The sequence below is a fragment of the Pelecanus crispus genome, chromosome 14 (assembly GCF_030463565.1).
Source record: "Pelecanus crispus isolate bPelCri1 chromosome 14, bPelCri1.pri, whole genome shotgun sequence".
Taxonomy (NCBI): Eukaryota; Metazoa; Chordata; class Aves; order Pelecaniformes; family Pelecanidae; genus Pelecanus; species Pelecanus crispus.
The window spans coordinates 9,803,602-10,085,761 of record NC_134656.1 but is presented as its reverse complement, the minus strand read 5'-3'; the positions used below and the strand labels follow the sequence as shown (position 1 = coordinate 10,085,761).

Here is a 282,160-nt window from a genome sequence, read left to right as displayed (position 1 = left end):
TGGTAATACTAAATTTTTTTGGTTAATTTATTCTTGTATGCCACTACAGGGGCTGCTTTTTTATAGGATTTGTAATGCTTGTGATATAGTACGGGCAGTATTGTAAAGCTATGGAGTAACTGTACAATGGTTATCAATTACATATAAATAACTACTATTTAGTAATGTGGAGAATGTGAAAACCTGGCAAGGTCAAGGAAATTCAAAAGTAACGTGGGTACATTTTGTTATTTGTGCCACAGTGTGTTAGTGCAACTGTATTAATGGGAGCTTAAACTAAAGTTATGATTATGACAAGAAACCTGGCACAACAGGTTGGTATGATTTCAAAGTTTAAGTCTCTACTTTTAAGTTTCCTTGTTTGCTTGTAATTTGAGTCATAACCTTGCCTTGCACTTAGTAATTTTTGGGGGGTAGTACTTTCAAAACAAAACAAAACTTTCCCTCTAGCAACAAAAACTGACACCATAGACTGACGCGTGACAGTGTATCATTTGGATGTGAACTACGTTCCGTGTGTACTTAACTGGTAATCTGTAGCAGCACTTTCTAAACACCCGTTTGCAGTGTGTGTAGTAACGCTTGTCACAGAAAGCAGTTACTGCATGTGCTGTGTCTCAAAGCTAAATGTCTCGGCCATTTTCTTTGCATTATCAAAAGCAATTGGGCCACATTAACTGCATACCAAATTTTATTGAATCAAGTTGGTTTTGATCATTATAAGCGCAAAAAACATTGCAAAGTTTTTTGGTTTTCTGGTTTTTGGTTTTTTTTTTTTTTACATTTGTAGAACTAAAATGCTGTACATTTAAAAATTAAACGAAACTTGCTGGGCTGAGGCTTTGTATTGCAAATTCTTACAATTTAGAAACTACCTACCAAACAATATGTATTGGAAAACAGATACCATGTTGATAGTGGTGTAAATGATCTCCCTATGTTTATCCACTGCTACTTAGGAGTTTTCTCTTCAGATGGGACTAGAGCGCATTCTTCTGATTGTTCTGCAGCATTCATTTGTTGATAATCCTATGTTTCATATGAACCCTAATTAAGGTACTTTCCCATAGATACGTCTGTTTCAATACTCTTAAATGCATCTATCATCTTAGAGGTGCTATGTAAGAGAAGGTTCTTCTGTCAAAGACCTTGTAATCCCAGCCTCATGATGGAAGACTTCAGGTCGCTGTGTGGACTCTAGGTAAGCCAAAGTGAGTTCTAGATAAAAGTGTGGTTTTTCTAGAGCACTACAATCGCTTGCTTTTTCAGTTGTCTTCTCTGTGCTTGATGCAGCAAAGGCTAGGAAGAACCTGAAGGCTTTATATGACGCTTTTGTTCAACAGATACTAAAATGTTCTGCAAAGAATACAAATATAAGAAAACAGGTGAAGGTGAAATTCTCTGACTGCAGTAGACCAGCAGGCTGGTACTGGTATAAAGCGTACATTTCTGGGTACTAGCAAAGTGCTGTCTGCAAGACACCTCACCTTTTTGGATTCTTTCTTTGAACTTTTTACTTTCGTTTTTGATCTTAAGAAACCTTTTGACTGCAAGTGAATGAGCTGGAGCTTCTGAATATAAGCATCAGCGCACATTAGCTTGGGCTTCGTGCCACACATTTCAGTAGTGATCCCATTATAGAAAATTTAAGGATAGGGTCTGTTCCAAAATTACTTTCTCATATTCAGTTCTTAATTGGTTAGGGTTGTTCTCCCACAAGTGGATTTTACCAAACGTTTTTCTCCCCATTATCTTATTTGACTGCTTAAATTACCACAAACATTTTAGTAAATTAATACATTTTTTTTCTGTGTTTCTCCAAAAGTATTTGGCAATATGGCAGTACTAATCTGAGTGTTCCAGAATCTGCTGTGCATTTAGTAAATTGTGAAATTTTGCACTCAAAATGTTCAGGTCAGTTCAGCTACAGAGAACTTCCCTTTAATCACTTCAAAATGGGAGTAAGGAAAACAAAGTTCTTAGTCTGATCTATCGGGCTTGTAACTATTGTGCTAACAACAACTGAGATAGTGATCTTGTTTCTTTTCAGAATTTACCAGTTACTATCCCAGCCTCTTACATCATGCCCTTAGGCCACTGCTTCAAATGCAGAGGAAGGAGGTTTGATCCTAAGGGGCTTCCGCTCCTGATTTAGTAACTTGTAGCTGAGGGCGATTCCTGAGGAGGCAGGTCGCTGGGGGACGGGAGATAGGATGTGGCAGAACGAGTCACTGAATTTAGTGCATTTCAGCCTTGCTCATTTGGACCTTCTTTAATGCCTGCCCATCCTAATTCCAAATGTGGAGCATACAGGCTCAAAGGAAGTAGCTGAGGAGTTTGGAAACCAGATTCTGGAAATATTTATATTCATTTTCCAGTAGTTCAGCTTGTAAATAAGATCAGCAGAGACCAGATGGCGTAGGCAACACAGTTTCCTTCACCAAAGAAACTGTCCTGTCTGCCTGTACTCCCTCACTTGCCTAGACTTTGGCAGACTCCAGTCTCCATGTTGTTATTTTCTCCTACCGGAAAGAAAGCACTCATTGCCGCTTTCTCAAATTTCAAAGGCTTAAGCCAATGTCTAATTTCTAGCAGCTTTTGCATTGCTTTTCTTCAGGCCTTTTCTTATTCTTAGAAGTATACAGCTGCACTTAGTAGTGGCTCTTGTCAAAGGAATAATGCTGTGCCACTGTTCTTTGAAGAGGTGCAGTCGAATGTCTCTGTTTCAGTGCCCTGCGTAAGAACCTCATAAGTGGCTCTGTAGGTGTGATGCCTATGAAACCTGACAAATGAAGCCTTTTCCAGCTCTCTGTTATCAAGCTTAAAGACTGCTGCTCAAGTCTCCTATTTTAAGTAACAAGTTGCACTCTGAAGTTGGTGTACAAGAAGGAAGGTTGTCCATATTCATCCAGGGATTTTGGAGTATTGTCTGCTTTCCTGAATGGGACAGTTTGGTATCCCTGAGACAAAAAACTGCATCACATGAAAGTGAAAGGGGAGTGATGACAATTGGTCAGGGTACTTCTTTAAAGCAGAATATTTTATTTGTTAGCAGGAAGTTCTGACTCCCCAAAGGAAGAAACATGAATTTTCATGATACATCATTCTTGGCTTCGGTATGGAGATCTTAAAGAAAAGAAGGATTTGTGCAAAAATTATTTTTGGGAATGCTAACCTGTAGGATAGCTAAAATGTGCCTACAGAATGAGCAGCAGCCTGGATTCACTGCAATACCTGTTCGTTCCGTAGTACTAAAATACATTCACATAACTTGCTGTTGTTTTGTTTTAGGCTATAGACAGCTGATACTTCCTTAGGTTAAATCCTGTCTGAAAGGACTCAGCTGGGGAATCTAGAGTCAGCAGGGTAGTTATTCTTGTTGTCAATTCTCTGGCCAAATTTTAGTACCATACATCAGAGTTAAATGTGGCTGTACTCGGAGTTCCACTGCAATTCTTATGTTACCTAAGGATCAAACCAAAATTCTGTTGTAAGCCACTGATCAAACTTAATAGTTTTATTCTGTCCTAATGTACAAAGACAAATGGTGGAGGTTTCAAAAGTGCCTAACTGCAGGGAGGGATATGATGCGTGTATACCACTTCACTAATTGTGTTCTGTGAAGCAACCACATAATTGTTTGCTGGTTTTATTTTGTAAGTCTGCAGATAGAAACCGACAGAATAAGCGTGAATCGGTGTGGTATCTTCCTTAAGGGTTCCTATAGTTAAGTGATTTTATTTAGATGACTCCTCTGTTTAAGGTCAGACAAAGAAATGCTGCTCCAGAGGTGGTTACAAACCTGAAAATACTCAACTTCATCTCTGTGGCTGTGACATGCTGTATTGCTTCCCTTTATCTGCTGATTGGATGCGTACACTTATTTAATACCCAGGAACTTCTGAGCAAGAACCTGAATGGAAGGAGGCTGGGAAAAAAAATTAAGTTGTTAAAGCAAATTAAAATTTTGAGGGTATTCATTTAATCTCTGGATTAGAACTGAATAAAAGCATACAGATGAATAATACTTATCCAAGAGTTGCATTTTATTCTCCGACAAAGCAAATTTTTTTTGTATAGCACTATCGGTATCCTAAAGTAACAAAATTGTACTTGATTAGAAATGAAAAAAAATTGTAATGCTTTTAAACTTTACTCATTCTCACACTTCCAACTTCACAGTATTTTTTAGCAACCTGCTAATACAGGATGGTTTAGATTTTAAATGTCCCGCGTTAATGATGCAGAAAATACCCTTCACAGAGTATGCTTTCAATATGTTCATTCTCTGCTACCATTCTTTTATTTATCTTTACTGTTTCCAACTGAAAGATAGTCTTTTATGTTTAAATGCTGCTTTTTTTTTTTTAATTGTTATTTTTTCCAGAAGGGAGATTAGCACTCCCAAAGAAGGCAATCCCAACCCTGTGTTCAGGGACAAAACCTCTGATACATTTCATGTCAAAGTCCAAATGCAAAATCTGTTTGGAGGCAACTGGGCACCTCTGCAGACACTAATCCCTGTTCCCCCTTTTATCATGGGTGCAATCTCCCAGATTGCTGTTCTGCCATTTTAAAGCCACAACCAAGTACAACACAGTAGGGATATCTATTGTGGTCTGATTGCTAAGTGTTGCTTTTATTGTTTTCACACAGTAGCTTCGTTTTAACTGAGACGACTATTTAGCTCTTGCCTAGAAAAAACAATTGGGAAAGGAAGGCACCACTGGAAAAATAAATCCATCAGTAGCTTGTTATAAATATGATTCAGTATAACTGTGCTACAAACTGCCATGGCATTTGCATAAAAAGTTTGTAAATTCCCTTTAAAGCTTGTTAAGTAGATAACAGAGGAGCTTATGTATTAAAATGTTGAGCCACCAAGTTATTTAATTACTAAAGTGGATAAAAACTTGAAGAAAATGTGCTACTTCAAACTCACAAAGGCTAAATACATTTAAATAATTGTCTCCCCTAAGTATTCTTAGCAATAACTTGTGCTTTCTCTCGTGCTGTACTAACTTCAAAGGTAACTGGTGCTTTCAGTGGGTGTTTGAACTTCTTGTATCTCCATGCGCTAAAGGGCTGATGTAGAAATCTAATGCTGGTTTTTATTTAAAAGAAAAAAGGTTATTTAAGAGCTTTTACTGTCTAACCCCTCCCCATTCTGCTGGTCCGTAATGGTATGCAGATAGGGAAGAGGTACGTAGATTGAGGTGATAAACTTGGGTCAAATGCAGGCCTCTTGTCCTTCGTCAGTCAGCTGGATAGACCTTCATTGATTTTAATGGCCTTTTGCCGCATGCTGAACATGGTGCACTTCTGTTCAGGCTGGACATTAAACAAAGCTGGTCCCACTTCAAGCATGTGACAAGTGTTCAAACCATCAACGTGCATAAGCTTGCACATACTGCATCTCCAAGTACTTGAGCCCATGGTCCTCTGGGCTACCCAGGAAGGGAATGAACCTTGTGGTTCACAGAGGGATGTTTCCAACTTCCTTGTGAATGCTGCCATTACTTCCCATTTTCTTGTCTGTCAGTATTTTTTGTTGGCACTTTCTTTTGGGAAGCTGTTTTAGCCTGTGGTACACTCATCCCTCCCCTCCTACTAGTGGTTTTACTTCATAAAGACGCTTACTCTCTTCCCCTCCCCTTCTCCCCATGAACCTGTACTCCTTGAAGAGTCCCATCTCTTAAAGCAGGCTTTAAGATTATCTGACTTGCGATGGACAGATTCCTGCATCCATGAGGTCTGTGGAGTATCTTTCCTTTCCTGAGAGACACACATTTCAACAAAATGTTCCATGAGGTGTTCTTCCAAACTCAGGAAGAAGTCAGAGACAGAGCTGTACTCCCAGTCAGGGCTGCGTGGGGTCCCGTGCTCTTCACCTGACTACCCCGGAGTGTTGTCATCCTCAGTGCAAAAAGTGATGTCGTTGAAAGACCACTCCAGGCACTGCTCTGAAGACAGGCCAGCTTCTAGAAGATGCATTTTCTCTTCATCCTGTGCTGCCTACCTCGACACCTCCTGATCCCAAGAAGCCATTAGCAAGGCTTGTGGTGCCTTCCTGGCTGTAGCTAATAATACACTGTTCAGATGAACTAAACTACTGTTTATCTGTTGAACCAAACCATTTCCATTGGAGTTAAACTGAAATGTCTTGTAATGTGTTTGAGTTCCTGCACATGTTCTTTCAACATTGCAGTTGAAAAGCTTGTCCCATGTAAATGGCCTAAAACACCTGGTTATTTTTGCGAGATAAAGAAGGATGTAAACACTTCTGAAGTCACTTTTAAGTTAACACTATATTGGTCTACAATTTCCTTTGTCTTTTTGCTCCATCTCTTTCTGACAGAGCAGTGTCTTTCATCAATGCCTATGTAAAATTAATTTGCTAATAATCAAAGAAGAGTAATCTGTAAGCTGTCAAAGCTCCCTTCTCCCTCCAAAAATGTTTTCTGTATAACCAATAATTTTGCACAATTTTACTGGTGTCATGCAGCATTAGAAGTTGCTGTATCCTCAGTGCAAAGCTGTTAACAAGGCAGTTGCTCATCTAACAGGCATTTATTGTTTCCACATTTTAAATGGTTTATCTGAGCTTGGAAAAACTGTTAAAACATTTTGATCAATTTTAAGGCTAAACCTGAACGGATGCATAAAATCAGCAATGGACCCAGTCCTGCAAGGTGGAGTGCTCTGGCTCACCCTAAGACTCGCTGCAATGGTCATACCCTAAAAAACTGCCTCATCTCTACAGAAGGTTTGTGTTCATCAGAAAAATGAATGTTGGGATCTCTTCCTAAGAGTGCTTTGTGTCCCTGGTGATCCACAGCTCCTGACCTCTAAACCTGCTGCTGCAAACAGTCCCAAAGTTCCTGCTACAGTCACAATGTAGCCATGATGCATTTCTATCATTTTTGGAAGGAAACCCTTGACAGTCTGTAGGAAGAAAAAAAATAGAACTTCATTTATGTGCAAAGAGGCCTATTAAACTGGTAAATCTGAATATATCTCCCTGTTGGGAGTCCCTGACTCAGCTTGGTCATTCACAGTCTTCATTTGTTTCTAGTTTTAGCTGCAGGCTAGAAAAAATCTGGCTCCACAACTAAACTATGGCAGTTTCTCTTACTGCCCTTTAACCCATTCTGTGAATTTTGTGTTTGGAATTTTTCAGAAGACCAGTGTGTGTGATTTGGCAGATGCTCACAAAGATTTTTTTTCAATACCCTGTCAGTGTGCTGACTTATTTTGATTATCATAGTGCTTCACAGTGAAGTTGCTGACCCAACAGTTCAAAGAGATCTTTTCATGGCTTTCTTGATGCATACCTTTTTTTTTTTTAAATTCTATTACAAAATTTTATGCTGAAAAATTACAATTTGTGTTAGAAATTTCCCGAAGGGAGGCATGTGGTTCTGGGTTTTCAGTTTAGGTTATGATGTCAGGAAGTCAGAGGTTGCATCCCAATTAAAGTTTGGATTTCTTCGTATTCAGTTCTGATTTAAAAAAAAAAAAACAACTGAACATAACAATGTAGCAGTTGGCTGCTGGTATGTGAAATGTTTAATCATCCCATGGGATTAACAAGGTCTTGTTTAGCAATTCAGAAGCATTCTTTCATCAAGTTTCCCCTTTCTTGGGCACTAAAGAAAGAATGATTCTGGCTAGCACTCAGTGTTGGCATTTGGAAGAGCCAACAAAAGCATTCTTCAGAAGTTGTGGTGCTGTTAAAAGAAATGCACGTGACTAACTGCCTTTTAACCTCTTACCTTCGCTTTGGCCGCTCTTGTAGCAGAGTAGCTGCTCCTGCAAGAGCAAACACTGGGACACACGACTGGAGCAGCCCAGCCCAGCGTGCTGTGCCTGCGGCTGCAGTCAATAACCACCCTGGGCAAGAAAAGTGCATAGCTGCCCTGTGTGAAGTGCGTGTCCTGCTGGCAAGAGTCCTGCTAACTGGCTGTGAAGCAAAGCTCTAGAGGTCCCTCTGCAAGCGCAAAACAAGGAGAACTGGGACTTGAGTACATTCTGACTTTTGCTGCCTCTTGAGGAACTTCCTCAGTTCAATGAGTCTTGCTACAATGAGCCCTGAGTTGAAGAACTCATCTAGCTAAAGAGATTTTCAACATTGTTCTGCCAAGGAAAATAAAACCCACTGAAATCAAATAAATTCGATGCTAAGCTCTGCTGCAGCTGTTTAGCATCCCAGACCTTCCCATTTTTCCTTCCTTGCCAAGCTAGGCAACACAAATCACATTCACAGTTCCTTTTGCTTGTACATGTGACATGGGTTTGCAGTGTAACAAGATTAGTTTTCCCTGTAACCCTCTTAAAATGTCCTTCCTTTGATTGTCTTTTCATCTTTTGGTGTTCTGGAACTTGGATTAATGGGATTGAGATTTATTCCACAAGCCCTGTTTGATAAGCTGCTTTCAAGAATTACTTGTCTACAAACATGTTTAATTTGGAAAAAACATTTTAATGGTAGCTGAATTATGCAGTGTTATGCCAGACATACTATAAGGCCTATAGATGTACTTGCAGTATGTATGTCTGTAGATACTACTAGACAAGGAGGTGAATAAAACAAGATAGGCTTACTCATTTCAGAGTGCCTAAAATATCTCATGTGGCTTCTCTAGGCAGATTTGCAGAGCCTTGGCTGTATGTTTACAAACTAGCCAACAAATTGACTGCGTGCCTTTTCTTGTTCTCATCACGTTTCAAGCACCATCCTTGAACTACCCCTTCCATTGGTCACACAGGACGTACTCACCTTGCAATCAGCTTGATCTGGTCCCCTTGTCACCGAGCCCCTGTTTAGTTAGCAGAAGCTTGATACCAACGTAACAGCTGGTTTGCTGAATCACTGATGCGACAAGTCACACGATGCTAACACTTCATGCAACTCAGAGTCAGTGACTGCAGCGTGTATTTTACAAACAGAAAAAGCCAAAGCATGGAGCAATTACATGATTTTGAGCTAGCCTAGACCAGAGCTGCTTATTGCAGAACTCAGGATCGTTCAGCTCCAGTGTTTAGCCCAAAAGACAACCCTGCTGATGTAAAACTAGGATATGGCTTTGTGCCTTCCCCTGCCTCTGAAACTTTGACTCCATTTCAACCCCATTTCTTTAGTTGGTCTTATTCCAGTGACAAAAGTTCCTACCTTCCCCAGGAGGTGCTGGGGGGGGTATGTCACGACTGCAGAACATTTCTGAATCACACAGTGGCATCTCCCGCTATACAGTGACCACTGGTGAGGGATGAATCGCTGTGCTTGGCTGGTGTTTCTGAACATGAATAGATGCACGCACTCTGTGTGAGTACAGGACACTGAAAATACCTTCAATGTGTATTCAAGGATGTCTTACATCAGGTCTGGATTCACACCCCATTTCCAAGGTGAATTTATCACTACAAAATCACCGCACACAGCAGTGCTTGGGTTACATGCCAGGCTGTTCTCATTCAAGAGATGTTCATCCTTTCCTCCCATTAGTCAGTGCCAAACTATTTAATGCGACATATTTTGCCTGTCTATGGCCACCTAAAAGCAAAAAAACTGCTACTGAGATGTGTTTCCCAAACTGCTGCAGGCATCCCCCCAGTGACACCAACCCAAGCTGAGACCCGGCCGCACATCAGCAGGGAGCCCGAGGAGCTGGGAGAAGCCCAGTGGCATAAGCGGGCGGCCCCTGCACTAACTGCTCGGGAGCTCCTGCTCTGGATCACGGCTGGATGCTGCCACTGCACTTGCACGTGCCTTTGGGCGAGGTACGAAACATCTCGGAGCCCGCTTTCTTCTTCCCAAGAAGAAAATAGAGACAATTACATTTCCAAAGCCCTACTGGCCCGTCCCGGCAAAGCACTCAGACCTATCGAAGCGCCGAGCCCGGGGAGCCCGCAGCACCCGCCCGGCTCGAACCGGGCCCGGCACACCGCGGGTGTGCCCCAGGCCGCCCCGCGGAGCCGGTGGAGCCGGGCGGGAGGCCTGCAGCCGCCGGCCCCCGGGCAGGCCGCGGGGCCGGGCGAACCGGCGACACCCACCCGCCGCGCCCGCCTTCACCCGTCTCCTCGCACGAAGCCCGGGCACAACATGGGCCCCGGGGCGGGCTGCAGGCTCTGAGGGCGCGCACCGCCATGCGGTGAACGCGGCCAGGCAGCAGCGCCCCGGCCTGCCCTCCACCGCGAAATGGCGGCCGCGCTGCCGGGCGCACCTCACGCCACCTCCGCCGGCTCCGAGCGCGCCTGAGCCCCCGGGGCGTGGACGGCTCCACCCAGCGCCGCCCGCGGCAGCGGGGCCCCCGGCAGCGGAGGAGGGCGGGCAGGAGAGGGGGGCGGCTCCCGCGGGCAGCCCGAGCGGCAACCGCCCGACATGGCGCCGGCGCCCGCCCTCCCGCCTCAGCGCGGGCGGGGCCGGGGCGGGCCCCGCGGCCCCCATAAAGCGCCTGGCGCGGTAGCGATCGCCCTCTTGTTGCGGCGTGGCCGAGGTGGGTGCGGGTGCTGGGGCGGGGGGTGTGGTGGGCAGGCGGCCGGTGGGTCCGGGTTTCTCCCGCTGCCGTTCCCGGCGGCTCTCCCTGCCTGAGCGCCTGCTGGCGGCGTCGCCTCCCTGCCCGCCCGCTGAGGGAGCGGCCGCGCGGGCCGGCGGCATGGCCGCCTCTTCGCCGCTCAGCCGCGGGGGCCCCGTCGGCCCCGTCCCCGGGTGCCCTTCTCCGGGCGCCTGCCGTGTTTCCCGGTGGGCGGCCGCCCCGCCCGGGAGGGTCTGCCCGGAGCTCACCGCGGGGAGGCGGGAGCGTGGCGCAGGGCACCGGGGGCCTCGCTGGTGGAGGCCATGACGGTTTCCCCGTCAGAGCGACACGTTGACTTCGACTGCTGAAGCCAGGTCGCGCCTGAGGCGCCGCGGCCTGCCGTGCGCTGGCGGCCCCGGCGCTGCCTGCCCCGGGCGTTCCGCGCAGGGCGCGGTGCTGCCGTGGGGGCGCTGCCCTGGGGGCGCCGCCATGGCCGGGCCTCTGGCGGGGGGGGCGGTAAGTCCGTGAAGTAACTGTTCCTCGCTTGTTTGAAAATACATACACATAGATATTTTCTTCAGAAGAGTTACTGAGTTGCTTCTGCAGTGCTTTGGCAGGTTAGCGTCCCTGGAGGCTTGACAGCTGCGCAGGCTTGACCGCCAGCCTGGATAGCGCGGGGCCGACAGCAGAGAGGGCTTCCTCCTGCAGCAGCCTGGCAGCCAGGCCCTCTGTGCCTCGCCTCGCTTGCTTGTGTGCAAGGTGGCAGGTCCAGCAGGGCGAGAAATCTGCAGCCTGGGAAGGGCGGTGGGTTTACAGCTCCGAGCCCCGGGCAGGTGCCCCGTGGCCGGAGGGCAGGGGACCAGGCCATGCTGGTGACACACGGGGGCTGTGCTGCAGCCCTGCCCTGGGGCAGAGCTGGCCCGGCTGCGGTGGCTCCTGGGAGGAGGGGCTGGTTCTGGAGCTTTCCTGCCCTGCCCCTTGCTGGGAGGTGTGCAGCCATGTTCGCAGCATGGGCCACGTGGTGCTCGTGGCTGAGCTGTTTCCTCTGCCTGGGGTCTGGCGAATGCAGAGCATTTACTGCTGCGTGCGTGAGCTCCTGCCTTCGCGTTGGGAAGGCGAAAGCCTCATATGGCTGTAAAGGCTGGGCCTGCAAAAGTGCATAACCTGTCCTCTCAGCGTGCCTCCTCCTTTTCTGTTATATCTCTCTTGGCTGCCTTGTGCTCTGCTGTGGAAGCCCTGTACGTCAGTGTTTTTTCTCTAAACTTTTGCAGTATTTCCCTGTCCCATGTGCCTGTTGAGCCTGCCAACCAGCTAGCTCTTTTTGGGGAAGGATTTGCATGAATTCACTCATTGCCTTTTGGTCTGCCACGGGAGGGGGGGGAGCGTGGCACAGCTGCTGTGGGTGTGTAGCCACCTAACTCCTGGGGACTTGCTGGTGTAAGTGATGAGTGACTTTTTTTTCTTTTTTCCCCATCAGAGCGACAGTGTTGATTTCTCACTGTTTAAGCCAGATCATGTCTGATGCACCAGCGGGGAGGTGCTGCTGTGTCCCACAGCCTGGCAAGGCCTGGCACTAACTGTTCCCTTTGGCTTTATTTGTAAGGGCACTGCAAAGGTGTTGAGCCTCTTGGAGACCTGATGTGATGGCTGTAGCTGGCAGTGATCAGCTGTGTGATGAGGGCAGTTGCCTGGTTTGCTCTGCATGGCTGAGCCTCTAGCAAGTATGAAAGGTAAGTCCTTAAAGTATCTGTTGATCACTGGTTTAAATGAAATATAAGGGGGGGGGGGGGAAGACACCTTTCTTTGAGGGAGTTGCTTCCAAAAGTCTTTGTCCCTGGAGACTTGATTGACATGTAAATTTGAGCATTAGCCTAGATATTGTGGAGGTGAAAGCACAGAGGTTTTCCTCACGCAGAAGCATTGCAAAGAGGTCCTTTGTGCCTTGTGTTGCTCCTGTTCAGCATGCCCAAAGTGGCAGGTGTGGCTAGCAAACGGAAACAGCAGGTCAAGGAATCTGCAAGCTGCAGCAGTGCAGGCTGAGCTGGAGCAGGATGGTGATTTACAGCTCTGTCCTCTTTGTTTCCCTGATGCATTGTGTTCAGAGACCTCATTTTAAGGACACCCTGCATGGAGATGCGTGGGTGATCTGCTCAGAGGAGCTGCCCTAGTAAGGGACAGGAACCATCCTGGCTGAAGTTTGTTTGGGAGAGGTGCTTTTGAGCCTCTTCTGCCCTGCCCCTTGCTGGCCAACTTGATGGGAGTGTGGAGGGATTGCAGATGTTCAGTGGTGGCCACGTGTGCATGGCTTTGCCACTTCCTCTGCCATTAGTTCAGTTGGTCCCTGTGGATCTGCTGGGGAGGTGGGAGTGTGGCACAGCTGCTGTGGGTGTGCAGCCACCTAACTCCTGGGGACTCGCTGGTGTAAGTGATGAGTGACTTTTTTTCTTTTTTCCCCATCAGAGCGACAGTGTTGATTTCTCACTGTTTAAGCCAGATCATGTCTGATGCACCAGCGGGGAGGTGCTGCTGTGTCCCGCACCCTGGCAGGGCCTGGCACTAACTGTTCCCTTTGGTTTTACTCACAGGGCTCTGCAAAGGCAGAGGGGGTGTTGAGCCTCTTGGAGACCTGATGTGATGGCTGTAGCTGGCAGTGATCAGCTGTGTGATGAGGGCAGTTGCCTGGTTTGCTCTGCATGGCTGAGCCTCTAGCAAGTATGAAAGGTAAGTCCTTAAAGTATCTGTTGATCACTGGTTTAAATGAAATATAAGGGGGGGGGGGGGGGGGGAAGACACCTTTCTTTGAGGGAGTTGCTTCCAAAAGTCTTTGTCCCTGGAGACTTGATTGACATGTAAATTTGAGCATTAGCCTAGATATTGTAGAGGTGAAAGCACAGAGGTTTTCCTCACGCAGAAGCATTGCAAAGAGGTCCTTTGTGCCTTGTGTTGCTCCTGTTCAGCATGCCCAAAGTGGCAGGTGTGGCTAGCAAACGGAAACAGCAGGTCAAAGAATCTGCAAGCTGCAGCAGTGCAGGCTGAGCTGGAGCAGGATGGTGATTTACAGCTCTGTCCTCTTTGTTTCCCTGATGCATTGTGTTCAGAGACCTCATTTTAAGGACACCCTGCATGGAGATGCGTGGGTGATCTGCTCAGAGGAGCTGCCCTAGTAAGGGACAGGAACCATCCTGGCTGAAGTTTGTCTGTTTGGGAGAGGTGCTTTTGAGCCTCTTCTGCCCTGCCCCTTGCTGGCCAACTTGATGGGAGTGTGGGGGGATTGCAGATGTTCAGTGGTGGCCACGTGTGCATGGCTTTGCCACTTCCTCTGCCATTAGTTCAGTTGGTCCCTGTGGATCTGCTGGGGAGGTGGGAGTGTGGCACAGCTGCTGTGGGTGTGCAGCCACCTAACTCCTGGGGACTCGCTGGTGTAAGTGATGAGTGACTTTTTTCTTTTTTCCCCATCAGAGCGACAGTGTTGATTTCTCACTGTTTAAGCCAGATCATGTCTGATGCACCAGCAGGGAGGTGCTGCTGTGTCCCGCACCCTGGCAGGGCCTGGCACTAACTGTTCCCTTTGGTTTTACTCACAGGGCTCTGCAAAGGCAGAGGGGGTGTTGAGCCTCTTGGAGACCTGATGTGATGGCTGTAGCTGGCAGTGATCAGCTGTGTGTTGAGGACAGTTGCCTGGTTTGCTCTACCACGTGCCCCTCTGGCAGGGGAGAATGGTAAGTCTTTGATCCACCTATGTTCACTGGTTTAAACAAAAAAGAGGGGGGAAAGAACGACTGTTCTGCAAGGGAGTTGCTTCTGCAATGCTTTGACAGGTTAGTGACCATGGAGATTGGACATGTGTAGGTTTGAGCATAGCAGCCGGGGCCCTTTTAGGTGTTGGACCTGAGTATCAACACCTGTTGACATATCCAAGTTTACTTTTACCATCTTTCCTGCAAAGATTAATACCTTGTCACTTACGCACATGAAAATTTTTTCACATGTAATTGATTGCCTTTTAATATTCAGCTGAAGAGCATCTGTCATGATGACTTAAGACTTTTTTCCCCACCAGATTGGCAGTGCTGATGCAAACTTCTGTTTTAGCCCGGTTGACTGATCTGGTTCCACAGATGCAAGATGCTTCAGTTCCTCATGTGGCTGTATATTAAGGCTACATGCCCTTGCAGTTCTGTTGCAGGGAAACTACATGTGTGCTGCATGCTTTGAGGCTGGGCAGCACTGGAGGGTGCTGTCTGCCCATATCATTGTAACACTGATTGTATAACACTATCTGACATGCGTGAAAGACTTGAGGATCAAAAGTGAAAGAATTCTTGCTTTCAAACTCAAGTAAATGTTTTGTTTTGCTCCATTTAAGCAGTGTTAGAATGAGGTGCTTCTTACAGAGTTGGGGAGCTGTTGTATATGCTGATTTTTCTCCCCCACCTCGCCTCCCCCCTGCCCTGAATGGGAGGTTCTCAATGCCTTGGAGAACTGTGGGTGAAAGAGCTTCCAGCCACGTGTCTATTTGCAAGAGATTGCTTTTGGTGTTCTTTTCCTTTGTTTTTCTATGGAAGATCAACAATGTGACATCTGAAAACTTGGCTGTTTGATTAAGATTTCACTAATGCTCTAGAAAATGTGCTTAACAGAACTTTATTTCATTGGATAAACAACTGTTGTCACTGGCTTCATTCAGTTACAGTCTTGTGGTGCTGTTCAGGTGCCTGTTGTGCAGCTATTGTATCTCCAAGGAGCCTGAAGTCTCCTTGGTAGCCTGTATCTATTAAGAGCATAAATGTGACCTTTCTGTGTGGCACTCTTGAATTCAAAAGGGGTATGAGTCATCTGTGTCTGATGGTGAAGCTGGTAGAGCTGACCAAATATATTACTCTGGCACTCTCTGCTCAGTCAGCTCCCCCAGACTTCTGTCAAGTACTACTCTAAAAGCTCCCACAATGCAGTTTTAGGAGTGCATCCTGTTTGGAGTGCTTGGCAGCGAAGTTTTTGCTGTTTGCAGAGCAACCCTCGCTGTCTTAATAGCTTTTGGGGGGGATTTGAATGCTATATATTTGCTGTTTGTGGTAGAGTGGACTGACAAAATGTTGGCTGTTTTCTTGACAGGTTGAGATTTGTCAGAAGTTGTCCTGGGACCTGCTGTGATTTCAGTGTACTAGCAGAAAGCTGTCTTCTGCTAATGATGACCCTCTCCATGCTGCTGCCTGTGATCCCTTGTTCAAGCTACAGCATTCACATCACCCTGCAACAACTCTGGTCTTTTCTCAGAGGTAGCAGGAGTGATAAATTGGTGTCCTGCCAACTTACAGACAGCGGGTGTTACATCTTTCTTTCCCTTGGTATGAGGCATTTAACTGTAATGGGAACTTGCTGCATGTTTAATGTAATTGGATGCTTTTGTCTGCAAGGGCTGCATTCACCACCTGACAGCTAATGTTATCCTACCACAATCATTAAAAGTAAGGAATGCTGTCCTTAGAGAGCAATTGTTAAGTATGGGAGGATGGCCTTCTGTGTAAGGAGAGGGGGGATTCAAGTGTCAACTCTCCCCTGTCATCCAGAAAGCTTTAGTAATGTGTCATTGCCAGCCTGTAAAGTGGAGAAGGGGCATCTTGGATGCTGCAGCACGTGTAGTGTGTGTTTCTGTATTGTTTAGAGCCTATTTTTAATAAAATCTGAGTACTGAGTGAATTCAGCTGGTTGACTGAAATGCTCTTTACATGCCTTTAACAGCCAATTTCTGGATCTCCTAATTGTTTTTTGGGAACTGGATGGCAGCAGGGCTTCTGTATAGCGATTGCTTACATTGAGCTGCCTGCTGCCTCAAGCTGGAAGGGGGCATGATCTCATGGCAGTATAGCCTCACATACCCTGGAGTAAAAGTGCTTAGCTGAGACTTGTGGCTGCTGCTGCAGGAAATGGCACTAGGGCACAGTTCTCTGTATGTAACAGCTGGGTGCTAAAGGCTGACAACAGGCCTGTGTTCTCGCTCAAAGGGAGCAGTGTAGTCTGCACTCTGCCTCTGCTGGAGCACGGGCTCTCCCTCAGCTTCTCCCTTAGGTCCTGTGTGGGGAGCAGCTGGTGTAGAACAGAATTCAGTGAAGATTTTAGCTGGCCTGGTAAAAAGGGTAGGCTAGCATGTTCCCAGGTAAGTCACTGTGGCTTTGCAAATTCTTCCATACATGAGTCTTACAGAAAAGGAACAGCAGTCTGGGAAGGAAGGGAAGTTGATGTCAGCTTCTCTGAGGATTTGGACATTTCCCTTGTGCAGTGTGTTCAGCTAGCAGGAATGACTGTGCTTCTGGCTTAGTGAGACTTAGGGACAGATGTCCATTCAGATCCTGCAGCCCTCCCCTGGATGCTGTTTGGCAAAATTATAGGTTTGCAGAGCAGGGTAATTAAATATGGATTGTACATATGTGCTGGAGTAGGGAACCACTGAACTACAGGAAGCTAAAAGCTTTCCTAATACCAGAGAAAGGTAGTCAAGAGCCCTAGGATGTATTGCTCCCTGTACGTCTGACTTTCATATCCCAGATCAATTGACTGTACACATCTGGCCTCAGTAGGGGTGAAAAAATCTGTCAATGCAGCTATGCTGTGCGATGTCTGCTCTCTTGTAGAGGGGTTGAATGGTGGTGTGAGCTGCGTGGAGGGAGAAGGCGTTCTCCATCTGCTGTGCCTGTTAGCCTGGCAGTCAGGAGCGGTGTCTGCATGATGCACAGTCAAGCGGGCCTTGGCAGATGTCTCGTGCAGGTCCTGGTCTGGTAGCATTTGTACCCCCCACTGGCAATGCAAATGAAGTAAACAGGCCCTTCAAATCAAGCTAATGTGAAGAATTGGGATATACGTTAACCTTCAGTGTCTCAGACAGCAGGTTCAGATTCAAACCTGAAGCCTAATGTTGGAAGTAGCTATTTCCAGTGTGCTGCTGTTGGGGTAGTGCAGCAGTGGCTATGTGCATTAGGGATGGGGTTAAAACCCAATCCCCTGCAGCCTCATTAGGTTCCTGAGGAGCAGGGTCACCTGGCAGCTGTTGAAGGTTCCTGTGTTGCTAATTCCAGGCCTGTGGAAGCCTGCAACTGATGGGTTATCCATGCTAAATACTGACAGAGGGGCTGCTGCCTGAAAGCAGCTGGGTGCACGTGTGCAGCGGCTGCAGCGAGCTGGCTACCCCAACAGTGACAGTTCAGCTCGAAGTAGCTGAAGGGCAAAAGTGAGGCATGGATAACAGGCTGAAGAAATGTTTAAGGAATTTCCTGCAGCATTTGAAGTATTGCTGTGTTATTTTTATTGCCTGGTAGTAACAGCATGATTAATACTCCAATGGATTGGAAGTTATTTACAGCAAATACAAGTTTAGAGGGTATTTCTTCTACTTAAGCATAAATAACAGTTTCAGTGGTTTTGGGAGAGGATTTGGTATCTGAGCTGATAGTGGCTGTTAGCATGTATATTTAGTAGGAAATGGTAATGATAGAAAATTAGCTATTAATCAGCATTTAAAGCTGTCTTCCATTAAACTGGGTAGAGATTTTTCTTGTTTAATTAATGTAAGCAGCATAATCTCTTGAAACAACATTGGTGAGGGATCAGAACTGCTGCTGATATCATTACTTCCATAATCTAATGAGCATACCTACCAGCAAACATACTTCAGAGAGCTGGTTGTCCAGTGGGAACTGTGAGGACAGATGTAGCTGGGACACGTTTTATTATCTCTCCAAGAAAAGTTGCTCAGGTCAGGATTCAAGCACTGCTGCTACTGCATGTAGGCATAGGGATGGAAGACAAAACTGTCTGAAGATAACTGATCTGCTGTAGGCAACCCGTGAGTGCTCTCTGGCCTGGATGCAGGGGCGGTGGGATGGAGGAGCTGAACTGCGTGTGCTGATGAGCCTGGAAATCTCTGACCTGGCAGCTGTAGGGGGTGCTGTGGGCACGCGTTGCCCAAAGCTCAGTGAGGGCTGGATGGGGCTTCTGCATCAAACCCTCTGAGTTGTTCTGTGTGCGTGTAGTTGGGATGCTTTCACCTTGTCACTAGAGCAGTGTGCTGTAATAAACCTCTGGACCAGTGGTCATTAGCTTATCTGTAAGAACAACTGTGACAAAGTGGAGACAAATCCTAAAAGTAACATCTGAACTTGTCAGAGGCTTTTATTTAGAGGAGGAGGAGGTCTTCTGTACTATAGGCTTTTGCTTCAAAGCTTTCATCTGCTGGTGTTTCCGATATGCCTACAAACAGCTGGGTACCTTAGGTGTGGCTTCATTTTACATCTCTGTCTGATGTTTTTTCTGGAACTAGTTTGGGTCTAGAGAGCATGCCCTGACACTCCTTCCACACCTTTGCTCCACATTCCCATGCGCCAGCTCAAAAATGTGAGCGTGGCTGCCTTTAACAAAAGTCTGTCTGGACAGAGCTTCAGGAAAATGAGGATATATGGTAGGCACAGCTGGTAAACACGGGCTGCAGGTCATTTTCCTTAGTACCTTAGCATCTTTTTTTCCTGTTATACAGGATATTCTACCTTCTGCTGCTTCTCCAAACACCCTTGGTGTAATAGAGAGCTGGCTGAACTTGACTGTGGCCAGCTATGGGCTCTCAGCAATGTGGTATGCTATGAGCTCAGGTAATTTTCCTATGTGTAACCATAAGCTATTCAAAAACTTGAGCCACAATGGACTTCGTAATACAACTGCATTACAGCCAAGTAATGAAGTGGGCCTCCTGGTTAATAGAGAAGCCATCAAACAAACTTGATTGTCTATACCAAGCATGGAAGTAAGATCACCCCATTTGAAAATCTCTTAATATAGCCCTTTGATAAGTGTGTGTGGGGGGGTGTTAACACTGAATTTAAAGTAATTTGCAGCTCTCCTCCTCAGAGCTGTCCTTGGCATTTGTTGTCCCATTGCTTGCCCGACTTCTGCAGGTACTGGTCAACTCCTGAGTGTGTCTGCTGGGTGTTTTGAATGAGGAGATGAAGGCCAGGAGGTATGATTTGGACAAAGGCTGACTTACAGATATTTCTCTGCACAGAGCACTCCCTACTAGCTCTCAGAGGCCAGCAAAGGATAATCACGGCATGTCCAGAGCTCGCATTCTGCTGCTGTGAAGTGGCTGAACAGGGCAGTGGGGATGAATACAGAATTGTCAGTTCCATCAGTTATAGCAGGAGCAGACAATGCTGTATGTACTTCTGTAACTTTCTAAAACTGAAATCTGGAGTCACTCACTAGGCTGGTATGTTTAAGCAAATGTTTACTTTTCTCAAACAGCTCTGTTTCTTGGTGCCATGAGCATTTGGGAGGAAAATAGCACAGATTATTTCTCTGTCTGATGTTGCTTTTAATAGACATGTTTTCATACACAGTGAGAGGTTTAACATTTATATTCCCAAAGACCCAGCCATCTTTTTGACTGCACGGTGATTATTATATCCTTTATAGACCCATCTGTTAAGCGGCTGCGTTAGCTTATGGGATAGCACAGTCCATTTACTCATTGCTGCTTCTACTCTTTGCATTATTTCCTCTGCCTTCATCTCTGATCGGTGATAGATGAGTTATCTGACACATCAGCTGTGTTGACAGGCTAGATGTTATCATGGACAGCAATGAAGCAAAACTTGGTTTTGTGATTGCTCTAGGAAGATCCAGATTTCAGGACACTCAGACTGCCCCACAGGAGTAAGGGGAAGACTTTTTTTGAAGCAGAGGGTTTCTTTCTCCTACAGCATCCAGTGTTTTTTAAAGAGATGTTCTGCAGCTATAGACTTCTGTTCCTCTTCCCTTTTTTGCCAGATCCTTTGCAGTGGTGGGGTGAAGCCAAGTGCCTTGGTTCAGCCTGAGTCTCTGGTTTGGTGCTGTGGGAACCGCTGGTTTGTGTTACAGCACCTTGGGTTCCCAGGCACTTTCCCATCCAAGCATTGGGCACAGGGTGCAGATAAGGCTGAGGCCCTTTGGCACTGTACTGGCTCTCTTCTGGCAGCCTTCGTCTTGCAGAAGACTGCAGTTTATGTCCCTCTGCTCCCTGCCATGACTTTTTCTTGCTTGGACCACCTGGCTGGTGCTCAGGTTCATCTCACTGTAGCAGGAGGACTGCTGTTCTCTTGCAGGGTGAATGGAGAGGGCATGGTGAGAGCTCTGGCTTTCTGCTGAGGTTCCCAGCCCACACCACCAAAATCTCCCCTTTGTCCTGTGATACCTAGCAGAGACAGGTGCTAAAGCCTTCTAGACTGTTCCACAGTAAATTAAACTCTGGAGAAAAGTGCTGGAGATGGTTCTCTTCATGTTTACAGAAACAGATACTCTGGGTCTGAAGAAATTCTCTTCACCTGTTTCTCTGCTCAGTGCCAACCTGAGGCTAGCAAGGACTGGATGTAGCCCCTGCCACAGGCCTTCCAGTGACTGAAGTGGGCTCAAGTCTTTTATTATGTGGATGGGAAACACCTGGCAGCTTGCAGGTAGTAACAGAATTGTCTTGGTGAGGGGTAAAAATATTCTTTGTGCTAGACCATATTCATAGTGTAAATTGAAGTAATTCCATTACATTCCCTAAGACTGATTTGGGTCCATGGAAACAGTTTCAGGACCATTTCTGTGTTACCTGAGAATCTGCCTCATTTCTTTAGTGTTACGTTTAGAAGAATGTCCACTGGATAGTCTGCGCTTCACGGTGCCTGTCCCTTCCTCTGTTCAGTTCTGAATGCTGTGGCTGGATCACCTTGAAGTCTTCCCTCTAGTGCTGAGAATAAACTTGACTTCCTTAGTCTCAAAGCAAATATTAAAAGCCAGGGGCTGTCCTCATTTCTCTTCTTTGCACAGGCTCCCTCAGGTTCATGTAACTGTCCTCAGCAAGGATGTCCAGAGCCAGAGAGACTTTGGGAGATTTGATCTGAGCATTGACTGCATGAAGAAGCAAGGCACGTTTTCCATCTCCAACAAGGGTGGCAGGTGCCCCTCCAGTGTGCTGAGGAGGCTCGGCTGGTGCATGGGGGTGGTAGGTAAGCAGATGGCAGCCCCACATGGTGCTGCTGCTTGCCCAGATGGATTCCCTGAAGCCTGTTCCTGAAAGCTGCTCTCTGAAGGTGGGGTGGTATGTCAGCACCCAGGGGCGGGCCCCGAGTAGCACACACAGGCTTTCTGCTCCACACATGCTCGTGTTTCCCGCTGTGGGTGGCCCCAATGTCTTCAGCAGTCTACTGCTTCTGATTCAGGGCTGCTCTTTAATTGAAAGGGTGAGGCTTGTGCTTTTGATCCTCCCACAGAAACTGGAATGCTTGCACATGGGTCCAGGACAGAGCCTGGCCTGTAGGCAGCAGCTAACTTCTGGATACCATTTCTCAGTGAGAAGAAATACTAAGCTCTACCTCTGCCCTTGTTCAGCAGCTTGGAGTATGTGCACTTTTTGTGCTGCACAACTGCAGCAATTGTAGATGTTGCTTTACCCCCATCAATTTTCCCAAATCCAGCTGGAGAATTTAATGGCCTGCTGATGAAGAAAAATGGTTGCTGTCTCGTGCAAATGGTTGCAAACCATGTGCAGGCTCATGAGTGTTGCTGTAATTGTTACATGTTACACTGGCTTAGTGTCCATTCATGTTTGCAAGAATTTTGTCTACCAAGAAGAGACAAAAACTTATTTTTTCCATGAGATAAAGCACTCATGGGGGGAAGGTCTGTCTTGAGAGTGAATCCATTTTTCAGTGGATGTGGATCAGGCCCTTGACACCAGCAGTTCAAACCAGACCTTTCCTTTGAGTATTCACTGTCACTTTTTTTACAGCAGGATATTTATAGGTGCAATTTTCTTGGAAATCTACAGAGGAGGACTGGAGGTATCTGAGAAGTTTTGTTAGTCAGCAATTTATGTGGCTGTGGAAACACCTTAGTAGGGCTTGGGAAAACTGCCTGGAGAAAAAGGTGGTTTCCAAAGGTGCTAACAGCAATGTGCATCTCTTGTTGGTTCCTAGCTTACCTACACCTGTACATTGGGCACATGTTTCACAATGCTGTTGTATCATGAGGGTGATGTATTTTGTGCTGCTGGTCATGATTTCCCTCTGTAAACCCTCTCTGTCACTGAGACACATATGCATACTCCCTGCCAGTCTTTCTTCTGATCCCGGATGATATGCTGCGTACCAAAGTGGTGTTGAAGTCTTCATGAGTGAAGCTGTAAAGCTAAGTAGCAACATCAGTGGGGGTAAGAGGGATGCTGATGAGGTCTCATGTCTTAAAATGAGTTAGTGACCTGGTGAATGAATTTGCATGCAAACCTGGCTTTTTTCCCTAGCAGAGCTGACCAGGTAGACCTGCTGTTACATAGCCCTTTGGCAAGTGGAAGGCTTGGTGAGGAGGGGTCAACTTCTCAGTCATCTTGTTAGTTTATATAGCAGATACAAATCTGCTTCTTGCTGTTCTTTTCCTGACTTGTTTTTTTCCCTGCTCTGGAGAAGAGTACTTGGAGGAATAGAGCAGAGCAGGGGGGAAGCACAGTTGATTTCCTTAGTGACAAAAATCAGAATCAGGGCTGTGTGTGACTGCCAGACTTGTAGCACAAATGCTGCACAAGTGCAGAGTTCACTGCGCCACATGGACTGCGCATGACGGGCACAAAGGATGTCACAGCCTGTTACCTGAGAAATGTGATGCAGCCCCTCCCTTCAAAGTGGCAAGGGGGTATCTCTTATCTGTGTTGCAGGCCTCTGGAAGTTGCATTGGTGCACTCCCTGTTCCCCCCTCCCCCCCCCTTTTTTTAAAAAAAAACAAAACAAAACAAACCCAAAAAACAAAAGTGGAGAGGTCACAGTCTCCCATGAACTGTCTTCTCCCCGTCTGAATTGGGACAGGGAATCTGTGATAAAGGCACCCATCCATGAAAGAGCCTAATGATTTTTCCCTCACACTGAAAAGGAAAGCTCGCCCAAATCCAGGTGTTGTCAGAAATTCCCGCTGTCTGATGATGGGAGTCTGTCTATCCATCACAGCATTGTTGTTCCCCTGACTGTGGCTCAGGAGCTGGGAGGAGGGAGATACAAAGCTGCATGGGAGGCTTGCAAGGCTAACAGAAGACTAACAGAAGACAGGAGCTCTTGGGCCTTCAGGAATGCATCACTGGGTTCCGCCACAGATGACAGGCTTGTTGGTGAATTGTGGTTTCCTGTAGGTTTGCCTGAACATTAAGCCTACATAGGATCCCTGAGAGATGGTGGAGAGAGAATTGTAGTGATGGAAATGTTAGGAGGATCTCACAGGGTTTCTTCATCTTAATTTCCCTCATACTGAGAGCAAGACCTCAGGAGCTGGAACAGCATGAAATGCCCCCATGTCCTGCGAGATCTGTATGTGTGTGCATGGTGCTCTGGCTCTTGGCTTGTGGAGCTGTAACTCACCTGAGTTGCTCTCAAGACAGTTGTGAGGTGGGGCCTGTTGCCTAAAGCAGATCAGCTGGCTGTGTAACTTGTAGAAGCAAAAATTGGTTTTGGCCCATGTTGAAAAGGACTCTGTACAACTGGACTGTGTAGTCCTGGTAAGAGATGTCACTTGGGTCAGCTCCTGTGTTTTTATGTTAACATGGTCCTGATTTATGCTGGTATAATGGTGAGTAGGAGCCTAAATGGAAATGGTGTAAGAGGGGATTTCTCTAGGAACTCAGTAGCTATGTAAACTTCTGGATTAGAGGTGGGATAAGGAAAATTTTCTTTATCACAATAGTGAATCTGGCCCCTTAACAATAGCCTTATAATCTTCATGTCATCTTATTGAGACACCTGTTAGAGCACTGAGCATGTGGAGGTGGAAAGATCTCATGGGGTGAACTTCTTTTGCTTTTTTTTTTTGCCTTCAAGGTGGTGGTTAGATAAACAGCAGTTACACAATTTTCCCATAGCTGACCTTTTTGTACCTAAGTCAAGGTGGTGGTTGTAGGTAGGGGGTTGGTTTTGTGCTGAATGTTGATAACATGTTTTACTGGGCAAATATAACTTCTGGGGGGTTTCCTGTGGTGGCCTTTTCTGTCTGAGCCTAGGTCACTGAGGGTACAAATAAGCTGTAGGTCTCAGTCTGATCTGTAACACCTCATGCTTTCAGTTCTTTTCAATTTTTGGTGTTGAAGGCAGTGAGTCCACTGGAAAAGGGAATGTGTAGTCTGGATGTGAGTCCTATAACTGATACACAAGGCAAGAAGTATAACTGAGCTTCAGATAACTCCCATCTGACCACATCCTGATAACATCCCTGACTGACCACATAGGCCAAATATTCCCAGCATAAAGATGTCATCTGTTGTACCTCTAACATGCATCATTAGTCTATTTGCTGTTGCATGGACAACCAAGTTATTTAACACCAACATACACATGGAAACTATAATAGCTCAAGTGAATTAAGTATTTGATTGTCCATGGATTTCTGCATGAACAGTGAGCACATAGCACACAAGTGAAAGACCTACCAGGAGACAGCATGCCTAAGGGTCATTTTGAGGTTGACCAGGAAGTAGTTGAAGGCAATTGTGTGTCTGTGATTGACCTGCTTGTTGAAAGTGTTCCTTCTATATTGATGGAGATCTGAGATACAGATAGGGAAACAAAAGAACACAATTAATTTCCAAAAGTATATTCCAGATTGACTGGAGTGTCAGCGAATGAACCCAAATGCCAGGAGAAGACGTTGTACTGACATCCAAGGAGACTAAGGCTTCATCAGGCTCTCTGTCACAAGGGTATATGGAGGTGGAAGGACCCATGCAGTTGTAATGAACTGAGTTGAAGTCACCAATTCAGTTCATCAGGGCTGGCAAAACTTCAGTTTTGGCTGTTGTTTTTTTTTTTTTCCATAAATATGGATTCTTCAGTGTCTTGGCTGCAGCCATTAAAATCACCATGCCCAGCCCCTTCAGCGAGGGGATGGCAGGTGAGCAATGTCCAGTGGCTACAGGCTGGCTGCATGGATGGGGCCAGGCATTGGAAAAGCCTTTGTGGATCGCTTTTCATCCATCTCCTTTTCCAAAGCACTGAATATCACTATGGGTTCAAGACATGATTATCAACATGATGATGACTTTTGAAATCTGAATTTCACACGTGGAAGTTTCCTTATGACTTAGATTCATGGTGCTTGTGAGCTGAGGTGTCATGGGCCCACCGAGCTATAAATAATTCACCCTTATGTTGCCAGTCCAAATCCACCTGAGCCACTTCAATCTTAGCAGCCTGATCTACTTGCTGGTTGTTTTGATGTTCTTCAGTGGCCCGACTCTTGGGTACATGAGCATCTATGTGACAAACTTTTACAACCAGGTTCTCTACCCGGGCAGCAATATCTTGCCACAATGCGGCAGCCCAGATTGTTTTGCCTCTGCGCTGCCAGTTGCTCTGCTTCCATTGCTGCAGCCACCCCCACAGGGCATTTGCCACCATCCATGAGTCAGTATAGAGATAAAGGACTGGCCACTTTTCTCGTTCAGCAATATCTAAAGCCAGCTGGATGGCTTTCACCTCTGCAAACTGACTCGACTCCCCTTCTCCTTCAGCAGTTTCTGCGACTTGTCGTATAGGACTCCATACAGCAGCTTTCCACCTCCGATGCTTTCCCACAAGATGACAGGACCCATCAGTGAACAGGGCATATTGGTATATCATTATTATCATTATTATACTGTTACTATTAGCATTACTATTTTACTTTATTTCAATTATTAAACTGTTCTTATCTCAACCCAGGAGTGTTTCTCACTCTTACTCCTCCGATTCTCTCCCCCATCCCATCGGGGTAGGGGGTGTGAGTGAGCGGCTGCGTGGTGCTTAGTTGCTGGCTGGGGCTAAACCACGACAGTGGCTCCCTTCCCTTTGGCAATGATCATAGAATCATAGAATTGTTTAGGTTGGAAAAGACCTTTAAGATCATCCGGTCCAACCATTAACCTATACTACCAAGTCCACACTAAACCAATCAAGGGTAGACTAGACTAAACCATGTCCCCAAGTGCCACATCTACCCATTTATTGAACGCTTCCAGGGATGGTGACTCCACCACCTCTCTGGGCAGCCTGTTCCAATGCTTGACCACCCTTTCTGTAAAGAAATTTTTCCTAATATCCAACCTAAACCTCCCCTGGCACAGCTTGAGCCCATTTCCTCTCATCCTATCGCTAACTACATGGGAGAAGAGCCCAACACCCACCTCACTACACCTTCCTTTCAGGTAGTTGTAGAGAGCGATAAGGTCTCCCCTCAACCTCCTCTTCTCCAGACTAAACAACCCCAGCTCCCTCAGCTGCTCCTCATAAGGCCTGTGCCCCAGACCCTTCACCAGCTTTGTTGCCCTTATAGAATCATAGAATTCTATAATTATAATTAATTAATAATAGAAAGTTTATGGCATAATTTTTCATGGATCTGAGTAGGAGCCTGGATATTGAAGAGAGGAATGTCCTTTGAGGAGGTAAATCGAGTTTCTCCGAGAGTTCTATAATTCAAACCTGGGTATAGCTGAGATGGTATTGAAATAGTAAAAAAGTTAATTTCTAGAGGAGAGGAAAAAAATCAGTGCACCTTATTCCAAGTAAAATAAAGCAGAATCTTTTTCTCTTTGCATTTACTAAATTGCAGAGTGCCTTGTGCCTCGGTGACTTGGTTTTGGCCAAGGAACATGAACACTTGACTGGTCGATGCCTTCCCGTGCCTGTGACAGCTTCTGCTCTCATTTAAGAAAATAAATGTGACCATTTCTGTCACATGAATTGTATCAATTGAATAAAACTGTTAAATAGATGAGGTAGTGTTACAGGTTCTGTTTATTTTCATCCCTGCTATTACTGCATGCTGCTTTCCAGTTGCACTCAGAAAGGCCGGTCACAAAAAGGACCCTCTGTGCTGAGAGCTGACTCCTGTGAGTTTGGGTCAATGCTTTGGTTTTTAGCTCTATTTTGCATCTTATTTCTGTGCTGCTTCTTAATGTTCTGTAAAGTGTTTAGATATCATCTGCAGAGACTGAGTTTGTGCAGATGGGTGGCCTTGAATCTCTTGCGGAAATACATTCATTGTAGATAAAGCCTCTGCTTTCATCACCGAAGTGGTACCCTATTGCAAATAAGCATCTGCTTCTTTGTAGATTAGCTGTAACTTTACTAATTTACAAAGGTCAATTTACTACCTTTTTCCTGTTAAAACAAGGGGAAATAGGTACATTTCAAGAGGCAGTGTAGCTCCAGAGCTGAGGAGGGGCCCAGAAACTAGGACTTACTTGTTCTCGGTCTAGCCCTACAAATGTTTGGTCAAGTGAAAAGACCCAGTGATGATGGGGAACTGCTGGCACAAATGAGGCCTGTTTGGTAGATAGGACCCAGCGGGATCAGGCTTTGCTCAAAACATTGAAACAGCAATTTCCATGCCACTCAGTAGGCAGATTGCACCAGATGTGTCTGACTCATTGCATCCATGAGATGCAACACGCTCAGATTATCTCTGGCAGGCAGAGGCGTGGATCAGACCAGGAGTCTTTCCCTTTGTGGACAGTAGGAACTCTGCACAGCAGAGATTAAACTGGGGTCTGTTCTCTGACCTCTTTGGCTTCTTGACAATTTGACACGTATCAAAGTCAGTGTGACTGTGTGATACAGGCAGCATCTGGACTGCAGAGATCCAGACAGTGTAAGCACAAATCAGTTGCTTTTTCTGTTAATGTAGTTACCAGTGTCAGCTAAAAGCTTGGCTAATCTTGGCAATACTTAACCAGTTTTCCAACTGGGCAATTTAAATTCCTGAAAGGTACTTTGGTACTAGACCAATTGTCTTTCAAATTTCACCTATCTCGCCCAAATGCTAATGCATGTTCAGTTTATTGGAGAGATTTATTCAAAGCCAACGTTTCTTAGGATGTGCAATCAACTGTCAACTGTAAAACAGGACCAGTTACAGTAAGCATATCTAGTTTCTTCTGCAGCTTGTATAGCTCAGAGCCTGGTTAATCAGAACAGTTATGTCTGTGTGCAGTGTAATATTTCAAGTACCGTATTTAAGCATGCTCTTGAATTTAGAGACGCACCTTGGTGTTCTGTTTAAGTAGTGTCTATATCACTTCAGGATTTGCTTTCCATTTGGTTTGCTTTTCTTCCTAACGTCTGGGGAGAGATTTAGTAGAGTGAAAAATGTGTGGCCTGGATGATAACTGCATTGAGGAAACTGTACTGAAGATTATTCCAAACTGTTCCTGTGTTCTACAGGGTCCCAAGGGACAACTGGTGCTGTGTCACCCTGGAGCCCAATGCTGCAACTTGCATACGACCCATTTGCACTTGCTGACTTGTCAAGTCAGTTGAGCTTGACTTGACAATTCAGTAAGTAAATAAATGGGGTTTCCTTTAGCTGTGGGTGGATTCATTTATCCTGAGTCTTACACTGCATGGAAGGACAATATCAATTTTTTTTATTGTCTCTTTTAGGAAAACCATTGTAAAAAAACCTTTGATGTTTCTCTTAAATTTATTGGTTACAGAAAATGAAGATGTTTTAGCTATTTCATCTTCATCTTATAAATAGCCACTTGTGAAAAAATAAAGGAGCCTGGATTCTGGCCTATGCCAAGTTGCAAGTGTTGCCTTGTGACTAAAGAGAAGGACAAATGGTGGTCTGGAGTCCCAGGCTTTTATGTTGAGAACACATTAGCCCAAGTGATTAACTTATCAGATGGTGACTGGGAAGACTGATCTTGTGGGGTGTGAACTGGGCTGCAGTTTCTGGGGTATGTGTGCACTTCTTGTTTCTTCTGTAGTGTCTCATGCACACTTGGAGATTCCTCATAGGAAGGGAATAAAATAGTCTGTGCTAAAGACAACAAAAAGTTTCGTCTTCTAGTTGAGCCACAGGTTCTTTGGAGTGAGGAAAGACCTGCTGGGAGAAGTGCCTGGCTGTTTTATACATGTCCCTGTTGGTCTTTTCCATTCTTAAACACCAGCAGCAAAATCCCATGAGCTATGTAAGCAGGAGGCACTGAGCTGCAGCCCAAGCCAGTGAAGGGAGGGAAGCCTGCAGGTGCCTGCTGCTCCTGGAGCCATATCACAGCATGGCGTGGGCTGCAGGAGAAGTGTTGCTAGAGGAGGATGCAAAGGTGCAAGGGCCGAAGGAGGAAGCAGTTGTCTGGAGGCAGCTGGTGAAAGCGTGAGAATGGAGCTAGTTTGGGAGGAATCTGAAATGTGAGGCACTGCTTTTGATTTAATGTGGGAGATGGTCATGTAGCTTGCAGAATTGATAGAGGATTTTAGGCATTGTATTCCTTCTGCTAGAGAGTGTGCCTTGTCATGGGGTTATTCTGGATTTAAAAGATTCCCAGTAATGCTTTGTGGAGTCAGGTGTCACCCTGGGCCTTCACAAGCTAGGGGAAAATTTCAGGTTCGACTCGAATGCAAACCTGTTCAAGGTTTTTCTTCTTAGGGGAAGGAATATGCTTACCTTGTTCATAGGGTTGCCTCTCATGGCACAGACTCTCACAAATTATTCCTTTATTTTCCCTTAGGAAAAGAAAAAGAAAACTGGTCCAAACACTGGCAGTACCAGGTTCAGAAAAGTTGGCTGGTTTCCTTTCCTTTTCTTTGGGAAAGCAAAAGACACAGAGAGAAAACCACCAAAAGCTTTTCATTAAAGTATCTATCTTTCCTATTTTCTAAATAAGACTTCTGGCCACTTTGAACCTTCTCCAGCTTTCATTAAAGATAATAGCTTTTTAATGACAACGAGTTTGTTTCCTTTATGCCCTGGGGTGAGTCATAGCCCTGCTCTCTATGCGGAGGCAGCATGTGATGGGGTTTGGCAGTAGCTTTTGGCCGAAGAGAGGAGGAGAAGGCTAGCACCTGTGTTCTCTGTGCCTGTGGCCACATCTGAATGAGATGAGTGGGACTTCCCTACTTCTCTTCTAGCCTGACTTCCCCCCATGGTCTTACAATGCAGTGGTGTATATATGAGAGAGGAAAAGGCAGAATAAGCAGATCATACTTCCCATGTGTTGGAGTCTGCTGAAGACACTAGCTCTGGGGTGTTGAGGTGAAGCCTTTATCAAGGGTGAATGCTTTTGGGATGTAAATCTGTATGCTCAGCCATAATTGCTCTGCTATGGTGTGGATTCTCTCAGCAGTTCCTCTCGGAGTTTTGGGGACAAAATGGTGAGCTGAAAACCAGCAGATGCTTTGGACCTAGCTGGTCATACAGTAGGGCTCTGGAGAAGACTGCTGCCCTCTGCACTCTGTCTGGGATGCTGATGTGGTTCTCCTCTTTGCAGCCAGCTGAGGGTGAGTTTTACAAGGGTGGCAAAGGCACATCTGAAGATGTGTGTAGCAGTTGCTGGCCTCCTAAGCACATGCAGAAAAGCCCAGATCTAACAAGAAGGAAGGTTTTTTTTCTGGATGAGATGCTTTTTGGTCCCTGGGTCAATAGGCCAGTTCAGGTGTGCTGGCCAAAACTCCCTCCAGTCCTAATGAGATCCCATCCCTTTGTCAGAGCATAGGACTGTTCCTGGGTGGGCTTTGTTGTGGAGTTTAGGACTATTTGGTTCAATGTTCTTCTCTACTTTGGCAAAAGACAGAAGAATCTCAAATACGTGGGCTAGTAATCTGATTTTTCTTCAGGAAAATCTCTGAATCTTGCTTGGTATCAACTCTTCTCCCATGCCTCTGTGTGCTAAAAACTGGCAGGTGTGTACAGAAGGGGAGTGCTGTTTAAAGGTCTTTTCACTTCTATTCTAAGATCTCAAAGGACACTGCAAAGGAGAGAATCGCAGTGCAGAGTTTAAAACTCCTCCAAGTAAAGCGGCGTTAGGATCCCTGCAGATGTATTCTTTGCTTACTGGTCTTGATAAAAGAAAATGCCACCTGAATCTTTTCTCAAATAAGCCTTTTTTTAAGACTCAATGCTTAGTCCTCCTCCCTCTCCTGACCCCACAATACTTTTTTAATTATGGCTTTCTGCACAGGGTGCCTTGGGTAAGCAGGCAGACAGGCATTTTAAAAAAGCAGGAGCAGGTGTGAAAGTAAATCAGCCAGCTCCTCTAGTTCTTACTATTATTATTTTGAGTTTGTCAAAATAAAGAAAAAAACTTTATTCTTGCATTAGGATATTTTCACACATGAGACTCTACTCTTTTTCTCAGCACTAAAAGCTTGTTTATCTGCCTGTGTGAATTTGTTTTCACCTTGGCCTTAAGTGCATGAATTCATACTGTGAGTGGGGTGCGTGGGAAAGCAAGACCACATCCACAGCAGTGATTTCTTTTGTTGTCAAGGGTTAGCTAACCTAAAGAAACACTCGAGAGAGGCAGGACCTGTGAGGTGAGTGAGTGAGGAATTGGATGTTAGAAATGCAACTATGGCAGAGAGATCAGCGGAGGAACTGCTGAGGCAGAGTCTGGGACGGTGGCAGTCTCCCGGACTCAAAGCGCCGGCCAGGCAGCCCTTCCTGCCAGCGTGGTCCTTCAGCCTGCAGGAGAGATGATTAAGGGACAATTCAATGGAGATCTATAAAATCCCGAGTGGCCTTGAGAACGTAAATGAGAATTCATTGTTCCCTGTCTCTTCTAATACAAGAACTAGGGATTCAAATTAAATTAGCTGATGGTAGGTTCAAAATGACTTCGTGCCCTATGTAGCATGACATACTGCTATGACAGACTGTGGGTGCTGAAAGTTTACAGGGGTTCAAAATGAGGTGGGAGAGAATTTGTATAAGACACAGACTGACACATAGGCGTTACCTATTAGGAAATCCCGGAGGTGATATTACCAGAAGTGTGAGAGCATTCTGGGACAATACTGCTGTACATTCAACCTATCTTATATTCCCTCCTGGGCATCTGCTATTAGCCACTATTGAAGACAGATACTCGGGGAGGTAGGTCTTTGTTTTGACCCAATACAGCTTTTCTAGTGGATGAATAAACACTCAGCTTTTTCTCAGAAGCAGTCTGAGCTTAAATCCCAGTTTCTGCTCTCTGGTATGGTTAGATCAGCTCTGAGGAGGAGTAAGAGGACACTGGCTTGTGCAAAGGATGTCTTTGAGCTGTCTTATGAAAGAGCGGTGTGCACTGAGCTCATTTGTTGAGAGCTGGGGCTGGCAGGACTAGGACAGCAGCATCCTCGGGGTCTGGGATGGGGTGAAGGGCTGACATGCTTCAAAGCTTTCCTACTGCCAGGGCATGGGGAAGGGAGTTAAACACTTGAATGAAACAAACCGTAAAACCTCAGGTGAATGGCTTCAATGGAATAGCCAGGCAGGGTAAATTCTCAGAGATGGCCAGTGTTTCTTGCATTTGTCCCCTGCTTTTCCTGAGCTGGAGGCTTTTTTCCCTATCTGCCACACAGAGGGAAGGATCTGGGATGGGAAAACATTCAGCAAACTACAGAATCGGGTAGCTGCTGTGAACACAAAACCACAGCAGTTGCTTTGGCCTTGGCGCGAGGCCAGCTTGCCCCTGTTCTGCCTGATCAGTCAGGCGGAAGCATAATGGACAGTTCGAAAGCGAGAGTTAGTTGAGAATAGCATGGGGCAGTTCAGTCTCTCTTTGGATTCATGTTGGCGATCCTCTCCTCTGCTGCACTTTGTCTCCAGTTCAGGCAGGCAGGGTGTAAGAGCAAATGCTGCTGCTCAGCCAGAGCAGCAGCCCGAGAGGAGTAAGAGGAAACGTAGGGCTTATGTCTGAATAGAAATACCGTTGAAAATGAAACAGCCTGTTTCAGAGGATGCTGAAGCATCATTTCATGAAGGGGGATATCCCCAGAAATGGGATGATGGGATAGGAAGAAATGGGTTGGAAGGTTTTTAATGCAATTACAAGTTAGGAGCTGATTTGCGTCATGTTCTGGAAAGCTCGTGTGAACTGGTGGTGCTTCTTGCTGAAATGTAATGAATGAGCAGAACATCCCTTGTGATAGCCTTGGAGAAGGGTTTGAATGAGCTGGCAGCCAGCTCTCCTGTGGCCTTCACATATCTGTAGAAATCAGCTCCAAGAAATCAGATCACTTGGTTGGCTACTTTCCTTCTATGCTTTTACAGACTTGACTGTGACAATGGAAAGTAAAATCAGACACTCTAAACCAGAACCTCTTTTTTTTTTTTTTTTGTCCTGCGTACTGATAGCTCTGCTAGTTTCCTTATTGCTGAAGAATCCAAGTCCTGCACAAGGGACTGTACAAACACAGAACAAAGAAAATACTGCTATCCTAATGCATTTGCAACATATATATAAACTATCAGGTGATAGGGGCATAGAGGCAAAGGGGTGAACACTTGGGAATAGGGTAAATCCTATTTAAAAACCTGGTAAATCCTATGCAGGCTACATAATTTTTTTTTTTTTTTTTTGGCAGGGGTGGGAGGAAGGGAAGTTATGGCAAAATAAAGTTGAAGAAGGGGCTGGTATTGGACAGCATTGCCCACTCCACAGATGGGTGGGGTGGCCTGGGATGCAGGCAGGGACACTGATTAACTATCCAGACTGAGAGTAAGCTTCCCTTTGTCCCTTGGAAGGGACGTTCCATCTGTAACATCCTCCTGCCCCTCAGAGCTAACAAAGGGAGCGGGAGGGCCTCTGGGAATTGGGTCAGTGGCAGCTCCAGCACAGTGCAGCTTAATTAAGCGAAGCAAAATGAGTGTGAGGGCAGGAAGGGCAGGAGCCCTGCATGGTCAGCAGGGAAAGCAGCAGGGTTTGAGCAAGCAGATCACGTCGCGTTTCCACCTGCCCTAGCGAGCTGCCTCTTGATGTTCCCTGTAGGTTGGAAGACACAATCGCCACTGCCAAGGACGGCCCTGCAAGCTGTTCTGCTCCTGAACCTCTCCTTGTAAGATGGACTAGCCACATTTCCCTTCCGTAAAGCACACTTGCTAGGCTCCAATATTCCTCACAGGGCCAACAGTCCCACTTTTGGACTTGGCGATTGTCTTGCAAGAAATCTGTTGCTCAGCTGACGTGGTCCAGCATGGCTTGGGCCATGTTTTTCTTGGCTTCTTTAACATTACCATCTTTGGAACCTGTCAGGGGAAAAAAAAACCCAAACCCTAAAAAAAATCCCCTAGGGCTATGTCAAACCAGAACAAGGGAGAACCACTTTCAGACTGGGAATGGGAGACGAGCAACAGAGTTTGCTCCCAGGAGCCTTAGGTGGGGGTGGATTCAATATAAACCCTACTGAAATGTCTGGACCCAGATCCAATATTCCTAATAGCGCAGGGTTGGTCAAAATTGCAGTCTTTATGTGGACGCATTGCTTTCTAAAGCTAATTTTCATTCCGTCAGTTTTCTGTGTCTCAGAATAATGTGAATGTGTTCCTCCTACCCCAACAACTGTTGGCAGGGGGACTTGGAGCACGGCAGCGTCAGTGCTGGGAACAGAACCACCTGAGAAGCGTTCTCTGTTCCTGCCCCTCAGTGCATTGCGCAAGAGCCGCGCAGGCCTCTGGTTTGTGTTGACTGATCAGCTGAGTAATGCAATCTCCTTTTGAATGTTCTTCCTGTTCTAGATCAAGGATGAGACATACATTGATTAAATGACTTACCCATGCGGTCACACAGTGAGTGACTCAGTGGCAGAGGCAGGAATTAACACCTGGTATCATTAAATTCCTGCTTCCTAGACCCTATGGCCTTTTATTTCTAGTGCTCTTTCCTCTCCTGGCCTTTTTGCCTCTTGCCCACTGTGGGATTTGTTACATGTGCGATTTCCAAGGTGATAATACCTGACCACTGCCAAGAAAATGAGACGTCTGTCCTTTGCTACAGACTTCCACAGACATACAAAGAAGCTAAAGTTCCTTTTCTTTCTTATCTTTTTGGAATATTTTGCCATGTTATGCCTGAGGTGGTACGGTGCCAGGTCTACTCTGCTCCCATGCCTCCAGCATTGCACATGCCAAAGGTGTTAGCCCGTCCTCTAATATTATTTTCGTTTTTTTTCTAGAAGCATCTTTGCTGCAGTCTCCCTGAAGCGGGAACATTCTGCCCATACCCACTGTTAGTACAGGAGCACGATCGGTCACAAAAAATCAGTGGGTGGGGTTTATAAATCCCAGTTCAGTGTTCAGCAAGGTGTAACATCTGTTGCGATCAATATTTTAGAGCAAGTCTGTTTGATAAAAAGTTACAGTAAAGCCTTTAGCTTCCTACTGAATAGTTAAATGATTCACAGGAGCGGCTCTAATCGCTTTAAGCTTCTTGCGTTTGAAAGTAAGCAGAAAATTCAGAGTAATTCTGTAGAGAGGCAGCTGGATCGCGTATCTTACAGGCTGCGGTACTGGGAATGAAGTACTTTCAGGTTTGTAATGGCTCCTGAGGTATGCTGGAGTCAAATCTGGGGAAAAAAAGGAAAAAAAAAAGAAAGAAAAAGGTCTCTTTTAACATTTGGTTTTGATGATAATCTTTATGACGATTTGGCTGGTAAGTGCTAGCGGTCAGTGCGGTAATTGCACCTCTGGTTTGAGAAGTCCGCAGAGACGGAGCTATGGATGCGCGGGCGCCGCGAGCTGCCGCGGTCACGGCACGGCGGCGCCCCGGCAGCCCCAGCACGAGGCCGGCCGGCGCCTGAAGGGCCCCGCCGCTGCCGGGCCGCCGTCAGGGCCCTGGGCGCCGCCGCCCGGCTCCCGCCCCGCCCGGCTCCCGCCCGGCTGCCCGCGTCAGGCGGCGGGCAGGGGCCCGGCCCGGGGACCCGGCGACACCGAGCGGCCCGCGACCGGGCGGCCGCCGCGGGGCTCCCCCGCCCGGGCAGGCGGCACCGGGGCCCCGCCCGCCCCCGCTCAGCGGCGGGGCCAGGCGGCGGGGGAGGCGCGCCGGCTCCCCGCCCCGCAGCGCCCGCTCCCGGCGCCTCGCAGCCGGCAACCGCGCCGGGCTGCGGGGAGCGAAGGTCGGCGAAGGCGCCGGTGCCGGTGCCGGTGCCGCCATGGCGGGCCGCCCCCGCTGGGCCGCGCTGCTGGCGCTGCTGGCGCTGCCGCCGCTGCCGCCGCTGCCGGCCCTGCCCCGGGGCGCCGCCGCCGGCTGTGCCGCCCGCGGGCTGTGCTGCCCGGGCCGCGACCAGGCCTGCCGCGGCTCCGGCTGGCGGCCCGACGGCTCCCGCGGGCCCTGCTACTGCGACCAGGCGTGCGCCCGCGCCCTCGACTGCTGCCACGACTACGCCGAGGCCTGCCCAGGTGAGGGGCCGGCCGTGCCCGCCGCCTCCCGGGCCCGCCGGCCCCTGCCGGCCCCCGCGCCGCCGGCTGCCCGCCCGCTTTCCGAGCGCTGCCGGGCTCCGCTCCGCTCCGGGGCCGAGCGGGGATGCGGTGGCCGAGGGAGGGGGCCGCAGCCGCTTCGCTCCCCGCGCGGGTGGCGGGTCTGAGGGGTGCCGGGGCGCCCCGGGGCGGGCAGCTGGCAGGGCGCGGCGCGGTGCCGCCTGTTGGCACCGGGCAGCAACGCGACGGGACGTTTCCCGACCGAGTGGGAATCCCCCGGTCCCTTCGCCTCTTGTGCACCGCGCTGCCGCGGACGGGACCGAATCTGCTGCTCGTGTCCACCCGCACGTCCCTGCAAAAGGCATCGGCAGCTGCAGCCGGCGGCTGCCGCTCCGCCGTTCGGTCTGGCGGCAGCCGGGGCCGCGGAGCCCGGGCAGCGCTGGGGACAGCGGCGCTGCCTCCAGAGCGCCTTCTGCTGAGTGCAGGTGTGGCTTAAGGAGATAAGCTATGTTAGCGGCAATGCCATGTTCCCTTCCCACAAACAGCATCCTCGGAGGAGTCTTCTCTGCGCACAATGCCTTTTTTTTTTTAACCTGAATAGTTGTGCCTTAGCACAGTCTTGCTCTAGGCAGATGGGCAGACGCTCCCGTGATTTAATTGCCTTTTTCCTTTGAAGAGAGACCTGGAAAACGGGTGGGAAATGAGTTCATTCCAAAGTGATTTAAGCAAGCTGTGTCTGTGAATGCGGCCAGGCTGGTGGGTCTGCAGACCGACGCCTCCCAAGTGCAGCAGGGAGGGTACAAGAGCTGCCCACGGGATCCCGTAAACCTGCCTCGCCTCTGCCCTGAGGCTGGGCACCCCAGGTCCGCAGGGAGGGTGCCCCTTGGCTGTCCGGCTGTCAGGGAGGGGTGCGCTGGTTGGCGCCGGGTGTCCCAGTGCCTTTGGTGCCTGAACGCGGCTGGGCTGCTGGGTCCTTCAGTACCACAGCGTCCGAATCCTCCGGCTCTCGGCAGTCATCTGGGTTGGCTGGCATAGACAGGAACCCCTCGCGTCTATTCTTCATAGTACAGAAGAGTAATAAGAAAAACGTGTTTGCAGGCCCGTGAGGGGGTAGCGGAGGGCAGCGGCTGCTCCCGTTCTGCGCTGGGCACCCGCACCAGCCGTGGCCCGTGCTGCCCACCCAGCGCAGCGCTGCGCGATCCCAGCCCCCTGCCATTCTGCGGCGAGCCGCAGGAATAGCAGCACCCTGCTCGCGGAGGTCTGGCGAGAAAGCTGCCTTTGCGCAGGATGAGGTATTTCTACGTTATTTCTTGTGATTCATTTGTGCTGGATGTAAGGGTCCCAGTTCTACTTTGACTTGTATTGCCTTCGTAGCCTGGTCTTTTTTCAGTAGTTTTCTTTCTCCCACCACTAAAGAGCTACTTTATCAAACTGACTTGTAAAGCAAAATATTAAGGCAAAAGCATTAATATCTGATGCCAAACAAAACTGAAGAGAGCAGAATATTCCAAATAAATCAGATGCACAACATGATTATAATGTTGGGCAGCCTACAGTCCAATGTACAGGTTTGGTTTTTTTTTTTGTGGTGCATTGCTGGATATATGAAATGTCTCAATTATTTAGATAATAGATAGATACTTAGATAAGGCCAACACGGCAGATGTCCTGTTGGGAGTCTGCTATAGACCACCCAACCAGGATGTAGAGATAGATGAAGTGTTCTCCAAGCGGCTGGCAGAAGTCTCACAATCGCTAGCCCTTGTTCTCGTGGGGGACTTCAACTTGCCAGACATCTGCTGGAAATACAACACAGCAGAGAGGCAACAGTCTAGGAAGTTCCTGGAGTGTGTGGATGATAACTTCCTGACACAGCTGGTAAGCGAGCCTACCAGGGGAGGTGCCTCGCTTGACCTGCTGTTTACAGAGAAGGGCTAGTGGGAGATGTTCTGGTCAGAAGCTGTCTTGGGCTTAGTGATCACGATATGATAGAGTTCTCGATTCTTGGTGATGTAAAGAGGAGGGGCAGCAGAACTGTTAACATGGACTTCCGGAGGGCAGACTTTGGCCTGTTCAGGACGCTGGTTGGGAAAGTCCCTTGGGAGGCAGTCCTGAAGGGCAAGGGGGTCCAGGAAGGCTGGGCCTCCTTCAAGAAGGAAGTCTTAAGGGCGCAGGAGCGGGCTGTCCCCGTGTGCTGTAAGACCAACCGGCGGGGAAGATGACTGGCCTGGCTGAACAGGGAGCTTTTGCTGGGACTCAGGGAAAAAAGAAGAGTCTACCACCTTTGGAAGAAGGGGCGGGCAACTCAGGAAGACTACAGGGATCTTGTTAGGTCATGCAGGGAGGAAATTAGAAAAGCAAAAGCCCAGCTAGAACTCAATCTGGCCACTGTTGTAAAAGATAATAAAAAATGTTTTTATAAGTACATCAACAATAAAAGGAGAGCCAAGGAGAATCTCCATTCTTTGCTGGAGGTGGGGGGGGGGAACATTGTCACCAAGGACGAGGAAAAGGCTGAGGTACTTAACGCTGCCTTTGCCTCTGTGTTTAATAGCCAGACCAGTTATCCCCAGGGTATTCAGCCCCCTGAGCTGGAAGACAGGGACGGGGAGCAGAATGGAGCCCTCATAGTCCAGGAGGAAGTAGTTAACGACCTGCTATGCCACCTGGACATTCACAAGTCTATGGGGCTGAATGGGATCCACCTGAGAGTATTGAGGGAGCTGGCAGAGGAGCTTGCCAAGCCACTCTCCATCATCTATCAGCAGTCCTGGTTAACAGGAGAGGTCCCTGATGACTGGAGGCTTGCCAATGTGATGCCCATCTACAAGAAGGGCTGGAAGGAGGACCCGGGGAACTACAGGCCTGTCAGCCTGACCTTGGTACCGGGAAAGATTATGGAGAGGTTCATATTGAGTGAGCTCAACAGGCATGTGCAGATCAACCGGGGGACCAGGCCCAGCCAGCATGGGTTCATGAAAGGCAGGTCCTGCTTGACCAACCTGATCTCCTTCTATGACCTGGTGACCCGCCTGGTGGATGAAGGAAAGGCTGTGGATGTCATTTACCTGGACTTTAGGAAAGCCTTTGACACAGTCTCCCATAGCATTCTCTTTGGGAAGCTGGCAGCTCATGGCTTGCATGGGCGTACTCTTCACTGGGTAAAAAACTGGTTGGGTGGCCGAGCCCAGAGAGTAGTGCTGAATGGAGTTAAGTCCAGTCAGTGGCTGGTCATGAGCGTTGTTCCCCAAGGCTCTGTTTTGGGGCCAGCCTTGTTCAATATCTTTATCAATGATCTAGATGAGGGGAGTGAGTGCACCCTCAGTAAGTTTGCGGATGACACCAAGTTGGGTGGGAGTGTCAATCTGCTTGAGGGTAGGATGGCCCTGCAGAGGGATCTGGACAGGCTGGACTGATGGGCCAAGGCCAACTGTATGAGATTCAACAAGGCCAAGTGCTGGGTGTTGCACTTCAGTCACAACAACCCCATGCAACGCTACAGGCTTGGGGAAGAGTGGCTGGAAAGCTCCCTGGTGGAAAAGGACCTGGGGGTGTTGGTAGACAGCTGGCTGAACATGAGCCAGCAGTGTGCGCGGGTGGCCAAGAAGGCCAACAGGATCCTGGCTTGTATCAGGAATAGTGTGGCCAGCAGGAGCAGGGAGGTGATTGTCCCCCTGTACTCGGCGCTGGTGAGGCCGCACCTGGAATATTGTGTCCAGTTTTGGGCCCCTCAATACAAGAAAGACATTGAGGTGCTGGAGCATGTCCAGAGAAGGGCAACGAAGCTGGTGAAGGGTCTGGAGCACAGGCCTTATGAGGAGCGGCTGAGGGAGCTGGGGTTGTTTAGTCTGGAGAAGAGGAGGCTGAGGGGAGACCTTATCGCTCTCTACAACTACCTGAAAGGAGGGTGTAGGGACATGGGTATTGGTATCTTCTCTCAAGTAGTTAGCGATAGGACAAGAGGAAATGGGCTCAAGCTGCACCAGGGGAGGTTTAGATTGGATATTAGGAAAAATTTCTTCACAGAAAGGGTAGTCAAGCATTGGAACAGGCTGCCCAGAGAGGTGGTGGAGTCACCATCCCTGGAAGCGTTCAATAAATGGGTAGACGTGGCACCTGGGGACATGGTTTAGTCTACCCTTAACTGGTTTAGTGTGGACTTGGTAGTATTAGGTTAATGGTTGGACCGGATGATCTTAAAGGTCTTTTCCAACCTAAATGATTCTATGATTCTATGATTCTATAATTGATTTAATTCCTAATCTTTGAATAGGTTCAAAAACCTGTTTGTGGTGACTTTAGACAAAGAAGAAAAGCAGTAGCATTTGAAAGATCTTCCTAAAGTTTCTGAAGACAAGGGCAGTTTCAAATGAGGTTGATGCAGTAATTAGGGGTTATCTGTCCATGGGAGAATAAATTGAAGCATCAGGCTTGAGCTGCTCAGAAAGGCTGGGATTCCCAACAGCATTTAGCAGCTTACCTCCCAATGAAATCAGTGGGACACAGGCCCACTGGAATGCCTTTGTAAATCAGAGTGTGAATGTCTGTTACAGTAAGGTGCTGAGCGTAGTGGCTCTTAATGGATTCGAATGGGCTCATCTGCATCTTTAAATTGAGTGATAGATTAGTGGTGGAGCTGGACTCGGAACCAAGGAGTTCCTCGTGCCTGAGCTCAGTGTCATGGGTCAAATGTTTCTGTTCTTGCGTAGTTTGCCTCTTGAGTACTCGCAGGGACTTTGGTGGAAGGTAGCTTGCAAGTGCAGCCCTTCTCTTAGTGTATGTAAGGTGATGTGTGCTGGCCTTTAGCTGGTCACTGTGTGCGTGAGGCACCCAGTGGCTGAACCAACCTGATAAGACACCTATTCACTGGTACGACTGAAGTTTGATGTTCTTTGAAGCGCTGGTGTGGTGAATGGTCATACACTGGCCCGGCTCAGTCACAAGATACAGAAATGCAAGGAGAGGGGCTGTAGCCAACTGAGAATATGTGAGGAAAAAATAATATATCAGTCTAGGCTGACCTGCAAGTGTTTTTCTCCAAAGGTATTGTTCTTGATGGTTAGGTTGTGTTGGTTAAGTACAACTGATCAGGTATATCATGGGTTATGGTTCCAGGTTGCCTTTGAGAGAGACCAGCAGGTGAATGCTCTTGTGCTGGAGTAATTCCTGTGTTATTCTTCATAGTCTCTTCAAAGATTCAATCCTGTGAAACTCAACTATGGGCATGCTCATGGGGAAGAGATCACAAAGGGGGATATGTGACACAGGGAACGGTACCAGGGTGTTTCAGACTGAATGGATGGGATGTCGAATGCTGAAGGAAGATACTTCTTTAGCTGCATGGAGGCCAAAGCTTAGGAGTTTAGCACCGTGGATACTATGTGAAAACAAGTAGGGATGCTCAATGGTGTGAAGATGTTTGAAGCATTACTTAGAGCAGGTTCCCAAAATTTAAAGTCATGAGTCACATCCTTAGAATATTTTGGGATTGGTTCCAACGTGTACAGAGTGGAAGTCATTGTATTTCATTTTGGTACTTGAACTCAACTACAGCCTGCCACGTGATGGTCCAAACTCTGTGGCTGGTCATCATTTGCTGTGTGACATCTCACAGGAGAAGTCAGTAAGGTTTCAGGCCTTATCTGCACGAAGGGTCTGCAACACCCTCCCTTTCCTCCTGCTCTTTATCCTGCTCTTTCCCTAACACTCAATTTGACCTCCTCTAATTTAAAAACTTTTCTCGATTCATCCAGTGCAGGTTCCAGTTTGCAGGGGAGGCCTGCAGTGGTGTAGGAGAGGGAGGTGACTGGCCCCATGTAGACTAGCCTGGATGGCTGGAGCTTCTGGGCAGGTAATTTTCTGGGAGCAGAGCTGCTGGGAACTGCCCAACACAACTGTGGGACAGGTGTGAAATAAGGAAGGTTGTACTGAGCTATGTCAAAAAGTGTCTTTCCTGGAGGAGGCGCGTCACCGGTGTCATTTCTGTAACCTTCCACATCCCTGTTTGTTACTCTTTCTCCAGCTATCCCCTGTGTCGTATCTCAGTGGAGTGTCTGGAGTGGCTGCGCAGAGCCTTGCAAGACGACGTATCGTGTTCGGTGGAGGCACATCATCCAGGAGCCCAGGAACGGAGGAGAGGCATGCCCTCCTCTGGAGGAGAGGGCTGGCTGCGTGGAGTACTGGACTCAGCAAGGAACAGAGTGCAAACAGTCCCTGAGTAAGTCCACTGAAAATGTAAGTGTCTGGGTAATCGGGGGGAGGACTCTTGTCTGGGTCAGCAGAGCTGATCTTTCTTTACTGTATTTGAAAAGAGTTGTTTTCAGACACCAGCATGTTTGCTCTGGGCCTGTCTGGTGTGATTGAGAACTGGGCTCTTCACACAGGGGCTCAGAGATATCCTTCCCGGGACAGTATTTGAAAGTGGTGCCTGCCACTTGCTGTGATCTGCTGTGTTTCAAAAGTGAAATATTACAGGCGTGTTGTGATCTCACTTACACAAGTGTAAATCTCTAGCAATTTTGATAGAGTTGGTAGATTTATGCCTGTTTAAAACTTCTGTAAGTGGGTGTTGAGCACTTTTTTTTTTTCTTTTTTATGCATCTTTTTTTATTTTATGAGTCATCTGCAAAAAGTCATGAAGGAGCAATACCCATCAAAGGCAAGGTATGACTTCGCTGCACTGGAGCAGAATGCAGGCAGAGACGACCTCCAACTAGTTTCTGGAGAAAAAGCCTGATTTCAGTTTGTTCAAATCAACTTTTTGTGACATACCTTTACTGATTTTTAGAAGAACTGCTTGGAATTTTTGCTGGTATTTTGGTGTCAAAATCTGTCCAGTCTGGATGTTGGCTGTAACTGACTGCTTCAAACCTGTTTGAGAGTTGGTATTAAGTGAATATTGCCTCCCCACTCTGTCTTCTGGGTGTGCCTGATAAGTAGCCTTACTCTGCTCAGGCAAATGTCTGGCAACAATACAGATTCTCTTTTCAGTGAAACGGTTGATGGTCACAGATAATATGAAAATACAAAGTTAGAATTGGTTTTGTCTCCTGCTTAAGATAAAACCGTATGACAATGAAGGCCCATCTTTGCTGTTTTGCAGACATAAACAGCCTTAGTGCAGTATTGCCACTTATACTATGTACTCTTTCTCTTTGATATACACAGTCCCAGCATTAATAACAACAGGAGGGTTTGGAAAAGCGAGGAAAAAAAGAGCTGCAGCTGATGGCAGTGAAAGAGCAGGGTAAGTTGGATGCTCAGCACAAGGGGCTCCACCTTCAATGTCTCTCTGGTTGCAGTTTTGGGCCCACTTTTTGCTGATCAGAACTGGTGTTTCCCAGCAGAAGGGCAGGACTTCACTAGAGCAGGGTGTGCTGCTCTCCCCTCAGCAACAGCAGTATCTGCAGTGCATTTGAAGGTTGTGGGTCTTCCTTGATGTAAGGCCAGTACGAGACTGAAATTCAGCTCTTTGTTCATACCATCGCTGCTGTTTAAGGTTGTGTGATCAGAAAGCCAAAGACCATTCACTTCAGCTCTTCCCAATGTGGAATCTGATGTAGTTTTTTATGTAAATGGGGTAAATTCTCAGGGGGCAGAGTTTACTATCTTGTTGCATGGGAAGCACATCCCTCTCTCATTTCAGCCCCCCTTGGCTGTAACACTGCCTGTTTTCCCCTGCAGCACTGTTGCACAGCACAGGTACGGGCAGGGTTGTGCAGAAAGCTCTTGCATTTTACCTTCTGAGACACAGCCATGTCTGTGTGTGCTGCTCTGCCTCCATGCTGGTGCCTCAAACACAGGGGAGCTGGCATCAGCCTTCCCAGTCCTATTCTTTGCCAGTTGGGGTCATCGCTAGCAGCGACACAGTGCTGATGGGAAAGGTTATCTACCACCCTGTAACCCCTCGTACACAGCTTTGCAAGCTAGTTATTCCCCAGGGGTTCTTATTGCAGTCCCTGCTGGTTTGCCTGTTCCTTGTTGAGAGCTGCCATTCCTCTAAACACGCTGTGGGGTTTCCCAGAGCTGCTCTTGCAGCACGAAGCAGCCATGCACTTGTTGATTTATTTCCCCACATGCTGTTGTACATGTATTTCCATAACGCGTGGCTGCATCCCTCCCCTTCACTTAAGTGTCTGAAGGAAAGGGTAGCTGTTCACCCTGAGCCTCCCTTGGACTCCTCATTAGTTGAACCTTTTCCCTGTAAAATTAAAAAATGTGAGCACAGCTCTATTGCATGTGTATTTATCCTTGCTCTTTCCCTCAGATAAGACAAGGAAGCAAACTGCTTACGTGGTTCAGTGTGCTACTTGAAGGTGTTTGGAAATCCCCATGATGACTGATACAGAACCAGTCTAGACTAGAATCCAATTCTCTGCAGTGTTTATAGACGATTATTGAACTTCCTTGGTTTTCCCCTCCAAACAAGGCCAGTTCTTTTGGGCTTTCCTCTCAGGTTTGGTTAAAATCAGAAATACAAAGAAGTCTGCGCAGCGCAGAAGTGCTGTGTCAATCTGGTAGTCCTCCCACTGAGATATGACAACCTCATTCTGTCTCTTAGGAGGGAGATCATCACAAGGAAAGCCTTTACAGACCGAATCTTAGCTCCCGTTGCAAGTTGCTCTACAAAACCCATTAGAAGTAACTGAGAGTAGATGATAAGAAGGTGTAGTTCAACAAATGGATACCAGACTTGGAATCGGAACATCTGTCTGTTGTTTTTTTTGGCTTTAGTCAAATGCTTGACCAATCTGTGTCTCTATTTGTGAAAACAGATGCCAGTAATACCTGATATTTTTTGATATGTCAGTTGAAAACACCAGCAGAGTAGTTTATTCCCCATTTAACCTTGTCAAAATGCAGGTACCCTGCGTGTTATGGTTTTTATGACCTTGGGTGTGGGGGGTTTTGTTTGTTTGTTTTTTGTTTTTCTTAATTAACAATCTATGGTCACGCAGTTTAGTCTGGCTCTTCCAGTCCCATGGAGGGCTCTAATCTGGTTATTGAGCTAACCTACTCGGTTATTTTGGTTGCAGGTACTGTGTTGAATTCCAGCTTGTGGCCATCACGCCAGGCTGCTTGCACAGCCACCGCTCGTACACTCACTGGATGCAGTATCTCAGGGAAGGCCACACTGTCTGCGTGGAGTGTCAGCACCCGGCTTTAGACTCCAGAAGTCTACATTGTTATGGGGATGGCAGTGGAAGCAAAAAGTAAGAGTTTTAGCTTTTGTTTTCATGTTGAATTTTTCATTCTTCTCCCTTGATCTGTTTGTCCCCGTTTCACAATGAGCTGCATGCAGCCCTCTGGAGTGCTCTACTTACATTAACTGGTCTTTGTTGTGTACCATGAGTTTCCAGCAGAGATGAAATGACCTGGTGAAGCTCGCATATTAAACCAGCCAGGACTGAAGTGTGGGAGTACCTGCACTTAGCCTGCTAAATCTCACTGACTTTTAAGTGGCACAGTTGTGGAGTTTTTTTGTTTTAAAGGCACTGCAGCCATGCTTCTAAGGTTAACAGTCCTGTCAGATGTCAAATAAAACCGAATCTGTTTCTGATTTTTAAGCACTGGGGATTTTGTTCTTACAAGTGACCATTTATGAGTATTTCTGGCAAGTGGCAGCTGGCTTATGGACTTGGGGTATGTGCTGGCACCTGCGGTTGGATGGAGGTACGGTTAAATCTTTGCACTTTCAGCATCCTTTCCCTGGAAAGCTGAAGAAGCTTTGGGGTGATTGATGGGGACCACCCAGTTTGCACAAATTGGGCGGGCTCCAGCAAAGATGAAGGGAATGGCTTGAAGCTGCGAAACACATCTGTGGCAGAGCCAGCAACAGAGGAGTCCTGGCTCCCAAGCCTCTGCTGTGGTCACTGGAGGCACAGCTGCTGCATTGCTTTTATCCTGATACTCTTAACCCCATTGTTAGTTTATTAAAGGCATCTTCTGAAACTGGTTAGCAGCCCTGCCTGAGAAAATCATTGCCCATCAGTGCTGGGCAGGGGTATTTTTAAAACTTATATGAATGTTGAAATAAGCACGTTCATTTGAATTAGGAACTCTAAACTAGGATTGTCAGGCCTCAAGCACACAATGTATTGCACTACCAAGACCACCAATAATGGCCTTTTTAGGCAGGGTTTTTCTCAGGCTTTTAGTAAGACTAAGTCACGTCAGAGTCTTTTCCTTCCCTGCCTCAGCTTGTTATGTACAAAGGTTCCAAAAGCTTTTAGATAAAGAAGAAAAAAACTTAAGTGGTGTGGCCAGGAGTAGCTCTTATCTGCATTCAACGTGTAAATGATTATAAAAGCTTACAATAATGTTATTTTACTAAAACCCTGGAGCCAGACAGAAACATCAGATTAAGCAAAATAAAAAATACATTCAGGAATTCATTTCCTCATTGGGCTGCAAAAAGAGGGGGGCATTTTCCTTCTCCTGATCTTGTGCACAGCACTGTCTGTGGAATGGAAGCACAAAGAAAAGGGGACTGTGTCCTTTAGGAATGATGGTCTGATCGTCAGGTGTTGGCAGGCTGAAGGCTGGAGAGGGGTAGCAGTAATGGAGTTGGGGTGAATGGTGGCTGGTTCAGTGAAGCCAGGGCTCAGCCCACATCTCAGCAGATGGTTTAAATCCGTCCCAATTGAGCAGAGCCTAGACATTGTTCCCAGAGTCTTGCTGGAGGTCTGTAAGATGAACGGGTGGGTCCATTTCATTACAGGCGTGTGAGAGCCAGCAGGGAAGCCAACTTTTAACACAGTGAGCTTTTACCCCTCAGCGTTACTGCCTGTAATGTCATATGAAGTCATATCTGTGGCATTTTCTAGGCAGGTGTGAGGTGTGTTTGCCGAGCTGAGGTACTGTGTGTTCACTTGGGTTCATTGCCAGGGTAGTAACATAGCTTGGATGACAGGCAGGGCTGGCCCGAGCAGTGGACGAAGCTCCTATCTACAAAAGGTGATGGAGGTGCACTTTAAGCAGTGCTGGGCAGCTTTGTCAGAGATGAAGGCATGACTGGCAGATGGAACATGAATGATGTCTCTGGTCTGCAGCTTTCTCATCCTATGTGTGTGTGAAGCCTCCCTTACACTTCACATGAATCTTTTAGATAACTCCCACGTATCCCCTAGATAGGTAACCTCCAGGGCATGGTCTGGTGTTCTTTATCACTGTTTGACCTTACAGTGGTGGGTCAAGGAGGTTGTTGTCCAGGGCTGGGTATCTTGCTTGGTTTTCTTGATATCAACATCTCAAGTGCAAGTATTTACTATAGGTATTCTTTATATGAACAGAGCTATCCCCTAATTTGTTTCCAGAAATAATATGCTTTTTTTACCAGGTTGCATGGAGGAGAAAACTGACCTCCGTGATCTCTGAGAAGAAATTGGACTGTTGGTGGGGACAGCCATTGAGTGGGATGAGGGAAATGACTGTGAAAAGGCTTCTGTCTTCTGTTAGAGTACGTGGCCATACCTGAGCATGCAGTCCTGCAAGGGAGCAGTGCTCTGAGGGGGTTGCATGGTGAGGTCCTCGGGCTGGGATTCGCTGGCCAGATGTGGAGAGCATAAATGTGATGCTTGTTTAGAAAGGTGGAAGAAGATGGGAAAGTAACTGCTGCCCTGAGAAAGAGGATGGTGGGAGGCCAAAGCTTGTGCCAGAGCCTAGGATGCAGCATGTGTTGAGCTTGCCTAGATCTGCTCACAAGTCTCTGGCTGTATACTCAGTTCACCCTCATTTTGAATTTTTGCTGTTGTAGCTGTGCCAGGAGACATGGACAGTTTGTGGTAACCTCAGAGCAGTGGCTACGCCGGCTGACCCGTGCCATCGTGCGCTGGCCTGGGTCTCTAGGGCTGCTGGCTGAGGCTGTGCAGGAGGCATGCACAGCTGCTGCTGTCCCGCCCACGCTGTGCCTGCGCTTTCCTTCTCACCCTGTCAATTCGGCAGCTTGTGCCAGCGTTTAGTTCCCCGAGATATTGTTCCAAGAGTGACTCTCAGGAAGCAAAACATCTGACAGAGTTTAAAATAAACTCAGCAATGCTGGTATATTTTGATGAGTATTTCCTAATTATCTTCTTGTGTCTAAGTGGAGTCTGGCTTATAAACGCTTCAAGTTAGAGAGATGCTTGTTTTCTGTGCCTTCCACCTGTCTCCCACTCTGTAGAAGATGCTAGTTCATTTTAACCCCTGTTATGCAAGCTCAGAAGGTTTCCCAAAGTCCTTGATTTATGGCCAGGTCTGTGGCCGTCGGGTGGGGATAGCTAGGATAATCTGGCTTGCATTGGCTTCTTTCTTCTAGAAGGTTTTGAGATAAACAAGGCAGAGCATCGAGCTGGGAAATTGATCTGTTAATTTTGGATCGTCTTCTGAAAGATCTACAAATCAAGCACAGACTTGACATCTGTGAAATTGTTACTCAGCCTGTGTCTAGGAGGATCAGCTGCTCTTCATCATCTGGAGCAAGATGTGGTGGTTGTAGCACATAAATGTCCAGACTGCAGCGGTTTATGCCCATGCTCATGGGGCACAGGGAGAGAGGATGGATGGATTTGATTTATAGCAAAGTCAGTATTTGCCTTCCCTACCAGCAAGATGAGAGTAAGCAAGTTTAGCTTATATGTTTTGGCTTATGTGTTTAAGGAGTAAAGCCTTTTAAAGGTAAAGCTGCAGCCCAGAGTATTGGAGGATATGGGACTGCTCTGTGTGAAGCCTGCTTTATCTGGGATCTTAATCCTCCCTGTGCAGATTCTGGTATTTTGAAATGACCCCAAGCCAAAAGAAAAATACAGTGAGCCTTTTCCAACCATGTGTGATGCATAAAACCCTGCTCTGGAGCATGACATCTCATTAAACCAAGAGCAAGGTTATCTTTGTGGAGTTAGAGCAATAATTCCAGTTTCCACAGAACTATAAAACAAGCAGAAGTTAGGGGTCTGTTGGGCTATTCTGTGGGCAGCTTTGTGCACAGGGCAAGGGTTGATCCAGTTGTGGTATTTGTGCTTCTCCAAAGGTCAGGGCTGGGACGCACTGATGTGAGGAGCTCCCTTAAACCACTAAATGCTAAAATGTGCGAAGGGGCACAGTGCTATAGCAAAATTTCAGTTTCTGTAGCCATTAGGCCAGCATTGCTTGTGCAGCCACTGATTGTGAAATGCCTGTGGATCTGCTTGGTTGTTTTAATAGGATATTTCTCTGTTCAGTTCTGGTCAACATATTGATGGACTGGCTGGGAGAAAAGGTGTTGGTTGGTTGGTTTTTTTGTCCTCTACTTAAGGCCCGTGAATAAACTTGTTCCAACGCTTGTGGGTCTGGTGCCTCCAGCCAGCTGCCATCCAGAAGCCGTGTTAGCGTGCAGCTCTTAGCAGGGCGGAAAAGCTTAGGCAAGTGTTCCGCTGACGCGGTTACCCAGGGATGCTCATGTCCCTGCACTGCTCACACACCTGTGCTGTTTATTGCGTGCTAGGTACTTACCCAGCATCTCGATGGCTATGGGTGGCAATAGAGCTCTGCCTGCTGAGAGGGAGCGTGGTGTTATAAAGAAAAATGGAGAAAAAGGTGTTTTGCCCACTTCGCAACCTGTCAATGTTTCAATACAGGAGTTATGGGGACACCGGTGTGCTTCGTGAGTTGTTGCATGCAGTGCTGGGCACCTCAGGGGAATGTTTCTGTGAATCCTTTTGGACTTAACATCTACAGTATGTGCTGCTCTCGGTTCCTCCAGTCCAGTGTTCCTGACTGATTGTGGCTTTACTTCACACTATTATAATCCTATGGGGGTCACTATGGTTGCTTCTTCTTTAGAGTGGTAGAAAGGCAGAATTGGGTCCATGGAGTGAAAATCGATATTAGCAAACTAAATGGGGTTTACTGGGTGATTTAAGCCCTCGTTGTACAAGTGACTTCCCTGCAGCGGAGGTGCAGCACATTAACTTTCTCCCTCTTATGACTGTGTTTCAGGAATCAGCTGCTGCACTGGCAGGCAGTAGGGAACCCTCAGTGCAAGGGAACCTGGAAAAGAATCCGCCAGCTGGACACTTGCTCCTGTCCTTCTGTTCACAGCTTCTTGTTCATCTAACTTCTCCTGACAGTCCCAGCAAGTGAGCGCTGTGATGGCTTGTCTGGCACAAATGTGTGGCAGCAATAGTAACCACAACAAAACAATGACTTCTCTGTGCTAGAGGCAATGCTGCTTCATTTCAAGAGGTTGCTGTCTGCACTAGGGCATCCTGAATCCTCTCTGTCCCTGTGTACTCCTCGATTTCCAAAGAAATCAGGCTGGCTGTAAAGTGCCAATCTCCTTCTGCATATCCATTCCTGCTGCCTCTTCTGCCTGAGAGAGACCTGTCTGACCCTGATGACTTCTTGCAAATTCCCCCTTTCTTGAGAGGAACAAGAATTCACCAAACGAGAAATCAGACAAAAAAGGCCATATGAACCCAGGTTTAATTATTGTTTTTCCAAAGTCTCAATGAAGAATCAACAATGCAAAATAAATTAACTCAAGTGCCTTCTTTTCATGGCAATGGCACTTCTTTGTGGGTGCTTCCTGCTTGTGCTTATATATCTTTTCCTTTTGTTTTCGCCCTCCCTGGTCTCATCATTTCATATTGATCCTCAGTCTTACAGAGGGTTGATCTTGTGCTGCTGAGATAATGGCCAAACTTAGAAATGAGCCTGTTCAAATCTGTGAGAATAGAAGTACCAGGGATAAATGGGCCCTTGGACTTCAGGTTTCAAGGAGCATCTCCGAGTTGCCCAAAAATGCAGTGCAGTCCTGGGGCTCTAAATAGGAAGTCATCCCAGCTGTACCAGGAGGGCTAGCTATAGCCTTGTATTTTCAACTGGAAAATATTTGAAATATTTTTTTATATTCTGCTGATTTATATTCATACTTTTCTATAAATGAAAATAAAGGAGACTGGAGGTGTTCTCCCAGTGTGTGTCTATTGATTAATCTGTGTAGTGCCATCTCTTTAGTCCCTGAACCTGCCTAATTTGTTTTGGCCAGTCTTGCTGCTGACTTGTCCGCTCCACAGAGGTGAGGGTTGGCATGTATTGGGTTTGCGCAGCAAAGTTTTGGTAGCAGAGGGGCTACAGGGGTGGTTTCTGTGAGAAACTGCTGGAAGTTTCCCCCATGTCTGATAGAGCCAATGCCAGCTGGCTCCAAGATGGAGCCGCCACTGGCCAAGGCTGAGCCCATCAGCGACGGTGGTAGCACCTCTGGCATAACGTATTTAAGAAGCGGGGGAAAAAAACCCAAGCACCAGGACACAAAGTGCAGCCGAAGAGAGGAGTGAGAATACATGAGAGGAACGGCCCTGCAGCCCCCAAGGTGACTGCAGGAGGAGGGCAGGAGGTGCTCCAGGCACGGAGCAGAGGTTCCCCTGCACCCCGGGTGCAGCCCATGGCGAGGCAGCTGTGCCCTGCACCCATGGAGGCCCCCGGGGAGCAGAGATCCCCCTGCACCCGGGGAGGAGCCCACGCCGGAGCAGGGGATGTGCCCCAAGGAGGCTGGGACCTCGGGGGAAGCCCAGGCTGGAGCAGGCTCCTGGCAGGAGCTGTGGCCCCATGGGGAGAGGAGCCCAGGCTGGAGCAGGTTTGCTGGCAGGAATTGGGACCCCGCGGGGGACCCAGGCTGGAGCAGGCTGCTCCTGAGGGGCTGCGCCCATGGAAGGGACCCACGCTGGGGCAGTGCGTGAAGAGCTGCACCCGTGGGAAGGACCCACGCTGGAGAAGTTCGTGGAGGACCGTGTCCCATGGGAAGGACCCACGTTGGAGCAGGGGAAGAGGAAGGAGCGGCAGAGACGACGTGTGATGAACTGACTGCAACCCCCATTCCCTGCACCACTCGGGGGGGAGGAGGGAGAGAAAGTTGGGAGTGAAGCTGAGCCTGGGAAGAAGGGAGGGGTGGGGTGAAGGTGTTTTAAGATTTGGTTTTAGTTCTCATTACCCTACTCAGTTTTGATTGGCAATAAATTAAACTGATTCTTCCCAAGTTGAGTCTGTTTTGCCTGTGACAGTAATTGGTGAGTGATCTCCCTGTCCTTATCTCAACTCACAAGCTTTTCGTTGCATTTTGTCTCCCCTGTCCAGTTGAGAAGGGGAGTGATAGAGCGGCTTTGGTGGGCACTTGGCATCCAGCCAGGGTCAACCCACCACAGCAGGTAAGACTGGAGGAAAAGTTGCTGCTGCCCAGTTCTACTCAGGATTTACAGGTGGAAGTCCAGCACCATGACCTACCTCTATGCAGAAATCAATGTGATATTTCTTCTAATATACACATAGTTCTGAATCTGCTTAAATAAAATTACAGAAAGGACTTGCACTTTGTGGCAGAGCATTGCAGTGATGAGCGTCTAGGTAATTAAATTTGTCAAAAGCCAGGTGAGTAGCTGGGGGTAGCTCCAGAACAGAGTTTTAATGCTGAAGTCCGACTCTAGTCTAGATTTGGATCACGAAACCCATCCAGTGACCACGTAGAGGGTCTTCCATGAAAATATTAAAGGGCACTGCAGATACGTGCTTGAGATGCTTGGAGGAATATGTGTGGTATGGTGCTGAGAGGCCCGAAGGCGCGTGATGCCTCCTGGCCAGTACAGTAGGGATTTGAGAGCAAGGCTCTGCTTTTCATTGTATGTTACAAGCTGTCTCTGTGGATTAATGACTCACAGTGGGGTGATCTCATCCCAGAGTAGCAATATTTGAAAAAAAAAAGAAAGGCTTGTGCTTCTCTGTCTGACATAATCTGTAACTAACTTGTGGCCTGCTCAGGAGTACTCGCTGGTTGGTGGGCAGAGGGATGCGCCTCTCTGAAGGATGGCTTGAGAATAAATTACTAGAGTACATAATTTTGGTTTTTGCAGTGAGGAATTTCTATCAAGCTGGAAGCCAGTTTCTTCTTCCTGGTGAAGATACGTGATCGTAGCAGCATTTTGTCATTGGAAGGTTTTCTTTGTCCTGCGGAAGCCCTGTATTGGGCCACAGGACCCTAAAGAGGTGGCCAGTCATTTCAGGAGCAGAAAGGAGCCAGCTGTTGGAAACATTTTTCATTTTCAAAATCTACCCAAACTTTTGACCACATCAATCACTGCTCTTATCAGATGCTTTCAGAATTGAGTACTGAAGCTGTAAAGGATGCAATTTTTGCTTAATAATGCTTAAGAAACTTAGCCTTCCAAAAGTTGCATTCACCCCAGTACTCCTCTCCTACCAACATCAGAGCCAGGTGGGTAGGAAAGGACTGTACTGCAAAGTTATAATTGATAGTGTCAAGTGGGAAAAGCTTTTATTCTAATCAATGAAACAGTGTGGCACCTTAAAGCACCTTAATTGCAAGCCCTTTAATTTACTGAGTACTTAAACATTAGCTGTGCTGTATTTGTGTGTAAGACTTTTATAAATTGTCATAGTACTTGCTGTCAAATATTTAGTCCTGACATTAATCTATTTTGTTGTTGTGAACCTTTCAGTAAATGGTGATTGGCACCTGCCATGAGTAAATGGTGTGAAACACCTTCCCTGACCCCAGCCCTTGCTGAAAGTAGAAGACTGCCCTCCTGCTTCAGCGTCTTGAGAATGAGCCTTAAGAGCCGTTCTTTTGATAATATGTCATCCTATTCTGGCAGAAACTGTAGGAAACTCTAGCCAGTTTCGATATAAATTTGATGTGTAGGAAGTTTGCAGAATCAGTTTCTTGAGTGAGTGAAGGTGGCTGTGGAGAGTTGAGAAGTTTGAGGATGGACTGCTCAGAAATCGTATTCTGGGTCAGATTGCTACAGAATCTGGGCTTGATTGTATTTTTTGGAGGCTCACAGTAAGTTTGCTAAAATGCATTTTATGTTGACTGAAACTGCTTGTGAATTCATGCCACATTTGATGATTAGTCCTCATAGATGGAGACAGAGGAAAGAGACGGATTTAGAAGGGGTGAAATGTTTTTATACCTCCTAAGTAAAGTGTTTTGATCTTTGATTTTGGAATTTTATTTCAAGATGGAAACAATCTGAGTCAAACAAAATATTTCATTCAACCCCCCCCCATTGTTTTCAAGTTTCTGTTTTGAGGAAAATATTGGAGGAAAAAAAACCCTCATTTTGAATTAACCAGAATGATTTATTTATCCATAGTGTTTTCTTTTGGGTCCTGCTTGTGAGACAGTAAACACAAAATAGCCTGTTCCTATGGCCAGCAATTTGTTGGTCAGGGTTTTCTTTGCTGCTGCCTCATCCCTGAGAGCTGATAACATGAGGTCCTAACAAGATCTGCTGACGGTGGCATGGTAGGACTTCCAGTCTTTTGCTTCTGTCACCGTTGCCTGGGGATGCAGGAGTATGAAAGAACTAGCCCCCAAGGGACCATCGCAGCAGCTGTATTTCTACATGGGCTATGTCACTTGATGGAACAAGACATCGCAAATGTTTCAGTGCATCAGCACATCCTAAAAAAGGCTGTGCAATGTGCTGGCTTCACCTCCACACGCTGGGTGACTGTACAAACAAATCCTGTTGGTAAATTCCTGGGGGAAGGAAGAAGAGATGCAAGTGTGTGTGAGAGAGAGAGAACAAGAGTGAGCCTTTTAAGTAGAAGATAATGAAGCTGTCAGATCACTTTCCCTGCAAATGAAGATCAGCTCATAATGTAGACACATACTGGGTCCTGCCTGTTTACCTCTAGGGACTTCATCATCTTCCATCATAATAATCTCCATAATTTCTACAGCCTGGGTTTTGGGAAAGATAAGACTAATGGAAATCCACAGCAAATTACTCCTGAAAAATGGCTTTGTACAGTAAACAGGCAAGGCAGCCTCACATTGAGGAGAGGCTGTTCACTGCAGATGACAGCCGTTCCCATGACAACGCTAAAAACCTTTCACCATTTGGTATCAACAGGAGAACATCTCCCACTGCAAGTACATGAAGCCAGGAGCTTAGTCCTCATCTCCCATAAATCATCCTGTTGGGCACCGATAATGAGGAACGGCCAGTTGTGCACGCGCAGCTCCACCTTCGAGGCACCAGCCTGGCTCCAGATGAAAGGAAGAGCAAATAAAGCCAAAGCACCAGCGAGCTGGATTTCTGTAAGAGGAAAATTAAGCTCGACTGATGTTCCTACACTTCCCTCTGCTCTCCAGCTGAGGATCTCAATTTTTAATGATGAAGAGCCAAGCAAAAAATCCAGGCCATTTTACAAACTACTGAAGAAGCCATGTGATTTTTCTCTGTTGTAGAGAAACCTTTCATCATGATGGGATGGAGAGAGAGGGAGGCCCTGGGAGAATTCTGCTTTTTTTCACCCTAACCCTGTAGCATCCAGCCTGTGATTCAACAGTTTTCTTCTACATTTGAAAGAGAAGGTGGTAAAAGACCATTTTTTACCATGGGATCTTCATTAGGCCTATCAGCTCCCTGAGTGTCATGATATGTGGGATTGCAGTCACCTGAATATATGAGGATCTGCTGTCTTTCTTAAGGAGAAAGCCCTTGCGCATTTGCAAAAAAGAGATAAAATATGCCCAGAAAGCTCAGGAGCCAAACGTAAAGAAAAAGAAAAAGAAAAAAAAGATAATTTTCCTAAACAGCCTTGTTGCTGTAAGGGCAAACTATTTTTTTCTTTTGCTCAATGGCCAGAGGATTTAAGCAGATTCTGCTTGAATGGTAGGAGTTAGCAATACTTCTCCATAAATAAGACTGTTCTGTTATCTTTAGCTTTTTGCACCTTTTTTTTTTTTTTTCATCCTTCATTTTGAGTATTTTGAGTCTTTAAATATTAAGGTCACTGACCCTCTTTTTTTTTCTTTCTTTTTTTTTTTTTTTCCTGTTTTTTTTTCTTTTTGTCTGGAAGGTTTTAAGTCCTTTCCAGTTATAACATTAGTAGCTTGGTGATGGTCATGATACTGCAAGTAGAGGAGTAGAGGTGAGAAAGGAGAGGAGAGTCTGAACCAGCAGCAATTATTCTGTTCTGTAAATATGCCTCCTGCAGCTTAAAACTACAAACCCAAATATTAGCAAGATTTTTTTTTTTTTTCCTTTTTTAAACACTCTGGTTCTCCCATTCTCAAGCTGGGTGAAATACATTCACTTATAAAGACTGTTCTATGTATTCTGCAAATCACCACCTTTTTAAATCCACAGGGATATGCAGGGTCTCCAGGCTGCTGCTCTGTGGGACCCCCAGTTCCTCTTGTCCCGTGACGCGTGTGGACAACTCGCTGTGATGCTAGTGGAACCTAGACATGTATTCAGGATAGGATGTGCTTGGCTGCATCTTGTAAACACCTTAAATTGATATTGGAAAGGGTGAAACGTGGAACCACGGTGCAGTTTGTCCATGCCTGCTGATAAATATCACAATATTACCCTTCTTTCATGAGTTCAGGCACAGGGCATGACCCCACGCTCCCACAAAGCCTCCATTTCCACACCCTGGTCCATGCTGGAAAGGAGGTGCAAGGTTTCTTTTTATCACCGCTCCCTAATCCTCAGGGCCAAAGAGCTGATCCCATGCTGAGACCTGTGCAGAGGTCAGCATCGCTCTGTTCCTGTGCATGGTTTATTTGCTGTTACATGCTGTGCTCGGAGCTTGTAATATTTGAGCTCCATTGTGGCCTTTCCATACTACTAATTGTGTGCTTTTGAATTACTGGAAGGGTGTTGTAGGGTGATGCCAGCACTTACGGGCTTTCACCTTCCTCCACTTTCATAACAATCTTCAGACCAATTAACCAAATCTTGATTTATTCCTTGTGCCATATTTCAGCTGTTAACAGGTAGAGCAGAAGCTGCCTGAAAAATGGGAGTTGCTCAGCTTGTTGTGCTGGCGGTGAAAGCCAGTGCTGCTCTGGCTTGCCGAATCCTGTGCCTTTCTGCTCACCTGCAAGCTGAGGCTGACCTGTGAATGCTTGGAGCTCCTGTTTGAGAGCACAAAGTGCAACCGGACATCTTCCACCTGAGTGTGAGTGTGTGTCTGTATCCACGGTGGGCTCCCCTGAAGCAGCACCCGTGACCCAATTTCAGCGTCTGGGCTGCTGGGACAAACGGTTGAGTGTAGGAGAGCATCTCCAGGAAACCATCATCAATTGTGTTAGAAGGATACTAGGTGGAGAAACTGGGTTTCTCCGATGTGACAACAGGAGGCTGTTATTTTTCCTCTCTGTTTTAACTCTGTCTAGCAGCTGGATGCAATATGGAAGCGGATGCAATATGGAAGCAGATCCCTGAAATGCTTTAACAGTGAGGGTGGCTTAAAGCTCGATTTCAGTTCAAGGGGATAAATGAGTGAGTAGTTTCACAAATGATGCTCAGGCACAATGTGAGTTACCTCACCTGCCTCTACCCCTCGGCTCCCTGCTGGGGCACTGACTGTGCTCATTTGGACACAGCAGTGTGAAATCACAGCCTGTAATCACTGGTGCAAAGAGCCGATCACATCTAGTTATGAAATCCCACAGCCGTGGAGCTTCTGTTCTGCTTGGCTTTTCCTCCTCAGTTTGTCTGGTCAGGGTGAATCCTGACAGCTACATGGGTTCGTGTGCTGAGCTCCTCTGCGTGCTGCACTCTGAATATTAATGCCATCTGCCCAATTTAGGAACAAAGTCATAAATCACTCATTTTTCTAAGGCAGGAAGAAAGCTTAAATACTTCCAAGAAAAGCACCACTGTTTATTATGCTGGCGAGGCTGGAAAGTCTTAGTTACAGCATGTACTGAGGACTGACAGCCAACCCCAAAAGACATAAGCACACCAGCCCGCGGAGCACAGGGGCAGCACGCTTGTACGCGGCGGGGAGAAAAGCAGTGTAAGGCTGCCTCTTTTTGCCTCTAACAGCTAAACAAACAGAAAAGGAGCTGTGTTGTGAGAAAGGGAGAGTGCTCTGGGCAGTGGGGGGAATATCAGGGCTTTATGCAGGAACAGGTTCCCCTAGAAATGAAATTATCATCAGCTGGGAGGTTGCCAAAGTGAGTTGCAGTCTTCTCCGCACAAAATGACCCTTTATAGCCATATGGCTGCTACCAGCACGGGTCTATGAAATATTAACACTTCTGATATAAGACACAATTTCTTCTTCTTCTTGTCTTCAGAGATGCCTGGCTGCTGGGAGAGACACAGGAAACCACCCCTCTGCCCTGACAGGGGCGCGGAGTTATTGGCAGGCCAGAGAAAACCTCCCTGGCAGGCTACCACCCTGTGCGACACGGTTTGATAAGAAAAGGCAGGGAAAAAAAAAAGTAATGAAAAAGAATCTGCAAAATTTCCACCTTCTGCCACAGAAGAGTGGAGTGTGAACTTCAGGACCTGGTGAACATAAACATTTCAGCTTCCAAAAACTGGTTAAGCTTTTGCCGTCAAACAGCAAACATCAAAACAGAGAAGTAAGTATATACGCTAGCCCAGCCAGCCCTAGCAGTGCCCCTGTGTGCGGTACTGCGTCTTCATTACCCACTTGCACTGCTTCCTTATATGAGCATTTTCTTTGAAAATACTGTACACTTGGGGAACACAGAGGCAGATCAGTTTTGTGTCCTGTAAAGCAATGTTCATGCCTGCTTTGTTACTCCAGTCTCGTTGTTTTAATAATCCAATAGATCTTTACCTGGTTTTAGTTTTTGAAGGTCTCAATTTTAATGAGTAAGGCCTTGAACCTAACGGGAGTTTCTAGAGCAGTTCTGAAGAGCAGTTTCCTTGAATTTAACACGACTGCCTACATTGGTAAAGTTAACCATATATCAGGTATAAACAGAAGCACAGGTCCTTGACAGCATCTCCCATGCACACAGCCCTGGCTGGTGACAGCTCGGAGGACCAGGCAGACGCCCGCTCCTTTGCGTCTGCACACAGAGCACCCCTTCCCGAAGGGCCAGAGGTGTTTAACTCTGACCTAGTTCAATTTTGAATTTAAGTGGTCTCTATTTGCCAGTGACAGTTTGAAATTTATGTTACACTTAACCACAAAGCACTGGCCAGGATTTACTGTGTACTTCTCATATCACATACGGAGCAGCTGGCCTGCAAGTCAGTAGTAAACTCACCAGAAGAAGGATCCAGCAGATAGACCACGCTGTTTGAGATGCTGGATGTGGGAGCGGAAAGGCTGTGTGTAAGCCCGGGTGGTGGGCTGGCGACGCAGGGCATCTCCCCAGTCTGCCCCTGCCTGGCTGGGCAGCTGCATTTGTAGCTCTTGTGGCTCCTGTCACAATATCAGCGTTTCAGGAATAGCTGTGATTTGGGTTTGTTTTCACCGTGGATGGGCTTTTCTTTCTTTTTTCCATCAAATGCAAATGATCCCCAGGGTTGATACTGTTCCTCCTGAACGATGGTCCTACCTGTGTAAAATGGCGAACACCTAATCATCAAACCTTGGGCGCAGGCTCACAGGGTGTGTGTGGAGATTTCTCTAGCATACCAGCTGCATGGCTTAATTTCTGTGTCAAAACACAAACAGACTGACGGCAGATGGGAGCTTTGGGGTTGAGAATTCATTCAGTTCCATTAAGTCGTGGTGGGGTTTTTTGTTTGGTTTTTTTGTTCTTTTTTTAACATTTAGAATTGCAATATTAATGGTGGTTACCAGAGGTTTCCTGGAAACAGAGATGACAACTAAAAAGCAAAGTACAATAAAATTGATGTGGTTGTGGGTGTCAGAGAGAGGGGAGTGCTTGCCACAACTGCAATCAGTAATCGATGTTACCTATGTAAAGATGGTGGCACGTTGCCATGTTATGAGGCATTACAGCTGCCCTGAGTTGGAGTTTGAAGAAAGCGGTGCAGCTGCAGCAGACCTGCGTGTCACCTGCACCCTCGGGGGGAAGGGAGCACAGCTGGAGGTGGAGCAGGGCACCACGTCTGCTGACTGCCTGGGACAACCTGAAACCACAAAGAAGTTGAAGAGTTCCTCACCATGCAACTGCCATACGAGCCCTGAGCTGCTCTGAGCAACACCAAGTCGTGAGTAGTCATGGGAATGAGTTCATTCAATAAGTCTTTCGTGTCACAGGGAGCGATGGGCAGCATCCTCTGCCTGCGGGGTGAAGGGGAGGAAGGATGCCAGGCTGGAACAGGCAGTTAGGGAAGGGCAGGAGCAGGGGGAGGAACTGCTCTGCTACTGGGCAGCATAAGAAGTGCTCTATAACGTTATATATCTCCAAATGCGCTTCTGTCCGGCATTTCAAGCACCCAGAAATGGCTTCTAAAGCAACAACACAGGAGTGGTTGCTACGTTTAAGTATTGGGAAAGGTTTATTAAACAGCTGTAATTGTGCAAATGCAATGGCAAATATGTTTGCTTTATGTTAGTGCATTTCAGTAAAAACGGCTTAATGACGGTATTGAAGTCGTTTATTGGGAAATGTGGAAGCCATGCAATTAAGCAAATGCATTTTCCAGGACTATGATTATCCAGTTTTCTATATATCCTGTATGCCTGTGTATTGGGTTTGCGTGGCAAGGTTTTGGTAGTGGGGGGGCTACAGGGGTGGTTTCTGTGAGAAGCTGCTAGAAGTTTCCCCTATGTCTGATAGGACCAAAGCCAGCCAGCTCCAAGATGGAGCCGCCGCTGGCCAAGGCCGAGCCCATCAGCGACGGTGGTAGCACCTCTGGCATAACATATTTAAGAAGCGGGGGAAAAAAACCCAAGCACCAGGACACAAAGTGCAGCCGAAGAGAGGAGTGAGAATACACGAGAGGAACGGCCCTGCAGCCCCCAAGGTGACTGCAGGAGGAGGGCAGGAGGTGCTCCAGGCACGGAGCAGAGGTTCCCCTGCACCCCGGGTGCAGCCCATGGCGAGGCAGCTGTGCCCTGCACCCATGGAGGCCCCCGGGGAGCAGAGATCCCCCTGCACCCGGGGAGGAGCCCACGCCGGAGCAGGGGATGTGCCCCAAGGAGGCTGGGACCCCGGGGGAAGCCCACGCCGGAGCAGGCTCCTGGCAGGAGCTGTGGCCCCGTGGGGAGAGGAGCCCAGGCTGGAGCAGGTTTGCTGGCAGGAATTGGGACCCCGCGGGGGACCCAGGCTGGAGCAGGCTGCTCCTGAGGGGCTGCACCCATGGAAGGGACCCACACGGGAGCAGTTGGTGAAGAGCTGCACCCGTGGGAAGGCCCCACGCTGGAGAAGTTCGTGGAGGACCGTGTCCCATGGGAAGGACCCACGTTGGAGCAGGGGAAGAGGAAGGAGCGGCAGAGACGACGTGTGATGAACTGACTGCAACCCCCATTCCCTGCACCACTCGGGGGGGAGGAGGGAGAGAAAGTTGGGAGTGAAGCTGAGCCTGGGAAGAAGGGAGGGGTGGGGTGAAGGTGTTTTAAGATTTGGTTTTAGTTCTCATTACCCTACTCAGTTTTGATTGGCAATAAATTAAACTGATTCTTCCCAAGTTGAGTCTGTTTTGCCTGTGACAGTAATTGGTGAGTGATCTCCCTGTCCTTATCTTGACCCACGAGCTTTTCGTTGTATTTTGTCTCCCCTGTGCAGTTGAGAAGGGGAGTGACAGAGTGGCTTTGGTGGGTGCTTGGCATCCAGCCAGGGTCAACCCACCACAGCCTGCAATGGATTTATTCAGTCCTGTGCACCTTTGGTAAGCAGTGGATAGGTGTAGCGTGAATACTGAGCTTTCCTTCTAGCTCATGGATATGCAAAAGCAGTTTTCTCTGTCTTTAGTCTGGAAAGTAACCTCACTTTCACAGAACAGTGTGTGGCAGGCTGAGGTTTCTTTAAAACCTGCCAAATCCTTTAACCCTCTCCAGAAATGCACAGCCTTGGGCCAACCTGAAAGACAATGCACGTGTAGAGGTCTCTCCTCCATCTGTCTCTCGGGCTGTCTTCTCATTTGCTGTGGTCAGGATTTGATAAAAGCCTGTCACTTCAGTGTGTTTGGGGTCTCGGAGAAGAGCTTGAGGTGATCAGGAGAAGCAGCTCTTTACCTGAAATCACGGGAAGGAGGCTTATGTGGAATCAGTGTGACAAGTAGACGTTCAAACTCCTCATTAGTTGCAGAGGTTTCTAGAGTGGGGCAGAATTTCTTCTTTAATAGCCCATATTCTTCTTTGTGTTCCCACTTTACACCAAACCCCACCATTCTCAGAAGAATCTCAATTGCTTAGACCAGAGACTTTCCACAAAACTGGGTGGGAGTGGATTTTCCAAAGGCTCTGAGGCAAGTCAGGTAAAGCTGAACATTAACTGCCTTCCATGCTTGGAGCAGCCAGCGTTGTGCAGGCAGGAGCCCAGTGGAAGACAGTGGTCTCCAAGGGGGCCATAGATGGCTACATGGTGGGGCCAGTAGTGTCCACCCTGGACTCACAAGGGATCTGGAAGGGTGTGAAATAGCCGGATCCACAAAAGCCTTTTGGTGTCTTGGATAAGAGAGAAACATCAATTATGGAAGGTTTTTGTCAGCATTACTCCGTCACCTGTTGATCAAAGGTGAGAAGGAAGGGGGATGAGGGATGATTGAAGATCCCAAACTACAGTCACATCTGCTTGCTCTCAGATCTCTGTCCTTTGAGCACAAACAGAGGGAAATCAAAACCATTTCTCAAATCAGCTCATGTTCAATCTCCTCCTTGACCTCTGTCATGGTGGGGGAGATGGTAAAGCTTAATAAGGAAATTCATTTTACACAAGATCCTTGGCCTGTAGATAGCTACGTTATAATTGACTGTGTTAATTTGTGTGCCTATTTTGCTCCTTTTTTAATCTTTGCATCTATTAATTATTGCAGAACAGTTCTTGCTGATAACTCCCCGGCAGTTTGTGCTGCTGTTCTGAAATTATAAAATGATATAGTTGGCAGAATGGGTACAGACATGTACAGTTAATTGGGTTTTTGCAGAAGGAAATTACATAGTATAATAATATGCCCAGGGTGCCATGGGAAGTGCAATTTCTTATTGCTTTAGTAAATAGGCTTGGGAGAATATGAGCTCTGGATTATAAATTGTCTCGGAATTTATCCCAAAGTTGCGGAGGGTTTCAAACCCCTGTCACAGAGCCCTGGCATCTCAAACTCGTTGCTGTGAGGGCTCCTGGGGTTTTTTTCCCCCCAGCTCACTCACTTAGGTAACAGGTTTAGCTTTAGAGTCCCAGGGTCGCTGATCTGGTTGGGTGCTCTCTGCCTGAAGTCTCAGGAATCACGCAACTGTAAAACAAGTGGTGGGTGATGGCGGCTAACGAGAGGTGAGCTGTGAAAATCCAGAGCTTTGCTGGGGGGACAGAGCACTTCTGTTTCTCACCTCTTTTTTTAGGAGGTAGGATCGGATCAAAGTTGTTGAGGAGGTTTTTCTAAGTGAGAAATGTTGGTGAGAATGAATGTTTTTCATTTCCTGCTAAATGCAAGTCTCAAACCCAAGGCTTTCCCCCCTTGCCTCCCACAACCTGAATGCACAATACTGGGTCAACTTGAAAGGTGTTACACAAACCGGGTAGTTTTGGTGTCTGTGAAGACTTTCTTAAATGAAAACATGAACAACTTGAAGGAAATATGAAGGATAAATGGAGATTGAGAATTTATTTCTAGTAAGAAGCCATTTCCTTTGAAAAGAACAACTTCTCAAAAGAGTTTGAGTAGCAAATCTTAATTACTGCTACCTGCTGCCTTAGCTGGAAATGTCAATAATTTGATACCAGCCTCAGCACTTTGATGTCTCACAAGCGCTGCCAGCTGCAGCACAGCGGAGAAACCTGGACCCTGATTCCTGGTTCAGCTCCTGGCCTCCTGCACGCCCCTGAGACTGCAGCTCTTCTCTGTTTCATCTTCCCAGCTGTCAGAGGGGGGCTGTAAACTTTACCATTTTTGTGAAGGGCTCAGAGTCCCTCAGTGAGATGTTCTGGATGCAGGTGGCATGCTCATTTCTTCCTGTGTATATATACAGCGTGCAATCTCCTCCAGTTGTCTCCACTAATCTCATTAAAACTCTGTTTTTATGAGTTGGAGATTTGTAATTTTTTTTGTTGTTGTTACTGCTACTGCTGGTTTTCTGCATCACCACTCATAATTAAAGTGACAGCTCTTGAACTAGTGTGTCAAAACAGCACGGTTGAAGCAGAAAAGTACTGGGAAGATCATCTTTAATCAGACAAAAATGATTCATGTTTAACTGGGTAGATGGTAAGTCCTCGATCTAGCTGGCTCACAGTAAATTTTCCCCAAGGACAGGGTGTTGTTAAGAGTTTTGCACAACTGTCTAGGCCCCACCGCTTGGGATTTTTGATGGAAACTATTTAATATGCAGTTTCTGTCATTGTGTCAGAGCTGTAGTGCGGGAGTTCTGAACCCTAGCAAATCTTTTCAGACTTATTTTCTAGAAGCTGTACAAAAAAAGAAACATAAAGGAGATGATTTTGGTTTGAAGTTCAGGTGAGTCCTCCAGCTTGGTTGGAAATTCATTGTTTCCAGGAGTCCCAGCAATTTGTTCCCCAGTCTCTTGGCATCACAAAGCCAGGTACGCTAATCCCAAGGGTATCTCAGTGGAGAAATCCCAAGTGCGGGTAATGTTTGCGGCTACACGAGCTGTGCATCTCCCCTGCGGTGTGCGGGGCAAGAGGGGCTCCAAGGGCAGAGCGGCACAGGACTGTGCAAGCATCCCAGGAGCTTCTGACTCGCTGTTTGCTCCCAATCTCAAGCTTGACGATTGGTCTGGTTCTCACTCTTCCTCCTGCTTTCCCTGCTCTCTGTTCCCCCAGCATCAGCCCATGTGGCTGTAGATACCATGGTATTTGTGTGTGTATATATGTATACCACATATAAACCAGTCTTGCATTCCTTTGAAGGTCCCACTGCTCCGTGTAGCTGCTTTCCTAGAAGGGTTTCTTTTTCCTCCATGCACCTGATGCAGAGCCATTCAATCTGCTGTAACCAGACAACTGCAGTCCTTAATATTTCAGTATATTCCAGCTCCAAAACAGCTGGTAGCATCCAGCCAACAAGTAGTTGTTTTCCCTTTTGCACGCTTAGGCTGGTGACCCCACCATCAGGGAGGGGCTGTAAGATCCTGGGGGCGGCTGGGGATGGCATCAGCGTTATGTTAAGATGTCTCAAGGGCTTGTTTGGCCTTTGGAAACCCTGGGGCTGCAGGAAGGGGCTCAGCGTTTGGGCTGACACAGGGGAGGCTCTGATCAGCTCCTGCTCTTTAAGGTTCTTCTGTCTCTCTGGGTTAATAATGCTTCATATTTCAGATTTGCACCTGAAACTCTCCTCCTCCTTTAAATTTCTCCAACTTTCTGCAAAGGCTTTGTGAATACGTATGGACACCCCCCCCCCCTCCCCCCCTGCCCCCTGGCATTCAGCTGTGCCTGATTAACTGGGATCTTTGAGGTAGACCCATGGGAAGTGGGAGCAGCTTCATTGTCCATTTAAGATGCCCTGTGACTCTGCAAAGAGATATCATGGCAGCCCACATGTGGGGAGGCCTTTAAATTTATCCTGCTTACAATGGCTGCTCTCCAGCATCCTGGTTTGTAGGGTACAAGAACCCTGGATTAATGGCAGCATTTTTATATTGCCTTAAATAAATTTTCATTCTTGACCAGAGCTTTGTACTTCATTACATTGGTATGTTAAATGCAGTATTTATTCACAGTGCTATGCAATCTTACAATAATAACATTTGATGCTCCTTAAGATTAAAAGGCTCAGGCTTCAAGAGCTGCAAGGATTTCTAGCTGGGAGGAATCAGCCCTCCAGTGCTCAGATAACATATAGCACGAACCTGAGCTAACTGCATTTTCCAATAACATTTCTAGCACTGAAGCTACTGACCTTTGAGAGAAGACCACCGCAGCAGATAGCCCGGCGTTGGTCTGGCATGGCAGCTTCTGTGTTCCTCTGGTATCTTACTTCTGAGAAAATATTCTCTCTCTCTCTCTACATAGGAATGAAATATTTGTTTTCAACACTCATGATTGGTAAATATATATATTATAAGTGAAAAAGAGGAGTGAGTAGGTGGGCTATGGCTGTTCTTTACACATGTGCTGCCCTCTGAAGGTCACTGAAAGGGGAGTTTGGTCCTCAAGTGCAACAGCTGGAGTAGTGTAATGGCTACATGAGGACGCTTTGGGCAATCTAAGTGCTGCTAGGATCTCTGCCAGAATGGAGATGAATATACATGACACACTTGTGAATTGCTCTAAGAAATTAGTGGGTGGGAGGGGAAAGAGAAGGGGGGAGGTGGGGCTGCCTTTTTCTCCTGTGCTCTCGTACAGTGGAAGGCTGATGACTGGGAGCTATTGAAATGCTTATAATTGCCTCATTATGGACAGAAAATGTAATTAAAAAGGACAGCAATCTTTCTCCAAATTCAAAACACTGCAGTCTGTCTTTGAAAGCAATTTTGGCTATTAGCACAGGTGGTAATGTCCCAGCAATTGAACCCAATCTAATTTTGATGTCAAACCGCTAAGGAGAAAAAATGAGTTTCCTTCCAGATGCCACCTGACACAGCTGCTGCGTCTGGAGGGAGAAATGGGAGCGTGAAGCAGTGCGCAGAGCTCGGACGGGACCGGGAGGGACAGGCAGCCCAAATGCGGGAGCACTTGAGGCTGTGGGTGGGCACCTGCCAAAGAAGAGCAAATGCTCCCCCCGGTGCTGCCTTGCCCTGAGACGGGGGTATGATGGGTACACAAAGCAGCACACGATGCCCTCTGCAGATGGCATCGAGTGTATTATGTTTGCTGGAGATGAGCAGTTTAGCCAAGTGTTCTCCAGGAAAATAAGCAAATCACTCACATCTTTGTCTTGTTTTGCTGAGATGTTAAAGCACCTCCATGTCCTGGAAAAAGGATGTTCCTTGAATTTGTCAGCAAAGCTGAGATGTGTATGAGAGAGACAGCTGAGTGAAAACACGCATCCTCTGTTGGACTCAGTGTGGCCGTTTCCCTCTCTTGCTTGGACAGGGATGGCTTCAGACAGCTGTGTCCCTTCTGGGCAGAAAGAGGGAGGTTCATCCAGGCTTGCAGCGAGCAGCCTGGGTAGGTGCAGAGTTAGTCCAGCACAGAGCTCTTTGGTGCTCTTCAAAACTTTCAGAAAGACCTTCAATTCTTCAGAGCCCTGAAACTGCAAGAAATTTAGTTTCACATTCCTCAGGCATTATGAGGTTGAACAAAACATTTTTGGTGGAGTAACCAATAGGACTCGACTTCAACCCTTGGTATATTTTATCTGAAAGAAAATCTACAAAACTCTCCTCTCTCCCTCTATCGTTCATTTATGTGTGTTGCTTTTCTTCTGGGATCACAAGCAGAGATGCTGAAGTGCAGAGAGAAAATAATCTTCCTGGGTCTTCCTCACCCCATGAAAAATGGAGTTGTTGGAGTTGCTGTAGGTAAAAGAAGTCCCTCTACCTCGATCTCCTGTGGCTTAGTGCTAGGCTCTGTGTCAGGGGGACTCTACTTCGGCTTTAGCAGAATAGACTGGCTGAACCAACCAGCCTTTTTGTATTCAGCCGCTGAGATATGGTGAGCACACCTCTGGCAGCCAGAGGCCACCACTGAAAATTATCTACTGCTCCTCTGTTAGGTGGGGACTGACAGTTCAAGAAACCCTGCTCAGAAAAGCCTATGCATGAGCAAAGTATTACTAGGGGAACTAGTGGAAAGTACCGTCTTATTGCTGGCCAAGAGCTCATCTGAAATGTGTCTCCATGGTCTCTATCTTTAAGAGTTCATATCTCAACTTTGCAGCCTGGAGAGGGGAGGATGCTGAAGGAGACTGAAAGGAAGGAATTAACAAGAAAAGTAAAATAGCTAATTTTTTGTTTCATATCCTGAGACATGAAAGATTTTTGCAGCTAATGAATTATTTCTGAAAACACTAGTAATAGCTGCAGGCAACATTAACTTCAAGTTTCCCAATGAGCAAGCATCACTTATGCGCTGATTTAAAATTCTAATGTATTTTCATTTGCAGTAGCTCAACTCTAACATGACTGGGGGTCTGGAAAGATGCCAGAAGAAGTAGCCATGTTTCCGACAGCTTAGTAATCTCCTTAGATGCAGCAGTGGAAAACAGTAGCTGGATCCTACTGAAGCCTGGGGCAACCAATTATCTCAGCAGAGAGGCTCCAGAGCCCTTCATTAGCGCTGGGGACATGGGGAGTTTCTGGTTGCTGCAAGCACAGTGGTGATTTCATGCTAAGCAGAAGAATCAGTTATGTCATAGGTTAAACATCCCCAGCGGGGAAGGTGGTGATTTGAAGTCCCACCTCACACCTGGAGCTGAGGCTGGCGGCCATCGGGGCCGCGGGGAAGAGGGAAGGCGCTGCTCTGGCTGAGTCTCCAGGGCTGGGTTGGCATCCCAGTGGCACTGCTCAGTGACTGAGGGATGTGTCATCCGAGAGAAAAAGAGAAACAGATGGTAGAGGGAGTTACAGTGGGAGGAAAACCCAATTAGAAGTCCCAGCATGGTTTGTGGTAGGGATATGGATCTTATACCTTGAGTAACAGCCAGGAAAAGAGAGGCACCCAGCTTTTCCACCCATGGTGGAGAAAATTCTTGTTTCAGGCAGAGAATGATATTGAAAAAAGCTTTTGCAAAGCTTTTGAGAGATTATTCTCTGAAGAGAGAGCGAATAAGGGAGATACAGTACGGGAGGTGGACTTCATATGTCCAGAATGTGGGCTCATTATTCCAATATAGTGGTTTTTAGGTTCCCCCTCCTGGAAGGATCCTTAATATTTAAGACAGCAGCCTGGCAGTTGGAAGTCTGTAATCCCACCCCTGGGAATACCCCCAGCCCCTCCTGGCATAAACGCCTGGTGTCTTTGGGGCCACTCGCACCCCTGTTTTGGGCATTCAGAAGTTAATTTTCAGAAGCAGCGAGCATTAGCATGAGCTGAAGTTGGACAGCCGGCACCTCTCAGCCTCAGTTGCTGTAAAATTCCTCATCAGTGAAACTCCGTTTGTAACTTTTCACCGTGCAGAGGGTTGGGGCGGTGGGTGTGCCAGGAGGTTGTTGTGGTGAGATTCATGGCCTCTGATGTGGGCTGGGCTGGGGTGAGGAGAGCCAAGCGTGGGGTGAGGAGCACGCCTGGCGCGGCAGGGCTCCGCTCGTTCCCGGTGGGGGGAAGACCAGGCAGTGTTGCTGGAACGCAGCGTAATGCTCCTACCTGCCGAGGTGGCAATGCAAATGCACAGTCTCTCAGAGTCCAGAGACCATGAAAAAGCTAAAGAAAGCACATTGCATGCTCTCAGAAAGCACTGGGGGGATGCTGGACTCAAAACCAGCTGGGACACTGACTGTGGAAGGGAAACTGTTCCAAACAGGGGCTCATGGGCAGCTCTATGTGTCCAGAGGGGGACACCCCCCCACTTGTGCATCTGGGTGTTATTTAACTTGCAAAATACAAACCTGGAATCTCAGAAAATATCCGCTCTGTGTTTTCCTGTGTGATTCTTGCATTGTCATCGCTTTGCTCATGCATTATGCTGGAGCATGACTGCCGCAGCCTGCCCACGCCATGCCCAGCCACCGGAAGAGCAGGCGAAGGCACGACTGCTGTGCTGGTGCTTTCTAACTTTCACATGCTTGATTTGCTGTCAAAGCAATCTTTTCTTCCTATACAGCTCTGCAGTTGGTAGTGGTGTTGCTTTGCAGGTGAAGTGCACAGTGTGTACTGAAGCATACTATTTATAGGAGGGCAAGGTGTCTGTTTAAGGAATGGGGTACATGTTCTGGGAGCAGGATGAGAAAGAGTGACTAAGCAAAAAAGAGCAAGAGATTTCTGATTTTATTCCTTGACAAAAGGGCTAGGGAATAAAATCAGAAAAATAGTTCCTGAATAACATGAGATACAGCAAAATTAACCTATTTTCATTTATTCTTTCTCACTGTGAGCATTTGGTTTCATGAAACTATATTCCTACCTAGTACTGCACTCTTAATTATCTTGCTGAATACACTATATAGTTCTCAGATCCCTAACTAATGTTAATAAACGACTCTAGTGAAATAGATATGTGTTTTCTCCCTATTGAAGGGTGCTCAGGAGCAAAGGGTCAGAGTTAAATACAGGACCAGAGCTCAGGCTTTCTCAGGCCTCATCATTATGCTAATGCCATCATGTCATCCTAGAAGCTCATAACAGCAACACCGGTGGAAATGACTGCTCATCCTTAAAGTTTTTTGCTTTACATAAAAAAGTACCAAAAATGCTGGTCTGTTGAGTTTATTCTGGAATGCTATGAGAGTAGCAATGGCACAAACTATTCATGATGCAGGCATACATGAAGAAAACCGCAACACAGTATGGGATGCTTGGTGTCCCAGAAATCCTCTTTAAGTACCCTGGTACATCTATAAAATCTTCCCACAGCTCTGGTCCAGTCAGCACAGCATCTTATCTCAGCTTCCATTCATCTACCCTGATACCAGAATACCGAAAGCTTTTAGTCGGGAAACAAGCACTTGCAAAATCCTTCCTTCACTTTCTCTTAATTTTTGTTATATAAAATCTGTATTTCCTGGAATAGAGGCTCTGAACTGCTGAACTCAGTCTGAAGTCAACCCAGCTAACAAGCTCATTTATATTAACAAGAATCAACTGTTCCTTTTTGGTGGATTCCCAATGGAGCACCTGGTGTCCGCTCTTTGCATGCAGCCATCCTACACCATACTGAAATGCCTCGAAAATATTTGTTTGCTAGAAAATGTTAGTAGAAACCAACATTACTGATGTGAAAAACAAATAAATAGAGAAAACCACAGATTCTTCTGGTCAATTAGATCTTCAAAAAGTGGTCAAATTTTTTGCATACTATTAGATATCACTTAATAGCTGTCTTCCAACAGCCTCATGGCTTTTAATGACTAATCATGAAAAAACCACAAACAAACAAACAGAACAAAACAGAGTTAGAGCTATGGTCACTTTATTTGCCAGGAGCTTGTATTTAGGAGTTTGGATGTAGTTGCTATAACATACCTGACTAAGACTTCTTTCCCTTACCTAGCCCAGCTGGTCGGCACTGGCTGTTTGGGGAAGATGTATAGGAAAAGCTACATGGGACAACTTAGGGGCTACTCTACTCATAGAGGAGAATGAATAATTTTTGCCTTATACCATTAGCCAGAGGGTTTATGTACTTTCTGATTTATTAGTTCTTTGTCTTGTACTGTGATTTCCTTTTCCATTTAGTTTCCATTTAGAGCATTTGAACCCTTTGGAGCTCCTGGGACATCCAGACCTTCCCATTAGCACGGCTGGGCTGAGGCTGGAGAGCCACTGTCACCCCGAAGGTGGAGTGGGGCCCTGTGGATGTCCCAGGGCAGCACTTGGGTCCTAACAACAAGCAGGTTGCACATTTGCATAACGATGCAAATGACTGACCTGACCACAGCGGGAGTGGCATGTCTTTCCCAGCCCCTCGTTACAACATTGGACACTAGCCATGAAGGTTAGAGAAGGGGTCATCTTCCCATGCCTTAACGAAGCCTTGGGGTGGGGAGAGAGAGAGACTCTCTTGGGATTTGTTTCCTGCATAAAGTTGCCTGAGGCACCGTGCTGGGGGTGAGGGGGCCCTGGGCTCCCAGGTGGGGGGTAAACCCTGCCGCCCACTCTCTCCTTGCCATGGCTGCAGTTACCTTCCTCTATGGCTCAGCTCGACGCCTGGTATCATCAACACCGTGTTGGCTGTGAAGGGGTCACAGCAATGAAAGGCAGCAGTTTCTGCACAGCCCCACAAGCACTAAGTGCTACCAGAGGCTCAGAAGGTAAGTGCGCGCTTGTGTAACGTTGTAGGTAGCTGACAACCTCTGCCTCAGACTCCTGCACTTTGGGGACTTAATTTTTTAAGGTTTTCTTTGGCTTTGTCAGTCTTTCATGATTCAGAAAATAATATCTGCACTTTATTGTATTATCTGGCTATTAAATCTGCCTGTAAAGAGAAGTAAAACTAGACCATGAACATCTATGGGAATTAATTTTTGTTAAATAATTTAAATTTAGTTTCTCATGCCTGGATCAATCTTCATCTGACTGTCTCCTAGTGTTTGCCTCTCCAGTGTTCGGGAGAGTGCTAGAAGCTGCATCATTGTGTAGTTCATTTTAAGATTAATTACCATCAAGACATGAAAAAAGCATTTTACATTATGTATTTTTTTTCTGTTCAGCATATAGACCAAACCATTTTAGCTTCATTTACTGCTAACAACATGTCTGCCAACATTATAAAAATGGCACTGAGTATAGCAAAAACCTAAGCCTACCTTTAGAGACGGGGGTTCACTGTTTAATTATGTAGGGATTAAAGTGTATGATGCAACGTTGCACAAATTTGCTCTTATTTTCCAAAGCTAAGGTTAATGCTCAGTGCTTGTGTTTCTAACCAGAAACCACAAACTTTCATTGCTGTGACACATTAGTCTCAGCTTCTGCTTGGATGGTTGCAGATGATACTCTGGGGCAAAGTTACCTCTAAATGCTCATGCTTGCTGAATAATGATGATGTTGCATCTCTTAGTAGCTCAATTTCCTTATGGAAAGTAGGAAGGAAGGTAAGTAAGTAGAAACAGACAGTATGGGAGAACCTAATCCATATTTTATAAGCAAAGATTTTCCTACAAAACACTTGCAAATGATTTAAATTGTTACTGACTCTTCTGAAATGATCAAAATATATTGAAAATGTGAACTTTTCCTGATGTTCGTCTATGCTGAAATGCCTAAACATCCTCCTTGGGTTCAGTGACATGTTATGACATTACATGGGAGCAGAAATGTCCCTGGAGAAGGCAGTGACATCCCTAGGAGCCATGCTGCACCATCTGTACTTTCAGCAGCCCAACTTCCAGCACTGCACGCTAAGTTAAACTCTGGAGAAACTCCACTGGGTTTTTTAAAGAGAGAATTAAAATTAACACAATAAAGTGCCCATGGCCAAACAAAGCACGACACTTGCTTGCCAGATTGTTCCCTAGTCCCTATTTAATATTTGTGTTTCACTGTGTGATGCGAAGCGCTACACAGCGCGGTGACAGCAGGCCTCGGAGGCACTGGTGCAGCCTCCCAGCAAGGAGCACCCAGGCGCCGGCACGGGCTGCCTGTGCCCCGTGCGGCGCGCCCGCAGCCGCGCTGCTCTTCTCGGGTCTCTCCGCCCCCGGCGTGATGGGGGAGAGCTGGGCGAGCCCCTCCAGTGCTCAGATGGGGGCTGCTGGGTCTCTTGTGCCCAGACTCGGGGTGTGTGCTCCCTCACCAGATGGTTTTGTTTGATTATCCTTTGGAATTATTGGCTGTCGCCTGGCTCGGTGCGAGGCAGACATCGCGTTGCTCTGGGTGTTCGGAAAACAGATACGGTAGTTTTGTAGGATGAGAGGATGGTGTGTAGCAAGGAAAGAAACAAGGATGTGCCTAGTTGAGCTGAAGTAAGACATATCACAGGAAAATCCATCCAAGTGGGGAGGAAGAGATAGTCAGGTTATTGCTGATGGAGCCAGGGAGGAGAGATTGCCTGAGGACGTGGGCTGGAGGAGTTGAAGGAGAGGAGGTTAGAAATGCGAAAAAGCTGCTGCATTTCATTAATCTGTGTAAAGTCTGGGAAATGCTTTATGTTGTTGGTAGAACAGTAAATCTGCTGATGTTGGCCCCAGTAACATTTGGCAGCTGGTGCCTGAAGTAACGCTGAAGCCGGTACTGAGCAGGCAGTGACCGCTCCGCAGTCACCGAGCTGCCACCAGTGACGTGGGCTGGGACGGATCCTGCTTTCCACATGGTCCTTCTGCCTTGTGGTTTAGTTCAACCTGCTAGTGCATTGGCTTGGCATAAAGCACATGCAAGGAAAAGGGCTGAGGGGATGTGGGGTGGAGGGTCTAGGCAAAGCAAAGCAAAGTTTCTGTGGTATGCTTTAACTAGGCGAAAAATGTACAGATTTGGCACACAGTGATGAACCACAGCGCCTCAGGAGGTAGGCATTATTTTCATTTACTTGATAAAGTAAATCAGTTCATAGAGAAAGCCTCCTTGGACAGTATAATACAGATACTGGATTATAATTCTGGAGCTTGCATACTCAGGCTGGCAGGCAAATCACAAGAAAAATCATTAGGAGAAAGTGGAAGAGGAAGATGTATGTTATAGGAATTTCTCCACCTTCTAGGTCTTCATTTGTAAACTTCCCTTCCAGTTCAGTGCCTTAATCTTATTAGATGTCATTGTCACTGCTTGTTATGAAACACTCAATTGATCATTTAGATTTTTCTTAAAAAGATCTTACTAAACTGAAAATGAACACAAGTAAATGCAAAAACATGCCATTAAAATGCTACGCGGGACTTGTGTGAGATTTGTCCGCCTGTGCATTTAACTTTCTGGTTTCCATTTGCGAATGTGGTGGCTGTATAAAATAAGATGTAGAGCTGTGCACTTAGTCTTTTTCATTTGACTTGTATGTGCAGGAACTCTGTGAGGGTGCGGGGAGTGTGGAACCGCACAAGCAGCCAGTCTGGGTAGAAATGTGTGCTTATTTGTTCTTTTTACATTTTTAAATGGCCATAAATTAAAGACTCCGTAAATCAGGGTGTTCAGATTAAAGCTTTGAAGACTCTTACAGAAACTGCTTTTCAGTATAAAAAAAAATGTTGGTGTAATCAACTGAAAAAAAATATTCCTGAGCAGTTTAAATTACCTTTGCTCTGATGACTTGCATAATTTAACCGACCTACTGCTTAACGTAATGGAGAAGAAAACCACAGTGGCTCTAGCAGAAAGTCCAAGTTTTTGCCTCAAATAGCAGCAAAACCAGCCTGTTTGTCTAGTTTTCACACCCAAAGCTCTTTGTCTCCAAACCTCGGCTGTTCTCCCATCTGCGTCTGGTTCTGCATCTGCACAGTTGCATGATCAAGACGCCGATTTCCAGGCGCTGTGCGTGTGGCAGGGATCTCCCCACGCGCTGCACATCCCTGGTCCATGCACAGAGGGGCTGCCAGACGCCCCGGTCCTGCGCCCGGCCGTGGCTACGGCAGATGTGGGTAGATTTTGGCCGCGGAGGGTGAGGACTGAAGCCCACAGGTTTATGCACTGAATCCATCAGACTTAAAACAGGAGGTGTCAAGCTCGGCACTGCTTTCCTGAATCACGGCCTTATCTGTGAGCAAATAACATATGTCTAAACCTGCTGTCAACTGCAGTGAGCTAAAGCAGAAACTCAGTGCCAGCTGATGGTAGTTATATTTTTTGGCCAGTATATATGACCATGAAACAGAGCAAATAAAGGCTTTGGTTTTATCCATACCTTTTTATTTATTTCTGTAGTCTGTAGTAAGGGACCATTGCTTTAAAATCCTTAGACATTTGGACATATTTTACAAGACAGTACAGTTTCTGAATGTCACACATTGATCACAGTTTCATACTACTACATGCATATAAAGACACTGATTTTTTTTTTTTTTTGATAATTTGTTTACAGAAACAACTGGAGAGGTCAATAAACTTCAACAAAGAATGACTAAATCAAAGTTACAAAAAAAAAAAAAAGTAAGACTCTAAGTACACTAGTATATGGCTAATGTTGCTGTAGTCACCCCAAAATGCCAGGGTATTGAAACATTGCTTAAATGGGGAGAAAACCTCGGCTGACACATTACCCCTTGGGTCGATCCAGTATAACTCAATGAAGAGATTGTGCAAGACGTGCAGGGTCTGCTGGGCTGTAGGGCAGAGGCGAAGCACTGCCCTTCATTACAGACACGCTGGACTGGATTCCCCCTTGCTTCCCCATTGCGCAGGTTAAAAAATGACTGAAGTGCAAGGCAATGGAGAAACCTGTCGTATGTTCTGCCCTTTCTCAAGCTGGGTCACAGTTGGTTTCAATTTCCAGACGCAAAAGCAATTCAATCCACATGTATTAACAGAGCCACAGGAAACTTATATTTTTCCAGTTTTTATTTGTTGTTAAATAGCACATTTTTCTTTTAAATGGAACTCCACAGCTTTCCTATCCTTTAATGTCTAGGGATGCTCACCGCTGCCCTTTGGAGGTTTCACTGGGAAGCCCTTGCCTGGGGCTCACGGGCCGCTATGCGGGTCCAGCAGCCATCCTGTGCTTTTGGAGAAGGAAGACCTGAGGCTGTTCCCCGGCCCTGTGAAGCACTGAGCAGCCGCGATGTGCAGCACAGCAACAAACCGCCCCGGCATCCTTCCATGGGCATGCAGTCGTTATTAAACAGCACTTGCAACGGTGCCTCATTAAGTGTTTTCTCCCCATTCAGGAACTGCTTCACTGGCCTGATTAAAAAGCAGGATTCTGCTGCAGTAAGTTGGGGTATATGTTTTTAATGCTAATCTAGTTGGAAAGAGGGTTTGGTTGGTAGCTGTGGCTGGCCTTTCTGATCGCAGTGTCATGGCTTCAAAGTTCAAAGTAACATGGAGATGCTGCTCCCCCCACCTCCTCAAACACACCAGTGGGGAATGTTTCAATGCAAAAGCAATTTTCTGCACCCACCACCAAAAAACCCAGAAAGAACGGGGGGAAAAAAATATTCTCCATCTTTGCCACAACCCAACAAAATTGATATAAACAAAGTAAATCCCAGTGGTAGCATGAGCCAACGTGTGGCTAATGGTACTTGGGGCAGTGAAACATAGAAGGAAGAAGAGGCATAATGGGCAGAGCTCCTAAATGAAATATGGAGAGTAGAGAAGAACTGATGAATCCTAAAATGGTCTTAAACGTGGATTACCAATAGGACCAGGGGTTGTGACACAATCAAAGGTAACCGATGGACCATCTGGCGCTAGTGTCCTCCCAGCATACGTAAGTCCCCAGACTGAGGGCTGAGTGTTGAACTGTGGCTGAGCTTGTGGGCCTGCTGTAGGGACAGTCATCTGTGAGTTTGGGACGCTGCTTGCAGCATCAGGCCCACAAAGAGTGAGCTGACATGGAGGAATGCTCAGTCAAGATTGGGATGATGTGATTATCATCCTCTTGACTGAAGGACTCTCTCCTTTCCCAGGCTTTCACTGACCTGTCTCTGCTTCCCATTCCCTCACCCCACCGGTTTCCTCATAGGTGCTGTGGACCGCACCTCCATCCCTGAGGTCATGCAGAGCCTTTAGTTTTCCATTAACTTTTAGAGATATGGGTCCAAATTCTTCACTAGGCTAAATGGGGCACAGCTCCATTGACCTCCATGGGCTTTTACTTACGGCAGCAAAGAATTTGGCATTTCATGCAAATTTGGCTCCCTGGCTTCCACAAGGCTCTAGTTTGGGTGGGTCTTTGTACTGAGCCCAGCCTGATTATTATTTTTTGAAGGTAGTGTCACTACAGTCTTGAAAAGACCCCTTTAAAAATGTCAAAGGTTAATCCTTGTTCAGTCCTACTATCAATAGTATTATTTCTAGTTAAAAAGAAAAATGAAGCTTTCTCTTCTAAGCCTCTAGACTGAAGACTTCTTGTGCGATGAAGCCAGAATCAAGCAAAGCAAAATTCTGAGTAGTATTTACACATATGAACACTTGTGGCACCCTACTATTGGTGTCAAAGGACACTTATTTGTGGCTTAGGTAACACCAGCAACAAAGGGGATACACACCCTGAATGAAGACTTTCAGTTTTCCTAAGGTTTCCTTTGTCTTGTCCTTGAAAGACAAAGTTTCAGTGCAAGAGCCTAAATCTGATCAGCATGGGGTGTGAAACACACGCTGGAAAATAAACATCTCTTCTTTGAAGGGCTGGTTGGTATTTGGGTCGTTTCCATCGTGGTGTGGGAGGGCTACCTGCAGGGGCGAATTTAAGGCTGGTCTGACTAGAAGCTTTCTATGGTTTTGTTGACTATGATCAAACACACTTACTGATATGGAAGGTGCCTTTTGAAGGGATTTATGTGATCATTGATGATGGATATGGCGGGCTATTGCATTAATTGCTTTCAAAAGAAGGAAAATCCCACCCAGATTTAATACTCTCATGGGTAAATGGATCTTGCTGATACATAGCCACATGCAAAACTGTGTCTGCTGGTTATTCTGTTAATGCGGGTGGTATCTGGATTTCTGAAACACGTGTTTTCCCAAAGTAATTCTGTTTCAGGTTTACTGGCTAGTGTGGTGGGCATATAAGAAAATCATACAAGCAGACAAAAGGAAATGGGACCAAAACTCCAGCTTTGGGAAAAAAATGGTCACTGACCAGACTGCTGGGCAGACTCAAAAGGAAATGTTTACGCAGAGCTACAGGACTAGTCTGAAGCTCTTTGTTGTGCTAAACCTCAGCAGGTCATGAGATAGCTTCAGGATGCACATTTATCTCATGGACTTTTTTTTCAATTTATGTGATGGTACAGCTGTAAAGGAGCAAGGAAGATCATTAAGTAAGCAGGTACATGGATGGACTTTACCGTAACCCAATCCAAATCTGGTCCCTTTCTGAACGTGTACATTCAGGTTTTTTATTCCCCCATAATTTTTTCTCATTTCCTGATTCTGTCTGGGACTGAAAGTAGAAATTCCAAAACCCAGTGGGAAATGAAAGTCTTGACCCTTCTGTTTTAACCCAGGAAAAACTCCCCCAAAGGCGGGAGCTTTGCCTGAGCATCATCAGGTCACTGCCTTAAAACAGAGCCTGAATTTTGATGCTTATCCCAGCGCCATCATAATTATTAGGACAGTCAGATTCAAATCCTGTCTCTTCTTTATGCTTTCAGCTTAATTGATGTAAATGTGGAAAAACTCCACTGAAGTCCAGGCTATGGCTAATGCCCAAGCCAGTGGCATTTGCTGACATTTACACTGCCATAACCGAGGGCAGAGTCTGGCCCACTTCTGTGTTTCTCAGAAGGAACATCTTAGTTTCCATAGCCAGTCCCTGGTTGTTTTTAAGTACCACAAACAAGAAAAATACAAAAACATGACAACATCAGACAAACTCAGCGACCTTTCACAGATGCACTTCCAGGAGGGATGGTGCAGGTGTTTTTTCAGAACAAAAGAAAATGACAACAAAAAGGTTAGGGGACCAGCTATGTAAATGAACACCAAGAAAGCATCTAATATATTATTCTGTAATACAAAAAGAAGAAATCTGACTTGATTGCCCTATTATAAATTTGCTAAAAATACAGATATATATTTATATTTTTATATATATATAACTTTTTTTTTAAATCTGAACAGAAAAATAGACTACTCTGGAATGCATGAAAGTCACATGACTTTTCCATACATCAGATACTTATAAAGCCAACACAATGGCAAACAGAAGGTACAGAGGTAACTAGACCATCTGTACTTTATTCAAGAACTATTTAAAGCCATATTCTCCCCAAGTGGGTGATCCTAAAGCAACCTAAGGTAACACTTGTTCAGTCTGATTACCGTAAGCAGAAGTGACTGACCAAACATAAGAAATTGGAGCCAATTTGGAGTTGCGGGGAAGCCCACCTCCCCATCTCGCTCCCAACTGAGCTGTACAGGAGGGCATCAGTGCCACATGGTCTCCATCGCTCGGCTACTTTATTCAGTAATTCTACTATTTGCTTTAAAATGAGGCGTTAAAAACTATTGGAGATCATGGTATGTGGAGCTTATCAACACAGAGAGAACTTGGCTTTAGAAACCTTGTCTTTGCGATGAGTTTTAAATACCCTTGTTATTTACTATAAACTGTATCAGTCATAATTCTGTCAAGACATTAATATACAATAGGTACAAATATTAACAATACATTACAATTTTACAGAAGAGATTACTGTTTTCCTTATAAATGTGTATCTTATTAGCTGCAAGGGAAGAAAAGGCTACAGTTTATCACAGCCATAGTTGCCAAAGAAACCGCCCGCCTCAGCTGTGTTTCTGCGTGACTTGCACAGACAGATATTCCCCGGCATTTGACACATGGCATGTTCAGGAAGGGAATGTGCGTTCCGCAGGTTTTCTTTTCCTCTTTTTTTTTTTTTTTCTTTCCCTTCTTCTACCTTTATTGACTCTCAAACCTTTCAGAAAAATGTGGATTTCACAGGAGACTGTTTTGTTTCGATTTTTTTTTTTTCCCCCGTAAGTGTGCTTAGGTGAAGTTTCTAAGAAAAGGCACTGAGAAATCTACTGCAATGTGACTGCTGTTTTCCTCTGTTCCAGGCTAAAACTCAAAGGATCTTTGCCTCCTGGTTAAGAAAACTGCACCCATTCCTTCCGCATATATATATATATATATATTATATATATATATTTATAGATATGTATTAAAAACGATGTCGATGGAGTAAGATACAAGCAAGCACAGACATCACACATACATAGTCCTTTCAGATACGATGTCTTCTGCAGCAGCAGGTGAAACTCTGTCAGCTTGCTTGATACATGATGCACAGTAAATTCGCAGACCTGAATGCCAAATACCTGTGATTAAACTGCACGCTTTAGCTTGATGCAAGAGATAGTGCATATTTTTCCCCGCCTGTTATGAGCTTTGGGAAACATGTATCAAACAAACCATAAAATTAAATTGTCTTTCCAGTGTCTATAGGATTTGGTGAGCATTATGTTTTCAAAGCACTGCCTTTCCTTTTGTAATGAGTACAGATTTAGTCTACCATAGCTTTATGTTAGAGTAGATTTCCCAGTGCTTATGTTATATATATGTGTATTATGCACGCACACACATATATAGATACATACTTCATATTTAGACTTTATTTCATTAAAATAAATTAAACATACTTCCTTTTTAACTGGGCACAAAATGAGAGCTACATCTTCATACACAAATAAGAAAGAAATGCTCTTCAAGCATATTATATGCTTAATTTTAAATTATTTGCTTTCTATAAGAAATCTATAGGACTTTGGCTATTCATACTTAAAAGGTAGATTTTTAATGATACTTTTGAATTTGGCTTTCAAAAGTGACTCAATAAAATGCTACTTTAAAGGTAGGACTAAATAGATGATGTAAGGTGTGTGTCGTGAGCGATCACACAAGGCAGACAGAGGGCCTTTGGTTACAAGGAGAGTTGCACCAGTTGATTATCAGTTAAAAAATGATAGAATTGTTGATCTATACATTTTTGTCAGTGCCATCTATAAACCAAATACATCAATTTGGATGAGAGTGTGGTAAATACTACACTATATGGCTATATTTAAATACGTTCACTTTCGTGATATGTAAAATATGACTTTTTTTCCACATGAAAGCATCAGCTCTAAAAATACTTAACTTGGAAATCGCTATTACTTACTTTATCAAAAAATTTTCCCTGATTTTTTCTTCTTTTTACATTTGTGCTGATGGCAGACATGAATGATCACTGAAACATAGAGAATATGTTAAGACTCTTCTCTTTAAAATTTCTGGTTGCCGCTCTATGACCTCGAAAAGCCACAGAATAAATCAGTATTTAAAGCTTATCTGCTGGAAAGTCACTTTACTTTTTCGTGACGACTCAATCTTAACTAGTATCTCAGCAATACGTCGGCTCCTCTAAGTACACTTGTATTTACTATGGCCAAATCCTAAAGTCCTTCACCAGGCAAAGAGCCCACTCAGAGGAACGGTGGTTTTGGCTGAGTGAAGGCAGAGTAAAAGCTAACGAACCTCAGGAACTGGCCCTGCGTAAATACTCCGGAGAGTATCGTTTGCACACATGGGTGCCTCGAACTTGTTTTGCGTACCTCCCGTGTCACTCTTTGCACGGCACGAGGTCTTTTCCACTGCCGCGGGCTAATTCGTGAGGTGGTGGCTCAGGTCTTACTCGCGCCTTCCCCAGGGTCCTGCCTTGCTGGGACGCAAGGTGACTTCTGAGCGGTACCTCGGGCTGCGTCCCACCGCCTGGGGACGGGGTCGGCTGAGCGGAGCAGAGTTAACCCCAACACGTGTACAGTTTTGTGCCAAGGAGAGACCTAACAAAGCTATCATCGTAACCCATAATAGTTCCTAAAACATATATGTGCTTATTGCTTTTGTCCGTACATGCTGCATTCACTATTACGGATTACAGACAGAAGTACTGTACAGCTTGGACGGACAGACATTTACATTCAGGACTAACCAACAGCTGTTTTTTTTTTTTACAATAGGAAGGAACAAAACGCAGCGGACTCGAGTGGCTCGGGGTCTTCCTCCCGCCTGTGCACCTCCGCTCCCGCGTCCCGTGTCTCAGCACGTCCCCGGACCTGCTGCACGCAGGTTGTTACACGCCCTGGCAGGTACTCAGAAATAGATCAGGAAACGCTTATTGACAGAGTTATTTACAATTGAGTTTTACAGTAGAAACAGAGAACAACATAAAAGATTACCATCACAGTTATCACAGGACAGGCTGTGACTTGCTACAGGCGTGTAACAAATCACGGTCACGACAGGAGGCACAAATTAAAATAGTGCTTGGTTAAAGTGCTTGATTGTTACACTCTGCTATCCTACTCCAGCATCGCAACAACAACAACAAAAAGTCAACGTAAAGTGCTTTTCCCCCCCGAGATTAAAAACCAAAGACAAATTATTTCCTACACAATTTGACATAACTTTATTGAAACAATAATGCTTTAAAAACCTAGGCTGGTGGCTGCTAGTTCTGTTCATTTAAAATGGTCAGATCTTTTTTTTTCTTTTTTTTCTCATTTCGTTTAAAAATGACTGGATGTTATTAAAACGTCAGGCCTGATTCTCCTGTCTCTCGCAGCTGCCTCGCGCCGCAGCTTTGCAGGAGCCTCTCCTGCCCGACCTCCTTGCGAGAGAGAGCACAGCCAGGCCCGGGGCGGGTCGCTAACGAATCCCTCTTTTTGCATATTTATGTAACGCTTGCATATCATTCACTGCGCCACTCGGGCGCAAAAAGCTTCAGACCGACCGGTTCCTCTCCTGCGCCAAGAGCGAGACTTTGGCTGACGCCTCGAGTCGGCGTGCGGGCGGGGAGGGGAGGCCCGGGGAGCCGTCCCGGTGCCCCCGGCACGTGCCGCAGGGGCCAGCCGCAGCGTCAGCGCTGCCGCCTCGCTCGGCCGTCCCCACGGGGCAGGGCAGCGAGCATCTCCCTTCCGCGGAGGGGTAGGGCGAGAGCGGAGCTCTCCTTCCAGCCCTACACTCCCCAGCAGCGGGAAGGGGGTCTGGCTGCGATGCCCCCGGAGATTCCTGCTTCTGCATGGCTCCTTCACGCCTTCCCAGCGTGGGCTGTGGGTCCCCCGAGGGCCACGCGCTGGCCCTGGGGCAGGTACCGATTTTTAGCAGAGGGTAAGTGCAAGTTTCACTGCGTCCTAGGGGATGTTTGGAATTAGATACAAGTGGTGCAACTCACCCTGCTGATATTTCAAAAGAAAACGTCAGGTCCTACAGGATATCGTATTGTTAAACACACAGAGAGCATTTTAATAATTGGTTTCTCTAGAGCGTTATTTGTTTTAAATGGTTTTTGCGTGGATTTTCCAATAATGCAAGTGTTCCCTGTTACCTTTAGACATAATATCCATCAGAGAAAGCTGTAGATGGGGAACAGCTGCCCTGAAGCAGTGAGCATTGTGTTTTTGATAGCTTTATACCAACCCCAGCAATTTATTCCAGAGTTCAAATCTGGCTGCCTTGGCATCCTTTATGGAACTAATGCAAATCAGATGTTAATATTTCCAAAAGGAGCTCTAGCGTTCAAGGGGAATGGATGGATATTTGGTCACATTGGCTTCACTGGACAACATGAAAGGAGAGCAATGTGTGATCATGGTTTGCAATCCTTATTTTTGACTGATGTGGGCAAAGTCTTTAGAGTTGTTTCAGAGAAGGACATTTTCACAAACCCACACTGGACCTCCCCCAGACTTTTAGAAACAGGTGGCTTGTTTCAGCCAAGTTCATGCCATGCAGAAGCTCTTTTTTTTTGTGTTGACTGTAAAGACATTCCTTTAAACTTTCCATAAGTTCTTTTGGAGCCCATCTCAGATGCTTTGATCATGTGTGTTAGCATGTCCTCCACTGCCTGGTAATACATGGACTTCTGGGGAAATGTGATTTTCTAGTCTGACAGTCTCCTGATTGCCCTGGGTTCTTCCAGTGATACCTTCCATAGAATAAATGCAATTTTGTCCTATCAGCTTAGGGGAGGTGGGTAAAGCAGCAGCTTCTAGATGGTTCTTCTCTGTTCTATAAACATTATCTTTTTGCTTTAGATAGCCACTGTTTGTAACATTGTACTTAGGACTCACATTTCCAGGTGGACTTGAATCATAAAGCAGCTGACCTTCATCATCAGTGTCGGCGTCTATATATTTGTGTATACCGGCATCATGGAAGTTGAAAGCTATGGCTGTCTGCGTCTCGGGTGACTTTGGGGGTGTTCTTGCACTCGCGGTTGTGTAGATCGATGTTTCTGGGCTCATGAGAGATCTGTCAGAGAGTAAGGAAGTATCTGTGGCAGCAGCAGCAGCTCCCCGGCTCTTGAGAGTGTCTGGATATATTCTCAGTACATTTGATGCTGGTACTAGTGTGCTGGTGTCCTCTTCCATGAAGTTGACTTTAAGAGATCTTAGTTTTAAAGGGTTACTGGCCTTTATGGAGCTTTTGGGACTTTCTATGAAAAAAGCAGAACGGTGGCTGCCTTCAGAGTTTGGGTTCATATCCACAAATCTGGCACCACTCCCCTCTGGCCTGCTCTGCTCCTGAATCACATTAATGCCACCTTTGCATGGAAGGGTAGCGAGCGGGCTGTGGGAAAACCTCCCAGAGTCAGGGAACTCCGCCGCGCAACTTATGAAGCTGTCAATGCTGGACATGCTCCTCATGTCAATGATCCCATCAGCACGAGTCGTCAGCAAGGGCACCATAGGGCCAGGAAGGGTTTCCATTTCTAGCTCTTCCTTTTGCTTTCCAGGTTGACTTGACTCTTTAGTATTAAGGTTTGGCTGGGACTGAGTCTTCGCCATTTTGTTATACATATCCTCTAGCTGTTGGACATTCAGGTGCTGGGGACTTGAAGACGACCTGGCTTTTTCTGGAGATCCTTGTTCCTTAGTTTCAAAAGATTTACTAGAGCTAGTTTCAGAGAGTGTTCTCTTGGTCCATTTCCATTTGCTGGGAGATAAATGATTGTCCTGAACTTTATCCTTTTTGGCTATACTTTCTCCGTTCTTTTCAACCACAATGTCCATGAGTTCTATACTACGGGCAAATGCATCCTTCATGTTCATGGAAACAATACTGCCATTCCTTTTTGCTCTTTCAAGAGCTTCCCTGCGCTTAATGGCTTTCTCCTGCCTCTTCTGCTCTTTGTAGAACTCAGAGAAGTTATTGACAATAATTGGGATGGGAAGAGCAATCACCAGCACTCCAGCAATGCAGCACAGTCCTCCTACTATTTTACCTAGAAGTGTTTTGGGGTAGATGTCTCCGTAGCCTACTGTTGTCATGGTGATTGTTGCCCACCAAAAAGAAGCTGGGATGCTCTTGAATTTTGTATCATCCTCATCCTTTTCTGCAAAAAACACTAAACTGGAAAAGATCATAATGCCCATGGCCAAAAACAAGATGAGTAATCCAAGCTCATTGTAACTCCTCCTCAATGTAAACCCCAAGGACTGTAAACCTGTTGAGTGCCGGGCGAGCTTTAGAATCCGGAGTATCCTCATAATCCGAAATATTTGGACTACTCGTCGTACATTTTGGAACTGAAGTACACTTTTATTGGATTCTGTGAGGAAGATAGTGACATAGTACGGTAAGATAGCTAACAAATCAATAGCATTCAGCGGGCCTTTGAAAAACTTCCATTTCTTAGGCGAGGACAGGAACCGCAAGAGGTATTCCATTGTAAACCATGCAATGCACACCGCTTCCACGTGGGCAAGTTGGGGATTATCTGTCGTCTGCCCAAATTCATCCACGCCTTGTAGTTCAGGAAGTGTGTTAAGGGACAAGGCAATTGTAGATAGTACAATAAACATGATGGAAATGATTGCCAAAATCTGGAAAAGAAAGAGAAAACAGTGAGTTCATTTCAGAACTTACTACACTATCTATCATTGCCATTAACACATGGCTGTATTTCCATGTACACATTTCAAGATAATTTTGCTCCTAGTACACAGAAGTCAGATAACCAAGGCATCCTGAGGTGATTTTGTTTTGGAAGCTACTTTAGCTGTCAGATGCATAAAGGAGATGAAGCATCTACTTCAACTCCTGTCAAGGAATGTGTACCAAGCAGCTAGGATGCCAGGAGGGCTGTGAAGCAGTTCACAGCAGGAGCTTTTGATTAACTACTAATTAGGTGCCCAACAAAGCCCATCTGGACAACAGGCTCTGAAATCTAAGCAAGAAGGAATGCAATTATGAATGCAAGATTCGATCAGAGCAATGTCTTCCATTTAATGCACAGTTACATCTGTAATTTTGGGTGCCTATGGCTAATTACAGAGATGTGTGTACAATTCCACTACGTATAAGCGTACGAGTAATACACTCTTTTTTAATGACTTGTCTCTAATTTGAAACTTGACAGTTGCAAAATACATGAAAACTTTACCAAGCTTTCTAAAGCATTTTGAGCTCTGAGCTACTCTGCATGTGACTGACTGGCCATCCTAGCTCCTCGTCACAACCAGGGGAAAGAGCGAACTCATCCAGACAAACCAAACTGCACAACACTGAGACAGCCAAGGCAGGGCAGGTCCAACTGCTGGAGAGCTCATCCATTATCAGAAATCAGCTCTTGGGCTAAAGAGCGCAATGAGACAAGAAGGGTCTGCAGTGAGCAGCCGCTCCAAAACCCCACATAAATCTGATGAGATCCTGGGCCACCGACTCTGTGCAGAGCCAGAAAGCGTAAAGTGCTAGATTAGTGTATTTGCAGCTTTCAGATGGTGTAGGCAGGCTGTCCTTCCATACCTGTTTTATATAGACGTTAATGTCATACTTTCCAGTTTCCCTAATTATATCTTCTTTTAAAGTCATGTTAGGGAGGTTTTAGAACTGACAGACAATTTGAGGAGTTTCTTTTTCTACTAGTGAATTCCTCCTCTAGTTTGTTAATTGGGTGGGATTATATCTAGTTTCTTAGGTTACTGCCAAAATACAGCAATGGTTTCAAAACACACGTATATGTGACTAATGTTTTATGTATTCATTTCAGTGTAAGCTGGTCCCTTATGCTCGCTTTTCTCCTGCTTGATAGAAAAGCAGCATGAAATCAATTGCAACGTGTGTGCATGATGACTAGATACACAATATAAAGCAATGAATTACAAAACATATGACAAGAATTCTGCATCATGAATTGCAAATCTGGCACACTCCTTCCTTGCCCATATAACTAGATTTTAGGCTTCCTCACAGTGACCTTTCTCAGCCAGCCTCACAATACCAGAATATCCACAGTTACCACCTCAGGCAATGGAGAAAGAAATTCTTGCAGGATTTCTCTTCAGCCAAGCCCAGCACAGACATCCTAACAGTCGTGAAATATCAGACCTCTGAACATTTATCCCTAAACGGACAGTCACTACAGTGGAACAAGCCTTGCTGCTGTAGGAGAAACACGCAGATCCAATACATTTCAGAAACCCTGTGGTCTTCTCAAGAAGGGCCTGACCTCTTCTCCCAAGCTGAAAGGCAGAAATGGTCTACAAAGGCTGGAAGCTTCACTTGAATTAAGTTCATATAGCAAGCTTAAGCTACAGCTTTAGGAGAAAAGCCCATATACCTTCAGAAAATCCAGATTTAAGGGAAGAGGTTAAATTTTTAAATTTTGATTTCATCCACTGTTCTAAAATCAACTTGCTGTTAAGAAAATCCCTTCCAAATCAATGTAATAAAATCATTTACCTTTTAACTCACTAAAATGTACTCTATAACTTTGATTTGTACATGTCACTGCAGACCTAGTAATTTAATCTGAGGAATGAGATTTGACTAGAAATAAAAATTAGCTCCATTAAACACTCTGGTTTCATTGTCTAAATTGGATTAAATGGAAGAAGTGAACGGAAGAAGTAAATGGTGTCCTATGCAATGCTCTATCTAGTACAGGGAATTTTAGAATAGCCTCACTTTCAGTTACCAAGTTATTACGAGGAAAAATGCTGGGAAGATTCCTTTTCGTTTTTAAACAGGTTGCCTAAAGGAATGTTTGTTGTTGGCTGTGCTGTCCACCCTCCTCACAGTGCTAGCGAACCTTTCGCTGCCTCCTCACTACCTTCCTCTTCCATAAATTTACTGCTGAAATATGAACAACCCCACAACGACTTGTGCAATGGGGCGTTTGCCTTGTTGAGAGACTTTTCAGGTCAATGAGCCAAAGAAGCTGTGGGAAAGACCTGGGAGGTGCAAAAAAGTGGGAAGAACCATAGGATGAAGAGAAGCAGAGGAGGACGCAGGGAAAAGTGCTTGAACTGATGGCTTCAAACTCAAGAGAATAAAATGTAAGTCAAGTGTCTCATGGTGAAGGGGGGAAAAATTTAGACATTAACTAGTTCTGCATGGCTGTTTGTTTCAAAAGACCATCTCCTGAAGACCAGGCAGTACTCCTGAGAAGCAGGGAGCCCGATTTGCTTTCCTAGAAGGCTCTTCTAGCGGTTTTGCTGTCATTTCTTTGTTTACAGCCCAACATTTCTGAAGGTGTTTGGGATGTTTTCAATGGTAATTTCAAATTTTTTGCTTGGGTTTATCTCTGCCCACTATACACAGAAGGGCTTATTTGTAGACTTAGATGTACCTAGTGCGTTTTATCTCCTTCACTTTCAGTGTAAATATTAACACTCCATCTTTATTCAGTGGATGGCATCCAGCAGCAGTAATTGGTGTCAAACCTTCTGTTTCCTTTGATATACCTTCCTGCTTTGAAGATCAAGGCAATGCCAGATAAACATAAATTTGAAAACTAGGAGATCTGAGGGTAAAATTTGTTTTTGGTTTAGCAGATTTAGCCACGGAGCTAAGCAATAAACAGAGAGAGACATTTATCATTTCTCCCACAAGTTGCAGCAAGATGTCACCTGTGCTCCTAAGATACAGATTTTCCCCCTTATTGATCTACTGCAATCATACATCTTTCGGAATCTTGTCAGGCTGAGAAAAACTTCTAAATGTGAGTTGAATGTCCTCAGGTATTCAAAGCACTTCTCAATTGGAAAGTACAAAAAACTGGGAGATGAAATATCTCCAGTGGGGTTTAGAGGATCCTTCTCCTTCTCTAAAGCATACCTTGTCCTGATAGCATCCACCATTCAACAAAAACCACCCAAGGAGCAGTTGTCCACAGAAAACCGGATCCAACTGCTGCTGTCAGGCATTAGCACTGCATTCAGTGGCACAGGGCTCTATCCCAATGTATTTACAGTCTGGAATTTCAGATTATAGAAATTACCTTCTGTTTGTCTAATACGGTTTCCTATCTTGGCCATACTGAACCTCTAGCTTGGCAGCTTTCGTATTTTCCACTGTCAGTAATGAGCAACAGAAAACTGAAGGAAAGACATTTATACCACCAAGAATGCCTCTAGAGATGCTCTGTGTGGCAGGCAGCCTTTTCGTTTGATTCCTGGTCTTTCTTCCTTCCTTTCCTCTTCCAGGTTCACTTTTCTTTAACAAGAAAAGCCAATGGGACAAATTTGGACTTGAGCAGGAACAATCCCTCTGCAGTGAATGAGTCCCCAGCTGCTTAGGCAAGTGGTCACTGGAAAAATGTGCCTGTTGTCCCTGCTCCAGAGCACTGGCCCAAAACCTCGCTGCCAAGTCAGCTGCTAACTGCTGCTTGAAATGGAAGCAAGCATGGGGAGAGGGCCTCCTGCTGTAGCACTAGCTTTCATAACTCATTAAAAAACATACAACATGGCCTTGTGCTGGTGAAAAGTTTTGGGCTGGCAATCAAAGAGCTGGGGTTGAACAGGCTCAAGCATGGAGAGGTCCCTAGAGCGCAAGCTTGGCCTTGCAGAAGGAACAGGGATGGGAAAGTTAAGCACTGGGGGCCTGTTAGATTTTGTAAGGGCTGCTGAAATGCGCATGTTCCTACTTATGGAGCTAGCTGTACCCCCCTCCTAGCTGGCTGCCCCCCAAACCTGCTGGCTTATCTGGTATATATCGACTTGTTACGGGGGTTGGGGAAACCACTTCCATTACCACTGCAGGCACATCCAGAGCTTCTCACTTGAATGCCCCATGTCTGCAGCAGGTCCTATAAAACACGTAACTAAAACAATGGAAAACCTCACAGCCTAAAATTTGGAGGCATAAGAAAAAAATTTGGAGGCACAAAAGGCTGAAATGGCTGGCCTGAGAACAGGCCGCCTCGGTGGCAGAGGCAGGTGAGGGAATCCATGTACTTCTGGTGCCACATCTATGAGAGCTGTTCTCCACTGTCCTCGCATGGGCTCCAGTGGAGCTGACAGGAGCCCTGACAGGCCAGGTCTTACCGGGCAGGTATCCCCAACAGAGCACCACAGACACTCCTTAGGCTGCTCATAAAGCTGACAGAGTTTAAGACTAGTTTTTCCCTGCACAACTTTCAGACCATTTCTGCCAACAGATTCCATGACAGAAGCTGTGTAGTTCCCTTCCTCTATGCTTCTGTATACCCTTACATTTCACCTGGAGCAACACACCATAAATTGTGAAATTCCCATCAGGCACTTTTCTAGGTGTCTTGCAGAGGGCAGTGGATGGGCTCCTAATGACAGCACTGGCTTGTAGTGCAAGTCTCGGTATGTATGGGCAGGATTCCAGAAAAAACCTTCTCCTCCACTAAACTGACCATTTCACAAAGATTTTTATTGAGCGAATCTCTGGATCGCTGTTATGGTTCCTTTGTGAAAGCTAAATAACCCAAGGACAGGCAGGGCAAGGTTTTGAATGAATTTAAAGCAGTTGCCTCGAAGTGATTAGCATGATTGTACATACATGCTGGTTATTACACATGCAAATGAGACAAGCAAGCTGATTATGTGAGTAAGTATAGCCAGTTTGTGTGCAACTGCTGCTTCCTGAGGCAGGATGGATGCCATGCTTGCAAGCCATTAATCCCCACCTCCTCCAAAATCCCCCCCCAAACCCTCTACCACACATCTTTCAGGAGGTATCCACCTGCACTGGGCCTGGTTCTGCTTGCTGGGTGAGGGTGGCCCCAGGGACTCATCCTTCGTGTTGGCAAGGTCTGTGCTCATCCCTGGGGGGAAGAGGGCTCCCTCAAAGAAGCCAGTCCATCCAGAAATTTCCCATCTCTCTCTTGAGCTCATGGTAGCAGCAGTTTGTGGGCAGCAAAACTGTGCATGCCACCCCCCCCAGACAGCACAGAGCAGGGTAAGTTTTAGGCAGCAGGGACTAACCCAACATTTAGGTTGGGTGATATTTATTGCTTGATTATCTGTTCTTTGCACTGCTAAAGACACTAAGGTCAAGGCATAAGACCAGAGACTTTCAAGGCCATTAAAATTAATGAGAACTCGCTGTCCAAATCCCATAGATGGCTCTAAAATCTCAGTGTAAGCATCTGAGATCTATCTGCTCATGGCAATGTGCCCTATACTTTTTCTGTCTTCATACTCAGTAATGAAGCTGATATAGCAAGGAGAAGGGGTGGTGTGTGGGAGAGAGTAGGAGGGTGTTTGAATATAGATTCAATATTCTTGGAAATACGATGAGGAAATTGTTATGTAATCAAGAAGTTCAATAATGGTTTTGTCTAATGTGCTTTTTTAGTTCCATCAAGGCCTGCAGAATAAACTTGGCATCAGGACCAGGTTTCATTCATATGCTCCATTTACTAAGGGATTTTTCCTGCAGCCCCCCTACTTCCTCAAGCAAACAATACACTTTGAGCCAGACTGTCCAGCTCCCTCCTGCCATGCCTATGCCAGCCTCTGTCTCCCCAGGCTCTGAGAAACAGAGAGCACAGTGTATTTTGAGCGATATCCCACGTGCTGCACAGGGCAGAAACAGATGGAGAGTTCCATAATCTCCTCCTTGCTTCGTTCTGCACAGGGATAACGTCTCCTGCTCATGGCAGCTATACATGTCTATGGTATTTATTGACAGGGACTTGTTTTAGGAAACATCTTAGCACTAGAAAAATCCCTATTTATTCATTAACTGAAAGAGTTTGCAGAACATGGTCACTTCTGATGTCATGATTCTGACCATTGGGCTTGCAGGATGTTTTTTCTAGAAAATGCTGGGGCCATAATGAAAGGTAACACTTGCTTCTTGGATCACGACAAGAAGTTGTGGCCAAATTTGGGGATAAGGTTGCAAGGGAAATACAGAGAACCTTTAATCTGCTTTTTCATGCGGAAGGCTGTTAAGATACAATGTAAGACCTTGAATCTCCAAAACCCTTAAGTCCCACTGGTTCCTGTGGAGTATAAACCCATGCTTAAGACTTTTCCCTGCTCTGGTACATGCCACTGCTGCATCCTGCCCCAGGGGGTCCTTGAGACCCGTTTGTGGCAGGAGATCTGCGCACTGGAGGGGGAGGATCCTGCGCGCTCCAGCTCGCTCACACCCCTGCGGTGCCCCCAGTGACTGTGTCCACGGTCTGTGAGAATGTAGACTCCTATGCTCTTCTGTAAGCATTACTGCACAGTATAAAATCCATAAAAACAAAATCAAGTTAAAACCATTTATATTTTGCTTTGGAAATATACGAGATCTTAATTTTGACATTGCCTGGAAAAGCCTAGATTGAATAATGGTTAATTATTTTATTTCAGTTATAGCTATAATAATTTTATCTGTTGAGAGAGTAAGTCTATTTGGTTTAAAAGGGGGTACAATACTTCTGCTGATTATATGTCAATGCTTCATTTGCCTACAGGCACCCAGAGAGCTGCAGCTACAACTGCTGCTGACTAAGCTAAAGTGGGCAGGAAAGTAGCCCTCAGGCATGGCTGCCTGTAAATTCCTTAACGCTGTTAAGAACATGTTTAGTTGTCAGAGAGCTATCAAGCCCCATTAAAAGATGAATGGTGTCAGCCTTCCTTCTGAGCAAAGCCCAGATGCAAATGGTGCGCTGGAGAAGAAAGTGATAAATGAATGAAAATACTGAAAAGGCAAACTTCAAAGGCATACGCTGCCTTTAGACATCAGTGCAGTGATAGCGCTCAAGAGAGGATGAGAGGGGAGCATCTGTCCTATTTCTGCTGCTGCTAGCGTGGGGAAAATCAAAAAAAGAAAACCAATGCATGGCACATGGAAGTTCAAGTTTCCCATTTTTTTTCCTGGCCCTTGCCTTCTGCCCAGGAAGACTGCAACTTCAGTGTATTGTGTTTGTGTGGCAAGGTTTTGGTAGCAGGGAGACTACAGGGATGGTTTCACTGGGGAGCTGCTAGAAGCTTCCCCCATGTCTGATAGAGCCAATGCCAGCTGGCTCCAAGACGGACCCGCTGCTGGCCAAGGCCGAGCCCATCAGCGATGGTGGTAGTGCCTCTGGGATAACATAGTTAAGAAGGGGGAAAAAAAAAACCCACCCGGACACAAAGTGCAGCCGAAGAGAGGAGTGAGAATACATGAGAGGAACGGCCCTGCAGCCCCCAAGGTCAGTGCAGGAGGAGGGCAGGAGGTGCTCCAGGCACGGAGCAGAGGTTCCCCTGCACCCCGGGTGCAGCCCATGGCGAGGCAGCTGTGCCCTGCACCCATGGAGGCCCCCGGGGAGCAGAGATCCCCCTGCACCCGGGGAGGAGCCCACGCCGGAGCAGGGGATGTGCCCCAAGGAGGCTGGGACCCCGGGGGAAGCCCACGCTGGAGCAGGCTCCTGGCAGGAGCTGTGGCCCCGTGGGGAGAGGAGCCCAGGCTGGAGCAGGTTTGCTGGCAGGAATTGGGACCCCGCGGGGGACCCAGGCTGGAGCAGGCTGCTCCTGAGGGGCTGCACCCATGGAAGGGACCCACGCTGGAGCAATTGGTGAAGAGCTGCACCCGTGGGAAGGACCCACGCTGGAGCAGTTCGTGGAGGACCCACGCGGGAGCAGTTGGTGAAGAGCTGCAGCCATGGGAAGGACCCACGCTGGAGCAGTTCATGGAGGACTGTCTGCCGTGGGAGGGACCCCACGCTGGAGCAGGGGAAGAGTGTGAGGAGCCCTCCCCTGAGGAGGAAGGAGCGGCAGGGACAACGTGTGATGGACTGACTGCAACCCCCATTCCCCGTCCCCCTGCGCTGCTCGGGGGGAGGAGTTAGAAAAAAAGCACCGCAAGATATCCAGCCCCAACAGCACCAGACAGACCAAACTTGCTTGCCCTCCCTGCACACCCACGCAGACAGACCTTACTGCCATCCTCAAGCCGTGCCAGCACGCTCTGCCGGGGCCTCGCACTCAGAAGGTGATACAAGCTCCCAAGGGAGGCTCCAGCCATGCCGGCGCCTGCTGTCCCCAGTCCCTGCCAGCCTGGCCCGGGCTCTCCCTCCTGAGCGCTCCTACCCTCACCCTTCCTAGCCCTCCTGCCTGACCCGCTACATCCTCATCTTGCTCGCACGTTCGCACCCTTTGTGCTGTGCAAAATGCTGGTCTTGGAGCACAGAAATTGCAATGGCAGTGTGGTGTCGCACAGCCTGGTCTTTCCCTGAGAGACAACTAAAGAGACAGACCCTAACGGTGAACCCCCCTGCCCAATGCACAGAACATCCCACCTGCCCTTCCACCCTCTGCACCACAGCCAGTCGTTCGCTGTTATCAGGGTCAGGCTCCAGACCACCTGCCCGAACAAAACCTTCCCTCCAGCTTGGTGCTCCCCTTTCAGGTACATCTCCCATTCCTGCTATCTTGCATTCAAGTAAACAATGGTTTGGATTCAGAAAAATAAAAAATAAAAAGAAAATTAATGCCTTAACCCTCAGCACTGGCGAATGCCTGGGAACTGCTCTTCAAGATGCTTTTGTGATTTTACCTAGCACCAGGGACAGAAAATGCTCGTGATCAACTCCCACGGTCCCAAGCAGTCTGCTCAGCCTCAGACACTATTTACAGGGGATGCTGAGCTTAAAGTGTTGGTGTTTGCTGAGGTAGTTGTGGGAGGGGTTTTTTTTAATGGTTAAATTCAATCAGGAATGTGCCAAGATAGCACAAAATCAACTAAATGTAATTAAGCAAAAACTATTAGCTTGATTGCTAAACCAGTCTTCCTCTCATGAATATGCATGAGAATAATTGATATTAATTCTTTTCAAATCTGAGGCACATTAGTCCTGCATATTATAGTGTGGAGTTTTTTGGAAAACTAAACCAGTTCCACTGCTGCTTTCTCACCAAAAGGTATAATTAGCTTTGCTGCAGGGAGATTTACCCAGTCATTGATACCATACTGGGTTGCCACATAGCGAGGAAATTAGAACAGAGCTCAAGTGATGTTTTGTCTGCAAAAATGGTGACCTGTTTAACATTTTTTGCAGAAATGTGTTAGGAGAAGTGGCAAATCCGGTTACCAGCATCAGCCACGCTAATGACATTATGAAGAGACAGGGAAGCCTGCAGGAACAGTAAATCCCTGTAGAGATAGAAAGCCAATGGCAATATCCTCTACCTGTTTAATACGTTTGACGCTAGCAATGGCCCTGCTACCCGCGTGTCTGAGCATTTCAGGAGGCTGTTCCTAAGGGCTGACTTTAATTTATTGGGACCACTGCACATGGGCTCCTTCGGCAGCTCACAGCAGGTTTCTCCAGTGGGTCTCAGAAGGTTTTATTTTTGTTCACACTTAGAACAAGGGCACAAAATTTATGCTGAGGCACTTTTCTGCTTCACAAGGTGGGGGAGATGTACTCCTTTAGGGAGACAAATCCTCCTGTACTGTGGGTGCAGCCTTTGCCCGGGCTGCACAGCCCCAGAGTTTGCCCGTACACTTACAGCCTGATGTAAGAGAGCTTTGCTGGCATATATTGCACTGACGCCAAAGCCCTGGGCTCACACAAGGCATTACAGCTGTCAATTGTTTATTCCTTGCAAGCAGCCTGCAAAGAAATTGAATATTAGCACCCCTCTTATTGCAAAAGAGACGTATGAAGCCTGCAGGAGGTGGAAAACATGTCTCTAGGATCCCTCCAAGCTCTCAGCACCTTCCTAGTTCTTAGCCCTGTATTCTGGTAAAACCTCTCGTTTCCCTGACCAGCTTCTCTGCTCTCCATCACGCCCACGCTTATCTCCGTGTTCGGCAGGCAGACCTTGTATCGGGCAGAAGGGCTTTGGTGCAGGGACACGTCCACATTGGGCCCACCCTTCCCAAGCATGGGTTCCCTGCGTTTCCTCTGTTCTCCGAGCAGAGCATGGAGGCCTTGGTGAGGGCTTTGGCACACAGTGAGTGTAGTGTTTTAATGTCAGGCACAGACGGTCCTTCTCTTTGTAAGCACTAAACACTGGATTAGATATCACATATTTAATAAATAGCAACAGCTGTATACAAACCATGTACAAAAGCAGCTAAAAGCTAACCCTTGGCAATTAATCATTCATATTAGTATTAGGCCTTAGCCTCATAAGGTAAGTAGAGACAGCAGATGCAGAATCTGTTAGAACACAAAAGAACACACAGAGCTATACATCAGCATTTCAACAAGAGAGTTTGATCTCAGCTCAGTAAGACAATTTTGATGCATTCTAGCTATAAATATGGAGGATGAAACTAAAGTGTGGAGATGTATACTTGGTTCTTTGTTGGTTTTTGTTTTGGGAGATCTTTAAAATTTATTTTGCTTTTTTAAAGTCTCTATTGAGCTCAGAAAAAGCTCAAGCGCTTTGAAGTGTCAGCTGGCAATCTGGGAACACTTATTCCCATGCTCACTGACTTTTGGACGTTGACACAACAGTAAGCCTTTCCAAACCACAAGAAATAAACACCTACTCCAGATAGCCCTTGGCTTTCTGATAGCTTTGAAATCTCTTATGATAACCTCTCCTCTGTTACTGCATCCCAGCGCGCTCCCAACAGACACTGCCCGGGCAGGCCAGCAATGCGACACACATCACACGGTGCAGTCCCTTCCTCCTCTCATCCCCTCCTCAGCACAGGCCTCTGAGGTCACCCCACTGCTGTCACCCTCCCAGGGCGGTCGCAAGCAGCAGAGACTCATGCTACCATGGTACCTGAGAAGTACATCTACAACAAGAACTTACTTTTTTTTTGCTACGCCTTTTGCAATACTTGGGAGACTGCAGAGAACCAGAGCTGAACATAAAGAAATAAAAAAAAAAAAAGGGGGGGGGGGGGAAGGAAAAGGAAAAAAAAAGAAGGAAAAAAGAAAAAAGCCACTCTGTCCATTTGGATAGGGAGCAGATCTGGTTTTTATACTGTTTCTTGAGGTTTTTTGGTTGTTTGGGGGTTTTAGTGGCTGTTTTACTGACTTTTTTGCCCTTTACCCTAATAAAAGTCACCTGAAATTGTTTGAAAAATGCAGGTGTGTTGTCTTTTAGTGAATGTTTATTGAAGAGAGGCAAGGTTTCCTGTACATGGCATCTGGACAGTGCGTCGTATTTTAATCCACGTGCAGAATAGCAAAGACCAGCATTGAAGATTAAGGGAAATGATATGCTTCGCTGGGTCTTAGCACATTTTTCAGTTGCCTTTTTTTTGTTTGGAGTTTCTATGTTAATATAGGATGATACCATGCTATATACTGGCTGGCAGAAATTAATCTTGTCACGAATGTACTTCTTTGAAAGGCTGAGCCTTCCTGAGCTCTTAATTTGAGCTGATTTGACTGTCTCATTATCATAGCAGCAGATTTTGGAATAGCAAAGTTGAACCTTACTTGAACTTGTTGGCTACATTAGCGCTGTTTTTCTTTCTCTTCCCCACCTCCATCCATGAATAATAATACCCAGTATCACTTTTTTTTTTATTCTTACCAAGGCCTCCTAGTAACTGTTTGCTAAACAAACACATGCTAACATGGCGCATTGGGGGAGAAGCGTATTAAAAAGCCTGAGTTTTGTTTGCCAAAGATAGAACTTGTCATTCCAGGGAAACGTGCGGTTTTGATGTCCTGGGAAACTCAGGATTTTCTGTCAGGCGCGTGGTCCCGTTATCTCGCACATCGAGCAGACTGTGCGCGTGACAGCTTCGGGGTTTGCAAAACACATACCGTGTGTGGACTGGGGCCAGGTCACTTCTTTTTTGTGTTTCTGTTCTGAGATGTCATTGCAGTTCAGCTGAACAGTCCTTCTCTGGGCCCACTGTTTTCCTCTCGGAGCGTGGCTCTTCTTGACTCACCCTGCTGTGGTCCCCAAGTCTTTGCAGGGATGCAGCTCTAGCGCCGTTTGGACATTTCGATTAAGGCTCTGCTTGGCCAGCAGAAAATAACCTCTCCCTCTAAACACACACGGGCTGTGGCACGGCTAACTCCTGAGTGCCACGGTCCCTGCAGCAGAGCCGTCCATCCCTTCCGCCTGCAATAACTTTCTGCAGAAGGAGACAGAGGGTCTGCAGAGGCCGTGCCCCGGGGAGAGACCGTGCAATCCAGTGCAAGGTCAAACGAAAACACTGTGGGTTCCTTTAGCCGCTGGATAAAGCTCTGTCTCCGATCAGGTTGCATTATCCCTAATGAGCTCTGGCAGATGCTTCAGGTCTCTGCTCTTCCATCAAGACAAACTGGTAAGACCCACCTTCCTGAGGGCAGCGCTTAACCCTTTCCATGTACGCTTGCTTGCCCACGGGGAAGCCCCGATATTAACTGGGTCCTGAACAAGGCACGCAAATTGGTCACGCTACTGCAAAATGCTGATTGCTGAACTGGGGGATTTACCCCACGGCCTCCCTGCTGGAGGAGGCGATCCTGGGGTCTCCTGGTGCTCCACATGTCTGCAGAAATGGGCATCTATTTCTGTGCTCCCCTTTGGCCACTTCATGAGCGCAGCACAAAATGCCACAAATCCCCAACAGAGCAAGATTTGCAAAAGATCCCAGCTCCTCTCTAGGTATTAAAATACAGCTTTGTAATGCATGCAATATCCAGCATCTCTCACTGACAACACTTGTGACAATCATCTGCTGCCTGATGTGAGCTGCTGGACCTGGTCTGGTGAGAAGTTGCTCAGCACATTTGGAAATGAGACACAGAGGAAGCCCAACCCGGGGACAAACCCACTGCTGAGTGGGAAAACCAAATCCAGTCTAAATTGGGAGTCATTTAAAGAAGGCAAAATACTAAGGGAAAAAAAAAAACCCTCAGCATGATAGGGAAATAAGTTTATAGGCAGTACCAAGGGATCTAGGAATAACCTTTCAATGGTTGAAATCTGGCACAGACAGATGTGAATGAGAGTCCCCAGCAACTGAGGGCTCTCCGTGCGTTACATGGAATGAGCTGGCAATTCCCAAGGCGGTCCTGAACAGCCAGGCTCATCAGAGGAGCTAATATTGGCTTATTGTTTTTCCTTTATTTCTTAGTGAGGAAAAAGCATCCCAAGGGTAGCGATACTGGAGCTGTGTGTCCCAATTAACCTGCAGCAGGCAGGGTCAATCTGCTCTCTCCTGCATCCCCTTCAGAGGGCACAAGTGTGTCTGTTCCCATGGCCACTCTCCCCTGGGAAAGAGAGGGGAAGGAAAAAAGGTGCTGCTCTATTTATGAGATAGCCCTGCTTTATAGTGCTGCCCTTCCTGCAGCCTGGCTGAATGGTCTGGTGGGTTTTTTTCTCTCTCTCATTTCTCTGTCAATTGATTGCTCACCGCCAGAAGGTATTACTGGCTTCAAAATCTTCATTTTCTGGTTCCTGAACTGCTCATCTTCTCCTGACTCATTGCTGCTACTGGAGGTCAGATCTGAGTCCCAGAGTCATTAGGCCATGTTGGGTTTGACCTTGACAGCTTCCTTTGCTCACCCCATCATATGAAAAGCCCCTTCAATCATTTCAGACACATGCTTTTTAAAAAAAAAAATCCTATGGCAAGAGATGATTTGTTTATTGCAGTGGTAGGTAGAAATAAGCTGGAACCAAAACGTTCCCAGCCAGGTGTAAAGAATCCCGGTGCCTGGGGGCATTCCTGCTTGCCACGGAGCTGGGGGGCTGTGGCACGCCCGCATCCCCGCACACACTGAACATTTGCTTCACTTCTGTAAACCAGCAACAATTGTGCTCTGCTTCCCACTTTTGCTGTGGATGAATTCATGGGTTGCAAGATGCAGTGAGTATAATTTGCGTGAAAACTACAGCCTGTTCCTGAAGAGTTTCCACCTGGACTGGAAATTCCCAAACTGTAGCTTTCAGTGAGTGGCCAGTGAAAGCACAAGGGAAAAAAATAAAGTGGTGAATCCTGACCTTCTGTACTGTGCATTTCAACTTCACCCTGCCCAGCTGGGTAACCAAGGAGAAGAAGGAGCAGTGGTAAAAATGTCTTACAGAAAACAATTATTTTCTTAATTTAACACCTTATATATTGCTCCCTGCAATATTCCAGAGAATTAGCTTGTTCTCTGCAGAGTTTTGCTAGCAAGTTTTCATAAGAGTCAAACCTTCGATGTGAGATTTCTACTATCTTCTGGGCAGAAACATCTTTATCAGATTATCGAGTAGTCGGTGGACTGGTTCAGGAAATGGTCACTTAAGATCAGCAGGGCGAGGAGCAGACACTTCCCCTGGGCAAGCAGAGAGCTGGGCACAGGCTCTCCTTACTTCTGGGGTGAATAAGCCAGGCATGGAGCTGCTACTACTGCAGCTAAGCTTGACTGAAGACATCGGGTTAACTCATTTCCTCTAAGGCTTTGTACCTTTGCCGAAGGAATAAATAATGCTCTGTTCTGGACGGTCTCATCCTGTGCCGCTGCGAATGTGCCAGCGCAGGCTCCCAGCCAGAAGCTGTCAACAGGAGCCCCAGACAAGCCGGGCTCGGCTGACCGTGTCTGCGGCCCCGTGGAAGACGTAGGTGAGGTGTGCGCACTGTGAACGGCTGGACTTAAACCTCAGCCTCCCCAGTTTAGGACCAGAGGTTACAGGTGCCAACTCAGGAAAAACACCGAGCAGGAACTGAAGCAAGGAGAGAGGCTGTTCACCTGGGGGACACGGCCAGGGACAGCCGGTGCGCGATGGTGTTCTGAGGAAGGGCTGACTTCTTCAGAATTGTTCTTATTTATGAACTTTTTCTGTGAAGCTTTTGAAACTCTTCACTGACTGAACATTCAATTTAAGGCAAAAAATAATAATAGTGCAGGGTTAAAGAGGTCAAAAGGAAAAGTCTTGATAAAAATAATTAAAATTTTAAATGAAAATATAATGGAAACGTGAAAACAATGAAAATATAGCTTTGTTTCACCCCCTTCTATAACACAGGCAGCTTCTGTGCCTTTTCCAGCGTTCATGTGGTGAGTCCCCACTCATCAGCTGTTTATCTCCATGTACAGAGATGTGTCTGGAGGAGAGATGCAGCTACAGGATCCTGCTCGTGACCTGGCTGAGGTCAGCGGCAGAAATCCCTCGCTTCAGTAGGGCACTGTTCTACCAACAGTCTTTCCTTCCATGCTATTTGCCAAGATACAATATGGGGTGGAGCGATGAAGTCTTTTTCTTACCAAAAAGGATGCAAACACTGGGTCCTGCTCTTGCCGCCCTGGCAGGGCGGTTGCTGCCTGCCCAGCCATGCCCCGCTGCCTGCTCTTGCCACCAGCCCCGCAAAGGGAGGCTTGAAAACTTCCCATTTAAATTCTGGCTTTGGGCAAGGTGGATGCCAAACCAGGCAAAAATGGGGCATTCTGGCTGAAACCCTGCTCTTGGAAATGTGAAGAGTTACTCAGGCTGTATTAAAGTTGCATGTATGAGATGACACTACTGGAAACCAAATAAAAAATTGTGAATACTTTATCAGCAGGGCAGGCAGGGAAGGGATGACTCCTATTTAAAGACCTCTTAATCAAATTCAGCCCCTTCTACACCTTTAGGTTTTGCTCAAAAATCCAGTTAAACCATGAAGCTAACAAAGACCCCAGTTACCAAAGGGAGAGATAATGAAGATACAAAGGAAGAGAATTAGCTGGCAAAGCCATGCTCCTGGATTATTTCACTGCTCCATGGGGGAGCACTGAACTGCTGACAGTTTACCTTTCAAATCTCTCAAATAGAACAACTCTTGAAAATTGCTAAAATATTAACATAAACAGCAACACAGCAGGCAGGTCGCTTTGTCAAAGTGACAGCAAAGGCTCCGTGTCCCCATGCTGCCAGCAGCAGCGTCTGACGGCCACGCCGGGAAGGTGTTGCTCCGTGCACACCTGGGTGCAGGATGCGGAACCCCCCCTCCCTGCACCGTCACACTCCCGTGGGTGGCAGATCGTCAGCCTTGCTCATACACTGAGCGTGCTACTACTGCAGCCTGAGCAAAACTTGCTTAAATAGAAGATTTTCAAAGACTGTAATATGTGATGTAATGGACCGCCACCTCTTAATTCTGTCTTTTGCAAAACTTCCTCTCTCTGCACCAAAAAATAATTCCCAAAGAAACGAGCTTGAAACTAGTGTGGGACCATGCTCAGTCCCTATGAAAGTCAGCCTGGAAGGAGGGGGCTGGAGCACCTTTTGCAGGGCTCAACCGTCTCTTCCAAGATTTCTCCCTCCAGGTTTGGATGCTTAGAGGAATCCAGATTGGACCTTCTATCCCCCTCTGAAGTTGCTGTTTGCAGAAAACAATTGCAGCCAATCTCCCTTTATGTGAAGATAGTGGAAAACATAGAAGAAATGAGAAATTTGGAGGGAACTATACAGTTACTCAAAGGAAAAGGTCAAGTATTATTGTTAAGAAAAATTCTATTGAAGATAAAAATCACAATCACCAGCTCTCTGCATTTGCAGCGTGGTGTCTGCTGCTTTGAAATCAGGCTCTAGCTGATGTTATTTTGGGGAATTTAAGCCAGACTCTTGCTGTCACTATCTCAATGTTCTTGGCTTTGTTGCTGTTTCTCAGTTTTATTATTCTGAAGAAAATAAGTCTATTAGTGTTCTTTTTTTGGCAGAGGAACGGCTGTGTGAGCACCAAGTGGACGGACTCCAGGTGGCACAGTGGTTCAATGCATGAGTCCCTTCCTCCTGCTACAGTCAGGTGCAATGTCACAGGGATTTCCCTCCCACAGCACAGGGGGTTTATGGGCTCTCAGGGTGTATCCCCGCATTAAGCGCCTGAGCTGAGCTCCAGTCCTGTGGCCAAATCCTGCCAAATGGGTTGCGCAGCCTGGACGTGATGCTGGGACCAGGGGAAAGGGCTGCACACGAGCGGGTGCCTGTGGGCACATCCCAGCCGGCTCTGGTCTACCCCATCCCTGCATTCACGAGGATCTGAGGCACAAGACCTGGACTTCATGAAAAACACCCCAACCCTCGTTATACTGCCAAGGTTAAAATCCTCCATAAGCGTCCCTCTGCGCCTGTGCACAGTGTTAGTGAGCCTTTCCCCTGCCTCCGCACGCACAGGGCACCGCTGCTCTGTGTGCACAGATGTGCTTGGTGTACATAGACCCCAGCAGCAGGCGTGCCTGTCCTGAGCACAGGCTGTGAACCAACCTGGCTTCTACAAGCTGTTCTTAGGATCACCTGGTAATAGCCAGACAGGGAGCCAGGCAGATCCCCTCCCTCCCGATCGCTTTCTTTTAAGACTTTATTAGTTGCCTGCTGCTACAGTAAAGACTGGTGCTGTTACAGGCTCTTGCCTCCGAGCGCTCCTTCATTGCCCCCTGAAAACCCCACACCCAACAGGTACCCAGATAATTTACCAGCCAAGTTTTCATGCCTATATTTAAAAGGGTGACCCTAGTTTGAGAAAGCATTTTTTTGGGCCAATCTGTAATTTGAAATGGTTTAAACATATTTTTAAGTAACCCTGTAAAATAACGTGCTGCCAAGCAAGAGCTTTGGGTTAAATTATACCCCCACAAAAATCACAGCGTGTAAAGGCGGCTGCTGGAAGTTGACAGAGCCTTAATTACAGCAGCCCCAGTGGGCGATAGGGCAGCAGTACAATCAAGCCTTGGAAAACCCGTGCTTTAAGGCCAGCGGTTAATCCTGCGTGCCTCGTGCACGTCCTGCTTTGGAGCTGCGCTGCCAGCGCGGGTCGCGAGACCTGAACCACATTTTCAAGGGAAACAGCTTCAGAATAGCCAAGTGCGTCCGCTTGCTGGGGGAGGTTTCTGGGCTTTTTCTTTTCCTAGTTCAGGTTGCTCCAAAAAATAAACACAGAAACTGCTCTGCACAGTGTTTCTTGACACAAAACCACCACTGTGTTGTGTTGCTTTGCGACAGCGGCACCGTAAAATATATGTTCCTTGTGCTGCTCTATTCTGACATCCCCAGCTTGCGACTTAAAAGTCAACATATTCCCCCTCCTCAGCCCTCTCCCACATCATCTCCTACGGAGCCAGGAGTATAAAAACACTAAGCCTCATTGCTAATGGCCTAAGCAAATGATTTAATCACAGTGATGTAAAAGGAGTGAGGAGCCTGCAGGATGGAAAAAATGCTGGATAGACAGTAAGACTAATGAGGTAATATGTAAACCCAGGCATTTTCTAACAGATGGGACGTGGCAGAGCTGACATGTATATTGAAAGGGACATAAAAACATAGACAAAACAATAGCCTGGGTTGGCCATAGCTTGATTTACGCAGTGGAAACATTTTTTCCTCTGAAGGCAAAGGCAAGAAGCATAGAAGGCTCTATGCTTGGTCATACAGTCACAGCATCGTGACTGGAGACGCAAAACGCCTGTATCCAAGCACACCCGGCCTCTGCGGCTGTGGTGTGAGGCTGTCTCGCGAGCACTCATGCAAGAAGTCTCCCAGGGCTCTGCGAGATAAGCCAGCGTTGCTGTCCCCGCGAGGAAAGGGGAGCCCAGACAATTTGCTAGACATCTTGGCGCGGGAGAGCGCGGGTTCTGTCACTGAAGCAGCAGGCTTGGCGCACAGGAGCCAGCCTGCACTGCTCGTGCTGGCTACCACTTGCAAGGTGGCTCCGAAAGCAACCTGAGCTGCTCTGCAAACTGAAGGCCCACCCGTGCCATCCGTGCGAAGCAGAGGGTGCCCCTAATTCACACCTCCGGCTGCCACGGGGTAACATCCGTGTGCAGACAAGCTCCCAGCTCACACCATGGTGGAGTTCAGGTAGCACGAAGAAGTGGGCGCTCGGCGATGCCTACGGCCACAGTGGTGCCACGTGGGTCCCGAGCCTGGGATGAGACATCTGCTTCCCGAGCCAGGCCGGGCGCTGCTCGGCGAGAGAGCCAAATGACACAGCTCCTGGGGCTGCCAAACATACGGCACGCTCCACGTCTGAGCACTGTACACGCTTCTTAAAAACACCAGCTGCTCAAGGTGAGAGCATGAGTGTTGGGGAGGAGAGGACAGCTCAGGGACATGAGCACGTGTGCCCAGTTTCACTATGGGTTGGCTAACAAGGAAATTCTGTATTTTTGCCTGCCTGCTCTTACTGGAGAAACCTCTTGGAAATTCCTGGTGGTGCATGCAGAAAACCATCAAGCAAAAAACCCGAGTCATCTGTTTCAAACTGTCATAGCAGCTTCCCCTGTCAATCTGCATGACCCACTCAATTCTCATCCATTTTCTCCATTTTGGGGGAGTTGTGAAAAATAAGTACAATCATTCCAGCTGATTGGTTATAACATATGCTCAAACTGGAGTTATTTGGCCAAATTCTCCTATGGCTGTACCACAACTTGGATTTTATATAATCCAGGCAACACCACCAGACACAATCGGAGAACTTGGTCTGCCTGCATTGCTGCTCTGCCCTGGGCAGATTTACCACAGTTCAGTGCTCTGCAGTAGCTTAGCCAGGGCTAAAAAAAATAAGAATTTAGTTATTAATGTCATTTTCCATTGAGATAGTGTGAGAAATCAATCTATCATCCTAAACCTACAAGTTCCAAACTGTATACATAAGGTATATTAAGGGATTTGGAAAGATTAAGAATAGCTCCTGAGCGTCTCTGTGTGTGTATAAGCACTGATTGTTTTATCTATGAGTTACCTGCTGCTGTGCAGAAAAGGCAAAGATAAGGAAACCAGCCTGAATCGGCCTTGTTGGGAACAGCATTAGCAGGATTATTTGCTCACAGCTGAGCGCTGCCTCTGCTTCTCGGAGTGATGTGAAAGCACCACAGAGGGATAGTGCTCTCCAGAGCCAGGGGAGCCCAAGAAATACCTGCTGCCCCTCAAGCAGCCGGCATTTCTCCGTATGCTCAGCGCTGCGCCTGCCGGGTCAGTGCTCACGGGATGCGCCTGCTCTGCGGCCGAGGCCGGGCTGCGTTCCCGCGGTGCTCCCAGCTCCCCTGCACCGTTCCCACAGACCCGCTGCCGCTGCCGCCCCGCAGCCTCGCGCCCTGCCCTGCCGCACCCCGTGTCGCCCAGCCAGCCAACGTCCCCTGGTAATCAAGGTGCCCCTGACATTTCCGCCAACTGCCTCCTCCTCTAAAAATGCATTGAAGCACTGATCGCCTCTGCATTAAAAAAATGCATTCAAAAAATACAGCGATAAAATGCCGTAGTGACCAGAGCCCGCGTGAAGAGGCCTCTTGCTTACAGCGGGAGCTAAGGGCGCCTGCTGGCACATCTCCTTCAGTTTGGTGCTGCTGGGGTGTTTCGGTGCAGGGGAAGAGCCCCCTCTGCATCAGCCCCACAGGCACGGCAGCTCCGGAGCGGGGTGGGCAGCTGGGCCGTGACCTGGGGCTGCAGAGCCACGGGAGGCTCTTGCTGTGCAGAGCCCACCTTGCGCGCGTGCTGCGGCGCGGCGCGGCCGGCTGCCGGGGTCGCTGAGCTGCCGAGCCTGCGCGGCCGAGCAGGTGGGTTTCCCAGGTGGGACTTCTTTTCAGAGCAATTGGGACAGCCTGAGTGAGAGGCCAGGACTGGGCGCTTTTAAAAATCCCTCTTGTTTTCAGCGCAGCTTGCTCCTCCATGTGCCACTAATAACTACCAGGGTTTGCAGCTGTTCCCGATTAGTGACAAAGCGTCAGACTCAGCCTGGCTCCGCTCCCGAAGGACCAGCAGGGCTCTGGCTCTCATAGGCAGTAGCCCAGGAGTCTTGTCTCTGCTCCTAATAAGACATGCTGATGAATTAGCCGTTCACACACAAACACAACCCCGCTCTCGCCTCGTGACTTGCTGAATCTCCTAATTCCCGCAGGATGGCAGGCATCCGCCTCCGGCAGCCGCTGGGCAGCTGTGCTCAGCGGTGCCGCGTGAGCCCGGGCAGGCGAGGTTTGCCGGGGCTTACCTGGCTGAAGGCACCTGGACTTTAGTCCCAGGATTAGTATCAGGGGAAGCGTTTACAAGGAAAGACGGTTCCACAGGATAGCAAATACATGACTCGCACTGTTAGTGGCAAACCTCAGCGCACCTGGCATGGCAAAACGTGCGCTATTCCAAAGCGGTTACCTGGGCCGGTTCCGGCAAACCTGCGTAAGGAAGGATACCTTTCCCCAAACACTCATAGCGTGCGTAACTGCGTAGTTTATAAAAAGCATCCTCTGAAAAGATTTTCCTACTGGGTAAAGGCCCATTATGAGGACTTCCTGGCTTACGCAGCCGTATATAGCAGTAGTAATCCTATTATGCTTATCCTAAACTGTCCTCCACCGAACAGTGAAATGAACTTTACAGAACACTAGAAGCTTAATTAAGCCTCCAAGCCTGCTGCGAGCAGCACAGTTCTGCCTCTCTGCAGCCACACGGTTGTGTTACCGCAGAAAATACAAACAGCACACCTGTACCATACACACTCCGAAGGCTGCTTCCCTGTCTTCATTCAGCTTGTTCTCAGTAAATTCAAGGCAAGTTCTTTGTAGGAAGAGTTATCCTACTAATTCTTTATCATCGAGAGCCCAAATCCGCAACCACATACTCTTGCAAATAGCTGTGCTGAGGCTGAAGACTAGTTGCTCATGCACTTCTGTATTTTCATTGCATGGCTGTGAGGAGAAATAAAAATGGTACTGATCAGCCGGCCCCTGAGCCTGGCCTTTCTGGAGGGGCTTTGCAAGTGTCTAAAGAAGCAATATTACACCTACAACTAGCAAAAACCAGCTGGGCTGCAGCAGCCCTTGTGCCTCTATGGACTGTTTTTGCTGAACATCCGCGTGAACCTTCAGAGCACCCACACAGACTGGAGAGCCGAACAGCTGTGTCAGGCTGTGCCATGGGTGTCAAGGCAGATCTGAATGGCCCAGCCATTTTGTTTCAGCTGCGTAAGGTTGGATGACAACATTCATGTTTCTCCCCTAACACTTTTTCACACTATTCACACTTGACAGTCTTGGAATTGCTCCAGAAAAAGCTGAACGTCAGTGCAGCTCCTGGGCAGAAACCAAAGGGATGAGCAAGGACGCAGAAGCTGCAGCCAGAAAGGGCTATATGGGTGCTTATTCTGAAATCTTAATATTGCTAACTGATATCTTAAATATTGTTTTAAAAACCACAACACAACTCACGATCCTGCAAACAGCACATCTCTGACTGCCACGGCACTCTGTCTGTGCAACGCATGCCCAGTCCTGGACAGGACAAGACCTGACCTGAGGATGTTGCAGCACATTTGCAGCATAGCAAGAGGTGCTGGTATCACCCCATGCGTGGCCACCATGGCTTAACTGCTAACCATCACTAAACACAGATTCCTGTGACCTTTTCAGACCTTCCTCGTGCCTTTTCCTAATGGAGGGCACCTCTGTGGTCTAGCTCTTGAAATGAATATCTTTAAGTGCTTGCTTTTTTGGTGTAACAGACTGAGACAGGCTAAATATTTTGTGTTCTTGTCTTGCCTGGCTGGCAACCCAGATACTATTAGTGAAGCACAACTGGGTCATGGGAATTAATATTAGCATCTGCACTAGCTGCTTTATTTACATCACTGTAGCTGCCAAAAGTTGTATGTAGCTTAAAAGGAAAATGGTTTATTCATGTTGACACTAGCAGTAAAATAGCTAGATGAAGGAAGGTTGGCTCCTCAGGACCAAGAGGACAGGCAGGGCCTGTGGCAAGCACAGGGCCAAGGGGGGCAAATGCCCAGTGAATGGTCTGGCCAGTATGGGGTGAGGGGGGCAGCTCATCCCAATTCACTTGGGCCCGCAAAAAGACTTGGCCAGCACCACAGCCTACCAATGTCCACCGGTTTTCTCTATTGCCCCAAACCAGAGTAAGTGTTGTTGAAATAACAGAGGATGGAAGGACCCTGATTCTCCAAAGATCCCTGCTTCAGGCAAGCACTGTCAGCACCATTCTGGCTGCTGCTGGAAGCAAATGCATGAAATGCATGTGTCCTTACGGATAAGCAAAAGGGACAGAGGTCAATACTGACTGTTAAAAAGGAAACTCTCATGCTTCCTAAGCTAAATTCATGTATCCTGGGTGGAGATCTGTGTTGCTTCAAGATGTGGACCTGGCAGGTCTTCATCAAGGTTCAAGCTGAACTTTTTCTTGATGGCTGGTCCATGGCTCTGGTTGCTGCAAACTTCCCCACATGATGCTGCTGTCACACCAGGACTAAGGAACCCAGGCCCTGTTATTCCCAGCTCCTGCTGTGGTGTGTGCCTGTAGTGTGGAAGGGGGAAATTGCTCTGCAGCCCCCAAGGCACCTGCCACCACCGGTGTCCTGCCCTGTGAGCTCGGGTCCTCCCCTAGCATCTCACTGTGCTTCAGTAGTGCTGTGCTAGGGCCAGGGCTGGATTTGAGGCATCAGGTAGAAGAGGTTAATTTTTAAAAACTCTGATCACTGTTTCAGTATAATTAAGGAATTAATTAACTTTCCAGCTCAGTAATTATGGAAGCTTCAGCCATATGAAGTAGTGCCTCTTTCCATAGGGTCCTGTGGCTCTCGCAGTGGTCAGTGTGTATCTGAGAATACCCTGCAGGTCCGGTTTGGAGTGGAGGGAGGTGGGCTGCAGGGTCGGTGTTCAGAGGGGGTCTGGCGTCAGTGCAGTCAGAGGCTGGCGTGAACCTGAGCACACAGCATTTGGGGAGAACAACATTATTTTTAGTCAAAGTCCAGAAGATGCCATGAAGTGCGGGGTCAGTTACACCTCTCTCCACTGGTATCTGCAACCAAAAGCTCTCTGACATGCAGGTGCTCAATCACGTCTCTGTGAATGGATTTAACAGCCAGGGCTTTGTCTCCACCCTAGAGCCTACTGCTGTGAGAAACTGGGACTGTCAGCTAGTGCATCTCCTGGTGGTTTCATTCTTGGTAGGTGGCCATTACCTTCTCGAGCAGATGCCGTGTCCCTGCCACGTTCTGCCCCCTTTCCAAAATCCCCGATGACCAAGAGCCAACCATCCTGCAAACAAAGCTAATGCTGGGGTTTAATTTTATAGAACTGAGGTAATGCAAACTTCTAATAGAAATCCTAGCAAGGTGGTATTTAAGTAACTGCTGGCAGGGTGTTTTTTATCAGCAGAATTCTTAGAAATGCTTTTTCTTATCAGTATCAATCAAATTGTATCAATTTATTTTTCCAGTCTGCTCAAAAAAAACCTTGAACAAAGAAAATTAGAAGACAGTTTCACAAACCAACTTTACTGGGCAACAGCATTGTTAATTCCCTGGGTGCCTAAAACTTGTTTTAAAACAGCATAAAACAGCAGAGCAAACTTTTAGTGTGTGTTCAGGGCATAGACATTCCTGACAGGCAGGGAGTTTGGGTCAAGCTCTGCTGGTGCCCAGTGGAGCTGCCTTTGCCTCGGGTTCAGGCAAGGGATGGAAAGAGCTTGGGAGCTACCAGGGCAGTGCAACATTGCAACAAATAACTCCCTGGATTCCCTTAACCATCATAGCTGGATGGCTTATCATTTCACCGCATGGATCAGATCACTGTCTGTTCCAGCAACCTGCACCAGGAAAGCAATCGCTTGCTGCTGAAGAGTCCAGTTATCAGTGAACTAACCAAAGCAGAAATGACATCCTCCCACACAGGCCAGAGAAATTATTATAATCCTCTTATATTCCTGTCTCAGTTGTTATATGGATAACTTCTTAAGCCATTATATCACAACAAATGCAACATCTGTTTTTTAAAGTGAGCTAGTAAAAGCAGATCTCCAGGAATCGGGTGGTCCTGGAGCCAGAGGTATTGTTCTTTGTTGGATTTTGATACTACCAGCTGCCGAGTTTCTCTTTGCATTCAGGAAACACAAGTAGCCATTTGGAAGCTTCATCAACACAACAAAACTGCAGCTATAATTGTGCTTATTAAACAAGAGCCTAAATCTGTCCCAGAGAAAGCAAAACTATCCCTAGGCCCGAGCACATGAATGCTACCCTGGACCCATGGCAAGTCTAACCTCCCACTAACTAGCAGTATACTGGTGGGAAGAGAAATTGTGGCTGAAGCACAAATATTAGAATAAGAGGGACAAGCCTCTTACTGCACTCAGGTTTGCTGGGTGTTGTCTGGGCCATGCACCAGACTCAGTATAAATATTTCCCAGACTACAAAAAACAGCGAAAGATGGTGGCTTTCTCTGAGTGCACTTAATATGGCGAGGTGCTGCCAGTCCTTGGGATTATACTCGTCTACTTATGTTGAGGATGAGCAGAAAAAAGGTGGAAGCAGCCAGATCTTCCCCCCTACTTGCCCCAATATGTGATTTTGATTTTAGGAGCAGTTTCTGCCCGGCGGTACAAGGACAGCACAATGCACTCTGCATTCCACTTAGGAAACCACCCAGCCCCAACCAGATGGTGCCTGCTCCACCATCTCATCCCTGCTCAGCCATTCCCCAAACCTAGATCCAAAAGAGCCTGATGTGCACAGCCAGTGGCAGGAATTTGTCCCTAGAGGCTCTGAGTGCCAAGACACATGGCAGAAGGGAATAGCTATTTGCATACAATCAAGTGTGGTTAACATTGAGAATACATTATGCCCTTAAACCTGTGTGATTTTTCACCCAGAGTTACACAATAGCATATCTTCAGTTTAACATTTAGCTCCAGTCTAATTTTTAAGACTCCGATTCCTACTATCATTCCCTGCCATACAAAACTCAGTTCCTTTTGCCTGATCAACCAGTGTGATGCTCTGAACTTGGCCAGGTCAGAAATATTACAGCAATATAGAATCATAGAGTCATCGAATAATTTAGGTTGGAAAAGACCTTTAAGATCATCAAGTCCAACAGTTAGCCTAACGCTGCCAAGCCACCAGTAAACCATGTCCCTAAGGTGTCAAAAATATTTATGACAATACGATCATTTATCAAAACAGAAACATTCTGGGAACAGAAGTTGGGTTCCTATGGTCTGTTTGCATGTTCAGAATGTTCCTGTTCAAAAAATTTAATGAAAAGCTCTCTTTTGAGCTCAAAATGCCTTCTTTCCCTAGTTTAGTTAATTAATTGTAAATAAATTACGGATGTTGTTGAAATATCCTGGTCTGAAATTACTGAAATAAAATATCTTGAATACTCAGACCCAAAACATAGGATTTTTGGGGAAAATAGTTGCACAATTTGGGGAGGGAAAATTTTCAAAGTATTAAAAATCATCTCAGACAAGAAAACCATTTCCTGCACCCCCTACTCTACCACCTGTGCCTTAAGGAGATCTGGCCCATTCCCTGCTTGGACCTTGGTTTGATATCCTTCCCAAAGGGACAAGACACAATCATGAACGTATCTAGAGCTGCAGCCGCTGGGATGACAGCCAGTGCGTATCAGCTTTTCTTACTGTGTTTGCTGATGAAAAGTAACATTTTTACAAGCAGCCTTCAGGGAGATGCAGGATTTTCAATGAAATTTTCAAGTTTCACCCAAATTAGCATCTCCCCCATCAAACTCGTCAGCCTTATACCCAGATTTGTGACACCGCACTGTGACGGACCTGCTGGACTCATGCTAGAGCTCCGCACTCATCCCTGCTGTAACATTCCCATGGAATTCCGCTCTCCTGGCCAACCTGTGTTTCCTTTTTACTTCAGTAATAGGAAAAGGCAAGGCTTTTTTCCCTCTATCAGCTGCTGGCTCCATAGGTGTTCTCCCATCAGTCATTTCCAGCAGTAATCACAGTGTTAGCCTCTTCTTGCCTTGCACTAAATCTAGACAATTCCCTACCAGGCCGGCATCAGCTTTGCTCTTTGATCTCCAAGGGAAGCCTGAAATAATTATGAAATTGTGCTTTTTTTTTGCTGGCAGGTTTAACAACCCTCCAACCAGCTCTTTGGATGCCGTCCTGCCAGCTGTCAGTCATAGTTTGTAGAGACAAATCCATAAATATTACCTCACCTTGCCTAAAAATCTCACAGAGGACATTTTAGGGGATGATTTGTTTGTGTTGGCTGCACAGCCCTTGCCAGCAAAGCCCTTTGAGCTGACTCTTTCACAGCTGACTATAAAGACAGCTTTTGAGTTACTGCCTTCATCTCCTAAGGTAGTACCAACCCCAGCCATTACCCCAGGAAAGGAGAGAGCACCGATTCTGGAGTTAGCATAACTTGTGTTGTTTATACAGATACATCAGTGTAAGACACCTTGTACACAACTTGTTCCTCCTCATCTTTCCAGAAATCCCACCCTAGGCCCCCTGATCCTCTTCACAGCAAACTGCATTTCCTTGAACAAGAAAGGCTTCCAGAGACCGAGAGGTGATGCTTCACTGCATCCTCTCTCATGGGCACTTGCAAATCCTACCTAATGATTACACAGACTCTTCTCCCAGCATTAAAAACTCCCAGGAGTACAAAGTAAATGAATTTGGAAGACTTGGGAATAGCAGCAAATGCTGCTTCTGATTTGAGGAATGTGTTGCAGCTGTTTTGTTGCTCTCTGCATTGCTGTTGTGGGGCCAGGAGGTTGGTCTGGGGGCTGCTCTCCTCATCCTGAGGTCCATGGGAAGGGAAGTGCAGGGAGAACAGAAAATATATGAAGAACTGGTGGAAAAAGAGTCACTCTGGCTGGTTATTTTTGACCGAGAGCTCTGAGCATCTGCTGGCTTTAGTTTTGCTAACTGTACTTTTTAATTTTGGCAAGGATGCCTGGAGCCCAGGAGAGGAATGCACTGTATATATAATTATAAATCAAAACATAATATAATAAGTAAAATGAGCACTGAAAAATACCACTCACTAACTGCGTATGCCATCTACCTAATAGTTCCAGGTTGTGAGTCACCACTTGAATTAAAGAGGTGCAGCGAAGCGGCGGAGGGCCAGCTCCGCAAAGGTAGTCAGGCTCTAACACGTGCTGTGGCACCTACCTCTTGCTGAAGTCAACAGCTCCCAAATCCGACCTAACCCCCCCGCAGGGACCCTGAACTCAGCAGTGTCCTACCTGGCTGCCCTCACAGAAACCTCAGCGCTGGGCTGTACATCTCCTGCATTATAGAGGCAAAGAGTTAAATGCCTGAGAAATGGGATCAGACCTGACTAGAGATCAGCCTAAAGGAGCAGAAGAAATCCTGGGCTGGGGCAGAGCTAAACATCGCCGTAAAAGGCAGACAGGAACTTTCAGGAGATGGACACCTACATCAGGGCAGTCCTTTCCCATAGGAAAAAAGGGAGAAAGAGAGGGTGTTGCTGTACCCTGAGGGCTGAAGCACGTATTTGGGACTAGAGAAGCCAGTCCAAGCTCTAATCCCTACTCCACCGGGCTGGAGCGAGCCTTGCAGCAAGGGAAATGATGTGGCAGTGCTACTGAGCTTTAGTTCTGGGGCATGGGAGGCTGTGAGGAGCAGGGTGGCTCTTCAGAAAAAGCCTGTGTAACTGTTTTTTTTAAGTGACCACTTAAGGCACTAGAGAATGGAAAAGTGAGGGTGAGAGGGACAAGGATGCAGATACAAGAGGTTTCTGCTGCAAACCTTAATGCCCTGAACACGAGGTCAAATTTGCAAGAAGACAATGAGCAGGAGAATGGGTATAAGGGTCTTTCACATGTACAGAAGCACACGTTACCCCGTCTGCAGTGACACTCCCCTAACACATCTGCACACACACATGCTTGCACACTGAGATGCGATGCCCAAGCAAAGCCACCAGCCAAGGGCTAGACCTTCTCTGAGACCCCCATGTCCCTGATGCTCCTGCAATAGGTGCTCACGAACTTACAAAAACCAGCAGTGCAAAATAATTTAGTGCTGCTTTGCTGTGAGATGTCAGGATCCCACAATAATAATTCATGATGATTTCGCAGCAACTTTAAGCCAGACAGTTTCCATCCTGCTGTCAAGGCCATGTGTCCTTGGCTTTGAACCGCTTTCTCTCCACTGGAATTCAGCCACCTCTGCACTGGGACGCACTGGGATTTTAATCTTGTAAATCAATCCTGTCCTCAAGGTCTTCCCTGGGAGCAAGGGACTTGCTGCAGGATCCTTCAGTTCTGTTTCCAGACAATTAAATATTCCCAGCAAGCTGTTAATCTTTGAGAAATGAGCTGGGCTTTGGTCATCATTACTTAAATGGAGTGGATGGCAGAAGGTAGGCACCTGAAACCTTAATAAAAACCCTGGCCAAAAGGTGTGAATATTTCATTCCTCTACTGGAGGAATGTAGCAGCAGCTACAGGATGTGACAATGCTCTGACAGCCTGCTGTCTTGCTGCTCTGACTGGCCAGAAACAGAAAATAAAGCCATTTAGTGACACATTTTTCTTTACAGGATTCCAGAAAAGCTCTAGGTCTTTTTGAAACATTAGCAACAACCTGAAGACTTAAAGTATTTCCTTCACAGTGTTTTTTGTTCCTAAAGTGCTTTACATTTCTTATGTTTGGGAATGGCAACAACAACGATTAAAGCCCATAAATCTAGGAATGGGTCTCCTAACCACCTTGTGTGTGGTTTCAATTAAGCAGATTTTTTTTACAGTATATTAAGGGCGCTGGGAGGTTTGAGCATTTTTACCAGCTGTTCCTTGTGATTTTTTGGCAGCTCTCAGGATATCATTGTCATTCCCAACATATCTTGAGATGGCTCTCAGAAGCCCAAGGAATGACAGCCAGGCACTTCAGCACCCTCCCAGCAGCTTTAGCGTGCCTTGCACACTCCGCCGTGTTTGCTAAAGGAAAATCCCCCCACTTTGCTGTGCCTCGCAGTGTGAGAGGTCTGCAGCTCAAGAAGCTCCTTTCATTGAATGCAAGATGGAAAGATAGGGAGAAAGAACACTTTTTTTATACTATTTTAGTAATTTTAAAGCCTCTCACTAGAAGCTTTTGAATTGCTGAGAAAAAGGTATTAACTGTGATGCTGGAAATACAGCCCCTTGCCCTCAGGCTGAACCTGGACAGGGATTTTCCAGAAGATCTCACAGCATACCTGCTAGCCCCTTACAGTTACTCTTTGTGATATTTTTATCCTCATTTGTTTTCCTCTGCAGAAAATTAACTGCTAAGCTTAGTGGTTGCTCCTTTATCTGATGGGAGGTGGACATTCATGGTTTTCATAAGACTATCAAGATATCTAGGTTGTAATTTGGGTGTTCCCATTCTTACACATTAAATTCAGTTCTGATTTGCTTCTGTAAAAAAGTTTTAGAGATTTTTCTGTGGTTTGTTAATGTATTTTCTTTCTTGATTGATAATGCTTCAAGGGAATGTGACACATTTACCTGCAAACTCTGGCAATATACCATACATCTTGTCCTGTGACAAGCCTCATCCAGTTTATGCACCAAGGAGTTAAAGTTAACTCAGGTACTGCTGATGATCATGTTGGTGCAGTACCTGCTCTTGACACTTTCAAACTTGATTGCAGGCAAAAGGGGCCTTTGCAAAGCTGTCAGGATAATCAGTTATCCCCACATTGACCAGGAGGCTGGAAGTGCATGAGATTGAAAGACTTCAGTGTGTCCATAGACTTCACGTATCTCAGCCACAACTCAGGTTGATGAAACAACCAGTGCCACTACTTTATAGAACAAGCTTTTTAAACCCTGTCATTATTAAAGGTTAAGAAAAGCTGTAGTCTCTCAGTTGGCTCTTACCAAAACAAAACAGAGCACAAATTAGTATAAATCTATGCCTCAACACAACCGTGCAATTTGCATTTAGACTGCTAAGGAGTCAAATGCAAATCTTACTTTGCCAGACACAATGCTACATTGAGATTGACTACTTTGGTGTGTACCGTGATACTGCTGAGTCAGACATGGAGAAGTAGGATAGGTACCAAAGGAGAAAGGGATCGGGGGGGTGGTGTGGTGGTGGTGGTGGGGGGGGGGGGGGTGGGGGTTGGATGATGGAGTGCCAGAGGGAGAGTAAGTCACAGTGAGGAGGAAAAATAAACTTGCTGTTAAAGCACAGGAAGGGGAATTAGGCAATCTGGGTCCTTTTCCTAATTACGGCATTTTGGATTCGTTTTGTGACCTTGGGTAAATAATTTATTCTCTTTGGGCACAGTTTCCTTATCTGTAAAAGAAGGTTAATAGCTACTGCTCAAAAAGGTTGGCTTTTCTTGGCTTAGGTGAAGGTATGAGTCAGGGCAGACTTTGGCACACAGCAAGTCCGTGACATGCTAAGAGACACTATGGAGGTAAAAAGTGCAAATAATTACTGTGTCTTTTACCTGAGGTAGGTGTTAACCACAGCGATATCAATGGTGCAAAGCTGACCAGAGGAGCTGCCCACACCAGGAGCAGGAGGAGCTGCCCGGGGTCTCTGGGTTGCACGGGGGGGTGAGTTTGGACTGGCTTTGGTCACCTCTGCTGTGGGTTTGCATTTTTCTTTACCAGAGGGGCAACGTGAAGTGGAGCAAAGTGAGTTCTGACAGCTTTAGAAGCACAGGGAGGGGAATAGCTACTTCTTGTGCCATGGATAAGAAGCTGCAGCTTCCCCCCTACAACTACCTGTATTTCCACCCTTCATCTTGAAATCCATACTGCTAGTGCTTGCTGGCTGGGGGTGATGCAAAAACCCGTCAAATACAGCAGTTTGGGTCTGCCCACATTTTCAATCCCTTTTCTACTGAAGCTGCCATTCCCAAGGTACAACACTCCTCCCCAGTCTGAGCAACACAGCTCCCTGCAGAGCCTTCCTGTCTGGTTTTGAGAGCCTTGGAAAACCAGTACCTAAAATGGATTTGTGGGATCCATGAGCAACCATTTTTTCTGCACTTGAGCCCAAGTAACTGCTCATCTCGATAACACGAGCATCATGCAGTGGGATGTGGAATATTCATATAAAATTCAGTGACTTGATCAACACAGCAGTTGATGAAGTTGATAACACGGTTTGACCAAATTACTGAATTTCTATGAATACTCAGCGTTTGTATCCAAGAAAAGAATTTATATCCTAATAATAAACCCTTTTATGACAAGCTGTAAAAGTTGACATTCTGTGTGACTTTATATTCATTTTTTGTCTCCCATAATATTGGTAATGTACAGACCCTCTTTCATGGTAAGTCCCAGCAGAACACTAAAACCAAATTCACTGTATTACTTACCCTACTATTTCTTAGTGGTGTGAAAATGCAGAACCCAATTCATTCACAGTATATTAGTGCTGGCCTGAATCCCTGAAAAGTCACTTATTTTAATTTCAGTGCACAATCAAAAGAAAATCCAAGAGCCCTAACAGCGTTGTGGCGGAGAGGCGTCAGCCTCTGGCATCCTGTCTCACCAAACAGTGGAGTGGGAACCGCACGCAAGGGAGCAGAGCTGCTGGGGTCTGACAGCAGCAAGGGACCCATCGCCGGTGGCACGGCGCAGTGCTGCTCTGTGCTCTGTTTGCCGGGGGTGATAAAATAACTGCTTTGTTCTCCTGCAAGGCATAGTTTTATGCACTGCTAAGGTGAATAATAAACCAGCCTGGACAGCAGATGGGTTCTCCTGGTCATGTAACAATGAACAGCATCCATATATTTTTAGTGAATAGCTTAGATTTCTGTATCTTTTATAAAAAAGAAGCTATGTGCACTTATAAGGCAGCTCACATTTTAGGAGTTTCCTATTATAGATGTCATTCCCTATGGTTAATAACTCATCCAAGCGTGACTTGAGTAGCCCACATCATCAATATTAAATGTGACATTTACTATCAAGAGCAAAGTTTTGGGGCTGCTGCCAGCCCCACTCACTGAGCCGTAAATATTTTGATCATCGAACAGGAAGAAGAAAGAGCTGATCAGCCTGTGCTCATGCCCGATACCAGCGGGGAGTAAATGGCATGAGAAACACCCCACAGCTCCTTCTGCTGAAGTGCAGAGAGCTGCTCGTGCTGCTCCTGCTGTGTCCAGCACAAGGTTTAGGAAGACCCATCAGATAGGGAATTAGGACAACGGAGCTGCAGGATCTACCCGTGTCAAACACTGTCAGTGGCCAGTCCTGACACCGTGGCTGTAGCCTCCCCTGTGCTGCAACAGATGCAGCAGCTCTGCAGTTAGGAACAGCACGAGTCTTTGTCTGGGGCAAGCCCAAGCATTGCAAATGCATTTCTCTTTTCCTGAGCAGCTGGGTGCATAGGGGTGGAAAGCTTTCCTGCTGCAGGGAGATGTAAATCATAGGTGCACACCCAGCCCAGGAGTGCCACTGCATTCCAGCCCCTGCTTTCCACCATTCCAAAATTTATTTTTTTAAAAACCCAGTTTTTTCTGCTTTTTTAGGTCAGAGCAAGGGCTGTGTCTTTTGTCTGCTGCCTGTGTTGTCCCACTGCAGCAAGCCTTAGGGAGAACAGGGAAGCCCTCGCTCTGGCAGGGAGGTGGGGATACACTGAGCAGTGCTGCTGAGTAACGGGTTGTTCAGCTGAGAGACCAAGCTGAAAAACTGGGAAAAAAAAAAAATTGACTTGACCCAGATTATTTTTTTCTGCTCAAAAGAAAAAGAGTTTGGTTTGCTTTGGGTTACCAAAATTAAGACACTTTTTTAGTTTTTTAACCAGAAAAGTTATCTTAGCACTATTTCGAAAAAGAGAGGGGAACCATTTCATTTAGAACAAACCACTTCCTTCCACAATGGCCCAAATAAAATATTTAGCCATCCCTGAATCACACTCCTTATTGCTGCAGACTGAACTATTCCCCATGGCTGCAAGCTGTGCAATGCCCCGGCTCCTCCTGAAAAGGAATATTTTGGCAACTGCACAATTTGCTAAAAAAATATATCGCTCAGATATGGCATTAAGGAAACACCAAAGAAATATTGGTAAATAGTTATTTTGATTTTTTTTTTTCAGACTCCATTATTTTAAGGGGAAGAATTTTTGGAAGAGTACCAAGCATGTTTTCATGAATGTGACCCTATAACTAGACATGATAAATGAGTCTGGAAGGTCTCATTACTATGGAATGGCACTGTATAATAAAGACTGCAAATACCAAATAGCTTCATTACTCCCATTATCATCTTTTATCATTGTTTAATCGTGCGTATCAATTTTTAATAAAGAAACTTCATGTGCCTATGAATTAGATCATGCTGAGAGGGGATTTCATTGATTGCAGAAACACAGCCAGGCTAGCTGGGTCATCCAGCTACAGAAGCAAGGTGGACCAGGATAAAGCATCTTAGTTATTCTGGTCGGCATGATGAACAGAAACACTTGTTAAACTTTACTCAGTGTCACTTAGTGTTATTAGCCCTCCTGCATTAGAGTGATTTTACCGCTCCTCCAAATAATGACAAATGGTGCAGCTGGACAGAGCTGAGCTATTCACTCCAGTGATAATTGCTGCACAATGATATTAAAGAAGCATTCACCAAAAACTTCCCCAGTTAATGATGTTTAATTCATTATTAAATGCAGCTCATTACTGTCAGAAAGAAGGCCATTTAGCAGCCATCAGCTTTGTTAATATTGCTGAATGTCTTGCAGTGGCCAGACAGCAGGGGGGAAGGCATGTTTTAAAAATGTATTTTCACTCAGAATAAAAATGGAAAATTTTCTGGCAGTGTTTCAAAAAGAAATAATGTCTAATAACATCTGAATCTCTTATTACCCTGTAAAATCAGAGCAGTCAGTTGTTTGCTCCTGGAACTAACATCTCCTTTACATGATTTTAAAGGTGTAATTTCATTGCAAGAAAAATCTCCTTATTCAGCAGCTGTTCCCCTCCTGCTTCCCACTGGCTTTGCTGCGACACAGGTACAGGCATTTTAACCACAGCCTGTCCGTAAACACTTTCCTCGCTGCCCCTGAGCCACCAGATTTCTCCCAGCAGGTGCTGATGCCCCTGCTCTTGCAGTTGCTGTCACCAAAGCAGCAGAGCCAAGGACCATGCAGTCCCCACACCAGAGGAGGTTTCAGCCCGCTGCAGAGGACAGCATCCCCGGAATACGCAGTTGCAGGATGTTCACGTAACTGAGGTGCTGAAGGTGAGGCCAGATGGTGCTCCACTTTCGAAGCTCATTAGGGAAAGGTGTTTGGTGACTCATGTCTAATACCACATTAATGTTCCTCCAAGCCCTCGGGTACAATTCCCAATGCCTCTCCCAGGCTGGAGTTGCCGGGTAGACCCCACTTTTAGTCTACAGACTCTGCATTGTCCAGAGCCAGAGCTGTGGGTCAGTGAGACAGCTCCAAATAAGACCTGAAACTGGAGAATAAAACCACCAACATCAGGAGAGCAAAACTGTAAACTCCCTGAGTAATCTGTTCTGGAGTGTCCATTATCTCAATGCCTAGGTAGTCCCCTTGGCCATCCTGATACCAGAAAATATCACTGTTCATTATGCAGAGAAATGACCTAGGGGTTGAGACGGCAGGAGACACAAGCCACCTTCCTGGGGTGGCCCTCAGGAGCTCTCTGGGGCTGGGTAAATCCCATGATTTTTCTGAAGAATGGATGTGCTAACGGTACTACCTCCCTTCTTCCATAACTCATCTCCAGACATGCACAGGCGAAGCACGGTGTAAGATCAATTACTGCTGTACGAAGTAGACAGCAGCTTCTCCACCGAAGCACTCTGAGCTGCATGCCATATGTTTACAACAGAGCCTTTCTAGATATTGTACAAACATTGCTTAATTAAACAGCAGATAATTCTTCTGAAAGGACTGAATAGCACTATTATCATCAACATTTACATATGCAGAACTGGGATGTAATGACTGGCCCATATTTGCACCAGGTTGCGTGTGTCAGTACAGGTACCCATCCCCAGGGATGGTGGGGATGGTACCTCGCTCCCAGCACCCTCTCCTGGCCGCATACACCTCTACACCCGCTTCATTTCATTTCCCCATTCTGAAATTGGAAGCATTACCTAAGCACTTCCAGCATGACAAGATGAGACACAGGCGTAAAGGGATACAAATGCTTTTACTCCTAGCGGCATAAAAGAACAAGAGGCCATGGCCCCCAAACAGCATAAAAAAATGTTCGTTTAAAATATTTTCTCCCCTTTTTTTCCTTCTGATCCTCCCAGAAACTAGACTCTGGAAAAGACTAGTGTGACAAAACATCTAGCTCTAGTACAGAAAAGCTAAACCGCCTTTTCCCAGATAATAACAGTATCAGGTCAGCAGCAAATTTGTACTGAAAACATGAGACTGTGTGCACCAGGAATATGCCAGTCCTGTTCCCTGTAATGGCCCTCAGATGCCACATCACATAAAATAGTATTTTGCTCAGAGGGGAGGCAGGAGGAGGATTAATCAGTTCAAGGGACATTGCTTGGGACCTGCAGCGGGACCATGAAGGCTCCTTTTGCTGCAGCTCAGCAGCTTGTACCTCCCCATGCTCATGGCTTGGAGCATGGCATGAGCTGTGCCTGCTGCATCGCCTGCAAACACTGCTCTTGCAAAGGCTGGAGTAAAAGCCACTGTGAACCATCCCAGCAGCCTGTGCCATCTACCACCACTTGCCAGAGATGGCTCTCAGCTTTCTCACCTATAGTCCTGGGTACTGCAGTTGCCTTGGCAGATGGCAGCTTGGGATGTAGAAATGCAGTTAAAACCAACAAAACAACCATCAGCCGGTATAGTGAGCAGTGAGTGAATTTAGAATAGAAGAGAAGAGAAGAGAAGAGAATAAGGAGGTAGATCTAGCAGTATGCAATATAATTACCCAAAGCAGCCACACAGGAGCACCAGAGACAGTGGAAAAGAACTGGGCTGCTATGGGAAAGACTGGTTTTACCTGGTGAGATGGGGCACAGCGGCGCGCTCAGCTCAGTTTGTTATTCAGCCCTCCTCAGACAACCACAGTACTGAAAGCCAAGGGAACTGAGGTGCCAATTTCCTCTGAGGAGATATCTCAGTGCTAATTCACATCTTTTGAGCTACAAAATTGTACAGGGTAATGTCAGGTTATAAAACAGGCCCTTGATTTGGCCTGGTTTAATTAAGATAATGAGAAGTGTAGGATGATGAGCTATGGTTCCAGACAGCAGGAAAAAAGGAAAAAAAAAAAAAAAAAGGCTGAATATCAATTACATTTGGAACAGAGAAAAGCCTATGGAGTTAGGGGCTGGGGAACAGGCTGTGACAAAGGGGATGTCTACAGGAGATTTATTGCTACCAAAAATAGAGCAGGGCAGGACTGGGCGACTGGAGAAGTTCAGTGAAGCAGAGCCTTCTGCATCTGGAAGGCAAGTGCCAATCCAGCCTGTCAGTCCTCTCCAATGGTGTCTGATGGGTGGAGGAAAAACAAGCTGGCAAATCTCAGGACAGTTCCTAACAGACACGATCGCAAGCTTGACCGACCCAGTAGCCAGGGAGGTCTCAGCAGAGGGGCTGCTCCCCGGTTTGCTAACACCACAACACTGCTGACTGCTCATAAACCTTTCCCGGGTTTAACGTAGTTTCCAGCAGTGAGGTTGCCAGCTGAAGGAAACCCCAGCGCACAAGCTGCGTGTTGAGCAGTCCCATCAGTCTCTGACAAATAGCTCAAGCATGTGTTTAAGTCTCACAGGTTTCAGTGGGACTTGTGTGGACCCAAGCGGAAGCATCTGTTCAAGTGCTTTGCTGCATTGGGCTTAGCCACTCCCAGTACCCAGACACACACAAGAACATTTCTTCCTTAATGCAAAGTGCTCAGAAATCCTGGATAAAAGTTGGTCTTACTGTGAGGCATTATTAGCTATGCTAGCTCTGAATCAAACCCAGAAGAGGTTTAAATATAGTCTGTCCTTCCCTTCAGTCAACCACTGTTTCTTATTTCTGTCACAGCTAGGAGCCCACCATGATATAATTTGGATGAAACTGTCTGTTAGAGAGAGCACTGAGTTCATTACTGATGCTTCCTTAACAGCAATAATGATAATTATGATAATAACAATAACACCAGCACCACCACCCTGGCACCAGAACCAGTATGCCTGAATTTACAATTTTGTAGCAAATACTGTTTGTTTTTCCTATACTGTCCTTTCAACACATTGCCTTGGAGAAAGAGACCCCTAAACTGCAGACCTGTCCTGTCCCTGCATCATGCTTTTGACAGCAGTTGAAAATACGTTCTAGGAAATCCAGACCTCATGCTGCACTGGGAAAGAGGGGAAACTCCAGATGGGTCTTTATGTGTATGCTACATAATTCACCAGCACCATAATTAATTCAGATCACTTAGTTTTACAAGAAGTCCTTCAGCAGTGTAATTAAGCTTATTGGTGATCAAATTGGGTCCGACTTCAGCATTAGAAGAGCAGCCAGAGACAGAATCGGTAACAACAGGAGTGAGGAGAAGAGTTTAGGCTAAAGAGAGTTGGTCAATATTTGGGTGACATGAGACTCATTATATCCCTCCTTAATAAATATGCATTTAATTTCTGTTCCACTGTGTCTAACCCACTTGTCTGATGTTGTATTATGTTGCATTTCTATACAGTTTTTATAGGTTGAGTCCCAAGAGCCATCATTTATTGACATTACTTCATAAATCTTTAAAAGGGCAAGAGAGACTGACTTAATCAGAACGAATCATTTCCCCTTTGTTTGGACTTGTTTAAAATCAGTTGCTTGCTACTTGATACAATTTAAGTGACTAATTATGACTTGATTTTCTCCCCTCCCTATCCTTTTGATTCATAATCAGTGCTTTCAGCTAATGAATTTACCATTCTCAGAGTACCATTAAAGACTTGGTCTTCTCCATGAATAGTCTTATTTATGCAAGTACCCCATCGACTTCAGAGAGCATCAGAGTGATTAATTCACAAATAATTTATCTGACAAATGTTGCTTCCCATCTCCCCCCTCCCCACCCTTGCAAACTGCCTGTGGGAGAATTAGAAATTTCTCAAGTATTCATTATTCAGAATTACTTGTGAATTTTTCTCAGTAAATAATTTTTGCCCTAAACACTGAGTAGCTGCAATGTATGTGAGCACACTTTGCGTTCTCTTGGTCAGCTTCCAAAGCCATGTGGCCTCATTTCAGCACAGAAATGGGGTGATTTTGATACCTAACTGGCACAGAAGCAATGGAGAATTTTACTTTCTGACATACAAAATGACAGCTAATTTTGTATTATCTTCAATTATTTATCTATGAGCCCACTTTGAAGTATTTTAGGCAAGAGTTACATAAGAGGAAAGTATTGTTACTGCTTCACGTGCCCTCCTTTTCCCCGGGACAGTGCTCCTCGCTCCCGCCTGCTCAGCGACTGCAGGCGTAGGCAGCTATTTTAACTTCTGCTGCTTGGCGGGGCCCGGGGAGGGGATCTGCGCTGCGGGAACAGCCTCTGATGCTGACGGGGAAGGAGGATTCACTTGATTTCAGAGTGCTGCTCTCTCCTCACCCCCTGCCTTTGCCCCCTCTCACTGGGATGCCCAGGAGACGGAAATTCCCTGTGCTCCCCTGCTCTGACACCTTGACACTGATGCTGAGCCACTCCGAGTGCTGGTTTTCGGTGGCAATGAATCGAGCTCATGGAGGTGTGTGACTCCCAGCCCCGGGCAGGGACAGGGGCTGTGTAGCCCTGGGGAGCGGCGGCAGCCAAGGATCGTGGTGCTCAGCCATGTGCCAAGGACCTGGTGCAACTGCTGTCACGACTGCCCGGCATCACTCAGCGTTACAAAATCTGGGAAGTTTGAACCCTGGCAAAGCTTTACTGGAGGCAGGCGGTTGCAAGCATCTGTGTGAACAAGTGAAGCGGCGTGCATGAGCTGTGAAGAGAAGCTTTTTATTTGTCGGGAGATTGGTTCATTATCTGACAATGAATTCTGGGCAGCCACTTACTTTCCTCTTTCTGTGGAGGGTTTTTCCACTCTTTGGACTCGATATTATATGTAAATAGAATCGACTTAGGTCCTGAGAAGAAGCTTCTTAGTGAAGGAAAACCACAAAGCTCTGCAGAGGGAGGTTTGCCAGGACACACACTAACTCTCTCCTCGAGCAAGGGGCCCTTTCCATAGAAAACCCGTCATATGTGAAGCACTCCGGTGGCTAACAGAGCTTCATCTAATTTAAATGAAATGACTCCCTCTCTCCCTCTCCAACCTCTGGTCCCTGCCAGTTGCCATGGAAAATGGACGGATGAAACCCAGAAAGAATTTAAAGAGAACTTAACTAAATTGAAAGTGTAGCTCTAGAACCTTGTTCATCAGCCTGAGTCTGACAGTCGGGATGTTGATGTTTCCTTGGTGGCCTGGCTATTAAATAATTGAACAGCGGTATTGATAGAGCATACATTACAAATCGAGTTAAGTAAAGGGTCAGGTGAATGAAGGCAGCTTGGCAAATGGCACTTTGATTCATGACAGGGTTGCTCTGCATGGAGATAAGTGCGTGTCAGCCTGCGTCGAAAGGGATGTTGGCATCTTCTGGTTAGATCTCCACATGCCCTTCTGCTGTCCCTTGTTCCTGCCAGATGAAGGGCTGGACTGAGGGCAGTTACGGGGACTTGAACCAGGTCAGCCAAGTGCCAGAGAAGAGGAAAGAGGTCTGGAGGGCTTATTAACATTTGTACGGGGCTGGGAGTTTCCCACTCCATTTTATGGCCCCTCTGACCTTATCTCCACTTAGCAACATTGAAAAAAAAAGAAAAGTAGGTATCTATTATGCATAAATAACGTTGTTGCCATGACAGCAGCAGTATCTGCAAGCACTAAGAGTATTGGGAGCTTTTAGGTATATGAAAACTGATACCCTGCTCACAAAATTAATCTCCCGGGTTAACCAGGTGAAGAAGAGCTCAAGTCATCTGCCAAAGGGCAAAGGGCTGGACAGATGTATTTTCTTTTTAAAAGAGATTTCTGAGCACAATAGATATTTCACCACTATGCCTTTGGAAAGAAACCAACCTCTGAGGCGTAGGCTCCACTATGGAGCATGCAGGATGCACGCACCAGGGACAGAGCAGATGCAGCACCATGTCATCCATCACAGCTCTTTGACTGTCTGCACCTCACTGCAGTGCGTGTCGTGTGTCCATCCGGTGCCCGAATCTACCGTAAAACTGGTCAGTAATCGAGGAGCTAATATTCCTAAAAGATTTGGCACATTTCCCAAGTGCCATTTTTGACTTTCATGAATGAACAGTGAACAGTGACTCACCCACCGCAGGGAGAGCCAAACTGTAAGCACGGACATGGGGGGGGTCAGGTTTGGCCCATGCCAACAGAGATGGGTTACACAATGGATCATCCCAGTGGTCTAATTCATCATCATCTCTTAGAGCAATCAAAAACAGATGAGGCCTCTAAATTTCTCCCTTTTGTTTGCAGTTAGCTGCCTCTTGCTTTTCAAGATCCTGGGGAAGGAGAGAAAGGGAGTGCTGTGAGAAGACAGGGGGTCACTGACACTTTGTGCTGGGAGAACTGGCCTTTTTGCAGAATATTCATCTTTAAGAGATAAAGGAATTACAAGGTGGCGGCTATGGCAAGGTATTGTGTGTACGTGTGTGTGCTTTATGAAACCCTAAACCTCCAAAAATCGAGCCAGACCGGGAGAGCTCAGAAATACTGCTCTGCCTGGTGCACAGCCTTGCTGAATCCTGAGGTCTGGATGCTTTCTTTGCCTTGGTCATCCTATGTTTTTAAAGTCTAATGAGCAACAATTGTGGATTAGGCAAGCGGAGGTCCTCTGCCAGCTCAAGTGACAATTCAGCACCCCAGCACCTCTGGGGTCAGGTTTCCCTTGCCTCCCTTACACAGCCCCTGTCTCCAGACACATGCCTAATAAGCTTAATGTCCCAGGAGAGCTGATCCACTATTCCATGCCGGCAGCAATGGTATCAACCAAAACCCAGGAGATATCTCTCTTATACATAATATGCAAGCAAGCAAGGACGGAAGCACACCAGAGGCTCCCCCTCATCTTTTAGGCATTGTTTCAGGGACTTCTTCTCCAAAGCATTTTTTGAATAGGAGCTGCAAGTATTCAGTACAACTAAGATTAATGGCTTTGGGTTTATCCCAAAAGTATATTGCTCAATCTCAGGTTTGTGCTTCTGGAAAATGATTTCTGTATTAACAGGATCTCTGTGACATGGCTTCCCCATGTCCCTGCTCTCTATTCCTGTGACTGTTTCCATGACCATCATGTCCAGCACTGGTGAACTGGGCCAGTGCCTGCTTCCAAATTTATTTTTAAAAACCATTTTGCACTGCGTGATCACTGGTGCCAATGCAAATCTCTGCTGGTGCCAGATGAGGAGAGAGGCCAACGGGTCATTCCTGCCCCAGATCTACCCCAATCCCTTCCTGCACTCACTTCACTGGCACTGCTGTGTCTCAAAAAAGCCTTTGCTGGAGGGGAGCGTACATGTAAGCTGAGCCCTGAAAGTGACCCCTCTTACGCGAACTAATGACTCCAATTTTTCCATGCAGAGTGCTGTAAGAGAAAATTTCCCTTGCTGACCCCTTCTGCTCTCCAAGGAACAACTCCAAAAATGTTCCACAGAGCAGAGACCCTCTGTAGATCCCACTCTGGGAATTACTAGTATAACTAGGATATATTTTCCCCAGGGAAAAAACAGAGGCTTTTTTGCTAAAACAGTTTTTCTCCTTACAGAAAAATGCTTTGCTACTGAAGTTTCAAACACAAGGTGTAAATCTTTCTTTCATACCATTAACACTTCCTTGGCTCTTCTTATTTTTTCAACTGTCTCTTAAAAAGCCAGGCACTGAAAGAAAGTTACCTCTTGGCTGAAAAACATCTGGCCTCGGAATTGCTGTCACTGTGTGCCTTGAGAGCCGTGACGTGGATGTGGCTCCCACCTTCCCCCTGCCCTGCCCGGGCTCCCTGCTCAGCCCACGGGCTCGGAGCCGGAGGAGCCTGGGGAGATGTGCAAGAGGGAGCCACTGTAAGGAGCTTGTAAGGAGAACAGGAGCATCTGGAGGTCTCTGATGGCCTTGTTGGCCACTTTTGGAAAGGAAGGGGGACCCAAATGTAACATCAATCTGTGATTCCGAGCTTGTATCTTCACATTTAATTTTATGGAAAATCAGCATTTACCTTTACTCCAAGGACACTGAGACATACTCCAGACACACCTCTTTGTCAGACAGCATGATCTTTTAATGCTACGGTGAATGATTGGTTCTGCAAGACTTGTTTAGAGATGACAGAGTGAACAGTATCACCCCAGCTGCACAAGACACTCAGATTTATACATCCCATGGGGATATCCTACTCATTCCTTTTCCTTTCGGGAGGGAGGATACTCACTCAAGAACCACTAAGGAAACCTTCTACGTTCACCTATTTAAGACAGAAATAATTACACTGACTTAAACTTAATCTCCAGTGTGCTTTTTCCAACATTAATGTCTCCTTGTATAGTAACCTTATTACAGCCTGAGACAAGTGACCCCACTGCAGTACTGGCCTTGTTTAGGTTTCTCAGTAAGTATAAGAAGATTACCATATACATCTTATTTCTGTTGCGATAAGCAGCTTAGACAACATGACCAAGGGTCACTCCATACAATAGTTCTATGTAATTATATATAATTTTCTGGTGTGCAATGAAGTGAGCTGAAGGTTTCCTGTATGCAGCTTCAGGTCTTTGCCATTAACCAAGCAACTCCACACTAAGACTAGAGCTTGTCAAGAGGCAGATTTTTTTGTTTCCCATAGGAAATAATGCCATTTTGACATTTACTGAACAACAACATTTCTGAAAATATAATATGTTTCAGAAAAATAAAAACATTTTGAGAGTACTGAAAAGATTTGTTCCAAATCATGACCTTAAGAAACACTGTGTTACTTGAGTGTAGAAAATAAGATACGTCTTGGGAAGAAAAGTCATTCCAAAGCTGAATCAAAGTTGTACCACCTCAACTTCATCAAACACAGTATCTCCCTCACTGTTTTCTTCCACAACACACATTCCCACTCCAGAACAGGCAGGTAAAACACCTCACCGTCTAGGGAACTCGGTGCTTGTGCAGGGAGCAGACTCCAGCGTGGGCCCTCCCTGTTTCCCAGCAGAGTTGGCCAAACTCGATTTGGGCTAGTACACAGTCAGCACACTGTGACTGCAGAGCCAAAATGCCACAGAAATCAAGAATTTTAACAAAAGACAAGCTTCTGGAGGCAAAGTGCTCTAGTGGAAACTACCTGGGCAGCTCTGAGAGTTCAGGTGCCAGCAGGGAACTGCTGATTTTCTGGTGGGTAGCAGTCAGTATGATGAAACCCACCTTGCCCCCAGCAATCCTACTTCAGGGGATCGTGGGGAGCTGCTGTGCTGGCTGCGATATCCAGCAGCCCCAGCATGGAGAGGCAGTGAGTGCAAAGCCACATCTCTGTGGACTCAGACTCAGCTCAGTCACCGCACAGACCTCAGACCTGCTCATTTGTGAACTACATCAGCCCAAACTAATTCCTAAACGGGGAGCCACAAGACTTCAGAAAAACAGTGCAAACCCTGCTTTTAACATGAACTCTGCAGGGCTGGGCAGAGGCTGGCATTAGCTGTCCACAGGAGCAGAAGCAGGTCTGGGCAGGAAGCGTTCTCCTCCTCCCTGGTTTCCAGAGTTGTATAATTCCTTCACCCAAACCAGACGGAGCCACTAACTACTGCATTTCACCTCCGCTCCTCAAGTATGCCATTATGCTGTGGGTTTAAGAGTACTCCAGAGCTATGTCTGTACCTTCCAGTAAAGTTTCCAGACTGCGGTAAGAAGCATTAGCAAACAGGTCAAAATGCCATTTACTGAATTCGCCAAGGGAGAAAACAGTACAACATTAAGGAATTCAATAGATAATGCAGCTCAGGGCTCAAGCAAAGTTAACTGACCTGTGTCTGGTTTTGTGAACAATTGCAAATGCCAAGTTACGGGTTGCAAAAGGAGAACCTGAGGTATTATAACTGTATCAGCAATTGTCCTAATTGAGGGATTCCCTCAGGTCCCTTAACTAAGGTAGAAGAATCACAGAATTGGTTTTGGTTATAATGAGTGCAAGTACTGTGCTCCTTACCACACACCCATTCTGACCCCTGAAAGCCTCTGCTCACCCACATCCAGCCAAGTGCAGGTGTAGAGAGCAAAACAGGTACTCAAGGCATAGCCTAATTTACAAGCCAGGTGATACCTGTTTAATATATAACCAGTTAAAAATGCACCCCAGATCATGTATAAACAGATACCTATGGGCAAAGCTGCACCTCCAGAAGCAGAGAAGGAGAATTTTCCTCTATACTTCTCACTTCTGTGGCATGAAGGCTGCACCAGGAGCACTGAGCACTTGAGTCGCAGCGGGTTTCGGTTATGAGGAGCGCAGCTTGTGGGGCATCTCATAGGAGCCCTGAAGAGATGCCTCCAAAAGAGCCCTTCCCTGTGCTGCCTTAGGCTGCACTGGTGAGCCCAGAGTGATGCCCTGCCAACATGCGGCGCTTCCACTGTTCAGGAACGCAAAATCTCTCCCACTTGGAAATCCCTCCTTTACATAGTGGAACATGATGGAGCATTTCAGGGCCCTGTGTTTGTGTTTCTCACTTGCCATGCTCTGAGCAGATGACAGTGAATGAGCTATCAGACATGCAGTACTATGTTCAAATGAGGAGACAAAAATCCATAGAAATGTAGAAACATGTTAAGAGATGATGTGATGTAAGAGGCAGCCACTTCGGCACTATTGCTGTAAGAAAATTCCATGTTAACCTGCTGTCTTTGACAAAGGGCTTGACCTGCCCCTCGGAAGAACATATGCAATCCTGTGGGGCTGTTGGATCTGGAAATCCCTCTGTCCCCTAGGCTAGTTGAGCTTGCAAGGTAGACAAAGTGCCAGCCAGGGAAAATGCTTTTTAGGAAAGCTGGTGGGATACTGAGGTTTGTTCTGCTCTTTATTAGAGGAGGGATGGCTCTCCCTCAACTCCCTGAAGCACGGCCTGATACAGTGCTGCCCTTCCAAAGATGTTTCATTTTCTTGACGGACAGGAGACAAAACAACCCTTGAGACATGAGCTGCTGATGACCAAAGATTTACTGCGGTCCTGAGAGAGGACGGCAGGTCAAGTCCAGGTCTTAAGTGGCCATTAAGATATTGATTTCCTATTGACTTTGCCTGCTGAGCTCCCTATGGAGAAAAACCCTCCTTAGCTAGGTGCACCAGCACATTCTGCCTCTAGGACATGGATCAGGTGATTCTCCAAAGTGGTGATGGACTACAGGAATTTGCCTCCAAGAAAATGGCATGGGGTTTTTCTGTGAGATGAAGGGGAGGTCTCCATCTGATTTCTTTGCAACCCATTTCACACAAACCCTTATTACCATTTGCTCTAACCATTTCCCATTAGCCTGCGGTTTTTGCAGGGAGTAGATGTTGCCAGACAACAAGGACTGAGTAGATCAGACAGCCTGAACTCCCTGCTCACCCCCGTGGCTCCTGCCAGCAGGATCTGGAAGTGCCAGTGGGGAAGGGGCGAGGGAAGGTGCCCTGGGCCCTGCCACAGGGCGCTGGGTGCGAGCTGCAGATACAGCTTTTGCAAAGCACATAACACCTTTGGTGTCTTTTCCGATGAATAGCTCTGCAGCTCAGTCAATCCCCGGTATAATTACAGACATCATGCATCATTCCAAGCAGATCCCTTTTGAAACTGAGAGCTTAATTGTGACCTACTTTTTTGTTACCAGCTTATGGAAGTTTTTGCAAGGCCTTTGAAATCCAGGATGCTAAATGGCTCTGCATAGGAGAAGGAAACCCATTTTTTTCTATCTTCTTCCACCCTGCCCCAAGGATGACTTTTATTCTAAGCACAGTGTATGTCAACATCCCCTTCCATAAATCAATTATTAATACAGGGCTGATTAGGGCTAACACACCCCTGCTCTTTGCAACCTGAGCTGAGATAGGAATTAGAGAGGTGAGAGCATTAATAATATGGACATGTCAGGTGGAGATCCACCTGAAATTGCATGGCTTTGGTTCTTAATCAGAAGAGACCGAGGGAGGTGAAGGGGATGCAGCTGTCCCTCTCTGCCCATCTCCCTTCTGCACATTTATCTCTTACAACACCATATTCACCTCAAATTCTTCTGACCCATTTGTATCAGTCACCTCGGCAGGACATCCATGGGCTGAGAAACAGGGACCATGTTCACTTCTGCAGTGAGCAGCTCTGACAGGACCCACAGCTCTTACAGCCTTCACCCTGCAGCAGTGGGCAAGCACCACTGGCTCTCCCCGCCTCTCCTCTCCCTGGGCTGGCTCCCAGGGTGCCCACTCAGCCCCCCGCCCTATGTGAAGGCAGGGATACCTGGAGGAAAACCATGTATTTATGGAGCAGCTCCCCTTTCAACCCTCCACATCACCCCGGTGGAAGCCCCCCCATGTGTGGCTCCACGAGGTGTCCCTCAAGCCTCGCTGCACCCCAAGATGCTGAGGGTGCCAGGGGTGATGGAGGTCTGGCGGGAGGTGAGCAGTCTGTGCAGCTGGAGGGCAGAGAGGATTAGGCAGGGAGGAAGGAGAGGTAGCGTGGGGTCAGCAATGTGCCTGGGTTTGGGGAGGGAGAGCCCGGCGCAAGCAGTGGATTTGGATTTACAGGCAGCCTGTTCTCGCCAGGAAGGGGACGGTGTCATTGAGAGGGAGCAAGAAAGGGGAAAGGAGATCATGTTTTCTCAATGCTCTTATCTGAAGCAAACCTTTAATAAGGATTGGGATGAGCCCAGATAGAAGGGAGGGTTACCTGTGATATGGTGAAAAGCTGGTGGCAGGCAGGGCTGTTAGGGAAGGGGGCGAGCCGTGTGGAGCGGGGGGCTCAGCTGGCCCTGGGTAGTGCTGACACGATCCATCGCCCTCCGGTCCAGAGGAGCACGCACACGTGCCTGCTGCCGTGCCAGGCTGCCACTGCCAGCGAGCATCTGCCTGGACAGACAGTGCTAATTCCTGTCTCTTAGCCTTGTAGAAAAGGTTGGATAATTTGTTTGGCTAATAATGACAAATATTGCCTTGAGTAAGCAGGGTCAGAGTTTCGAATAAACCCAAACCGCAAAGACAAGGACATGATGTAGTAGCACTTGTCTGACACCTTCCTTCTCTCCTTGCCAGGACCCTCAGTTCTCACCACTGTTGGTCCTCTTGTATTTGAGCTCTTGTGGCTCTAGGGTTTTGGGGGAAAAGGTGAAAATTCAGTCTTTTTTTGATGAAAAGGAGGTCTCCCTCCATTCTCTAAAGAAAGCAAAGTCAGAGGACACTGTGGTGTACTGTGTAGGACAGTCCATGAAATACAGGAGTCCTGGAAGACACCTCCACTTGCAAAGTGTTTCCCTTACAGCCTCTGCATGGATGGGAGCGGGGACATGGGAAATTTGCAGGCTACCCCGCAGGATTCCAGCCACATTGGACCAAACACATCCCTGAGCCCTGGATGCATCCTGTCAGGGGTGTCAGGAGAAGACACTGGGATGAGGTTTGCGCCCAGCACAATGGAGTCAGTTTTTTCCCTCCCATCATTGCAATACTAATAGCTACTACTGATCTCAGCAAAAGCAGAGCTAGGCTTTTCAAAGTCTCCCAGGAAAAGCCATGCTGTGTCTGACCCAAGAGAGGTTTAGCAGCAGTGTTAGTGGGGCACAAATGGGAATTGTTATCCTCACCCCTCACCCATTAGTGGCTGCTCTCAAAGAAGCACAGAAATGGGGATTAATGGATTGAAAACTCACTGGGTATTAGAGCTACCAAAATACTCATGGTGCATGTTGGTTTGCCACAGACTATGTGAGAGCGGTCAGCGTAGGGCAATGGCAGAGCCCGGCAGCTGCGGCGACATGGCGTGGGTCTCCATCCCATGGGCTCAGGGTCTAAGAGCGATTCCAGTCTCCCCCGGTGTTTCCATCCATCCAAGGGAAGCTGCTGTACTGGCTGAAGCCCTAATATACCGGGAACCATCAGTTGTGGCAGAAATTCCTCTCTGAGGGCTTGGAGGACTCAGAAGTGCCATTATTTCCTGCACTTAAAATGACTGGTAATCAAAAGCCTTGTTTGGAAAGCCCCATTTGTGCCTTGCACAACCCTAGGCTCTGATGTATGCTAAAATCTCACTTTAATTATGCATGAAATGTACGTCTTTGGCTTTTAGGGACAGAGGAAACAGTTTTGTCTTGGGAATAACTGTGAATTACTTTGGCCTGGAGTCAAGAACACACAGCCCAGTTTTTGTTCATTTGAGTTGGTTTTGGGTTGCTTTCTAAGTGCAGGCAGCTGTTTGACGAGGGCCCATTTCCTACAGAAAAGAAAGTTGTTGTGTTCTCGGCAAATTCTCTCAATGCACCATTTCAAAACCAGAGCAGTCAGTGTAATGCCTGTTTTCCCAGCTCCAGTACTGCTGCCTCACAGATCATGGGTGACTCCAGAGGACATGTAACCCCATTCTGGGTTGTGTTCCACCCCTCTACATGTGAAAGTCCAACTGAATCTTCTAACACTCCTAGGCACCCAAGTGGTTTTTAAACAGTGGGCTAAGGAGCCTGGAAAAGGGTTGCAGATCACGTAAGTATCTTAGAAAAATGTTGCTTCTCATTTTCTGCTCGTGTGTGTGCCCTCTGCACCAGCCTGCAAGCCCTGACTGCCAGTCTGCCACAGCACTTGCATATATTTGCAGACCCATGGTTTGATCTCAGCTGAGCAGGGTGTCTGGGGACCTGGCAGTTTCCTGTGATCACAGCTAAAATTCAGATGATGTTTACTTCCCTCCTCACCCTCTGCACGCATCCAGCCAGGGGACATCAATGTGCGTCTGAGCTGCTGCCTCGGAGATACCCACCACCAGCAAGGAGACACTGGAGCTCTTCCTCTGCTCTCAGATATACATAAGTTACTAGGGAAAAATGCTAAATACATGGCTGCAGATCCCACCTTCACCTGGGCAACGTCTGGACCTCCAACCCCATTCCTGCTCTCCCAGCCTCATGCTGGCCACTCCGGCTCTCTCCTTGGTTGTCTGCACAAAGCCCAGCTCAGATGGACGTGTCTGCGCTCCTCTCATCCTCCCTCTTCTCTTTCTTTTCCTCTGTGGCACTCAACTCTCCCAGCCGCTGCTCACTCATCCCTCTCCGTGTCCACCCCTGTGCCCGTGCTGGCCGGTGTGGAGGGCAGCAGGACCTCGGCCAGGCCTCTGCCTGACCTGCCGCAGCAGTTCCCGGGGGGATGGAGGAGATGCCTCTACACCTCAGAGGGAGCTGGCATTATCCCTTCTTGCAGGGCTCATACACAGCCAAGGGCTCAGTGCTTCCCTCTGCCCCAGATCGCTCCTGCCAGGTCTGTCCGTGTGTCCCGGGTCTGGCCTTCCCTCCTCACTACTCACAGGGATAAAAAGGGGATTTCGGTGACCTCTAGGTTCACACTAGCTTTTCCTGGAGGAAAAAGTTTGCCTCTTCTAAACCTCCCGCCCCTCGCAGCCATGAACAGGGAGCTGCCTGGACACCAAAGCACAGCTGGTGCCTCTAACCCATGTCTGACTGGTTGTGTTCATTGATAATTCAGGGAGCGGGGCAGGAGATGAGGTCCCTGCTGCTCCCTGCAGGTGCCTGGCAGGGCAGGCTGGGGGGCCGAGCGCGGCGGTGGCACTGGGAGGGCTGCGGAGCAATGCGGCGTGATGAGAGTGGGGGATATGGAGCCAGGAGGGGTGGTGGAGGATGGGGGAAGCTCCCCATGGTGTGCACAGCCACGGACTCATCCCGGCTCTGTTTCTGATGGACGGCACTCTGGTTTCCCAGCCGGCGCCAAGTGGTGAGGGGGATTGTATGCAGCAGAGCAGCCAGGGGAGAGACACGGCCCCCTCGCAGACACCTGGCTCTAATGCGGATTTTGCTTTTCCCCCAATTGCACAGAATAGTCTCTCAAGATGTGACTGTCAAAAATTATCACAGTTGTTATAGCCCAGGGCCCTCGCAGCCACGTGGCTGGACTGTGATCCCCTGATCCATCCCAGCCAGCATCTAGGCAGTTCCCGTGGGTTTTGGTGGGATGTAACACAGAGTGGGGTGCTTCTTCCTCAAAACCTGGCCTTGAGCGAGCAGGCAGCCATGCCGCACAGGACCCTCTCCTGCTCTCAGTACAGGCTGAACAAAATCCAAGTGCCACTGCGCTCTGCAGCAGGCGTCTTGCTCTTGACTTCAGGAGCATCCCAAGAGCTGCCTATTTCCAGATTATGCTTCCAAGGAAGAGCAAACAATGCAGAGCTGCCATGATATATTTAACGATGAATCATTCTCTTAAAAATTATCAGCTGTGAAAGGCTTTCACCACTCTGGGGATAATGCAATGATGTATTTCATGTGAATCAGTGCGGAGCGTATCCATGGCAACCCCATCCTTGCAGTTTGCCAACAGTTGGGGTAACCGGCCTGGAAGAGTTGCAGAAAATAAACCCGCATATTATGGGTTTTTAAAGGAAAAATCAGGCCTGTTTTGAATTACAAGTGGCTTGTCTGTATGCTCAGCTTAGGCTTGTTCCGTTGGCATATTGTGAGACCTTCAGTGGGTGTCACTACCCAGGGAGGTAATTCATCATCTCCATGCAGCATCCATCCCCTCTGGGTGGGCGCAGACTCCTGAGGGCTCCTTCCTCTGCTCATCACACACACGGCCGAGTGGCCATGGGCTGGACCTGGGGATCTGTAGCAGCCACTGGCTGCAGAAGCACACGGGTACAGGCACAGGCGCATAAGCCGGGTGTGATGCTCAGAAGTGAGCGCTTGATTTAGCAGTCTGCCTCCTACTCTCAAAAGAGACGTAGGCACTGTGGGGCAGATTGTCATAAGGCTACAGGCAGCCGAGTAGGCAAACAGATCCTAAGCCCACCCCGAGGGCACTGTTGAAGGCAATGCAGATCCCACCATAGGTGCCACATTTCTGCCTGTCAGTAATTTTAAAGCAGCTGAAATGCTTGTGATGTGCTCAGAGCCCTGTTTCCAGCAGATCCTCCAGAGCCTGCGGTATTTGGGAAGAGAGCAGGAAGCACCTGCATCACCACAGGGGCTTGATCCCCAGGACACGTTTTTCAGCAGGCTTAGAGAACGTCCTGAGGTGTTCCCCAGGCTGGTGTGAGCTCCAGGAGGGTGGTTCGTGGAAAACTGCTGCCCCTGCCTCCCAGAAGAGTCAGGGCAAGACACAGAAATTCCCTGGGCCAATCTGAAGTTCTACTGAGCGGCCTCTTGCATTACTCAGGAGTTGGATTTTGAAGACCATAAAGTGTTGGGGAAAGTCTCAAAGGAAAAATATATTCTGGCTTGATCTTTGGCTCTAGCACAGGTGTTAGACTCTCCCTGGTCCAGTAATATGAATCCTATAGAAAGTGGAAAAATGTAATTCTTCATATGATAACAGGATTTTCATGAAGTTGCTTAAAAACAGCATCCTGCAAAAGAGTGCCATGGCTTGTTTAACAGTCATTGGGTCAGTCTGGGGTCTGTGTCTGCCTCAAGGAAAGAAAAAGCAGGGAAAGGCAAGTTCTTTTAGGGAATGAAATGGCTGTTTTGATGCAGATCATTGGGCATTGGTGGGCCATGTTGGAGGTGCCTCCCTGTGAATTCAGATCGGGAATGCTCAGGAACAGGGAGAGCAGCAGAGCCGGGCCATCCCTCCAGAGTGCTCAGCCCAGCTTCTGAGCCTCAGCCCATTCCTGGTGCTCCAGAGCCCTGGGGACATGCGCTTTGCTCCATGTGGATACCTAATGGGTTTCATGCCTGGTGTTTGGAGCTTGAAAACCCAGCCTGAGGCAGCATAAAACATGATTTTCCTCTCAGTATTATGTGGTGAATGACTCCAGCCCATCTTTATTTTCTCTAAAGCATTGTGAAAGACTAAACACTCCAAGAAAATGGCATCCATTCACAGCACGCCAAGGGCGACTGGCAATGCTAATAAAAATTCTAATTGCAAGAGGATAACTATCAATCTCTCTGACTCATGCTATGGAAGATGCTGAAGTGGCAGTCTTGTTTTCATCTCTCCAGCACTCTGTGGCAACAATAGTATCTTTATGATAACATCTATAAAGCACATGCAGTTCTTGGCATGCTTTCTCATTTCACTGAACATATCCCTTATATTTCCCCATAAAAAATAAGGAGGAAACAAAGAGGGAAAGGATGAAAGGATGAAAAATGGCAGAAAGAGGAAAAGAGAGGGAGAAAATTGGGTAAGGGAGAGGTAGGAAGAGAAACAGTTTGGCTTCTGCCAACCTAAGATTTTTCAGTCTTCTAAAAAATTAGAACCAAATATTTATCCATTTCTCCATGCTTCACCTCTCCAAAACTTTACCGTCCCACATGCTGCTTGGTCAGCCCAGCTGCCATGCCCAGCCCCTGTCCTGGAGGCCACCTCCATTCCCACCCAGCTGACACAGGCCAGTTGCCTACCAGCATTGCTCAGGAGAACCAGTCCTTCTGCCACATGGAGAATTTCCAGGATGCTGGAATATATCCCAAAAAACCACCAAACCCAGCTCAGGGAAGCAAATTTAAGGATGTATCCATTATCATATCAATCCTCCTACCAACTTCCAGCCAAAAGAATTGTATCTTGGCACAGCCCCAGAGCTCATGAGCCCATCCACGTTGTCAGCAGTGCCACCTCGGTCTCAGCCAGGACCAGACATTATAGCCTCAGGGAACAAATGTGAGCAGAATCTAATTTTCTGCTGGATCAACTTTAATTGTAAATCAATAGTTGATTTTTTTATTGTTTTGCAGGGTGCTTCAGCACTGACTAGGATGCAAGTTATGTAGAAGTCCCGGTGCTGAGGCTGGCATGGGTGCTGGATGCTGAGCCTGTTGGGTCAGGAAAGCTGAATGGGTACAGGTACTCCAAGTTATGAAACTCTTTCTATGGGCAATCACTAACACTCCTGCTGCATCTCAAGTACAGAGATGATTAATTACCCCACAGTACCACACAGAGGCTGGTTGTAACTGAAGTATGTGAAATGACAGAAACTGGCACTCTGAGATCTACTGGGAGGTGCAGATCCATCTATCCCCACGAATACCTGCCTGCCCATGGTAGCTCACCAGCTGAATGGCTCCTGGTTAGTTTTCATCAGTGCCTGGACTAACAGACTAGCCTGTCTAGAGAAGGGAGAGAATGTAAATATTCAGGCTAACCTGGGTGATGCTTGTTTGGTTGTTAATATGTAAAACCTGGGGCCAGACTTTGCCAGGTGACTGCAATATTTAATATTACCATATTATATGAGTAGTTGCAAAAGCTCACGTTTGAGGAAGGCTGAAAGCCATTTATATACACGTATGCAGGTATATTCTGGTTTCGGAAGAATGGAAACTCAACCACCCAGGTCATAAGGGAGCTACGGGGTGCTCTGTCCATGCTCTCAGCTTGGACAATGGCAGAACCAGGATTTCTGGCTCTTCTGTGCGCACCCCTTCTGCATATGACGTAGTCTAGATGTAGTTAAATTGATGTGGCAACGTACCTGGGTCAGAGCCCAGATACACCAACTGTCAACATCCTGCCTTCAGAAAAAAACATTCTGGTCCATATCATCCATTCAAGAGGCCTCCTCTACCAAAGACAAGTGGTGATAGAGCAGAGTGACCAAGACCCACAGTCCATGCATGTGTCCAGGTAAGAGCTTTGTGCTTTCATATTGAATGAAGAGGACACAACCTAGAAAACCATGCTGTGACTGTCTGTCCATCTTAGCCTCTACCTTAATACAGACCTCATGTTGGACCCATCCACACCTTGCTGTCCAAGGACAGCAATATGGGACCAAGATGACGTGTGTGGACCCTCCTGTACCGAGTGTTGGCCAAGGAACCTGCAGCCTCTAGGCAGGCTGCAGAGAGGCTCCCTCCCATGCTCTGCCTGCCTCGTGCTGGGCAGGGCTGTGTGCTCCTCTTCCTCCCAGCTGCTGCAGCCTGCCAGTTCCCATCTGTTCCCCCTCCCAGTAACACTTGAGTATCAGCATCTCTCTGCTGTTGCCCATGTTTTATTGATAAAAACTTGGTCACTCCCTTTGGCAGATGACTCAAGAAGTTTAGCTTACAAAGAAGTGTCTCACCTTCTCTACTTCATTTCTACCTGCTTTCTGTCCATGTCTCTATGCAAGCCCATTGCAGCCTGAGCTGGACTATGCCTGCCAGCTGGACTTGGTTATGCTGTTGACCACCAGATACACTGAAATCACTCTAATTGACAGGCTCTGCAAAGCAGTGCCTGCAGTTAGCACCCTGCAAATGTGCGATGCCAGTCATGTCCAAAAGGACACATTTTCCTTACCCACATCTGCCAAGAACCATATCACAGACTTCTTTGAAGCAAAAATAAATCTTGGTGGATAAAGCAGGCCTGGACACATAAACTAATATGGAGTAATAAAACTTCACTGTCCTCCCCCCAAAGCAGCAGTCCTTTTCTGCAGAGGTAGTATCACACTGCTGGCAATACACACGTGCGTAACAGGAATAAGATCAATTAATTTCTACCTCATATGGTAGAATGAACAGAAACTTCTTTTAGAGGGAAAGACAAATGTATATTTTCTGATGCCTCAGTCTGCCATGAGGTTCGCAAGTACACCTGATATCAGCAATAAGATAAGATCCAACTGATTTTAAGGAGACTCAGCAAAGCACATTGCAGTGCAGGATTGGGACCTGCGATGCTATTTTCAGTGCTGTGTTCTTTTCATGCTCATGCCATTGGTGAATCTGCAGCATGCAAGCAGGCAAGCCACAGAGGGGAGGTTAAAAATACTTTTTCTGAATACATAGCCCTAAACAGTGGAGACTGAATTTCATCCTATTCAGATAAGCAAATTGAGTATGCCTTTCTGATAACACTATTTTCAAGAGGTGAGTTTTCCTCTGGAAGCTGCCACCCCATTAATACCCTATGTCCAGGTCTTACCTTTCATCACTTGCATTTTGCATCACCAGCTGGCATCTGTGGCAGAGATAAATTGACCATTGTCCCAGCTCTATTGATGACACTCTGTCTTCCAGAGGTTAAATAACTTTATCAATGTCCCATTAAGAAAGAATCCATTACTCTTGGTTGCCTGCTTCCTTCTAAGTACCCTGAAATCTGTATTTCCACCTTGGCTAAGAGCAGAGTCCTCATGTTCTCAATTCTCAGGTGCCTGGTCAAGCCCTGAGGACCCCCTAGCCTCCCATTAGAGTAGGTGTAATGTAATTTAACAGAAAAGCTCAACAACATCCTTTTGCTGTGTTGCCTTTGTTGCCACTGCTGCAAAAGACATGACTAAATCCCAAATGCTCACTTTTTTTTTATCCCTCTGATTTTATTTGTTTCCTGGACTGTGTATGCAGCAGCATGTACTTGTGTAGTTTTTAAGGTGGTTTTTGCAATCATTCTTTGCAAACAGTTTCTCCTGTGGACCAGCTCGGAATGGCTGAGGATGCTCTGGAGGAATACAGCCTGTGGGTCCTTTCCCTGGTCCTCACTGTCACCAAAAGTCAAAACTCTCACAACTTTTTTAAACCTTTCTACTGCTCAAGGTCTGGCAGCTAGAGAATTATCCATTTCCTTGAAAACCAACTTACGAAAGAATAATTTTGATAGGTGGCAGGATAACATTGTCCTATTTTGTAGGAATTTATGTTCTGAAGCGATACGAGTTGAGTTACAAACAAAGTAAGCAGAAAACCAGAAAGATATGTTAACACAAATTCACATGGTTGGTATGACAACAGGGATGTTTTGTTTAGATAAGACTGAAAAGCCTTGAGGGAAGAGTGAAAGAATATGTACACTCTAAAAAAATGCAAATCTGGAATGGCTTCCCCAAGATAGACAAGAATTTATTAATAATTTCCTTCAGAGGGAAGATAAGGTTGGCACACAGGAGAACGAACCTGAGAATCGTCGGTTTGCAATGAGCTGAAACCAAGTGGTAAACACACATCGTGATTACATTACAGCTGCAACTGGGAGGAATATTTAATTATTAATTGTTAATTGTATGAACAAGTAAATTTACTTTGCCTTCATTAACAATACTCTGCGTGTTTGAGAGATGAAGTTCTACAGCCCCTCAGCACTATTTACACTCAAGCCTGAGAGTTCCCCTAGGTCCAGCTTCGAGTTTGTGCCAGGAGCCTCCAGGAATCCCCATTTTTGTGGGTGAAGCCCTGGAGATCTCCTGTCTCTCACAGAGAGGCGCAAACTGGGGGAAACTCACTGCAGTCGGAGTCCCACCCTGGTAGCGTAAGACAAAAATTGGCCACTGGTTTTGTTACTTAGGGTGATTTTCGTTTGAAAGCTCCTACAGGGACAAAGCAGCAGGACTCCCCAGGAGCAGCTGCCATTTTCCAACACGGTACTTGCATGATGGAGAAAACCCTATTACCTCCCCAAGATACGTGCAACTGAGTCTGCGAGGACAGCGGGGTGGTGGAGAAAGCCATAAGAGCAAAGTCAGCCTGGCATGGCAGGTGCTATGCTATGCCTAGCTGCCATAAAACAGACATGGAATTGAACACTCCCTTTTTTTCCCAAGTTGCAGTGCTTTGCAGCCTGTTTCTTTCTTTAATAGCCAAGACGGTTATAAGGTCACTGTACACTCAGGCTTTTAATACATTATGTGAACTGCTTTGAAGCAGTGCTGGGTCTGTTATCCTCTCTTTTCACCGCAGATATCAAGTCAGATGGAGCAGTCATTGCGGGAGCGGCCCTGCGTCCCGCGAGCCGGGCTGTCCCCAAGCAGCCCAGCTGGGAGCTGGGAACCTGCACAATGGCAACGGAGCTGTACAGAGAAGGCAGCAGCTGGGGAAAGTTATTAGCAGAGAACTGTGGAGCATGTCAAGTGGAAATAATAGCACATACCGGTTCAACTTGAACTAAGAGCCAGCCGATGGCAGCACTGAAAATGCATTTCCAAGATCATTCAGTTTTTCTATGCACAGTAAAGGAAAAAAAAAACCAAACCAACCCAACACAGGTATATGCTGATAAGCCCTACCAGTACTCCTCCCAAAGGCACTTGTGATGGAGGAAAGAGGGACAAACAGCAACAGAGAAAAGTGCGCATTTCCCACTCTGATATTCCCTGATTTTATGCACAGCAGAGAGCTTTCAATTCTCCAGACCCAACAGGTATGATGCTGTATTTATCTTCACTTTAGCAAAACTAATCCGAAAAAATCTGTTTTGTGGAAACTTGTGATAGTCTGGAGAGCCGTCATGTTCATGTTTTCTTTTGAGCAAAAATTAAAGAACATGAGGTAATGTGCTTTGATAATGTTGAATTGTTTCGGTTTGATGAATTATGACGTTTTGTGCTAAAACTGCAAAGTCATAATCCACTATAAAAGACTAAACAGCATATGTACCTTATACTCTTACACATTCACATTTTAAAGTTGTATTTTCATCTAACTCAGAAGCCAAAATGACATAAATTGAAATGATCAAATCAAAGGGAAACATTTTTACCTTAGCAAAATGAAACACCTTTGATGTTATTGAAACTAAACAAGAAAGTCAAAATGATTTGACATTTCCCATGAAACACTTAGTCGGTACTGACACGCTTCTGTGAAACATTTCTAATTTGAGGAGGATTTGGGGAGGCCCCATGCTATCACATCCAGAGCCTCGCTGTCCCTCTCGCACCAGCTGCCACCTCCCACTCCCTTCCCAGGTGCTGGCTCTGCACTGGCTTTTTGGAAAACCATTACACCAGTGCAAAATGGCTCAGGTTTCCCAGCCAGGACTGATTCTGGAGGTCATGTAAGGCTGTCTGTCATTGCTCCAGAGGTGCTTTAGCTCCCAAAGCCTTCCCTCATGCCCCCAGACCCTGCAGAGGAGGAGGGCGGGTGGCCAGCACTGTACGGGGAATCCCACAGACCTGAAATACTGCTGCGGGAAGTCAGCACGTGGTTTGGGAGGCTGGAGACTGCCCGGCTCTGGCATTAGGCTTGCAAGCTCCGTTGAGGAGCGGGATGTCTCTGTGTACATCTACACTCTTTCTGTTGGCACGAACAGCCACTCAAGAGGAGTGCGAGCCTCAGCGCTTTCCCATTTCAAATGAATCAGTTCGTTTGATGCTCTGCCCCGTCTCTCCCTCTACAAAAGTCTCTTAGAAACTCATACAGATAAAGTGGGTAGAAATCAGTTCTGCTGCTACAGGCATTATCTTAAGAACATGCAGGCATTAATAAAAAGTTTATGGAGAAATTTATGCAGCAACTTACATGATTCAACTGAGAATTATACTTCATCTATATCATCTTATACTCCGGTTTAAGAAAGAACATTATCCTTTCTAAAAGGATACTACAGGAGTTTTTATGAGAGACTTAAAGGAAACAAGAACTGCATATTCCATCTGATTCATTCAGTACCCAAGAAATACCTTAATGAAATTAGAAAACAAGATAATGTAGTTCAAAGTGGAATATACCAAGTCTTCCAGTACATGGCTTTCCCAGTACAGGTGGAATAAAAAGAGGAATTAATGTAGAAGTCAATTGGTATGTGATCTTGTTCCAAAACACTTGATATTTCTAGGTCTGCCCTTTCATATTCTAGGGAGGAGAAATCTTAAAACCTGATTTTTGTGCTTTGACTTTAGGGAACTCATGTTTACCACCTGTTTACAGAGCAGTGTCTGAGCCAGCCAATTACTTAAATATCAAAACAGAGACATCACCTGTGACTCAATTAAGCTGTTTCTCTACCTTTGCAACCCAAGACAATCTCTCTCTTGCTCTGGGGCTCTTTCTCTATCTGGCTGCTGAAGAAACAGCCTAGCCAGAAGTAATTTGCTGTGCCTCTTCCAGCCAATTCGCCCGCAGGAGAGGAGAGGAAAATTCATTTGAGCATGATCCTTTCACACAGCCTAAGGCATCTGTTTGGAGCCACCCCAGGGCCCAGCTGTGGCCATGCTTGGGTGTTGGAGGACAACAGTAGTGACAGAGCACACTGCAATGCCAGCCGGTGACAACTTCTGCATCCCGGTGGGAAACAGCACGGTCCAAGCTCCATTTTCTGTTCCTGCCGGCTGCTTGCCACATGGCGAGGCCACGCACTGGAGGCCACCGCTCTCCTCCTCACAGATGAAGGAGCTCCCTGTCTCCCTCCTCTCCTGGATGGGATACAGCATTAAAAATGTATCTTGTTCCATACCTAGAAACGGACAGACCCAGAAACATCACCTAGCTGAGTGCGCAGCCTTGGCGAATTTGGCTGGCAGCTTCCAGGTTTGTCAGAGCTCTGATTCTCGCTGACCTTACAGCAATTAAATAGGCTAAAACCACAGGGCCTGAACTATTAGACCAGAGAACTTGTTTACCTAGCAAGGGTCAGAAGTGAAGGACAGCAGCTGTAGCTGCATGGGAAGTGAAGCAGTGATGGTGTGAGAAGGGCAGATCTGTCAGCTGTCTCAGTGAAGGTGGTTAGGTCTGATGCAGAGAGGCCAGGGATGCTGGGTGCCTCTCCAGATGGTTGGAGGAGCCTCCCCGTGTCTGAAGCAGAATGGCGCCTTTGTGCTGAGGTGGGGGTTTACACCCTGACAGGAATAAACTTTGCAAAGTCCCATACAAAAATGAATTCCTGATGTGAGTGTGCAAATAGGTCTGACCTGTGCTCATGTGTCATGGGCTTCATGGGGCGGATGTGGAGAAGAGGCAGGAAGGAGGATCCCCAGTTTTCCTCTTGTTCCAGCACTTTTAAAGAGGTCTAATGAAACCTTGGACATCTCAGAAGTCGCCATGATAAGGTTAAATAAGTACATGTCCCACTGTTCACCAAAAAAAAGAGTTTTCAGAGTACTGCCTTGACATGGTAATGACACATCAATATTACAACACTGTTTGTTTGACAATACACGAGACAATATGATCTCTGGAGCTAACAGTAGCTTGTAATAGATGCTAACCTGAAGCTATGAAAACATATAGACAAAACAATGCCTTAAAATAAAATAGAAGGCCTTTATGAAAACAAGAAAAGCTTTGAAAGGCAGGATTGTGGTTTCCCACAGAAGCATAGTTAAGTGCATGGAAAGGCTCAGCTGCTGGAAGGATACAGGACAAACTACCCACGTTGAGTTTCTTAAGTGCAAGTGAAACTTTTGCACCTCATTGGCCTCTCCCACATGCCATCAGCCTTCTGAAAAGACAATCCATCCACCATCCCCATGTTAAACTGGGCGCACCAGGAGCAAAGTTCAAGGATTAGGAGACAGACAGACTCTTCTCTGCAGAGAAGCATCATCCATCTGAGTTCAATAAAAATGTTAAGTGAGAGACAAAAATACATCAACGGTTGCCTTATAACACCATTTGATAGAGTGTGGGAAGGAGACCTGACCCAAGAGTACAGAATATTTACGACACAGATCTATTCAGACTCAAATGAACAACCTTCAGCTTAGTTCCTCCTGTGTGCTCATTTTTATCATGTTTCTTCAGATTGTTTCCTCACTGCCAAATTTTTGCCAGGGGGTTCCAAATCTCCGTATTCAGCAATAGCTATTTATTCCTCTTTACTACCACCCAAACCTAATCCTATCTATCAGCAGTCTTCTCCCAACTTTTGTAACAAGAGGTGCACCTCAGCCTGTGAGATCCTCAGGTTTGACTTGGTTTGCAAGCACCTCAATGGGTTGCAACTCAGTTTTATCTAGATGTACTGCTTTGAAGAAAGCAGAGCATTTTGTGCCTGGCAGATTCATCTGAGATTTTACTTCAAACATTTTGCAGGATAAACTCAGCAAAGGGTTGAGTTATACAACTGGAAACATTCACAGAAAGAGCCTACAAACATAACATACATCTGGAGTTAATCTCTTCCTTAGGGCATTATTTTGGGTTCTGAGACAGCCCTTAGAAGGACCTGAAGAGGTCCCATCCTTCCCTGTGCCCTCTTTTACTCCAGTTACACCCGCTAGTCAGAGCTGCCCTCTTGCGCACGCCATGTTGCCCTCGACTGAACAGCTCGAGGAAACTCATCGCATTTGTGACTTGACTCCGCAGTGGGCATTTGTGAGACAGACGGGGTTTGGCATGCCCAGGGCCTTTGCAGTACATTGATTCCTCCCATCAGACTTGCTCTCATGCCAAGGAAGTTGACTGAATGATGATTTTTCTGACTTCTCCTTTCTCAGAGAGAAAGTATTTTGTATTTTGAATATATTCAGGGGTCCAGAGTAGCTTATCGTACACATATTTTTCAAGTCTTTATTTTTTCATATCTATACAACATGTCGATAGCCAACCTCTCTGAGAGCCTGATGGGATTCCCTGGGGGCTGCATGTGCAGAACTAAGAGCACTGACTGATGCAGTGCTTTGGGGTCCTCAGTCCTCTCTCCCAAATGTCTCCATCAGAATTAGAAGCTCATGCAGTCAGACAGTGACTAATGACTTATTTAGCATTTCTCATTTCTAATCCCAGAACATTGAAGAAAGAAAGGGGACTAGCAAAATCTGAGTTTGACAGAAAAAGAACTTTATCTTCCTGTAGCACAGGAATTACACAGTAATCAGCACACAGGGAAAAAACCCGACTTTCACAGCTTGAATCCTAGGGCCTCTGGCACTGTCCCATATTACTTGTCCATAGATCAAGTAATTTGGCAATAAATTGGACCCTTCTAACTAAATCAAAAGCATGCTGGTGTTTGGAAAAAGTTCAAGCAGGAGGAAGTGGGACAACAATGACAACTATTGTTTTTTTAAATCTCTTTGTCCTGTAGAACTGGCTGAGCTGAGCTGAATCACCATAGCCAATACATGTTGTTCTCAAAGCTTTTCAGAACCGTGTTTGAAAAACAGGAACACTGGAAACCTTGTGGGAAAAAAACATATTCTCAATTTGAAGAGATCGTTTTGGACAAGTTTACAAAAAAATGTGATGATCTATCGGACAACTTTCTAAAAGGAACTGTTAGATGCTGGAAGGGCTTGGCTCCAAACCATTCAAGGTAGCTGAAAGCAAATTCATTGTACAGCTTGGGACAGGGTCTGAAGTGATTCTCTTATCATTTCTGTGAGACCAACTGGGACCCACTGTACCGCAGTCTACCGCAGGGTAGAGCAAAACGGGTGTAAGAGTGAGGTCAGATTCAGCCCTTAAATCATCATTAGGTAACAAGCCATGCTGGCTTCATTATTTCATTTAATGACACATGAACTATGGAGGTGTGGGAGTAGAAAATGAGTATCTGAAAAAGCCAAGATTCAAATGAAAACATCTTATACAGATAAAGATTCTTTTCCTTTCTTTGAGAAAGCTAAAAAAAGCAGAGGGAAATATCCAGAATAATTAGCCCAAATAACGCCATTAATCCTAAGCAGAAAAAGACGCTTATTCTGCTTGGATCCCTGGAGTATGATGAGAACATTTTATCCTATGCAGTATAGTGATTTGCCTTGTTTACATGTTGCACATTGTATGCTCCTCTCCCAACAATCGGCAGTCATTGCCAGTCCTTCAGCAGAGCCTAGACTAAGTGTTCATATTATATTCATCACTGTTTCAGAGCCAAAATTCTGTAAATAATCTACCACTTGAACTTATTATTATCTTGACTGCCAACCAGCTGCTCTTGCTGCTTAGCATCCCTTTTCAAAGGAAACACATTGTTTCTTCCAGCTTTGGGTCTCCTCTCATATATTGGTGGGAGCAGGAATAGCTCTTCTGAAGCCAGTGGAGTTGTAGAGATGTAAGCTTGGGGCATGTGAGAGAAGGAATTTATTGCTGTCATGTTGTCTCTGTTTCCATAATTCCCCTAGCCCCTCAACAAAATATGTGCTCCAGTTGTGCTGGGAGCTGTACAACATGTAATCCTTGCAGCACCCTGACTCAAAACAAGCCTGTTTTGTTTTCTCTCTGGTTTATTCTGCTTATGTGGGAGATCCTGTGAAGCTGGGGGCATGAATACATTGCATGATGCTACTCAGACCTTGAGGAATGAGTTGATCTTGGAACAGATGATGAAGAGCCAGGCTGTCTGAAATAGGATGCTTTTTATTATCCTGTTAGCTGCTGGCATGATCAACTCACCCTCAAGACAGAAGGTGAGACAATGAGATTTGCCTCTTTAGAAGAAGATTTGGGTGTCACCCAAAGATCTTCAGTGCAATATATGTTGTACACAACAGCTAAATATTTCATGCACCTTGCGAAAGAGATGTGGAAATAAGAAGATATGGAGAGTGGAGAACACACAGCTTCTACAATGCAAACTCCTTTCCACAAAGTTTTTTCATCTGTTAGCTTTGCCTGCTCTTCACACATGACAACTGTTCACAAAACAACAGGGTCCTGGATAACAGGATTAGAAACTGGAAGCTGTTAGCTGAGTTAAGCTTCAGCGGTGCTGCATGAAAACAATCTCTGAGCTCAGAAAAAGACAGGCTAGAGTAGGAGGAAGAGACAACTTTAGGAGAAATGCAGGGGAAGTCCTGGAGTGCCTCCACCCTGAGGAGACATCATGAGATGGGGCTTTGTTTTGTGTGGGCTTTGGAGACCTATTGAATGGCCCTATATCTAGTTGTTGGCATTTTCATTTTTATTGAGGGACCTCACTGAATGTGCTGCTGGGTGACAGGATGCAGTCAGGCTGGTTGTCACTGACAGCAACGCTGTGCCGCCTGTCTCTCTGAGAAGTGACCGTGGTATCTGTTCATGCCACACAGGCAGCATGACCAGTGAGGGCAATCGGTTGTGACTGTTGTGAAGAGTGGACCTGCTGAAGTGGCCTGAAAAGCCCTGCTGGGACGGGAATGGAAGGTGAGTGTGCTACCTGAGCAAACCCGACCAAGGCAGGCCAGAATGTGGCTAGGCAGGCACTTGCTTGCACGGTACGGCTGGTCAGCATGCAACACTGTCCCCCCGCTACGTCCAGAGCACATTTGGTTTGGGAGGCTCGCAGAGCTCCAGCAGCTTTTGCACTGCATGATGAGATACTAAATTTATCAAAAGAGGGAGAGGAACTTGCTGGCATCCTTTGAGTCTGCCTGCTTCTTTCTCTGCTGCAGTGATGCTCCCTTGCAGAACCTGAGCAGCCTCTTACACCTACTGCTTACTGCACTTTCCACATGTGTTCATCATGCAGATTGACATTTATATGCTTGAAATGCAAGAATTTTTGATTTCTCAACTGTTTGTCTCGCTTCAAAATGCCTGGAGGTAGTCCTCTGGGCACATACACCACACTGTTCACATGCTACATCAGCTGGACATTCAAAAGACCATGGGGCAGAAAGATCAGGCAGACTAAGAGTTTTTTTCTGTAGCACCAGCTCACCTCTTCAAGCAGGGAATGAAACAAGGGGATTAATGCTTTACTACCTCAGCTCACCTGTGTTCTGACTAGAAGAGATACTATAAGATCATAAACCACATGTGACACCCTCTATTGTTCCTAGAAATGAATGGAATTTAATGTATAGGTGGTAGACAAACAGAATTTTTCATTCTGCATACAAAACCACACCTGGAATACACAGATCTAACATCAGAACCAAGAGTGTCTGTAGTGACGGCTGTTAATTGTGCTCATTTCTTCTCATCTCCATTAAAAAGGACTGCTGCTCATTTGATGGCTTTTCAATCATACCAGAGCTCTTCAATTGAGAACAAAATTTCAGGCATTAAGTAGGGTCTTAACAGAGGTTTTAAGCAAGACTTTCTGAATATCTTCCTGTTCTACATTTTTATTATGAGCTGGCTAACCATTTCAGCCCTGAAACACCTAGGCTAATGCATCTCAGAAGCACCTGGAGTGCTAAGACAGAGCCTGGAGCCTCTTGGTTGAGATCAGGTGTGAAAGCAACCACAGGACAGCATCAGCAGCTGAAAAACTCCACTCCTCAGTGACCTTTTGCCATTCCTGCCTATTCATTGCATCCTTCAAATGATGACCCTTCCACCATTTGTGACTGTGCTAGCCCTGCTGTGGCTTTGGAAATTCAGCCTCAGAGTGTGCTGCCAGGGGTCCCTCTCCAGCTCCAGACTTGCCCTTCACATAAACAACAGCAGGCAGGGAGGGAAACAGCCCCGACGTGGTGCACCCACCCACGGCGGCACAGGTTGGAAGTCTGCTCTGCAGCATCTTCATTGCTTTTATTATCCACACTAACACACATTGAAGATAAGCCTAAGCCATGCTGCGGTCCCCATGGAAACAGGTCCAAAGAGCTTTGCTTGATTATTAATCAAGGTATATGAACACCCTTTCCCTTCCAAAGGTCCTGAAGAAACGAATCCCATTAGGACCCCCTGGAACAGAGGGCATGCAGCAGGACACATACCCGGGAGGTTGTAGCCAGGGGCTGGCATGGGATTTTACCTCCTTTTCCCACAAAGAATGGAAAGAAGGAAACCTAACTGAGTCTTGAGCAAGTCCCTGCCCTGCTTATCCCACAATGTGCCACAATGAGATCCTTTAGAGACATGAAGTCACACTTTGTCTCCTTGGTCTTGGCACTTGGAGGCCAGCAGTGGCATTTCCAGAGCTGGCATTTGGGATGACAAAGTGTTTGCAAGCAGGGGTGAATCATTTCCCTGAGGACACCCTCAGACTTGCTGCAACATATTCAGGAGGAGAAAATGTTCTCCCTTTGGCCTTGCCAGTGTTTTAGTGTCTCTGAAGTCCACCCATCAGACATGCAGACACACAAGGTGGTTGTACCTAGCTGTAGCAATTACTGATACTCCCAGTACAAAACAGACACAAATCCCAGTGCCAAACTGCCTACATATCAAGAGTTACAGGGCATGTGTGAGAGATTACAAGAAGCACAGTGAGGATGAGGCTTTAGAAGACTCAGACCCTTTTTTCTTTGGAGCAGATAACAGCCACCAACAAACTGAAGAGTGCTGCTGGTAGGAAGTGGGTGTGTCCCCCCCCACCAGTTCCTAGACTAAATTTGCACTGGAAAGTGATGGAAAATTTATGAACATTAAAAAAAAAATCATGTAAGCAGGATAATCTAAATGATTTATGTCTATAATTTAAAAATCTTTTTTGTTATTTAAAAACCTGTTTATTTTTTAATATTAATTTTTAGCATAAATTAGCTGAAGTTTCATTATAAAAGCTGCTTTGAATCAAGCATCAGAAAATCCTGTTTCAAAGCTTCTCTTCAACTCTTGTTTTAAACTTGTTTCAAAGAAGGGAGCCCTGAAAACTGACACTTTCCTGTAAGAAGCTTCAGCTTTGTCATCTTCTAACATAAATATTTCACCAGGAAGTTCCCAAACAGCATTTCTACAGCATCAGATTTTTTCCAGATCTTAAAATAGGAGACTTGGGGTTATCAATACCAAGGTTTTTCTTGGTCAAAGCAGACTGGCCTTTCCATGAGGACCTGCAGCCCCACTGATGCCATGAGCACTTCCCTGCCATGGTGACCTAGCCCTGAGCTCATGGTCAGCAGTGGGAGTCCTTTTCCCTTTCCAGGAGTTTTGGCATTGGGCTCTGTTTCATGGGAAGAGAGAAAAGCAGCCTGGGGAACATTGCTCTCTAGGACCCACCAGCCACCACAGAGCAAGATACTGCAGCAGAGAGGTCACAGCCACCCCCAGGCCAGCCAGACATGTCACCGTTCAGCCACGCTGCTCCCGGCATAGGGTCATTACAGCAGCTCAGCGCATGCAGGACTCTCCAGCACAGTTTTGTGAGAAGCCAATTCTAGACTCCCCAAGCAAACGCTTTCCCCCTTGGGAAGCCTCCACCTTCACCAACGGGCAGGAGCAGCAAGTGCGCAGCAGCCTTGGTGCTGCTGGCAAACCTGCTGCTTCCCAGCTGGCCCCATTTGCCACTTCGTGTCTGCTCTACGGGAGGTTCTCCAGGATGGGAACTGAAAATGGCACGGACTGACACCAGTAGAGCTGGAACTGGCAGCTCTTTGCCACCAAACCAGGAAACATGAAATTGCTACTCTACCCTTAATTGGTTTGGTGGTGGACTTGGTGGTGTTGGGTTGATGGTTGGACTGGATGATCTTAGAGGTCTTTTCCAACCTAAACGATTCTATGATTTCTGATGATTTAAAAATGACGTCTTGGCAGAGCAGATCTTCTCTGGGCATTGCAGCATCCATGTCTGAAACCCCCGATTCCCCGAGCAGAGCGCTCTTCATTTCTTCCATGCTTGTGAACCAGGGAACTGTATGGTCTCTCTAACCTGCTCTTCTAAAAATGAAAGTGGTAGATTTTCCTTCTCCATTGCCCTGTGTTTTTTCTCTCTCAACACAAAGGGTGCCCTGAGGAGTGATACGATAAATTCCTTCTTCCCTCTGCCACTTTCATGACTAGCTACAACTGAGTTTGCTCATGATTTGCCACAAACCATTTGTACAAGCTGCCACAGAAATGTGCAATTAGAGTAGATCTATACCATGCATAGTTACGAGCCCTAGGAGTTACAGGACAGGGAAGCTTTTGCGCTCAGACTCAGGCCATGGGCAGAGGAATACACACCAGCTGGGCAGCCACCGAAATACCAGTTTGCTGTTCCCAAAGCTGCAGCTGTGTGCTCTCTGCTGTGGCAGCAGAAGGGGGCATTGAATCACTTGGAAACTCGGTGGGATCTCATTGTTAGCTTGCAATTCAGTTCTTTTGTGGCTCTTGGGACAGCCAAAACATTACAAGATGGCAAAGTCACTGATCACATTCCTCTCCCGGGAGTTTAACAAGCTTTAAATGTCTAAAGCAAACAATACAAATAGAGCAGCAATTATGGACTAGAAGTTTCCTTTTCTGTCTTGCATTAAACAAAACCTTTTTTCTTTCCTTCTGGTCGGGAAGATTCAGGATCTCAGGGCCGCACCAGAGAGAGCTGCATCCCTCCACCCACAGCCACATCATGGCCACTAAGTGATGTAATCCTGGTGTCCCAGGGCCCCTGCGAGCCAGCTGCTGTGAGGTTGCACAAAGAACAACAGGACTGGGACTTAATCCCTAAAACTTCTCTCCAAAGTCTTCCCAGCTACAAGAACGCGTTCTCTGAGGCATTATATGTTCTTTAAGCAATGACACTGAAAATAAGACCACTACAGGACACTCAAAGGAAAAAAAAATCAGTTAATTCCAAGGAGCTACACGTTCCCTCACTTGAGTTCAGAAACGCCTGCTCAGAAGATACATACAGTTTCTGGATCTATCCTCCAGCCAAACTCAAACAGAAATTTCTTGACCTCTGAAGAGTGACTTTGTTTTGCACAGTTTGTAGAAGTCGTCTGAGTTACAGGCTTTTTTACAAAGAAAAGAAAGGGCCCATCATCTTCTTCTGGGCCACAAATGGAAACCTGAGTGGTTTTGTGTGTATGCTAAGATCAGGGTCAGAACAGGTCTATCTGAGTTTTCTATTTCTAGTCAAAAGCTTTAGAAAATAACTCTGTGCCAGCAACTCCCATAACCTTCTTTGCATGAAAAGGGCAATGACCTCTTGGCCAGCTAAAAAAATGAAAATATCCAGGGTCCTTCTGACCTCTTTCCTTCCTTGCAGAAAAAAAAGGCTGGGGAGAGGAGATGGAAGCCACAGTGACCGAGGGGCGTTCAGGATGCCCTCTTTCAGCAGCACTATCCTCTTTCCAAATGACTCCTGACTTCAGCCAGGCTCCAGCTTTTCACAGCAGCTTCAGCACAAAGTGAAATACAGGGGTTAATCCTCAGAGGCAGCAGCTGAAGTAACTGGAGGTCAGACAGCTAGATCCTGCCTGGTATGTTCTAGTCTTTCAGAGGATTATGAAGTTTTCCATAGAAAGAAAAGGTTATGCATGAGCCCCTGTCTCTGCCCAGAATTAAGGTGCCCTGGTCCTTCCTCACCGTCCTCTGTTCTACCCTGCAGGGAGCCACAGTCAAATACGTACACCAAGAAACTACAAAATATTTAGATACTTAATTCCTCGTTGGACTGATAGATATGGGCTGTTAGGAATTTACATAGAATTAGAAGACTTAGAGCTTTTTAAAACTGGACTTAAATTGTGTTTTATCCTTAATGAACCAGGAAGCCTGTGGCATCATCATGAGATCAAATCACATGGGGGCTGGCTATTTTCCACATCACTGCCTTGTCCCTTGGGCATTAACAACTTTGAAAATACATGGGAAAACACACACACAAGACCACTTTGGGCAAAAATCTCTGGCCTTAAAGAAAATAGAGTGGTGAATGATGATCTCAACATGAAATGAATGACCTGAGAATATTTTTTAGTTTTCTTGCCATGATGATAAATTTGTAGAAGAACTAATAAAGATAGTGGATAAATGGTTAATGTCCCCCGGCAGATGGTCACAGTTTATTACTATTATTACTATATTATTATCATAATGATTCAGAGACTGGCAGAGAGAACCTGATTAGCAGCCCAAAATCTCTTGGAGGTGAATGACACTCTTGTGTTCCTCCACAATTGTCTCTTCTTTAGAGTCCTCTAACAGTAACTGCTGTCCAAGGGCCTCTCCAAAAAATTACCCCTATCATTTGCCTGTGTTGCCTTGAGGAAAGAAAAATAGGAATTTCTGTGGGCAGCTTCCCTTCTGAGCAGGCACAGGCCCACAGACTCTTCCCATAGCACAATGAAAAGCTGTGGTGGTGCTTTTCAATCCTATACAACTGGGAGGAAGAGCCTATTCACAACTATCAGGATTTTACATGGGAAAAAGAACTTAAATATTTCATAGCAGCAAAGTTTCCTGAACTTGACTTCTAGCTCAGCAGCCTTCCTGAGCACAGCTCGGTTGTCCAATGTGTACCAAGCACACTTTGCTGTGTCTGAACAGCTTTATGGCTCTATTTTTCCTTGTTAAAGCATGCATATTCTAAGGTTGTTTTTCTTTAAATACCTTGGTATGGTCTGGAAGGAATGAAAGGCAAACACAGAGGAACAGGCCAGTTTTCTGCTCATCCTTTTGCATAGTCTATGGATGTGGTCCAATCTCTGTTTGAGTGAGTGTGAATCTTTCAGGTTAGGCAATAACAGTGCCAGTATCTGAGTTTTACACATGAGGGAATTGATGTACAGGGCAATTAAATTTTTGTGCAGAATTACATAAGAAGTTTGTTGAATCAAACCTTGATCTTGAGTCTCTTAGATCGATGCCTTGGCTGACAGCAACTCCTTCCCTGGCTTTTCCTGTTCCTCACACAGTATCTCCACCAGCTTTCCTTACTCAACTTTGAGCAAGGCAAAAGACCAAACAAGTGAGACGCATCAGGACGCCTCTACATACTCACATAGATAATCCAACAACCAAGGCAGACAGGCGTTATTTCCATTGCTGCCAACAGCCAGAAGAGCACAAGGGAACCAAAAGCTGCACACAGCTGAAAGCAGCGGGGTCCCCAGGGGAGGCACAAGCGCCCTCTGACTTTACAGCTGCCAGTGTTGGATGGGATAGACGACCACACACAAACCAACAGACATGAAGCACTTCTAAGTAAAGGCTCTTTGACGTGGCAGCCTTAATTTCTCCTGCTCCATTACCCTCCCATTAAACCCAAATGGTGTCTGGTACATCTCTCCGCTAGAGATGTGTAGCCTGTGTCCCCAAACAGCTGGCCAGCCTGTCTTACGTGAGCGAGCAGATGGACCGTTGGTTTGTACTGTGCAACCTATTCAATGGCAGCGGATGGATTGGCTATATTGTCCCCAGGACTCCGTTTGTTAATTTCAGAATAAGTAAGAAATAACATTCAAAACAAAATAAACCAAAGCCGATTTTTAGTGCTCCAGAGATTTTAACTTGGTGGGACTGTCTACTACAACTGACCATAAAATGTTACATTAAAATCAGATGATATTACAAGAGTGTATGTTACAGGATAAGAGCAAGGGATAAAAAGCCAGCTGTAATTTTAGCAATCTTGTCCATAACATTAAAGCACACACCAGCGCTCCTCAGACTCTGGATGAGCATGATGCATATTTTACAGCCATGTATTTATTGACTATGATTTATACCCTTAAGCATTATTGCCTCTGTATGAAAAGAGCAATTTTGTTTTCCAGCGAGCAAACAGCTATCCAGAAGGCACCCAAGTCCTCCAGAGAGAGGCATGCACAACAAAATGTTTAAGGCGGAATAACAAATTTACTGCTGAACCAGCACAGACTATAACCTCTTTTGCCAGTGACCTTTACTGAACAACTAAATGAGATATTCCAATCTGACAATGAGATATAACAATCTGACAATCTGCTGCTTGAATGTACAGTGTCTGAGGGGACAGAAAACTCCCTTTCCATGTAAAAAAGGATGTGTTCTCTGCAAAACACCAGTTCCGCACTGCTGCTGGCTGCCATGTAGGACAGCAGACCTGTGGACACTCTTACTTGCTGTCCTTGCCCAGCTATGTAAGGAATGCTGCTCCCCTCTTCTTCCTCTTCCCTCTTCCCACCCAGGACATCCTTCAGCCCCACGGAGAGCTCAGTTTCCACACTGTTTCCCACAAGAGTCTTGTGGGGCAAGCTGGAAACCAATCTCTCACCATACGTAATGACCATGGGGTGACAGGAGAACAGCCATAAGGGGATCCTCGCCACGTTTCTAAATGATAACACTGATCAGCAAGATCTGCTGAAAGATAACAGAATTTTGCAGAACCAAAACCAACCTTTTTTTTCCCCCTAAGGCCCCCAGTAAAAATGGATTTGGCTCACATCAGTTGTCCAGCCCTAATAAGCCATCTGAGCTTTTACTAATAAAGAGGTGAAAAACTTTCATTTCAAACACTCCTGTTTCACAAAAAGGTACCTAATTTATGTGCATTTAATTACTGCAGTTGCAGAACAAAATAGCCTTTGCCTGTGCATTCCCAGTAATTGCACATGAACATTAGCATAGTCTATGCATTAAAGAACATCTTAATGTTTAGTGGTAAAAATAGTATCAGCTCTGTAGATGGTATACATGAATGGCTATAAAGCTCTCACAGTTTACTTCCAGTGAGGTTTGGTCTGTAATTTTTAACCAATCAACATCTTTTCAGTTGACAAAAGTGAGCCGATATGTATCATGTTGCCTTGTGAGGCTGAAAATAGATTTTGCAAATATGTTTCTGGGTGCGGAGGTGGTTCATACAAGTGAAGCAAAAGATGAGGGGAGAAAAGATGGACACGTTTTGGTTCCCAGGGCTGGATTTGAGTCTCTCTCATCTGCTTATGCTCATTAATCAGTCCAGAAAGGAAACTCTGATCCTATTCAGAGTGCACGACTTGTACTCACAACAGAGAATGGAGCCTGGGAATGACAGTGCTTCAAAGCCATACGAAAGACCACCTAAAGTGTCCTACCATGTCACACCATCAGGTAAAAAAGCATTATTTGTAATGAAGCCTATGGGATTTTCCAAGTTTCAGAGACTATTTTTTTTAATCTAGAGGCTAAGAGGGGGAAATAGATAGAAATAAAATTGACAGCGATCCATTTTGTTTGCACTTATATTCTGTACATATGGAAAAAGAAGAGCACTGCTTAGGTTTCCCACACACTCAAAAACTAGGCTTAGTCAGACTTCTCGCAGTCTGGGTAACCGCAATCCTTCACCCTTCAGTCTGGCTCGGGGCATTGGGCCCTGGAGAGCCAGAGGCTGTGATGCCTGTGTGCACGTGGAGGGGGAGGATGCTTTACCTCCTGTGGTGTCTGATCCCTGAGCCAGCACCACAGCAGAGGTTGTCACTGCAGAACCAATGTCCTTGCTTGGATGGAGGAGCTAGGGAGGGTGAGGATGGAGAGCCCACATGCAGGCCACAGCCAAGACACAATTCAGTGTCCAGCTGTACCCCTAAGTGCTCAGAAAATCTGGTATTTAAGGCATACATATCTCAAACCTGCTGCTCTTAAAACTTAATATTCAAGGTAGCCCTAACGTTCACCTAACCCAAAAGAAAATCGGAATTTTGATTGTTTTTTTAGTTGGAGACAGTTTTAGGATGGAAATCTCTACTACCACTTAATATTTTTGTTATACTCAGTCTTTTCAATTCTTCTAAAGAAAAAGAGACACTTCATTGGCTTTCTCATTCATTGCAGGAAGAACAATATTTGAGATCACTGAAAAATATTCAAGAGCAACTTATATGAAGAGCTGTAACAGCTGGAGTGGAACCATTACTTGTCCAAAACTAGAATTTGCTGCAACTGTATGATTTTTGTGTCTGTGTTTCTATTTTTATTAAGAGCAACCAGAGAAAAAGTCTCTGCAAATGAGCTGGAGGAGGAGAAGGGGCTCAGAGGATGTCTACTAGAGCTACAGGAAGCCGAGCCTGTTGAAGAAGAGATTGACAAAAAAGGATGGTCAGTCAACGTCTCAGCAATGGAGACAGCCTTCACTCTCAGCAGAAAGAGGTTGGACACCTGAGGGTCTAGTTTCACAAACATGGGCATGAAAAGTACCTGAGTAAAATCTGCATGGAAGAATTTGGTTGTCCTCCTACCCATGGCCTGGATTTGGTAAAATTTCAGTGAGTGGTTTCCAGCTCTCCAGTCCATGGACCCATGAGGGAAAGGAGGATCTCATGACTCTGCAGGTCCTGTAACCCATGCACAAAAAAATTCTGAAAGGGCCTGGCCCCTTGGCAGGAAACATGATGAAAACCATTGGCGGAACAAGGCAGGAAGGTGCTGGTGAAGCAAACAAACAAGTTGATGCCTGTGACCGGTGCCAGTCCCCCAGACTCTCCAGGGATGCTTTACACGCAGTGTGCAGGGAGAGTGCCTGGGGCAGCAACCCAGGCTGGGAGCTACTCATCTCCTGACTTTAGAGTTGCTTTCCTGGGAGGGGCCTCCCTCCAGCCAGTGCCTCAGTTTCCCCCAGCTGGGGATGAGCAGTGCCAGCGCCCTCCGAACACACGGTGGAGGTCAGTGGATGAGAGGACGGTGTGCAGACAGCTGCACACATGCCAAGATCTGGGTGAATCAGAGCCGGAGGGAGATACTGCTAACATTAAACATTCGGATCACGAGACTGGCATGAATACAGTTGCTTTAGGCTTTTTATTTGCCGCCTTCTTTTTTAACCTTTAGATTTTGTATCTTTAGGCCTTTTTCTGCATTCATGAGGACCTGACACTGTGAAGGCTGTCTCCATCGCTGAGACGTTGACTGACCATCCTTTTTTTTCAGTCTTTTAAATGAAGTTGAGACCACTATGTACTCCCAGTTCTCACATGGGAGGCTTTAAAGAGAGCACAACCAAGAGACCAGACAACTTGCACTGAAGTCCTCAGTCCGTTTGTACACAGCCACTACAATGTAATGTGTTTGTTTTGCTATAGTTTGATAGATAATTCCTTAGCTGTAAAGTACCCACCTACTTGCTCCTGAAATTATGCAGAGAGAAGCGAGCTGAAATAGGTTCTGGAGTTATCTGCCAGGGACGTCCATGCATGTTTCCAAGTTTTATGATTTTAAACGACCACATACTGTTCTGTCCCTAAAGGACATCTACACGGTGATTCACAGTATATGTTCTCAAAGAAAGCAGCAATTTTCTCCCTTTCTCCTGTTACTCAGACTAATATAGGATGTAAATGAACATTTGTCAAATATCTTAAAATTGCCCTGTTATTCACCAGCATCCACTGCTGCCTTTTAGCTTAGCTTTCCTCAAAGTCAAAGTTGTAGTCTTAATCGCATTAAAGTCAAGGCAAAATTCCCATTTCAAAGACTGGCATTACATCCTTTGTACTCGGTCTACCAGTGTGATAGGAGCAGATACAATAGGAGAGGAGCGGAGATATTTTCCGCCAAGAAATATATCCTGATGGGAAATACCCTTTTTCAAATACTGATACTCTCCAAGAAGTTAAATTTTTATCCAAACATTGTCCATTGAAAAAAAATCATGGTTGCAGCTGGTTACCTCCCATGCCCCCATTCTATTTGTATTTTTTTCATAACGTAAGTTTTCTAGAAAACCCTTTTCCCGCTAAAGCTTTGTAGTTTTGAATTTTTCTGATTGACGATGGAAATGCTTCAAGGGGGAAGGAGGGAGAGTAGGGAAATGCATTTCCATTTCCACATAGCCATGTGCTCCCATGGAGTAGGGCTGCTGCGTGGAGTCACGCCATGTTATACCAAGCGATAAACTCACACAACAAGAAGCAGCAACACAACGCAAGCTGTTGTATCTGACATAAGATGACACAGGTTGTCACAAGAGTGCTATATCAAACAGCCGGGGAAAGGAAATAACAAGAGACACTTTACAGATGTCTGGACTGAGGTTTGGAGGCACAGCCGTTTGTGCATTGCAGGGGCAAAAACCCTTCATCGGGTCTTGTATAGACTGTGTATCCTTCTATTAATGGCAATAACGCACCAGAATTAGATGTGTTCTTCTCTGGAGCTTCTTTCTGCTCCTGTGTATTTATAGCCTCTTTCAATCCAGATAACGTGGCTGACAAAGCAGGATTGATTTGATTAGCATGTAAATAAAGCCTCATTGCCGCTCCTGGCTTGTCTGTCATGGTTATGTTTTGATGGGATTTCTGTCTGCCTTTCCTATTTACATCTGCTTCTTGTTTGCTGAGTTTCTAAGCCCATGTGTTGTGAAGGGCTCAGGTCTCTGGGAGCTGCTGGATGGAGCCTCCTCAGGTAGCGGCACCACAAGGCATGTGCGGAGCCGTCTGAGCGGAGATCCAGGACTGATTTCCCAGTGGGCCAGGAGCAGGACCAAGAGTGTGGTGGTGCTCAGCATTTCCCCATGTTGGTCTTCACTGCTCTGGTGGGGAATGAGCAGGGATTGGCCAAGCCGAAAGAACTGCATGGGAAAGTAAGCACTCCAGGACACCGCCAAGTTTGGGAATCTCCTAGAAGGATGCTAAATCCCTTGGTTTGTTTTATCCAGGTGCCTGTGGACACCGAGACACCACAGAGGCAGAAGACATGCACAGATATATCTAACCAAGCTGGTCTCAGACAGCAAGGAGTGACAGAGGAAATGTCTTACTGACACGGAGGTATGCCTTGGCTTTCAGACCACAAAAAATTGAATTATTTCTTGCCCGCTAGCCGTGAGGCTGATTTGATAGTATCTGCGTGCTGCAGCTGATGTGGAAACAGCCTGAAAACCAGCCATGTCCCACCTCGGCCAGTCCTGCCTCCCTGGTATCCCAGCAAAAGGCTGGTAAACAGCTCCGGCTGGTCATGCCCAGTTCATGCTGGGGACATGCAGTGACTTCTGGCCATGCTTTCCCTTGCATTGCCAGGCAGGATCCCTCTGTTCTTCTGCGGGGCGGCTCAGCCTCGGTTCTGAGCAAAAGTCCCCAGCAAAGAGCAAAAGGTCCCATCCTGAGCATGTGGCACTTGCTCCTGACCTGGCTGCAGGAGCAGGATCCCATCAAAGCCATTCTGCATCTTCCTCCTCATCAGGGAGCAGCAAATACTGGTATAGTCATATCTCATTTTTCAAGCAAAACAGTTCTGAACAGCTTACAGGAGAAAGAAAAAATTCAAGCATGTTCCACTGAATGCTGGCCATGTAACTGCGTGCATCTCTGGGAACAGAGCAAAGGGATCCGCAGATGGAGAGGTTCCAGATTGAACGGTTCAAGTAATGGTTAAATATGTGCTCCCCAGAATTAAACAAACAAATCCCCCTTCCAAATAAATTTTACCACTCCCTTGTCACTTACAGAAATGCGGCTGTTTTCAGTCACTCTAGCGAAGAAGGATAAATCTGCAGAATTTTGTTCTAAAGGTAACAGCTACGGGACTGAATCCTGACAGTGAAAGATGGTTAGCAATAACATGTTAACAGGAGACATAATCCCAATAAATGAAAGTGGCAGAATTCCACAAGACAAAGTAACAGACTGCAAGCTAAAATTGATCATCAGATAAATCGCTACTATCAAAATAGGACTTAAAAATAAACATAGAAATAGCCTTGCAGAACTAACAAAAGAGTTGCTAAGTGAAGGATCGGGTTTGTATATGTAGGCATGTATATGTACACTCGCACGTGCATGAAATCCTGTGTGCAGACACGTTCACGCACACAACAGGGTGTGCATACATGTATTTATGGATTAGAGATCTTTTGCTTTCCTCAGAGCAACCATATCCCCAGGGATCTGCCAGGGATGCTCACGCACACCTCCAGCAGCAAAGAGCCTCTGAGGGAGCCCCAGGCCCAGCCCTGGGCGGAACGGAAGGTGCGACGCCACGTCCCCAGGAGGAGGGACGGCGCTGCCCTCTGCTAGGAGAAGCTCTGCTTTTCCCAGAGACGACAGAGGAAGTGCAACAGGGATTGCTTTTCTTTCCTCTGCTCAGAGCAGACCAGATTTTTCCCATGCCACAAGGTTGCTCGTAGGATGTTCCCTTTGCTTCTCGAGATGAAAATCTCTCTGTTCCACATCTAAAAAGCCCAGGGAATGTAGACGGCTGGTTTGAGGCCAGACTCACCGTTCAGATCTCGTGCATGGAAGGCTCAGCTCTAGCAAAGCGGCCGTACCCCGCTGATCTCCTGGGCTGCCTTCAGAGGGGAACGAGTTTATTGATATTCAGATTTTGATCTCGTAATAGTCCTGAAGCACTGCAAGTAACATTCAGGCATTTGTGCCAGCCAAGGAGAATAATTACAGTTGTGTGCTGTTATCTAAGACAGGTCTCTGTCTGTCGGGCCCAGATGCCATGCTGATGGGCTCCCTGCAATTAGGTGTGCAGTCAGCCATTAGAGCAACAAGGCAGATTAGGAAAAACAGAACTTCTGATCCCAACTGAAAGGAGGAAACTATGTTTTTGAAGTTTACCACAGAACAGAAATGCAGAAAGGTTTTGTTAGAGCAATGCCAAACCAGTTTTTTTGACTGTGTTGAAGCAGCCAAGGGAATAAGCACGCTACACCTTCACACTGCTCGCCTCTGAAAACACAGAAGAAAGGGTTCATCCTTGTATGAAGAAGAAAGAGAAGTGCAAAAAACAAGTTTAACTGATGTCTCGCTAAAACAAATCCAACAAAGCTGTGCTTTCAGATGGAAGACTATTCTGCATTTAAAAATTACTCCTTTACAATTCCTGAAGAAGCACAGGGGAGCACCCAGCACCCGGGGCACCCCTGGCCCTTCCATGCATTGCCAGACTCCTCGTGTGGCCTTGGCAAAGCAGTCGCTGGGTGCCCGGTCCCCCCTGAGGTGTTTCTGGCATTTCTGCAGATAAGGCGTTTCCATCATGGACAGCAGGCAGTAACCACGCTGATGGCCAGGGACCAGGGATGGAGGAGCCACCTTGCCCTGCTTTCCCCTGCTGCTGGAGGTCTCCTGTGGCTGCGCTTGCTTTTTAAGCCCCTTGGATAACTTCTTCTTTATTATTATTGTCAAACAGCAAAGATGGCACCCCAGAGGCACTCACTTTTGCCCACACCCGGGGGCTGTAGAAATTAATGGGTTTTTTATCTCTGACTGAACGGAAGCAGAGCAAAGCCAGCAAGCATCCCCAGCAGGACTGCTCCCTGCCCAGGTGCAGGACCATGCCATGCCTTGCACCTCTGCTGCAGGTTTAACGCTCCTGCCACGGCAGGTTTCAGCACGAAGGCTCTGCAGCACGAGCCCTTAGAAACTCTGGACGTTGACTAATTTTATTATGAGATAAATGCCAATACAGCCAATGAATCTCTGTTCATGGCAGTGGGGTTAGACTGCAGGCTGACAGCCTGCATGCTTGGATTATATTATCCAAAGGAAGCACCAGCCAAAGACTGCCTAATATCATTTTCCCTCATTAGGAGGTTATTAGTAATTCCACTCGTAGGGCTGTACTGCGCGCTGCATCCTGACACTCAGCAGTATTTCAGGGGATGGCATTTTCTGCTCTCATTTATAGGAAAAGGGAAAAGATAAAGTTCATGATCACAAATGCAACCTGTGGTCTGGGCAGGAAAGTGTTCATCCATGCATTTTTCACGTGGTCCTTGAATCAAGGTTTCACGGGCATCTGATGGTGTGACTGAATCAACAGGTATATCCCCAGTTTGGGGATGGATGTATGGAGGTGAGGGACCAAGCCACACACATACCTATATCTGGCAATAACTGCCCCTACCCAGCACGCTGGCGTGCAGCTCGGTGGCGTTAGATGCAAACCCACCGAGCCACAAGCGGTAATGCCTCTGCCCGGGTGCGTGTCCGTGTGTGGTAGAGCCCGTCTCCCAAGCGCGGCAGGTCCCAGTCCTGCCCGTCTCGCTCTGCCCCAATTAGCAGCGCCAGCGGCACCGGCACAGCACCGTGGCCGCCGAAACAGCCCCGGCAAAGCAACAGGGGCACGGCTGCAGCTGGGGAGCGGTGGAGCCACGTGGGCAGGAGCCAGAATTGCCAGCCGCAGGAAATCCTGATTATTATAGGTTTAGATAATAAAATCCTTCTGCCTTGGAAGAAAAAAAGCCCTGAATCTTGAAATTTCCTACAGAATGAAGTTTAAGAAAAAGTTGACTCACTGAAACACTGTGCTTTAACAAGATTGATATGCATGATATGAATATTAACTATAATAAGGAAATTATAGTTAAATATAATATCTGTATTTAACATAACAAAATTAAACAGAACAAGACCATCAGTTCATTTGGGCTGTTCCAGTGGGGAATTACAAAATTAACACGGCTCACAAAGCATCTTAATTTGGACATGACTGAAATGTTGTGGTTCTGCTGACAGATTTCTGAACAAAACCAAAGGTTTTAGCTATGTTACATGGCTTCAACAGTAAAACCTTTTTTCCTGGGGCACAGTCCTACCCTAACAAAACCCTGGACAAGATCTGAACATCTCTGAAGCCCGGGGCTGTTCCCAGCTGGTGGGAGCACGGTCCCTGCTCCTGCTTTGCTGCCCAGCCTCCTGCTTGCTTGAAAACGTGTAGCAAACCACCATTTTTAGGCAAACATTATCCAAGTTTCATCCAGAATCTTTTCTGCTCTTTTCTCAAGGGACTTGCATCACTAATCACTTTGGTGTTTTGAAACCGTCCTTCTAAAAGCTGACTCTTCCTCCCCTCAGCAGACAACTGACAGAGCTACTGCAATCAAACATCGCAGGACACAAACCAGGACAATGATTCTTTGGGCAGGCACGCCTCTGTCTCTCTTATAACATATTAGCTATTTTTATCCATTACAGAGAGCTAAAAAAAGATGATTTTTTTTTTTAAGAAGTACTTCAGGGGAAAAAAGACTCTGCACTGAATCCTTCAGTAATTTCTGAGGAGCTCGCCCCCCACAGCCCCCCCAGCCCCGTCCCCTTGCCTGCCCGCTCCCACTATTAGCAGGGCCTGGATGGGGGGAATGGCTGGCGGGTGTCTGTTTGCCTGTCCCCCGCCGGGGCTGCTCCTCCAGCCACCGCACTATCAGTGTGCCCCAGTGCTGCTTGCCATTTTTGGCAGTCAAGCCCAGAAATATGCAGGAGACGTAAATAATTCCTTTTTCGAATTTGTCAAGCGGACAGAGCGCTGGCTCTTGCCAGCGGCGCGGCGCTCAGCAGGCTGGGGCATGGGCAGGCAGGGGCTGACAGGCATCCCCGGGCTGGGGGGCACACAGAGCACCCGCTGCCCTCGCCCCCAAATGCAGGGAGGTTTCTCCTAAGCTGTCAACTATCCACCCTTTCAAGGACAAAGGAAAGGAGACCTGAGATCTGGTGGCAGCCCTGAGACAGGACATGTTTTTAATAGTAATTATTGCAAGGAGCACTGGGGGAGCACAGCAGAGGCTGATCCAACAGGCACCAAACCGCAGATGGTCCTTGCCTTGAAGTGCTCCCAGTTTTGGGGTAACGGTGCCCTCCTCCTGCGTGCCCCTGCCCTTTGGGGGAGAGGCGAGGCAGGACCTCGCTGTAGCTCGTGTTGGGGGAGTTTTTAATGGGGGCTGCCAGACCCTGAAATACCCGGCGGCAGTCTCAGGGCGGCAGCCGAGCAGGAGGCTCAGCCCACGGGGGGGTCCCTGCCTGCCCCCGGCACCGCGGCCGCTCCCTGCTGCGGGCCCCTGAGCAGCCAAGAGCGTGGTGCTGGGCAGCAAGGTCCCCGCTTCTGCTCAGCCTTTTCCTGAGAGCCAATATTCAGTGTAAAACGCACAATCTGACCTGTTAATTCCTTACAGAGACCCAGGTGAAGGCATGGACTGGGTGGTCCAGAGCAGAGCAGCATCACCCTGGGGCAGGACAGGGGAGCTGCCCAGCTTGCCTGTCTCCTGCGCCCTGCCCAGGCCGCCACAGCTCACCACGGCTCCTCCAAAGGGGTTGCGTGCTGGAAAGGTGCCCTTAGAGAGTGAATTCCTCTTGTCCCAATCCAGCATGTGTTATGTACCTGGATGCTGCCATCCACTTGGTCCTTAGCTTCTCCACTGCTGCTGCCTGCCAAGAGGCTGAAGATCACAGGCAGACACGCACTTATTAGGGAAATACCATTCCTCACACATGGTACGACAGGGCTGAGTCTCAGAGTGATATTCAAAAGTGCTGCCAGGCTCTGAGCTTCTGTGAGATGCATTCTCTCCTTCCAAGGCTGCTGACACCCTCTCCAGAACAGCTCCAAAACCTCTGAGCTTGGTCCTCCTTGACCCCTTACACCTCCCCACACCCATGAGAAAATGCCAACACATGATGAAGACCCCATCTCCCAGGGTTCTCAGTCCAGAGCATCCTGACCCAGCAGCACAGTACCAGCACAAGATGGTAATAAGGGGCTGGCACTGCATTTCATAAATCGTAACAGTGTTAGGGCAACAGCTTATTGCGATACATCTGACTCTACCTTCCTTCAGCATGTCTCAGTCAGGCTGCCTTTGCTCTGACCAGAGACCTCAGGAATTACACACCCTCGTCTGACAGCGGGGACCCCAAATATTCATGCTCTGAAAATTCCCATTGTGTGTCTGGTATCAAAATCCATGGTGACATCTCTGCTCTTGCCAGCTAGACCAGCTTGATGGGAGAGCAGCTGCTCACATAGACGGAAGGCAACAGCGTCTGACATAGCACTGATTCTTAACCCAGAACCTGTCACATCCAGGCTGAACAGAGGAATCACAAGAATAGGAAAAAAGCAAGCAGGAGACGTGCTTTTCAGGTCTCATCGTCGGTGGACACAGCCCCACTTGGTGCGTCATGTGAAGAGCTATCAGCAGATAAGAAAATGGACCAGTGCTGGTCCTTGCTCCTTGCTCAGTTAAGGACCACGCTTAAATTTTGTCAAATCCTCCCTCTCTGCTCACTGCTCACTCACTTCTCTAGACTCTTGCAGGTAGTCATCTCACCAGGTCTGACAGCCTTGCATACTTTCTCCTCACCCCATTTCAAATCCACCAGGAACAGCTCCGTGCCCGGACTGTGACCAGCCATCCATCCCAAATGAGCACCTCCTATGGCCAAGGATGGAAAAACTCAAAGCTTATTGCAATTTCTTCCCCAATTAAACAGATCCCTCTGGCAAGTCAAAGTAGCTTCATTCCCCGCATCTAATTCTCAATGCCTGCAAAGCAAAACCATCCACGGGGCAATGCACTAAAGGTAAGGAAAACTGCAGGCTGGGCAAAACTGCTGATGAGCAGGGTTCAGGAGAGTGTTTACGACATACAAGGCCCTCTGCCTCCCCGGCTGGGAGGACGGGGGTCTGGCAACCTTGGCAGAGGGCAGCTTTGGCAGGCAGCCATCTGCCCACTGCTGGGCTTCCTCAGTCTGGCAGGGCTGTGCCCACCATTAGAGAGCCTAGAGAAACCTGCAGTGTCCTGCATCAGAAAGGTCCCAGCCTGAATATCTGAACAGGGTCTTTAAAACTGGCCTGTGACCATGTCTCATACTGAGAAATAACCTGCCCCCCTTGAAACGCCCTGGGATTTCATTAGCTGACAAAAAGCCTGTCCAGCAGAGTCCTTAGCACCGAGACAGCTGCTTTATGCCAGTATTTACTTCAGCTCTCCAACTGCATGAAAAAAAGAAAAAAAAAAAAAAAAGCAGAAATATTCTCCTGGTGCCCTGAAAACAAAACACTCCAGAGTTTTGGCACCACAGGCTGATCCTTAGTAGGTGGAGATTTGCATTGACTCCAGCTGAGCTTTGCTCTTTGACATCAGTGCAAGAACTCGCCTGTGTCTGCAAATACCATGCTTATGCAATGCTACTAAATACATTCTCTTGCTGCTACTCACACCAGCTTGTAAATACAACCCACTCCAGCCACTGGTCCCGCACACCACGGGGCTTGCACGAGCACTCAGTGCTGCAGCGAGCTGCAAGGGAACACGGATGTGCTGGAAAAGCAGGATTCATTTTGTTTGGTCCAATGGGACTGCAGGTATTGACAGGTGGGACCTGCCTGAAAGGTTGCTCCAGTAATAAAAAGGTGGCCCATTGTCTGTAAAAGGCCTCGAGGGGGCTTTTTACCTCCCGCCCAGCAGCACGTGGTGAGCTGCTGGGTCTCCTCCACCTGCCGAGGTGCTGAGCTTCCCCTGAACCAGCCGTCAAGGGCCCATCAAGCTGCAAAGAGGAAAAAATCTCAAGTTTACTCACTGTGGGTGGAAAAATATTTGCTGGAGGGCCCAGTTTAATGAATAATGAGGGGATAAAAAGGCTCCAGCAACCCCAGTAAATCTGTTTCATGCTTGGCGCTTCCTTTTTTCGTTGGAATCTCTGCTCGCGCTGGATGCCAGTGGCACTGACAGACTGCTTTGCCTTCCGTGCAAAGCGCACGACATGTGTGCTGCTCACGCAATAGAGTGGGTAATTCGGAGATGCCGGAGGGGAGGGATGCTCACAGCCCCCTTCCACCTCCACGCAGACAGGGGTTCCCCTGGCCGTGGGGTCCAGCCCAGCCTCTCTCCAAAGGGAGCGACAGCCCCACATCGCCCGGCGTGACGCCTCTGTCCCCAGTCCTTCCCAGCCACCTGCCTGCTGGCAGCTCCAAAAGCTGAAGCTGGCAGATAGCCATGAACAAAATAGGGTCCACTAACTGCCCTGCATGCTTTGCAGGCTCCAAATGAGCGGGGTGTCTGGATTTTCCTTCTTGTGCTTTTAAAGTGTCCCCAGTCGCAGCTTGCAGCTCCAGCAGTGGGAATCAGCTGCCATGGAAACCTTGCAAATGCCCTTTTCTAACAGTGGCTGCGTAACACACAGCTGAAGAGCATTCCCTCCCCGAGACACACAACTCTGAAATTACCCCTGCTATCCCTTGCGGGATCCTCTGTGTGCCTGCAATGTTAAGATAAACGTTTTGGAAACCTGCTGTGGAGCAAACTCACTGCAAATGAGGCTGGCCACAAAAGGATCACAAGCCAGAAATTCAAAGAAATCCAGATATACGCCACTATATTTCAGTCTTGTCCTGGGCTAACGAGTTTCCTGGTGCTATGAGACTTGCAAGGAAAAAAGAAATATTTCCACCTCTTGTAGGTAGACCATGATTCAAATCATCTCCCACCCACGTCTCTCTTTCATTAGGGCATTGCAAAGCGCCATCAATAAGCCACAAGTCGCTCAGCTGAATGACGCCGATGGGCAAATGGAGGCATGAGATTGCGCTCAGAAAGTGCTGAGCTGCACCAAGGCAGTGGGAGGCAGGAGCCCTCAAAGCCTAAAGCTTCTTTGGTGCTGGTGACAGCATGGTCTTGAAAGAGTTTGGTGAGTATCCTGAAACATGAGTGCGACAGAAACCCCCCACTCTACCCAGACTTGCTGAAAATTTAGGTGTTAATGATATAGCTTGAAATCTACTGGCCCATAAACGTTATTTAAGAGAAATCAGCAGATATTTAACCCACCTCAGGTCCTAAGCAAAGCCACCATCAAGTGTACATCTTTTGGTACCCAGAAGCCTTTCAGGATCTGGCCCAGGATCAGGGGCTCAGGCTGACAGGAGGGTGCCACTGGCAGAGGGGCAATCCTGGCTCCCCATCTCCTGCCCCAGGCACCAAAAAATGCTCCCTGGAGATGTGGGAATGGGAGTCAGAAATGTAAACATCCAAACCATCCTTGAGTCCTGGAAGAGCCTTGTGATGGAGTCCCTGGTCTCAGAGCCATGCTCTCACACCAGCCACCCTGACATGTAAGCTGAATTTCCCAGCTTATTTGTTGTTTTAATAATTTTTGCAGGGGCATGAAGGAAGAACAGCAGATAAGATCTGTGCAAGTTAACTGAAACAGCCATCAAGGGAAATTTTGACAGGCTGATAAGCAACTAAATGCAATTCTTGTGACAAGAGTTATCAGACAGCTTAAAGATCAATCAACAGTACCAACCCCTGGAATAAGGCCTCCATAGCAGTAGGACTCTCCCAGAAGACAGCGTGCCATGTCCAAAGCATGCCCAGACAGCAAAGACAGGGACAGGGTGGGGAAGGAGTAGTGGCTACAAAAATACAGTACAAGTCATTCACTGCACGGCTTAGCTTTAGGATTCTTCTGCTTGGTATTCGGGTCATTTGACTTGCCCGCTTCCTTGACGGGAGGAGGGAGGATTTCACAAGCCAGTTAGAAATTATTTTGACCAAACAATGCATGAGTGTTGCCAAAGTGCATTGCAGGCAAAGCTGAGAGTGTTGGAAGGCAGAAGAGAGAGCCAGATTTCATTTGTTTGAGGATAGATGATCAAGATAGATGATCAATTTGGATTTTAGCATTTAACTGTGGGGCCACGGAGCCCCTCAGCCTTCTCCATTTACCTTCATCCCATCACGCCAAGAGGGCTCACGTCTGGTGTTCAAACTCCAGTTCACCCCTGACTGTCAAAAGAAAGGGTCCTGCAGCAGTAATGCACCAACTCTGGGTACACCCTTGCCATCCATTGCTTTGTTCACTTGTTGTGCTTGGCTAATCTGTCTTTAATCACTTCAAATTATCTGGCATTCAAGGGAGATGCCATTTATAGGCTTTAATTGCCAAGCTCCTACAAGTTTTTGTTGCTGCAAAGCTCTTGTGCTGTCAGTCAGAGATGGTCCCTTGTTGCAAGATAACAACACGAAATTTCACTGCACTGAAAGAGAGACCTTGTATAAGATGGGCATATAATTACCAGCGAAAAATGAGAAATTACTAATATCTTTATCAAAATACAGTACAATATGTTTGACATACAGAATAACCAAGGCTTAGTGCCCAGGTTTGCCCCGGTGCTCCCTGGCATTTCACCTAATTATCACGGCACAGCCCGAGTTTGCACATCCTGGAAATCAGCTGCAAGGAAACGTTTGCCATCCTGTACCTGAGAAAAGCAATTAGCAGCATCTTCCCTCCCACCTCCCACAGCCAGCACTCAACCCAAAAGCTCTCAAACAGTCTCCCAGAGCAGAGCACATTCATGCATTTCCTTAGCTTTCTAGCCTTTCCCATGCAGGTTTTTCTATGCAGGACTAAAGCAAAGCAGAGAGCAGGCAGCAGTACCCTCCCTCTCCATCTCCACAGCTGCTGAAAGCATCGAAGGCTGGCTCAGGGCTCAGCTCATCTCGCTGTCAAGAGAGGGAGGTCCCTGCTCTGCTGCAGATCCTACGTGCTCCTGGGTCCCTTTGGCCTCTCAACTTGCAGCCCAAACCCAGTAACACCCTCTGGGATGATCAAGTCATTTGGGAAACCCCATGGGCACCTGGAAATGTCAGAAATTCAGGTGGGCTTGCTTTTCTCCCTCTTTCTAACCTTCAAACTTTCATGTTAAATCAGATGTCACTCCAGCTCTGCAGCACCAGAAGAGCTGGGTCACTATCGCTCGCAGCTGGAAATGGCCTTGCTGTTCACCTTCCAGCCAACTGCGTGCTCAGTGATCCTGAATGGAGCAAATTAAGTCCCCTCAGGAATATTTTTCTCTCAAGGACTGCTTGAATGGAGATAGTTTGACCTCTCCTCAAGGCCTGTGTGGATTTGCAGTAAAGAAAATGGCAACAAATTCCTGGCCTGGAGTTAGACCTTTTCTGGGTTCACTTTCAGCCAGGGAGTGATTTCTGTTTGCCTGTTTTCTTTCTCTTTTGTAGTTGCTTTTCCAGCTCCTTCACTTCATGCTGTAGCTTCTCTGGGTTAACAAGCTCTACGATGGCCAAAGGTCTCTTGACTCTCCATTCCCAAGGGAGGGCTGGCACAACTGCATCTGTGCTTGGCCACCTGCTGGGATGCTCTGTGCTCCGCTCCCCAGCACAAACTTCATCTCTGCCTGCAAGACATCTTTCAGCCTCTCTGGGAAACTTCCAGATGCTCCTTTAACTCCTTTTTTTGAAGCCTACGGCTCTTTATTAGAATTTGCTCTAATCTTATTTTACTTCCTTTTGCAAAGTCTCTAGCTGCCTTAGATCTACTTTAATTCCTTTTGCAAGATCTCCACCTCTTGTTTTAAGCCTTCATTTAAAGTCTTTTGGCCTAAGGTCCTGGGCTCTGTGTACGGCTTGGTTATTTGCTCCATCAGATTCAGCTGCGATACCAGCTCACAGCTTGTTCCTTTGAAACTGGCTCAGGCTCCTGATAGCCAGACTTATCCCTGTTTGATCTGGATCAAAGTTTGGGGCACCACTAGATGACCCAATTAAGAGGAAAAATTGATAAAGGACCTAGGCATTTCTCTGATGAAATCCTACTTCTTTATGCAGAATGAACAGCCCTAGTTCCCTGAAAAGAAACAGGAGTGAAGTCTCCTTTCTTCTAGCTCCAAGCATGTGGCAGCCAACCCTAACTGCTCCTTTTAGACTTTTCTGGGATAACACCCCTTAGGATGCCCCTCCTGATGTATTCCCCTGCCCGATTCTGTTTCTCCAGCCTTCTGTTTCTCTTGCCCAGATTGGTGAAAATTCATCAAACAGCAGCCTGGAGGTCCTTTCCTCAAACCGTTACAAAAACAGCGAGCAGATGTGTACAGGAGGAAAGGAGCATATTTAGAGGCAGAAAACCAAGGGGTCAGCTACTACTGACCCTGCAGCTCCCACTAGTGTGGTCTGGGGTGAGTCACTTCCCTTTGAATTACATTCTCCTGTTTCGAAAATGAGGGCATGACAAAACCTTCAAGAAAATTTTGTTTCAGTTTGGATGGAAATCACAGACTTTGCAAAGATATGACCCACTTCGTGTGCCCAGCCAGCTGCGCCGGAGCAGGGGTCGTCCAGGTGGGCAGTGTGCACTGCCTTGCACACACACGGATCGCTCCCAGCTCCTCTGAGGATCTTGCTGTCTCTCTCTAAAACTCGTATGTCCAATAACATCCCCGGTTGCCTTTGGCCCCTCGCCCTGGAATCGGCTGCAGGGGGAATTCAGCCATCCTGCAGCTGCCTGAACTTACGGATGGGAAAGAGGGATGGGAGGAAAGGAGCTTGTTTTTCTGCTTGTCAACTTTTAGAAGTGAAACCAGCAGTAATAAGAATTGCATTGGCAGACAGAAAGACAAGTTTTCACTGGTGGTAGGACCTTAAAAGACAATTGTTTATTTAAACTAACTCAAGGTCACAGAGATGTCCAAGCTTGAGAGAACTCATTTTTTTTCCCTTTAAAATTCTGCATCTGAAATCTCTCAAAAGATGAAGCAGGACGGTATGTGCATGTGGCTCCTGCTGATAGTGGGAGGGCAAAGGAGGGCTGGGGAAGATGCTGGAGTCTGAAGAAAAGCAGAAGCTTTCTGTGAAAGAGTACAGATTTGGGCAGCACGGAAAGGTCAGCCCTCCCTCCCAGCAAGAGCAAACCTTGGAGGCAGCCAGAGGATTTCATGGTCTCTTCTAGTTTTGGAAAAAAAATTCAATCTCTACCTTTTGAGTAGCGAGGATTTAAATGCTGGGTTTTCCTAAATACCACAGAGTATTTCCCAGGTTCCTTCCAGTGGCGGGTGGCTGGGCACTGCCATTGCTCTCAGAGCTGTGGCATGGCCAGGGTGAGCTGGGAACGCAGTACGGTCCTCGGAAGAATTTCTGAGCAGCCAGGGACTCATCATTCTTGTGAGCCCACATTTCACCCAAACCTGGGGAAGGCTACCGTGTCCCCAGGTGGTGTGTTCTTCTCCAGTCCCTGCACTTGGGGTCTCTGAGGAGCCATGTTACCAGTAGACTTGGCTGGTTGGGTCACGGGCACATTACTAGCATCTGGGTGCTGGATAAAAGGAAAAACACAACCACCCCAACCTCAGCCTGTTTCAATAAGACCAGGACAGAAACAAAACACTGGTGTCCATTTGTATGCTCGTTTAGGACATGATTACCCAGGTGGATTCCTTGCACAAGCTGCTCCACTAATCTTTCACAATTTGATGCTGTTTTGGAAGATGCAGACCCTGCCCCCCACCCCTGCTGAGGCCTCGCAGGCAGCCCCATCCCTGCCTGCCCTGGCTGGCTCACTGGCACCAAGTGCTGCTCTGCCAGGTCGCTTACGCTCACAGCTCCAAACCGGGTCCCGGATCTCATTTGATGTGAGAGGCTTTTGAAGGTCTGTAAAAGTCCCACATCTACAAAGCTGGCATCTCCACGGCAGGAGGGAGAAAAGTTGGAGAAGTCATGTGGTAGAAAGTTTGAGCCTTTTTGTTTGAAGATACTCTGCCTGAAGCGTTGGAATGAGAAGGTGCCTGGAGAAAGCTTTGAAATTCAGATCTTGATTGTAAGCACAACCAAAGCAAAGTCTCATGTTGTAATTGAAAAGACAAAACTATCAAAAGTCCTTGGATTTATGGCTACTGGAAACCACCTCCCAACTATTTTCTAAATTGGTTCTCTCCAAAGTCAAAAGCAAGCTCTCTCTGCAGAGATTTTGCTGAAGAAGAAAAGCACAGTACTTGGAATTTAATTTTGCTTTTGTTTTCTCAGGGATTGTGTGGTATTTTTTTTTTCATGTGGTCCAGTACAACAGAAATTGATTGAAATCTGTACCATGGGAAATGGAAAAGTCAGGTTTGTAAGGGTTAACTTACATTTTCCTTCATGGATTTATATGCTTGTGATCCACAGACCCATGACTCAGTCACTTCTTAGAGTCTTCTTTGCAGAGAAAATACCTTTTCAATTTGGCCTTTGCATGATGCAGAAAGAAAAAGTCTTGAAAACTGGCATAAACAAGCAGCCTGATGCAGTGAACAGATGGGATTCCCCGCTCCCCTCGGACACCTCCATCCACAGGCAACATGTGCTGCCCATGGTGCCTCCCAGTCCCACAGCAGCCTGCCGAGCCCGGGGACACATCTCTGGGAATACAGCATTGGCTTTGAGACTTTTGGGCTCTGCTTTTTCGAGTGTGCAGTTCCCATCGCACAACCTTGTTGATTTTCATTGGGAAGGACATGATCAGTCCTCCCAGCACAGGGCTGTTACTCCAAGCATGCCAGTCAAAGGCAGAAAAGAACCATCCCATGACAGGTTCCCAGACATTGGATGGCGATTAGGAGTGATAATTAAAAATTATGGAGCAATGCAGTCTCTCAGAGGTGTTGCATATGCTTTCAGAAGAAAGTTGAATGACTCCAAACTGGAAATAGTGCTGCATTCTCTTGCCAAAAAATGTTTGCAATTTTGGACACAGCTTTTACCTATGGCTGGCCAAATATCCCTATACTTATAAATCTGCACTTGCAGCTCCAAACAGCTCTGTGCATGCACTGTAGGAACAGTCTATAACTACCGGGTACACCTAGTGGGTGAAGAGATCCCGTACGCTAGGATTTGGCCAGCAGGTACTTGATGCCTATAAATACAGGTATCATATATATGCACGCTCAGTAAATATATATATATATGCACTATTTTGTTCCTACATTAAGAACCACCTCAAAACAATCCCCCTTTGTAAAAAGCTTAGAAGATGGACCAAGATTCCCTAAATTCAAATGAATTGAAATGCAAGGATGGTAGGATTGCACAAAAGGGAATGTGCAAACATTTTCTTCTGAATTCATGATGCTTTGTAGCCTGGAGTCCCAGGGTGGCAGGGTCTAGTGGAGAGGGACCTTTGCTGTCACATGTGACCAAGAGGAGGTATATCATCAAGGGCATTGGAGAGCGAGACTGCCCACTCTCAGCCCGAGCACCTTACTCATCCTAACACACGTTCTGCACACACTGTGTGCTACCCACAGTCCCAGGAGCACAGCTCATCCCCGTGTGAGCTTTTCTGGAGGAGGCTGGGGACCTGGACTGTGGCCGGTGCCAGCCATACAGTGCATGCCTGTGCCAGGATCCTGTCCTGCCACCTCCAGGCAGCTTCAGACAAGGGCTGCCTCCATCCTGCCAGCACAGCTCAATGATAAGAAAAATGAGCCTCAGCTACAACCATCCATTTTGGTGCATGAATGGGAATTTGGAAATCTTGCAGAGGACACGGGTGTGGTTTGCATCCCCACTCTGTCCTATCCAGTGCTGTCTGGAGACATTAAAAACTTGTACGTGCCACATCCTAGCCTGGAAACCACAACTGCTTCATTTTCCAGCTCTGACAGTCTTGACCTCTCCCAGCCTTTCGTGCACTCCCAAGACTCATACTTTTCTCGAGATCACAGTGGGCTTGTGTTTTTCATCCTCATGTGATTAATAAATTATGTTCTACAGATATTTAAGCAGCTCATGTTTATTTTTCCGTCAATAGAAAGAGAATGTTTATTTGATCTGGGAGCCCTATTTTCCATTGTCTGAATTTAAAGTTCAAAACAAAAACTTCAGATATTAGGTGATTTATGAGCCTCTGCTAAAAATAGCTCAGCCCATTCTCATCAGTCAATCTCCCATTTTGCTCTTAGCAGTATCTCAGCAAAGCAATGGGTGAAAGAGGAATTGAAGTCAATGGCTACTGATAAACACATAACTTGTGAATACTCAGACACCTCGACGTTACATCCAGCTCTGCTCTGACAAGGCACTGCGAACACTGTGGGACCTCCCATGGACCAAGCAAGGCTCTGCCATAGACTCCCTCAAGAAACATGAACTATTTTTTGTTCAAGTTATAATAACTTATAGCTTTAGCTCTGCGATTGTTATTGCATCTAGCCCCAGCTACTGCCGAGTTTGGTGTGAATACCTCTTTAATCTCCATTTCTGCACCACAGCTTCTGAACTAACTTCACTTCACTTACTGCACGGTTTCCTCCCTTCATAAACCTATGTGGTGCATCATGGAAACTATATTCTGTCCTGGGAGCACAGAGCAGAGGGAACAACAGGGATGCCAGGCACTGGACCACGATTCCCATGAATCCCCGTGAAAGCATTTCCAATCATTTTGGGTTTTAGGCAAAAAAAATCCAAATGGTCTACAGGGGAAAGAAAACCCAAACCAACCCACTCCCAGCAAACAAAACTTCATTTTGCTGAAATACAGTTTTCAGTTAGAAAACGGCTTTGCTGGAAATTTTTCCAGCAGCTGTAGCTATAACAGCAATGCTTCCAGGGGCCCTGGGAAAAGACAGGGCTGGAATAGCTGATGAGCTGGTCTGCTGCCAGCGGGAGGGAAGCACAGGCAAAAGGCCCCTTTGCCATGCGGGGAGGCTCCCGCCCACGGGTCCTGCTCTCCTTTAGGCGCAGGGAAGCAGCCCTGCAAAGGGGACCGTTTGGCCGGGCTCTCTGTGAACCGGAGCAAGGAGCCCGGTGTTCCTCTTCCTCCTCCCTTGGAAGGTGCTGTGAGCACATGTGCGAGGCAACCCCTCACGCGCCGGGGCGGCTCGGGAGTGTGGTTCCCACCTCTATATAAAGCCTCCGATTTCCTGTGATGCCGAGCGTGTGGGTGTCAGTGAAATGGATGTTTTCTGTCAGGGATGACAGTACCAGGGTGAGCGCCTGCTTCCCGCAGCGTGGCAGTGCCGGGAAGACAGGCACGAGCCACGGGTGATGTAGCTGCCCGCACTGCTGTGCGGATAGGAACATCCCTTGGGAGAGGATTTGCTTTCCACTGTCCGTTCGCTGCTCTGGTCCCCTCCTTCCACCAGAGATGCTGAAGCTGTGTTCACAGCTCAATGAAATGACCAAATTTACACTGTGCCCTGCAAAACTCTTTGGCAGGGGCAGAGCAATAGCTGTGTACACAGCCTGCAGCTCCCCGGCCCCAGAGGAGCACAGTATAAATAGCAACATCTCCCCAGCACCCACCTGGGCCCACTCCGTATCCCCGTACCATTTCTCTGGATAAAGAGCAAAAGACAACTGGTATTTGCAGGGCAATGAAGGTCTCTAAGGTTACGGCTTAGGGGATAAATCATGAAAAGCAAATAAGCCAGGCTGTTGGCAGAGTGGGCAAAGCCAAAAGCAGGGAGAACAAACCTCAGCCATACTGCACAACGGGTCGAATTTAACAGGAGGGTCCTAAAGAAAAATAAAGCAGTTTGCTTGGGTGCCTACTTGGGGGAAACGGGTCACCATTTCCTCCTGCAAGGATGCTCACCTATTATTAACCTGTCAGGGCAGTGGGGGGACACAACAGTTAATGGCTCCCACCCTGCTACCTCCAAAAATCCACCTCCACAAACATCAGCTCCATTTGCCTCTTCGATGCCAACTGTGCCGGTGGCAGGGTTTCCTTCCCAGGGAGGATGGGGCAGAATATGTTCCCGCCCCATCGCATTGTGGCATGGCAAGTCTGACCCTACGTGTGGAGGGGGCTATGGGGTCATCCCCCCATAACCAACCCACCAGGGTGGGCAATCCAAGCTCATGAACTCTCTCAATCCCTAATTTCCGGAATACGTCAGAAAAGTATAATTAAGGAGTCCTCCCTTTCTGGTGGAAGTCTGCTTGTGTCAACAGAGAGATGGGAGTATTTAGCAGACTTCTTTTTCCATACTGCTAATTTTAGCCCCTTATATAACATTTCTTTTCAATACAACCCAGTTTCTGTAGCCCACTGAAGGAACGGCACTTCTCATTTGTCTTACACCAGTGCCTAAAATATTCCCCAGAGCCCAAGGGCTGGCTCTGTGCTCCCCACCACACATGGGGCCAGCTCTGCCCGCAGCAGCCCGAGGTTTGAACAGACCAGCGTGCAGGGGGGCACAGAGGCAAAAGGGTGATGCCCTAATGCAGCAGCAGTGGGGCAAGGAATTAAAGCCAGTTCCCCCTGTGCACCCACAGGCCCCCAACTCCAGCTACCCCCACACAAATACCAGCAGAGAAGGGGGTTCCTGGTGCGACACCTCCCCAGCTTCCAGACGCTGATGCCTGAACCTCCTGGTGAGCCCTGAAGCTCCACGTGCAGACGCTTCAACTTTCAGCCCTTACTGCAAATTCTCTCAACCCCTTTCCTGCTCTGCCTCTGGCTGTCATCTTTGACGGGGAGCGGTTCTTACCTTCCTAAGTAAACCTCAAAGTTTGATTGTGAATCTCCAGAGCGCATCAAAAATACATCAAAATAATTCAAACTCCCTTTGACGGACCACATAAAGTTTGCAATTAGCATTTCAAAGCCACGATCAGGCATGGAAGGCAAAAGCAAACAAGGCAGCGGCACCCACCCAAACCTGTCAATTATGCAGCTGATTTTTTTGCACAAGCCTGGGAGAGCTGCAGAAAAAACTGCCTGAGGCCAAGTTCATCCCTGCTGTGGCACTGCTGAACTCAGTGGCTTTACACATGTGAGGAAGTTTTGATTTTTTTATATATTTCTTCATGTGAAAAGGTTGGTCATCCAGCATGGCACCACTGGACAGCCTTGTAGCACCAGGTCAGTGGTGATCTGGCCAGTTAGCTGGTTAAAAAGTAAGGTGTTTTCACTACTACTAAGGGGGGAAAAAAATAGGAGTTGCCTGTGAGTGCAGAGAACTTTATGGGGATGTCACTGAAATGACACGTGTAAAAAACAGTGTCAGCAGTGGAGCAGAGGAAAGCGTGGTGATTCCCTGCGAGAACGGGCTCTTCCCACACTGCGGGTGTGGATCCACCCCACGGCCGACCTGCTTTCTGTATGGTGCTACTCAGTTCCCTCTCCCCTCAGCTCCTCACTGAAGCAGACACAAGTGTGGTTATTTACACGCCTCCTCAATGGCTTTGTCCTTTCCTCTGTATCAAGTCAGGCCTCTGAGCTTGGTATCCACCAAGGATTTCTAGTGAAGCTTTGAATAAATAATGAGCACCTTATTCCACTTTACAGTATTTAATCTAGCGGATAATGCACTCATTTGCCAATGCTGGGAGCATTTATCTTTTCCTCAAAAAGAAGTTTTGCTATGAAAGTTTCACTCTAAGCTAATAAAAAACAAACCCCTGTGCTCATCCTGTACTAATATCTGATTTTAGCACCAGCCTAGAGAGTAAATATTTTCTTTGCAGCATAGCGGTGCGGTCCCCTCCCCTATCTAGGAAAGTAAAATCTTTCTCTCATTCCCAGCATCTCCTACAAAGACTTGGCAAGAAGACAAACGGTGTTCCCCAGTCTTCATGGGGTGACCCCTGCCCTCCCTTCTCTTTTCTGTTAAAAGCAATTGAAAAGCCTTTGGGCCAGGGTGCCTGCGCAGCACCTAGCACAGCAGGCTCCTGGCCCAGGGCTAGACCTCCTAAGCACTACCATAATATAAATAAATACGATCCATAAAGTCTAACTTTGAATTTGGCAACTGATCCTCTGAACAAAGCTAGTGAGTAAAGCCCTGAAGGTGGAACCAATGGCAGTCTTCATGATCGTATTAGTCAGCACGAAGAAAATCATTGCGATTGCTCCGATGTGTGAATTCAGTATAACTGATTTAAGTGTTGGCAGAAAATTATTTTCATCATAATCTTGAACTGTTTGACCTTCTGATTGAAAATGATACCAAAGAACATTTTTTTTCCAGCTAAAGTGTTGGCATACAGCACCAGATCCTGAGCTGGCATCAATCAGCATAAATCCACCACGCGCAATGGGGCTGGAACTACTACCACCAGCTGAGAAGCTGCACAACAGGCAAATAAGGAAAAGGAAAGAGGGTTTAGATGTTAACATCTCTAACACCTTGCAGGCCAGAATTAGAGTAAGTGACAAAACAGTCTTTTTCTTTCATAGTAGCCTACGTTTTTGGATTAAAATTATGGATAGCGAGTTACATATTGCTGTTAATAGCTATAATATAACCACTTAAAGACAGTGATGCCCAGGTCATCAGTTACTGGTGTCCAGTGCAGCCCACCTGGCTCGAAGGAAGTTGGGATGGTTTATACCAGCTCAGGATAGAATCATAGAATTGTTTAGGTTGGAAAAGACCTTTAAGATCATCCAGTCCAACTGTTAACCTAACAATACTAAGTCCACCACTAAACCAATTAAGGGTAGAGTAATAATTAATTTCATGTTTCCTGGCTTGGTGGCTGGATTATTTTTTAATGAAAGTAAAACTAGGAATCATTAAGGTTGGAAAGGACTTCTAAGATCATCAGTCCAACCATCAATCCAACACGACCATGCCTAATAAACCATGACCCAAAGTGCCTCATCTATATGTTTTTTGAATGCCTCCAGGGATGGTGACTCCACCACCTCCCTGGGCAGCCTGTTCCAATGCTTGACCACTCTTTCCGTGAAGAAATTTTTCCTAATATCCAATCTAAACCTCCCTTGAGGCAGCTTGAGGCTATTTCCTCTCAACCTATTGCTAACTACTTGGGAGAAGAGACCAACACCCACATCACTACAACCTCCCTACAGGTAGTTGTAGAGAGTGATAAGGTCTCCCCTCAGCCTCCTCTTCTCCAGGCTAAACAACCCCAGTTCCCTCAGCCGCTCCTCATAAGGCCTGTGCTCCAGACCCTTCACCAGCTTCGTTGCCCTTCTCTGAACACACTCCAGTACCTCAATGTCCTTCTTGCACTGAGGGGCCCAAAACTGGACACAATATTCCAGGTGCGGCCTCACCAGCGCCGAGTACAGGGGGACAATCACCTCCCTGCTCCTGCTGGCCACACTATTCCTGATAGCAACTGAGCTCCTCCTGCATGGGCACCACAGCTCTCTCCAGGAAGGGTGTGAACGGGGTGACATCATCAGCCTAAAAAGGATGAGCCTTGTCATAGGGATACAGGCAGCAAATTGGGCAGTGGAAGCACTGAGGGAGCTGAGGCTCTTCCACCACAAGCCCAGCAAGGCAGGGAGCCCTGGGCAGCAGCAGAGCTGGTGGACAAGGCAGACGCTGCAAGAGGGGTCTCCTCGCCCGCTCCCCTGGCCAGTCTTGGCAGTACTGGGGTTATTCGGGGTGCAGAGCGTAATGACAGCTCAGGCCAGCCTCTGCTCGTACAGCTGCGTGCCTAACGAGCCACTGCAGTGCTGCCTGCAATCCCACTCTCTAAGGCTATCCCTAAGGCAATAGAAATATTAATTATAACTGTATCGTGCCCGTGTTTGTGAATTTGTCAGCCAGGCCTATTAGTGGGGCTGTTGGAAACCATAAAATATTTATTTGTAAGGCAAGAATCTACAGAAAGGGAAAATTAAACCTAGAGAGAGAGTTGCTCTGCTGATGTGTGGCCATCCTCCTGACCTTCTGGGTGGCTTGGGGCTGTCACGCTCAGGACCAGTCCCTGGGCCGTGGGGGCTGCACAGAGAGAAGACGCTGCCACAGCCCAAGGTGTGCTGAAGGGGCTGGAGCACCCCGGGGATGGGGTGGCAGCCTGGGTGGGCCTCTTGCTACTCCAAAAGTACCGTCTCTCACCAGTTTTTCCTGCTCCACCACCCCAGGGCAAGTCTGTGCTGCATTTTTATATTAAAGCCTGAGTGAAGGTGAGGGGCTGGGGAAAGGTTCACCCAGGCTTTTTGGGCTAGGTCCCCTTGAATTTTAAAACCCAGCCCCCCTGGTTCCCTGTCAGTGTCTGTACTGCTCCGCTTTCTGCAAATCTCTTCCCCAACCACAGTCACCCGTATCATCACCGCTGGCCAGGCTGGGTCTGCCTGTCCCAGTAATGCCAGCCCTGAGGCAGCGTCTGCCCCATACACACGCCAGCCAGCCTGGCTGCACAGCTCTCCCCAAAACCCTTTCTCCATCGCAGCCTAGGCCCTGCCATCACGACCTCGGCAGGTACCTGAGCTCAGTTAAAGATAGAAAAATTCAGTTACAGAAAATACAGTGAGAAGCACTTGTCTGAGGGGCATCTCTCAGGGAGCGTAAATCTGAAAAGTAAGGGTCTTGCCTCTTCACAGGCCCTGCCACCCTCCCCTCCTGCTCCCACATTTAGATAGGGAGAATTTGGGATGGTGTAAATGTCTGCAGGGCAGCTTTCCTCAAAACATCTGCTCCTAGCCAACATCAGAAATATCCCTTGGTCTGTGTTACAAGAGTCTTTATATTCCTTAAAATCTACATTCTTATTGCTTTCAGTCAAAAGTACTGACATCTCACTAGGTTCTTTGCTCTTGTAAAACCAAAGGAAGATGTATCGCTAATGTCCTTTGCAAGGAAAACAACCCCTGTGTGGGGCACGCTCAGGTTTTGTTATTCCTGGAGGCTGCCAGGCAGCCGAGGGGCTCCTGCACCCCAGGGCCCCCCTCCAGCACCCTGGGGACGGGCAGCATCGGGGGTCAGCACTGCTGGCGATGGGGCATCTCGGACTGCGAGGAGAGAGGAGCAAAAAATGGGGAGAAATTAAAACCAGGACAGAAAGCTCAACTCACAGCAAGAAAAAGAAACAACTCTTGCCTTGCAGCCTGAACAGCGGAAAGGATTTCATTCAGACGTTTCTCACCTTATACTGATCCACCTCAACCTTGAACACAATCCAGCTATAGTTATGTCCCAAAGAGAATCTCCCCAAAACCCCCACGCAGCTCAGCACAAGGCAGTAGGAATCCTCCCTGCCGGGACTCACAGCTGGAAGACGAGAGGGAACCTCTATGTAAATTTGCATTACCTGCATTTTGTACAGCAACAAAGAAAGGAAATAAATATATAAGTAATGGGAAATTCATATATATCAATAGGAAAGGAAGGTGGGATTCTAGGAGCGTGTTTTGGGGGAAACACAGCACAATTTAGCAACACCATTTTGAACAGCCCCATGAGGGTGGTACTGAAAGGAGGTGGGACCAGACAGGGTTTAATGTGGTCAAGTGAGAGGATCCAACATGTGAGCAGGGAGTCAGCAGCCCTGCCTGGCACAAACCCCTTGCTGTGGGGATGGGAAATTGGCCTGGGCTTGACCAGACTGAAATAAGGGAGGTGCAGGTGCAGGAGAGTGGAGAGGCGAGGCGAGGGAAAATACATGTGAGAGAGCACGGACAGAGGAGTTGTCGGTGCAAATACAAGGGAGACACCATAACTGTCATCACACGCTATCACATAATTTAATGCCTTAACCCCCCCGGGTTTTGGGTAACTGACACTTAAATCTTCTACTTGTGTCAGGCCAACAAAGCTGTCGCTGCACAGAGAGCGTTTCTCCTCTAAGGGCAATTACCCCTCGCTGCCATCAGCAGCAACGCAGTCAGCCAGGTGATGGAGGGGATGCAAGGCAGCGTTAGTCTGAACGGTCTCACTCCTCACTGCAGAGCTGGACTCGGAGAGCGCTCCAAGCGTGACCCGAAGTGGGTCACCTTCACGGCAAGGAGTCCCTGGGGGGTCACAGGTGGCAGGGGCACCCACTCACCACGTGCCCCAGGAGCATTTGCCTGGGTTACGCTGGATGTTGCAGCCGTCATCAGAAACTTCTGCTGGGCAGCCCAGCACCGAGCAGCAGAGCAGGGAGTGGAGGAGCAGCCGTGGAGGTTTGTTTCTCAGCTGAGGTTCTTATTGTGACAAGTGAATCATCGGGAATGAATCTAACAAAGATAGTGTCGTAAACTTAACAGAAAAATTATATCCCTCTGGATAGGTGTTATATTTTGACAATAAACTGAAGAACGAGGCATTCCTCAGTTTAATCCATCTCCTGTTTTTGCCTGGGGAAAAAATACAAACCCTACAGGCCTTGTTTTCTCATTTCCATGTAACCTGCCTTTATGAAAGTTGAGACCAAGACAGCCCTTGTTACCCTTGCTCCCTTAGAAATTTCCAGAACTACAGACCATCCGTGGATCTTTTATTCTCTGCCTCTTCAAAGAGCTCTCTTGGGAGGGATGAAAGTTCCAGACTGATGCCAGCAAGCTGGTAGTGCCACAAGTACCCCCTCATCTGAAGTTCACTTACCATGCAGTGACCAACTTACTTGTTTTGCAGATCCTGAATTTTTTTTAAGGAGGATAATACAAGGTCAACCCCAACTCTGATAACTCTTGCTGAAAGATGGAGAGTTAAGGTCCTCCTTCCAGCTTTGAGGGGACTTCTGGGACTCAGCGAGTCTGCTGACATCTTTCTGGTGCTGCATGTACCTCTGTCAACTGAAGGCACCATCTTGTCTTAAAGGAAAAGCCTGATGAAATCCAAAATGCACATGAGGAAGCCTGAGATGCTGTGAAAAAATCTATAGACAGCCCTTCCAAAACCAAAACTCCACCCTTGCAAGGACATTACTGAACAAGGGTGTCCTATCCATAATTATGCTCATTTCTAACTAAAACATCCAAAAATGATGCAGACTAAAGCGAACCCTTTTGCCAAAATGCCTGTTTCAGCTGCTTTCTAACACAAATTCATTTTGGGTCCATTGGTCTCTTCCGGTCAGTCAGACAACCAAATCTGCTCTTCCTTGAAGAACCAGGTTTAAACTCAGTCTGAGCCGGTAGGAAAGCAAACCCCCCTGCCCTCAGTTTTGAGTGAACATTGTCACATTCTCCCTTTCCCACTGACAGGGAACTATGAAATCCAAGGCTTTGCATGCCTAGATCCCACAGGTTCCCAGTGGGAAAACAGCCCGTTGACTGACAAAGACTGAAGAACAGGATTGCAGGGGAGCAGAACAGAAAGGGGCCAATTTCAAGCAAACGTTTCCGATTTCACGGTTGTAGCCGCACTGTTCAGTGTACGTGTGCGTGCCTGTGTGCTGCGTGTCAGACATCCCTTGCGCTTCCCTCGGCTGAGGGAGACAAGTGCAACCCCAGACACAACGCTTCAGTATTACGGGAGCTTTATGGGAGCTGACTTCCAGCCTCACGGCTCCTCTAGCCTCTCAGTTAATATTTATGAAGCTTGATATTTGTGCAGTGCTGTGCCAGGGGAGGAATATTAAGCAGAAAGTCCAGAATGGGGTCCAGGCGAGGAGATCTTACTCCAGGCGAGACACTGGCCACCTCCCCAGCTACAATGGGGCACCCAATATAACACAGAAGACGAGAGAATCAGAGGCAAAGTTTTAGCCCTGGGCATTTAATTCAGGCTCCATGTGCAAGTGTGTCTGCAGAGATGAAGGGCAGCAGGATAAATCCCCGGGCACAGTGGATGAACTGCCAAAATAAGAGTTAAACACTGCCACGTTCTTAGTACTGAAATACTTGGAAATCAAGCCAAGAAACTGGACTTTAAGGAAAGATCAAAGGATAAGTACAACTCACTGACTTGTTTCCTTTTTGGTTTTGGGTTTTTTTTTTGTTTTGGTTTGGTTGGGTTTTTTTGAAACTCCGATCACTTTTGCAGGAGGGGAAATCTTTTTTAAAGAGGCGAGAACAGGCTGCCCCTCCAGAGGACTCTCCCCTGCTCTGTCTGGAGCTGTATTAACTCCGTCTAAAAGAAGTAGCCATGTCATGACTCATACTTTCCACTCCCCATAATCCCTCTCAGTAGGGTGCAGACTTAAGAGTTTTCCTCTGACTTCAGTTTTGTTATAATTTATGCACCTGCTTTGAAAGAGCCTTTGAAAAATCTGACAGTGGAGGAAAAAAAAGAGCCTGTTTTATCTGTCTAATGGACAAGCTGGGGAAAAAAAAAACAAACCACTGCAGTGGAATTCTGCATTACCAGGAAAATAAAGTCTGCTTCTATAACTTTCTACCACGCTGTTAGTAATCAAAAATAAACTACTAGAAATCCTTTGTCAGAACAAGGGCAGAGCTTAAGTGAAAGAATAAGCAGTTCAACAGAGTCAGAAGTGTGCGGCTGACACAAGACAGAGCAAATGTCTTTTTAAAAAAGCACGCCAATGAATTATGTATGAGCGCATGCTCAAGGGTCCAGATCTCAAGTCCAGGTTCCAGGGACACCAGCAGTGGCCATGCTGGGTCCCACATGCTTCCCAAGTCTCTGGAGCCAAGCGCAAGGTGGTGGATACTTCTGTAAAAGGATTTTTTATGGAGTTTTGGAAAGGTCAATACGTAAAATCTAAGTTTTGACATGCCTGTTATTTTAGGAAAAGTTACTTTTTTCCATTGTCCCTGGGTCTGCAACAGTGAATACCACTTCTTCAAAGCCACTTTGGAGTTGCAGTTTTGTACATAATGACAGACTATGTCACCATTGCTTCAAAATCTGCACGTGACAGTCCATGAGGCCTTCCCCATCCAGTCCAGATGGCTCCCCAGGTCCACAATCAACGTGGTTTATGCCTCACAGCCTCTCCACAGCCTATCCTCAACACAACTAATTCCACCTAATTCCCTCCTGCCAGTCACCTGCTTTCAGCCAGGTGCTTCCTTTGCCTACCTTTTGTTGGCATAGGCCACCAACACTTTCCCAAGGTGAAAAGCTGTTCCTGGGCTCAAATGTCTGTCTCCTGCTCTATTTCCAGCTGTCTGTTCTGTACTGCACATTACTGCAGAAGGGAAAATACACATTGCATCTCCTCACTGGTTTCTATGAAAGCTGAGTTCATCTCAAAGGACAGATTTCATTGCTCCCATCCCACAACAAAGAGCTTCCAATGGGAACTATCTCAGTGTGTTCCCGCTTGGCTTGCAAGCTGGTGTCCTGTCTGCTGAGATGCATCCAGATCTCTGTGAAACACCACTCCTCAAATAAGATCCTGCCCTACAACCTTTTCTGCCTCATACAGAAGATATAGCTGTAACTAGGAAGATGTCCTTGGGTTACTGTTTATTTAGCATAATTTTGCAGCTCTGTTGGTCTAAGTTGTATATTTTTACCAGCTCATAGACTGCTCCGTCCATCAAGAGAAATAGCGGCAAGTGCATGACATACACTGGAAAACCAGTTTTACTGCAGGCTTTCTGGAAGCTTTTGGTAAATAGCTGCACCTGGTTCTAAGTGTTCTTTATTCTAAAGTGGTGATAGAATCTACCTGCCTGATGTTGTGCTTTCTGAGGTTGTTAATTAAGAAAATGTTGAGTTTTATTGGTGTTTGCATTTGGGGCTGTGTTTTGAACGTATGAATGAATGGTGCCCCTGGGGGAAATTATTATTTCTACTGGAATGCAAAGCTAAGAAATACATGAATAATAGAGACACACCCTCTTAAAACAGTTCAGTTTATCCGATTCATTTCTAGAAAGTCCTATTACCCAGCTGAGAGTATATAAATGATGCAAAACTGCCAGGGTGTTGAGCTATTTTGGGATATTCCAAACCCAAGTGATAATATCTTGGTACTCCTGTGATGGATTTATCAAGTGCTAATCTTTCTCCATACCCTCTCAATTCTGCAGTCAATGAGTAGCTCTCCTCCGAAAAGCTCAGGAGCCTTTACCATCTGTCATCTTGATGACTGCAAATATCTCTTTAATGGTGCGAGCCCCAGGAATGATTTGCACCTACATAATAAGAGCATGAAATTTTAAGAATACTCGTTTCCCTGGAGCTTCCCTGAATGTTAATAACAGGAAGGGGACACGAGGGCAGTGAGAAGAGATTTAGAAGTTTGCTGGTCTACATTAAAGATGGATCCCATAGGTAACATCTCCAGGTTATCTGTGACCTTCACCATTCTTAGTGCTGCTAATAGAGACACCTTACTCCATACCAATCTTCTCTTATCATTACATAAATTTAAAAGGAGCAAATTTGATAGTTTATGCACTTTTATACCCTTCCTGCAGCAGTGGGGGAAGCATTCACTTGGAAATCTGAATTATAACACAGCTGTTAGCTCTATAATTAGACTGGTTAGGTCATTTTGAACATAGTGTGGGCTGTTCACCTCAAATAACAAATAACCTGCCGTTCCACCCACACTTTGTGCACCTTTCCAAAGGCTTAGAAATACACATACAGTCTGGTTGCCTGTGTGGTACCATACAATGAACCTCTCCTGCTTTGAAAATCCTGGCTCGGACAGAAGCAGCTTGTACCTTCTGCCGGAGGTAGAGGAGGGACCTTGCTTGTGTTGCTTTTCCTGCAACACAGAGCTCAAATTAAAGACTTTGATCAAACGCTGCCAGTGCTGGGAAGGGGCTCTGTGGGGATGAAGATACGAAGGCAGCCATCAGCGCAGAGTTTCCTCAGGCCTTTGCCAGCATGATGAAATGCTATTCATCAGCACAGCATCTTGGAGCATCCCAACGCACTCTTGCCTCTTACCATCTCACATGAAATTTCATAAACCACCAGAGATCTCTGTAAATAGCAGGGGAAGTATAAACAAGACCAAACTACATGCCTTAGCATTAATGCCGGTGTACCATCGACTTCTGAACCCAAAGAAACTCTTTTTATTTTTCTTTTTTTTTTGGAGGTATCAGACAATCCTATGGCAACCAGCCTTTCAGATTGGTTGTCATTCAATCAATACGTCTTAAGTCATTAATCGGAAAACCAGGTCCTTTTACCTAATCTACTTTAAAAAGAAGTAATTTGGCCCATACATATGCTGTGAAACTGCCACATGACTGAGTTATTTTGGGATAATGTGTGGTAGGGTCACAGAGCACCTGTGATGGAATCATTTGCTGCAGAATGCTTTTGTTCAACCCTCAGTGACTAACTTGATCACAAACACAAGGTAGCCTTTGCCGTCCACAGTCTCCATGGCTTCAAATACGCAGTTGAGGAGTAAACTGTCTTACACACAGCATACACAAAAAGATCACTGTGGGGAGTTAGTGCAAAGCTGGTGTATGGTAAACCCGAGCCCTGGCTTCCAGCAGCCCAAAGTCCACACCCAGGCAAGCCTCAGCAAGCTCCCGGCTAAGCCCTTCTCCCTGCGTGAGCCGATACAGCCACTTGCTGTTGAGAAAATAACATAATTGCACACCAAGCGCTAAGTCTAATGAAACCATATTGATTTTGTTATTAAGGCCTATGTTTCTAGGATTGCTGGCCTACCAAAATGTGTTTTCCAAACCGCACAGAGACAGAAAAGTGCAGAGAAATCTCATTAACGATAAAACAAATAACCCAGCAAAGCAACAGTGCTTGTTTCCAATCCAAATCCTAAAGGTGACAGATTTTAATGTGCTCAGTATCTTGCCTCCTACTTGATGACAGATAGTTTTGAATGGCACTAGGTCACTGGTCATTAATCAGATACATCTTTTATACTGTACCCCTACCAACAGAGGATGGAGGGGGCTCACAATGCCAAAACTCCTCTGTACTCAAGCACTGTGACTGAATGCCTCCAGAAAATGGGAAGGAGAGCAAAGAGGGAACAGCTGTTGTGTGAGAAGAAGGAAAATTGCATTATTGCGAGTAGTTAGTGACTAAAGAGCTGGATGATCCTGAGCAGGGATTTAATACGTGGGGGACTGTCCAAGCTGAAAATCTATGCCCAATCCAGTGCTGGGATTGTGGCCCCTGCAATAGCATGGAACAAGTTTTTCTTGTCTCCCTGCCTTTTTCTTTAATTCCTTCATTATTAAACACAAATAGTTTTTGAAGTGCAGAGTTGCAAGGGAATGCCTAAGAGATGACCTGAGTGTGAATGGTGAAAATGGACAAGTCTGAGCTGCTCGAAGGAGTGGTAACTCTTGCAGTCACCGCTGGCTATGAACACCTGCAAAAGGAGGACAACGAAGGACACAGATGTCGCTCCAAGAAAAGCCATCAAGAGGAGAAAATAAAATGGCGGCTTTACCCAGCATTTGAGGACAGGAGGTAAATACTGAGGCAACACGATCTATCCTCATCTGGCCCTGCCTCTTTGTGGGCCAAAAGGGACCCTGCTGCCACCCCTGTTGCTAGGAGGGTTTGCTGGTGATAAATCTCTTGCGTCCTTGCCTCTCTGTGTCACCACAGTGCTCCAGATTGCCTCAGTAGACACCCAGCTCTTCTACGGCACTGATCCGCTTCAGGAGAGCGTGAGCACCCCTTTAGTCAGCTTTGGTGGGATGTACACACATTCTGAAAACACATGCTGAAAGTGAAGCCTACATGTACATGCTTCGCTGAATTAGACTGGAATAAATTAGCAGCAGAGAAATTGCGTTCAAATATTGGGTGTAGGTATTTGCACCTAGACACTGCCATTGTTTCCCATAAATATCCCACTGACAGGGCAGGGAGATGGAGGTCACGGTCCAATGTCAACAGACAAAATGAGGTTTCTCCAGCAACCTCTTCATCTCAGTGTAGGCAGAAACTATGGCAAACATCAACTCTCTCTGTGATAATTACTGCACAAAGACTCATCGCCAGCTACCTGGAAGCTTTAAGTGTGCTGGGGAAGTGCTGCTCTCCCAAATTTGGCCATTCACTATCTTTCACTTCCATGCAATCTGCAGGGCAATAGCTTTCCAGCACAGCCTCCCCAGGAAAGTCTTTCTCAGAAGACAGCAGACTTTCATGCTTACAGTCTAAAACATAAGCATGCAAAAGTACACTGTCCAGAAGGAAAACAGAGCCCAGGATACATATTAATTACCAGTGGCATAAAGCCCAGGCAAGGTTGCTGCTCCATAGGCAAGCTATAAATCTGTCCAAATAGGATTCTGACCACGTCTGCCTTGTTTATATTACAAAATTTTATGGCCATGTGATTCTTCACCTGGAGAGGAATAGTATCCCTGTGCAGCCAGTTAAGGACTGAGATTTATTATCTGGCAAAAAAGACCTTGATGTTCCCTGCAGGCTGGAGAGCATCTGTGTGTGCTGGCTGCTGGCTGGCTGCAGCACTCCCAGGGCTGGGGGCTTTCCCTTGGGGAACTGCTCGGCTGCTGCCTCTACAGCGGGCCCCTTGCTCAGGAGCTGGTTAAAAGTTCCGGGAAAAGTTTCATCCCTTTGTTTCCCCCAGCAAAATGCTTCAGAATAACAGAAAGGTTTAAGCCACCCTACCTCTACCAGCCTATTGATCTAACTGAGCTCCTGCAAGCACATCCTACTCCTTCACCCCGATGAGAAACCTGGCCCATCAGAGAGCTGCCGTTACATGGATTTCTGCTTTCAAGGATTTTTGCTATGCAGTTTGGTAGGATATTTCCAAATTAAGTCAAAAAGGGGTTCTCCCTGCTTTCTCCCACTCTCTTGCAGTGAGACTGGCTCTGCAATGCTGGCAGGAGAGAGAAACCAAGTGTTGCTTTCACCAGGGAGGGGAAAGGACTTGATCTGAATGTGCAATGGGACACAGATGGCTGAATGAGAGAAAACACAGATTCCCTTCCCCGTTTCAGCAATACCTCGCATCTCCTGGGCCCAGTACTGTCACAGTTGTAGCCTCAAAAAGCAGATGAGGTCTCAATGGTCACACAGGATGCTAGGGCTCAGGCTCAGAGGTGCTTCACTCTGGCTTACCAGCCTAGCGTGCCAGCTGAGGGAGGTCAGCGCTGGCGTGCCTGCTCCGAGCCCCGGCCGAGGGCGCACAGCGCACGTCTGACAGCCTCCAGCTCAGCTGGGTGGTTTGGCACTGCCTGCACAGCTGACTTGGTGTGGGAAACACTTGCCTGTGGTTCAAACCTGACCGGGGAGTTGGGAAAGCTGCTAGTGTCTCACTGTGCCTCAGTTTCCCTGCCTGCAAAGTGGGCTTAAGCAGACTCCTGCAGAGCACTCTGATCCCCTCAGGAGGGAACCCTACAGAGACTGACCAGGGCAGAGAACAGCCTTCCCTGGAGATCTGGAGGATCTGATTTCTGCAAGTAGAAGCAAGAAGGTATCCAGACTGAGAAAAAATAAAATGCAGATTGTTGAACATCTGTTCCCCAGAAACAATCTCTCCTGGGCCTCCTGGATGCTGCAAATGGCACATTAACCTTACACACTGAAGAATTTTAATTGAAGGAGGAAAATGTCCTTATTTTCACAAAAACTTAACCAGCACATGCTCCTGGCCTCCTCAGTGAAATGGGTCCTTTAACTGCACCATAACTCACTCCCTCTTTGCTACATGCTTAATGTTAAGCAGATGCTTAAGACTTGTTGACTTCAAGGAGACTACTCACATGCTGAAAGTTATGCTCGTGCTGAATTTTCCTTAGCAAGGCTTTCATTTCACCTCTAGCCAGATCCAGCCAGTGGGTCAGCTGGATCTGAGCATCATGTATGCCCTAGGCAAGGCAGGAGGATCAGCTGTCTCTTTTGATACTCACTCTTAAGAGATAACTTTGAAAAAGGGCAGGGGAAGGCATTTTCCATTCCTTCTTATTATACGAACATATAGCTCCAAAAATCTCCATTCTGTACGAGGTCCCAAAGGAAAATGTTTGAAATACTCCATATTCATTAGAGTTTTTAATCCGTCACACACCAAAATTCAGCAGGCTGCTAATGAAGAAGACAATTATATAGCACTTCACACAAAAAGCAGACCAGAACAGGTGCAAAGGCTGGAGCTTTGCCATACTTGCTCTCTGTTCTTTGGCACAGGGCATCATTGCATTACTTAAAATGTATTGAAACATCCCAACAGTTTATGGAGTCAGTCTGAAAGGAAAAGAGGTGACATTTAAGATTAATCATTAGCTGTTGACCACCTAAGATACTAAATCAAAAAGGCAACAGCTGGCCAAAGTAAGCTTTCTCTGTATTCCTTCTGAAGAACACGAGCAGAAATGATGCTGTACCAGCAGGGCAGTAAAAAGACAGACTGTGTTTGGTTTGCCCCTTGAACTAGGGCTCCAGTGTACAAGTACAGAGCAAAGAAATGGTGCCCAAAGGATTTACATCTTACCAAGACAAGCATGGGAAAAGCAAAGAGAGATTTTCCATCTTTTGCAGCTGTTGGTCAGAGGCGCAAGAAGAAAAATCACCTTTTTGTGCAGAAAGCTCGTAACAAAGCCATGACCCCTGATCTGCCAATATCAGCCACACCTCTGCCCAACAGACAGTCACCTCTCTCAGTCTGGGGCTTCACCCCACCTGCATGGGGGGAAGACACACCAGAGTAGTACAACTCACGGGGTTAATTCAAGAACATTGAGCTAAATTTTGACTCACTGGACTCGCCAGAAACGCTTTGGGAAAGACTGCAGCAAGGAGGTCAATGGTGAAGGACTTTGACTGAAAGGGACAGGCTTCTGAAGACCTTTTCGATGCAAAAGATCAATCTGTGGGCAGGAAGAGGGAGCCTATTACCAGCATTATGGCTCATTCCCCCAAAAAATGCTAAGGAAAATAAACATTCCAACAGGTAGGCTATAACATATGGAACAAGGGATGAAATGACAGCAGAGATTTGAACTGTTTAAGGACCTGGTGGAAAAGGGAAAAAAAAAAAAAAAATTAGGAAGAGACTTAGTACTTAGTTTCCCTTAGGATATGAAGTCATTAATTACGGATAGAAAGGATCTGATTTGCTGACCATTTAGACACACAACTGCACTCTATGCAATGATACGTCTAATTTGCACACAATTATCCTGTTTTTCCACATGCAGATTGAGTAATTGCTTATATAAACCTCAAGATACATTTGCGTATTCCAACCACCTGATTTGCATGCTAAAGCACGGCAACTGTGTGTACAACCTAGCTGTTCATCCTTCCTTTGCGCACACATGCTTGCCTAAGCCTGCTCAAGTCAAGACCAGAGATTACGTTTGTGTGAAAGTATCAGTAATGCACTCATGTACTGAAACTGGCACTGAGTGCCTGGGGGAACACCTCCAAGTTGCTTTAGGACTAGTTTATAGCAACAAAACCCGTGATGCAGGCAGCTTAGGTGAATTAAGCAGGGACAGCCAAAGCAATAACTTTCTCTCCTTATCTGCTCCACTCACTGTTTTGGAGATCACTGCCTCTATGTGAGACCAAACAGGTTGTTTAATCCCTCGCTGCTTTGCACAGCCCAGAGTCCTACTGGAAACTGGGATCCCAGTTTAAGTGAGCAAGAGCAGGCAGAGGCACGCCATCCTTCTGCCACTGTTCCTCAAGAAACAGGCCAGTTTGGTTACGGGATTAGTAATTATGGCAACTAAACCCCATACCTTTCCTACAGCAGTTTTTGTTTACTCTGTAAAACATATTTATGACTTGTTTTGGGGTAGGATACACGAGCTGTGAGTCAGGACAGTGTTGCACTTAGTACTATATAAACACCAAACAAAGAGATGGAACTTACTACGAAGAGTTTATGAATTAAAGAAATTATATCTGTAACTCCTGGAAGTAGCATCACCATGCCCAAGTTATCTGGACCATGAAGCAAGTTTTCCAGAAGATAGTGCAAACTAGGAAGTATTTCACAGCCACTTTACATGAATATCTTAAGAGCATCTTTAAAAATAACTACTAAGTCAAGTGGGTTTCATTCATCACCATTCATTCATAGCCAGAAACTTAAGCTAAAGAACAAATTTGCTGAATGGACATGCAAAAATAATGGAATTATACCTGCCCCAGTGTTCAGCAGAGAAGAGAGGCCAGACATCACTCTAGTGGGACCCAATGCATTTGCCTAGCATGATGAAATCTCCTATTTCAGTAGGTAGATTGCATATGCTAAAGCTGGCTTTGGCCATGGCTGCAGGTGTTAAACGAGACCATTCCCTGGGATTGCTGGAAGTCTAAAGTTACTCCTATAGAATAACATTGTGTGTTCACACAGACAGAGAGAGCACAAACATGTCAATTAGCAAAATGAACACTGATACCTGATGTGATCTAGAATGCAGCACATCTTGCGTTTGGTGGAAATATCTCCTTACCAGGACAGCCTAGAAGTGCCCTGTCCTGTCATGCTGAGCCACATACAGGAACTTGAAGTCAGGAAGGGGTCAAAACAGATACAGCAAGCGTTGGGTCTGTTGGTACCTTGGGTGACATGAAGGATGTGTGAGGTTCTTTTTCCTGAAAAGCTCCCTTTGATAAGATCTGCTTCAGTCAAGGCAGGGCTAGTAGGCCCCAGATCAGTGGGAATTAATCAGAGTCCACACACCACACCTCATCTGCTTCAAGTTTACCTTGAAGGATCAAAATAACAATAACTAGGGCTCAATATACCTGGAGTCAGCTACCAAGCCCACAACTTTGTCAAAATAAACCAAAAGTAAATGCAGGTCATGCCATTTGGCATCTCCTCCAAAGGCAAAACTAGAGGTTGACATATCTGAGAGCTCTCGTGGTACCAGACGGTCTTCAGCCCTCCTGGGAGATTGGATCCACACCACGTCCTCATAGTCCCTCCCAACACAGACATAATCTATCTTAATACATTGCAAAAACCAGCAGGTACTTAACACTGAAAACCAAAACTGCTGTTGTGTGAGCCTGCCTTCCTCATAGTAACAGGTAACACATTTAGAAGTCATGGCTTTTCTCAGCTAAATGCGGCAAAACCTGCTGAGATCAATCAGACTCTTACCTGGGGAAGATTAGAGGCTAAGAATAACCACGTGTTGACTAACCTAAGTTTAATTCAGCTCACCGGCAATTAAGCATGAGGTACAGCTGTAAAGTGAGGGGTCGTTTGCTGCCAGAACATTGGTATGTATTTATTTTTTCATCTCTGTTATAGCCTAACAAAAGCTATTCTTTCTGAGAACAAACCCATTCCTAAGTGACACCAGTCAAGCTAATAAGACGCAGACGCTCATGCAACTCTTAGTCCAAGGGCTGAGGGGAAAGCACTAAGGTGAGCCTTGCAGTCCACCCTGTGCAGGACTTCCTAAAGCTTTGTGCATGGAAAGGAGCACGCTACGCTGGCTGGGGACACCACAAAAGCTCTTTCCCCTGCAAAAGCAGACTCAGCCTGGGAGCAGCTCTGCAGTGGCTCCCTGTGGAAGGGAAGAGAGCAGGGGAGCAGTCAGAGATGAAGAGCTCAAGTGTGAAGGTCCTCACACTCTGCATGGTTACCCCTTGGTGGGACCAGCTGCACTGGGCTGACAGCTTTGGGTCCCTTGCACCCATCTGGTGCGGGCACTAGGAGAGACCCCATCGCTGTGACAGCCTTGGTGGTCAGCTGGGTCTGCTGATGGTTAAAGAGAGCATTCATGGGACACCACATGCACTTGACGGGCTGCACCTCGGAGACCCCTCCTGCAAAGGATAATAAACAAAGGCTCTCTTAGAGTAAGGATCAGTAAATCCCATCGCTGAGGCTGCTTCAGAGAAAGCCCTCTGCCACCAGCTCTGCTGCTTTCAACCAGGGCCACGAGTTCTGCTGCCAATTGCAACTTTCCTCTTGCCAGCAGAGATAATACTGTGTTGGTCTAGAAAATCTCCTAACTGCTGTCTTCGGCCTGTGTCCAACACCAGTCAACTTCAGATATAATGGCTCCAATACATTGACAAGCAGACTGGTGGATTTGCTTACACAAAACACAGCTACAAAATGATGATATCTTCTCCAGCTTGCTTTACCTTTCTAGACCAGGTTTGCTCTTGACTGTGTCTGGGAGATTTTCTTATTTACTATTTCTTCTGCATTGTCATATTTAAGTGTAGATTGATAATAATAGTTACTGCACCAGGCAGTCATGAGGATTACTTAATTAATGTTTGTGAAGCACTTTAAGATCCTCAGATGAAAGGAGCTAAGAAATGCAATGTATAATTATTATGTATTATTAATAAACTTCTGGCACATTGACAGGAGAGAAGACACCACTTTTTTTTTTCCCCCCTTTTCTTTTCTAAAATGATTTAACTTTTATGCTATGAATGACAGATTTACCAAAAATTCACAAATAAGGAAACAAGGAGTGAAAGCTTCATATTCCACCACAGAGGCTTGGTTCTTCTGACAGCAGATAGCAAACATTGCCTCAGAAAGTGAATTACACTCCTTTTCTATCCAGACACTTGATGAGCCCATAGTTTTTGAGAATGGCCAGATATGGAGAAGTACAAGGATGTTACAGTAATTACTAATAGCGGAAGTGGTCAAATCCACCAATTATGAGAAGTAAAGAGTTTGTTTAATGTGTGATCACTATGGTTAATGCATGTGATGTAAAAGAAATTAAGTGTGCAGAGCAATAGATGGACATTTTGAAACAAACAGAAAAACTACAGCCATGCGAATGAAGTTTTTCAGAGCTGAGAATGTGCCAGGCACAAATGAGATTCCCAGAAATATGAAGAAAACCAATGTGAGATGGATTCCTAGGCAGTTTCATGGAAGCATTAAACTCTTCTGTATTACAGCTGCCTCTTGAATGCTTACAGCTGGAGTCCAGCTGCACCAGAGAAAAAAGTGGCCCAGGGATTAGGGGTGGATTACAACTCCATTCCTTGCTCCATCACAGACCCCAAGAAGCCAGTTAGTCCCTCTGTACCCTCTCCAAGTAAACCGGAATAATTGTGCTGCTCTCCTTCACAAGACAACTGGGAGGACAAACACATTACAATGCACTCAGATGCCAGGGTAGAGAAATCTAGGGACTGGCAGATACCAAATCGCTGCAGAAGAGGATAAGAAAAGACTGGACATAGTCATATAAAAGGGTCCTCAGGGAATCAAGGAGCTGCTCCTGGTGCTTTGTGCCACAGTATGTTTCCATTCCCAGTTTACACTACGATCACATACCATTGAAACCAGCCAAGCAAAGCACACCTGGCACGTCAGAGAGATTTCTTGTGTCATGGAAAGTGCACTTCCTGGAGTTCCTGTCCTCTACAAAAGATTTTAAGTCGTAAGACTGAGACAGACCTCTTTGCTCACATCTTCAGTTTATTCTTTTAGCAAAATGAGTATTTTCAAGAGATACCCATGAGGAATCTTAAGTCTAAAATAAGATTTGGTAGGTATAATCACGTTTTAGAAACATTTTGTCCATCAGTACCAATCAGAGAGCATTTCTGGTGCTTATGCTGTTTATGTACTGCAAATGAGATTTACAGCTCCATTTTGTTCAAAAATGAGCAAGAGCAAATGGACTTAAATAAAATAAAACAAAAGTAATCTGTGCTTTTGGCTAGAGACTCTGCATGAATCCTAGTCCAAACAGCATTGAATAAGTTGTATTCATAATAACTGGAACTGATTATGTACTGCAGAAAAAATGAACTTTAAAATAAATTGTTCCTTCCATTTGTTTTGCCTTTTCACCCGGATTTTGTTAGTGACACAAGTTTTTTTATGAGGTTAGATGGATACCTGATGGATGTCATTTTTCACATGAGATTTGTCAATGCGAGATTCAGGTACCAACAAATGCTTTGGTTTTTGCTTTGCTATTGATTTCTCTTGCCCTAACCCAGGTTTTAGACACACAACCAAGCAGCAGAGTGCTAAGGCCACCTACCCCACACTGCAGTGCCAGCACCTCAGGGGAAGAGTCACAAAACATCCACAGCCTTTGGACCAATGGTCCACGTTGTTGGACCAGACTAGCTGCAAACTTCAGCAAAAACACTCACAGGAATCACCACAGGTCTGGGAGAGACTCATGAATGGGGAAAGGGGGAACATTCCTTAAAATGTCAATACATCTTCAAGGCCAGGCTGAAGGGAGCTCCCAAATTACCAAAAAGCCCATGCTCTGACCCTCCCGTTGACACAGATACTGTTACTATCAAAGTTGGCAACTGTTTTTTCTGAGGAGATACTACTCCTGTTGAGTAATGTTCGAGTAGTTCATTATGTTTGCTGTGCTCAAAGAGGAGCTGGTTGCTAGGATTAGTTCTTAATTGAAAATAAATACCTAGGTTAATTTTGGTACAAAGGAATTTCCATACAGGGGGGCAATTTTAATATAGTATGTACACATATATATCAATATATACAGTATTGGATACATATTATGAATTATTATATAATTTCATAATACAATTACATATATATATATGCTAACATACTTACTCTCTTGCTATTCAATACAGTTTAACAGCATCCCCTCCCCACAGTCAGAATTGCATCAGAGAGTGCTGGAGAAGCCCCAGTACAGACCTTGTGCTTTTAGATCTACCAGAGAAAACCTTTCTGGTTTTCTGTAACCGTTCATTCCTCAAACATGACAAAGTTTTCCAGGCTGTGCTCATATAAATAGGAATATCTGTGCTGAAACAAAGAGAGGTTTGATTTCTCACTCCATCCCCTTGCATAAACTGTCAGAGGGCTGCCAGCACCTTTCGCTCTAATGTCACGCCGCAGGCAGCAGGCAAGGGCCGCGGAAGCTCACCTGTGCCACAAAAGCGTACTGGTGACGTGGGACAGAGGGGAGCCAGGGCCACCCCCCGCCCCAGCTCTGCCCTGGCCTTCCTCACTGACCTTGGGCAACGATCACCTCTTCACTTTAAGATGGGGATAATACATATATCACAGGTTTGTCCTGGCCTTAAGTAATCCATCTTTTCAAAGCACTTTGAGAGCTTTGCTTGATGAGTACAGACGTTATAATACTCATCTGTTCCCATGACATTCAATGGGGGTTTCACCCTCCACAGAGGCAAGGCTGTGGCTGCTGGTGTTATTAGGGGACCTAGAAAATAAATGTGCTTGGGATATTTAAATGCTAGCATTTTGGGAGGGGCTACAGCAGGTACAAAGGCACACTGCTTGTGTAGGGATGCTCAGCACTCTTCCAGACTTGCTCTAGAATAGAGAGTAGAATTTTTTCATTAAAAAAATCAGAAAGACACTTCACCGAGTCCTGCTGGTAAATGTGATCAGCTAGTGCCAGATTGTAAAGGAAACAGGGGAGGCTAAGAAAAGCTAGGATAGCAGAGACAAGCCAGAGACCAGCCAAACTCAGGGGGCAAGCTTACTACAATGTTTACTTTTGTTGTGTGAGTAATTGAAAAAGCCAGGAGGTGAATGTGCGGTTATTGCCCCAGGGACTAAAACTTAGGAGAAGGTCATCCTAAAGATAAAGGGTGCCAGAGCTAAAGCAGCTCAGGTACGGCAGTTAAGTAATGGGGAGTGGGGCAGGGATCCCTGAGCTGTTGCCTTCTCCTAGGTCCACAGCACAGAGCAACACAGAGCTGATTTACCCCCTCAGCCCTTGAAGCAGTTTTGCCCCATAAGGACAGCAATCTCCAAACCCAGCTCGGCTATTGCCGTACCATGGTGCCGGTGCTCCCGCTCCTAGTGCAACACATGGGAAGCCAACCCAAGGCTGATCTTTGCATCTGATCCTCGTCTGCCTTAATGTAGTAGAAGCAGTGACAACGTATAGTGTCCATGTATAGCTTCTTCGGAGAAGGCTAATATTAATGTCTTGCTCACATTCACTGGCCACATTGTGCCTCTTCTGTTGCTGCCAGATATCTCCATGGAGTAAATCATATTGACTGTGTTTATTACAAGAACTAAGTGATCAGCTGTGAACTTTCTTTGACATAAATATTTTGCCATTAGCAATGACAAATAGCAACGCTCATGTTGTAAAAGTAACATTGGGTTATTCCCCTCCATGGGGGCATTTACGCCGAGAGAAATCAGAAGGAAACTGTGATCTTTAGCATCAAGAGGAACAGGCAAAAGTAGGAACATGATGGCAAGGATATTTATCCTTTATCTGTGTAAGAAGAGTTAAATGAAAAATGTGGTTTAAAAAAATGAAAAGAATTGATTTTTCTACACAGCTCTGGAGTGTGCCTCTGCATAGCTAGCTCCAAACACCGCTGCAGTCAGCACGCACCCGTCGGGCACGGCACGCTTGGCTCAGCAGCACGTGTGAGCGTTTTGCACAGGTACTAGCCGAAGCTGCACCCGCACTTTGCGAGCATTACACTGTGCCAGCATTTCCTGGGTGGATCAGGCCCAGCACTCTTCTTCTGAATCCCATCATTACCAAACCTCTGCAGTCACAGCTGAACAAAATGGGGATTTTTCCATTCTTGTAAGGTTTCCTACATTTTTGACTGGTGATGCTGGCACCTTAAACCATGTCTGCTTGCAGGCTGAGCAGGATGGGAGAATGCTGAGCACCAAGGCAAATTAATTTCTCAGAGAGATTTTTTCAAAGGTACAAATGAGAGCTGGTGCTTTAAAAATAGCATCGCCTATACTTCTATAGCACATGTCCTCTGAGGAATCCAGCCCAAGCACGTAAGCTTGTCATTTCCCTCCTGAGGCAGGCAGTCTCATACAGATGTGGATGCTTAGGCTCAGGGAGGACCACAAACTTGCTCCACGCTTTCCTAGCAGAAAGGTAGATAAGCTAAAAATCCAGGGTTATGCCTGCATATACGTTTGTGCACACTATACTTCATGGACTGGATGGCAAGTACATCAAAAGAACTGCTAGGCATAACAATTTCAACTTGCCTTTTCTAAAATTCTTTAGAGACTGCAAACCTGCAGGCTCAGATTGTAAACTGCTGAACCCAAACCTTTTTCAGGCAGGAAATGGCAGGCAGCTGCCTGCCTGGATCCAAGGAGTGCTCAGGGCTGCAGTAATAGGTCTGGAGAAAGGATCACCTTCGAAGGGTGAGCATCCCACCTGGAGAGCTTAGAATGAGCTTGTTGTTGGCAGACGCATACCGCGCAGGAAATAACGCAGGATGTTGCGTTAGGGATGTGGGAGACTAACAAGCCGATATCATGGCCTGGTTGTCTCCCATGTTACAGGGACTCCCAGCAAGTTCCTTTCGAGCCAGGAAAAATCACAGGACATAATTACCAGCTGGCAGTATTACTAGGGTTTGGGGTTTTTTTCCCCCCAAAACTGGGAGTTTAGGGAAGCTGTAATGCAGCGTTCTGGGAACCGGCAGCACAGCAATACATTGTAGGAAGGTAACCAGTGAGACAGAGGCAGAGGACACATTGCAGGGAACTGAACGTAGGAATTAGAGCTCCCCAGACAAAAGATTTAACAAGTTTACTGGAAGGACAAGCACCCAGAATGGAGCTGCAGGATGAAAAGAGATTGATACAGAACAGCAATTGTTTGTGTGTCCACAGGACAGTGCTGTGCTAGAAACCCAGTGATAAGCTATAGAGCAAAGTGGCAAATCCCTGAACCCAGGGGAAAGGCTTTGGAATGAGGCTCTGCTTCTGAGGATCTCCAAAGGCAGGATTTTACTTTGGATGAAGGAAAGAAGTCTCCTATATATAGCAGAAAAGCCAAGGCAGTAGCTGCATCAGAAAAATGAAAGTCACAGATGCAAGCAAAATATGGGCAATCTGGCTTTAACAGGCAAAGTCAACATCTGCCCTGTGATGGAAGCCTCAGAGGCAGACAAGACATGGCTAAGATGTGACCCCTGCAATTAGGGAGAGGGGTTTCCTCTGCTGAATGCTAAATTCAGGCAGGTTTAGAGATGAATGAAAACTGCATGCCATAAGGGAGGGCCAGGAATAGAAAGCCCATGTGGGGGAAGAACACTCTAGATGTAGCAAATGCATCTCCAAGAGGCTTTATCATTCTTATTTTGTCACTACTATCAACAATAATAAGAAAAGAGCTTACAGAGCAACCTCCCCAATCCCTAAGCAATGCATCCAGAGATTAGCAGCAGAGAGCAGTGGGCAGCTCGAGAAAAGCTGTTCAACAAATGTAGAGGCATGCATAATAAGATTACTGAATTGGAGTTGCATGTTTTCAAGGATAAATGTGGTATTATTGCACTGGCAAAGACACAGTAGGAACAGGGGAAAGGATGAGAAATAGCCTGTCAGAACAGAGGGATTGCTGCAGCTGAGCTCCCAACAGGACAGGGACAAGTGGGAAGTGGAGGCAGCGAGGAGGAGAGGAAGTGCACATCCTACTTGACATACAGATATGCAGAGAAGCTTTTTGCAAAGCGGGTGATGTCATCGTGTTTTTCTCAGCCTTCAGGACAGCAAGAGAAAAATAGATGAAACCAGCACATGCAGAGGAGTCTGTAAGACGAGCAGACTTTCCCCCTCCCCTCCCCGTGCAACACTAATTGCTCAAATATTGATCAGGGAAATAATTTGTAAGGACTAAAAGAAGAAAGGCTTTCTTTTCCTCCTAAGAGGCAAAAGCAGCAATGTTCTTGCAGAGTTGCTGGAAAGGTCCAGGTGACCAGAGGATTTCCAAGACCGTATAAGTTCATTAAGGTGTTGAGTTGGTCTAATTTCTTATTTGTTCATAGTGGAAAGCATGGAACAACTGCAGTCTGTGATTTTTCAGGATGCCATGAAGTCTAGTTGGAATTACAGCTGGGATGGTTCTCCCAAGGGGAACAAATGTCTCACCGAGCAGGTGAGACACCCACAGATCCCAGCTAGTTTGGTTAGTAAAAAACAACAGCTACAGGAGGGACTTCTCCTTTGGAAACCCAGGGCTGCTAGCTGGGTTCTGGGTGACAGAAACCAGCTGCCCAGGCTTAGCCATCGTGAGGGAAAGAGTAATTAAGATTAAAATCCCAAACCAGGGTGCTGGAGAACCGCTAGCCACTGCTGCCCTGACATGGACACTAAGTCCTGAGAAAAAGCAGCAGTTCTGCTTGGCTTCTGGAGAGCTGCTTTTCTTTCTTGAGGAAAGGAAAACTACCATACAACAAAATGTAATAGCTACTCCAGAAAATATCTGCACCTCATCTTCATCTAGGGTAAATCCAGACAGAAGTGAGCACCAGAGACTCCTCTATGGTTAAAAATGGATGTTGCGAGTTCACCAAAGTACAGAAAGAATGCTATTTAAAAAACAAAACCAAAAAAATCAACCACCAAACTATTAAGGGAGACGGGGAGAATGATAAAAATAAGCAGGAACATGCAAAACCAGTGATCACAGGGAGAGGAGGAAGCATCCACAAAGACTGCAGTGAGTATTTCTCAGGGATATACAGGCAAATAAAGCCACAGGAAGCAGAAGAAACTGATCCTTTAAAATATCTTGTAAGGTGAAGGAGAGAGAGAAATGAAGAGTTTTATTAAATAACTGCCTGTTAAATATTTTTTCATTTGGTAGAGGTACAGTCCCTCGGTGCTCAATGTTGTGCATAGGGGTTTTCCCACTGGGCGAGCGCAGGGGAGCACAGCACAGCAAGTGCCTCCAAGTTAAATGGACTGGTGGGTGAAGGCGTTTGGGTGCCTGTTGCACGGCCTGACCCTGGGGTTAGCGCTGCGAGGAACTGCAGCGTTATAGGAAACGAGCAAACACCCCTCCACTAGTGCTGGGGGGTAACAAGGCGGTGAGCCTGGGGCTTCCACAGCTGTCTGATGCCTCGTTGTAGAAATCCGGAGGCTCTCAAAGAGTGGGTATTATAAAATCTAACAGAGCATTCTTTTCAGTCACGCACAGGGTGAAGCATCACACATAAATAAGACACTGCTTGCCATGAGGTGGTTAGTTTAAAAGCCAGACAGATTAGGCAAAAGAGATGGGTAAGTCCCCAGTGGATAAAAGAACAACAAAAATTAAGGTCTGGGAGATCTGTCTTCTCTTATTTGAATGCTGTTTTCCACCCTGAGGTACATTACATATAATTCCTTTCAAAAAAAAAAAAAAAAAAAAAAACCCACAAAACAAAACCAAGTAAAAACCACCTCGCTCTCTCAGTATTTAACCAGTCCCAGTATAACCATAAGAAGTTCTGCAGTAAGCTGTTATGGAGGAGTCAGGTTAGGTGTGCAGAAAACATTAAAATAAAAACAATGCTGGCAGCCAGCAAGAAAGTCCACCCGGCTGGAGCGGGAGTTAGACGACGGGGCATGGCTTACAGAGGGACTGGGTTAGGTTTGGGGGAGAACCTGCATTTGTGGCCATTTTCTAGACTTCTTAAAGAGAACGTGAAGGGAGCCTGTATTTCTTACATTTAAATGGAAAAAACCTTTGCACTGAGCGGCACAAGTCTGAAGAAAAAGAATAAGCGAGAGTAGTACACATTTTCCCAATTATTTTAGGTCCTTCAGTGACAGTCATTAAACCTCAGAATAGTTTACTTTGTTCCCTTTCTATAGGAACAGTTTGAGCTCCCAGACCTGGCAAAGCAGATGGAATCTGGCTTTAGGAAAGGTGACAGAAGTTCCTGGAGGCCCGTGGCCTCAGCAGAAGTGCTCCACTGAGCAGACAGCTGAGGAAAGCGGGCCAGGAGCTATCAGGCAGAGGCTCAGATTTAGAAAACACAGCCTGGGCACAGCTGGTTAGGTCAGATAACAGGTCAGGCTGCCAAGTCTCTCTCCCCACGTCCTTCCATCAGAAGTTGAAGACTCAGTCCAGCCTATTCAATACGTGGAATGAATTCTCATGAAGGTGATCAAAGCAAAGGGCATACTCTGGCCTGAGAAAAAAAGCTATCCACCAGCAGGGAGAAAATCGGATAACGAATAGGCTTAGCAGCTCTGCTGTCCCTGCCTGGTAAGCTAATTGTTCATCATGCCCATTTTCCTTGCTACGCTTGAAATGAGTAAAAATCTGCGTTTGGGAACTGCTGGAATATTTGAGGTCTGAGAACACACAGCACCATTTTCATTACAGTAACGAAGTCACAGAATGGTAGCTTGAAATGGGAAGGATAATAATGCATTACCATTCACTCTCAATTAATCCAGAGCCTACAATGGTGAATGCACTTACTCTGAGAATTTTCTCAGAAAATGAAGCTAGAGTGTATTTCATTTATAAATCACAAAAGACACTTATTTGGCAAGAATGACCCCTGCTCATATACAATAAATCATGAGCATCAACAGTCTCTAATGGATTTTGAGTCGTTGCCACAGACAGCGAAGCCTGGGGCCTGTGTTTCAGGATTCCAGGACTGTGCCAAAGGAGCCTTATAAATGATTAATGCATTCAGCACAGTGTCATCTGTGCCTTTGGAGAGAAAAAGACATTCTGGGGCTCCGTTTGTCATTAAAAAAGTGATAATCGGTTCAGCAGCTGACCGTGCCTCTCCCTTCCCCTGCCAGAAGGAGCCATTTAGTTCCACGCTTCATAAAATCCCTTCCCCAAACTTTCGTACGTGCTCTTGGTTCACGATGTGCAACATTTTGATAAAAAGAGGGAAAGAAGAAGTCTGTTTTCCCAAGTAGCCCCCCAAAGCCAGACTTCCTATGGGATGGAGCTAGGGTTTGCATTTGCACATGTACATACAACAGGAAGGCGACACTGAAGAGGTAGCTGGGGCCTCTTTCTACCTCTTTGCCATACTGTGAGGATGCCAGTACGTAGAAAATTCAAGTTTTGGTCCCTACTGCTCAGTCTCTCATGCTTTTCAGTTATTCATCCCACAGTTTTCAACCTCTCCCCCTTCACTTTTGTCCCCATGGTTACTGAATCATTGTGTTCGCAGAGATTTCCTCACTAAAGAATATGTGACTAACATGAGACAGCTAAATTATCAGAGCCAACTCTGACATTGGTTTCTCCTAACATGGATCTTATCTTCCAAATGCCTTCAAATAGATCTGTTGCACTGGCACCAACTTCAGAGTAAGCAGCACTTCAACTATTGACAGAGACAGAGCTGCAGCAGTATTGCACAGGGACACTTAAGATAGGCTGGAATCAGGTAAAGGATGAGATTCAACCACCAGCTTTAGCAGACCCACAGCCTAGGAGTGCATGATACAAATAACTAGACGTATTCACCACCGCATTTTAAATTAAGCCCTACGAGGCAAGGCATTATTTCCTGACTGGACCTGGATCTAAGAGTTCAAGTAGAATTCCTCCTCTTAAAAGCCAGTGTGGTTAAGCAGTAGGAGACATGCATGTTTTAGGCCCAAGGAAGTCTCTATTACAAAATGCACCGAGACAGGCCACTGGATAACAGGTCTACTAAGCTTCAGCCACGGCAGTCAGCGTATGCTGATGCAGGGGTCAGTGGAGCTGCTCCCACACTGAGCAGCCTAGACTGTCCCAAGGGAGCTCAAACCAAATCCCTTCCAAACTGCCCAAAAACGACACGTTAAACCTCGTTTGCGTCTGGGAGGCCTTTCTCCCCTTCACTCACAGCATCCATCCAGCCACAAGTGCCCAGATGCTAAAGCAAGGCTAGCAGGGCAACGCCTCATGTCAGCATCACCGCAGTCACGAGCCAATACAGACAAGACTTGAGAAGAAATGTGGAGATCTTACCTTGGCCGCTACGGAGGAGTTGGGCTTCTCCAGGAGGTCCCAGAGCTTTTTCCTTTTGTCAGCGCAGCAAGTGTTATCAAATTCCTCCCCTTCCCTTTCCCTCAGCGTCTCGGCTTCTCTCTTCAGCTCCTCGTTCATCTGCTCCTTCTTCTGGTGGTAGCGGGCCTGGCAGCAGGACTCCAGGTAGATCTCATCCACCCCCCAGTAGTCCAGCTCCTGGCTGAAGGACAAGGCGCACATCTCCTCCATCATGTGCAGCTTGCCGGTACGGTAGAAGTTCAAGATTGAGGTGAACGCCCCGGGATGCCTGTCGAAGAAGTACTCGTTCTCCTCCAGGTTGTAGTCATCGCAGATCTCCATGAGGGAGTCGTGCGTGTTGCAGTCTCTGAGCTTACCCAGCCTGGTCCGCGGCAACCTGTCCAAGGTCCGCCAGAGAACCTCGTGGGCCAGCCCCCCCACGTTGAGCTTGACCCTTCGGGAGCAGGCCTTGCTCCTGACGATCTCCGCGGGGTCCGGAGGCAAAGAGGTAGTAGAGCGAGATCCATGCTTATTCATCCCCAGAGGCATCGCTGGTCCCCCTCGGGCCGGGCGCTCAGAGGTGCGGCGTGGGGCAGGGCGCGCGGGGGCCGGCTCTCCTCACCTCTCCCTGCCCTCCATGCCCCGGAGCTGCAAGAGAGCCCAGCCGTGGGTGCCCGCCCGCGGGTGCCCGCCCGCTGACCGCTGACCGCTGACCTCCGCGCCGCCGCCGCGGCCTTATCCCCGCGCGGGGGAGCGCCGGGCCGCGCTAATCTGCCGGGGGCGGCGGCGCTGTCCGCCCGCCGGTGCTGAACCGCGCGGGGCGCCGGGCGGCCGCGGGCCGGCGCTGTCCGCCCCCGGTGCTGAAGGCCCCGCTCCACGTGCCGGCCCCGCCGCTGCCGCCGAGCTCCCCCGGGCGGCGGCCGCCGGGCCCCCCCCCCCCGCCACGGCCGGCCCCCGGCGCTGCCCGGGAGGGTCGCTCGCACACCCCGGCCGGGGCGGGGGGCGGCGGCCGCGGAGGCCGCGCACGGCGCCGGGAGCCTCTGCGAGCGCGGGGCCGGGGGCCGCCGACTGCTGGGGGCGCGGGGCTCCCCGAACCGCGCTCGGCCACGCCGCCCCAAGAGGCGCCGGGCCGCCGGCACCCTGTCCCCTGTCCCCCGTCCCGCAGCGGCCCCGCCGCCGCCTCCCGCAGAGGGGCCCGGCCGGCCCGCGGCCCCCGAGCGCCCCCAGGACCCCGCCGGGCAGCCCCCGCCTCGGCGCCGGGGGTGCCCCCCCCCCGCCCTGCCCAGCCGCCGAGGCTCGCAGGGGGACGCGGAGGCTTCTGTAACTCCAGCCTCGCAAATTTCCCCGAGGAAACTGCCGCGGAAGGGAAAAGGGGGGCTTCCCAGGCACTTTAACGACGCGCTCTACCTCCCTGGGCTGCCCAGGGACGCCCCCCCGCCCCCCCAGCCCCCATCCCACGCCGACCTCTGCATAAGAGGGAAAGCCACGAAAATCGGAATAGGGGAAAAAAAAACCCCGAGCCTTCCTCGCGAAGCTCGTGCCAGCCTGAGCACTGTTGCTTACACAAGATGGCACGAAGAGAAGCCCCGGCGCAGCGAGGAAGGGCTCCTCCATGCCCAGCCGGCGCAGCGCGGGGGCTCGGCCCCTCTCCCCGCCGATCCAGCTCCCCCCAGCCCCAAAACCGAAATGCCCCCGCTGCCTCGCGGCCGCCGCCGGGGCCGCTCCCGGGAAAAGGCTCCCCTCCCTCGGCCCGCACCTACCTCCTCCCGCGGGCTCCCAGCGAGGCGGTGCGGGGCTGTGCGGGGCCGAGGGCGGCTACATCCTGCGGCGGGGCGGGCAGCAGGGCCGGCCCCGCTCGCATCCCCCCGCGGGCAGCCTCAGGGCGGAGGGATGGCGGCCGCGCTCCCGGCTGTCCGCGGAGCCCGGGGGGCGGGGAAGGGAAGCGAGGTAAATCGGATCCCTGGGCAGGAAGCTTTCCAAGGCCTTCCCTCGGCTGCGGCTCCTCGCTCCTGCCTACAGCCACCGCCGAAGCCGCATCTGCCCCCGCCCCCGGCCCGCGCTCCGTGCAGACACAAAGGAAAGCTCCGGGGCTTCCTTCTGCTGCCCGGGAACGGGGATCAACAAGTCTAGGCTGAACCTCCGGCTTTTCCCTGCAATTCTGTCCCGGAGTTGTTTGGAGTGAATTGGAAGTTGGGGGTGGAAGAGAGGAAGGCAGCTCCACCGTGAGCTGGGACGCAGCATTGCAGGGCAGGTTAACGCTTTCCTGGCCGGGCCCCGCCGCCCCGGGGCGGGGGTGCAGCGGGAGAGGCGCCCGGAGCAGAGCCGGCCCCGGGGGCAGAGCCGCAGCACCCCTCCGCAGGGGGACGGGGCCATTCCCACCAGCCTCCAGCTCCCGGCGGTGCCTCCCGTGGGAACGGGAGCAGGGGCCGGTGCCGGGAGCAGAGCGGCGGGCAGGGAGCGCCGGCGAGCCCGGGCAGGGCCCCGCTCCCCCGGCCCCGGCGGCTGAGCCGGCAGCGGCCGCGCATCGCCCGGCGGGGAGGGGGCCGCCCCCGCCGCCCCCCGGCCGGGGCAAGGGGCCGCTCCCAGCGCGGCCGCGTCTGTCCGCGGGCCCCGGTGGGAGGAATAGTAGCGGTCTCTGCTGCTCATTAGGACTGTAAATGCAATCAAAAGGCGCGTTTACTCTCCTGAAAACACAGCAGAAACGGAGAAAAGGGCAACTGGCCGGCCAACAGCACAGCATTCGAAGTATCCCTGTGCCGCTCCGTCCTCCTTCCCTCCCGGCGGGGGAGAGGGACCTCACCGGGAGCCCAGAGCTCCATCAGCGCCATTTAATGGCTCCATTAGCACCACTTAACGCAGTTCACCTGCTTAGGCTGGCGTACCAAAGGTACACAGCCATGCTCATTAGCCTTTCTCCCCTTGCATTGATTGCCCATGGCTCTTGGACTCTAGTGACAATTCCTACTACAAGGTTTCCAAAAAAGAAGCCCGGTGTCTGGTCTGGTGTGATTAACTAGGCAAAAAGACTCTCAGTGCTGCTTTTCTCCATTTTCTATGCTGGAGCCACCTGGTTCCCATTGCCCAGTGTACACAACGTCAGTGTTACGCTGCTACCTTTGGTGTTTGAACGTCCACATCTTCCTTAGAGATGACTTTCTGAAATCCCACACAGTGTTTATGTGGCCAGGCCTTTTCCTCCAGTACCTCCCACAACTGTGTATCACCTGTATTCAGAATTTCTTACAAGGAGAAGCGTGTCACTACCTTCCTTTTGGAGATGGGGAAATTAAGATATAGAAAAGGAAAATCACCCAGAGGGGAGGTGGAAGGAAGGATTGGGAATAAAACCTGTTGACCAGTTTAATCTCAGCCCAGTGCCCTCTGCTGCAGTAGCTCCCTCTACCCCGTGAAAACCTACAATCAGCACCCAAAGCACTTCAGTTCTCCTCCTCCTTTCTCATTTCACCACCAGACCCTACTTTACTCCTCTTACAACAGGGATGAAAACCCCTGATCAGGGCTGGGAAGCTAAATCTGTTAATGATTACAAAGTGCTTTGAAGCATCCAGCTGGCAGGTGCTGTAGGAGAGCAAGGTATTTGTTCGTTAGCACCGGCACCCGGGCCACGTTACCTCCCCTTGTGACAAATGCAGGCTGCTCCTCTGCGGGAAGAGGATGGTGGGAGGGAAAATGACAAGTAGCCTAATGCAGTGAGATGCACCAGATTCAATGCAGTTAAATCACTGGGAGAGAGGCAACTCAGGTTCATTAGGAGGGTATTTGTACCTTCCTGCATCACTCTTGCTACCCTGCCGATGGCATTCAGGTGTTTTGCCAAGAGGCCGGAGAACGAGCTGTGGAGGGGGTACGTGAAGGGCCAGCACGGCAGCACAGACTCCTCCACTGCTGCGTGCTCACCCTTCCACCTACGCCATCCTGCCAGCGCTGAAAAATCATACTCTGCTCTCAGGTAGAAGCTGCGAGAGGGAGCCCTGCCGAGGGCAGACCCTCCAGCTGGCTGTGCTGGGGGTGATCCAGGAGTCTGGGGAGAGGAGAGGACGTTTCCACCCCCAGGACGTCTGTTCCCTGCAGCATTTCGTGTCCCACGATGGGGAGTTTGTCAGCAAGGGGCAGTGCAGGCCTGAGGATGCAGAAATGTGCAGCCTGCTCCCTCCTCCAAGGTTATCTAACCCACTCTTGGTTTGGATATACCTTTCAATTGATATTTTTGTACCCTGAGCTTCTGCAAACTTAATTTATGGTTTGTTATTTCCACAGCCTATGGAGCCAGCCAAATGCTTGAATACAGTCCATGGCAAACCCCGTTCCTTTCCAGGTATTACAGCAGTTATTGACAAGGAAGCACCTTAAACCTCAAGTACTTAAGAGGAAATGTGCAGAGTATGGCAAATATATGCTCTCCTGGGCTCGCAGTCAGTGGCGTATACATATCTGGATTTCACCCACCAGGCAGAAAAGGTCTGCAAGACAGTGTTAGCTGAGCTACGACATGACAGGGAAATAGGCTGAGCCGAAATGCGGAAATATCCCTCTGTTGATCTGCAGTGACTCCTCTGCCTGCATAAGGAAAAGTATCACATCTTCACAAACACCCACGCCTATACAACAGTCTGGCATCTTCCTGTCCGTCCCGCGAAGCAAGAGGGGAGGCTGATTTACGTCATTTTGCTGGTCACAGAAAAACAAAGGGCCGTGAGAAAAGGAAGGCTCCTCTCCCGTAAACAAGCGCTCAGCCCCGTCACAGCAATGGCATGTGGGACAATGGGTTTCCAGCAGAGATGGGCACAGCAGCTTTGGTGGCCCACAAGTTTTGGCTGGTTCCCGATGCTGAGGGGATGCTGGTTTCATATTCTAAAATGAGCCGTAAGATGTAACAATAACCCATATTGTTCTTGCAGCCCAAGGGCCTTGTACTTGTCCCCGTGAGTGGGACAGATAGTCACACACAATGAGCTGTCTCCGTTACGGAGTGTTTCCTATTATGTCCCTTTAAGGATTCCCTTAGTTTCCAGGGATTTTCTTTCCAGCCTAGAAACACTTTAGGTACAATGGAGATTTTCTTTTATAGTCCAAAATCCTTTCCCTTAAATGGGAAAAAAAAATTATGAGGTTTCTTGGCAGAGGTCTGTAACAAGTGTTGAAAAGTGCAAAAAGAACTGGGATACATAGTGCAGAGCGGTTTGTGCTACTGAGCGCCCAGGAGCGTGGAAATACTGGAATACCAGGGGAAAATACTGGAAGCAGGCAGCAAAATAGCATCCAAAAATGAACCTTAAAGAGACAAGGCTCTCCTCGAAAAACCCAGGCAGAGCTCGGATGGCAAGGCCAGCAGCAGCTGGGCTCCATCATCGCATTCTCCCCTGCTGAAAGCCCCTTTCGGAGGAGTTCAGCCGTAGCTGCAGACCTACGCTGCCGCGGGGGACGGGCTCTGCGTGCGAGGGGCAAGCCTTGGTAGCCACGGCTTTCCTGGCCCCGGCCTGGCCCCGCAGCAGGCTGCACCATTCACTCTTGCCTTCTGCCAGCCCAGCTCCTTCTCTCACCATGGTAAAACAAAGCCTTTCCCCAACTGTTTATGTATATTTATAAATCCGTAAGAGCTTGTTGGTCCAGAAAGCAGGGCCTGACCTCTGCCATGCTCTCTGGGTCCTCAGAAAAGCGCTAAAGGATCTGGGAGGGCTCAGCTGCTGGACTGGATATCTGCAAAAGTGGGAGGTGGAGGGAAGAAGAGCAGAGAGGTCTCAGCAGGGACCAGAGAGCAAAGCCCCTTGGCAGACTGTCTCAGCTACGGAACATAAAAGACAGGCGAGGGCAGCCCTCTCTCATGTTTGGGTGGACAGTAGCCACATAGGGACCCTGTCCTGTAAAGAGCTGAAGTTTTTAGCTTACCTAAACTTTTCAGATGCATTTTGAAGTCCCAGGAGTGCCCAAAGTCCCCCCGCCCCCATTGCAGGCAGGCTTTCCTCCCTCGGGCTGCCTTGAGGAGGGCATCACCACTTGCCTGGCACCGCTCTGCGAACGGCTCTTGGTGCTTAGTCAGCCTCGGGCTCCTTTTGCCTTCAGGAAGAGGGTAGGAAACACGCCAGTGCAAATTGCTTATCAGAGAAGTTTCTGGTTCAGGCTCCTACAAAGCGCATTCAGAGCTATCACCCTTGGCTCCAGCTTTCTGCCTTTCCCAGGATGTGCATTTCCTCCTGTGCATCTATTAAGTCTCCTCTCGGCGCTCGCTGACCACAAGCACACACCCCACGGCTCCTCTTCCTGGGGATGGCTCCACCAGACCCACCTTCCCTCTTTTCTTGACGAGGATGAGCCTGGGGGACTACCTGAAAGCTGTAGAAGCACCAGCCTATTCCCTAAGGTGGCCGGGTGTGTAAAACATCACCTCCTGGCTGCATCTGTCTTGTTCACATCGGGTTTGAGATCAAATACAATTACTTCAGGGAGGAAAAATACACAAATTTTGCTGCTGGTTGAGGAATAAAAAGCCCCCAGTGGGCCAATTTGTCCCTGTCATCCACCTGCTAGGGAATTTGCAAAATGACCTGAGAAATGAATTTTCTCCTGCCTATCAATACCATGGGCCATCCAAATCCTTGGGGCCCCAGGTCCCCATCCCACCCGGGAGGGACCGGTGGCAGTGGGACTCCACCTGCCCCCCGTGGAGGGGCTGGGGGGACGTTTTATCCTCCCAGCTTGTGCTGTTCAGGCAGGGCTGGCACCGAGGGAAAAATAGCCTGTAATATGTCATCTAACATTTAGCTTTAAGCACCGAGCTCTGTGAAGCAATTGGAATTGCTTTGTTATTCAGCAGCTGCGGATTTATTAGCCCCTGAAGGGCTGGAGGCCGGTGTTAGTCACCTCGCCATCAGTCGGGAGGGAGGGCAGCAGAGCTAGAGGGGTCAGCCAGTCTTTGCAGCGGTGAGATGGGACCTCTCTCTCGCAGGGGTGACCAAGTGCCCGTCCACCCAGGCCGCTTTCCACCCAGCTGCTGTGGACTGCAAATGGGTCTGCAGCACACCAGCCCCGTGCTGGCTGCAGGCAGACTGGGTGGTCTTTTGGGAGAGCGAGGGTCCAGGACCCAGCTGCAGTTTGATCCCCAGGAATCCACGGGCAGGAGGCCCTGCCCGCCCTGCCGGAGCTCCCCCGTGGCTGGGATCCCTCAGCCTAGCTGCCTCCCCAGCTGCCAGAGGATCCCAGCCGTGGGGGACTTGCATGTGGGGAAAACCACATGGGCTGCAGATGTGATGGGGCAGCTGCTGACAAGACGGAGTCCCAGTTCTGAAGAGAAGACATAAATAGAGATGTAACGGGAACTAAGTAAATACCGTTGTCCCTGCCGTGTTTGCCACCAGCCGTGCGCATTACACACAAGTCTCTCCGATTCAGAGGCGATGGGCGCTGTTTCTCTCCCTGGGTTGGAGGAAGCCAAACCAGTATTTGGAGAAACAGCCTGCTCGAAGTGTGTCACAACAGGCGGTGGGGAGCCCTCGCCTGCTATGGAGGGCAGGAGTGCTGGGAAAGAGCAGCGGGGGAGCAAAGAGTCCACCTTCTCCTAACAGAGAATATGCCGGCTCAACTGTTTCAGGAAAGGCTTTTGGCAGCGAGACTCCAAGCACTATAGCTAGCAGTAGGGTCTGCTAAAGAGCTCCCCCGTTCCAGTCCCTGGCAGCATCTTCCCCGCGCGGCTGAAGCAAACACAAGTGATTTTGCAGAGGAGCCAGGGCGCTGAAGGGCACTCCAGGATGCGGCTGCTCACAGCGTCCTCATAGCAGAGGAGGAAAAGTCAGGTCCCCTCCCTAAACAGCTTCCACCTGAGCCTGGAGACGCAGTTCCTTGACGTGGGGAGGTGGCAACAGGCAGCTGTGACCTAAAGTGTGTTCCTGCTAGGATTCACTCCTGCCCCCACAGCCACCCGATTTCCATCCCTGGCTCCTCTTGCCCAGCTCCTCTTTAACGAACACAGGCTGAGGGCTCAGCCTTAGAGGCAAAGCAAACACATAACTCAGCCAACAGATAAAATCTACTTCGGGGTCTAATGCTGGAAAAATGCCACTGCTTGAATGTCCTGAAGCGTGGTGAGTTTTCTCAGGATAATGAGAGTAAGAATTGCTGTGCTTTTGCATATGTGGATCCTAAAAGGACTCTGCAGTCTGAGAGCAATTTCACATGGTTCCTGGGAGGAAAGTACCATAATATCCTCTTTCAGATTGAGGGAAATTGAGACAGTGCAGGATTAAAGCGACCTGCCAAAAGCTGCATGGGGTGGGGGATGAATGAGCAGCTAAACGTACTTTAAATCTTAGGAGATATCCTTTAGTGATGCCTACCAAGATTGTTTGCCGTGTCCCTGTTATTGCAGCTAACGGGGAGCACATCTGTCAGAGGTTCCTGCCATCAGTGGCAGAAGATTTTACAAGCTGCACATCTTGGTGAGAATAAGGCTGGCGGTGGTACCCAACAGTTTAAGGGGTTTGTTGCTCATCTTTTATGAGGAACTGACAGAAAATAGGCAGGATTTGAAAAACTTGCACAAACCTAGCCCTTCTTGGCCATTCCCTGATCTCAGTTGCCCTAAGCCTTGAGTAAACACACTCTTCCTCCCCTCCTTTGTGCCGTTCAACAACAGTAAAAGCTGGAGCTGCTTTGGGGTCAGGAAGCTTCATGCCAATGGCTGTGAAGTGACGGGGCAGGGGGTGGGGGGGTCAAATCTAATTTCAAGCAACCATTTCATGTTCTTTCTAGTACTAAGGGGGCCGAGCTCCCCTGGGGGCAGGTGCTGTAGGAAAGGCTGGGCATCTTGTGCCACCGATGGGGCTGGCTCCTTGGAGGGGGCAGAGCTTTAATTTCAGTGACATCCAGTCACAGCTGCAGCAGTAGCACCGGCTGTCTCTGGAAAGGGTCAGTTCCAGCCTTTCTTGGGTTATTTTGCATCTGTAACATGTATTTAATAAAATACATTTTAATTTGCAGGATTACGAAGATCATTTTAAAGCAGCTTATCTAACACTCCGTTCTCCTTCCCTGTTTTTCCCCAAAGTGTTTGTGGGTGATGCAGAAGGCTGCAATAAGCCTTTCTCAAAGGCTGTCTCGGATTAAACTTCTTCACATGGGACAGCACTACTCCCCATGAATTTTAATGAGCTCTTCTAAACATGCCCTTTTCGCTATATGCATGAGTTCTGCAGGGGAATAATACCCAGCACCAGCTAACCAAAAAGAACAAATTGGATGTAATTGTACAACACGAAAACACTGCAATAACCTACCGAAAGCGCAGCTCTGCTTCCTTGAGCTCAGTAGGCGCAGAGGATGCTGAGAGCAGAGCGGGTATTGCCGCAGCGCCCAGCTCAGAGAGTGCTGCAGGTCCGGATTTTGACACCAGGCTATTGCACAGTGCCCATGGGAGTGCAGAGCAGTAGAGCAGGATCGTGAAAAGCCAGCAATGGAGCAAGGAGTTATCTGGAGCTGACCAGGAGGAAAACAGGAGGATGGAGCCATCTCAAGATCACATTTTTTTGGATGCTTGGATGGCCCCTCTCTGAAGTTGCCAGGGACATTTCTCCTTCCCCTTGGGATTTGCAGCCTGAGACCCTCTCCTAAAGGCAGTTTCATGAGCTGCATCTTTCAGTGCATTGCTTACTGATGACTTTGTTTTTCAAAGGTGCAGCCGGAAAAGGTGGGAGCAAAGCAGATTTTTAATTTTTTTAGAAATACCCCAGCAATGAGCACTTGTCCAGAGAGCAGAGATGCCTGCTCAACTCCTTCAGCACAAAGAGCCTCAAATCCACCTCCTTTCCCCAACTGCTTTGGACTTGGACACCAAAATGGCCAACAGCCTTGCAGCAAAGCCTTTACTGGACCCCACCGTCCCTGTCCCTTTGAGACTCATTTTCCAGTGTGACTAAACATCTAAAAGGTCAACAGTTTAGAAACGGAGATTCACTATCATCTCTGAACTCCTAGCACTGGAGTGCTCTAAAAAGCATTTTGCTGTCCAAACTCCTCATGATAACACAGAATTAAGAGTTTTGGTGAATGCTTTATTTTCTGCAAAAAGCAGTTGCAACGCAGCTTTTCTGTGAAGCACGTTAGGCTGCTTCTGTGGAAAGGGCAGAGGACCTGGCAGGGAGGCCTTTGAGATCCCTGCCTGTGCTCCTGCCAGCTCTGGAGGGGGATTCAGCAGAACTCAGATCCACTGTGGAAGACAGAAATTATTGTCACCTGGTTTTAAGCAGATGAAAAGATGCTGTCTGGTTAAGATCCTGCAGCTTTGCACAGGTGGTAAGTGCCTTTGGGGAGCAGCAGTCCTGGGTGCTCCCACCCACCTGCTCTTCAAATCTCTCCTGGCTGGGAAGGGCAAGGGTCCGAAGGGAAGGGGAGAAAAGGCCCCAGGTTAAAAAGCAGCATCGTGACCCTCAAACTTGGGAAGCTTTCATGCTCCGTGCAGTGGCAGGGCAGTCAGAGGTGCCCTGCAGACAATGTTGCACCCATGGAGCAGGAGCGCCCAGCCCAGCCCAGGGCTGTGAGTCCTCAGCCCCGCGAGCCACACCACGGAGGGCTGGTTTAAGTGCAGCGATGAGACGGGAGGGCTTGACATGGTCACAGCCTTCGCTAACTGGGGACAAACTCCTGTCCCCATGTCCTCTCTGCCTTTCAGACTGCAAGCTTCTGACCCCCCTGTTCACATGGTTCCTGGCACAACAAGGTTTTCCTCCCTGCTCCTAGCATTTATGTTCTGCTATTCCAGTAACTGAAGTAATAACAATAGCAAAGATTCCTCAGGATTATCATAATAGAGATTTTTATTTTAAGAGAGTTGTCAGCTACCTACCTTTGCCTTTTTCCATACATTAAATATTAACAACCCAGCCAATGTAATGCAAAATTTAAAAGGCCCTCAATTCAAGCAGTTACACCCCAGTAAATCAGGAAATCCCAGCAAACTCCCAAACTGCTCACCCGTCGTCGTGTTTGAAGAGCAAGCAGCCATTTCAATATTTCATAATCGTTCTCCAAAATGCTTTGATGGCCTTTCAAGTTCAAGCTTAGCCCACGTTTTCAACCTACCTCCTTGCTCCTGATGGGATGCAGAACAAGGCAGAGCACCCAGCCATAGCCCGGGGCAGCTGCTGGCCCTTGGGAGCTGTGTAAGGCTGCTGAGGGGTGACCCACTCACACCTCTGCCTTGGGGATCCCCACAGCTGGAAGCACTGACATCCTCTGCCCTGGCAGCTGATGCTAGGGGATGTCCACCTTCCCTCTTCCCTTCAATCCCAACGCAGAGCACGTCCTCTGCACGTGCTCTCTCTGCTCGGAGGCCATTGCTCGCTTGCTGGAAGGAGAGGGGAGTTTCTCCACCCCTCACACAGCTCTTGTACCACCCTGCCTGCTGGGGTGACATAAGGCTTGTGGAGAGGTTCTCTCCAGTTTTCTTCAACTCCCTCACCCTGTCTCTATTTTATGGCATGTTCACCAAGGTCAACCACAGTCTCACCCTGGAAAACCAGAGGTGAGTGAACCGAGCGCATCCCAGCACTCACTTGGCCGTCTTACAGATGATGGCTGTTCTTTAGACAGTCTCTTTTTCTCTTGCACATAAAAAGTGAAGGTGGTTCTCCATCAAAATCAATAGAGGACGTTAATTAAATACCTGTGCTCAGCAACACATCAAAGCCTCCTCCTCAAACCTAGCGTGTGTGCGGGTGATCTTTGCCTGCCTTGCCCAGACCAATTTCTTTGATCCAGGAAGGGCTGTGCAGGGGAAGCTTAGGGAAGCCAAGCAGCAGTTCAGCTCTTCTGATTACCAAGGGCAACGCAAGTATCATTTCGATAGATCTTAAGCTCCATAAAGCAGCTACAATTTATTCCTACCCCAAAGCTGTTTGTCCTGCATCAGTGTTTTTCTCCTTTCTGCAGAAAAAGGCCTGGTAAAATGTGAATTGACTTTTGGGGTGCCACATGTGGCTGCATGAACCCTTCCTGCCCTGGTCTTTGCTCTTCTGAACCCTGCTTTCAAAGGACAGGAGGAAGGGAAATGGGTGGCAGCAGTTCGGAGGCTGATGTGGGCTGAATGAATCCCAGGGGCTGGGGGCTGCAGGGAACATGCCGCCTCTGAGAGCAAATGCCCAGGGTCCCAGCAGCTGCTTTTCCAGTTAAAGCAGCTAATAGCCCCCAGGAACACTGCAGACAAGGGAATTCAATAAAGATGCATTGTAAAAAGCACAATTTTTGAGCATGCATAGCTCCTTCTCGGTAATAAATGTAAGCATTTTATTTTGTAATAAAAACTAGATTTGCTTGAAGCTTCTGTAACAATCACTTGAGGATAGCTCAGCTGTTCTGCTTCCCCAGCGCTGGGTGCTGGCAGCTCTTCTCCATCTCTTCTCTGTGGCTGCTGGGATGACATTGGCCACTGATGGGTCCCTGTAGAAGGACCCATCAGTGGGTCCTTTAAGCTAAGGAGTGCATCCTATTCCAGCCATGCAATGACCTGAAGCAATGTTGCACAGGTACAACTCGCCCTGGCAGTCCCAGACCGCTGAGCATGTGACATTCAAAATGCTGTCCCTCGGTGTCTCTTCCTTGCCTACTGAAGAACCTGGCTTCATCATGTACCGATGTGTGCGGGGAGGATGCGCACCAGTTGTCTTGCTGTAAAGTCAGAATCAACAATGTGAACCACAGCTCTCAAAGTATCTATTCTTAAAGCATCCATCTTCATGGATTTTATTTTAGTAAACCAAGAAAGACCAGTTCGATTTTGCAAGAAATTGACTGAAACAAGGGTTTCCCTGTGGAAAAAGATTAATTAGGATACGAACAAGCACAAACAAGCAGCAATGTCTGGGGAACCATCCCGGGAACTTCAGTGGTTTGCTTTACAAGTCTTTGCAGTGCAATCTGAGACTGTCTCCCCCAACCATTTGCTTGATCAGGAGAAATGTGATGCTCCAGCCCTAATACGAACTAAAGCACGTTTTAGGGGGGGTGACTTTGTAGATACAAGCAAATCCATTGGCCTGCTCACAGTTTCCAGGTTTAAATGCCTTCTGTCCAGACCCTGAAGGAGCACCCCCAAAAGAGAGCAGTAGGCTGTCTTGGCACTGAGCAGCTGGCAAGCTGCAGCCTGGGAGGAGATGTACTTTCCAGCCAGTGCCTTACAGGAAGGCACATACAAACATCAGTAATTACAAGCAAAGCAAGTCCTGGCCATTCAGTGCCTTTGCAGTAGGTACCATCAAGCTTAACAAAGGCACTGGAAAGTCCTGCTTGGCTCTCAGAGAGAAATAGGTCTGCCCAGGTCTGGAATAAAGGGCCATAAAATCAGCTGCCTCCTCCTCTTCCCTACTTCAGACATAAAGGGTCTGTTGGGGAAAGCTGCGCAGGGCAGCAGCTCCTTGGTGCTGTGAGGAGGCCCCATAGCTGCTCTGAGGCAGGCAGGTTGAGCACAGCAGCTCTGGCCCTTGGAAAACGCCAGTACAAAGACAGCAGAGACTTTTAAACACCCATCTGAGCATCTCGTGCCCAGCCGTGCTGTGTGCAGGTCTTCTGGGCCACCGCTGCTTGGGTTGGGAGCCTAAACACCAACAGGACTTTTTCCCAGCAGCTAAATATTGCACTGCTGCACTTTATACATACAGTCGTGATGCTGAGTCACTCCAGAGCATCTTCCCTCCAGTTCTCACTCGTTATGTTGCTGTCAAGGAACATCAACCCTCTGCCCGGACCCTGGGGCTCACTCTGTAGAAATAAAAGCACAGCATTGCGTGTACTTGAGCTCATGAGTCCATTAGCTATATTTAGTGCTCATCTACCCAAGGATTTGCAAGAAAATGGATGAATGTGCAAACTTAATTGCAAGTTACATCCTATAGATTCTGACAGCTATGTTTTCCCTTGAAATATGCCTCCAGGATGCAGTTCTCTTTGAGCGGGTGTTTAGTTGCTCAGCATGACTGTACAGCATGCTGGAGCCCCCAGGCACCTCAGACACTCAGCACTAAAGCTGCAGACTCACCGCTACAAAGCTGATCTACAGCAATGGTATTTTTTGAGTGCAATTTTTTCTAGCAGTTCTTCATCCCAACGGACTAGTCAATACATTAGTTGGGTTAAAAAGCAGCACAGTAGCAATTCTTGACAAACATACAGAGATGTGGAAGAAGATGACCAGCTGATGGAAAGCAAGCCCTTGCTGGTTTTCTCAGTTTTCAGTTCATACTGAACCCTGACATCCTTTTCTGGCTGTAACATCCCAAAGCAGTATCTTTCCTTGTTAAACCTTCGGATTTGTGACCTGATGTCTCTCAACTCCAATTCAGAAGAGTTCAACAGGAGGAAAACAAATCTGAAATGATAAAACAGTCAATGCAGAAGAGCCTCCTTCTACTGCTGCATTTGGAAGGTACCTGCTTCACCCACCCAAGTTATTCTGTATTCAGTTACTTGTAACTTTGCCAAAATTAAAACTGCTCAGGTTGGAATTTTCCATGCCATTTGTTGGTCTCTAGTAGGAATCAAAGGCAAAGGCAATTTCAGGAAAATTAGCTATTTTCAATGACCGGATCAGGGGAAAAGTACATAACATTAACAGGGATGAAATTGTTGTTGTTGAAGAAAAAAAATAAGGGATTCATCTGATATTTGCAGGTGGCACTCTCTGCAGGTGAACAAGGGAGAGGAATTAGGATTTTATGGGAAAACCTTAATTTTAGCATTCCGTATGAATCAGCTGCTTGATTTTGCAATCCCAATATCCTTCTAATATAATAAACTAAGAGAATGAAATTACACTAACTAAACTAACAGAATGAAACCGGCACTACAGTGGAGTCAGGATCCTGGGAGCTCTCCCACTATATTGCACCAGTAAATAATTCCCGCGGTTTAGGACTCCTCCTCTTCTATGGTATGAAACCCAATATTTAATGCAAAAGGTTAATGACAGATAAGCATGTATTTCTAAAAGCATCTATACAGTTTGCTGAGGAATAAATGTAAATTTAACAGATGATTTTGCTGTGTCATCATATACTGGAGATAGCAAAGGCACCCAGTGAATTTTCTATGTCATGATCTTTCTCCAAACGAAGGGACTTCAGCGGGATTCGTTAGATTCACCGTCACCAGCGGCGCGCTGGGGAGGAGAGCCGGGCTCTGCAGACTCGCTGCACGCTCCCCGCTTGATGCTACTGACTGCACACGGCTGTCCACGCTTGCTCGCTCTTGCTCCCCACAGCACGCTGCAGCACTGAGCCTTTCTCCTCCCTTCTAGGAATCTTTCTTGGTGTTGTCTGCATTGAGGAATCTGCTGTTCCTGAAAGATAATGATGACACGTCCCAGCTATTTGATCTGTCCCTGGTGCTTGACACGGGTGCATGGCCATTGATCCTTCGCAGTCTCTTACTGCTCATGGGAATGGGGCAGCAGCAGGGGTCACAGGAAGGAAGACCCCCGAGGGGACAGTCCTTTGGATGGCATTTGTGAAGAAAAAAAACCCAGGGTAGCTCTTTCAGCGAAGCTTTCCTTTGAAAAATTACAAGAAGTAGCAGAGTAAGCCTGATGTGATGCTCTGGCGTGGTTTGTCCCTGTCCCTGCCCAGCTCTACCCCTTGCCCAGCCCCAGAGCAGCGATGGTCCCCTCCTGCCTGCCATGGCCAAAGAGAAGCAGCTGCTTCAGCAGTTAAATGTTTTCCACTCGTGCCAGGGGATTTTTGCTTTCAGTCCAACCTGTCCAAGGATTTTCACTGAGCTAAACCAGTTTTTGGAGCCCACACACTGAACCTCTGAATGGAGCAGGACCATCAACCCTGTTACTAGTGGGCCTCTTGACCTCGTACACTGCACTTGCCGGGGTTTACATTGCTGTAGAGTTGGCCTCATTTCTGACCTTTTGGACTCTAACAGGTTGCAGCAAGAAGGAAGCAAAGCCCATTTTGCTCCTGTGTTACAGAAGAAAGGACAGAGGGGGGCTATGGGGTAAAACCGGTTCTATATTTAAGGCCTGCATCGGGTTGTTATGGCAACAGGAATTCCAGCCACCACCATGGGCTCCTCCGAACGCCTCCCCGCCATCCTCTGCAGAGCCCAACTTTGCATCATTCACCAGCCTCCTGCCTAACACTTAGGCTGAAGGGGAGGAAAAAAAAAGTGCAACTCATCTTTTCACAGAAATCTTTTTCCTCCAGAAGTGAAAAGCAAATGAGAAGAACAGCTTAAATAAATATGCCTACAGATACAAGCACTGAAGGCCAAGTCTAGCAGCAGAAAGGCTCAGACCGTCTCAGCTCATGGAGCCCACAGGGACTGAGAGCCACCATCATGACGAAACCCCCCTGGTGTGTCCCCAGAGGGGACAACTGCATGGCTCCTGATGCGGGGAAGGTGCTCACGGGGTGCAACGCGGTGGGATGGGGACAAACCCCTCCTTCCACACCCACCGCTGGTCCTCACCAGGGCAGACCTGAGGCTTGCACATACGCTAGCAGCACTCTGTCCCTTGTGCTGCCACTTCTCCAAGCTCAGTTTCTTTCATCTGACTGGTGAAAGTCTGCATTTCATCCATGCATCCATCTATGTACTTATATGGTCCTCATCTCCACCATACCCAAATCTCAAGAGCCACCAGGACATTGTTTGCTTTTTTTTGCAGCTATCATGCTGGAATTCATAAACAGAAAAGCTGTATGTGAGACGCATGAAGTAAACCTTCCCTTCCCCATTACTAAAGCCTCAGCTGGAGTCCTGCATCCAAGTTTGGGCACTGTTCATCAAGAAAGACAGGCCCCAACTGGCAAGAGCCCAGAGGACAGCAATAGGAGTGACCAGAGATGTAGAAAACAGCCTCCGAGGAGAGACGGAGGGAAATGGGTCAATTAACTCATGAAAACGGAAGGCAGAGCGGAGATGGGTAACATTTTTCCGTTCATAAAAGGTTCCTGTAGAAGACAGCAATGACTTGCCTTCTTGCCACATCTGCTGGGAAGCAGACAAAAAATAACAGGATGGGAGAACTAGGATGGCTGTTGGGAAAAACTTTCAAAGCAGAAATACAGTAAAGCCCTGCAGTAGATTGCCCAAGGAGACTGGCGGGTGGAGACATCATTAAGACTTTCAAGGAAAAGGTGCTTGAGCATCTATCAGGGATGGTCTAGACATATTGATCGTGGCTTGGTAAGGAGGATGGATTAGGGTATGTCTTCACGTCCCTTCCTGCCATACGTAGCTGTGGTTTTTCTACGAGAACCTCACATGTGCGTTACAATTACACACTGATCTTACACACGCCTCGGCAGCCATTTACAGCAACCAAAGTTGTCTTGATTGCAGTGACTGGAATTAGATCTAGTATTTCAGAAGGCAGCTAAGGTTTTCAGTGTCACCCCTGGAACCACCTCACTTTGCACACTCAGCAATTTTCAGCTTGCCTTTTCATGGCCACACCAGCCTGGAAGCTCAGTGTCCCCAGCAGCAGCAGCATTCACAGGTCTCTCTGCTCTGTTTCCTCCCACCTGATGTCCTTTTGCCTTAAACTAGCAAAACCTGTTATTAATCTATCAAACACGACCCAGCACTTAGAAACGGCTGTAATGCAATAGCACCTTTCCTGCAGCCCATCAATTCCTGGTTTTCTAAGCTGCTTCTGCTAAACAGCATTGCCTGTTCTGGAATTAACAGCAGCTCATTGCATCTTACCAAGAATCAACGCTCCTTTGCTTATTAAGAGGCCGTGGAGAAGTCGTCGGGAGATTGCACACAGCATCCCTGTGCACCTGAACGGTGTGCGATTACTGACGGGTGTGGTACCACATTAACACCAACACAGTGATCCCAACCGGGAGGCTGCTGAGCAACAGGGCAGCTAGAATCCCAACTGATTTGAATTGCAAATATAGAAACCCCAACAATTGATAATTGAAACAGAGAGAAAATGAAGGGGGGTGGAGTTTGATGTCAAAATTGAAATGAAATATGTTTAAATTATCACAAGAAAGTAGTGACTGACCTTATCTGAAATAACTTTGGTAACTTTGCAGTCTAATTCCAAATGGGAAGGAAAAATAAGTTAAATCAAAGCCCCAGAGTTTGCTTCTACCCAGCTCTATCAAAAACCTTCTGCTTTATGTCACAGTCAGATCCAAACTGCCCTCAGCATGCAGCCAGGGCTTCTGGGTCTGGGAGGCAGCTGGGGGAGACGGAGCCCAGCGGGTGCAGCGCTGTCCCTCCTCCGGGCAAGCTCCGGCAAAAAACGCTCATTAAATCTGTGCAGTGATGCCACAAAACCAGGGCCGAGTGGTCCTGGCAGCACCGTGTGCTCACGCTGTGCAGCGAGTGCAGGCGGATAGCTGTATACTGAAAAGGACAATTTATGGGTTAGATAAGCCGGGAAAGGGACAAGCTGCACCCCTGCTGTACCCAGGATGCAGAAGAGAGGCTGGAAGACCGCTACAGCTGCTACAGGGAAAGCAGGGCACGAGTTACACTTCCCAGGAGCTGCTGAAATGTGTTGTACAAACCTCTTTACCTCGCACCCCACATCAGCTCTGCGTACAGCGACACGACCGTGCGCGTAGTGCAGTGACTGCAAACCACGGGCACAGGGCAGCGCATCCGTTCGAGGCACCCAGTCCCCTTCAACACAGTCTCCTAAGTTGTCCAAAAGTTTTCTTTTTTGGTAAATTCAATTCTAGGAAAGTAAAGCTCAGAGTTATTGGCAAGCAAAATGTGCAGAAGAGGTGCACCAGCCCAGGCGGCTGCGTTGTCCAGCATCCCCTGGCTACATCCACGTATCAGCTTTGCAGCGTGTCCTCTGCTTCTAGCTGATTTTTCTAATTCACCTTGAACTGCTGCTATGGCTGCAGGATACTTTAGGAGAAATAGGAGAAGCCAAAAAACCACAGGGCCTACATTACCCTCAAAAAAAAAAAAAAACAACCCCACCTGAGAGGAGTCAGAGTTATATTAAAACATTGAGTAGATGAACTGGAACCAGGAGAACTCCAATAAAGCACAAAGAGCAAAACACAAATCAGCATCCACACCACCATGGTGACCAACGCCAGCGCCCCATTTCGCACACAGCACCAAGTACTACGGCAGGCTGTGAAACAGCCTCTTTACAGCAAAAACACGATTATTGCGACATAAAACTGGGAGGAAATGCAGCTCGTCAGCGGCGCAGCAGAGAAGTATCAGATCAGCCAGGGTTGGGTATTTTTGTTCTTGTTAATAAATAAATAAATAAAATTGTGATGATTAAGTGGAAGCAAAATAGCGCTGTTATCAATACAGAGTGCCTATGCAGTACATTAAACCCAAGTAATTTAAAGAGCAGAGCAGATCATATAAATAATTCATTCTCTTTCGGTAAGCACAATGCCACTTTAGCTGCCTAAATTTTCAAGGAGGGGGTTGCTTTTTAATTAAAATGTAGGCATTTACAAATGCACGTGGGCCTTTAATTATGCATGTTTGAAGCAAGATGACTTGGTCATGCATTAGAAAGAATAAAGTGGCTTTCATCTTTCTGTAGATTACACCCAGCAAAGCGTCGGGGCTGTGAATGAGCTGAGCAAGTCTGCCTTGTGATAAGAGTGCGCCTCGGTCCCCTGCGCGGCACAGAGTCTTTGGGGAAGATGCATTTGCTGAGGTCAAACCGAAAAAAGAGCAAAGTGCTGGAGAGCCAACGCGATGCAGAATCAATCTGCCTCAGTGCCTGTCTTAAAGAAAGTTCTCCCCGGCAATTAGGGATATTATGAAGGCGGATAACCAGAGTGCAGACCATTTCAAAGGGTTTAATTGCTTTCTTCCTAATGACACTGCAAGCAACAGCCCTCTGCCTCCTTCCCCGGATCTCTGGCTCAATGGGAGACCTCAGCTGGCTTGCGGGGTATGGGTCTGGTCTAGGCGAGGGCAGCCCAGCGAGAACCTCAGCCCCAGTGTGAGCACTAACTTCCACAAAATGGATTCCAGCCCAAAATAAAGCTCCGCTGCTCAGGAAGTAAATCAAAAGCACCCAACACTCGCTATTTTGAAATCCCTGGATTTTTACCCTGAGCTGCTGAGTCTTGAGAGCCTGGCACCATGGAACCAGCATTTACCTGCACGGTCTACTGCAAGGCACAGGTCTGCGCATGGATCCTGGGCTGCTCCGCCCCGACCTGCTTCAACAGCTCGCAGTGGCCGAGGAGCTCTTCCATGGGTTTTGTGTGCCTCAAAGCACATAAATTAGAGTATTTCAATGACAATTAAAGGACTATTTGGGTTAAAAGAGCCTGGTGATCATAACCCAGTGAGGTGAAAGTGAAGGAGGTTTTTGCAGCCAAGATGCTGCGCTGGTCACCGGTGGCAGCTCGGGGACAGGCTGCAGCTGAAGCCGGTGGCATCAAGAGAGGACTCACGTTCACCTCTGCCCAGCTGAGCAGATCTACCTGTGTGGACCAGAGCTGTGGCTCTGCCCCGCAGCTCCCCTCCTGCTCCCAGCTCCTCTGGGCAGCTCCCAGCAGCTCTGCTGCTCTGGCTTTTCACAGACAGAAGTTTCCAGAGATGCTCTTTGATGCTGGCTGCCTCCTTCTGCGCTGCATGGAAACAGAAGCAGAAATTCAGGTGCTAACGTAAAGTCTTGCTGCAGCAGAAATTCGGCTAAGAACACAAAGTCTTGCTGCAGGCACTTTGCACCAGATTTGCCCAATTTACGCATACGCAGCTCGGACGCCAAGCCCGGACTGATGTGGCCATGCATGGCGGGAGCCAGCCCTGCTCAGCGCCCGGCAGAGCTGTGCCCTTCGGGCCCTGGCACGGGCTCCAGCCCGTCCCAGCAGTGCCATCTATTGCCACGCTCGGCTCCTTCGCAGAGGGCCAGCTCCGGGCAGAGGAGAAGAGGAAAAAGGCAAATTCCCACCAGCGGGAATAAGGGAGACTTCCTGGTTCACCCACATTGTGCTCTGCCTTAGAAAAGCTGCTACTGTTTAAAATCTCTGCCTGTGTTAGACCACAGTAATCCCACACACAGCAATATCCGAGAGCCGTGTTCCCCACCAGAGCCTGGGGACAGAGGTTCTCTCATCCTCCCTGGGCCACAGCTCTGCTCTGACCTCGCTGGTGCACATCTCCCATCTGGGAAGGGGCAAAGCCCCTCCGGAGTTATCTCCAGCATCCCGCTGGGCCATCAGCCTGCAGCCCCTGCCCAAGGGGGAGAGCAGGGGAGCAGCTGCGCAGCCCCCCCGGCCCCGGCACTGAGCTGTGGTCAGCACGGGCTGGGCTGGCATCAAACCTGCTCCGCTTTCCTGACCTCCTCGTAGTTGTGTCCAGTCTTCAGCTTGAGAAGGTGTCGGACCGCTGCAGTTTCCTCCATCATTGCCAGGCAGCGTCAGGTACCCAGCTCTACTTGAGATGAAGAGCGAAAACATATCGATGCTCATGCTGCTTTAAATGCAGTGTGACACCTTGACTCTATGGACGCCTGCATCTGATACATCAGCACTTTGATATTCAGTGGCTCTCTTGACTCTCACTTCTACTCACTTTTGGACTCCTGGTTAAAAAAACCACACCGGGTTCGTTAAAAAAAAAAAGAAAACAAACAAACAAAAAACCACAAACATCTCCCACATTTCCAGCAAATGTCCCTGCTTTCCCCACAGAGAAGCAGCAATGAGCACCACTGGCGCGTGGCACGGTGGCACATGGGCCATCTGGCATCTGCCGTTGCCCAGCCATCGCGACAGGACGAACACAGCCCAACCCACCGCCCCCAGCATATTCACATTTCGGTTTCCACAAGGGTACGACTTCCATGTTTCAAGAAGTGATGACTTCTGGGTGGGAGAGGCCACTACAGGCTTGGCCCGATGGCGATCGATGGGAGCAGGGTGCTGCTGAAGGTTTGGGTGCTGCAGCACACCTCATCCAGGCAGAGATCGGCATTTCTGCTGATGAAGCCGTGAGGGCAACAAGTGCCACCGGAAAACGAGCTGCCCCACGCTGCTTGCTGTGACCAGACCCGACCCTCTGCTCTTTTCACACCACCTCAGTAGCGTCCAAGGGAGCGATTTCTCATCCTCCTTGGCACACGGAGCCACAGGGCTTACCCAGGGGATTTCCAGAGCTGTACAGCACTAAGCCTCTCAGATGAAACCATGCTGGTTTAGCCCAGCTAACTGGGTACCCCACAGTGCTCACACTAAGCACTCCAACCCACAGATGGGCAAGTGGTCTCTGCTCCGTGCCCACTTCCCACAGCATCCCACGGCGAAGGGACCTGGCTCCGTGCCCCACGCAAAGCCATCACCCTGTGACTGCTCGGCCCCGGCAAGGCACCTCTATGCCTGAGGACAATGCGGAAAAAAAATTATAGAAAAATCAAGCATCTAACTCCGGTGTTTCAGGTTTGTAACTCGCTCTTAGCTGAGTTATGCCTGTTACAGCCTTGAGGAGAATCTCTCCCTCCCAGAGACAGTCCTGCCAGTCCCACACAAGCTTTCTGCCCTTCTCCAGCGTCCTGCAGTTTAACTGCGCAGCTGAGGCACTCATGTGCCCAGATCGACACAGCAACTACCGCTTTGGTGCTTTGGCAGCTAGCCCCCAGCCTTTGCTCTGGACCTCTCCCCCCGGGATGGTCCAAGCACGTGGCAGCTCACCGCGTCACCGTCGGAGAGCTGGCTCAGGACCTTGCGCAGAAACCAGGGTCCCAGTGCCAGAGACAGAACTCAGCTCCCCCCACTGCCACCCTGCCTTACCCGTTTCATTTTCGGTCTGGTGGAGATTCAGCACACAAATACCCAAACTATAACAAAAGCTGCCAATGATTTGATCCCAGTCATCTTTCAATACACTACAGAAATCCCTTAAAAGCGGCGGAGGCAGCCACACTCAGCAGGGACACGCGCAAAGGCACACCTAAAGTGGCTGCCCTGAATAAGGGTCTGAGGGCAAGCACACCTTCCCCTTAAAAAAATAAAGTAATATAAAGTCCAGCTCCTCCATCTCTCTTCTGGGTACATGCTTGGGTAAGAAATGGGTTAGATTATTCTGAATGGAAAACCGCACACTGCAAACTGAGCTGCTGCTTAGAGCACAGCCAGCCTCCTGCAGACACTTACGGGCCTTTCTGAGGAGCTCTGCTCCATGTTCAGAGCAGCGTCACTGCAAAGAAGGAAAAGTCATTGCTTCTGTTACTTATTAATGTCTTTATTTCACAAGTGCATGTCATACAGACAATAATACAAGATCTGGCAGCTGGCAAGCAAGGAAGAAAACTTGCACTGTAGGGAAAGGGATTTAATTATCTAAATTCAAGCCCTGGAAGTGTGAATCTGCTCTTGAATGCTACTGATGCTCCCAGACCAGCACTGATTCCGATTGTGAACTCTCGTTTGGCTCTGATGTGCAAAGTATAAGGCAAGCCTTGAGAGTTTTGAAAAAGTATTCTGATACGCGTTTATCATTTTTATCCCAAGAAAAACATGGTTTTCATCTGATTGCTTGAGGTTCCTCCTTTCCATTCATATCCTGTGTTGAAACCATGCACACAGCTACAGCTGTACCTGCCTGAACAGAGGCTGCCGTTTAATTCCTGAGCATATTTCCCAGCGGACCTCGGAGCCTCCATCCCTATGTGCCCCGCAGGGAGCAGAGCCTCCTGCAAGAGGCTGAACTCAGCTCCCTGCAGCAGGGCTGATGACCCCGTGGTGGGACAGAGCCCCGGCAGCCCCAGCAGAAGGCATGGAACCGGGAGGGAGGGCACAAAGGAGTGACCTGCCTGCAGCCAGCAATCCTGGCACCCCAGTATCTGCACCATGATTTTAGCTGTAGGCTGCTATAGCAATCAAGAAAGGCAACTGATAACGCTTGTATCTTTGGCTGTTATATCCTACCCAGCCAAATAAATCTCTCCCTGCTCCATATACACACAGCCCCACGACTGCCTCTGGCTGAGAGCCAAGGAAAAACAGGCAGGTACATTGTCTTCTTCCCTCTGTGCTAGAGAAGGGGAGAGGACGACACCATACGCTGTCAGCTAACGAGGCTGTCCCAGCTCTTGCAGAGTAACTCCTCAAGCAAGGGTGAGGAGAGCAACGAGGACCACGGAAACCCTTGCATTCCCATTCTAGCCAAGTTATTTGGGAATGAAAGTATAACAATATCCAAGACCCGTGTGTGAACAGGTGGTCAGCACTAGGAGACATTTCCATAGAGCATGAGCTGCCTTCCCGGGCTCAGCGGCCGAGCCACGCAGTGATGGGGCACGGACAGACACGGCAAAGCAGAGGTCTGGACCCGGGTGGTTCCGAGCAGCAGCTGGGTCCCCAGCCCCACAGGCTGCAAAACCTCTCAGTGAGTTTAACCACCGTGTGTCAGGGCGAGAAAAAGTTCAGCAACCTTGACTCACAAGGCCAAGCCATTTGCTGATGGGTGCTGCAGACCTTGAAGGTGCTCCTGCCTGGGTGCTGCCATCGGCAGAGCCCGTCCGAGTTGCAACCCTCAGCGTTTGCATCAGGAAAGTGTGGGAAGTTGGTAGTTAAGTACAGCATCATGCTTAAGGCTCTGCACTTTCAGATTCATCTCAAACAATGTATCTATAACTGCATTTTGCACTCGAGATGTCTTAAAGACAGAAAAAAAAAAAAAGAAAAAAAAAAAACAACCCCACACCCACTATCAAAACAGACCAGCCGAGTTTCAGAAGGGCCCTACCTGCCACTCACTGCCAAAGACTGTTTGAAAACATCGGTCTCCATCCTCCTCCTGAAACACAGCCGGCAGCTGGCAAAGGCAGCTGGTGACAAGCAACCTCCCCACCCTGCTGGAGCGGGGCTTTGGGAATCCACTGAGCAAAGAACAACATTCTGGTTTTTAACTTGACTTCAGTCAAGCATTTCAGCAGATTGTCTTTTCCCCGACACAGCTACCAATATTTTGTCATCAAAAATTGACTCTGGTTTATATTAACTAAAAACCTCTCTCATTCAATATCTAGTTTGAAAAATGTTGGCAATGAGCATTAATTCAAAGTAGATTTATGCCCACAGACCATGCTAGAGCACTGGGGTGAGTTTTCCAAAACATGAATCTAAGTTTACCAAATAAGAACATGAAAAACCCAAAGAACTGATTCACATCATCTAACTTACACAAGATAGATACATGAGGGCAGCAGGAATCCGCCAACATAAACCACTGTCAGACTTTGTGATATTCATCTATATTTAAGAAAAACATGAACAGCAGTGTCTCAAGAGGAGACAGTATTTGAAAGGAGTCCAGCATCAAGTTTAAAAATTCACTGCATCCTAAACTGCACCTGGTGGGACCCAGAGCTCCTGGAGCTGGGGCAGGAGATGCTTCCAGGGGAACAGCCGCTGCCCCTGGCTTGCACAGGGTTTGGGAGCAGGGACGCGCAAGGTAAGTCTTCAAGACACCTTGGTTTCCCAAGAGGTACTTTATTCCCTGCAAACTTCCCACAGGGGAAAAACCTCTCGGGATAGACTCATGGGATGTGCAGAAACACCCGTCTCCTTTTCCAAATGCCTTCCCAAATTGTCCCAACTTACACCGCAACCTCCTCCTGTGCAACCAGACGGCCGGACCGTCACGAACCTGCTCACGCCGTCCACGGAGACCCTATGGCCGTGGAGGACGCAGCTCCCCGCTTTCTCCCTCCGACAGCCAAATGGTTTATCCAGGCAAAGCGTCAGAGCACAGGGAACTTCGGCTCCCTTCTAGGCTTGGCCAGATCTCTGCTGGGGGGCCAAGGCCAGGAGCACCACGGCCATCTCTCCATGCCGGCCGGCTTTTCTCGCGTGTGTCGCTGGGGAAACACGCGTGGGTGCCCCCGCAGCCGAGCCTGGGCGGGGGGGGGGGGGGGTTGGGGCGTCCCCAGCCCCGGGGCCGCGCTGGCTGCCTGCCGCCGCCCGCCGCCAGGGGGAGCCCTGCGACCGCGCTGCGCCGCCGCCCGCCCCGCCCCCGCCCCGCCCCTCCCCGCTGGCCCCGCCCACAGGCCCGCCCCGCCGGGGCCCGGCCACGCCCCCTCCGCACATGGCCCCGCCCCGCAGCGCCCCCCGCGCCCCGCGCTGGGAGGTGGAGGGGCAGGGGCAGGGGCAGGGGCTGGGGCAGGGGCAGGGGCAGGGGCTGGGGCAGGGCAGGGCAGGGCAGGGGCTGGGGCTGGGGCAGGGGCAGGGCAGGGCAGGGCAGGGGCTGGGGCTGGGGCTGGGGCAGGGGCAGGGGCAGGGGCAGGGGCTGAGGTTGGGGCAGGGGCAGGGGCTGGGGCTGGGGCAGGGGCAGGGCAGGGGCTGGGGCTGGGGCTGGGGCTGGGGCTGGGGCAGGGCAGGGCAGGGGCTGGGGCTGGGGCTGGGGCTGGGGCTGGGGCTGGGGCAGGGCAGGGGCTGGGGCTGGGGCAGGGCAGGGGCTGGGGCAGGGCAGGGGCTGGGGCAGGGGCTGGGGCTGGGGCAGGGGCAGGGGCAGGGGCAGGGGCAGGGCTGGGGCTGGGGCTGGGGCTGGGGCAGGGGCTGGGGCTGAGGTTGGGGCAGGGGCTGGGGCAGGGGCAGGGGCAGGGGCAGGGGCAGGGGCTGGGGCTGGGGCAGGGCTGGGGCTGGGGCAGGGCTGGGGCAGGGCTGGGGCTGGGGCAGGGGCTGGGGCTGAGGTTGGGGCAGGGGCAGGGGCTGGGGCTGAGGTTGGGGCAGGGGCTGGGGCAGGGCAGGGGCTGGGGCAGGGCTGGGGCAGGGGCTGAGGTTGGGGCAGGGGCGGGGCAGGGGCAGGGGCTGGGGCAGGGGCTGAGGTTGGGGCAGGGGCAGGGGCTGAGGTTGGGGCAGGGGCTGAGGTTGGGGCAGGGGCTGAGGTTGGGGCTGGGGCAGGGGCAGGGGCTGGGGCAGGGCTGGGGCAGGGGCAGGGGCTGGGGCAGGGCTGGGGCAGGGGCTGAGGTTGGGGCAGGGGCTGAGGTTGGGGCAGGGGCTGGGGCTGGGGCAGGGGCAGGGGCAGGGGCTGGGGCAGGGCTGGGGCAGGGGCAGGGGCTGGGGCAGGGCTGGGGCAGGGGCTGAGGTTGGGGCAGGGGCTGAGGTTGGGGCAGGGGCTGGGGCTGGGGCAGGGGCAGGGGCTGGGGCAGGGCTGGGGCAGGGGCTGAGGTTGGGGCAGGGGCTGAGGTTGGGGCTCCCCCCCGGCCTGCCCGCCCCCCCCCGCCGTTCAGCCGTGGGCTGCCGGTACCCCCAGAACGGGCTGGTGGGCTCAGCTGTTTGCAGAGCATGCCCTGAGCCCCCCCCGCAGCATCTCTGGGCCTCCCTGCGGGCCCGGCCCCCGCCTACCCCCCCTCGCCCACCCCGGTGCCCTCAGCCCCGGCAGCTCCCTGCCCCGGAGCGGCTGGCCCGGTCTTGCAGGGCTGTGCCCCATCGCCCCTCGCCCCTCTGGGCAGGGCGGGACCTGTGGGGCACAGCTCCTCATCAAGGTGGAAGCGCTAATTGCCGTCCCCAGCTCCGCTGCTCAGCACCTGGTCTGGGTTGCGCTGCAGCACCTGCCTTATTTGTGGCCTGCTGAAATAAGGGCTGCAGCTGGGCCAAGGGGCGTGGGGGCTGCTCCGCTCCCCCTCCCCGCAGGCTGGTTTGGGGCTGAGCTGTATCCCTGCGGTTTTTCCTTTTTACCTCCTGCCAGGGACTGCGTACCCGAGGTTTGACCAGGAGACCGAGGGCAGCAGGTCCGGCCACCCTGTGCACGCTCCGTAGCTGGGGGCGCAGCCCCCTTCTGCAGAGCATGTGGTTGCTTTGGGGGGATTAAATGCCGCTGGCAGTGAGGCAGAGAGAGCAGCTTGGCAGGGACTCAGGCAAAAAAAGCTGAGCTGTGTTCAAGTAACCCCCTCGCCCCACCATGGCAGAGAGCTCCGAGCTCCACCTGTGCCTGGTGCTGGATGGAATTACTGGCCATGGAGCTGCTGGAAACCCCAGCCCTGGCTCATCTGACCCCCTCCACGTGGGCTCTAAACCCCTACAGAAATAAGCTCTGTTAAAGGCAGCGTGTTCCATACCCCTCTGCCCTGGCGCTGGCTGCCGGGGGCTGTGGCACCTCCAGGCCGTTCAGTCACCTATGAAAAGTTTCCAGCTACAGAAGCAGCTCTGAATTATGAATGAATTTGCTTTGTCAAATGAAGGTCTCGGCTCAGGCTCAGGGATCAGGTCTCAGCCATGGGCCGGAGGCACTGTTGTTGATAACAAAGCCCCTGGCACGCATGTACCCTGTGATGGATCCTGGGCCATCACCCTGATAACGCAATTAGCTGCTTTAATGCAATCGGAGTGCCGGGATGAGAGTGGGGAGGCAGGAGCCTGGGTGCCCGGGAGCGATTCCTGGGCAGCACCAAGCGTGGCTGCATCACCCCTCATCCCGGGTCCCCAGGCTCTCCTGCGGGCAAATGCAAACTGCAGCGGGGCTGAGATGTGGCTGCACGGAGCGTGCTGAGGCCGTCGGTTTTGCTCTGATGCTCCCAGGGAGGCACTGCCCATCCCCGACACCTCCCGGGCAGAGCAGGGCAGGGAGGGTCCTCCCGGTCCCACCGGCAGGTCGCAGGGCACCGCTGCGGCTCACGGTGGCCCCGCAGCGAGGCACTTCTTGCAAGATGACTCGCAGTTTTACGGCCGAGAAAGCATTCCCGTTCGCTGGGAATCTGCCGCACCGGCGAGCAGCCGGTCCCGGTGACGCAGGCAGTTGTGCAAGAGAGTCCCGAATGTGCCACCACGTTCATGGCCTTCAGAAACTGCCCTCCTGCCTGCTGTCCCTGCGGCTCGAGATGGTGCTTAAGGAGCTGATTTTTCACCTGGATGTCCAGGCATCCCATAGCTATCCCCCACTGACCAGCTCTGCCTGTTTGGCTGCCGCAGCAGAACCACCCCCCAACTCGTCCTGGTCCCTGCCAGCGCCGGAGGGGGTGGCATCCGCCGCGTCAACGGGGGCAAAGGACCGGCCCGAGTCCCCGCTGCTCGCAGGGGAGCGTTTGCGCTTGCTTCACCCGGGTGATACCAGATGAGTTATTGGGTTTTCCCCTTTTCGCTGTTGCCTTATCCAAAAGCAATTTGGCAGGCATGCAGCGCCGTCAGCAGCGCTGGAGAGCCTGGGAGCCACGATGTAGCCGGGTGCTTGCGGCCCTGCTCATCGCTCCCCAGGCAGCGCAGCCCGCGAGCCCAGCTGAATGTCACGGAGCCCTGCCCTGACTCCCCAGCTGCCGTGCCGGAGGGCAGGGCCGGGGGGCCGGGTGCTCTCCTGTCTCCTGGGGGAGCTCAGGAGGGTGCTGGCACAGCCCAGGGGTGCCCGAAATCCCCGGAGGGATGTCACCGAGGCTCCTGGCTCTGGCAGGCACTGCTGGGGGCACAGCAGGGCGCTGGGTGGGCGCAGGCAGGGTGGGCAAAGGGAGCACCCAGGGCGCTGGGAGACGAGATGCTGAGGGCAGGCGGCGGCGCAGCAGACACGGCCGGGGGGCTGAGCGATAGGTACTGATGGCGGGAGAGGAGTGGGGGCTGCCGGCAGCCCTTGGCTGCGTGCCTGGAGGAGTCTTTCAGAGGAAAGGGGTTTTTTGGGAAGTCCTCCCCAGCAGGATTTACTAAGGGCGGCTGCCTGAGAGCTACAGTTAATCCTCCATGACCCCACCGCTCTTGTTCACTTCTCCTCTCACCTCTTGACTACCAAGGGCCCTTCTTAAATAACAGTCAATATTGTCCTACTGCTTGTCCAAGGGAAGAATAAATATCTGGGGACACCCTGTCCTTCCTGTGGGGAGCGTGCCCGGAGGAGCAAACCCAGGGGCTCGGGGGGCCAGCGGGACCCCCCAGCCGTGCCTGTGGGGGGAGCAGCCCCTTTCCCTCTGCCAGGCAGAGAGGGGCCAACCCAAGAGCCACAGCGCGTCGCAATAAGCTCCGGCGTGGCTGGTGACGCACGGCGCTGTGTCACAACCCACCTGCTCCTGGGAGGAAATTAGTAACCCTAAAGGGGAAGAAAATTGCTGCAACTAGAAACTTTTAACCTAAAACCGGCTACCTTGTGCTGGAGGAGCCTCTGAAGCCACGCTGAGATTTCACCGGGGTGTCACCTCGTGCAGGAGCCTGGCTAAAACCAGGGGACGTGCCGGTGCCACATGGCAACAGCGGGGCCGTGCTGCCGGGGCCGACGCTGTCGGCGCTCACCAGCCCCTTCATGTCCGGCCGGAGGAACTCATCCCCACGGGGCCACATCGTTTTGCTGGCCCTGTCTTCAGTTACATGGGCGCAGCCACCCTGGTCTGGTGCCTACGAAGAGCCCTCTCTGGCAGGAAAAGGTTACGCCGCACAAATCTTTGGGGGAGGAAAGTCATTAAGGTTTTTGCGGTATTTATCAGATGTTCAGAAAAAGCCAGACTTCTAGAGCAGGTGCTCCAAAGGGGAAGGAGTAGATGCAAAGCATCATCAGCCTCCCACTTCCACCTCGTGGTCATCGCAGCGCAGGGGCCAGCACCCCTGCCTCTCCCCAGCCCACATCCGCACCCACGCTCGCACCTCCCAGCCCGCTGGGGCGTGCCATGAAAATACACGCGAACGGGAGAGAAACGCCTGCCCCGAGCTCCTGCCCAGCCTTGCCACCAGCTCCGGTGACGGGCACCCTCCTGGGCGGCACCCCGGGGCTGCTCCGTGGGCAGGGACGCCCCGCAGCCGCGCGTGCCCCGGGATGCGCGTGGCTCCGGCTGCCAGCCCAGGCCATCCTGGCCAGGTTTATTGTGCCACACGGAGATGAAGGGGGGAAAGAAGTGGGAGAAAGCACCCTGCTTCAGTGGTTGGGGCTTTTTTGTGCGCTCTGCAGAGAAGCTCCAGGATTTTGCAGCACAGAAGGCTGAGCTATTTCCCAGCCTGAGCAGGGAGCGCTCTCCCCCGCAGGCGTGGGCTGCTCTAGAGGAAAGCCTCGGCTCTGCGGCGGCTGCTTTGCTGCGGCGGCTGCTTTGCAGCGGCGGCTGTGCTGGGTCTGCGCTGCCATGCGGGTCCCTCACCGGGCTCCTCTCTTCGGCACCCTCCTGGCACAGCCCACGCAAAAGGGGTTTTGCTCCCAGCTCTTCTTGCAGCTGGTCCCACACGCACCCCCGGGACGCGGGCTGGAGGCTTCCCTACCCTTCTCGTTTTTCCTGTATAGGGGCAACCCCAAATTTCCACGCACGCATCCATCTCCTCCAGCCCCTGCCCAGCCCAGCCACTACAGGGGTGATGCAGGCAATGAAACACCCACAGCCGGGGAGCCCATGGAGGAACACGGCCACGGGGGTCCCCCTAAAGTGAGGTGAGGGACTCCCACCAGCGGGCCAGGCTCCCGCCCTCGCTCCTGCGCGCGGCGGAGGCGATGCCCTCGTCCCTGGGCGGCTGGCAGCAGCTGGAGGGAGCTGCCACCCCGCAGGCTCCAGCCAAGCGCCATGGGTGGGAAGAAGCTTCCCAGAAGACGGAGAGCTAAATAAAGGCAAGGCCTGGAACAACCCAGGGCTGGCAGCTATTTATTCTAGCATGCCTGTATGCTGCAGAGCAGGAGAAAGATATTTTAAAGCTGCTGCAAGAAAGCTTGTCTGTCTGCCTGGGTTTGTTGATCATAAATCTAATTACCAACCCTCCCCACCAACATCTCCGAGCCCTGCACCACCTTCAGCCGAGTATCTTCCTAAACCCACCTCCCCCAAACCAGCCGGCCCCTCCATCAGTACTACACTGAAGCAGATGCTTGGAAAGAAGACTTCAGCATATACGGAGTAGTAAGAGCTTGGGGAGCATCCGCATCCTGCACTCGGCTGACTTCTGGCCAGCCCTCACGCGACACGTCTGATCAGCTTTTAGCAGCCAGGGCTCACCCTTCTCCAAACTCAAACTCAAACACTTACCCCGCTGGGCTTACAGATCTCGCCTCCTATAAAAAAAAAGCACACCCCAACCTCTTACAAAAAAAAAAAAAAAAAAAAAAAAGGAACCACTGCAACCTCTGTTCCTGAATATGTATTTTTTACTGAAAAAATCATTCATAAATTAACAAATACAAAAATGTACAAACACATGGGTAAATAAATGTAATGACACAAAGGATTGCTTTGCTGAGAAGTGTGTGTGTGTTTTAAAACACCAGTCTTCAGTGCAAAAATGTCCCCCTGGCACCTCTTAAAAACATAACAGTAAGCTCAAAAGCCATGATGATGGAAAACTACTTTAGAGTTTAAAGCCACTTCTGATGGTGAGCGACCCGAAGCGCGTGGCTGTTGCTCAGACGGTACCTCCCTTAGAGAAGCAGAGCTTTACAGATAATTAACTGTCAATAAATAGTTTTGCAAATAAAACCCACATGGCTCATTTAAAAAAAAAAAAAAAAAAAAAGAACAAGAAATCGGCATCGAACAGGACCTGCCCTCCAGCGGGGCTGACCGACGGTGTTGACATGGAAGGGGAGAACGAGTGGCCTTGTTGAATTTCAGCTGCCAGAATATGTACAAGTTCTCCTTAATATGAGAATTTTTACACCAGAAGAGCACATGCGCTTGACAGTATGTTTTTAACAGTTACATTTACTATACATTATTTGACATAGCTGATAAGATTAACAGTGCACATTTTCCAGATATTCCACATTTTGAAAAAGGAAAAAAATGCGATGTGATTAGAACAAAGGAACTATGAAGAGGGATGCTGCTGGGGGGGCGGGGTGGACCCTTTTGTGCCAACCATAGAGTGCATTTCTGAGCAGAGGTAACGGCTTTTTGTTCAACACAAGGTGCGATGTGTGTCAGGTACACATCGAAGGCTGAGGATCCTGACTAAGGTAGTTTAACACCTACTCACACACACATGCATGATTCCTGGGGTAGTGAACTAGTTGAAATACATTCCTTGTTTGAAGCACCATTAAACAAAGACAGATTTCTAGCAAGGTCTCGAGATGAAAGAAAAGAGGGGCAGGGCAACGCGGGTTCAGCATCTGAAAAGGGTCCATGTGAATTAGAGATCAAGATTCAGAAGCAAAAGTCTTTATTGCTATATGCGCCATAAAAAGCAAATCCTCATCTCTGTCTATAAATAACCAGATTGAATCCCCTCGGGAAGCAAATTTAAAGCACATGTAAGTTCAAAGACTTTAAACCTAAGTTACAAACTTATCAGCGCTTTTCAAGGGCAGGCTCGCTGTCCTCTCATACCGGCCGATAAGATCTACACAACAAGAACTCGTGTTTTCTAAACTAACATTTTCTGGATGCAGGTTAGGAATGCCCTGGGCAGTCACACCCACAACAGATGCGTATGGGGATCATACGTCCACAGAACCAAGAAAACAATGTAAACCATGAGAAGTTAAGGAAACCGAAGGCAAACAACGCAATAAAAACAAAGTTAAAGTACTTCGGAGGTTAACCAACCACCGTTGTTATGTATAAATACAAATTAAAAAGCAACCCTAATGTATTTACTTTTAAGTCAGAGAGCTGCAGTAAAAGCGACTGTGTCGGTGCTGCGTAAGGGCTGGCCCCACGCTCAGCACCCACAGCGGCCGCGGGGAAGGAGGGGGCGGCAGGCGGGAGAAGGCAGGGGGCACTCCGGGTTGGATGGGGCATCAGACCAAGCTCTCTGGTTCCCAGTCCTCATTTCTTCGTGAGTTTGATTCGTGTGTCCTTCATTTCTCTCACTCTCCCTAACCTGCGACAACCTGCCCCACCAGCTGGGCTTGTGCAAGCGCTGCCAGGTGCTGACGGCGATAACCAAGCGCACTGCCTGGCTCTGACTGACAGCACTTCAGCATGCTGCTAGATTTACACAATAAATACAAAATAAAACAACCTCCCAAACCATACCGTCACATTATAGGAGTGACGGCAGGGGGCTGCCGGTCCGGGGGGGGCTCAGTGCGGTGCGGCCAGCTGCCCCGTCCCGAGGGCGGCACGTGGGCAGGAGCAGCTGACCTGGGGCTGCGCTTCCCGCAGCAGCGTGGACGCGAGCTCTTGAGCAATCTGCCAAGCTCGCGCTTGCCGTCAGCGCGATACACGGCAACAGGCAAGGGATCTTCTTCTGCATGGCTTCTGGATTCATTTGCACATCATGTTACAAAAAAAATGACAGAAAGGGGAGTTTTTCCATAAACACTCCCATTTCCTCACTCTGCCTGGAAAAAGCCACCCCCGTGGTTTCTGGAATGAGCGATGACACTGCTGCATTTCTCATCCGCTACATTGGAAAGTTTAGGGCCCTGTCCCACGAACATTTCTGCATATGCACAGCTTAAATCATGCAAGCAGTCTCACTGGCTTAAAAGGGAACACCTTGCACAAGTACAGTGATGCACACACAAGTGTTTACAGAATTCAGGACTAAAATGAGTGACTGTATGTAAACCTCTAGCTTGGATTTGAGCCACAGGAGGAAAATAAAAAGGGGCAATTTACACAGCATATTTACACTTACACTTCTTTAAGAAGCGATTCTGTTGTATACACTTCAAGCAGGTCATTTAAAAAACTGCACAGACATAGAAGAACAGTATCAGAAGTCGTTTGATCTCCCACCAGGGCAGTCGATGACCAAATCGCTCCCGACGTTTGCTGTCGGGAAGCCAGAGTCTCTCAGCTGAGCCACTTCCCGGAGGAAAAAGCTTGTCTGAGGTGAGTCCCGGTGCCGGAGATTGCTGGAGGAGGAATGTGGAGACGAGAGCAGCAGGTCGAACTGTTGTCCTGAAACTCAGAAAGCAAGTGGCAGAAAAAAGAAAGAGACTGCTGAGCTCGCTGCACGAGTATCGGGCTGGATTGGTACAGCTAGGGCAATTTGTGCGTGCACTTTCAGCCTTATTCTCCAAAATACTGTGATCCTTCATTATTCAAAGTGTTGCTTGTCCTCGATAACCCTTGGAAAAGAAAGTCTAGCGTGGTGCTTTCTTGGTGAAGGGCAGAGGAAAGTTATTTTCTCCTCTTAATATTCGGTCACCAGAGCCAGCTCCGGTGTCAGGTTAACAGTGATGTTCTTATACAAGGCGTCATACGTGACGTTTGGAAAGTAGTTCAAGTTATTGAGGCCGTCCAGGGCTTGCCTTTCTTTCGACTTCCTCAGCAAGGCGTACCTGTGCAAGAGGAACCAGAGGCCAGAGTCACTTCCACATATCCCGCAGAGCCCTGCAAAGTCCACCCAAGACAACTAAAACAGCCAGTCCCATCAGCAGCTAAAAGCCAGCAAATTTCTGAGCCCTTAAGAAAGATGGCCATCATTTGTTTCTATACTCCTAGCAGGTAAACATCCCAGACCTCACAAAATTATAGTCCACTGCTTGATGAAAAGCAAAATGCTCTCTGTGCCACCAGGCAGCCCAGCAAACACCCAGCAGCCAAAACAACCCCTAACTCCTGCCCACAGCCTGCAGGTCCCGATCCCAGGAGGCAGCTGAGCTCGGCGGGGTCCTGCCAAGCCCTCACCAGGATGCTTTTGGCTGGAGAAAAGCAGCTGATGGGTGATGTGGTCCTTTCCATTTTTAAGAAACCGGACCAGAAACAAGAGCAGAACTAATGGGTTTAGTTCAAGGGATGGGGGATGAGGAAGTAAAACTAGAAGGAGGATGGTTTGGGGAAGGAAACTGCAGCTGGTGCACAAAAAAAGCCTCACCTAAATTTAGGGGCAGCATGATGAGATATAAGGGCTAAGGTGGGAGAGAAAAAGAATAAAATATCCAAGTAGAAACATCTCGGCAGGACAGGACACTGACTTTCTGGGAGCCTGGCAGCACCAGGGCGAGTGGGAGCTGGGCTGGGACCTGGGGACAGAAAAAGCACTAGGGAATGGGTGTGCTAGGAGGAAGAGCGAGACTGTGTCAAAGTGGAGAGGGAAGTGCCAAAACTGGCTGCAGAGAGTTCACAGCATCAGGACATGGGCAGGACACTCAGCACTTTGATGAACACTTTCCTTCTCCACAGTGGAGGTGTTGGGTCCCCCTGCTCCCTGCTCGGGTGGGAGAAGCAGCAGGGCTTTCAGACGGCAGCAGTTAGTACTTGCCTGCAGGTAAGTGCAGAGCAGAGGGAAGCAGAGATTTCAGAGGCAGGGCACAGAGGGTATCTATTGCTAAGCTTCGCCCAGGCTGGCCCTCGGGCTCCAGAGGCAGCAGTGCACACAGGACTGCCTTGCCCATCGTCACCGCAGACCCCCGCTCCTGCAGCGCTGACCCACCGCTCCTGCCATTGAGCTGGGCTCCTGGCTGGAGCCGGGAGGAGACCAGGGAAGCGTCAGGAACAAGAGCTCAATCCCACTGCACTCCCAGCCTTCCATGCTTCAAGGGTTTGACTAAATATGGCTTTTTAAGGCAAAACAGACTTCTCTTTTTCAAGAGTGAAACACGATAAGCATGTCTAACTGGCTGCATTGTGTCCGACAGAGAAATGAAAACTAGGGCTAAAGATGACATATCCTCATTGGAAACTCCACCGAAAATGAGTCTTCTGTAAAACCAGACCAGCAGATAGCGCAAATTGTATCTGCAACATAAACCCTCCTTGCTGCCCCTTCTGCCAGCAGCAGCCAGGAGCCCCTCTGCAGAGCAGAGCTTGCACTGTCCAGCAGCTCATCACCTACGACTGTTAATTCCTGCAGTTGTTCATGAAAAAGGTATTTCTCTGGTTTTCTGTTGCACAGTTTTTGGAAGACTCAAATTCCCCCAAGGTCCCCTGTCAAAAACAGCTATTTGACCAACCCTCATACTCCCCAAAACAAGCCTGGCTGCTGGAGGAAGGGGTCAAAGCCCTCCTGGAAAGCTCCAGGGAGAACTTAGCTTTTTGAGAAAAAAGACGAAGTGTCCACTACTGAGTAACAACACTGCAGGGGGACATTGCTTCTGCAACAGAAACTGCCTTTGTAGTGCAAACCCAGGGTGTTGCTACTGGACTTGGTTAGCGTTCCCAGGGACGCCTGATGCTTTAGCAGCCACAGGCCAGGAGAGCCCCCACTCCCTGCCTTCCGCAGGCTGAGCAATGCCTCCTTCACCACTTAGATCAGGCCCTTCTAGAAACACAGAAGCTTCTCTGACATCTGGCATTAGCCACCCTTCTAGGAACATCCCCCTGGGGATACAGAACAGGCCCCCAGCCTGCCATGCTGACAACCCCCTCTTTTGGATGGCATCCAAGCAGCTACAGCCACAACGCAAGGACCCCTCGTCACAGGGCTGCAGGGTATAAAACACAGCGATGAAGAAATCCAGGCAGTGCTCTGCCTCCATCTCCCCACAGTTAGTTCATGAGTTAAGGCTGCTACTGCCCTCAAACAGCTGCAGAGAGCTTTGTACATGGTATGGACTTTGTGAAGGGCTTTGGGATTCTTAAAAAAAAAAAAAAAAGAAAAAAAAAGAAAAAAAAATTACTTGCCTTCCTAGGAACTGCACTTCTCCCCGATGATGGTGGGGAATTGATTTGTATTTCCCTGTGTCTCCTTCTGGTCGAGTCACTGAGTAGCCTGCATACTGCACTCTGCATTAGAAAGGGAAGAAATAAAATTAATAATAATTAAAAAAAAAAATCAACTGTTGCATTTGCTGTGCCATCAGTGCTTGCCAGGGCTGCACAGTTGGCGTGCTTGGGGCTCCTACAGCAGCTTTGCCTTTCCACCCAGCAGATAAGCTATGCAAACCTCCCCAGCTCCAGCCTGGGCTCCACGCAAGTCCCATGGCACTCGGCACCTCAAGGCTTCAGAACCTCAGCCGAGACCAGTTTGATTTTAGCAGCATGGGACATTGCACACAAAGGCAACGATTTCCCAACCAGTGCTTCTCTGTTTGCCTCCAACCCACTGCCTGTGCATGCCGGAGCGGCCGCCATTCCCACCGAGCCACCACAGCCGGGCTGGCTCTCCCCCAGCCCGGGTAAAGCGGGTGCAGCAAGCCCAGCACCGGCTGCAGAGGTGACACCACTTTCCTCTGCAGCCCGTGCAAAGCTTGGCTCGCAGAGCCACCACCAGGAGCGGAGTTCAGGGATGCCAGCTGAGTCCATACCTGTTCCAGAGGTCATCGTCTTCGCCGCCCCAGCCCCAGAAGGCATTAGGGAAACCATTGATCTTCTGAAACTGCTCGACAGTCAGGCCGCTCACCCCACCGAAGAACTCATTGTAAGGGAGCCTAAGCGGGAGAGAAGGGGTTAGGGCAGAGCCTGCCAGCACTGCAGCTCTCCCACTTGCAATGGGAAAAGCCTCTATCCCCCTCTCACGTTCACTTTGCACAAAGCCTGAGAAACAAAGATTCATCTTCCGCCTTTTAAAAAAAAAACAAACCAAACCAAAACATAACACTGGCTCCTTAGCTATTACTGTAGCGCAGAGGAAGAACAGGACTTACAGATACATGTACTTATCCAGCTTGGCTGCAAAGTGCCTCGGCATCTGTCCACACCCATAATAGTTACGGTCGTTTTCTGGTATGTGGTCCACATCGTGAAAGATGAGACAGTCCCAGTCCAAGTCCTTCATTGCTTCCCGAAAGCCAACATTGAAGAGCATGGCACGGTTAAAGGGTTGGTTTCCAGCCTAGGAGAGAAAAAGTTCCTTCTCAAGGGGAGCCCCGTGCAGTTCGTGCTCGGCATGTGCATTCTCAGTCTTGTCTAGAAAACTGCAGAGGGCAACCAGCTCCCACGTCAGTGCCACAAAAGGAAATGATGCATTGGGACTGACAGACTAGTGAGATCAAGCAGCAAGACTTTGAATATTCAATTTACTGTGCAGGAGCAAAAATAAAGATGCTAAAGTCTTATTACTCAGACACTTGAAAAAAAAAATTTTTCATCAATCTTTTTAAGATAGAGCTAAATATGGAGGTGTATTTACTGGGTGGATAAAGCCGGATAGCTTAAGTGACAGGTTCACCTACACATCAAATTACAGTCTTATGTTTTACGCTCATGAAAGTCTTCTAGATCCTGCCCAGACACGAAATGCGTAACTCTGGTCAGGCCATTCCTGTGCCTAGGGGATGCTCCTCAGAACTACTACAGAGATACAAAAATAACAAAGCATTATTTAAAATGCAAATACTTGTTTCAAAGTTGTCTTTTTCTAAAATATCTCCTCCAATACAGAATTTTTATAAAAAACTGAATCTCTACTTTTTTTTTTTTTAGATAAACTCAGCCATTTTTGGGCCCACCTCTCAGCTGTACCACTTTTAGGCAGAATAGGACAACCTAAACATTCCAACATGCACTCCAAACCTTTAAATGATGTGATCTGGTAGGTAAATGCCTTGGGACACAGAGCAGAGCTACGCTTGCAGCTTTGGCTGCCGCTGAAGCTCCAGCAGACACGTTTCTAGCGCAGCACGTCCCTGCCCCAGCGGCTGCCGCCCCAACCGCCCCAGGGCTCACTCACTTGTTCCACAACATAGAAGGCGAACTGTAAACGTTGCCGCTGCAGCATGGGAATAAGGTGTCTGAAGAGGACGGGAAGATGCTCGTATCGATTGCGGAATGGGATCAGGATCGCCACCTGCCAGGGAGAGAACACAGCTCTTACTGCACCGCACCAGCGGCTCTGGCCGCCCACCGAGCCCCGGGCTGGGGAGCAGGACTGGCTGGCGTTATGAGGGGAAGCGGCACTAAACGTGATGTCTCACCTCTCCTGTGCAGGGCTGAAACCCTTCCAAACCCCCAGACATGGATTTCCTATTCGCTTTTGGGGGAATTGTTGCTTTGGGGAAATTCAGTGTAACCTTGAGTGGGAGGGAGACCAGCACAGCCCCCCCGCCGCCTCTGCCCAGCTCTGGGGACAGCGGGAACGGGGCCAGGCCCTGCTACCGTGCTGCCCTAAGCCACCTCCCCTTGGGGACGGAGTCCCAGCGGTGCCACCTCGCCTCTCCAGGTCAAACCGTGCCCCAGACAGCGCGGCGGGGAGCGGGAGGCTGGGCGGCGGGGAGCAGGCAGGCGAGCTCCCTGCCTGCCTCCTTAGCAGTCGGCGCAGAAGCTCAGAGCTGACTCGCGCATCGCTAAAGCGGCCCCTAAGCAGCATTTGCCCCCCGCTCCGGAGCTTCAGCACATCAGACGTTCCCATTAACGTCCTCCCACCACCAGCCTGGGACCCTCCATGCTCAGCAGGGACATGGGGCTCCCCAGCTCCCCGCTTACCTTCCAGCGAGGCAGGCAGTCGCTCGGCTTCCAGTGGCCGCCCAGCTTGATGGAAGGGTCTTTTGAGAAAAACTGGTGGATATCCTCCATCGTGATCTCGCTCATATTTACATCGATGGGGCCCTCTGTGGAGGCAGCAGGGAGAAGCAGAGGAGGGGGTCAGGAACTGCCGTGGTCCTGGGGCGGCTCGGTGCCTGCTCGGGGCAGCGCTCTGCTGCATCCCTGCCTGCGGTCCCCAGCACTGAACGCAGGCAGCCTCTTCTTTTCCCCAAGCACCGACAAAAATGATTAGGAAACGCTGCTGGCATGACTCCCAACACCTCCATCTCCTTGGCAGCTGGGTTCTGTTCAGCCTTCGTGGCTGCTGTCGGATGCAGCTCTCCATCAGAGACCTGCAGCAGCCAGGACACCCCCTTGCTCCTCCATGCTGGTTTCCAGCACACACAAAACCCTGCATGCGCCTCAGCAGAGAGCACTTTTCCCCTTTTAGGAAACATTTACCCCCCAAAAGCCCGATTTTCCACTGCAATATCGCTTTGGTGGAAGCATTTCTCCTGACTGCAGCTCCTGTCTCCCGCCCCAGCCCCAGCCCAGCTGTACCCAGCACAGCGCAGGGCTGGGACCGGCAGCGCTGCACGGGAGCCTCCTCGCCGCCGCTGCCCCTGGAAAAGGGCTGGCCAAGCCTTTTCACCGGCTCCCAGCACACAATCCCTCTTTTGTTTGCATTTGCCAAGTGATGGGCTCCTGCTTCGGCAGGGATACGTGCCTCCGACGCAGCAGGGATTAATTTGTGTGAGTGGATAAACAATGATTTCCCAGGAGGGGACCGGGCTCCGAACAGTGCTCCCATTCATCCCCAGGTGCCCAGCAGGGAAAGGTGCAATGCCGGTGAGCTGGGGAATGCCACGATGTGCCCTCCAAAGCCACGGCGAGCAGGAGATGGGTACAGGGCTGTCAGGATGCTACTCACTCATAGAAGGGAGCCTCTCGGGACAAGTGTGGTTGGGGAAGTAGGTAAAGTCTTCAGGAAGAAATGTTGTGGCTTGCAGAAAGGTTTCATTGTGATTCAGATCAAGAGGATAATCTGGGGAAGGGAAATAGAACAGAAAAGAGAAAAGTCTACATTTGAGCTGCAGGTCTTTGTTGTTTCCAGGCACCTTCCCATGCCACTGTGAGCAGACTTCACAGCCACCTGCAGCTGGGGATGTCCCCGATGGCATGAGGGGACATGAATGTCCCCACGCAGCACGAGCCCTAGACTTGCAACCCAGCTGCGTGCTCACCCCATCCTCAGGCGCCTGCTGTGGGACGGCTGGAGCAGCTCTGGCTGTTAGATGAGGCCATGCCAAAGAAACCTTCACATTTACTGGCCAGAGAAGGAATTGTGAACGTCACCTTTAGGTATCACAAACAGCTCAAAGAGAAGGAGCGCACAGCCCTTGGAAGGAAAAGCTACTCAGCACCTTGTCCCCGAAGGACCACAGCACAGCGGGAGGGGACGTGCTCCTCCAGCGGGTCCCTTCCTGACAGGGGTGCAGGGAGGGGAGTCCCCAGGCAGACCCCAGCGCCGGCGAGGACCACCAGCACAGCGCCCGCGCAGGGAAATCCTGCCTCGCGTCCTCAGCGGATCAAGACAGACTATCGCGTTACACGCGGCTTTTCCTCCGGTTTGCATCACGCAAGGGCAGAGGAGCCCCGCGCCCCAGCAGTCACTGCAGTGCCTAGCACAGCGCATTTCTCCAGCCCCCTCGTCTCCCTGCATCCTTCTACCTCCTGGGTGAAGCCTCTCCAGCCTGTTACACCTGTAGATGTTTTAAGGAGCTTTTCACATAACCGTGAACTTCTGCTTTCTACAGTAAAAGTCACCAGCTTTGCATAAAGCAAGTTTAGTCAAGTATGACCTTTATTTTAGGCACTAGAATCAAGTTCCCCACCTGCACTAAGGCGTCAGCTGCCTCTCCACTTTCTCTGAGCATCAGATGCTTAGCGGAGAGCTGCCCTTTTGGCCCCACAGCACACAGGGCAGCAGCACCAACCTTACACCCCACCAAGGACCTGGCAGGTGGCTGTTTAGGGCCGAGGCCACCCAGTCCCACCACGGGCAGCCCCCAGCCCTACCAGGACAAAAAGGGCTCGTCCTTTCCAATTACCTTACGGTGCACAGGCATTCCTGCAGCAGCTGGCTGCAGAGGCACGCCACGGGGCTGACATCGACTGGGCTGACTCAGAGCAAGAGCAGAGCTGGTTTCACATGAGCACAGTACAAACCAACTGGCATCCAGGCACCCAGAGACAACAGAAGGTCTAGCGTCCCCCCCGCCGCCCCCTGAGAGTTGTCCAAGCAGCTCTGCAAGGCCTGGGACACAGGGCTGCAGGGGAGCCATCAGCAAACAGTAGATTTACAGCAGGGAGCCAGATTTTTAAGTTATTTTACCGAACTCAGTGCAAAATTCAGATTTTTTTTTTTTTTAAAACCAGCAGCTATAACCTTTCAAATTAAGCGTACATTTAGTTTCAAAAATATATTGATAGCAAAAACGTTTCACACATTTTACAGTGAGAGCAATTTAACAAACCCAGAATTAGAATGTAGTGAAGTGAATGAATCAGCTAAGATTAAAAGTTAAGAATCTAAGTCATATTTAAGGATAGGGACATTTAAGAAACTGCATAAGCATAGTATATTCTCCATAGCAGAAATGCTGCATCTAATAATCACATTAATGATATATCAAGGAAAAAAAAAAAAAAAAAATCTAGTGACAAGGTTGCCTTTACCTGCAAGGTCAAAATCTTTCATTTAAATCAACTGGGACAACTCATGCTGCCCTGATATTTCAGCTTGCTTTATTGTGCTAGTACCTACCATCACGGCATTAATACCATTTATCTGCTCAAGTAAGTGGTACCCAGACTATCTACCTCAGACACAAGATGGACTTGTAAACAGAATCTAAGTGCTTTTCAAGTACAATAGACATTATTTTGGATGCTTGATGCTGCTCTAAATTTTAATAACCAGGTTCCCATTAAACTCCTATCACCAGAGACACTCTCAATACCCAGTCCAGCTGACAACACACGGTGAAGCTGAACTCCCCTTTTTTGCACAACAGGCTACCTTTTTTGCTTGTGGAAGCACAGAAGGGACCCCTCTTGGCTCACCAAAGAGGAAACCTATTACTGCTTCTATTGGGCAAATGCTGAAAAAAGTTATAAACTACTTCCTCATTTTAATAGAAGACGGGGGGGTGGAAATAAAGGCAAAGGATAAATGTGGACAGATGTGCAGAAGCACACTGTGCTTGCAGCAGACCCCCCTGTGCTTGGTCACCTTGCCATTCAGGATGGGATATCACATTTTTAAGAAATCTGCCCAGAAATTAAAGCCACAGGTCCCGGGAGGATACACACCCAAGGCAGCACTGCACAAACTGCTGCTGCCCGCCAGCCCCTTGCCAGGGCCGCGCGTGACCCACGGGAGAGGCTGCAGCTCAGACAGCATCAGCGACCTCCTACTTCCCGGCACTGCCATGCAGCTGGGGCAGGGACAACCAGAGAGGGGCCACAGGGTCTTCTACTGCCCAAATCGTTTTGTCACCTGTGCCAGCTCACCCTTGGCAGCAGCATCCCTGCCTTTCCACACACCTTTCCCGGGAAGAGGGGAAAGGACGTAGGGATGCGCAGGGACACGACACCCACTGCTGCCTGCGGGGTAGGACGGGGACAGGAGAGCCCAGGAGCTGCTCCCAGCAGCTCTGAGCCACGATGGGGACGCTCAGGGGCTTTGCTGGTCCCCTCCCTGCAGCCGTACCAGGCGGGTTCACTCTCCTGGCCGTCACGCTGCCCGCAGCAGCATGGGGAGGATGTACTAACCGGGCAGTGCCACCCACCCAGATCCCACCGAGGCACCCAAAACCAGAGCCAGGAAGGGAAGATCCTGATCGCGGTGTTAATACAGTCCTTGCGGCCACAGCACCGTGTGCCTTCCAGATGTCACTGCCATCCGTCATGCGTCTGCTTTGACCTGCCTGCCAGGGAAGGCTGCCCAAGGACAGTGCGTAGCGCTTGTATGGGTTAAAACCGTCCTCGCAGCCGGAGCTCTTGGGCAAGACGGGTACCAGCCCATGCCTACAGACTGGGATGGACCCGAGGCCCAAGGAAAGCCAGTTATTTCGGTAGCTGCAGTACCAGTATCGCTGCTGCTAACGTGGTAACCATTTCCCTGCCTGCTGCAGGCAGCAGGAGCGCACAGCAGATTTTCGGAGGGCTCAGAGCACTGAGGGCCAGGACCTCAGTGGGACAGAGGATCTTATCACCACGAGCAGCAGCGATGGACCGTCCAACCCTCCTTCCCTCGGGGGATCAGCTACTTCCTCACCTCATGTCTGCTTTACTTGATGTTTCCAGCCTTAAAAATAGCCCGAGCTGGCAGACCCGGCCGGCTTTGGCAGGGAGAGGAGGTCATCCGGGGCGTCGATCTCTTGCGCAAGTTGATCGCTCCCCTCCCGTGCCCATCCCCGGTCAGAGTACAGCTGAACCGGCAGCCACACCACTCGCTCCTCAGCGGGCTGGGCAGCAAGGACACGGATTGTATTTTTTATTAATAAGAAAACAATCTTGCCTTGTAAAACTCTATCAACCCCTGCTGACGAAGCCCCGCAGTGGAGAGGCTGAGCTCCCCGGCACTGCCGCAGCCTGATGTCCACGGCAGCAGCGCGACACGCCGGTGGCACGTCAACGGGGAAGGTACGCACTCGGTGTCACATCGGCCCGGAGGCAATGCCCCACCCTGGCTTGCACACAGCCACGTGCATTTATGCTTCACTGCACCACATTGACACCAAAACTTGTAACCCTGTTATCAGCTTTATATTATGGATGATGAACAGCCTGGGAGTGGGAGCCTGCGACTCTGCTCCCTGCATTCTGCCCAAAGTTCAATATATTATTTGTGGCAGATCTCCAGCCAAGTCATCTCAGTTCATCCCTGCACGGGAAGAGCGAAGCTTACGAGCACAGGCTCCTCCACGTGCACGGAGCCTGGGCTCTGCGCACGCATGCGCCTGGGAAGTTATGTTTTTAAATACGAAACCTGATCCCTGCACTGAATTTGAAAGTGCTTACCCTTAGACTGGTTGAAGTTAACAAGCTGAATTCCTGGAAAGCAAAGAGGTTTTCAGCTCAACATGCCATCATTTGAGACTGTTCAAGATTTTCAGCCCTTATACAAGTTAGGAGCATTTGAATTTTTTTTACATATATATATATAAAGAAGTGAATGTAATTTTTTAATATATAGTGTATATCTAGACAGTAATTCTATATATAATATGTATTTGTATGTTATATATAATATATATTTATATACATAAAAAATAAAAAAGAAGCCACTTAAAGTTCCCACCCTGCATTTACCAGCATAAATTAATTCCTTCAAGAGAGAGCGGTTCAGGTCATCTCGATTTCCAATGCAAATGGAACCTTTGATCAAAATGACAATTATTCAAGAAATACCTGAGTCATTCACGCTGCTGTTCCTCTTGGCATAGGCACTGCGGACCACCTGCTCGTACACCTGAGCTCCTATTGTTCGCATGTTTTCACGAATCATGATGCCTTGGGCTTGCATCATGAAGAGGTAGGTGTTCACTGCAAGGGAGAGGGAAGAAAAAAAAAAAAAAAGGGGTATTTCCATGAGCACCAGCTTTTGTAGGAAAGAAAAATAGGAGTCTTTTGGAAGCATTCCCAGCGTTCTGCTTGGTTTCAGCTCCCTCCTGCCAGGAGGATCCCCAGGTCGCATGTGCCTCGGTTGCCTGACGGGAGCTGGGAAGGGGCACAGAGTTGGGAAGCGGAGCGTAAGGCACGTTTGGAAAGCCGGCTGATTAATAAGGGGAACGTACCCAGCTAGACCTCACAATGCAGACTGTAATGCAGCATTGCGGCTTAAACAGCAGCACCTTTTGCTGCCTAAGTAGGGAGGTTTAATTAGGAAATGTCATTACAACAGGAAACTAAGCGGCACGCCTGGAGGGGGGCGTTCATTCCTAGGCTGCAGCACCAAGGGTTGACACTTGCTTGGCAGAGGTACCTCAATGGGCACCACAAAAACACATCCCACTGCCAGTCTCCGAGCCCACCGGCAACCCGTACGCCCCAGAGCAGGCAGCATTTTGCAGCACAAGCTCCCTGAGGCCCCGGGGCCAGCCCCCCCCCAGCCAGGTCTCTTCCTCCGCTCCCGCCGACGCCGTGCCTGGGCACTGCTCAGGCAGAGCCTACTCCGGTTTTGGTCTCAGCTGACAGCTGGGGCTGGCAGGGACGGGCCCCATAGCAGACAGCAGCAAGCACAGCCCTGTGTCACCAGCAGCGCCCGCAGGGACGGCGGGACGGCCACCCCGAGGGACGGCGGGACAGCACCGTGCACGCCACAGCACCCCTCACCAGCGCCGCAGAGCCAGCCACGGCCCCCCTGCAGCGGGGTTGTAGGCTTAAGAATGAAGGGGAAAAGAAAAAAAAAAAATCTTGATTTGAAAACAAGGAGGAGGGGAGATCTAGAAGGCCAATTCTACACTAGTGATTAAAAAAATAGGTCAAAAGACACTCCGGGAGGGATGAAGAGGGCACCAGGCCAAGGAAACAACAGAGACCCTGCATAAGGAAACGTCCGTATCAGGCGGGTGGTTTCTACAAGAGGCGTATCACAAGCTGTAATAGCCTGAAACCAGCGGCTGCCCGCGCCAGGGAGGTGCAGTCATTGCTGGAGTCAGCAGGAGCGCAGATTAGATAGGGCACCCCGGAGGTGGCACCGCTGTCGGAGAGCAAGGGTCCCCCCGAACGCTGTCCGCCGGTACGCACGCTGACGCACTGCCCCCGGTCTCCCTGCCCTGCTTTCCCCTTTTACACCCACAGACTGAGCCAGCCTCCGGAAAGGCTGCCCAGCTGCATTTCCCAATCCCAACCGTATTTTGTTTTCACACAGCTAACTAAATATTTGAAAGGGCAACGGAGCCCCACACCGTGCCCAGACGCCGCCCGTGCCCAGCCTGTCTCCGAGCCATGGGGAATCACCAGATTTTCAGCAAGAAGGAGGTGGGCTGCATTAAGCGCTCAGCAACTAAATGGCTTGAAATGCAATTTTAAAGGCCTATTTCCAGCCTCTCCCTTCCCATACACGTACCCTTCATGGTAGAGCCAGCAATGGCGCCTTAAGCCAGCGGCTACGCCAGCAACAAGCAGGAGCTGCCTCAGCCAAAGCTGCACCCGAACCTCTTTGCTCACCCGCCTCTTCTGGGGCCAGCTCTGCATCCAGAGCGGCCGCCGGGCTGGGCAGCCGCAGCTGTAAAATAAACACACGCTCTGCTGCAGTTTCTCGGCAATGATGCTCCTGTTGCAATGACAGCGAGAGGCAGCGAGGGCTGCTCCTGCTCAGAACGACGGGGAATTCGCTCTAGCAGATCTGCAGATCCCCAAGGGATACAGCTCAAGGAAAAGCTCGCATTTTGATGCGGCACCACTGGCCAGAAGCAAATGTAGCCGAAATTCCCCATGCAAAGCCTGACACTCAGCCCTAAAACCTTCATATGCTCGCGCTCAGACTCATCTCCTGCTCGGAGCTCAGCATGAAACCCCATCGCCTCCCAGCACCAGCGTTCCAGCCCCGGCTTTGCCGGGCAGCTGCCAACCAGGACTTAGAGAAATAGGAGTTTCCGGGGCGGGGGGGAAAGAAAGCTCACAGCAATGGGCTATTTTGGGGTTAGTGGTTAGCAAGCAACGCAATCAGGCTGGCATGACCTCGGGCAGGATGCAGAGGGCAGCTCTGGCCTGACCTGCCCACGCAGGCCAGGTCTCCCAGATGACCACAAGACGTAGAAGTTGGGCAGCTTCTCCTCCAGCTCATCAGCCCACATCATAGCTCTGCCACGGTTGCAAAGGCAACGTATTAAGGGCTGATGCTTGGGGCACATGGCTCCTAAGGACGCATTTGTAATGCCTTGCCCCAATGACAGCATCCACCCCAAGCTGCAGCCAGAAGCACCGCAAGGCTCTACCAGGAGGCAGCACAAGCCAACGCATCCAGCGATGGGAACAGCATCCTCCAAAGCCGAGCAAGCACAGCAGAGTGCGGGCTCAAGGGGGAGCGGTACCGCACCGCCCCACCTCTGCCATCAGCAAACAGCGAGGGTTAGAGACTGCCCAGCTCCCTTCCCAAAAAGCCAGCAGGCTAATCAAGAGCCGGGGGACAGCTCCTCTCCTCTTTGCACACAGCAAAGGGTAGCCGAAACCACTCAGCGAGATGTTTATCGGGACCAGGCTGTTGATAAGGGGGGGCAGCAAGCTCCCGCTTTCCAGCCTGCGTGGAGTTTGAGTCGGTGGCAAGGCATAACTCGCTGATGTTGAACAAGTAATTTAGCTTTCTGCTTCGTTATGCCTTCTACTCGTTGGATAAAGCAGAACCAGGTTTGGTGAAGCGTGAAAGAACAGGAGACACACAAATCAGCACGCAACCCCTGCTCAGTTTAAGGAAGAGGGAGGTTTGCCGGGCGCAGTGAAAGCGGCGTTTGTTCCCCGCTCCTTGGCGGGCAGACGGAGCAGGGCCTCGCCGCAGGCACACGGCACGGCTTGCAGGGCCGGCCCCGCGCGGAGCTGCGGTGGGAATCCCGAACAGGCTGTCACAGCAGCCACCGGCCCAGGGAGCGCCAGCACCAGCGCCGGCTTTGTGCAAGGCACCGGCTGCCTGCTCACATATTAACCCCTGTGCTCAGATGATTAAGGAGATACCTGGCCACGGACGAGCTGTGCCGTCAACACGCCAAGAACCCCCCATGGCCGTACCGACCCCAGCCCAGGGACGAGAGCCCCTTCTCCTGCCCCCAAAACAACCCGCCACCACGAGATAAGCTTCACAAAACCCACGCTTATCCAGAACACGCAATTCATTCGGGTCAGAAAACCGGATTTGAAACACATTATTGAAAACATTTCACTCCCCGTATCCACACGGTGCTTAAATTAGCTCATGGGGACGCCTTGGCCAGGGCTGGGTCTGGACCAACATTTGGGAACGCTGTACTGAACCCAAACCTCGGTCCTTGGTTTACTTCGCTTCTGATGAGCAAATTGGCCCCATTTTGAATTTATTAAGCCTGACCATACAGAGCCCAGGGCCCCGGCACCCGGGGGGCAGCGCTTCCCAGAGCCATGGTGCCAGAGCCAGCAGCAGCGGCAGACGGAGACCCCGAGCATCCCCGCCGCTGCCCTCTGCCAGGGGAGCAACGCGCACACTCGCGGCGCGTTCGGCCCGAATCGGGGTTCGGCCAGAAAGCACTTCTCCGTGTTGTGAGATATTGCTAACCTCATCACACAGGATGATCTCGAAAACGACACCGGCCTTTCTTCCATTTGAGCACGCAGCGCTTCAGACCACATACACGCAGTGATAACAGCCCGGCTACGGCTGCTGAGCAGCAGCACAAGGACAGGAGAGGGATTTCAGCTGTTGTCAGCAGAGGGGGAGATGCCCCTTGTCCTACAAATTGCCTGCAGACCCTCACTACCCACTCAGAAAATTAGTAAAATTTAAGATTCCATTTCCCCAAATGACTGCCTTAAGATTATTCTTGTTAGTCTGTTAAAGGACAGGTCAACCCCACTGGGATTTAAACACGTAGAAACCATGGTATCAGACCTACAGCTTGCCACCAGCTGGAGCAGAGGCACACGGCTGCACCCCAGGGCCGATGCACCCCTCGGGGTGCGGCACCCCAACCTCCCTGCTCACACGCAACAGGGAGGGCAAGTGCTTGTCCGAGCCAGGAGTGGATGCAACAACTTCAACCAGGGAGGTAAAGTCCAATTATATAAATGAGCACTAAAGGCTTCCTGTAATCATTTCTCTGTTGGTATTTTCGGAGCACTTCTAATCAAGAAACAGCTGACTCTCACATGGAAAATTAATTTCACTGATGATATGCACTAGAAGAGGCAGCAGGGTAATCTGCAGCTCAGGAGTTGATTCAGAATAGGTCTGAGCGTGATCCACGCCAGCTACCCACACAGGAAGGGGACGGACCCGACGTGTCTTGCTCCTGACCCCAACACGCTTCCGCCACCTGCGGAAAAGGACCCTCCTGCACACCCCTGGCACGGGGGACGGCGCGGTATCCCAGGCCCCGTGCCAGGGGAGACGGCCGCCAGGGCTGGGGTCAGGAAGAGGGGCCAGGCGGCTCACAGCAGCCCTGCACGCCCGCAGCAGTATCAGCACCCAGCACGGCGGCCAGGCTTTCCTGAGGAAGGAGCGGGGTCTTCCTCTGCTTTGAGATTTAGGGCTTTTTCACATTCAGCATTTTTCCCGGTTCATTAGTCCATCAGCGCTGCAGAAGCACCGAGGGGCTGTTTCTGAGTTTATCCTGGTCTCACTGCAACGCGCAGCCTTCTCCTGCTGGCACCCGGGGCTCTGGAGCAGCTGGAGCCCACCCCAGCAAGGGCTGCGGCCGCGAGCCCCTGCCCTGCCCTGCATCTCGACCAACACAGTCAGAAATCAACGTACAACGGGGGAAGCTGCCACCAAACGAACCGATTTGCCGGACTTTGAGAGCAGGTACAAAGCACCCAGCAGAGCCTGCAGGACGCCTGCATGCGGGAGATGCGACAGAGACTCGGGAAGGGGCGAGAGTCCCGCAGGCAGCAGGGATGGGTGCTCAGGTCACCCCCAGCACCCTGCCAGGGCTGGGAGATCCTGCCAGCTATAAACACCTCCCACAAGGCCCAGAGACAGCGAAACCAGCAGAGTCATGTCTACAGCAAGCCTTTTGTTAAGCTCTCCCAGCAGATCCCCAGCATCAGTTCAGGTCCACTAACATTAGCAATACAAAGGGGTTTAATCAAACTAAGCCTCCAAGGAGCAGACAGGCAGTTATGGTAGTCTTGACCCGTAAAGAACCTAACTAGGAAATTTAGCAGCATCCCATCGCTAACACACCACAAGACCTCTGTCTCCATTAGCCTTCCAGCAGCACCGTATTCCCCAGACGTACAGAGTGCCAGAACAATTAAATAAGAGGTTCCTATTAGTTTTAGGGAATTTAGTATTAATGCCGTCACTGTTACTTAGCCCTTCACCTATAAATAGCACAGGAAGGAATAGTTTGGTAAGTGGTCTAAGAATTAACAGCGCAGCAGCAGCACGGAGATCGTAATTACAAACCACCCGTCCCCAAAATTGGCAAGTTTGCAGCCTGCACGTGCACGAAGCAAGCGGGGAAGATGGGAGACTGCAGTGATGCTCGACCGAAACCTGAATATGGGGAGTTTGCATCTGAACTGTCTTAGAGAAAAATGACCCTGGGGAGGCTTCAGCAAGGGGGAAGAAAATTCAGATTATTCTAATAGTCCCTAAATTGTTCGGGTACACATTTAAGACAGCAACTTTCAGTTGCAATCCCACAGCTGCCTGAGCTAAGGTGTTTGTGCAACTCACTTTGAAGAACACTGCACCGATTTTAGGATACCCAGCAAGAGGAGCATGGCACGCTCTGCACACATGGGAAAACTCGGAAGGCCAAGGGAACTCACGGAGCATTTGCAGCACCAAAGACACCCATGGAAGGAGCCCCACACCCCGGCAGCAGCCAGGGCCGGCAGTGGGATTGAGCCCCGGGTCACCCAGGCGCAGGCACACCCACACACAGCAGCCGGCTCCACGCAGACGATGCTGCGAGTGGGGAAACCAGAGGAGACCGTTTACCCGTGCACCAGGGCAGTAACACGGAGGATGGCTGTAGGATCAGACAGGGCTTTGCAAATCCCACGAGCAGCTCAACCCCCTGGGCTCCGCGGTAATTCCTCTTCGCGAGGAAGGGCGTAGTGACACGTGCAGGCTGGAGCACAGAGCATAACAAGCATTCGCCCAAGTTAAATATTACCCTTCCTAGCGAGATTCAGACTCTCCTACTTTAATTGCAGTTCAGGAGATGCAATTGCACATGACTGCATCTCCTGTTTATTTTCCATCCCTCCCTCTTCGCAGCAATGGGCAGCTCCCCCGATCCAGGGCCAGCCTGCCCTCCCCATCTCGTCTCCCTTCGCCAGGGTCAGTGCAGTCGCTTCTAAGGAGAAAAAGAGCATCAGCTGCCAGCAGATTTCTCCGCACAGAGAGCATGAAAGCACAGCGCTCGCTGGGCACTTGTGGACACCGCACAGTTAAATGTGCAATAAAAGACTCTTCAGCAGGTGGAGTGAAATGGTTGCTAACCTCTCTGGCTGGCAGCACTCGCAGGCTGCTGCTGGCTGCCAACAGCAAACATTTACAGTTCAGTGTTTGTTCCTTAGGTTCATTAGGAGACAAAGTGGTGGAAATTCCTGCGTCCTGGACACCATCTCGAAGCAGCAGGAATCCTGACGCTTGAGCCCGATGCTCATGTAGGATCAGGATGAGGAAACAGAGGGAGAGCTTTGGTTAAAAAAAATAATAAATAAGAATTAAGTGAACGCTTGGGAAAGCAAGGGAGAGGAAGAGCAGGCAGATACTCCCCAGCGTTGCCCCTGAGGCAGGGAAGGATGCGGGCTGCTTGGGACAACTCCTCGTCTCCCAGGTTATGGGAATCGGCACGGCTGCAGGAGAGAAAGGAAATCCTCTACTGCAGGCAACCCCCACCAACAATCCGGGCATCCTACTCGTCAAAGGCAAACAAGCAGCCTTAGGACCCACAGGAAAAAGGGGACATGTGGGGTGGTGCTGCCCAGGAAATGCATTCAATAAGAATAGAAATTTTAAATGCAAATCCAACCTGTCTTCTATATACATCACACACATTTAAATAGATCTTGAAATCACCAATTTGTTAGTCTTCCAAATTAGGAGATTAACTATACCCATTGGAGAGTATAAAATTGTCAAGATAAAAACAACGGAGTCATGGATTTACTGACTCGGTTCACATGGTACAAGCTGTACTGTCTGAAGCTTTAACACCCTGACTTTGATGGAGAAAAAGAGAATGGGATCATTGTTTAGGATATTCCCAAAAAACCAGCCAAAGACCTGATTTTTCAAGCATGTTTTACAAAGTTCAGCATGGCTGAACAAAAAGGGTTATCACATGTACAGCCTCATGTTTGCTGCAGCTGAGCTGTTCCAAACAGGGGTCCGAGATGCTGTTTCTGGTCAGTGGCTTGCCTCTTACGCCAGGCTGGAGCGTCCCAGCTAACACACATGAAACAATACGCCCTCCCAGTTGTCACGCTTAAATGTAGGCAGAGGGTTTGTGGTTACAGCATCCAGGACGGCATTTGCTCTTCGCTCAGTTCAGCAAGACCCACAGCACATCTTCCACTGCCATTTATGGCTAAAGCATCGTCCAGCTCTTATTTACATCATCTTTGCCTCTGAAAAAAAATTAGTGCGGGAAAAGTCCTGCTCCCTGCCTAGCTTGCCCATGATGCACACACCCCGAGGGACCTGCTTCCTGCCATCGGAATGGCAAAAGCCAAGGCACTGAGGTTTTCACCCCCACGGTGGGCTGCCTACGCCAAGCTGCTGGCTGCTTCGTGCCCCGACCTCGGCAGGGCAGGGCGCGCCGGCGGGGACGCTCGCCCCGAACCACGCCGCGGGAGGCGCGAGGCAGGCTGCAGAGCGCAACCCTCCGCCCGTCCTAAGGCGTTTACCCTGGTGATACCCCAGCACCACGACGGCTGCTCCTATCAGCAGGGCAACATCCACCACCAGAAGCCGCAGGCTCTCGTCTGACTGACACCGGGTGTTTCGACTCGTCACTAAAAAGCCCGGAGCCAGCAGCACACACCGCAATATTGCGGTCAGTACCTGCGAGTGAAAATAAAGTACGCTGCAGCTGCTTCAGCCCTGCAAGCATAAAGGCTGCTTTGCAGCAAGCCCGATCCGCACCACGGAGACTGCGTATCTCAGGAGAGACCCCGCTGTAGCAATACCCCAAGACTGTCCCTGTTGTGGTTTCTTTTCCATACGTTGCCAGGTCCTGGGAAACCAGCCGTTTCAGCAGCCAGGGAAGGAGCACTGCCACAGCCCCACCTCCACGCTGTGCATCAGCCTGGCTTGTCTGCTGGAGAGCCCGTCAGCCCTGTCAACTCCTAATAAATTCTCCAAGCTGAAATTCTTCAATCACGTGGGATTATTGTTGTCCGAGATTTTAAAAGGCAGCAGCTCAGAGCTCCCTGCCAAGGGTACTTTCACCACAGAGTGCCATTAAGACCCACAGCAGCTTGGCCTCCGCAGTACGATTACAGAGTTGTTCTTGTCTGCAATAATTAAAGACTGTGCTGCGAACAGGCAGTACGGCTGCTGTGCTTTTATACGACAAAAAAAGCGATCAGAAAGAGGATGCAACTTTGAATTTCCAGCATACAGACCACTACCTATGGGATTTTTTAAGAACTCTGACGTCCTGGGTAATAAATGTCTTTTGTTGTGAGCTGTAAAGCCTTAGAATACCTAACATTTTTGATACGGTTTTCTTCTGCCTGACAAGCAAACTGTAATACAGCTGCTGTAAATAAATTAACCAATTCCATTATCAGAGTAGGGAATGACTTCATTGGAAATAATGCATCCCTCTATCTATGAACTTATTTAGCACTTAACTAAGAGACTACAAACCACAGCCTGCGTGACGCCTTCCTGGGTGTCAGCAGAAGAGCAATGGCACAAGGGGCAGTTTGGGATGCGTTCAATAGGAGACAATGGCAAAACCCTTCTCTCCACCGCCCCGGGCTGCAGACCTCTGCCGTGCACTTCGGGACCAGACCTCGGGACATGCCAGACCCCGCTCCGGGGGGGTCAGCACAGGGAAGCGCCATGCCCCGTGGCTTCCCCTCAGGATCATCCTCCTCCCCCTCCCTCTGCTGACCCGAAACTCCCGCCCAGCCATGGCAAACACTTCCCGAGAGTGCTGCCACCGCGGCACTAGTCATGAGAAAACCCTAAACCTTATCACTGAAGGGGAGGGTGGGAATAAAGCGCCCTGGCATCAGAAACCAGATTCGCACCGCCCTTTACCTACCACACTCGCAGAATTGTGCCTCACACGCTACCTACCATTAAGTTACATATTAATCCTAGATAAGCAGAAACAAGGCTACTAAGTGAGCGAGCTCAGCAAGGGATGAGAGCGTCCGCAGCCTCAAGCTGCATCCAGGGGCCAGGACCCACCACGGGGCGATGGGGACATCGCGGGCTGCAAGGGACAGGAAGCTTGTGGTCCCCAGGCTCCCACCCCACCAGGTTTTGCTGGGTTTATACGAACAGGGGAAAAACCCTGCGCAAGTTCATTGAGACGGCATTCCGGCCAGCTTGCCCGTGAGCAGGCTGCGGGGACGGGCGCGGGGCACCGAGCCTGGCCGCCCGCAGCCTGCCAGCAGCGCAGGGCGCACAGCCCCTGCCCGTCCCGTCGGGGCAGGAGGTGGCCATCGCTGCCTCCTCCCGCCCCAAGTCCTAGCACTCATCTGTGCAATGGCTCTGCAATTGCTTGCGGACCTGCAAGTCAAAGTTCTTCTCTATCACCCCCCTCGCAGCCCCGGAGAGGGACGAGCACATGTGAGGGTTCACTGGAGCGCCAACCCCCTCCTCCTTCCATCCCTCCCCCAGAAACACCTTTAAGCTCCTCACACACAGCAGCAGGAGTTTCTTTAAGAGACTTGCATGTTTACCGAGAGATCTGACCGCTGGCTCATCGGTACGAGCAACGGGGCAGCGGCGGGGGGAGCTCATCGATTCCAGCCTGCCTGCGCCCAGAAGTCAAGCTCTGCAAACAAGTTAAGAGTCAGATATTTGGCTACCTCGGAAAAGATCAACACGCTGGGAACGGGAGGCCAGCGCTCCCCGGGTCATCCCCCCGCCGTGCCCAGCTTGGCTGCGCTGCCCCAGCCTGCCGACTGCACAGCCTCCTTGGGGTGAGGCGGCGGCACCTGGCAAGCAAGGAGGGAAATTAATTTCTAGCAGGTGGGCACATCCCTCAATTTGGGTTCAGGAGCAGGGTTTAGACACAGCAGCTTGGGGAGCCCATCCATGGAGGGCTGGCGTGGGCACGCTGCGCCCAGAGGCTGCTCCAGCCCCTACCACAGCCTGCGAACAGGACCCGGGCGGGCAAGGGCAAGGCAGAGGGAGAGCTGGGGAGCAGCTCGGTGCTTTGCCACCACAGCACAAGGGTGGGCTCTGGGAAAGCCGGGAGCACGCAGGCACCCTCCTGGCAACACCAAATCCAGGGGAGAGGCAGGGTGAGACACCGCAGCCCCAGTGGACGTTTGGCCTACAAACGGGGAGGGTGGGATGGCTCAGAAATATGACCACTAAAAGCAAATGTTGGCCACCTCCTGCACCGAGGCAGTGCCAGCCCCCGTGGCATCTCCCTGCCCTGGGCTTTCAGTCTCAGGCGCAGACAGGGAAGTCCCTGTGCTCACCCAAAGCTGTGGTGATCCTGCACAGGCTTCCCTGCCCTTAGTCAAGCAACTCCCTGTGACCATACGCAGAGCCCAGAGGTACCAGCTTCCGATTTCTGTCCCCTCTCACACCCAGCTCCCATTTAAGAGTCTCCTTGGCCTCCATTCCCCACATGACTAGGGGAAGTTAAACTCGCAAGTGCATCAAGCATGCTATGAGGTCTTAGGGATGGCACGTTTCCTTTGCATCCTAAAAAAATGCACCAAAACACCAGGGATCTCGATGTGCATCTCATGAAGACGCACCAGAGCAGCTCCCTGCGGTCTCGTGGCCAGTCGCAGGCACCACAGCATCGCCTTGGCAGGCACCAGCAGACCCCACGCAGGAAGGCTGGAAGCAAAGGCAGCTTTGTCAGGGGCTTAACAACCTTCTCGCCCTCCGCAGACATCCTCTCACTTCAAACGGGCAGGGTTGGCTACTGCAGACACCCCTGGTTTGGGAGGGCTGCAGGGCAGGAGCTGGGCAGGCGATGAGGGCAGGACTCCTCCAGGCCAGGGCAGCCCCGAGGGGCTGCAGGGAAGGAGCTGATCCGGGCTGGCGTCCCACGGACCCTGCCCACACCAGCCCCTCCAACCCACCGAGCACACCACCAGCCTCCAGCAATGCAGCAGCCCACCCTCCTCCTCCTAGCCCAGGCACCAGCCTTTCCCTCCACGCTGATAACGAGATTTTAGATTACACCGATTTATCCACTCAGGTTACCCAATTTGTCCGTGTCGTGTTTGCTTCTCCGAGGTATTACAGCCAAACACCATCCTCCTCCGCTCGCCCCATCCTCCACGCAGCCAAGCCCTGGGCAGACACAGCCCTACAAACGCCATGATGCTCTTCAGCAGCATCCTACAATTTGGGGGATTTTTGACCCGCTCCTGAGCCAGGTGCGGATGCAGTGCCCCATGTGCAAAGGTGGGAAACAGCAGAGAAATTTAACACAGGTTGCTCTTTTGCAAGTACAGCCTTTCCCTGACTGCAGCAGCGTCCTCTTCCACCAGTGCTGGTTTTTAGCCCTTTTACAGGCTCAGGAGCTGAGCTGGCAGTGGAGCACCCCTAGCCCCGACTCCAGGAGCCCACTGCTGCACCGGGATGGGAGGACGCAAGCCTCACGTGGGAGCTTCCACCTGCAGTGTTTTGGTACCCATCGAACGCAAGCGACACCGAGAGCCCCGGCCCCCCTGGGAACCTCCCGCACCCTCAGCACAGCCCAGGGACACAGCGGCTGCAGCCCAGGGCAGGGGAGGGGAGGGCAGCGCGGGGGCGAAAGGGTCGGTGTCAGCACCCGCCGTGAGCCCTGCTTTGCATCTGCTTTCTGCAGCACAGCAGCAAACAAGACAATTACTGCGTTGACTGGTGTTTTTTCTTTTTTAATTAGGTGAAAGCAGGGTTAACCTAGAGCACCCTGAAGCTGGGCAGCCCCCCCGGCACAGCTCCCTCCATCTGCTCCTACCCTACAGCCCTTCCCAACCTGATGCACAGAACAAGCGACCCTGGAGCTGCTTAACAGGGCCAGGTACCAGCGGGCACCCCTAGAAACTGCAAGACCATTTGATACAACCCAAGACACCAGGAACATCAGCGCCAATGAGATGACTCCAAGCTAGCAAGGCCACTGAGGCCTCTGAAACACAGAAGGATGCTTGACCAATCCTTACCTGTAATTATAAATGCAAGTTAGGGCAGGAGGATGCACAACGGGCTTAGGCTGGAGGAGAACTGAGGCAAAGCCTCATTTGCAGGTTTGATTCGCAATAAATTAAAACAGGGGAACACTTTGCACCCGGCTGTCACACACAAAGCTCAGCCAGCCCCGCACGAGGGCTCAGGCTGCGTCCAGGAGAGACGGGGCAGCGGGGGCAAGGGACGCCCACACCTGCAACACAGGGGGGACATGGCTGAACTTATCTCCCCACCTTTACTACGGAGTTATCTCCGCTGCAGCATGCGGCAAGGCAAAAACACGAGGTGGTCTGAGAATGGCAGGGGGGGAGAGAAGTTTGCAAAGCCCCAGTGCTGCTTTAAGCAAAGAAGGAGCGGTGACGCTGCGGGGAGAACTGCACAGTTTTGTTCACCTCAAAGCAGAAGTCAGCAGTATCTGCTGTCCCCCACCGCTGACTCTTCCAGACAAGCCATTTGGTTGGGGTTATCTGCTGTTCTGCAGGCAGTGCCAGCAGTCATGTTCACGGAGCAAGAGAGCCGTGAGCTGCGGCTGCCCTCCTTATGTTGAGCAGCAGCAAGACAGAAGGTGGTTACTGGAAAAAAAACTTCCCTTTTTAAGAAAGAGGAAAGGCGATTTGAATAGCTGGCGTATTTTCAACAGCTTGCTCAGCTAAGTTGGGACAGCTTGCCACATGCAGGTGAAGCAGCACAGGGCGTGCTCACAGCACGCTGACCATGGACACGGGGACAGGGCGCCCGCGGGCACCACCGCACCTCTGACAGCAAAACCAACCCCTCATCTCGCACGGCAGAGCCAGCCATGCCCCTTGGACGCCCTCGCCCTACCGCTCCAGGCAGACCCCGGCAAGCGCAACAGCTTTTAACTGGAAAGTAATTTTAAACTTACCTCAGTATCTGCTTATTGCGACATTTCCTTCCGCCCACCACGGCACGCACGCAGGAACAAACCCTGCGCAGCAGGTCTGCCGCCGTACCTGCCAGCCGGCCCCCTCCCGCCCCGTGCGCCGCTCCCGCCGCTGGGATGCGAGCGGGGGGCACCTCCGCGCCCCGCAGCGGGACAAGCTGCGGGCAGGGCAGCGCCCGCCTGTGCCCAGCTGCCCGGGAGCCCTGGGGCGGGCAACCTGCTACCCCCGGAACCGGGGATTGCTGCTCTTGCTGCGAGACGCGGGCTCCCACCGCGCAGCGCGCCTCCGGCACAGCGAAGGCTGGAGCGAGGAGCGAGTGTCTCCAGGCTCAAAGAGCAGGAAGGAGCATCGTCTGCTTTATCCCTCTGCAACCAGCACGAGCTCCTCTGCTGCCACAGCCAAAGTCCTAGAGGGTCCCAGGGCAACGCTGCTGCAGGGACCAGGACAAGGGGAGACGAGAGCCTTGTGAGCTCCAATGCTGCTGACAGCCACTGCCGGGGGGTGCGGGGCTCCCCGTGAAAGTGCTGGAGAATCTGGCCCCTGGTGCAGAGCCACACAAGCTCACGGAAAAGTCACAGCTGCTTTTCTAGAAGACCGCCAAACACCAGAGTATCTCCCTTACCTGCTAGCATGGAGTTTTATGTATCTGGAAACATGGTTGCAAACTGAAAAGGAAGCCTTTCTCCCCCAGATCCTCTGGGATGCTGAATGACTAACACCACTCGCACGCTCCTACCTCCTCATCGCTTCAAACTTTTCCCATCTGGTTTCGCATTTGGTCACTGCTGCGGTCTGAAACCTGCCTGCTGAACTACCCAGCCTCTTCAAAAGCAAGCCTCGCCATACAGAAACACAGCTGAATAATATTCTCACTCAATAGCTGGTCTCCAGGCCGGCATTTTCAAGGGCTTTGATCCATTTCAAATAAGGCAATGAGCTTAGCCCTTGATTAAATACATACCATAATCCACCTAAATCTTGTTAGCTGAGAAGCAAGTCGCTCGTCTCGCTAGTTGTGGGTGGCGTGGCGTTTCGCTGCCGGGCAAGCGGGGCTGCCTGCAGCACGAAGGTGCCCCTGGGGGCACGTCCCAGGCAGGCAGAAGCACTGGGCAGGCTGGCGACGGCAGCAAGAAGGCACATGGCTTGCCACCGCCGCTCCGGCAAGCGCGTAGGGTTTTCGAGGTGCAAAAGTTCATGGGATCCTTCTGCAAAGCTTCCCCTCCGTAGTGGGCAAAAGCCACCCACAGAAAGAGCTTGCTTCCTCCCCGGTGGAGGGCACAGGTAGGGTGCCTCCAGGCTCGCCCTGCGGTCAGGGCAGTGGGCACCCGGCAACCAGCAAAGTCAAAAAAAAAAAAAAAACAAACCCACCCCACAAACAAACCCAAAACAACCCACAGCAAGAGAAATCACTGACCCTGAGCAAGGGAGCCAGGCTGCAGCGTCGAAGAAGGATGTGCTGCAGCTTTGGGGGAATTCCACACCATGGGGATCGTGCTTGCCCTTCCTCAGGAGGAATGAATCGGTAGCACAGCATTTGTAGAGCCTTAGCAGAAAGGCCTGGGTGCCGAGCGGGAAGCACACCACGACAAGGGCGACTATCCCTGCTGCCGGACAGGCAAGAGCCTGGCTCTGGGTGAGGTGGAGGAGCGCAGCCAGGGTCCGCCTCACACACTCGTCCCGCTCCCAAGGGCGGCATCGCCGTCCGGCTGCTCCGCTCAGCTCTCGCCAGCCGTGACATGGAAAGGCAGCACCAATTCCCTCCCGGGTCCCAGGCTGCCTCTCCGCGCTTCCCAGCGCGGACGCCAGCACGGGCACACGGGTGCCGGTGCCATTCCCAAGAGCGGGACACGGGGGAACGAGGCACTTTGGGAAGTCTGGTGAAAAGAAACCCTCCTCCCCCAGGCGAGCCCCGCTCCTCTCCTGCTTGGCTCTGGGGTAACTGTATAAATTTACAGGTGAGTCTTTCAAAGCACACAGAGGCAGAACGTTGTGTGAAGACTACGAGGATGTGTTTTTTTAGCCCCGAGGATGCTCTTTCCCAGCCCGAGGCTGCGTGACCCTGCTCCCCACCAGCGATTCCTCCCACAGCTGCTTCCACCCAAACAGTCACACTAGGATGTGGGACAGGAGATCTGATCCTGAGATTACAGTCTATTTATTATTTGAGTCATTAGAAGACAAATTCCCTGAAAAGCACTCTTGATCCTTATTTCTCTTCATGTTTCGGACCCAGCAGGTGAGGACTGGCTCTGTGGGGAGGTGAGCCCCCAGGGCCTGATCCCAACCCAGAGGCAGGAGCCCTGCAAATCCCTGCTCCACGCTGCATTAGCGGCTCCAAGGCTTCCCACAGCAGCCAGGCACGTTTTAACAGCCAGTGAAAGGATTTTGAGTTAATTTAACCATGTTAACATGTTATGTGGCTTCTGTCATCTCAATTACCTTAAAAAGCCCAGGCACAGATCTCAGGGGGAGTGCAGGGAGGAAGAAAAAAAATTGATTTAAGAATTAGTAAGGGGGGGGAAGGTCTTGGGCACAATCCCAAAGCACAGTCTCAGACAGATCAGGAAAAAAGACTTCCCAGGATTTCAAAACCAAAAAAGAAAAAGCAGCCAACAGAGGCAGTATCTGCTTTAATCAAATACTAGCCAGGAAGGCTCAGCAGAGCAGATCTCACCAGTCACCAGCTGGCATAGCAGGAATCAGCCTTTTGGCACTGGTATCCTCACCCAGCGCCGGGCAAGGGAAAGGGCTGCCTGCAGAGGAGCCAGGATGATAAATGACAGCAGTTGAGCATTGCAGGGGCATTTCGCCGCTTCAGAGGTTGCTGCTATAACAATCTTCTCTGACTCAGCAGCTGAAAGGGACGCCGGGAAGGAAGCACCATAAAAAAAAAAAAAAAAAAAAGTCATGCATTATTAATATGGACTCTGGCAGCAAGACATGAGTTGGAAAAACACTGAGGGGAAAAAAAAATATGACTGCAGAGTAAGAGCAAGCTGCATGCATGGAAGCATTTCATACTCCTGCAGGATCCGCTGCGGCTGGGGGTCACCCTGCACCCCTCCGTGGGGCCCCCAGTTCCAAGGGAACCCCGCATTTGCTGACAGGAACTTAATATCCGCTACTTTCTCCCTCAAAGCAGGCTGCTGCAGCCCTCGTACAGAAAACACCACAGGCTTTGGGCATGGCCCACACTAGTTTCAAGCTACGACAGCTCTGGGCTTTCCTGCCATGGAATACAGCTATTTTAGCCAGTTTATTAACCCGTGGTCTGTGCATCACTTGCCGACTCCGATCCCCTTTGCTTCCCACCTCACACAGCCCCGCAGCCCTGCCCCGGCAGAGCCCCGGACGCGCCACCGCCACGCTCCCGGGTATTTTAGCAAGAGCAGCCGTTGCACAACGTGCCCAAGGCTCCGGCGCCACAGCCTGCAGCCTCCTGCCAGCACGCCCACTGATGCAGAGCGCATGAAAGGCAGGAACGGGACTGAAATGCTTTCCTTTTCCTGCCAGGTAAGTGAGAAGAAAAAAAAAAATATCAGTTAGCACTTGACTACCTGGTGCACTGCAGTGTTTGCTTTCCTCTCTTATTCTGTACACTTTGTACATTTTTTTCAGAGGCACTTTATAAACATTGGCATTCACGTAGCCATCTTCACCACTTTCCATCCAAAATTCTTGCTCAAGACACAGCCTCTCCCAACCTGCTGCTGAGGGGAGATATCATAAACTAAGATTACATGCTCCCTTGTCATAGGCATCATGCAGACCTCCACCAGCTTGTCTTCCTCGTTGCAGGGTAACCCTCCGATCCCTGCGCAGGAGCCTTTTGGCAGCATATCAGCATATTTAGCATTTCAGCGCAGCTTGGTCCCCAGCCTCTCCAAAGCAAAGGAGGTGGCTAATGCAGTGCCAGGATTCAAGAGGTTCCTTTGATCATTTGTATGGCAATAGCATTCAAGTAAAACCGATCAATTATTTTGCCGTAAAATTCCCTAGATATGCAAACAAATACTGGCTGAAGGCTGCTTATACCATAGTCCAACCCGCAGCTGTGCAACGGGGTTTTTTGCCTGTATTAGCTTTCTTCCATGACGTGTGCGGTGGCATCCTCCATACAGACATATTTCCCAACATTTACCTTTCAGATTAGAAAGGCACGGGGAGGGAGCAGCTTTGCAGGCACCTCCTCACATGCAGCCCTCCGGCAGCAGGCTGGGAGCGCGCAGCCCAAGCAAGCATCGCAGACGTGCGCGCGCTCATCGGGGCAGGAAAATAGTGGTTTTCTAACACAGCAGGCTCCTGCCGAGCAAGGAAACTGAGGCACAACCCAGAGAAAACAAGAAAACCCCCATGGTGCTATTTGAACCCATGTCCCCTAGAAGCAGCCTCTCCCCTGCAGCAAGAGCCGGGGAGTCAGGGATGGGTGCCCCGGCTGGGGTCCCCTCTGCTGCAAAGGGGGCTGGCCAGCACCCCGACAGCACCTTCAGAGGGGCCCAGGGACGAGACCTGTGCGTGGGGCAAGGGCTCTGGAGGGGTCCGTGCCAGCCCAGGGACACTGCACGCAACTGCAGGCTTGCCCATTGATTTCACACCTCAGAACCAAAAGCCTAGGAAAATGAGCTTTAGGAAGTCACACACAGCACGGCCGCACGCTTTCAGCTAAAGCCCAGCCCAAGCAAGCGCTCACCTCCCTCGCCTCCCCCGTGTAGCCAGGAGTGAGGTAGGAGCTCAAACTGAGCTTCTTGCACCCCTGAAGTAGTATTTACATGCCTTGGAAAAAACAAGGTGTCAAATAAGGTGCACTAAAGCTTGTGGCTTTGTACAAAATACCCGCAGTCACTGTGGAGCACAAGGGATCCCACAAACCGGCCTGCCCCCCAAGCACAACAGCCCGCTCCTCCACTTTTTGAGCAAGACCAACAAGCCCCCGAAAATTCCTTTTGTAATGGAAGAGGGGCACCACCACCCTGCCCGTCGCGCTCCACGCCATAGCTGCACCAGGAGGACGCTTCCCACCGAGACGGGAGTTACACGAGCTGTCCCTCCCTCGCCCCTGGGACCCTTCCAAGCAGCAGATGAGGATGGTGAGAGCGGTTTTCCTGCCGGGCACTGACATCACCCCTCAGCTTTTTGGTCTACCTTTCCTTTCAAAATAATAGCAGCTCCGGAGTAAGGCTAAAAGCCCTGGCATTTTTAGTGTTCTCAATTTCACGTTCTCCAAAAAAACCACACCCACAAACATCTCTGAAAAATTTCTGTCTTGGGGTTGTTTTGCATTTCAGTACCACAGTCCACTACACATTTGCTGCTCCATCTCTCAAAACAGGACTAATACCCACAGTATTTACAGCAGGTCCTAGAAAGCCTTCAAACACACATTAACCATCCTCACGCACCAGCGTTCAAAATGCTGTCAGACAAAACCACAGTCGGAACAACAGTCCAAATGCAAAGGAGAAGGAAAAGCCAGTATGAAAATAAACTTTACAAAAATAACCCAGCAAAGGTTTTGTCAAAGTAAACACACATTTTATTGTAACAATGATGCTTTCAAAAGGGAAAGATTCTGTTCAGGGAAAGATTTTCCCGCTCTGTACAGCTGCGCATCCGTTTCTCTTCCAGCCTGTGCATCCTGTGGGGCTGCCACAGGAGAGCAGGGGGCTCCGCGGAGCCTCCCCCAGCCGACAGCACACGGGCCCCAGCCAGCGCCACCGGCTAGGGTCACCGGTGCCATCCTTGTGAAGTTCCCCAGAAGGTTCAATAAAATTAAGCATTTAAAGCCTCCATGCACTGCTTGGATATTAAAATCCACCGACAGCACTCAAATAGGAACAAGTGCAAACATACAGCTCCCCACACTGCTCATCTCCATTCCCTGCAGCAGTCCCCAGGGTGTTCATCGTACCCTGCAGAGCAGATGCTGCCTGAGTTAATGCAATTAATGAGTCCACCTGGAAAAGAGGCAGACTATCAGCTCAGAAAACAAAGCAGCAGTGTCAGAGCCGGCAGCCACCTGAAGTGACCAAGCGCCTGCTGAAGCCCTGGCCTTCCACGGCTTCCCAATCCCATGAAGATCAGGTCTCCTGGAAGTCTGCACTGGCAGCGGTAATGGTTTTGCTGTACGGTTTGGCCTGCTGTAAATCACTGAAGTTTTGGTGCATTTAGTTTGCAGGAATGAACCGGTAGATGGAAGCTTTTGTGAGTGCTGATCAGCTTCCACGAGACAGGCCTTCCAGAGATAGACAGGTGAAATGTGAACTCTTCAAATATGTCTGCAGTTGCAACACCCGGCAAGCCACCAGCAAAATAACCCAAACCAAACATGCCTGACAGACAACATGGGTGCTTACAGGCAAAGAAAACCTAGTAATTCACCTGCCCTCAAAGAAACCTTGTCATTTGTTAGCTTGGACCAAAAGGTGGTCTCCAACCAATGCTCTGCACCACCAGCGGCTTGGACGCATCGGCGCAGGAGCAGCTCTGTGCAAGCAGGGCTGCAGCCGCTCTCCTGCCTGCACGTGCCTTTTAGGAGACTCAGTGCTGGAAGAAAGCGGTGCTACCGAAGGAGCTGTTTCCCACAGCTGCCACCAGTCTCCTTCCACACACAGCACAGGAGATCCTGAGCTCAAGTTCTGTCAAGGAGCACTCGAGGATTCCTCACTGCCCCCAGTCGCTGTCAGATCTGATGTCTGCAAAAACCTCAGTGGTAGACACTGACCTGGGCTGTTCCTTCCTTAGGTTGTGAAATGCTGCTTGGCCAATCTTTCGGGGAGAGGAAGGTGAAGGAGGGTAGCACTGCCGGTGTTTTCATAGTAAGATACCACACTCCCTTACACTGCAGAGGAAAGGCCTAGAAGATGAAAGCCAGGACTACAACAGCGCAAACCTCGTTTCATTATTCCAAGCTGCACCTTCACCTTCCGTCCCTGCTCGAGCACTACCCAGCCACCCAGCAAGCCACCGGCAAACCCCAAAGGACACCCGCGCCCAGCCGAGCCAAGGTCACCGTGGCCCACCGGCGTGCTTCTCGGATGAGCGGGGCACCAGCACTCCGCTGCGGCCAGCATCCCCTGCCCGCTCGCTCGGGGCTCTGCACCACCATCCCCTTTCAGCCTCCCCCCAGCACGTCGAACCAGGCTCCTCCTGCTGACGTCCCCACGGGAAGTGCACGGAAGGCAAAAGCAGCACTTACCCACTCCCCCACACGACCTCCCTGCTCCCCTCGCCCAGGCTCACCAGCCCCGGCTCTACGTCCCCAAAGCGCCATCACCCCTCCTGGGGCCACAGCCACCCCTCTTCCTCTGTTCCTCACCACCAAGGGCAACTCAACCACGTCCCACAGTACCATGGCCCTCTCAATCTGGGGCAAGCTGGTGGTAGCAAAATCTCTTGCCATTTTCAACCGTGGAACAACTCCGTGCTAAGATTGGCCAGGCTGATGCATTAAATAACCGAACCGCATCAGACACATTTGGCCGATATAATTTTCTTGCAAGGGACCACAGCAGCAAAGGAGCCCTACAAAGGAAGCTGGCTGCCTCCGCAGTACTGCTCTGCTGTCCACCGAAACGCAGCGCGGAGGAATAGCATTTCAAAGTACTCCTGCCTATCAAAATCAAGTTCTTGCGCCATAAATGTAATTCAGGGCTAACACTGCTACCTCATGCCCTGTATGACCGGTCGGGAGCAATTCCTGATTAAGTTTTGAGGAAGTAAAGCCAGAGAGAATTACAGCTCTCTCACAAAGGTAACAATCTTTCACCCAATAATTTAAATTCTCTGCATTATTTTCCTACATCAGATCCAACCAAGTGAGACTCCTCCTGTGCAAACCTAAGTTTAAAAACTTAAAATAAAATAAAAAGGCTCCAACATCTGGAGCAACAACAAGGGAAAAGCCAAGAGCAGCGACCCGAGCACCAGGGAAGGCCCCTGTCCTCCCTCCCCCCAGCCACGCAGCAACCACCCTCTCCAATAGGGCCAAGTCCAAGGTCTGAGAAATTCCTACTGTTGCAGCGAGAGTTATCAAGATGAAACGGCAACTTGCAGTGCAAGCAGCTTGTAAAAGCATTACTGTTTTCAGCTGCAGGAAGGAATTCCCTTGATTTCCCAGGCCCTATTACAAGGGCACAACACCAGCAAGACAAGACATTTTCAGGGACTGGAGCTTAGCTCCTTGGAGGACCCTTGCTCCAACACCAGGGTCTAGGCACGGACAGAATAACTCTGGCAAGCCCGTTCCTGCACATCCCCTCTGGAGAAGCGCGGGGCACGCAGGGCAGTTGTCCCAGGAGGGCGAGAGCCTCAGCGCTGGGAACGAGCCTTGCAAAAAACCTGCTGAGGTGCACACTTTCCGGAGCAGGACAAAATGGTTTGTCCCACGCCAAGCTCTGCTTATTCCAAAGACAAGGCCAGCGCGATTGCACATAATTAAAGCACAGTCTGCCTCGCAGCCCTTCACCTCCGAGCAAGGCAGCGAGCAAAAGCCACCTCCCCACCCGTACAAGCATCGCCTCGTACCTGCTGCCTCACAGGGCTTCCCTGGCAGGCAGCGGGGGCCCGTGCAGACGCGAGAGCATCTCCTGGAGCCTCCAGCCGCTGCATCTCCACCAGCCCCGCCGTGCCTCGGCCCCAGCTCGCTGCGGAGCAGAACAATCAGCCGCCTCATCCGGCACACAATGGCCACGATGAGACAGACGCACATAATCACCCCAGCCACGGCAGGGACAAAAGCGAGCGGGCGCCAGAGAACAGCGTCGAATAAAAGGGGAGCCTGCTGTATTTGTGCCATCAGCTGGGTCTCTGGCAATTGACTTTCCAAGGTGGCTTTGGGAGCCCAGGGATGTAAATCGTTAGGGTGGTGAGTGGGGAGGACACACGGGTATTGGATGCGAGCGCTGAGGAGGCGGCGGCACTGGCTGTTTACGTTGGATCACTGCACAAACTTGAGGCCACAAGAAAATTTCAGTTCCATAGCAGGAAACCTTGTTGAGAAGGACAGAAGCGAAGAGCTACCCCAGGCATTGCATAAACCATGACACAAAGCAAACATAAGCCCCAAAAGCTCTGGGCTCCCTGTGGGTACCAAGCATGGCGATTTGCTGACAGTAAACATTAATTTCTTCCTGCACTTTCGTCTCGAGCAGACCGCGGGCACGCTGGCGTTGCCTCGTTCGCCAGGCGCCGAACACAATGGCTGGCTGGGCCACAGGCCAGCGCCGGGATAGGCAACCCAGAGCCCAAGCTGGGCTCCCCTTCCCCATCCCCAAAGGGCACCAGGAGCAGTTTTCCAGCTTTTCCAGCCAGCAAGGGAGCCGGCAAGCGTGCCAGCTCCACGCCAATGCGCTGAGACAGCACCCACAAGCGCAACTGTCCCAGTTTTCTCCTGGCACTGGCGCACGAGTGCTCCAACACAACAAGCCTCAGCAACGCCAATGAATTCTTTTCCCCCTCAAACCAGGGGCTCGGCGACAGGCCCGGCCCAGCTCTGCCCTCCGCCACGGCGACGGCACACCCTGCCACAGCGATGCCCGAATCCTCGCTGCCATCCCACCGCGGGGCCACTCCCAAGCCCGAGGGGCCGACGCCGCGCCGCGGCCGCCGACCCCCACGAGCCGAGGTTTGCTGGAGAAGCCCCCTCCCAGCAGCCTGCGGCACCGAGCGGATGACAGCCCTTCCAGGCCGTCTCCAGCTGCTTCAAGCTCGCTCACAGCTTCAGGTCCCATTTATTTGGACTTTTTAATTAAGGTACAATCAAGGAATGGACTAAATCACTCCTCTGCCCACGGTTTAGCCCGTGAGCTGGACGTCCTTCTTCAGCCGCTTCCCCAACACATCCTCTTCCAGTTTCAGGGCAGAGGCTTCTTCAGGCCCTTCAGCAGGCCAGAGGCCCCAGAACACCCCGCTGACCGCGTCCCACCACCATGCAGCCCATTTATTATAATCCCCAGCTCCGACCGCGTCCTCTCTCACTTTTCTTCCAAGCTTCTCCTTACCGCTCCGGCCTGAAAACAAACTCCCTCCAAGCGCCGGGAGGACAAGCCCACCAGCCGCCTCGGGAATACTGGGCTGGGTTTTCATGACGGAACATTTTTTGGCTAAAAGAGGGAGCTGGGGGAGGGAAGAAAAGAAAATAAAAAAAAAAAGGAAGCAGATCTTCTGTCACCTGATGGGGAGAGGACTTGGAACATCACTGACAGCCACGGGCAGGTGGGGACAGGGACCACCTTCACCTCCCTGCCTTCTCTTCCAGCATGGCAGATAGCGAGAACATAGGATACGACCGTGTTATCCGGGGGCCACGTAGGGAAAGGCCCCTGGGCACAGAGCTGGTTTTATACAGCATTTTATACCCTACAGCACCTCCAGCACCTCTAGGACTGGTGACCACACAGAAGCAGCACAAAATGAATCAGACAACTCTAAAAAAAGAAACAAAACCACCCTTGTAAGAGAAGTTTCCTTCTGAAGCTGTACAGCTATTCCCTCTGGGCCCGGGGAAGCCCATCCACAGCCACGCCGCGGCTCTTACAGAGGATCTCCCCCCCTCCTGCCCTGCAAAGGGCTGCAGGATGCGTCTGATAAAAGAACTCGCCAGCCCCACGGCAGCACGTGAACAGGAGGAGTCAGGCTGGGCTCACCCAGGGAGCAGGCGGCGGCTGCGCCGCCCGTTAGCACCAGCATGGAATGGTCCTCCAAGAGATGCGAGCGGGCAGCTCCGGGCCAGCCCACCGGGACGGCAGAGCCCCGGGGAGCGCGGTGGGGAGGCCGAGGACGCGCGTCCTCGCTCGGGCCGGGCTCCAGCCCCGCGAGCAGGGCTTCGACCGCCAGCCAGCCCCTACTCAGCCCCGCAAAAGGCTCCCAAAGCCCAGCGGCAGCCCTGGGACATCATCTGTAAATAAAGCCCACAGAAGTCACCTTGAAAAGCACACACAGGTCTCCCTGGGATGTCCGAGCTAGGGATGGCATGAGCAATACCAATGACATTTCAAGGAGAAACTCCCTTTTGCAAGATCTTTTTTTTTTTTTTTTGAAAGGATCGCTTTTAAAAAAATTAATCGTTGTCAAAGTTCAACTGAAGGCCAAACCACGAGCCTTGGCTCCTTGTAGAAATGAGATACGCTGTACGATGACAACAGCTGCTTCCCGAGGCACGAGCTTTCCCGTATCTCACGGGAGATGGGCGCACGGCCCCACAGGCTCCGGCACTGGGTGCTAGCCATTTTGGTACACGGCTACTCCAGTCCCCTCCGAAGCACGCTATGGAAAAGAAGATAGGAACGAGTATGTTCTCCTTCTAAAATACACACTTCTCGTCTTCCCACTTGACAAAAAGAGCAGGATTTCCACCAGAGCGCGAGTTTAGACCACGAACACTTGGACCACACTCCACGTCTCCAAACAAACTCCCCGGCAGGCAGCAGGCAGCCGCCCGCCGCCCCCCGCCCGGCCCCGGCCCCGCTCGGCCCCGCCGGCCCGGGCAGCCCCGCGGGGAGCCCCGCCGGCACCTCCCGCGTGTGCCCGCCCCGGGGGCACGGGTGGGCACCGGGCACCCCCCCCCCCGCCGGGGAAAGCCCCTCCGCGGGCTGCGGGCTCTGCCCAGCGCCGGCGGGAGGCGGCGAGGCGCTGCCCAGCGCCCAGCCCCGGGGCACCGCCGAGCCGCAGCCGGGGCCGCCGGGCCCGGGCCGCCCCTCCCCGGGCAGCGGCCGCCGGGGATGCCGCGGCCCCCGGGCCGGCCGGGCGCGGATTACTCAGCGTTTCCAGCGGGAGACGACGCGCCCCCGCCCCGCGCCCCGGGCCTCGGCCCGCCGCTTACCGATGCCCGGCGCCACATAGACGAAGTAGAGGAAGGAGGAGGAGAGCGAGAAGAGGAAGAGCGCGGCCAGCAGCGAGCGCCGGGGCAGCAGCCGCCGGGCGCCGCGGGGCCACCGCATGGCCGATCCGCCGCCGCCGCCGCCCTGCCGCCGCCGCTGCCGCCGCTCACATGCGCCGAGGCCCGGCGGGAGGCGCCGCTCCGAGCCGCCGCCCGCGCCCAGCGCCGCCGCATGAATGAGCCGCGGCGGGACGGGGCGGGGCGGCAGGCGCGGGGCGGGGCGCCGCGGGGACCGGCTGCAAACTCCCGCCGCCGCAGCAGCGGGCAGGGGCCGGCAGCGGGGACCGCCCCGCTCCCGGGGGCGCCGGCTGCGGCCCTGCGGCGCTGCGGGGGGTGCTGGGGCTCCCGGCCGTGGACCTGGGGCACCACCGCTGGGCCCGGGACACCGGGCAGTGGCCTCGGGACACCCAGCCGTGGAGCTGGGGCACGACCGGT

At 48.7% G+C, this 282,160-nt stretch overlaps 3 protein-coding genes and 3 non-coding genes across 8 annotated transcripts; 4 read left to right on the top strand and 2 right to left on the bottom strand.

Annotated features, from left to right (window-relative positions):
- The first annotated feature begins 11,945 nt into the window (after positions 1–11,945).
- On the top strand, positions 11,946–12,045 carry LOC142594937 (small nucleolar SNORD12/SNORD106). Its single transcript, XR_012831639.1, has one exon. It is a non-coding gene; the product is annotated as a small nucleolar SNORD12/SNORD106 (small nucleolar RNA).
- A 72-nt stretch (positions 12,046–12,117) lies between these two features.
- Positions 12,118–51,618, top strand: LOC104026965 (somatomedin-B and thrombospondin type-1 domain-containing protein-like). Of its 3 annotated transcripts, XM_075721268.1 has the most exons (8): positions 12,118–12,244; positions 13,100–13,235; positions 14,099–14,233; positions 15,627–15,859; positions 42,727–42,921; positions 43,872–43,950; positions 45,740–45,916; positions 50,658–51,618. In XM_075721268.1, the coding sequence occupies exons 3-8, from the start codon at positions 14,148–14,150 to the stop codon at positions 50,773–50,775; spliced, it is 888 nt and encodes a 295-aa protein (XP_075577383.1). In that variant the 5' UTR covers positions 12,118–12,244; positions 13,100–13,235; positions 14,099–14,147; the 3' UTR covers positions 50,776–51,618. The 3 variants fall into 3 exon arrangements, with proteins under 3 accessions (XP_075577383.1, XP_075577385.1, XP_075577384.1); XM_075721270.1 differs by lacking the exons at positions 12,118–12,244; positions 13,100–13,235; positions 14,099–14,233; positions 15,627–15,859 and adding exons at positions 20,831–20,986; positions 21,348–21,526; XM_075721269.1 differs by lacking the exons at positions 12,118–12,244; positions 13,100–13,235; positions 14,099–14,233; positions 15,627–15,859 and adding an exon at positions 36,440–36,686.
- LOC142594936 (small nucleolar SNORD12/SNORD106) lies at positions 12,930–13,028 on the top strand. The gene has a single exon (XR_012831638.1). It is a non-coding gene; the product is annotated as a small nucleolar SNORD12/SNORD106 (small nucleolar RNA).
- Positions 13,930–14,027, top strand: LOC142594934 (small nucleolar SNORD12/SNORD106). The gene has a single exon (XR_012831637.1). It is a non-coding gene; the product is annotated as a small nucleolar SNORD12/SNORD106 (small nucleolar RNA).
- Positions 51,619–84,543: 32,925 nt separating the features above from the next.
- Positions 84,544–211,247, bottom strand: KCNB1 (potassium voltage-gated channel subfamily B member 1). Its single transcript, XM_075721186.1, has 2 exons — positions 210,681–211,247; positions 84,544–86,565 (listed from the first exon to the last, which is right to left on the bottom strand). Exons 1-2 carry the CDS (start codon positions 211,245–211,247, stop codon positions 84,544–84,546), a joined length of 2,589 nt encoding a protein of 862 aa, XP_075577301.1.
- A 34,290-nt stretch (positions 211,248–245,537) lies between these two features.
- Positions 245,538–281,786, bottom strand: B4GALT5 (beta-1,4-galactosyltransferase 5). Its single transcript, XM_075721140.1, has 9 exons — positions 281,669–281,786; positions 256,321–256,455; positions 251,774–251,887; positions 250,804–250,928; positions 250,052–250,168; positions 249,027–249,214; positions 248,688–248,810; positions 248,065–248,166; positions 245,538–245,780 (listed from the first exon to the last, which is right to left on the bottom strand). The coding sequence occupies exons 1-9, from the start codon at positions 281,784–281,786 to the stop codon at positions 245,633–245,635; spliced, it is 1,170 nt and encodes a 389-aa protein (XP_075577255.1). The 3' UTR covers positions 245,538–245,632.
- Positions 281,787–282,160: the final 374 nt, after the last annotated feature.

Excerpts from the sequence above, each read along its gene's own strand:
- B4GALT5 (XM_075721140.1), bottom strand. The coding sequence starts at position 281,786 with ATGCGGTGGCCCCGCGGCGCCCGGCGGCTGCTGCCCCGGCGCTCGCTG. Across the intron at positions 256,456-281,668 it reads CTATGTGGCGCCGGGCATCG|TGAACACCTACCTCTTCATG; the intron begins GTAAGCGGCGGG and ends TCTCCCTTGCAG. Across the intron at positions 245,781-248,064 it reads GAAGTGCAGTTCCTAGGAAG|GTACGCCTTGCTGAGGAAGT; the intron begins GCAAGTAATTTT and ends CCTCTTGCACAG.
- KCNB1 (XM_075721186.1), bottom strand. The coding sequence starts at position 211,247 with ATGCCTCTGGGGATGAATAAGCATGGATCTCGCTCTACTACCTCTTTG. Across the intron at positions 86,566-210,680 it reads ACTCCTCCGTAGCGGCCAAG|ATTTTGGCAATCATTTCCAT; the intron begins GTAAGATCTCCA and ends TTTCTTTTCCAG.
- LOC104026965 (XM_075721268.1), top strand. The coding sequence starts at position 14,148 with ATGGCTGTAGCTGGCAGTGATCAGCTGTGTGTTGAGGACAGTTGCCTG. Across the intron at positions 14,234-15,626 it reads CCCTCTGGCAGGGGAGAATG|GTTGAGATTTGTCAGAAGTT; the intron begins GTAAGTCTTTGA and ends TTTTCTTGACAG. Across the intron at positions 42,922-43,871 it reads AGAGTGCAAACAGTCCCTGA|TCCCAGCATTAATAACAACA; the intron begins GTAAGTCCACTG and ends TGATATACACAG.